The sequence below is a fragment of the Bombina bombina genome, chromosome 3, assembly GCF_027579735.1.
Source record: "Bombina bombina isolate aBomBom1 chromosome 3, aBomBom1.pri, whole genome shotgun sequence".
In the NCBI taxonomy this organism is placed as follows: domain Eukaryota; kingdom Metazoa; phylum Chordata; class Amphibia; order Anura; family Bombinatoridae; genus Bombina; species Bombina bombina.
The window spans coordinates 445,910,133-446,182,278 of record NC_069501.1 but is presented as its reverse complement, the minus strand read 5'-3'; the positions used below and the strand labels follow the sequence as shown (position 1 = coordinate 446,182,278).

General features: G+C 38.0%; 1 protein-coding gene across 1 annotated transcript; it reads left to right on the top strand.

The window, feature by feature from the left end:
- The first annotated feature begins 31,297 nt into the window (after positions 1–31,297).
- On the top strand, positions 31,298–211,727 carry LOC128652383 (tyrosine-protein phosphatase non-receptor type 22-like). The gene is made up of 23 exons (XM_053705321.1): positions 31,298–31,510; positions 43,719–43,827; positions 45,240–45,316; positions 51,758–51,853; positions 59,528–59,566; positions 75,068–75,139; positions 75,222–75,281; positions 78,450–78,592; positions 87,289–87,355; positions 90,757–90,834; positions 107,660–107,752; positions 126,037–126,101; positions 127,846–128,618; positions 129,000–129,015; positions 129,105–129,280; positions 140,207–140,290; positions 153,701–153,828; positions 162,603–162,630; positions 163,365–163,448; positions 175,141–175,250; positions 198,145–198,175; positions 202,958–203,026; positions 210,023–211,727. The coding sequence occupies exons 1-23, from the start codon at positions 31,298–31,300 to the stop codon at positions 210,085–210,087; spliced, it is 2,676 nt and encodes an 891-aa protein (XP_053561296.1). The 3' UTR covers positions 210,088–211,727.
- Positions 211,728–272,146: the final 60,419 nt, after the last annotated feature.

The following is a 272,146-nucleotide window of genomic DNA, read 5'->3' as shown; positions in this document are numbered from 1 at the left end:
CTATAATTGAGAATAAAGATTAAAGAAGTACAAATTAACCACGAAATATACTCAGACTTTTTTTTTTTAAACACCTTGGTTAGTTTCTTTTTTTATTTCCATTTCCTGCATGGTAGGAAAATATATGTTTGAATATATGTCTGAATTTAAGTAACTTACATGTGTAAACTTTCCATTTTATAATAAAAAATATTTATTAGTCAATATGAACGTTGTTATTATTATTTTGTTACTCAATAATTAATAACAGTAAAATATAAAAGCTTAAAGTTTTTTTTTTTTTATTTGTCCTTTCTGAGAGTGAATTTTACATTTTATTTATTTATTTTATAATTAACGTATTTTATGAATAAACTAACATTTTGTATGTTTAAATTTTTTTAATATTATCTATGTCCCATTTAGATGAGCCTGCGTGGAATATAACAAACAAACAGTTTGTATTTTTTTTTTAATTAAACAAAAATAGCACAATAAAAAAATAAAAAAATAACTCAAAAGCATAAGGACGAGCCTTGAGGGGAAAAGGTAAAAAGTTAGACAAAATTATTAAGAATAGGCAGCCTAGTATAATAATGTGCCACTTGTAATCTACTAAGACCTATACTCAGGGTTAGCTCAAGACATTGTGCTTACATGGTCCTGTCTGGCTAAAAGAATGAATTGACACCTTACAACTATCCCTCCACTAAAACATATACCCAACTATAGCTATGTTTCATATAATCATATACAACCAATGTAACAAGCTACCCCAACCTTATGTCTCTGCACCCTAAACCTATAGACTGTGAGCTCTCCGGAGCAGGGCCCTCTTCCTCCTGTGCTAGATTTGGTTAGTCTTGTTATGTTTTGTATTGGATCACAAATCTTTGTCATTGTATACCCCCATCATTGTACCCAGCGCTACGGAATTTGGCGGCGCTATACAAATAAATGATAATAATAATAATCATAAAGACAATATTGATCCATATAAATGTATACAAGGGAATTGGGCTCATTGACAATATTCAAGCCAGATAACACAACGGAGCTCTTCTGGGCTACTTTGGAAATCTGTGGTGGTTGGGGGACATTAAAGGGCATTATACACCAAAATTATTATAGGCTATTTAAATAAAGCATTAGGTGTAGATACAATTTGCAATTGACATGCATTATCTATTTTGCATTATCTATTTTGCAGCTAACTATCCGAACAATGGGAAAAAAACATTAAGTACTATACTCTTATCACTGAGCTATTCTTTCCCCCTCACTCCCTAACTGCATACAGCCAGGAAGTTACTAACTGACATGTCTGGCTTACTGAAGCTGCAGTTATTTTAAGGTCTGCTGAGAAACGGTTTTATTTGTAAAATAAGCAGAACAGTAAAAGATACACATAACTGCCTAAAACTCTCCAGCTATGTAAATCTCCCACCTCATCCAGTAACACTGTGCAGCTCCTGCACCCCTGTCCTCACCGGACTAAACTTCTCACAGACTTCTCTGAGAAACGATCTCCTAGTCAGGATCATATTTAAAGGGCCACTGTAAGTAAATATTTTCTATGCCTGTTACTAACTAACTACCCCAAATATGCTTTTTATCAATAGCATTTCATTAACATATCTCTACCGTATATCAGAAATCTTGTCTGCAAATTTAATTGTTTTCCAAACCCACTCCGTGGGTATCCTTTGCTCTGTACCAATCCGCTTACAATACCTAGGTTTCAAAATGGTGCTTTAAACACAAAGTTATTGGTTTAAGTATTTTGAACATGCAGTGCTGAAAATAGTGGGCAGGATAATGTGACATCATCAGCGAATAAAATATATAACTTTTAGAATGTTATGAAACTTCATTTTGGAGAAAATATAGGTCAGTAGGTTTTAATTAATGTTTATTAACTTTAATATGTTAGTTGTTTAGCTTAAAAATTATAACAGAATGTAATTCTTTAAAGGGACAGTCTACACCAGAATTTTTATTGTTTTAAAAGATAGATAATCCCTTTATTACCCATTTCCCAGTTTTGCATAACCAACACAGTTATTATAATATACTTTTATCCTCTGTGATTATCTTGTATCTAAGCCTCTGCAAACTGCCCCTTTTTTCAGTTCTTTTGACAGACTTGCAGTCTAGCCAATCAGTGCCTGCTCCCAGATTACTTCACGTGCACGAGCACAGTGTTATCAATATGAAATATGTGAACTAACACCCTCTAGTGGTGAAAAACTGTTAAAATGCAATCTGAAAGAGGTGGGCTTCAAGGTCTAAGAAATTAGCATATGAACCTCCTAGGTTAAGCTTTCAGCTAAGAATACCAAGAGAACAAAGCAAAATTGGTGATAAAAGTAAATTGGAAAATTGTTTAAAATGACATGCTCTATCTGAATCATGAAAGTTTATATTGGCCTAGACTGTCCCTTTAAGTGAGAAGTTTAGTTCCCTGTGTGTAAAAGCTAATTTGCTACATTGTAACCACCTGGTGCAGCAGAGGAGGCATAGCTGTCTGATTTAAGGCAAATTAGCTTCAAATTAGAGGGGGTGAGGAGCTGCACAGTGTTACTGGAGGAGGTGGGAGACAGACAAAGCTGGAGAGTTTTAAGCAATTAGTGCCCGGTATCTAAAAGTAATCTTAAAAACAGGGGCACTTTACTTCATTAAACTTTACTATGACGCTTTTTTAAAAAAAAACCTTTGCGTTATGGAAACCATACCACCGATCATCCTCCCACATCTCATACTGTAATTAGCATATTGATGATGAATCCGGCTTCCTTCAATCACTGCGTGCCCCACGAGCTGGACGCCAAAGGGGGTATGCAACGATTGGAGGAAACCGGATTCATCATCGAATTAAAGTGCCCCTATTTTTAAGATTATTTTTAGATACCGGGCACTAATTCCTTAAACTTTACAATCACTATAAGATCATTAAAAACAGTGATTACCTGACCCACTAGAAACCAGGTATTCTCTGGCTGTGGATGATTATTATTATTTATTTTTAGAGCACCCACAGATTCCGCAGCTCTAGATGAGAGCTATTATAGAGCTTCTCTCTCATCCTCTGATTTAAATATAGGGGTATGTGACATCTCATATGAGGCTCCACCTACTTCCCAACTTAGCCTCAACTGAAAACCTCCCTGTCCCGGGTAGTATCCAGAAAATGTTAGGCGGTATGTCATTGATAACTAGTCAGGCTTCATCTTTAATATTTTGAACAATTCTAAAGACCTTGGGGTAGATTTATCAAGCAGCAGATGCTGCAATCTACCCCCAAAGTTTCAGGTCCGCTGCTCCTTAACTCATCGGATGAGATCGGGATGATTGACACACCCTGCTAGCGGCCGATTGGCCACGAATGTGCAGGGGGCGGCATTGCACAAGCATTTTTACCAGAAATGCTTGTGCAGTGATAAATGCCAACAGCGTAAATCTACCCCCATATCTCTAGAAAGATATTTAGCAAGCCCTCATTCTCTTGTATTAATTAGTTTAGTTTTTTTTTATGTATCTGATATATATTTTTATTGCCATGAATCAGTCTCATTGTAAACCCTACTCCTGTCAACTGTGCTAAGGAATTTAGTAATCCTTTACAAATTATGATAATAATTAAAAAACTAGAAACTTCATATGAGGGCTGATAAAGTATAAACTTAAAACATACAGAGTTAGAAGGAAATACTTCATGGCCATAGTATGTATAGCTAAGAGGAAAGAAGAATTTATAGCTACAGGATAAAAAATGAAATGTTGAACACTTACTGTGAACCATAATTACACTTCCTCCCTCTTTTTCAAGTTTTCCCTATGGTATGACAGGTGATATTGTAGAAATCTTCAGGATTTAATTAATCTAAGATAGAAAGCACTTTTCAATAAAAGAGCAAAACCAGAACAAGCAATAATGATCTGTAGATGTAGGTTGAGTTCAGGAATAAATTTGCAGATTTTTTTATTTACAGAAAGGGCGGTCGATTTGTGGAATAGACTTCCAAAAGAGGTGGTAAGGACAAATACTGTAAGGGGATTATGCAATGCTTAGGGTATGCATAAGGCTATCCTGAGAATTGATTAGCCCATACTTCAGTAGACCGGGCATTTAGAAGTCATCACCTATGTTGCCTTTCATTGATATTATTTGTATTATGCTTGTTTGGCTTATTTGTGTTATGAACCCAACATGTGAACTTCTTAATAATGATGCACACAATTTGTGAGCCCCCAGCATGAAAAAAAATTGACTGAAGAGTGACTGTAAGAGTATTTGGGAACCACTTAAAGGGACAGTCTACACCAAAATGTATATTGTTTTAAAAGATAGATAATCCCTTTATTACCCATTCCTTAGTTTTGCATAACCAACACAGTTATATTAATACACGTGTTACCTCTGTAATTACCTTGTATGAGCACAGTGTTATCTATATGACACACATGAACTAACACCCTTTAGTGGTGACAAACTGTCAAAATGCATTTAGATAAAAAGTGGCCTTCAAGGTCTAAGAAATTAGCATATTAACCTTCTAGGTTTAGCTTTCAACTAAGAATACCAAGAGAACAAAGCAAACTTGGTGATAAAAGTAAATTGGAAAGTTGTTTAAAATTGCATGCCCTATTTGGAATCATGAAAGTTTATTTTGGACTAGACTGTCCCTTTAATAAGACAGTATATACCTTGTTTAATGATGCATAGTAACACAACTTTACAATATATTTTTATCATTTATTTTGCCTCCATATGTCATTTTGCTCTGAAAATTTTAGATTTTCTAATTCTGAGAGCTAAAAAAAGCTCCCTGCAGATGTATAAATGCTAACCCTGCTACATACCCTTTCCTAATTGACTTTAAAAGATAAAAACTGCAAAACAACTCACTTTATACTAACAATATGGCCATGACTAGACTTGTCAGCTGCCGACTCAAGCCCAGATTGGTTCCCCCAAATAAGGCAAATGGTGGGTGGAATTTGGCTATTGAAAAACAATTGTAGCCATCAAGATGTTCATTTATTTTTTAAATGTTTAGACTTGTCTAATATTGTACATTATTCGATAGCAAAACAGAAAAAAGGTGTTAACTGTCCCTGCTAAATTTGTTCCCTATAAAAGTAACTATTGTTCTGGCAAAGACATTGTTACAATGATTTTATTTATGCTATCTAGTTAAGCAGGAGTTAATACTAATTGTTATAGCTGCTCATCTAGTCATATGTGGTAAGCTACTAATTCATATCCTGAGGAAAATATCTATTTTTGATGCTATAGGGTTGAATGATAAACAAATCTAGTGGTACTATTTATGGAAAGATAAACACCCTTTCATGGTTCATAGACACGCACCTCTTTCAGTTAAAGGGACAGTAAACAATGTAAAGAAAAAAACAACTTACCCCAAGTCAGCACTTTGTTCCACTTGATTCCTCTGCTCTTTTTTCTCCTACTTATTCATCAGTCCATACAGCCTATTACAAGCCATATTGTAGAAGTCATAGTACACACTTCCTGCCTTCCCAATGCCGCATGGACTGTGACTGACGGACCGGAAGGAATTACAAGTGGTTGGTTAAAGGGATATTAAACACTAAATACATGCTAGATAAAATGATGCATTCAAAGAAAAGATTAGTCCATGACTAACATGTAGATGTATTTTTTAAAGTTTCATTAGTTGTTTAAAAAGTGACAAAATAAGTGTAAAGTTTTAGTGTCTATAAAACACTGGGAGCTGCCATGTTGTAACCTGTGTTACCTTCTCTGCTGTGGCCAATTAGGGACCATTATAAATAGGTCACTAGAGTGTGCAGCCAATGGTTGTGCTGGATTTAACAGTTTTCTGCACTACCATTTGTAACAGGAACTAAAAAGCTCAGAATTTCAGAATGGAATTGCAGGCAAAGAGGACAAAATAAATAATGAAAGTATATTGCAGAGTTGTTTTATTATATACAATTTATCATTTTATATTACCATCTCAAAGTGTTTAATGTCCCTTTAATGCCCCCTCAAGCTCATGGTTTCACATTGCACTTAGCGCAATTAGCCAGAGGTCAAACATCTGGTTAATAAAAAAATTAAATAATAAAGGTTAGCATTTTTATTTAAAAAAAAAAAAGCAGTTATAAAGGATTAAAGTGAGGGGAACCTAAAGTGCCTTTACATTGATGTCAATGGGGGACTGTGTTTTCACTTTAAATATATATGTACAGGTAGCCCTCAGTTTATGCCGGGGTTAGGTTCCAGAAGGAATGGTTGTAAATCGAAACCGTTGTAAATTGAAACCCAGTTTATAATGTAAGTCAATGGGAAATGAGGGAGATAGGTTCCAGGCCCCTCTCAAAATTGTCATAAGTAACACCTAATACATTATTTTTAAAGCTTTAAAACGAAGACTTTAAATGCTAAACAGCATTATAAACCTAATAAAATAATCACACAACACAGAATGTATAATTAAACTAAGTTAAATGAACAAAAACATTTGCTAAACAGCATTATAAACCTAATAAAATAATCACACAACACAGACTTCACTTGCATTTTTCTGCAAACAGTTCTTTCTATACATTCCAATCTGGACTGATTTATAGACAGGAAGATCTTGTTCCTTTGAAATCTACTCGATAGCTCAGGTCTAGTTAAACTGAATAATTTCAGTTTGCTTGGCTTTGCTGCAACACAAGCGGACAGCTCCACCTACTGGCTATTTTAATAAATGCATTGCTTCTCAATGCTTTTCAATAGCAGTCACATGACTGGAAAAAAAGGTTGTTATTCTGAAACGGTGGTAAATTGAACCGTTGTAAAACGAGGGTCACCTGTAATATGCCTATTTACATATGTATGTACATGTTTATATGTGTTAATACACATGTTAACACAAATCTATATGTATATATATATATATACATATATATTTCTTTGTTGCTGCCCAAAGCTGTGCGAATTGCCCCTGTACTGCGCCTAGGTGGTTTGCCCATATCTTGCAGCATGAGAACGAGGCTCCCATTGGAGCCTATGGGAAGTGTGCTCTCATGAGCACAAGGCTTCCAGACAATGAGAACTTGCACTGGTATTACTGAGTGGAGAACAAATATTGCGTTTGCGAAAGTGCAATATTGCGCTCCACTCGTAATCTAGACCCTTTTAAAAAAATACAATGAAGTTATTTATATATTCTAGAACTATATTATACATAGTATATATTCACAATTTTGACGCAAGATATAACACATGCAAGTATATTACAAAGATTTTTTACTATGCACTTTCAAACATTTTAAGTAAATTAGATTTTAAAAAGTAAACCCTAAACATTTTTGGAAGGAAAATCAAGGACTGCTACTTAACCCCTTCAGTGCTGAACCATTACCATTTCACATTGGTGCAAGAACTGTTTTTCAATTGCTTAGAATTCATTGCCTTTAAAACACACATTTTTGCCTAAATACAATAAAAAAGTATGGGAAACATACACTTGAAATGGTGGGGGGGGGGGGGTTGGTTATTATTTCTATGAAGTACATGATAAATAGCAACACAGAGTAATTATTTCCTAAATATTTCAAGTTCATCTTCCTAAAATCAGTCAAATTTAAAAGGACACTAAACCCAATTTTTTTTTCTTTCGTGGATTCAGATAGAGCATGACATTTTAAGCAACTTTCTAATTACTCCTATTGTCAAATTTCTTCATTCTCTTGGTATCTTTATTTGAAATGCAAGAATGTAAGTTAGGATGCCGGCCCATTTTTGGTGAACAACCTGGGTTGTTCTTGCTGATTGGTGGATACATTCATCCACCAATAAAAGTGCTGTCCAGAGTCATGAACTAATAAAAAAGCTTTGATGCCTTCTTTTTCAAATAAAGATAGCAAAAGAACGAAGAAAAGTTGATAACAGGAGTAAATTAAAAAGTTGCTTAAAAATTGCATGCTCTATCTGAATCACAAAAGAAAAAAATTGGGTTCAGTGTCCCTTTAAGATTTTGGGCTAGATTACAAGTGGAGTGCTAAATTAACTTTCATCATGTGTACTGGATTTAATTGGAGCCAGTTGACTTGATGTGTGAGACATCACTTCATTGCATACCACCCTCTTAAAGGGAGCTAAAAGATAATTTTTTTTAAATTCCTAAGCAACGCAACAAATCATTACTAGGGGTACAGATACAATGATGGATACCCAGTTTGTGGATAATGGATATCAAAACTAATTATTTGAATGGCTGAAGATATTTTTTTTAGCTACAGATTTCATGCTGTGACCAAAGACAACTTTTTTATTTTGCATTAGAGATTATATAGCCTCTGGTTTACAGATATAAACAATTGTCGGGGTAGAAATTCATAGTATTCACTAAAGTGCATATTCAACATCAGCCTAAAGATCTCGGGCCACAATGCGCCTCTATAGTACTTCTTATCTGACTCATTCCTCTTTATTCTGTGTGGACTCTATTTATAATTTTGGGTTTGTTTGTACAGGTAGGTTAGTAGCATTTATCTGGTTAAAAATGACTGACATTTATGTAGAATTACACAAATCTGCCCAAAATTAAAGGGACATACAAGTGTAAAAACAAAATACTTTAATGCGTTAATGTCTTTTGCACTTTATTACATTCTTTTACTATTGCATGCATAAAGATATGTGTTTAACCCCTGCAAAATGTTTAAATGCATAGTAAAGTACAATTCAGAGCATCTATCCACTACTGGGAGCTTCATAGTTGCAATCAATAAAACGAAAAAATCCAGGTATAATTTGTAACAAAACAATCATGCAACAGGTTATGAGAGTATTTATACAATGTAGTAATATCATACACATTATATATATATATAATATATATATATATATACAGACAAACAAGTAGAATGTCACAAGAGCAGTACACAGAGTGGACTGAGTCTTAGGAAAAGCAACACTACAAAGAATGCGCTAGTAAGAGAAGAAACATCAGCAGCTGTTGAGGAGACCTACAGGTGAAATGAAAGTTAAAACTTCTATTAACATCTATAAGCAAAAACATAAAAACAAAGGAGAAAACAGCGCTAATATTCTATACTAAATCAGGGTGAAATAGTTCATTCAATCCAATGTAAATATAATAGTTTGTAGTAAATCCCAAAAGGAAAAGATGTGAAGGTATTCCCCCTTACCAGAAATTACCTCAATATAATGAGGTAAGTTGCCGCATCTGTGAGGGAAAGACATCCAGCGTGCTTTTCTTTATTTGGGGACTGTATACAGTGGCTTTTATCCACCTCCTGGAGTGTGTGATAACTAATGCCGCCCCCTGCAGATTTGCGGCCAATCGGGCGCTAGCAGGGGGTGTCAATCAACCCAATCGTATCGATAGGTTTGATTTCTGTCAAGCTGCCTCAGAACAGGGTGGGACAAGTTATGGAGCAGCGGTCTTTAGACTGAAGGCTCGCCAGAAACACGGGGCATCAAGCTCCATACGGAGCTTGATAAATATACCCCCATTAAGTGATATTTACATAAGCTGTTGCTTGGCACGGTTGTGTTGAACAAAAACTTTTCAATAAAGTTTGGAAATATACAAAGCTACTTTAAAATTTATAAGGAAAAGGGCAGGAGTACGCATTGTAAGCAACAGCAAAACGCTCCTATAGAAACAAGCTGCTGCAGCCAACTGTTTACTGTCTGACTCATCTGTTTTTTTCCAATATTTTATTAATAATTGTATTCTAAAAATCAGTCACAACTGATACCAGTTTCAACTATGTATGTGGGAACAAGATGTTGGTGCATTTGGGCTGAATTTGGGGGAGAGGTGAGTGGCTACCTGGTAAACCTGTACATTTACATGTCCACTTTTGTGTAACCCATTAAACCAGGCACACAGTTTGATCCTGTACAGGTGTCAACCCTACCTGTGACAATACTTGGGACATTTAAACACCAGGACAAGGAACAACAAACCAGACAGCTGGCAATTATAGCCTGAACCGCAACTAGTGAGGCAATGACAACATAGTACATAGTAGACAAGGTTGAAAAAAGACCGAAGTCCATCGAGTTCAACCTGATACAAATCTAAAATACTTACAAAAAAGCTCCAGTAAAACTTAAATAATCCCACTAAAAAGTGACCCATTTAATACTAGCAATCATATCAATGAATTTTGTTTCTTGACAGAAATGTATCCAAACAAATTTTAAAATTTTTTTTGCTCTTACAGTGAATTATGTTTCAGTTACAAGAGATTAAATCTCCTTTCCTCCAACCTTATAATTGTGACCTCTTGTCACAAACATTTTTTTGGAATAAACCAGCTTCTGCCATCTCTGTATATGGGCCTTGAATATATTTATATAAAGTAATCATGTCACTTTCTCAAGCACCTTTTTTCTAATGAAGCAGACCCAGTTTGGCAAGCCTCCCTTTATAGCTTAAATTCTCCATTCCCCCTTATTAGCTTTGTGGCCCTTCTCTGAACTTTTTCTAGTTCTGCAATATCTATTTTTGCAATCGGGTCCCCCAGAACTTCACTCCATACTCAAGGTGAGGTCTTACCAGGGATTTATATAGTGACAGAATTATGCTTTCCTCCCTTGAATCAATGCCTCTTTTAATACATGCTATTATCTTATTAGCCTTTGTAGCCGCTGCCCTGCATTGTGCACCCATCTTTAGCTTCTTATATATTACTACTCCCAAATCCCTTTCCTCCTCTGTTTGGCTAAGTCTTTGTCCCATTTAAATAATAAGTTGCCTGCTTATTTTTACTTCCAAAATGTAGAACCTTGCTTTTTCCGTATTAAATCTCATTTTCCATTTACCTGCCCATATTCAAATTTTTGCAGATCCCTTTGTAACAAAGTTTAATCCCTGCTCTTACCTAATGACCTTACTTAATTTAGTATCATCTGCAAAAATAGAGATGTCGCTATTTAATCCATGCTCCAAGTCATTTATAATAATATTAAAATGAACAGGGCCCAGTACTGATCCCTGGGGGACTCACTGATTACCTTTGTACAATCTAAGTATGATCCATTCACTACTACTCATTGATCCCTATCTTTTATCCAGTTATTTATCCATGAGCTAAAATTTTCAGCTATTCCCAGTCCCTTAATTTTGTGCATTAATCTCTCATGTGGCACTGTATCAAATGCCTTATCAAAATCTAAGTATATCATGTCAACTGATTCCCCTTTATCTATATTTTTATTTACTTCCTCATAAGAATCTAATTAGATTAGTTTGACATGATCTATTTCTCATAAACCATGCTGATTTGAACTCATAATCTTGTTTACCACAAATGTGCCTCATCAATATAATCCCTTATAATTCCTTCAAATATCTTCTCCACTATTGATGTCAGACTAACTGGTCTATACTTCCTGGATCATCCCTGCTTCCCTATTTTAAGAGTGGCACCACATCAGCTTTACGCAATCCTGGGGTACCAGGCCTGAGGATACTGAGTCTTGAAAAATTAAAAATAGATGTTTGTCTATAACAGTGCTAAATCCCCTTAACACCTCGGGTGTATTGCATCTGGGCCTGGAGTTGTATTTACCTAAATATTACCCAGTTTGTTCCTGATATCCTCTATACATAACCCTGTTAATGGTATGGGCTGGCATGTTCGTTTGTTCCAAAGTATCGTCTACTGGATCCTCTCTTGTGTATACTGAAGAAGAAAATAACTGGTTTAGTACCACACCCTTCTCCCTGCCACTGCTAATCATGCTACCCTCCATGCATTTTAATGTACCTATATTGTCCTTCTTAGATTTTTTGCTATTCATGTACTTAAAGAACCTTTTAGGGTTAGACTTAGAATCCTTTGCAATTACTTTTCATTTTCAATTTTGGCTAATTTGATTGCTTTTTTGCATGCTTTGTTATAGTCCTTATAAATATGGTATGTTGAGTCTGTACTATTTTCTTTGAATAATTTAAATGCCCTATGTTTTTTCATAATTTCTCTTAACACATTTTAATTAGCCACATTGGCTTGGATTTTTTTATTTTTAAACCATATTGTATTTGTTGATATGTATATTTATTCAACAAAGTTTTAAATGTTATCCATTCATCCTCTGTATTTTTATTAGAGAATACTTTGGGGTCAATATATTATTGTGGGAATGGACATGATACAATGTAGCGTATCATGTCCGCTGCACATCGATAAATGCCGACAGCATGAATGTAAGTTTAGAAGCCGGCCCATTTTTGTTGAACAACCTGGGTTGTTCTTTCTGATTGGTGGATAAATTCACCCACCAATAAACAAGTGCTGTCCAGTGTACTTAACCAAAAATTGGCTGGCTCCTTAGCTTAGATGCCTTCTTTTTCAAAAAAAGATAGCAAGAGAACAAAGAAAAATTGATAATAGGAGTAAATTAGAAAGTTTCTTAACATTGCATGCTCTATCTGAATCACAGAAGAAAAAATGTGGGTTCAGTATCCCTTTAAAGAATTTCAAACAGTATTTATGCCAGCCTTTAAATGGAGCTGTAACTTACGTGACAAATTGGTCAAAGCAGATATTGGTACTTTGAAGGGTAACATACAGACCTATATGAGTAAAAAAACTTTGGTTGTTATCCTTGCCAAGCATGCTCGAGTTGTAATAGCATGATTAAAGGTAAATACTTCTTTCACCCAAGAACGGGAAAGAAATTTAATATTAGAGTTTTTTTCACCTGTACCACTAATTATGCTATTTATATGATCAAATGCCCATGTGGGCGGAGCTATATCAGAGAGACCACAAGGATGGCCTGTGATAGGATCACTGAGCATAGGTCTGACATCTGCACCAAGAAAATTAAAAACCCTGTAGCTGAACATTTTGTCACTGCTGGACACAATATCTGTCAACCCAGGTTCCAGATTATCGATCACATTGGCCCCCTTAGTAAGGTTAGGGGTGGTGATAGGGAGTTATAGTTTAAACAAAAAGAAATGTTTTGGATAGATAAATTAGAACCCTAAACCCTATAGGATTTAATAGGGATTTTGATTTATCAATATTTCTATGAAGTTAAACGTTAAACACATAGATCAATTCTGATCTTTGGATGTTATAATATTAAATTGTTCTGTGTTGATCTGTATTTGTTTCAAAGAGTATATATTTGATATTAGGAATTATATTCTACATTGTATATTTATTAAACAAGAATATTTGTATTGGTGTAAAGACTCATTATATCATTGGACAGGTGTGTTGTAAAGGGGCATGGTTGTTCATACCTGCCCCTATTAAAGAGTGATGTATTCTCATTATGTGTACTGACATGACTAAGGACTAAGGTCCAAAACGTTATCTCCTTTTTGTGCACCTTGGTGTCTGAATACATTTCTGAATTATCCATGACCTTTGGAAGTGGTGAGTGCTGCTGTCTTTCTGGACTGTGTATCTTACTTATGGGACTTAGCGTGGAGTCTCTGACAGATTTGCACCCGCTTGTCTGCTGTGCTGCTCCTTTTTCTGAATTCTGATCACAGAAAGTTCTGCCAGAGGAGAAACTCTCCTGCAACATAAAACATTCCCTCTGTCCTCACTTCATATTTAAACCTAAGTGGAATTTTATTTAGACAACTTCCCTATGCTCCCTCCTTTAATTTAACATGCGCTTCCCTAGACGGCCACTTTAAAAAGCAAGTAGCAAATTACTGGGTTGATCATATTGTGCTGATGATGATTATTTATGATTGTTGCTTGGCATTGTCAATTTGTTTTTGCAGTAATTAAAATCCCAAAATGTTTATTCATATGCATAGTTAAATATGCACAATTTATGAAAAACAAAATGGCCGTTTTGTGGGTTTAGCGATTACATCCGAGGTTGAAGGGACTGTATGTTGACCAATCCATTATGTAATTGAGTAGTGATGCTGTTATGTTCCAGAATATGGATGCGTTTACGTCTCCATGAGTGTTTAGCGGGCATTGAGTGTTTATGGATTTCGCAAATTTTTATTAGTGTAAAAGTGTTTAATATTATTTTTTTAACTTTAATGGAAGATTGCGATGGAACAATTACTTTAATTTATTGGAGGACTGAAATTTTGCAACTATTGATGCTCTATCTTTATGTGCGAAAATGACATGTTTTAACAAATAATAACGTATTTTTTGCACTAGGTTGATTGAGCAGGTAGCGTTTGTATCTGTTTGGTGACGTCACTTCCAAACATCATTCAATATTGCAGTGGTATTTTATGTTACAATTCAAAAACTTTTTTGAAAAATGTTCTCTGGGAGTTAATCAAGACCTTTCAGCTGTGGATGTCGATAAGTAAAAAATGGCCCTTCTAAATGTGCCGTTAAGGACTGATAATTTAGATTGTGATCAAGAAAACAGGTCACATGCTCCTTTTTCAATTAGCCAGCAATGTAAAATGTGCAACCAATAAAGAATGAAAGTTATGAAAATGGCTGACTGTGCATTTATTCAATTTTCTATAATTGTCAAATGATACATCATGATGAGTATGATTAATTCTTAACGGCACAGTCTACTTAAAAAAATAATAATGTTAAATTATACAATATAGAACTTTTGATTCTTCCTCAGGAATTCTTTTTCTGTCATTTCTTCTTTTTTATAAAAAATATTGCTCCCTACTACAGTGTTATTATTTAATTATTAATACTTTTCGGCTAGATTACGAGTTGTGCGTTAAGGTAAAAAAGCAGAGTTAACAGGTCCTAACGCTGCTTTTTTTAAGCCCGCTGCTATTACGAGTCTTGCAGGTATAGGTGTCCCGCACACTTTTTTGGCCTTACCGCAAATCAACTTACGTAAATTTCATAAAGCCTTTTTTCTATGGGACTTCCATAGCGCTGGTATTATTAACCCCTAATCTGCCGCTCCTGACATCGCCGCCACTATAATAAACATAATAACCCCTAAACCGCCGCACTCCCGCCTCGCAAACACTAGTTAAATATTATTAACCCCTAATCTGCTGCCCCCAACATCGCCGCCACCTACATTATACTTATTAACCCCTAATCTTCCGCTCTGCACATCGCCGCCACCTACATTATATTTATTAACCCCTAATCTGCTGCCCCCAACATCGACGCTACCTACCTACATTTATTAACCCCTAATCTGCTGCCCCCAACATCAACGCTACCTACCTACATTTATTAACCCCTAATCTGCCGTCCCCAACGTCACTGCCACTATTCTAAATGTATTAACCCTTTAAACCTAAGTCTAACCCTAACACCCCCCTAACTTAAATATAATTTAAATAACTCTAAATACAAATTACTATCATTACCTAAATTATTCATATTTAAAACTAAATACTTACCTATAAAATAAACCCTAAGCTAGCTACAATATAACTAATAGTTACATTGTATCTATCTTAGGGTTTATTTTTATTTTACAGGCAAGTTTGTATTTATTTTAACTAGGTAGAATAGTTACTAAATAGTTATTAACTATTTAATAACTACCTAGCTAAAATAAATACAAATTTACCTGTAAAATAAAACCTAACCTAAGTTACAATAACACCTAACACTACTCTACAATTAAATAAATTACCTACATTAAATACAATTAAATAAATTAAATAAAATTAGCTAAATTACAAAAAAACAAGCACTAAATTACAGAAAATAAAAAACAAATTACAAGATCTATCAAAATAAAAAAAGCCCCCCCAAAATAAAAAAAAACCCTAGCCTAAACTAAACTATCAATAGCCCTTAAAAGGGCCTTTTGCGGGGCATTGCCCCAAAGAAATCAGCTTTTTTACCTGAAAAAAAAATACAACCCCCCCAACAGTAAAACCCACCACCCCACACAACCAACCCCCCAAATAAAACCCTAACTAAAAAAACCTAAGCTCCCCATTGCCCTTAAAAGGGCATTTAGCTCCTATTGCAGCCCAAAGCCCTAACCTAAAAAATAAACCCACCCAATACAACCCTTAAAAAATCCTAACACTAACTCCCGAAGATTCCCTTACCGGGAGAAGTCTTCATCCAAGCGGCAAGATGTCCTCAACGAAGCCGGCAGAAGTGGTCCTCCAGACGGGCAGAAGTGGTCCTCCAGATGGGCAGAAGTCTTCATCCAGATGGCATCTTCTATCTTCATCCTTCCGACGCGGAGCGGGTCCATCTTCAAGACATCCGGCGTGGAGCATCTTCTTCAATCGACGGCTTCTTCGGAATGAATGTACCTTTAAGTGACGTCATCCAAGATGGTGTCCCTTAGATTCTGATTGGCTGATAGAATTCTATCAGCCAGTCGGAATTAAGGTCGAAAAAATCCTATTGGCTGATGCAATCAGCCAATAGGATTGAGCTGGCATTCTAATCAGCCAATAGAATGCAAGCTCAATCCTATTGGCTGATTGGATCAGCCCAATAGGATTGAAGTTCAATCCTATTGGCTGATTGCATCAGCCAATCAAATTTTTCTACCTTAATTCCGATTGGCTAATAGAATTCTATCAGCCAATTGGAATCTAAGGGACGCCATCTTGGATGACATCACTTAAAGGTACATTCATTCTGAAGAAGCCGTCGATTGAAGAGGATGCTCCGCATGTCTTGAAGATGGAGCCACTCCGCGTCGGAAGGATGAAGATAGAAGATGCCGTCTGGATGAAGACTTCTGCCCGTCTGGAGGACCACTTCTGCGGGCTTCGTTGAGGACATCTTGCCGCTTGGATGAAGACTTCTCCCGGTAAGTGAATCTTCGGGGGTTAGTGTTAGGATTTTTTAAGGGTGTATTGGGTGGGTTTATTTTTTAGGTTAGGGCTTTGGGCTGCAATAGAGCTAAATTTTGATAGGGCTATTAGATTAGGTGTTATTAGTTTAAAGATCTTGTCATTTGTTTTTTTATTTTCTGTAATTTAGTGTTAGTTTTTTTGGAATTTAGCTAATTTTATTTAATTTATTTAATTGTATTTAATGTAGGGAATTTATTTAATTGTAGTGTAGTGTTAGGTGTTTTTGTAACTTAGGTTAGGTTTTATTTTACAGGTAAATTTGTATTTATTTTAGCTAGGTAGTTATTAAATAGTAACTATTCTACCTAGTTAAAATAAATACAAATTTGCCTGTAAAATAAAAATAAATCCTAAGCTAGCTACAATGTAACTATTAGTTATATTGTAGCTAGCTTAGGGTTTATTTTATAGGTAAGTATTTAGTTTTAAATAGGAATAATTTAGTTAATGATAGGAATTTGTATTTAGATTTATTTAAATTATATTTAAGTTAGGGGGTGTTAGGGTTAGGGTTAGACTTAGATTTAGGGGTTAATAAATATAATATAGTGGCGGCGATGTTGGGGCGGCAGATTAGGGGTTAATAAATGTAGGTAGGTTGCGGCGACATTGGGGGAGGGAGATTAGGGGTTAATAAATATAATGTAGGTGTCGGCGATGTTGGGGGCAGAAGATTAGGGGTTCATAAGTATAATGTAGGTGGTGGCGATGTCCGGAGAGGTAGATTAGGGGTTAATAAGTATAATGTAGGTGTCGGGGTGGCAGATTAGGGGTTGATAAGTGTAAGATTAGGGGTGTTTAGACTCGGGGGTTCATGTTAGGGTGTTAGGTGTAAACATAACTTTAGTTTCCCCATAGGAATCAATGGGGCTGCGTTACTGAGTTTTACGCTGCTTTTTGGCAGGTGTTAGACTTTTTCCCAGCCGGCTCTCCCCATTGATGTCTATGGGGAAATCGTGCACGAGCACGTACAACCAGCTCACCGGTGACTTAAGCAGCACTGGTATTGGAGTGTGGTATGGAGCTCAATTTTGCTCTACGCTCACTTCTTGCCTTTTAATGCCGGGTTTGTAAAAACCTGTAATACCAGCGCTGCAGGTAAGTGATCGGTGAGAAAAAAACTGCACGTTAGCACCGCACAGCTCATAACACAAAACTCGTAATCTCGCCGTTTGTTTGCAAATCTTGTTACAACAATATACATTAAAACAGTTGCATTTGATTTCTAACACTTTACCACAGAAGACCAGTTCCTTTCCTGCCACAGTTTCTCCTGTATACACCTCTAATTTAATATCTCACGGTATGCTGCTGCAAAGCTTAGCTACTCTTAAACTCATATAGTCATATTTATATTTATTGGATATCATATAAAGAAAAACAGAGATTTTCAGCCATCTACTGGTACACATTAAAACATTTTTATATGTATGACCATCCAATAACTATAATAAATGCTTCACAAACTGTAAAAATTACAGGGACATTTTAATTATAATTATACCAGAACTGTAAAGTCCAGACTGCCTTTTGTTTATTATAATTGATGTTTTAACTACAATTATTAAATAAATAAATAAATAAATATATATATATATATATATATATATATATATATATATATACATATTTTATCTGTTTGTAAATATATTTTGTAAAACTCCACTGCAGCGCATTCTGAAATTAAAACCAATATTCAATTCTGAAATAACTCCTCCTGTCCTCTTTTGATGATTTTATTTTGGTAAACGGACATTAAACAGTTTCAGATGGCAATATAAAATTAGAAATCATATATAAAAAAAAAACCTCTGCAATATCTTTCATTATTTTTATCTGTCCCCTCTTCCTGTAATTCAGTACTGAAATTGTGAGCTTTTCAGTTCCTCTTAGAAATGGAGGTGCAGAACACTGTTATATTCCACACAGCCATTGGCTGCTACACGCTAGTCACCTACTTATAACTGTCCCTACAGCAAGAGAAGGTATCCTAAGTTACAACATGGCAGCTCCCATTGTTTAATAGACACTAAGGGACTAGCATTTATCATGTCCGGCTGACATCGCTGAATGCAGACAGCATACTCTGTCGGCATTTAACATTTCTGGTGAACTGCTTGTGCAATGCCGCCCCCTGCCGATTCGTGGCGAATCAGCTGCTAGCAGGTGGTGTCAATCAGCCTGATCGTATAGGATCAGGTGGATTTCAGACCGCAGCCTCAGAGGCAGAGGACCAGTATAGGACCGCTGCTTCATAATGGCTGTTTCTGGCGAGCCTGAAGGCTCGCGCGGAAAACAGGGGCCGTCAAGCTCCATTCGGAGCTTGATAATTCGGCCCCTAAAACTTTACACTTATTTTGTCAGTATTTAAACAGTTAATGAACTTAAAATTATACATCTATATGTTATTCTCAGAATATTCTTTTCTTTGAATGTATCATTCTATCTAGCATTTATTTAGGGCTAAAGTGGCTGATTATTGCTACCGGATTGTATCAGCTCCAGTTTCCACTCTGGACCAGGAGTGCTCCGTGGGTCCATAGCTGTACCTGTACTATTTGTTTACCCGTTTAAATACATAGAAGGGCAGGGTAGCTAGTCTTAAAAGGACATGCTCATAATTCAGATAGAGCATGTCATTTTAAACAACTTTCCAATTTACTTATGTAATCTAATTTGCTTCTTTCTCTTGGTATCCTTTGTTGTAAAACATGCCTAAGTAGGCTCAGGAACAATAATGTACTACAAGGAACTAGCTGCTGATTGGTGGCTGCAAATGTATGCCTCTTGTCATTGCAGGGGAATTGCTACTCCTTCAACAAAGTATGCCAAGAGATTGAAGAAAATTTTGATAATATAAGTACATTGAAAATGTGTTTAAAATGATATGCTCTATCTAAATCATGAAAAAATTATTTTGGGTTTCATGTCCCTTTAATGAAACATATTGGGCCAGATTACAGCTGAAGCAGTATTTAGCACTCATGATTGAGTGTTAATACCACTGAAAGTAAACTTGTAATGCTTGTAAAAAACACTTGGAAAAAAGTTAGCATGCAAGCAAAACCTGACGTTCGCTTACTGTGGGACTTCTTCTCCCCATAGACTTAAATGGAGGGTGCAAACTTATAAAAATAACACTTATTGCTCGTGAGCTAACCAAGGCACCTTGTTAGACCTACAGCGTTAACCTGAAATGAGTAATAAATATTTTCAATTCCTATGTTCTTCAAATATGATTAAAATGTTCTTTTTATTTATGTATATACCAGAATGGTAACAATTTGAATAACTGATCGAATTTGAGCAATTTGTAGAGTTTTTGTTTTTTTACAGGTAGTAGCTCAACTGTTACTATTAAACCGAAATTCAGGATATAGTAAACAGCAATATTAGCTAATGGCCAGATTACGAGTTTTGCGTTACGAGTGGCTCAGTAATAACTTGCAAGTTATTTCACACCGCTCACCCTTTAATAGCGCCTCTATTACAGGTTTTCCAAAAAAACTGGCGTTTGCGGGCAATATGGCAGCATTAAGCTCCATACCACACACAAATACCAGCGCTGCTTTGAGCTGGTTTGACGTGCTCGTGCGACGATTTCCCCATAGACATCAATGGGGAGAACCGTCTAAAAAAAAGCCTAACACCTGCAATAACGGAGCGTAAAGCTCCGTAACGAAGCCCCATTGATTCCTATGGAGAAAGAAAATTTATGTTTAAACCTAACACCCTAACATAAACCCCAAGTCTAAACACCCCTAATCTGCTGCCCCCGACATCGCCGACACCTACAATACACTTATTAACCCCTAATCTGCCGCCCCCGACATCTCCGACACCTACCTACACTTATAAAACCCCTAATCTGTTGCCCCCAATGTCGCTGCCACCCACCTACACTTATTAACCCCTAATCTGCCGCCCTCAATGTCGCCGCCACCTACCTACACTTTTTACCCCTAATCCTGCCACCCCCAACGTTGCCGCCACCGCCGCCGCCACTATATTAAAGTTATTAACCCCTAAACCCGCTGGCATCCCACATCACTTACACTAAATAAATATATTAACCCCTAAACCTAACCCCTAAGTCTAACCCTAACACCCCTAACTTTAATATAATTAAAATAAATCTAAATAAAAATTAATGTTATTACCTAAATAATTTCTATTTAAGACTAAATACTTACATGTAAAATAAACCCTGATCTAGCTACAATATAACTAATAGTTACATTGTATCTCTCTTAGGTTTTATTTTTATTTTACAGGTAAGTTTTGTATTTATTTTAACTAGGTAGACTAGTTAGTAAATAGTTATTAACTATTTACTAGCTACCTAGTTAAAATAAATACAAAGTTACCTGTAAAATAAAACCTAACCTGTCTTACACTAAAACCTAACATTACACTAAAATTAAATAAATTAAATTGCAAAAAAACATTTATCTAAATTACAAAAAATAATAAATAGTAAATTACACAAAATAAAAAAGAAATTATCAAATATTACACCTAATCTAATAGCCCTATCAAAATAAAAAAGCCCCCACAAAATAAAAAAACTAAACCCCGAAGATCCACTTACAGTTTTTGAAGACCGGACATCCATTCTCATCCAACCAGGAGAAGTCTTCATCCAAGTGGCAAGAAGTCCTCAACGAATGCCTGGAGAAGTCTTCATCCAAGCGGCAAGAAGTCGTCATCCAGGCGGCATCTTCTATCCTCATCCTTCCGACGTGGAGCGACTCCATCTTCAAGACATACGGCATGGAGCATCCTCTTCTTTCGATGGCTATTGAAGAATGAAGTTTCCTTTAAATTATGTCATCCAAGATGGCGTCCCTTTGAATTACGAATTCTATCAGCCAATCAGAATTAAAGGGTAAAAAAATCCTATTGAGCTCACATTCTATGGCTGATTGGAATGAAGACTTACTATTTACTAACTAGTCTACCTAGTTAAAATAAATACAAACTTACCTGTGAAATAAAAATAAAACCTAAGCTAGATACAATATAACTATTAGTTATATTGTAGCTAGCTTAGGTTTTATTTTACAGGTAAGTATTTATTTAGTTTTAAATAGGAATAATTTAGGTATTAATTGTAATTTTTATTTGGAATGATTTTAATTATGTTAAAGTTAGTGGGTGTTAGGGTTAGGGTTACGTTAGGATTAGGGTTAGACTTAGGGTTAGGTTTAGGGGTTAACTTTATTATAGTGGCGGCGACATTGGGGGGCAGCAGATTAAGGGTTAATAAGTGTAGTTAGCTGGCGGCAATTTTGGGTAGCAGCAGATTAGGGGTTAATAACAGTAATGTAGGTTGCGGCAATGTTAGGGACAGCAGATTAGGGGTTAATAATATTTAACTAGTGTTTGCCGATGCGGGAGTGCTGCGGTTTAGGGGTTATATGTTTATTATAGTGGGGTGGCGATGTCTGGAGCGGCAGATTAGGGGTTAATAATTTTATTTTAGTGTTTGCGATGCGGGAGGGCCTCGGTTTAGGGGGTACTAGGTAGTTTATGGGTGTTAGTGTACTTTGTAACACTTTAGTTATGAGTTTTATGCTACAGCTTTGTAACATAAAACTCATAACTACTGACTTTCAGGTGGCGGTACAGATCTTGTAGTCAGGGCCGCCACTAGAAATTTTGGGGCCCCTGACTTAACCATTGATCAGGGGCCCCCCCCCCCCTTGACATGTGCAATTTTTGACCAAGTGACTAAAACGTGATATGCACTTTTATTCTTAAGTGTCTATTTAAACTTGGAAATGTTGTAAAGGTAGTAACATACAAACACACAGACACACTCATATACTGAACACACACACACACTCACACATAAGGATTCACATATAGACACTCTAGCAGGCACACAAAGAAACACACAAACACACTCAGACACAGACACCCAAACAGACACTCAGCACTTGATTACATTGACCTGACAAGTAATGAGGTAAACTACAGTTTTGTAAAAAAAAAGGAGATTTAGAAAACAAAATATGGAGTTCTGATTATCTTTTTGTAAAGGAAAATGCCAACTAAATGATGACAACAGCATGCAGTGGCTGAAAGGAAGGGCCCTGAACTGCCTAAACAATAATTCAAAGGTTAAATGGTGGATTGGTGACTTCCGTAAAGGTCTCCTTAGTCTCAAATTCTGTGGAAAGATGTGAATAATTAGTAGTAAGGTCAAAATGTCCTAAAAAGGAACAGACAATGGACACACCCACCCACACAAACTCAAACTTGCACATACACCCAAGGAAACACTGACAGAGACAGCCTCAGAAAACACACAAAGACATATACACACACACAGAGAGAGACACCCACAGAAAACACACAAAGACATATACACAGAGAGAGACAACCACATAAAACACAGAAAGACATACATACACACACCCTCACTGAGACATCCACAGAAAACACACATCCTCACAGAGACATCCACAGAAAACACAGACATACACACCCACCCTCACAGAGGCATCCAGAGAAAATACACAAAGGCAAATATACACACACCTTCGCAGAGACACCCATAGAAAAAGCTCAAAGACATATGCACACACCCTCACAGACATCCACAGAAAACGCACAAAGACATACACACCCACCCTCACAGAGAGACCCACAGAAAAAAAATACATACACACTCATAGAGACACAAACCAACGCACAAAGACATAAACACAGACACCCACAGAAACACTCACAGGAGGAAACATTTATGCACAGTGCATCCCCTAAATCAACAGTGTGTGACATGCATGATAAAAAAAATCGCATAAATTAAGATATCGCTTTTTAAAGAATCATATTTGTAAATGTGTAAACAGAAATAATTCTGTGAATTCAAAATTGTACATTAATGATCTGGGTAGACAGCCAGATGAAGAAAAGTACTTTTAAAAGGTTGACATATGTTTGTTTGTTTTTTCCCCATTTTCCCCAACCAAGAGCACCACTTCAAATATAGTGTACAAATGTTCCCATATGTCAGCTGTACTTATGGATTTTGAAAATGCTGTACTCTATATGGTCTTGGTGGAACCATAAGCTGTGGTACTCATACCATTAGATCTGGTTATATGCAGGATTTAGGCTTGTTGGTATGTATTTCAAAATGAAGTCAGCTGTAGTGTAAACTCAACAGTTTTAAGTTAAACTGTCTCATTTCAAACACTGAGCAATCTTAGTCTGAGTGTATAACATTTTATGCAGATGTAAAAATCTTAGATAAAATGCCTCCTTGCATCTGGAAAGTCCTTGCATAAAGGGGCAGTAAACTGGAATGTAATATATATATATATATATATTATATATATATATATATACATATCTGCCAAAAGGGCACCTACCATTTGTGTATTGAGGAGGAAACATTTTTGCATGGTTTTAAATATAGAAATTTCTACAGCATTGTCAAATAATCATAAATACACTGCTGCTAAAAAAAATGTTTTTATGGACCCCTGGCCCCACCATACAACTACTACCACACTGAAATTACAATCCGAAATTGCACAAAGAAATAAAAAAAACATTTGCTAAGTAAGTCCTACCTCCTCTGCAAATGAAGTGATCTGACTCAGACACACACTGTACAAACAAAGTGCCAAGTCTGTCTCACACTGTGCATAGTGGTTTAGAGCACACTCAGAAATCCTCTCAAATGCTAATACTTTACTCCTTGTAATAACATTTCCCATGCTCAATTAGCACTCTGCTGTAGTACCCACTGGTGGCTGCCAAAATGTAAAAGAAAAAAATATTTTTTATTTTTTTATTTTTTTTTAGTTCTTGCCTCACTGGGCCCCCCTGGCCCATTGTCACCCCTGTCACCCCCTGATGGCGGCCCTGCTTGTGGTTATAGGCTGTACCGCACACTTTTTGGCCGGACAGGCAAACTCGTAATACCGGCGCTGTGGAAGTCCCATTGAAAAAGAACTTTTTGAAAGGTGCAGTAGTTACGTTGTGTGACGGCCAAAAAAGGTGCGGTACAGCTGTACGTACAAGCTTTTTTCACTCGTAACGCAAAACTCGTAATCTAGCCATAAATTATTTAAAGAAACAAAGAGGAGAACAGATTTTTTTTTTTAGAGTAAAACAGTGAACATGTAAATAAATCACCATATTTTTGTACATAAAAAACTGTTAATGACATATGTAAAAATGTGTCACTGTACTAACAGTAGTGTTTTTTTACACATCTTATTCCTTAATATTACCAATTCTAGACTGACTTACAAGATTTTTTCAATTTTAAAATTTCCTATATTATCTTTATTGTTAAGAGACTTTTCATATAATGGCTAGATTTGGTTTTAGCGTAGTAAATGTGATAATCTTATTTTTAGGCATTTACTACTGAATTTCCTATTTATTCTGATGATGAACTACATATTTGTGTTATGTTAAAGGGACACTGTACCCAATTTTTTTCTTTTGTGATTCAGATAGAGCATGACATTTTAAGCAACTTTCTTATTTACTCCTATTATCAAATGTTCTTTATTCTCTTGGTATCTTTATTTGAAATGCAAGAATGTAAGTTTAGATGCCGGACCATTTTTGGTGAACAACCTAGGTTGTCCTTGCTGATTGGTGGATAAATTCATCCACCAATCAAAAACTGCTGTCCAAAGTCCTGAACCAAGAAAAAAGCTTAGATGCCTTCTTTTTCATATAAAGATAGCAAGAGAAAGAAGAAACATTGATAATAGGAGTAAATTAGAAAGTTGCTTAAAATTGCATGCTCTATCTGAATCACGAAAGAAAAATTTTGGGTTCAGTGTCCCTTTAAATATGCATATTTCATATATGTTTGTTAGGTAGTTACATTTTATAGAGTTTGAGATCATAAATGTACCTAGTTGCAATTAGGTCCTGCCCAAGACATTGTGCTCACCTTTCTGCACAATACAGTCTAATTCAACCAGAGTCTTTATTCTCAGAGATTAATTAAAGGTCACCAGATTACACAAGAAAAAAAAAATTTCTTCCATGATTCAGATGAAATTTTAAGCAACTTTCTAATTTACTCCTATTATAATTTTTTCTTCGATCTCTTGCTATCTTTATTTTCAAAAGTTTATATAACTTTACAGAATCTTTTGGAGGAACAGGAGCTCAAGATTTCTGCTAGATTTGACCGTCTCCAATTTCTTGTGGAAAATGTGATTGCGGAGAGAGTCGCTCTGACAGCCTCGCTGGAGGAGGAAGCAGAAACCGTGGAGCTGCTGCAGCCCAATCTAGTGTCAGTTGAGCGCAGCGGAGGATCCTGCCAGCCCGTTACTGTTTATGTCTCTGGCTACTTTACCTAAATCTGCCCTCCTTGTATGGAGGGAAGTGGACATCCTTCTGGATTGGGGCGGCGGGATAGGCCCGCATGAGTGAACCACACTATTGGAATACCAGAGCTTGTCTGATGGGCTGAGCAGCCAGCTTGATGTGCTGGCCAAGAATAGGACCCGGGCGATTCTACATGGCTCGAGACTACGGATACAAAAACACTGGATGGTCTCACGGATCCTGTCCCATCTCCATCCACAGCCGGAGACTGTGGTGATATTGCCTGTCACACCATGGGGAGCGAATACCTATGGACATATTAGGACCGGTGTGGGATACACTATGGTGAAAACCTCACTGCTAAATTAACTCTGGCTTATGGAGATTTTTGAATCTGAGACTCACCTAGAGTTTAAAGTGCATCTCTGTATGGGGGCAGCAGGCAAAAAAAATGTGGTGGACTTCCCCATACCACATCACTTTATATCACTGCATAAAGGGGGTTGCTGTAAACGGAATATTGTGTTCAATAATAGTCAGACTTGAAAAAGGTCTGTTACTTCAGTTGATCTTACATTTATTAATGTGCTTTATAGAGGTTCATTAGCAACAGAAACTTACCCATCCTTATTTTATAGTTTATGGGTTACAGTGTGTTATAAGAATTGCTTATGTTTATTTGTTTAGCATAGATGTGGTGTTGTTTATATTCTTACGCCTAAATTACGAGTTGTGCATTAGGGTAAAAAAGCAGCGTTAAGAGGTCCTAACGCTGCTTTTTTACGCCTGCTGCTATTACGAGTCTTGAATATTTCGTAATGTCTTTTTTCTATAGAACTTCCATAACGCTGATATTACGAGTCTGTCCTGTGAGGCCAAAAAGTGAGCAGTACACCTTACCCCGTCAAGATCCGTAACGCATTTAAAAGTCAGTAGTTATGAGTTTTATGGTACAACGCCGTAACATAAAACTCATAACTAAAATGCTAAAAAGTACACTAACACCCATAAACTACCTATTAACCCCTAAACCGAGGCCCTCCCACATCGCAAACACTATAATAAAAAATGTAACCCCTAATCTGCCGCTCCGGACACCGCCGCCACCTACATTATATGTATTAACCCCTAATCTGCTGCCCCCAACATCGCCGACACCTGCATGCAATTTATTAACCCCTAATCTGCCGCCCCAATGTCGCCGCAACCTACCTACATTTATTAACCCCTAATCTGCCGCCCCAACATCGCCGCCACTATATTAAAGTTATTAACTCCTAAACCTAAGTCTAACCCTAGTCTAACCCTAACCCAACACCCCCTAACAAATATAATTACAATAAATCTAAATAAAATTACTATCATTAACTAAATTATTAATATTTAAAACTAAATACTTACCTGTAAAATAAACCCTAAACTAGCTACAAGATAACTAATAGTTACATTGTAGCTATCTTAGGGTTTATTTTTATTTTACAGGCAAGTTTGTATTTATTTTAACTAGGTAGTATAGTTATTAAATAGTTATTAACTATTTAATAACTACCTAGCTAAAATAAATATAAATTCACCTGTAAAATAAAACCTAACCTAAGTTACAATAACACCTAACACTACACTATAATTAAATATATTAACTAAATTAAATACAATTACCAAAATTAAATTAAATTAGCTAAAGTACAAAAAATAACAAACATTAAATTACAGAAAATAATAAACAAATTACAGATATTTAAACTAATTACACCTAATCTAATAGCCCTATTAAAATAAAAAAGCCCCCAAAAATAAAAAAAACCTAGCCTAAACTAAACTACCAATAGCCCTTAAAAGGGCCTTTTTGCGGGGCATTGCCCCAAAGTAATCAGCTCTTACAAACAACCCCTCCAACAGTAAAACCCACCACCCACACAACCAACCCCCCAAATAAAATACTATCTAAAAAAAACCTAAGCTCCCCATTGCCCTGAAAAGGGCATTTGGATGGGCATTGCCCTTAAATCGGCAGTTAGCTCTATTGCAGCCCAAAGTCCCTAACCTAAAAATAAAACCCACCCAATACACCCTTAAAAAACCCTAACACTAACCCCCTGAAGATCGACTTACTGGGAGAAGTCTTCATCCAAGCTGGGCCGAAGTGGTCCTCCAGACAGGCAGAAGTCTTCATCCATACTGCATCTTCTATCTTCATCCATCCGATCCGGAGCGGGTCCATCTTCAAGACATCTGACGCAGAGCATCCTCTTCATCCGACGACTAAAGCTGAATGAAGTCTTCTGCCTAGTTAAAATAAATACAAACTTGCGTGTAAAATAGAAATAAACTCTAAGCTAGCTACAATGTAACTATTAGTTATATTGTAGCTAGCTTAGGGTTTATTTTATAGGTAAGTATTTAGTTTTAAATAGGAATAATTTAGTTAATGATAGTAATTTTATTTAGATTTATTGTAATTATATTTAAGTTAGGGGGTGTTAGGGTTAGACTTAGGTTTAGGGGTTAATAACTTTAATATAGTGGCAGCGATGTTGGGGGTGGCAGATTAGGGGTTAATAAATAGTATGTAGGTGTTGACGATGTTGGGGCAGCAGATTAGGGGTTAATACATATAATGTAGGTGGTGGCGGTGTCCGGTGCGGCAGATTAGGGGTTAATAAGTATAATGTAGGTGTCGGCGATGTCGGGGGCGGCAGATTAGGGGTTAATAAGTGTAATATTAGGGGTGTTTAGACTCGGGGGTTCGTTAGGGTGTTAGGTGTAGACATAACTTTTATTTCCCCATTGGAATCTATGGGGCTGCGTTAGTGAGTTTTATGCTGCTTTTTTTCAGCCGGCTCTCCCCGTTGATTCCTATGGGGAAGTCGTGCACAAGCACGTACGACCAGCTCACCGCTGACTTAAGCAGCGCTGGTATTGGAGTGCGGTAATGAGCAAAATTTTGCTCAACGCTCACTTCTTGTCTTTTAACGACGGGTTTCTGAAAACTCGTAATACCAGCGCTGTAGGTAAGTGAGCAGTGAGAGAAAACTGCTCGTTAGCACCGCACAGCTCCTAACGCAAAACTCGTAACTTAGGTTTTTCATTTATAAATATCCCTTTTCACACTTAGGGTATTACTATAATAACCTCCCATTGCCCCTTTAACAAATAGCTTCAGCTTAGGTGGTTTAAGTGAGACTGCTAACTCATATTTGGGCCCGCCCAGCCCTATATATTTATCTAGAGACTAGGGATCCCATAGAGTGATATATGGCTTGCTCCTAGTTGTATTCGTAAAATGAGTTGTGTTAATATAGTGTATATCTTAATAATCCTGTGGAGTACTATGTCATCTTAAAGACACTTGATGCATACTGGGCCATATTGATGGTCAAAGAATGACCTTCACTATGTATTATCTAATCCTTATTTGTTAACAAGCTACAAGCACATTACTTAATTGCTCCTTTGAGCCTGAGAAGTGTTTTACCAACCGCTAAAATCTTTATAATGGCCAGGATTTAACTGCTCCTTATAAGCCTGAGAAGTGCGTTACCTACCACTAAAATTCATATAAAGGCCTGTATTTAATTGCTCCTTTAGGCCTGAGAAGTGCGTTACCTACTGCTAAAATTTCTATAAAAGCTTAAATTTAAAGGGCCATAATACCCAAATGTTTAAACACTTTAAAGTGCTGCAGCATAGCTGTAAAAAGCTGACTAGAAAATATCACCTGAACATCTCTATGTAAAAAAGAAAGATATTTTACCTCAAAAGTTCCTCAGTAGCCACATCCCATTGTAAAGGATTTATAAGCAGCATATTAGTATGTCTGTCCTGGGACAGCTGAAAGGATGAGCCTCATGCACTCTCATATTATTTCCCTATTCAGATTAGGGAAGTTTACAATGAAATCTCATGAGAGTTAAGTCAAATCTCATGAGATCACAGTAAAAGAGTTCATGACCTCAGCACTGCTGATGCTGATTGGCTGCTGTTCATTTCTTCGTTTTTTATTTTTTTTTACCTGCAGCTGGGAGCAGGTGAGTATAACTTTTTACACAGAACTTACTCTGGTGAGCTGAGGAGATTGTGATGTAAAAAATCTTTCTTTTTTACATAGAGATGCTCAGGTGATATTTTCCTGTCAGCTCTTTACAGTTATACTGCAACAGTTTCAAGTGATTTAGCATATGAGTATTATGTCCCTTTAATTGCTCTTTTACTAGCCTGAGATGTATGTTACTCACCGCTAAAATTTGTATAATCGCTTGTATTTAATTGTTCTTTACTAGCCTGAAAAGTGTGTTACCTACTCTAACATATGTATAATAGCTTGTATTTATTTGCTCCTCACAAGCCTGAGAAGTGTGTTACCTACCGCTAACATATGTATAATAGCTTGTATTTATTTGCGCCTTACAAGCCTGAGAAGTATGTTACCTACGCTAACATATGTATAATAGCTTGTATTTAGTTGCTCCTCACAAGCCTGAGAAGTGTGTTACCTACCGCAAACATATGTATAATAGCTTGTATTTATTTGCTCCTCACAAGCCTGAGAAGTGTGTTACCTACCGCTAACATATGTATAATAGCTTGTATTTATTTGCTCCTTACAAGCCTGAGAAGTGTGTTACCTACGCTAACATATCTATAATAGCTTGTATTTATTTGCTCCTCACAAGCCTGAGAAGTGTGTTACCTACGCTAACATATGTATAATAGCTTTTATTTATTTGCTCCTCACAAGCCTGAGAAGTGTGTTACCTACGCTAACATATGTATAATAGCTTGTATTTATTTGCTCCTCACAAGCCTGAGAAGTGTGTTACCTACGCTAACATATGCAGAGAAAATAGGTGTGATGAAACAACACACCTGAAGTAGCGCTAATCTCTATTAAAAGATTGAAAATGAAATAAATCACAAATGGTTAATTAATTACAGAAAACAACTCAATGAATAATGACATAAGTTAATAGACCATTTCAATTCATAAAAACATATAAACATAAAAAGTATTCAAGTCCATATATGTGGCTGATATATAAACACAAAAGAGTCCAGCTGTTCCTCTAAGACAGGTGAATCCACAGACCTTGATTGAAAGCAAACGATCTAAAAAAAATAGAGGAGAGGAGCGCAGACTCAAATGCAGGGTGTAACAAAATTTAATGACATTAAAAAAAACAAGTGGCAACTCACAAAATATAAAATATAAAATGGCATGTAGTGTATCAGTAACACTTAGCAACTTATCCCCTCTTCGAGTGTGTCCAGAAAGGAGTTCCAGGAAAAAACAGGACAGACGTGTATCCTCATTCACTCCAAGGAAGAAGCAAGCAGACAGCCGGCATACGTTCCCAAAGAATGCCAGAAACCAGGCTGGCAACAGGTGCAAAGTCTGTTTAGAAAGTAACAAGGGTAACGATATGGTACCTTATCCGGCAAACATAAATGATCCTAGGCTCCCAAATCCAAAAGTTCTGTGCTGCAGGCTAAGAACTGAGGACGGCCTCACTGGATCAAACAACTGACGTATAGGGGGCGGGGCTCTACGCGTTTCGTCCCAGTGACGTAGGGACTTTCTCAAGAGTGAGAAGTGTGTTACCTACGCTAACATATGTATAATAGCTTGTATTTATTTGCTCCTCACAAGCCTGAGAAGTGTGTTACCTACGCTAACATGTATAATAGCTTGTATTTATTTGCTCATTGCAAGCCTGAGAAGTGTGTTACCTACCGCTAACATATGTATAATAGCTTGTATTTATTTGCTCCTCACAAGCCTGAGAAGTGTGTTACCTACCGCTAACATATGTATAATAGCTTGTATTTATTTGCTCCTCACAAGCCTGAGAAGTGTGTTACCTACACTAACATGTGTATAATAGCTTGTATTTATTTGCTCCTCACAAGCCTGAGAAGTGTGTTACCTACGCTAACATATGTATAATAGCTTGTATTTATTTGCTCCTCACAAGCCTGAGAAGTGTGTTACCTACGCTAACATATGTATAATAGCTTGTATTTATTTGCTACTTACAAGCCTGAGAAGTGTGTTACCTACGCTATCATATGTATAATAGCTTGTATTTATTTGCTCCTTTCAAGCCTGAGAAGTGTGTTACCTACGCTAACATATGTATAAGAGCTTGTATTTATTTGCTCCTTTACAAGCCTGAGAAGTGTGTTACCTACCGCTAACATATGTATAATAGCTTGTATTTATTTGCTCCTCACAAGCCTGAGAAGTGTGTTACCTACCGCTAACATATGTATAATAGCTTGTATTTATTTGCTCCTCACAAGCCTGAGAAGTGTGTTACGTACGCTAACATATGTATAATAGCTTGTATTTATTTGCTCCTTACAAGCCTGAGAAGTGTGTTACCTACGCTAACATATGTATAATAGCTTGTATTTATTTGCTCCTTACAAGTCTGAGAAGTGTGTTACCTACCGCTAACATATGTATAATAGCTTGTATTTATTTGCTCCTCACAAGCCTGAGAAGTGTGTTACCTACCGCTAACATATGTATAATAGCTTGTATTTATTTGCTCCTCACAAGCCTGAGAAGTGTGTTACGTACGCTAACATATGTATAATAGCTTGTATTTATTTGCTCCACACAAGCGTGAGAAGTGTGTTACCTACGCTAACATATGTATAATAGCTTGTATTTATTTGCTACTTACAAGCCTGAGAAGTGTGTTACCTACGCTAACATATGTATAATAGCTTGTATTTATTTGCTCCTTACAAGTCTGAGAAGTGTGTTACCTACCGCTAACATATGTATAATAGCTTGTATTTATTTGCTCCTTACAAGCCTGAGAAGTGTGTTACCTACGCTAACATATGTATAATAGCTTGTATTTATTTGCTCCTCACAAGCCTGAGAAGTGTCTTACCTACCGCTAACATATGTATAATAGCTTGTATTTATTTGCTCCTCACAAGCCTGAGAAGTGTGTTACGTACGCTAACATATGTATAATAGCTTGTATTTATTTGCTCCTCACAAGCCTGAGAAGTGTGTTACCTACGCTAACATATGTATAATAGCTTGTATTTATTTGCTCCTTACAAGCCTGAGAAGTGTGTTACCTACGCTAACATATGTATAATAGCTTGTATTTATTTGCTACTTACAAGCCTGAGAAGTGTCTTACCTACCGCTAACATATGTATAATAGCTTGTATTTATTTGCTCCTCACAAGCCTGAGAAGCGTGTTACGTACGCTAACATATGTATAATAGCTTGTATTTATTTGCTCCACACAAGCGTGAGAAGTGTGTTACCTACGCTAACATATGTATAAAAGCTTGTATTTATTTGCTCCTCACAAGCCTGAGAAGTGTGTTACGTACGCTAACATATGTATAATAGCTTGTATTTATTTGCTACTTACAAGCCTGAGAAGTGTGTTACCTACCGCTAACATATGTATAATAGCTTGTATTTATTTGCTTTTTTTTCTCTTATTATCTATAGTTTTATACACTTTTATACTTGTTACATATATATAGTGAATCTACAGGTCCAAAAGTGGCTGCGTCACCTAAAAGCCCTGAGTTTAGAGAGCTAGAATACTTGGGGTCCAAAAGTGGCCTCTGTTGTTAGTGAGGGCAAAAAATAGCGGTACTCTAGGGTTTGCTCTTTAAATATTTGAAGATTGGTTTATTTTGTACTGTGACAAATTAATGTGTCTGTAAAAAACTAATGTTGTCCATGTACATTGATGTAGTCATATCTCTGAACGTGTCGTATTATCTTCTTGACATGTGAACTCTGTATGCCAACTGAGCAAACTGAATGATTTATAATTTCTTGAACCCCCATAAAAAAAAATATTTATAAAAAAAAAAAAAAATTAATAAAAATTGATAATAGGAGTAAATTAGAAAGTTGCATAAAATTGCAGGCTCTATCTGAATCACGAAAGAAAAAAATTTGGGTTCAGTGTCCCTTTAACTTAAAGCACATATGTCAAAAAGTTGACAACCTCGTTGGTATGTAAATGCACACTACTTCAGTCACAGTGTGCGAGAATACCTGCGCTCCAAGATGGCAGCCCCAGAGCAAAGAGGTGGAGCTTCTCCATCAGATAACTTTTCAGGGGTTAAAATAGGAACAGCTAAGGAGAGCTGCAGCAACCATTCTAGAATAGTTGTGCCCAGCAGTTTAATGTCCCTTTAATGCTCACAAAATCTTAATCATTAAATACAGTAGTTTTGCACAATTATAAAAAGACAATGCAAAACCACAGTCTGAATTTCAAATTAGTAGTACATTTTTTTATTTTTATTTTTAAATGTTGAACTTTGTTCTATTTTACCATAGAATTAGTCAGATAAGAATATGGAAATATGGAAAATCTAATAGAAAGAAAGACTATGCAATTCATTAAGAATGCTAAGGCTTGTGGGAAAAAGGATAAAGCACAGCCAGTAATTATACTGACAAAAGCTCCTTTAGATATTATAGTGAAATGAGAAAAACTAAAGGAGTGATAGAAATAGTCACACATGCAAATAAGAATCCTGGACCGGCTCGATGAAAATGCAAAGAATTTATTCCAATTCAGAAACGATGAAGCATCACAATATTACGCATCAGCAGCATGTAAAATTCAGGTGAAAACTGTATATGTACTACGGGGTTTCAGTTGCACGGATTGGCAGCACCGTGTACACTTTTATAAATCTGAATCACATTTTGATATACAGGTATACCCCGCTCATACAGCGGTTTAGGGACCGGAGCCCCGCTGTAAAGTGAAAACCGCCTTAAAGTGAAACAAGGCAGTTTTAGCTTTCTTTTCACTTGCAAGTGCGTTTAAAGACTTGAAAACATGTTTGAACTAACAAATATTAGGAGTGCAATAGTGCTAGATTTAGTTTAACACTAGCACAGCACAGTATTCAATAAGTATTCAATAAATACTGTACCTGTAAAATAGTGACAATGACTGTAGTACAATTTGTCAGACTACAGCACAGATTGCACTGTAATGCTGTAAACAGACTGAACTGCGCATAACAAAATGGTGCGACTCCCTTTTCTCGCAATCTCACAATGATTACAGCACTGTTTCAAAATCTTTGGAGGTTGAACTTCAGCTCTTCAAAGCGCTGTAAAGTGAGGTATACCTGTATATATATATATATATTATGTATCTGACCTTAACCTGACACAATTTTATTCACTCAATTTACGATCACAACATAGTAATAGTTGTTATAATTACCCAATTTAATGGTACTCATTCCAACCTTGGAAGGATGATGGGTTGAGTCAGCCCTGCTGGGATATGAACCTGTGACCTTGGATCTTTTAAACAGGCTTTTTGTAGTCAGGGCATTTACCAACTAAGCTACCTCACCAGCATGTAATCTTTTCTGAATGAAAGTGCCCCTGTTTTTAAAAGTTTTTTGTTTGTTTTTTAAAACGGGCACTTTATCATGAAAATTGACATTCACTTTAACTTCACTTTGTAAAACCAGAATAAAACACGATGCACACAAACACCCGTGATAAACCCCTTTTCGCTTGCGCATAACTATTAGCACTCCACTTGTAATCTAGCCCTAAATTATTACTTCTGTTCTGTCTTTACTACAGATTGTGGAGATAGGAGAACTAAATTAAAGAGTTTACTATAATTGGAAATGTGGTTAACACTTCTGTTTTTTTTTTTTACAGAATAGGTCATTTTATTGGCATTACCATTTTGGACAATATTCACACAAGGGTTTTAAGGCAGTGGCGTATTTAGGTTTTGTGCTGCCCTAGGCACATTTAAAATTCTGCTGCCCCCCAACCCCCCCACTCCCCTAGGTTTTAGATTGTTTTTTGGCCATAATATTTTTAGGTCAGGGTATTTGACTTTCAATAAACCTGCATAAACCTAGGTTGTTGATTTTTTTTTTTTTTTTTTTTTTTTTTTTTTTTTTTAATATATAAATTTTTATTGAGAAAAATAAAACATACATACAGATAAAATTGTATGAGGTACATGCAAGGCCTCAAGTACTGATCATATCCATCATATTTAACAAACAAGGCTTAAAGTGTTAATATCATCTTTAGCATATTAAAGTGTACCTAAACTGAAAAACAAAAATCTTTCCTTGTTTTATACCCTTAACTATTATGTGAGTCACTCTTGGACTTTTTATTTTGCAGATTAACAATATTCAGGGGATAGCTTATCAAAACACAAAAACAAACAGGTGTGTCCCAGAACAGGATTGTAATAGATTGTTGTTATCTTTGACGTTATAGGACACCTCAACCAGAACTAGTCTCACATGAAAGCTTTATTGCGGTGCACTTCATTAAGAAGATCTAGCGGTCTATCTAGCCACAACAAAGTGAATTGAATTTAGGAGGAAATTAGATCTTTTCAAATACATTTCAGTGCCCTTAGGGGAAAATCTATTATTATACTACTTGCTTAACATTATGCTAATTCAGCGTTCCTGGGCAGTGGCGCTAAATCAATAAGAGTACATCAACAGATTTTATAAAAATTAGGTGTACATATATCCTTTTCATAAGCATTAGAAGGCATCTAAATTACAGTTTTTGTTTTGTCTCCCCTACGGCTTCGGCCGCTAGCCCCAGAGGAGAGGCTCAGGTTAGCTTATTACCTCATACTCAGATTACACCTATAAAAGCAAAAACATTATCTATTGTACCTTTCCATCTTTCTTTCCCCCTTTAATAAATATATTCAGATATCCTCATCATATAATAACTTACTCCCCTTGTCATTTAAACCTGAAGAGGGATAAACGTAGCTAATTATGAAAGTGTGAACCAATTAAAGGTCTAGCTAATTACTAATAAACTGCAGTTTGCTAAAAAACAAAACAATATAGAACACAGACAATAATCAAAGAGATTAAATATGCTGTCATATCACTTTTAAATATCAGACATTATAAGGTGACATAAAACAGGACTCTGTAACATTAAACTAATGCCTGTAACAGCCAGTCTATAGCTATCAGACTCGTGTATAGAGTCAGATTTATTCAGCCACCGGGTGTTAATAAAATTTGAAACCTGCTAGGATCGTAATCCGGTGGTTTAGGATCTGAAACAAAGTCTGCAGGACCACCAAAAGAAGGAGGCTTTAATGTCCCCAAGTCCACGGCCCCCCAAGGCCCCCACCCAAGGCCCTGAGGCAGCCGCTCTGGCCCTGGCCTTTGAATTTGTTGTGCAGGCGGTCCTGCTGTCCCGTTAGGATCCCAGGGCTGCAGAGGCTTGAGAAAAGATTGCTGTGTGTTGCATAGACAAATAGCGCTGGCAGCCAGGCTTTTCAACTTAGTTCCATGTGGGTACATAGCAGACATGTGGCAAGGAGCGGTGGAACACTGTGTCGGTAAGTCCATCTTTGATGAGTGATATGTCGCATGTAGATATGGCCGATTGCTATTCTCCGCTAGCAGATAGGTATCATTCTGTGCGATCCGAACAGAGTTGACTGTTGTACGGCTGGGCGGCTGGTGCAGATCCCCACACAATAGCTGATTACATGACACGTCCCCTTTAGGCCCTAAAGGAAGGCCTTTACTTGAAATCTTGGGTTCTGAAGCTATTGGAGCACTCAACGGTGTAAGCAGTATTTTGCCCATTAGAAGTTGTAGTTGCAGCTCCGAAGGTGCCTTATCAATTAATGGTTGAAATATAGCCTCCAGCCGGAGGAGGATCGGATCTTGCATGATGCAGAGATTTTCAGCCCACGTGTCGATAGTTAAAGTCGCCATTATCCTCTGTCTGCGTTCTCTATTATATTCTATTGCTTGTTACAACAATAAAATTTGTGGGTGATTAACTGTGCCACCGTTATTTTTAGGAGTGTTGAGTTCTGGTTAGATACCCTGGCGAGCCAGGGGGGGACGCTGCCTGTACGGTCACCGCTGTTACAGGCCTCAATTGTCCTTTTCCTGCCCTAGGGTCATTAATACAGCTGTAGTGAGTAAAGTTGTGCCTTGGGACACAAAATCAATTGTTGTAGCTTTGGGAGCTGTGGCTATGGAGAAATAACCAGCGGATTATAATCTCCTCTCCTGGAGCTCTGGAAAGATGCCAGGTTGTTGTTTTTTTATATATATACAGTTGTATGCAAAAGTTTAGGCACCCTTGACAATTTCCATGATTTTCATTTATAAATAATTGGGTGTTTGGATCAGCTATTTAATTTTGATCTATCAAATAACTGAAGGACGCAATAATATTTCAGTAGTGAAATGAGGTTTATTGGATTAACAGGAAATGTGCAATATGCATCAAAACGAAATTAGACAGGTGCATAAATTTGGGCAACCCAGCAGAAATATTGCATCAATATTTAGTAGAGCCTCCTTTAGAAAAAATAACAGCCTCTAGGCGTTTCCTATAGCCTGTAATGAGTGTCTGGATTCTGGATGTAGGTATTTTAGACTATTCCTCATTGCAAAACATATCCAGTTCAGTTAGGTTTGATGGTTGCCGAGCATGGACAGCCCGCTTTAAATCACCCCACAGATTTTCAATGATATTCAGGTCTGGGGACCGGGATGGCCATTCCAGAACATTGTACTTGTTCCTCTGCATAAATGCCAGAGTATATTTTAAGCAGTGTTTTGGGTCGTTGTCTTGTTGAAATATCCAGCCCTGGCGCAACTTCAACTTTGTGACTGATTCCTCAACATTATTCTCAAGTATCTGCTGATATTGAGTGGAATCCATGCGACCCTCAACTTTAACAAGATTCCCAGTACCAGCACTGGCCACACAGCCCCACAACATGATGGAATATCCACCAAATTTTACTGTGTGTAGCAAGTTTTTGTCTTGGAACGCTATGTTCTTTTGCCGCCATGCATAACGCCCCTTGTTATGACCAAATAACTCAATCTTTGTTTCATCAGTCCACAGCACCTTCTTCCAAAATGAAACTGGCTTGTCCAAATGTGTGTTTGCATACGTCAAGCGACTCTGTTTGTGCCGTGTGTGCAGAAAAGGCTTCTTCAGCATGACTCTCCCATACAGCTTCTCGTTGTGCAAAGTGCGCTGAATTGTTGAACGATGCACAGTGACACCATCTGCAGCAAGATTATGTTGTTGGTCTTTGGAGGTGGTCTGTGGGCTGTTTTTGACTTTTCTCACCATCCTTTGCCTCTCCGATATTTTACTTGGCTTCCAATTCTGGCCTTAACAATAACTGTGCCTGTGGTCATCCATTTCCTCACTATGTTCCTCACAGTGGACACTGACAGCTTAAATCTCTGGAATAGCTTTTTTGCAGCCTTCCCCTAAACCATAATGTTGAACAATGTTTGTTTTCAGGTAATTTGCAAGTTGTTTTGAGGCCCCCATGTTGCCACTCTTCAGAGGAGAGTCAAAGAGAACAACAACTTGCAATTGGCCCCCTTAAATACCTTTTTCTCATGATTGGATGCACCTGTCTATGAAGTTCAATGCTTAATGGGTTCACCAAACCAATTGTGTGTTCCAATTAATCAGTGCTAGGTAGTTACAGGTATTCAAATTAACAAAATGACAAGGGTGCCCAAATTTATGCACCTGTCTAATTTTGTTTGGATGCATATTGCACATTTTCTGTTAATCCATTAAACCTCATTTCACTTCTGAAATATTACTGTGTCCTTCAGTTATTTGATAGTTCAAAATGAAATTGCTGATTCAAACACCCAATTATTTATAAATGAAAATTATGGAAATTGTCAGGGGTGCCTAAACTTTTGCATACAACTGTATATATATATATATATATATATATATATATATATATATATATATATATATATATATATATAATATATATATATATATATATATGCAGATAAAAAGTAAATTGGAAAGTTGTTTAAAATTGTATGTTCTATCTGAATCATGAAAGAACATTTTTGGGTTTTGGGTCCCTTTAAATTGGGCAGAACGTTGGTGTAGAACACATGGCAGTGGTATTATTCAGGAGTTTTACGTAAGAAGCACATGCAATATTGAAAGTGAGCTTTAAGACATGCCTTTTTTCAGATACAAATGTTTGTAAAAGAGTTGATGTAACAAAAGGGTTTAGGTCAAATGAGTAGTGGTATCAAAACAAAATCAGGACTATTGTATAAATAAACGGTGTCTGAAAAACCCTAATCTAAAAAAAAAACAGCCAAACAATGAAAATAAAAAAGCCTAAACCTAATCCCCAAATACAGTAGGTACTCACTGTTCCTGAAGTCCAGTGGAGAAGGTCTTCTTCCAGGCGGCTTCATCATCTTCTATCTTCATCCAGAGTGAAGGCGGTGCAGAGCTGTCTTAGCGATGCCTGGATCCTCAGCGGCGGTCCTCAATGGCGGTGGTCCTCAACGGCGGTGGTCCTCTGCGGCGGTCCTCAGTGGCGCGGAGGCTCCTCTTTATGCGATCGTTCGTCGCACACTGAAGATTGAATGCAAGGTACCCCATATTATTTATTGGTTGATTTGAACAGCCAATAGGATTTCAGTAGCTCTAATCCTTTTGGCTGATTTCAAAATTTCAGCCAATAGGAATGCAAGGTACCCTAAATTGATTGGGGTACCTTGCATTCAATCTTTAGTGTACGATGGACATCGGATGAAGAGGAGCCTCCATGCCGCCGCCACCGCTGCCACCGAGGACCGTCACCATTGAAGACCACCGTTGAGGAGCCACACGTAGGGGAAGACAGCTCCACACCTCCGCTCCGCACCGCCGGTGAGGACTGCCGCTGAGGATCCACAGCTCCACACCTCCGCTCCTCGCCACTTTCGCTCCCGATGAAGATAGAAGATGATTGGGCAGCCTGGAAGAAGACTGCCTCCACTGGACTTCAGGAACGGTGAGTACCTATTTGGGGCTTAGTGCTAGGATTTTTTTTTTTGGGGGGGGGGGTTATTTTTAAGATATTTAATGGGCTGGAAATGAGTTGATTGCCCTTTTAAGGGCAGTAAAAGTGCTGAATGCCCTTTTAAGGGTAATGCCCATACAAATGCCCCTTTAGGGACAATGGGTAGTTTAAATTTTTATAGTGTTAGTTTTTTTAATTTTAGGGGGTTTGGTGGGTGCTGGGTTTTTACTGTTAGGGGGTAATTGGTAATTTGTTTAGGTAAAAGAGCTGTTTAACTTAGGGCAATGCCCTTTTAAGGGCTATTGGTAGTTTAGTATTAGATTAGGGGGTGTTTTTATTTTGGGGGGATTTTTTATTTTTATAAGGGTATTAGTTTAGGTATATTTAGCTTTGTTTATTTTTTTTCTGTAATTTTACATTTTTTGTAATTTTAGCTTTGGGGGTTGTAGTTTTTTTTTTTAAATAGACTACCCTCTGGGCAGGCTTATCGCCTAGTAATATATAATTACAATTTAACATTAAAGTAATTATAAACAGAATAATAATAACATATTTTTGATGTGCTGGACACATGCTCCACCCAAAACTTAGCTGATTGGGGCCCATGTACAGGAAACACAGAGAATTACCAACAACTCACGTCATTGCGAGTGGTCGCGTTTTTTGCAATTTGTTTACAAATCACAAAATCCATGCAAGCAAAGCCGCGTGCAACAGCGAGTATATATATATATATATATATATATATATATATATATATATATATATATAATGTGTATAATGTTAATATAAAATATATAACTATACCTATATGAATATATAGGAATATCTATTTAAAAATACAAATAATATTTCCCCTATATAAAGAACATTAGAATGTTAAATATGTAAAGTAAATACACAGTAAAACACCTTACTAAATACTAAATATTATTATTTAGACACACACAAACACATACAGTATATTTCTATATTATAGCCCTTTGCAGTCAACTATATGGCCATATACCATATAAATATTTTTCTGAATCATTTTTATCAGACAGTGTGTATATGAGTGTAACAGTTTATTTTAATGTATTTATTTGATGTTTGGTCTAACTTTTATTTTAGCCCTAACCATTTACACAAGGGGGCATATTTAAAAATGTGCAAGCGGACATGATACGAAGTAGCGTATCATGTCCGCCGCACATCAATAAATGCCGACAGCATACGCTATCAGCATTTATCATTGCACCAGCAGTTCTTGTAAACTGCTGGTGCAATGCCACCCCCTGCAGATTCGCGGCCAATCGGCCGCTAGCAGGAGGTGTCAATCAACCCAATCGTATTCGATTGGGTTGATTTCTGTCCGCGGCCTCAGAGCAGGCGGACAAGTTATGGAGCAGCGGAAACAAGGGGCCTCAAGCTCCATACAAATTTTGATAAATATGCCCCAAGGTCTTCAGTCATGCTAACCTGATACGCGTTAAATTCGAATGCGCTCAAGCGATGCGTATACTTTCAACATTTAATATGCATGCAAATGAATGCACCCACGATATTGATAATACCCTGTTGAAATATAATAAAGCTCTTTAAGTGCTGCTGGTGTTGGATACATAATTGAAGGTTTGGCAGCATCCCTGTTACAGAGTGCAATTTCCTTGATTGATATCTCATCAAAAGATATCGAGAGAACAAAAAAAATGTAATAACAGAAGCAAATTAGAGTTATGCAAAATGCATGCTCTATCTGGATCATGAAATAAAATACTGGGTTTCATGTCACTTTAATTTTTAATTAATTTTATTTTTAAGCCTCTACATTGACATTGTTGGCGTGTTTGATTAAGGGGACACATATATCAAAATAAATATAGATGTAAATTAGAATACTTTTTTTCTACTTGTATGTTCTGTCTGAATCAATAAAATATAATTTTTAATTCCATGTCCTTTTAAATATCTTGTTAAATTTCAAGTAGGAAGGGAGGAAAAATGTGACCACAGCAGTTTCATGTCATATGTAATCATGGAGCAAGTGACTTTATGCATAAGGATTAGTCACATACATTTAGATTTGATGATTAGAAAAATAAACCTCCTCATGTTTTTTTTTTTTTGTTGTTTTTAAACAGAAGGCTAGCTATTATTTAAATCTCATGTCACATCATGTTCAAAATTAGGTTAATTAGTATTGTTTTGCCAGCATTCTCCAAAGGTTCTTAATACAAGTATTTAACATATATTATCATACTTCTCAACATTTCTCCTGACAGGCAAGTGAGCAGGAACTTGTGGGCAGTGACCAACCTGTTTTCTGTTGGCAGAGCTGGGTGTGTCATGTGTAGGGCTGGGTGGAGTCAAGGCATGTTGCTGGAAATCCCTTATTGGCTCTGGGAACCACGACACTTGCCCTGATTGGAGAAGATGCAAGATGGACAGCAGGCAGAGCTCCCAACCTTGATGTTGACAAATTAGTATGTGTTATGGGCTCTGACTGTTTAACTTCCTGTATAATTATTGTCATTATTTGCTTATTATTTGCTCTCATAAAAAGATATTATTTTATTATGTCTGGCTCAGACAGTGTGCTATTTGAACATGAATTTGAAAAATGGAAATATATATATATAATTTTTGAAATGTAAAGAATCTGACAAAAAATCCCTTTAATTTGTTTAAGTATGTTAAATAACTTATGCTAAAGTACATAAAAGCAAAAACACGATTAATCATTAATGTAATTCATTTGTTCTTTTTTGCTCACAGAGTCTCAAAAGGCAGTCAGCAAAGTATAAGAGCGATTACAACTATTCCACCAAAGCAGCAGAACGGCCAGAGAACATCAAAAAGAACCGTTATAAAGATATATTGCCATGTGAGTCTAAGATTAATTTATTGTGGAATAAACACAATGCAAAATGGATTACTACTATGATTTCATAACACCTTGAGACTTTTATTGGGCAACAGAAACAAATTCAGTGGAAAGCCTTTTTCAGGTTTCCATTTTGTTAAGTTTTAATTAATTTTTTTTTAATTGCATGAACTAGAAACTGAAAAACTGTCAAATGCACTAAGATTAGAGGCGGCCTTCAACTGCTTAGAAATAAGTTTATGAGCATACCTAGGTTTAGCTTTCAACAAGGAATACCAAGAGAACAAAGCGAATTTGATGATAAACGTAAATTGGAAAGTTGTTTAAAATTACATGCCCTATCGGAATCATGAAAGTTTAATTTTGCCTTGACTGTCCCTTTAATACTGAACAACTGTAGTAACTACTATTGTCCAGTAAATATCTTTGGTCAATATTAATAAATATAATTTATTATTTCAAAGATTCAACAGTATTAAAGTATATGTATGTGTATATGTGTAAATGCATATGTATTTATGTGTTTATATTTGTATATATATATATATTATATATATATATATATATATATATATATATATATATATATTTATTACCGCTGCAGAATCTGTTGGCACTCTACAAATAACCGATAATATAGATAGATAGATAGATAGATAGATAGATAGATAGATAGATAGATGGATAGAAGATAGATAGATATCAATATACACACATATATACACACACACTTTTGAAACCTTTCCTGTTAAATACTTATAAAAAGAAAAATAATTTTTAATCAAATTAAATATTTTTTATTTATTTCTATATGTATCTGTAAATATAAATATATATATATAAAGAACATTTCATCTTTGTGAAAAACATTGGCATGTAAAATATTCATAACTATCTTCGGGTTTAGCGCAGTTGGTCTAATGTGGTGTCAGGTTAATGCAAAAGCAATAAGTGTTTTGTTGTTTTTTTATAACAGCGTGTTAATTAAAGTGTATGGGGAGAAGAAGTTAAGGCGGTAGTGATATCCACCATCCTGAAGTTAGCGTGCATCGGGTTTCGCTCAAACTTTTTACTTTCAATTTGTAATACGTACGATAAACCGCCTGCGTTAAAAGCTTACTTCTAATGAAGTTTGTGTGTTAATGAAAAACAAACTATTAGCATGACACTTATAAACTTGCCCACAATATTTTAAAATCATAGGAAGATGTTTTTCACACATTTAGCAATAAACAAATGTTTACTATACTATAACCGCTTTAAAATTAATGTTATTTAATTTGTAATTGTTATGACAATAAAATAATGGCTTGTTTACCATGATGGTATAATGACATTGTTATTAAAGGTAACCAGAGAGGTACAGAATTTCATAATTAAATGTTTACATCAACTCTCTTTTTCTTCAACAGTTGACCACTGCCGTGTGGAATTATCATTGATCACATCAGATGAAGATACAGATTTTATAAATGCCAGTTTCATAAAGGTAAATATGTTGCTTTGGGATTTATTTGGGATTAGCATATAAAGAACAGCCAAGTATAGAAGTTATGTTGAATAATTTCTGAGATCACTATAAACCGATCTGGAAAAAAATTGCAAACGTTAAAGTGAATGTCAATTTTGATGCTAAAGTGCCCGGTTTTTAAAAATTCAATTATAAACAGGGGCACTTTAATTCATCAAAGTTTACATTTCACTCTTGTTGAGAAAAAAAACTTACCTTTTAATCTTCACAGCAGCTCCAGCTTCCTCCACCCCGTCGCAAAGCCTCTTCCTGGGTCTAAAATGAGGAATCCGGCTTCCTCCAATCACTGTGTTGAATCAGACACTGATTCCCCCGGGGGGGAAGCCGTGATTGGAGGATGACCTATCCATCATTTCTGACATCAGAAATGGCTTGCAACAACCGGAGGAAGCTGGAGCTGCTGTGAAGTTGAAAAGGTACGTTTTTTTCTCAACAGGAGTGAAATGTAAATTTTGATGAATTAAAGTGCCCCTGTTTTTAATCAAATTTTTAAAAACCGGGCACTTTAGCATCAAAATTGACATTCACTTTAATAGGATATGATAAATAACATTTTCTTTGTTCCATATACAAGCAGGCATTCGAAGAAATACAGTTTTTGTAAAAATGTATGTGCATTTGTTTAAAGGCTGGTCTGTGCAAACATGCATTTAAAAGGGACAAAGGATCCATAAAGTAAAAGTTTATCTTTAATGGTACAGGTATCAATTTGTTTTAAAGATAAACTGGTATTCAGGCAGAAGCACCCTGGAAAGCTGGGACAGTTTAGTAACGAATCTAATAACTGCAGCTAATATGTTTGTGCATAGGTACATGTTAGGAATTACAGAATAGTCATCCTAGGCTACAGATACTAAAGTGCAAGACAATCAGGTAGTAGTTATATATAATATTAATGTTGACTACAGACAAAGAATAAGTTGCTGTGTGTTTAAATTATAAATAGTCATCAATAGAATCAGAGCAAATTGACCATGGGCATGTTAGATAACAAGAAAGTATTATTGTAGGCCGAATGCATAGAGTAGTCCAAGATCAATATTAGGGATATAGATATTTTCAGATATGTGCAGGAATATATATTGCAAAAACTGAAAGTAATGTTATGAATGGTTAGATTAAGTGCTTACTTAATATATGAGGAGCAGAATATACAAGGCAGCAAAAAACCAAGACTGACAGAATACATAGTGCGTCATTAAATCCCACTTGTAAAACTTTGCCTAACGCTATTTTTTGACAACTTCAAAACCTGACCCATAATGATAGGCAGACAGAATCATTTGAATGAATCTTATCCAATAATAAAGACTTGCAAAAAAGAATTACAATATTATAAGATCATTGGGAAAATAAGAGCCATAGTTAAATAAAATGAGACAACTTTGCAAGACAGTTCAGTTTTACAATTTCAAGCAATATTTTACTAAATAGAAATCATTTTTTTGGTAATTTATAGCAAAAGGCTTCCGTCTTTTTGGGTGTATGGTCATTGAACTGATGTCTCTATAGACATATAGGCCTCTAGTTATGAAAGTCTGGCGGACCTGATTCCCCAGTGCGGATCAGGTCCGCCAGACTTCGCTGAATACGGCGAGCGTATTCATCATTGCACCAGCAGCTCACAAGAGCTGCTGGTGCAACGCCGCCCCCTGCAGACTCGCGGCCAATAGGCCGCCAGCAGGGGGGTGTCAATCAACCCGATCGTACTCGATCGGGTTGTATTGTTGCGATATCTGTCCGCCTGCTCAGAGCAGGCGGACAGGTTATGGAGCAGCGGTCTTTGTGACCGCTGCTTCATAACTGCTGTTTCTGGCGAGTCTCATGACTCGCCAGAAACACGGGGCATCAAGCTCCATACGGAGCTTGATACATATGCCCCATTGACTGTAAACAAAATATCCAAACTCAGCATCACTTTAAGGAACGGAATAGGGTTGTGAATGACAAATAAGTCATTAGATGTCATTGTCACAACTTTTGTGTAAATTACATGTGACTGTGACTATTTACATATCAATCATCAGATGTTATGAAGATAATATGTGGGGTTGTTAAACTATTATCATAAATTCCTAAAAAATTTATCCCATTTGATGTTTCTAATGCATAAACCTTTTGGAGACTAACAGAAAACTGGATCATTAGCAATCAGAGGGGCCATTATTAAGAAAAACTAAATTTATGCTTACCTGATGAATTTCTTTCTTTCCAGATATGGAGAGTCCACAACGTCATTCCATTACTAGTGGGAAAATCACTCCTGGCCAGCAGGAGGAGGTAAAGAGCATCACAGCAAAGCTGTTAAGTGTCACTCCTCTACCCATAATCCCCAGTCATTCAACCGAAGGGAAATGGAAAAAAGAATAACAAAAAAGTGTGGAGGTGCCTGAGGTTTAGTAAAAAATAACTGTCCTAATAAAGGGTGGGGTTGTGGACTCTCCATATCTGGAAAGAAAGAAATGTATCAGGTAAGCAAAAATTTTGTTTTTTTTCCTAAGATATGGAGAGTCTACAACGTCATTCAATTACTAGTGGGAACCAATACCCAAGCTAGAGGACACAGAATGAACAGGGAGGGAGAACAAGATAGGCAGACCTAAACAGAAGGTACCACCGCTTGAAGAACCTTTCTCCCAAAAGAGGCCTCAGCCGAGGCAAAAGTATCAAATTTGTAAAAAATAGAAAAAGTATGCAAAGAGAACCAAGTTGCAGCCTTGCAAAGCCGTTCCACAGAAGCTTCATCTTTGAAAGTCCAAGAAGAGGAGACAACTCTAGTGGAATGAGCTGTAATTCTCTCAGGTGGCTGCTGTCCAGCAATCTCATAAGCAAAATGAATCATACTTTTCAACCAGAGGGAAAGAGAAGTAGAAGTAGCTTTCTGACCCTTACGCTTTCCTGAGAAACAAACAAACTGGGCAGAAGAAGGATTGGGACAGAGAGAAGGAACAACAATTTACTGATTAATATTTTTATCCGAAACCACTTTAGTAAGAAATCCCAATTTAGTACGAAGAACCTCCTTATCCACATGAAAGATAAGGTAAGGCGAATCACACTGCAAAGCCGAGAGTTCCGAAACTCTTCGAGCAGAAGAGATAGCAATAAGAAACAAAACCTTCCAAGATAGAAACTTAATATCTATGGAATGCAATGACTCAAACGGAGCCTGCTGCAAAACTTTAAGAACATGATTAAGGCTCCAAGGAGGAGCAACAGGTTTAAACACAGGCCAGGCGCTTGTGTAACAAAATAGATAATGCAGAAATCTGACCTTTCAGAGAACTGACTGACAACCCTTTTTCCTGAAGAAAAGACAAAATTCGAGGAATCCTGACCTACTCCAAGAGTAGCCCTTAGATTCACACCATTATAGGTATTTACGCCATACCTTATGATAAAATTTTCAAGTAACAGGCTTGCGAGCCTGGATCATGGTCTCAATGACCGACTCAGAAAATCCACGCTTAGACAGACCTAAGCGTTCAATCTCCAAGCAGTCAGCTTCAGAGAAACGAGATTTGGATGGAGGAATGGACCCTGAGTTAGAAGGTCCTTCCTCAGAGGCAACCTCCAAGGCAGCCAAGAAGACATCTTCACTAGGTCTGCATACCAGATCCTGTAAGACCATGCAGGAACTATGAGAATTACTGATGCTCTCTCATGTTTAATATGAGCAATAACTTGTAGAAGGAGCGCAAACGGAGGAAACAGGTATGCTAGACTGAAATCCTAAGGAACCGCCAGAGCATCTATCAGAGTGCCTGAGGATCTCCTGACCTTGAACCGTACCTTGGAAGCTTGGCGTTCTGCTGTGACACCATCAGATCCAACTCCGGCACCCCCCATTTCTGGCTTAACCTGGAGAACACCTACGGATGGAGAGCCCACTCCCCGGGATGAAATGTCTGTCTGCTCAGGAAATCCGCTTACCAGTTGTCCACTCCAGGAATGTGGATGGCAGATAGATAACAATTGTGAACTTCCGCACACTGAATAATCCGTGCCACCTCCTTCATGGCTAAGGTATTCTGAGTTCCTCTCTGGTGGTTGATGTAAGCCACTGAAGTGATGTTGTCCGACTGAAACCTGATAAACCGGGCTAAGGACAATTGAGACCAAGCCACCAGAGCAATGTAAATCAATTTCAACTCCAAGATGTTTATGGGGAGAGCAGACTCCTCCCGAGTCCATAGTCCCTGCGCCTTTAACGAGTCCTAGACTGCTCCCCAGCCTAGAAGGCTGGCATCCGTGGTCACAATCACCCAGAAAGTTCTCCATAAGCATGTGCACTGAGACAGATGGTCCTGAGAAAGCAACCACGGGAGAGAGTCTCTTGTCGACTGGTCTAGATCTATCCTCTGAGACAGATCCGAATGGTTTCCGTTCCATTGTCTGAGCATGCATAATTGCAGAGCTCTCAAATGGAATCGAGCAAAGGGAATAATGTCCATGGAAGCGACCATCAGACCAATTACCTCCATACATTGAGCCACTGATGGCCAAACAGTAAACTGAAGAGAGAGGCAAGAGGAGAGAATTTTGGATTTTCTGACCTCCGTCAGAAAAATTTTCATAGATAGGGAATCTATTATGGTCCATAAGAAAACCACCCTTGTAGCTGGAACAAGGGATCTCTTTTCCAGATTCACTTTCCAACCGTGGAAACAGAGAAAAGACAACACAATCTCTGTATGAGAGTTTGCTTGTTGAAAAGATGGCACCTGAACCAATATGTCATCCAGGTATGGCGCCACTGCAATTCCCCGAGACCTGATCACTGCCAAGAGAACCCCGAAAACCTTTGAGACAATTCTGGGAGCTGTGGCAAGGCCAAACGGAAGAGCCACAAACTGAAAGTGCTTGTTTAGAAAGGCGAATCTCAGGAATTTGTGATGATCCCTGTGGATGGGAACATGAAGATATGCGTCCTTCAGGTCTATGGTCATCATGAACTGACCCTCTTGGACTAAAGGAAGAATGGAACAAATGGTTTCCATTTTGAAGGACGGTACCCTGAAAAACTTGTAGATGCACTTTAGGTCTAAAATGGGTTGAAAAGTTCCCTCTTTTTTGGGAACCATGAACTGATTTGAATAGAATCCTAGACCCTGTTCCCTTACTGGAACTGGAACAAGCACTCCCAGGGAGGAAAGGTCCTGAACGCAGTTCAAGAATGCCTCTCTTTTTACCTGGAATAGCTCCCTGGGAGGGAAAGTTTTGAATTCTATTTTGTAACCATGAGATACTATGTCCACAGCCCAAGGATCTGGGACATCTCATCTCCACACTTGACAAAACAGGGAAAGTCTGCCCCCACTTGATCCGAACCCGGACCGGGGGCAGACCCTTCATGAATCAAGTAACACTGTGGACATGAGTTATTTGCTTTTACAAAGTCTAGAAGTAGAGACTGCTTTGGAATCATCACCCTAAAATGCTAAATTACTTTTCGGGTTGCCTGAAAAAAATTGAAAATAAAAGCTGTTTAAATTTCAACTAATATACTAATATCAGTTGTGCACTTCCTATTAATGCTCATTGGCTGATAGGCACTTCCTACTAATTCTCAGTGAGCATCAGTATGAAGCACTTGAGTCAATGAACATAAACTAATATCTGCCAATAAGCATTCATTAAATTGACTTTGAGGCATTAAACATCAGTAGAGAATATACAGCTGATACAGCTGTATTAGTTTCAATTTAAATTTATAAAGCTTCTACCTTTATATTTTTTCCAAAAAAAATCTCATTAAATTGTTTTCATCTTCAGAAGTCCAGATACATTTTTAAGATCTCATATCTTACTATAAACTTTGTGAATGAGTAAGGGCTTGATGAACTAAAACTCTCCTCTCTTACAAGATTATCTAAGAAGTCTTGTCAATACCATGAGGTCCCTCAAAGAATTTAAGAAAGACACATTTATCCTTGAGAGTTGTTATGCAGGGTTTTGTATGTGATTTAGAGACTCCTACATTACAATGCAATGCTCAAAACAGTTACCAAAGATTTTACCAGATTTTAATCATCAGCACCCAACTGTGAATACTAACAAATGAAGCTGATAACACCTTTCTAAACTCTGTAGACAATGTATTTTCTGGAAATGTTATGTGTTAGAAGAACACACATTATGGTTTATTTACATATAAAATGGAAAACAATACATATGCCTACATTAATCTTAAGTACAAGAATGAATGTGGCATTAAAGTCATTGTTGCATCAAGATGATTATTTTTAAATATATTGTATTTGTATTTTTAAAAGCATATACAATAGATAGATATATTATAGATAGATAGATAGATAGATAGATAGATAGATAGATAGATAGATAGATGATAGATAGATATTCTCTTTTTTAATGCATATCTCAATGCTTTTATTCCAGGGAGTTTATTGCCCCAGGGCTTACATCGCCACTCAAGGACCATTGCCAAACACAGTAACTGACTTCTGGAGAATGATTTGGGAGTACAATACTGGGGTAAGAATATTTTATTATTTCTTCTTTTTAGAAAAAGCAGCATAATCCTAGCAATTAACGTAACATTACCTTTTTCAAACACCCTTGTGCCCAATAACCACACCATCAGCATGTGCACTCAATCAAGCATATGTTTGTTAGTGGAGGAGTACTAGGGGGTGTTATTCATTAATTAATTATTGTATCACCCCCAAACTACAAAGTTACCACTTGCTCTGAAACTGCAAGTTTGTTCCTTTTTCTCATATCCAGCAATTTATTAAAAACATAATATGTATATTGTAAGAAGGGTATTTAAATAATAATAAAAAAAACAATACTAGACCATAGAAAATAAGGTCCACCACCAGTTTGACACTGCACCCTTGGCATTAAGTTTAGGGCCATGTTTACTAGCAACCCCAGTTATTATGATCTAGGCCAGGGGTCAGCAACCTTCGGCTCCCAGATGTTTTGTAACTACATTTCCCATGATGCTCAGATAGCCTAAAGAGTGTCTCAGCATCGTGGGAAATGTAGTTCCAAAACATCTGGGAGCCGAAGGTTACTGACCCCTTATCTAGGCAAACAAATTGGGTACACATACGTGTTTTGGTCTTTATTCTATATAAAATAAGACATTCCAAATTGTATTGCAATATTTTCAAGAAAAATGTGTGTGTGTCTGTGTGCATGTGTTTTTGTGTAAAATGTCTCCCCTGCCATCCTCTGTATGCACCTACATCCTCTTTATCTAGTGTCAGAATGATAAGTAACTAGAAGCCCCTTGTCTTTACATTATATTATTAATAATGTTTTTTGCAGTTGGAGTCAGGGGATCTTATGGAGCCCCGATCACAACCTTTACACCCTTATTTGAAAGAAAAGAATATTGAGGGTTGCATGTTCCTCTAAGATGCAGAAAATCGCTATAAAAATCTGAATAATTTACAGTACTAGACACCGAGAAGTTTTAAGTAAGAGGGATAGTAGATTAGGGCCCAATATCTTAAAGGTGATAACCATTTAGTGACCGGTGAGTTGTTTTTGTTTGTTTTTTTGGAGCACTTGCCTGACCTTATGGTTTACTCCCAGAAACCCGTCTTTTTTTAAAGGACTATTATAGTCAAAAAATTACAAACTGTAATCTGTTGCACATCTTAACTGTGCGACTAGCGCTGCTGATTGGAACAGCAGTGGGTTTGGCTCGGGACCTGCAGTGCACCACGGCCCTGAGTGGAACATCTACTGTGCGTTTAACCACTTTTGTAATGGTTAAATACACAGTAGACCAGGGTTGATAGTCAAACAATTACTTGCTTTAGCAGAAAAGAGCATGCAATTTTTCGACAATAATAAGTCTTTAAGGAAGGGGAATTGCTGCTTTTGAATGAGGGTTACATTCTACACTAAATATTCAGGTGATCAGAGATATCATTTGCATTGCTAGGCACTGATTAGTGCATTGATATGAGGGAAGGGGTGTTACAGAGGCTCAGAGAGCTGCATGAGAGCCCATTTTAGAAAGAGCGTAGCCATCTATTTCCAGGGAGGTATTTCATACCCTGTAATTGGTAAATGACATATTTATTGTATGGGTGATGCAGCCAAAAAAAGTCTAAATACCTTAAAGGGACAGTTCACCACAACATGTTCTCCCCTTTAAATTATTCCTAATAATCTATTTTACCTGCTAGAGTGTGTTAAATTGTTGACAATTAGCTCCTTTACTCCTATTTAAGCATTTGAAATAGCTGATTTAGCCTGTGTTATATACTGAAAGTTTCTATACTGGAGTATATTCTATTGAATAGTCTAAGTAAACACAGCCAGCAGAAGAAGTTACACACTCAGTGGGCTGCAGGATAGTTAAGTAATAAAATGATAATTTTCCATTGTTCTCTCTATGTATTGAGCTTTGGTGTTCCAGACAAATATAAGATTAGGAAGCAAGTCTGTGTACACAAAGTTATAACATAATGAGATCTGATATTGCCTTTAAGTTCAACCCATTGTAATAGGCTGTGGTTTCAAAGCACAAAACCAGCTACTTCATAATCACAAATAAACCTGAAAATGCAATTTCTCAAATATTTTATACTCTGCAGGTGGTATAACAAGTCATTTAAAATACATTAATGGAAAAACAATGTTACAGTGTAGTGCCCCTTTAAAGACAGAATACACCACACAAACAAAACACCCCTCAAATGGAAGAAGGGATTCCACTCTAGTGTCTACTGAAGTTATTGTAGAAAATTGACAGTCACCTGTCTAAGTGGCCCCTTTTTTTAAATAAGGCCCCTTTTTTAATTGAAAGGTCATATATTGAATTGAAAAGTAGGTTATCACTTTGGCAGAAGCATACTGTATATCTATACAATGTGTAGCTCTTCTTTCGCCATTACAAAACAGATGGACATGAAACCCTGAAATGAATGGATCCAAGTCTCACCAGTTGCCAAGTGGTAAATACATCATAGTATGTCTCCTTCTTTAATGTATTTTACAAATATAAATATATATAAATATAGTTCACATATGAAGATGACCTCTCACCAGCTTGTGAAGACTGCCAGGGTGCTATGTCAAATGAAATAGAATTCCAGAAATAAGCACTCACTGGACTTTGGACAATTGTAGCTTCAATCAGTGAGTTTTATTTATGACGTTTCAGGACAGCACCATGTCCCTTCCACACACCAGGAAGGGACACGGTCCTGTCCCAAAACTTCACTAATAAAATTCACTGATTGAATGTATAGATGTATATTACCCTAACCATAGAAATATGTTATAAAACCCCTGATTTTCAAGTGCATTATGGTTTTTAATACACACTTCATTGTCTTCTCTTCAAAGTTATAATATTATTTTGTGTAAATTCCCTAGTGGAAAGTCCCAAAAAATCTAGCCAGAAGAAACTAGTCACACTACATGTATTTCTGGATGTTACAAATAAATAGATACATTACATAATTATAATTGGCACAACATAACTCCACCCCCTATATTCCAGTCTGAATGCAACACTCCCACACACACACAATTCATACAGGTACATACATGGAAATAGAATTATATACTTTCCGTTGCTGCTATAAACTGTGTAAACTGGAGGTAACATGAAACATCCCCATAGACATTAAGGAGATACATGTTGTTACCAATAGTTGACATAGTTTACAACTGCCACAGTTGCTCATATATAGACCTAAAGTCATACATAAGTAAGAGCATGCCAGTAATTCATATACAGTTTTCCACATGCAATCTCTTTCAGATACACACACGCACATACAAACACAAAATCAGTCACACACAGTTGCCTAAGCATTCACAGACAGTCACAAACACACACACACAGTTCAACTACACAATAGTTTCTCTCAGACACACATTGTTACAAACAGGAATACAAAATCATACATAGACACACACTCTGATAAAAAACAATCGGCTAGATTTAGAGTTTTGTCGGTAAAGACCCGCGTAGCTAACGCTGCTTTTTTTCCCAATGCACCCTTCCAACAACGCTGGTATTTAGAGTTGTCTGAGGGGCTGCGTTAGGCTCAAAAAAGGGTGCGTTGAGCCTAATGTAGCTCCACTTCAACCTTCAATACCAGCGTTGCTTACGGTAGCGGTAAGCTGGAAAAACGTGCTCGTGCACGATATCCCCATAGGAAACAATGGGGCATTTTGGGCTGATAAAAAAACCTAACACCTGCAAAAAAGCAGCTTTCAGCTCCTAACGCAGCCCCATTGTTTCCTATGGGGAAACACTCTCTAAGTCTGCACCTAACACCCTAACATGTACCCCGAGTCTAAACACCCCTAACCTTACACTTATTAACCCTTAATCTGCCGCCCCTGCTATCGCTGACACCTGCATTATATTATTAACCCCTAATCTGCCGCTCCGGACACCGCCGCAACCTGCATTATCCCTATGAACCCCTAATCTGCTGACCCTAATACCGCCGACCCCTATATTAAATTTATTAACCCCTAATCTGCCCCCCAATTTCGCCGCTACCTTACCTACACTTATTAACCCCTAATCTGCCGACCGGACATTGCCGCCACTATAATAAATGTATTAACCCCTAACCCACCGCCTACACATCGCTGCCACTATAATAAAAAATATTAACCCCTAATCTGCCGAACGGACAACGCCGCCACCTACATTATACCTATGAACCCCTAATCTGCTGCCCCTAACATCGCCGACCCCTATATTATATTTATTAACCCCTAATCTGCCCCCCCCAATGTCGCAGCTACCTTACCTACACTTATTAACCCCTAATCTGCCGACCGGACCTCGTCGTCACTATAATAAATGTATTAACCCCTAACCCGCCGCACTCCCGCCTCGCAAACACTAGAATAAATAGTATTAACCCCTAATCTGCCTCCCTAACATCGCCGCCACCTACCTACAATTATTAACCCCTAATCTCACGCCCGCAACGTCGCCGCTACTATAATAAATTTATTAACCCCTAAACCTAAGTCTAACCCTAACCCTAACACCCCCTAACATAAATATAATTTAAATGAAACGAAATAATATTCCTAAAAATAACTAAATTATTCCTATTTAAAAATAAATACTTACCTATAAAATAAACCCTAATATAGCTACAATATAACTAATAATTACATTGTAGCTATTTTAGGATTTATATTTATTTTACAGGGAACTTTGTATTTATTTTAACTAGGTACAATAGTTATTAAACTAGTTATTAAAATAAGTACAAAATTACCTGTAAAATAAATTCTAACCTAAGTTACAAATACACCTAACACTACACTATCAATAAATAAAATTAAATAAATTACCTACAATTACCTAAAATAAAATACAATAAAATAAACTATTCTATAATACAAAAAAAACAAAAACACTAAATTACAAAAAATAAAAAAGAATTACAAGAAGTTTAAACTAATTACACCTAATCTAAGCCCCCTAATAAAATAAAAAGCCCCCCAAAATAAAACATTCCCTACCCTATTCTAAACTACCAAAGTAATCAGCTCTTTTACCAGCCCTTAAAAGAGCTTTTTGCTGGGCATTGCCCCAAAGTAATCAGCTCTTTTACCTGAAAATAAAAATACAATACCCCCCAACATTACAACCCACCACCCACATACCCCTACTCAGCCAGCCGAGCCAAATTCTTCATCCAAGGTGCGCAGAGGAGGTCCTTGATCCAGTAGTCTTCATCCAAGCGGCAAAGAAGAGGTCCTCCATCCTGTAGAAGTGTTCATCCAGGCGGCGTCTTCAATCTTCATCCATCCGGAGCGGAGCGGAGCCATCCTCTTCAACCGACGACTTCCCGACGAATGAAGGTTTCTTTTAAGGGACGTCATCCAAGATGGCGTCCCTTCAATTCCGGATTGAACTCGCATTCTATTGGCTGTTCCGATCAGCCAATAGAATGCGAGTTCAATACGATTGGCTGATTGGATCAGCCAATAGGATTGAACTTCAATCAGATTGGCTAATTGCATCAGCCAATCAGATTTTTTCTACCTTAATTCCGATTGGCTGATAGAATTTTATCAGCCAATCGGAATTGAAGGGACGCCATCTTGGATGACGTCCCTTAAAGGAACCTTCATTCGTCGGGAAGTCGTCGGTTGAAGAGGATGGCTCCGCGTCGGCTCCGTTAAAGATGGCTCCGCTCCGGATGGATGAAGATTGAAGACGCCGACTGGATGAACACTTCTACCGGATTGAGGACCTCTTCTTTGCCGCTTGGATGAAGACTTCTACCGGATCAAGGACCTCCTCTGCGCACCTTGGATGAAGAATTCAGCTCGGCTGGGTGAAGATGACTCAAGGTAGGGAGATCTTCAGGGGGTTAGCGATAGTTTTTTTTTAAGGGGGGTTTGGGTGGGTTAGAGTAGGGGTATGTGGGTGGTGGGTTGTAATGTTGGGGGGGATTGTATTTTTATTTTCAGGTAAAAGAGCTGATTACTTTGGGGCAATGCCCTGCAAAAAGCCCTTTTAAGGGCTGGTAAAAGAGCTGATTACTTTGGTAGTTTAGAATAGGGTAGGGAATTTTTTATTTTGGGGGGCTTTTTTATTTTATTAGGGGGCTTAGATTAGGTGTAATTAGTTTAAACTTCTTGTAATTCTTTTTTATTTTTTGTAATTTAGTGTTTGTTTTTTTTGTATTATAGAATAGTTTATTTAATTGTATTTTATTTTAGGTAATTGTAGGTAAATTATTTAATTAATTTATTGATAGTGTAGTGTTAGGTGCATTTGTAACTTAGGTTAGGATTTATTTTACAGGTAATTTTGTACAAATTTTAACTAGGTAGCTATTAAATAGTTATTAACTATTTAATAACTATTGTACCTAGTTAAAATAAATACAAAGTTCCCTGTAAAATAAATATAAATCCTAAAATAGCTACAATGTAATTATTAGTTATATTGTAGCTATATTAGGGTTTATTTTATAGGTATTTATTTTTAAATAGGAATAATTTAGTTATTTTTAGGAATATTATTTCGTTTCATTTAAATTATATTTATGTTAGGGGGGTGTTAGGGTTAGACTTAGGTTTAGGGGTTAATAAATTTGTTATAGTAGCGGCGACGTTGCGGGCGGGAGATTAGGGGTTAATAATTGTAGGTAGGTGGCGGCGATGTTAGGGAGGGCAGATTAGGGGTTAATACTATTTATTCTAGTGTTTGCGAGGCGGGAGTGCGGCGGGTTAGGGGTTACATATATTAATTATTGTGGCTGCGATGTCCGGTCAGCAGATTAGGGGTTAATAAGTGTAGGTAAGGTAGCGGCGATGTTGGGGGGGCAGATTAGGGGTTAATAAATTTAATATAGGGGTCGGCAGTGTTAGGGTCAGCAGATTAGGGGTTCATAGGTATAATGTAGGTGGCGGCGGTGTCCGTTCGGCAGATTAGGGGTTAATATTTTTTATTATAGTGGAAGCGATGTGGGGGGGCCTCGGTTTAGGGGTACATAGGTAGTTTATGGGTGTTAGTGTACTTTGTAGCACTTTATATTCAAGCGTTAGCCCATAAAGCTCTTAACTTCTGACTTTTTTTGGTGGTAGGAGTCTTGTCGGTAGAGGGTCTACCGCTCACTTCTCCCAAGACTCCAAATACCAGTGTTAGGCAGATCCCATTGAAAAGATAGGATACGCAATTGGCGTAAGGGGATCTGCGGTAGCCTGGAATCGAGGTAGGGAAGTGAGCATTAGACCCTTTCCTGCCTGACTCTAAATACCAGCGGGCGGCCAAAAGCAGCGTTAGGACCCCTTAACACTGCTTTTGACGGCTAACGCCAAACTCTAAATCTAGGTGAATTAGATTCCATCTTGCAGGGTCTGTTCTGGCCTCTAGATGGTGTACAGTGAAATGTAAAGGACCATGAAACTCACATTTTTTTTCTTTCATGATTCAGAAAGAGAATACAATTTAAGAGGCAGACACTGATAGTACAAAAAAAGTTAAATGTAAAGTTAAAAACTATGTATAATACATATAACACTTCTACATGTGTGGGCAGCAGTAGTGAGCCTCTTTACATTGCATAATGGGTATCAAATTTGTCCCTAATATAGTTTTACAGCAAATAATAACAGCTATGCTATTAGTTGTTAAACACATTATATTTTTCTGAGTATTATTGTCTGCTGTTTTCCCAGGTTATAGTCATGGCTTGTATGGAGTTTGAAATGGGAAAGGTAAGCAATATTAATAATGAAATCATTGTATAGAAAGCTCATTTTTAAAATATACAAAATGTATCAATGTTAGATTTATTTTGTAGCACAGTCAGCATAGGACACTAACCTGTACATTATTTTTTTTTAATAAGACTTGGTTTTAATAAGACTTAAAAGTTTGATTAAGAGCAATTTTCCAAGGAATCAATTGTGTACACTTCCAATCAATAAATGTTCTTGCAAAAAATAATATTTAAAGTAATTGTGAAGTTGAATGATTTAATGACCAATATTTAAAAATACTCTTAAAAACATGGGCACTTTAAGTCATAAATGTTTACAATTACGCTTCTTTTTTAATATACTTACCTTTTTGTTACGGTAAACTTACTGCTGATCCTCCGCCCGCATCGACTTCAGTATTGAGCAGATCGATGACGAATCCAGCTTCCTCCAATCGTTGTGTGCCCTCTTTAGACATTCAATTGATATTCAAATGATATTTAGGTCTATAAAATGTTTCTCTAAAAGGAAATTTTCCAAAGAAAGCAGTGAGACAATTAAACATAGTTCAGAAATTCTTGTTGTAGTAAGTTCATAAACTAAACCTTTTAATTGACAAAACTGACCCACTGTTTCCTAACTGTCATGAAAAAAATTAACATTCATATGTGAATTTCAGCCTCAAAGTCACTTTACATTTTAGGATTTTTATTTAAATGTGTCCTATTTTTTCAAATGAGGGGCCTCATTTTGTCCCTCACAATGCCAGTGAGCACATTTTAAAAGTTTTTATTTATCAAGACAAAAATGAATGCTCTTCCATAAACTAACATCAAATGAATAACTCATTTACAGGATATTTTCATGAAATTTACATATAATTATTATTATTATTATTCTTTATTTATAAAGCGCCAACAGATTCCGCAGTGCTGTCCATAGGTAACAAAGATAAAAAGGACAGTACAATATGAGACATCAGACAAAATTTAACAAACAAATACAGGGGGAATTTGGAGCCCTGTTCCCGTGGAAACATACAATCTAAATGGGTAGGAGGGTGAGAAACAGGAGGTGGGGACTGCAAAGGTGGGAATGATGTTAGTGTGAAGTTAGATGAGGGCAACTATTAGGCAAGTGGAATTCATTAGTTACTGATTTGGTTATAGGCTTCCCTGAACAAGAAGGTCTTTAGGGAGCGTTTAAAGGAGGAGAGGTTGGGGGAAAGTCTGACAGCTCGAGGAAGTGCGTTCCAGAGGGTTGGTGCCGCACAAGAGAAGTCCTGTAGTCTAGCATGAGAGGAGGTGATGGTAGAAGAGGCAAGGAGTAGATCGTTGTATATATAAAGACAGTAATAACTGTATAACTTGTACATCACATTTTGCAATACTAAGGGAAGATGAACCCTTTTGATTAAACTAGTTTCCAAGAGATGATACCAAGCAACTCAACCCCAAAGCCTGTACACAAAGATCAAAGGCTACCATCCAATGTAGATATGACAGGTGAGACCTGCTCTCCTTCCTGAAGACAGTAAACCAAATGTCATAAAGCTTCACAGGACAGGAAACTGGGTCATAAATCTGCAAAAGCACACAGATGAGGCCTGACCTGGGAATTGCAAAAGGAGATGTACCAGTAATAAAGTTACTACATAGACAGACAAATACTCATCTGGGATGTTTACCAAAAGTACAGGAACAGGCAATCGGCAAACTGAAGCAACACACCCTCATCGGGGAAAATGCAAACAAGGTAGCGGCTACCTTGTCTGATAGCACAACTCTTTGATTTTATCATTTCTCTTTCAACAATTGTTTTAACCCGGGTTAAGCTACTAAAGACTCAGCCATTTGCTATACCTCAAGTATCATTGCTAAAGCTCTTTTCCTGTGCAGGAGCGAATGGATATTGGCAATTGCTGACAGTTTGCTGACAGTTTGGATACATTGTTACATATTGATACACTGTTTAAGCCTGAGTTCAGGGAACATCAACCATACCGCCCTGTGAGTGTCACCCGTGACGTCAGACGCCACCGGTCATGCAGGGTGAACTCACATGTGGAAAAGTTTATTTGAGAGAGTAACGTAACGGACCTCTGTGTGAGTATTCAACTACATATGCTCCTGGCTCTACAAGAAAACAAAAGGAATACAGGTACCTTTTCTCCATACAGAGACTGTATTGAAAGAAATCCCCTTCTAAAAGGAGTTAAGTTGCTCTATAGATTTCCGTTTTCTTGGTTTCCTTCCTCCCAGAACAGAATATTGCTGAAATTGGTATCAATCCAGTGCAAATATAAAAAATATTGGTGGTATACATACAAATAACATAAGGGTATTCTATGACAGCGGATCTGAGCATACAGCAATACTAAGACTCTGCTTAACCAGTATTCGATTATACGATATTTACTTTCTTTCTGGCACTTTGTTTCCCTGCCATGGGGCACTAATGTTACAGGCATAACTGTTGTTTGTACAATTGATACTTCTAACATATATATTGATACACTATTAATGTAGAAAATCCTTTTAACCATTTACTAATGATTAAGGGAGACGTTCCTCTTTTTATAGATTATTAGAGTTACTTAAGAACTTTTAATAAATTGTATTTTTTGATTTACACCTAACGAGTAATTTGATATCTTCAGCTACATCTAGCGCCCTCACTTCTTTTACCTGTGTAATAATATGTAAGTGGTCAGATAGCACTGCCAAGCTAAATCCCTCATGTAATAGACTTCTATAGGAAAGGCTGAAAAACTCTGATTTTGCTCTCTTTATCCCCCCTCTTTTGCTCTCTCTCTCCCCCCTTTCTTTTGCTCTCTCTCCCCTCTCTTTTGCTGTCTCTCTCCCCCTCTTTTGCTCTCTCTATCCCCCCTCTTTTGCTGTCTTTCCCCCTCTCTATTGCTGTTTCTCTCCCTCTCTTTTGCTGTCTCTCTCCCCCTCTATTTTGCTCTCTCTCCCTCTCTTTTGCTCAATCTCTACCCCTCTCTTTTGCTCTTTCTAACCCCCCTCTTTTACTCTCTCTCTCTCTTTCTCATCCCTTTCTTTTGCTCTCTCCCCCCTCTCTTTTGCTGTCTCTCTTCCTTTCTTTGCTATCTCTATCCCCCTCTTTTGCTCTCTCTCTCCACCTCTATTTTGCTCTCTCTCCTCCCCTCTCTTTTGTTCTCTCTCTCTCCCCCCTCTCTTTTGCTCTCTCTCTCTCCCCCCTCTCTTTTCCTCCCTCTCTTTTGCGCTTTCTCTCCCCCTCTCTTTTGCGCTCTCCCCCTCTCTTTTGCTCGCTCTGTCCCCCCCTCTTTTGCTTTCTTCCCCTCTCTTTTGCTGTCTCTATCCCCCCTCTTTTGCTCTCTCTCCCCCCTTTCTTTTGCTGTCTCTCTTCCTTTCTTTGCTATCTCTATCCCCCTCTTTTGCTCTCTCTCTCCACCTCTATTTTGCTCTCTCTCCTCCCCTCTCTTTTGTTCTCTCTCTCTCCCCCCTCTCTTTTGCTCTCTCTCTCTCCCCCCTCTCTTTTCCTCCCTCTCTTTTGCGCTTTCTCTCCCCCTCTCTTTTGCGCTCTCCCCTCTCTTTTGCTCGCTCTGTCCCCCCCTCTTTTGCTTTCTTCCCCTCTCTTTTGCTGTCTCTTTCCCCTCTCTTTTGTTCTCTATTTCCCCCTCTCTTCCCAATCTCTTTTGTGCTCTCTCTCCCCTCTCTTTTGCGCTCTCCCCCTCTCTTTTGGTCTCTCTCTCCCTTCTCTTTTGCTCTCTCTCTCTCTGCCCTCTCTTTTGCTCTACCCCCTCTTTTCCCCCCTCTCTTTTGCGCTTTCCCCCCTCTCTTTTGCTGTCTCTCTCCCTCTCTTTTGCGCTCTCTACTGTATTTCCCCTCTTTTGCTCTCTCTCTCCCCCTCTCTTTTGCGCTCTCTCTCCCCTCTCTTTTGCACTCTCCCCCCTCTCTTTTGCTCTCTCCCCCTTCTCTTCCCCCCCCTCTCTTTTGCGCTCTCCCCCCTCTCTTTTGTTGTCTCTCTCCCTCTCTTTTGCTCTCTCTATCCCTCCTCTTTTGCTCTCTCTCTATCCCCCCTCTTTTGAGCTCTCTCTCTCAAATCCGCACAGCCCTGCCCACATCACACCCGGCCCCGCCCATGTCAGGCCCGGCCCGCCCCGTCCTTAATCATGGGGTTAAATGCAAAATATCTTCCTATTGAGTGCTGGGACTAGGATCTCACCATCTTGGCCGCAGACAGCGCAACCCCAACCGACCCCTGTTACATTAAAGAATGAGTAGCTTGTACTTTTAAGAATTGCTGGAGTTATCCAATAAAATATTGTTTGAGGCAAGGGGGGCGTGTCTGTACAGCACTGCTTGACACCACTTTATGGTTGCAAGACTATTAGGAACAGAGAATTAACAATCCGTCATTATGGCGGACAAAGAAGAAGAGGGCAGCTCAGCATATCTTGTGGTTTTGCCCGCAAAACTTGAATACCTTATGAATCAACTAATTGAAGGGGCACCATACGACTACCTTCTGAACTGCCTAGCTATGGAGAGTCAGATTGATAAACATCAGTAGGTACATTCAGAGATAAAGCAACATTGTAGCCCTGATGCCGCAATAATCCTTTTTACACCAAAGGACACCTGGAAACCGAAGCAACCCTCCTTGGCTTCAGACACATACAGAGCAGATCACAAAGGAACTGTGACAAATGGGATTCCACTGATACAAAATGGGACACCACTCCGAGGTAAGCCTGACTTGCTGTTCACGGAATCACAAGATATTGGCACATTAACAGACATGACGAGGTCCCCACGGAAGAAGAGGCTTCTGAATACTTAATGTTTGCACATACCTCCCAGCGCAAGATGGGTCAGCCTTGCTGAAACAGCAAAGACCCGCACTCACCAGCACCATGGCTTCCTACTCAACTTTTATACTAAACAACTTGTGTAACTGTGAATAAAACCAACAAAAACAAGGTATTACACATATAAATGAAATCTATAGCTTGTTACTTTAGTCTCTGCAACAGCCTGTTAAAGGGTAAATATGAATAGGAAATATGAATAGGAAATATCCAGTTTTTGCATAACCAGATATAGTTACTGCAATTTAACTTGAGCTGTCACATAACTATCTACTTGAAGTCCAAAGCACACTAAGTTCTCGGGTACATGGTGAGAAGTCTGTGTGACTTAAAATGTTCAAATAATTATGGAGTTGTGAGGAGTTCACTGCTCACCTCTTTAGTCTGTAGGTATGTTAGGGTCTAACCCACCCCAGTCTTTAGTGTACCTATGTGCGACTTGAGGCATATAGGACTGCAGCAGAGACTTGAGCATGCTTGTCTGTATGTCTGGATGCGCCTCCTCATAGCTAGCAATCTTAAACTAGAAACTTTTAGTATGCTCTCTTCATAATGATACAGGATTTTAGTTACGTTATATACAGTACCACGGGAGGCATTCGACCTTCTCTCCTTATCGGTTTAGTGATCTGTGAGGTCTGGGTGTCTGTCAATGGGATGTTGTGCTGGACTTCTTGATTCTTCTGGGTAGGTCGATTCGGAGACAACATGCAATCTAGATATAATATGATAGCGTGTTGAGTTGGTGTGGTGAGATTTGCCGCAACCATTTTTTCTAAATACTCACTGCCAACCTGTACTAGCTCTCTCTCCAAGAGGTGTCCATTTGATAGAGGTGTTTCAGTCAGCCTCGTTGCTGAAAGTTTACTATCCATGACAGGCTCCAGGCTAGGCGCTACTGCGCTCTTTATGACCATATTGTTCTGTTGAATTGTGTCAGCACCATTTCCCTAGGCTATAGCTACTTCTCTCTTGAGCCGTGTAAAGTGTTGATCCAAGATTTTGGCGATCTGTTCAAGTAGTATGGTATCCTCTGGTTCCTTCCGGAATGTTTGGTATTTAAATCCCCACTGAAAGTAGCTAGGATAAAAACTCTCCAGGTTCCTTCTAACGACAGAGGCCCAGGGCGCTCTGCCGGGGGGTTGGGTGGGAGGCCAGAACCTCAAAAAGTCTCTGGTTAATTGCAGCTGGCCTTGATCAGATTAAAAGTTAGTACTGGTTGATGGGCTTCTTTAGCTGCATCTCTTGTGGTATGTTTGGTTAGGTGATGATGATTTTAGAGGGTGATTTTTAGTAGATTAGTTAGGAAGTTTGTAGCAGCTAGCAATTAAGTGACCTGTCATGGCCTGCCGCCCGGAAGTTCCCCCTCAAACACTGATAATTTTAATATTCAAAGAGGCATTAGACAGGGATGCCCGTTATCTCCCTTGCTTTTAATATTTCGTTGTAACCACTGGCCATCTTACTTCAGCAACATTTAAATGACATTCAAATAGGTGGACAGAATTGTTTGTTATCTTTATATGCAGATGATTTATTATTATTTCGGAGTAATTTAGAGACAAACTTACCAAAATTTTTGCATGATGTCCACATGTTCGGACACAGGTAAAAAGTTGAAGCGCTTAGAGGATATAAGAACCCTGCTCAACTAGTGATTTCCCTCCAAGAAAACGTGGTGTGCAAAAGTTAGTGAAAATAGTTAAGCGCTAAAAGCACGGGTTAAATTATATATAAATAAGTGTAATATCTATTAAAGGCAGATGTTAACTTAACATCAGAGATATAATATAAAAGTGATTGAAATGTGTAGCAAGTATGGTAAATAGTCTGTTGCCAGAAGTACAAAATGTATCAAAATAAACCAATATGTCAAAATGAAACAGCTCTAATAAGATTAGAATAACAATTTAATAAAATACAAATTTATCCTCTAAAACATATAAAACATGATAGAAGGGACGTCTCCCTTATAACAATTAATGACTACTAATTAGCTTTGTAGCAATAATAAAAGTTAGCTTAAAATAAAGCGCTTTTTAGGAGAAAAAATTAGCCTTGGCCTCAGGCTAAAGTATTTGCCTTGATGATATTAGAAAGTGAATGCGGTTCTCGCAATTGTTGGGAGAACAAATATAGAGCGACTTAGTGATATCAAGGAGATCAAACACAGCGTGCTATTTAGCCGGTCAGTTCACTTGTTTGAATGTGGTGAGACGTTACCGAGTATAGATGGATGGCGGCTTTTACGTGACTGCTCTGACATCACGTGTAGAATTTTTCACGTCTTGAGCATGCAAACGAACTTTATGTAGATAAAAGCTTATTTTTTCTCCTAAAAAGCGCAAGTACTTTATTTTAAGCTAACTTGTTCGGAGCCATTTCTGGCAATACAATTAATCTATCTAAGTCCAAACTATTATGGCTAGTGAACCTGCATACTGTCATGTTAAACACCCATTCAAAGAATCCTCTCAAATTAATTATTTAGGTGTAATCGTTAGTAAAAATCTGCATTAATGGTACAAATTAAACTTTCCCAAATTTTTTCAAAGAATTCAAAAAGAAATTGGGTGATTAGATAAGTCTCCCTATAGCTCTTACAGGCCAGATAATGTTAATAAAGACTATTTTATTCCTGAAATTACTGTACTTGATACAAAATTTCCCAGTGTTTCTCCATAAATCAGATATTAATCTGTTTAATAAACTCTGTACAAGTTGGAAACAAACTAGACCATGTATAGCTTTAATGAGGTTAATGAAGCCTAGAGTAGTGGCAGGAATGGCTTTCCCTGATATAAAACACTTCAAACTTGCAGCCATTTCTTCCAATCCAGGGCAATCCAGATTTCCTGCCTGGTACCTCTAATAAAGTATTTGGAACTTGGAAGAGCAAGGGACTAAGATGGGTAATACAACTTGTGAGAGCTGATATGTCGATAGAATCATTTGATATCATTCGCACAAGGTTCGGATTAACCAACAAAGATTTTTTTGCATATTTGCAAATCAAACATTATATTGCTGATTTGAAAATTAGATTTATTATGAGTGGGACACTGGGACTACTTTCTACTAGAATTAGGTTATTTCAGGAAGGGATATACTCCATTGCTCCTTTTATGCTATACTAAATTCCTTTGCAAGATCAAATTAAAATGGCTAAAATATTTTCCTGATATTAGACTGCAGGACATCCAAGATAGTATTAAAATTATTATTCAATCATAGATCTCGACACCTTGGAGAAAATCACATATAAAATTGATACATGATATATATAACTCCTGAGAAATTGTCCAAATGGTACAAAAAACGTGTTTACTTTAAAAGATGTTGTGCGGTGCCCCACATGCAGATATATTTCACTGTTTTTGGTCCTGTCCAAATATTTCCCAATGTTGGGCTAAAATAAACTAGTGGATCAATTCAAGACTCCTATTGGAGTTTGAAATATCAGCCTATAATGTATTTTTCTTAAATAAATATATGGGTGTACCTAAAAACTATAAATTAATTAATACACTAGTGATTTTAGCACGTAATCTCATATTGAGAAAGTGGAAAGCTCGACAGGCTCCAAAATTTACAGAGTTTAAGGAAGCCGTAATGTTGCAATTACCATTGGAGCAAAGTAATTTGCAAAACCCCAATAATTTTCAACTAAGATCTTTTTTTGAGAAATGGCTTGTCATATTTGAATCTTTCCTGGAATTTTCCCAAGGGCAATTGGTGAAACAATTTCTTAACTCAGACTACGTTCAACAAAATATCTATGCAGGACATTTCCCGACCTTAATGGTTGGGGTAATTATGTTGTATCCTTCCCTCCTCCCTCCCCCCATTAAGGTCTAAAAACTTATATAGCATGCATAAACTTTAGGTAATTTTGAAGACACATTAAAATGCCTATCTATATGAAAATAATTGTTTGATTAGTGTTAAATGGGAATAATTGATAAACATACAAGGTGATCTTGGTACAATGTATACATATATATAAATATAAATGAGTTTACATAGAAAGAATAAATCCTGGAAAGAAAATACAAAAGACCAGGATGAAAGACAGGGAATTCAGCACTCTTTTTCAAAATTAAACTAAAGCTCAAAAACCTTATTCAAAATGTGTCAACCTCCAAGGCTTGTGTAGCTGTAAAGGAGAGAACTCTCTGGCACTTACTGTAAATTACATATATATATACAAAGATAGAAAAACGCAAAAAGACCCAATTGGTAGATATGATCTCTTTATATGAATATCAAATAGCATAAAAAATACAACATATTATGTTACAAACCTGACCGGTCAGGGGATAGTGTCTATACCAAAACAGAAATTATAAACATGATATGTGGTTATTTTCACAGGCCTGTGGAGCCATGTGTGTAAACTGCAGGATAAGAATGGGGGACAATAACTTGACTACTACACCCTACTGCTTGCGGCACCTTAGTATGTAAGGCTATATGCCGGGCAGATTACTATATGGGATCTAAGTAGTTACAGTTAGTGTACCCCAACACCTATGCAGAAGTATTAATGTTCTTAAAGACTGATAGCACATATACATGTAACTATAAGATATATTTGTGGGGGACTGAAATACAAGCTACTACACCCAGCTGCTTACGGCACCTTATAGGGTTAAGGCAAAATGCCGGGCAGGTATATGAATGGGATCTAAGTAGGTTGTGGTGCCGTGCCCCAAAATATGTACAAATATCTTATTGTCATGCAAACAAACAATTTAGCACAGTAGTATACAGCCAGCCTCGCTGTATACTACTGTGCTAAATTGTTTGTTTGCATGACAATAAGATATTTGTACATATTTTGGGGCACGGCACCACAACCTACTTAGATCCCATTCATATACCTGCCCGGCATTTTGCCTTAACCCTATAAGGTGCCGTAAGCAGCTGGGTGTAGTAGCTTGTATTTCAGTCCCCCACAAATATATCTTATAGTTACATGTATATGTGCTATCAGTCTTTAAGAACATTAATACTTCTGCATAGGTGTTGGGGTACACTAACTGTAACTACTTAGATCCCATATAGTAATCTGCCCGGCATATAGCCTTACATACTAAGGTGCCGCAAGCAGTAGGGTGTAGTAGTCAAGTTATTGTCCCCCATTCTTATCCTGCAGTTTACACACATGGCTCCACAGGCCTGTGAAAATAACCACATATCATGTTTATAATTTCTGTTTTGGTATAGACACTATCCCCTGACCGGTCAGGTTTGTAACATAATATGTTGTATTTTTTATGCTATTTGATATTCATATAAAGAGATCATATCTACCAATTGGGTCTTTTTGCGTTTTTCTATCTTTGTATATATATATGTAATTTACAGTAAGTGCCAGAGAGTTCTCTCCTTTACAGCTACACAAGCCTTGGAGGTTGACACATTTTGAATAAGGTTTTTGAGCTTTAGTTTAATTTTGAAAAAGAGTGCTGAATTCCCTGTCTTTCATCCTGGTCTTTTGTATTTTCTTTCCAGGATTTATTCTTTCTATGTAAACTCATTTATTCTACATAAGGGTCTGCACCATATATTTGATATATTCAAAGACCATACCAGTATTAGCCTAGAAGCCAACCGGTTGGTCACCTTCTGTCTTAGTATAAGCTCATAGCGATTGCTTCCCCTCCGTCACTAAATTTGATATATATAAATATATTGTCTTTTTTTAATTAATTTATTTTTTTATTTGTTTTGTGGACTCTGAAATTTTATCATAGAATACATTATATTTACAGCCATTAGGACGGTACGTGGCAGGGATGCCCCCTTTCCCCTCTGCTGTTTGCCTGTTTTATAGAAACGTTGCTACAAAAATTAGGCAGAACCCGTTGATCAGAGGAGTAGAAATTGGAACTCAAACTTATGTTATGTCTCTATTCGCAGATGACATTCAAACTTCAATACCTCCTCTATTGCAGGAATTTAACACTTTTAAACTACTTTCAAACTTTACAATAAATATATCCAAAACTAAAGTTTTAATTAACCTGGATAAACCTACCCTAGAGAGAGTTAAAAAACTAACACCATTCACATAGTGTCCCTATTCACTACACTATCTAGGTATAGAGTTAACCACCTCACTGGAAAAGACTTTCAAAAACAAACTTTCTTCCCATCCAAAAAATAATTATAAGATACCTATCATCATGGCTTTCTAAAAGGCTGTCATGGTTTGGTAAAATAAATGTGCTAAAAATTAATAACTTCCCAAGACTCCTGTATATACTACAAGCCCTACCAATCCCACTTCCTAAAAACTATATTCAAACCCTTTGTTTGGCATAGACGTCCTGCTAGAGTAAATTAAAAAAAATATGCAAACCCTTAAACTTCAAGGAGGCCTAGAATACCCAATATAACTAAATACCACCAAGCCATATTCTTACAAAGGATTATTGATTGGTGCATACATTTCGAGCATAAAAGATGGGTTCAACTTGAACACTCAATGTCAAACATACCACACTTAGGAACTCAAACTTATGTTATGTCTCTATTCGCAGATGACATTCAAACTTCAATACCTCCTCTATTGTAGGAATTTAACACTTTTAAACTACTTTCAAACTTTACAATAAATATATCCAAAACTAAAGTTTTAATTAACCTGGATAAACCTACCCTAGAGAGAGTTAAAAAACTAACACCATTCACATAGTGTCCCTATTCACTACACTATCTAGGTATAGAGTTAACCACCTCACTGGAAAAGACTTTCAAAAAAAAACTTTCTTCCCATCCAAAAAATAATTATAAGATACCTATCATCATGGCTTTCTAAAAGGCTGTCATGGTTTGGTAAAATAAATGTGCTAAAAATTAATAACTTCCCAAGACTCCTGTATATACTACAAGCCCTACCAATCCCACTTCCTAAAAACTATATTCAAACCCTTTGTTTGGCATAGACGTCCTGCTAGAGTAAATTAAAAAAAAATATGCAAACCCCTAAACTTCAAGGAGGCCTAGAATACCCAATATAACTAAATACCACCAAGCCATATTCTTACAAAGGATTATTGATTGGTGCATACATTTCGAGCATAAAAGATGGGTTCAACTTGAACACTCAATGTCAAACATACCACACTTAGGAAAACTCTGCTGAAATTTAGAACAACTATTGCCCACACCATCCACCAGCTTTCCACTGATAGCGGAAACATACAAAATATGGGAAGCTATTGTAGACACACACCCCAATATATCCTCGAAACCTTCTCCTTTAACCTCACTTATCGACAATGGACAATTCACGATAGGGACACACACTTTAAGAGATGCTCCAAATACCTTTTACAGAGACATTCCAATACACTTTATAACATCAAATGAAAAAATACTATCACACTCAGATCTTATTGATAAAGGATACACTTACTTTTTCAATTGGTTTCTATACACCCGCGTCCATCATAAGCACTCCAGAAATATGGTTAGACCATTAACTAACTTTGAACACCTTTGTGTTAGACCCCCTCCAATATCACATACCCTTTCAACAATATATAAAATATTAACATATAATCCACCAGGGCCCATACCGGCCTTCCTTGAAAAATGGGAAGAAGATCTAGGAATAATAATACTGCCGCAAACAAGTGTATCTATTTTCAAAAATATCACGAAAACTTCAATTTCTCTCTCAAATACAAGAAATTAACCTAAAAATGTTACATAGATGGTACCTCTTGTACCATAACAGATCCACCCATTGTTGGAGATGTGGTCATGCACATGATAATATGGCCCATATGTGGTGGCGGTGTAACACAATTCAGAATTTCTGGAGAACTATTATAGAAGAAATAGAAAACATTTTAGATATCCAAATTCTCCTATACCCTTTAATCTGGCTATTAAATAAACCTCCTAAAAACATAATTAAACACTACCTCAAACTATTCTACATAATGACTAACAGTGCCAGATACCTTCTAGCTAGAAACTGGAAAAGTAAAGAAGCCCCATCTCTAATAATGATACATAAAGTTTCAGAATTCCTAGAAATAGAAGAATATTACTATATTAAAAATGCTAAAATGGATATACATGCAAAAATGTTTAATCTATGGGAACAATACCTCAAGAAATAAAAACTCACATACAAACAGTCAAAATTGATCCGTTTAATGATTGTTAACTACCACACATTAAATCAAACCAAATTGTATACATAAATACACATGACAAATGCAGGAATAGCTGGTTGTACGATACAAAATTAGGTGAGTCGTCAGTAGGGATGGGCGAATGTGTAAATTTTCGAATTTCGAATGTAGAACAAATGTTATTACTGAAATTCGAATTATAAATTCGAATGTTGATAAGAATGAATATTCTTAAAAATTCTATAATCGAATGTTATTTACAGTTTTCGAATGTCACTTTCGAATTTGAATGTTTATAATTATATCGAATGTCCCCATTTGAAATTTCGAATTTAACATTCTATTTAACAAATACTATTCAGAAGTTCAATAGTTCATGTGGTAGGGTGGGAATCCAGTAAATTGATACATAATAGATATAAATATACCATTTTGAATGTTTCTATATACAATATTGCATAATTCGAATATTACATTTAAAGAAAGCATTAGAAAAACTATTACAAACATATAAATTCGAATTTTTCTAATTCGAATATTGCATAATTAGAATATTACATTTAAAGAAAAAGCATTAGAAATACTATTACAATCTAAATTCGAATTTTTCGAAAAGAATATTTTCGAATGTAATCATAAAATTCGAAACCGAACATTCGAAAATTGAATGTTAGAATGTTATGTATACATTCGAAATTCGATTTGAACGAACGAATGTGTTAAAATTTGTGCCGTATTTCGAATGTTGCGAAACATTCGCCCATCCCTAGTCGTCAGTCACACTCCATACTTAATAAGCCAAATATACTAATCAGTCTTATGCAATAACTTCATTCTTTCCTTTTCTCTTCACCATCACAAAGACCCTTGGAAATGGAAATGTAATCTTGCAAGAAGGTTTTCTTTCTTTTCCCTTTCTGGAAGATTTAAATGTAAAATATTACCGATTAAAAATTGTTGTTTATGGAAGCTGCGTCTTCCACTCTGTAATTAGAAATAACTTGAATAAAATCGGTTTAAAAATATACATATATATCTACAGCCATTGGGAAATTGGAAGAGAAATAGGAAATGTTTATTTTAGGTCAAGGAATGGTATGATAACTTCCAATCATATTGTTAAGAATCAAATGATTGTCAAACTAAAGATAATTTGGAAGATATAACGGTGTACTTGCTCCAAGCATATATAATTTATTGTGTATGATATGTTTTGGATTTTGCTGATGTATATTGGAACATGTGTTAACAAAATAAAAAACGTTGTTTTAAAAAAAAAAAAAAGCAAAATAGAAGCGTTAGTCTTTTAACCGTGATTTAAATATGACAAGGTGTTGGACTGGGAAGGAATCAAAAGTGTATATGTATGTGTGTGGATATGACTTATGTTTTTAAATCACTGTTTAAATTGTTCTTAATCATAAACATATACTGTATTTTACATTTAAAGGGGCAGTAAACCTAGAAAATAATGTTATATAATTCTGCACATAGTGCAGAATTATATAACATTATATTAGTGCCAGCTTTATGTAACATAATATTGCCGCTGGAATTTTTATTAAAAAAAAAGAGGGTTTTTCAGACCCGCCCTATGTGCTCTACTGAGCGGGTCTGGTTTTCCCTCTGAGCGCATCTGGGCAGCTGTCTAGTCACTGACTGGCATGATCGCGCCATTGTACTCAATGTAGCTCGCTCCTGCTCTGGCTGACAGCAGGAGCGAGCTACATTGACTAGACAGCTGCCCAGATGCGCTCAGAGGGAAATCCAGACCCGCTCAGTAGAGCACAGAGGGCGGGTCTGAAAACCCCTCTTTTTTAATAAAAATTCCAGCGGCAATATTATGTTACATAAAGCTAGCACTAATATAATGTTATATAATTCTGCACTATGTGCAGAATTATATAACATTATTTTCTAGGTTTACTGCCCCTTTAATATGTATATATGTATATACACAAGAACTTCTTTTATATATTATAAAAGTGTTTTATAATGCTTTTACTTTAGCCCTAACATAATACTTCAGATCTCCAAGCACGCTCATTTTTAAGAGCTATTATGTCACACACAACAAATAACTCACCACTTGTAATATGAGTTATAATAGTGCACCCTGTGCTATCTATTGAAAGTATAGGATACGCTAAAAAAGAGTCAGCCACACTATCCATTGAAAGTATATTTTATCATTGATTTGTAATACAAGACTGTGCACTATAGATAGAGCACCCTGTGTATCAGTAGCGCTCCACTTGTAATCTAGGCCTCTGTGTCTTAAAAGTGAGACTGTGGATGCCAGATAAAAGTATAGTAAAAGACCACATAGTGGTGTCTAGGCTTTACCTCAGACATTTTTTAAAAATAAATGGTTAGTAGACTTATATGAATTATTATGCCTAACAAGAATATAATGTTAGAGCAATGAATAATGCAATCCATTGTCTGAATGTCAAACTAATATATTCTAAAATGTCTGACGTGTTATTCTTAAATTTTCCACAGAAAAAGTGTGAGCGGTACTGGGCCGAGTTGGGACCCGAAGCGCTACAGTTCGGTCCATTTATCATCACATGTGTAAGTGGCTTATGCTTCAGATTTGATCTCATTGACTTATTTTCTTCACACACTGAAGTATTCTTATAATATCTCTCTCTAGAAATATGAGGAGAAAAAAACTGATTATGTTATCAGGACCCTGCATGCAACATATGGCAATGTAAGTGAATAATAATTCAACGGTTGTATAGTTAGAAATGTGTGTTGATATTGAGTAAGTTCAGTTGCTGATGACACAGTTTATTTCACACTGTAACAATCTATGTAAAACAATAACCTATCTAACATATTTATGGCTAGAATACAAGTGGTGCGCATACGATTTTGTGAGGGTTTTCGCGATAATTTGTGCTCCGTGTAAAATTGTGCTCATATTACAACAAATAACTGTTTTCGGAAAATAAAAATTGTCACAAAACACATCAAAAATACATTACGAAGTACAGTTATACTCATAATAAAAATATCTAATAAAAATTATTTTAATATTTTTTTATAAGGGCTCAAAGATATGAGATCTCGGTGTAAGAAAAAAAAAAGAAGAAAAAAAAAGCTGCAAAGGACTTTAACATTGAGATACATACATACATACACATATCTAAATACTTATATATATACATATATATATATATATATATGTATATGTATAAGTATGTATTAATGTATTTATATGTGTATATACAGTATGCATTTACAGACATATATACACATATAAAAACATTAATATACTGTATATGTATACATATATAGACATATATAAAATGCATTGGAGCCTTTTCCTGTGAAGCAGCTGAAAACATGTTAAAGCATATTTATGCAATATTTATATTTAATAAACTTTTTAATTATCTATTTACTGTAAATATTTCACATTCCAATGTTCTGTACATAGCAGAATATGTTTTAAGTATTTATAAATTTATAAATAGATACTCCTATATATATCTGTATATATCTATACCTATATATAATATTATATATATATATATATATATATATATATATATATATATATATATACTGTGTATATATGTATATATATATATATATATATATATATATATATATATATATATATATAGGTATAGGTATAAATATATATTTGCTTAAAAAAAGATCAGATATATCTATAAATATTTATTTATGAATAAATAGAACATATTCTGTTACATAAATAGCATTGGGAAATGAAATATTCATAATTTCATGTTGGGTTAGCGATATTGCGAATATATTTTGGTGTTTGTGTGAGAGATTGGGGAGGTTTTTTTTCCCAATTTTTTCTACATTGACTTCTATGGGGGAATGTGTAAACGCGATCACAATTTTCGAGTTTCGACTTTTTGCGCTAGTCGGGTTACCGCTGGTGAAAAAAAATGTTTACTTTCAACTTGTAATATCAGCGCAAGTTGAATTTAAATCCTAGCGGAGTTTTCACTATATGGAAAATGCAAAATACTGCTCCACTTGTAATCTAGCCCTTAGTTTTTAGATAGGGAGGTTTATTCCAATCCATCAGAAGAGTAAACTTCTCACTGTGTTAGTAAATCCCCTAATACTTTTCATTGACTTAATACTATAGCAATATTGCAAATCACCAGAATGCAGATTCTGAGCAAATTTCCTCTATGATGCAGGTGATTACAGTAAAATTTTAATCCCCTGTAAAAAGTGCAAGCAGGGGAGTGCCCTTTAAGGCAGATCATATCTCCACCCCTTTTGACCTAGATGGATAAGAAACCCCTCATTTAATTAGGGAGAAGTTCCTCTTATAACCTAGGATGCTTGTTATCGCCATTAAAAATGTTGAAACATGCTCCACTGTAAATAAGGGATTTTCTTCTGTCTTCCACTTTAATTTAAATGGAGGTGAATGAGAAGCCTTATTTAAAAGAGATAATTCTCCTCTTTTAAATTGGAGTTTACATGCCACTCTCATTTGCATGTGATCACCATGGTAATGAAGATCACCTAGTATGGCTTTAGGGAGGTGTTTGGTAAAGGGGGGGGGGGGGTTTCTTATAGATTCCTATCACCCATTATAAGCAACAGAGAGATTATGAAACCCTATTTTGGAAAGATTGGAGCCCCTTTTACCTATTTTGGTTCTCATACTTGTGTTATTAGTAATTGATTGACATAAAAATAACAATAACCTACCTAATTTATTTACTAAATGGGGGATAGAGGCTACAAAGACCCTTATTAATAACATGCAACACACACTATACCTCACAATAGTAAACACCTGTTAGAACCATAAGCAAGGAACACAATCATCAAGGGGTTAGCCCCTCTGTCAATCCCACAATTCACAAAAGAGACCTCTTATTGAAAAAGGCAATCCTTCTATTTCAAATGAGTGATCCTATGTCTTTCAAAATGAAAGGTAGTTTTAATTTTTTTTAGCATTGCTCCTAGTTTGGGGTTCTAGTAACTCTTAACAGGCCCTTACCAACCCCTTTACTATAATATGACATAAGGCTCTCGATTGAAAGTGGAGTCCCCTTCATTAAAAAATGGGTTTCATGTCCTTATGTTATTGTTATTATAATTGATTTGTAAAGCTCTGTCAAATTCAGTAGCACTGGATACATAGTAAAAGTACAGAATGACAACTGATCATAATTGGTCTGTTATGTTTTGATCTTTAACCTCAGTAAAAATAAATAGTGATGCATAAATCAAACCAAACAATACAAATGAATGCAAGAGAATCTATAGGTTAAAAGGCTAAGGAGACAAAAAGTGTGAGGTAGCTTGTCATGTGGATTTTAGTTTCAGTGGAGAGACAAGGCAGTTCAAGATTTATTTTGTCAAGATGAAGCCTAAATCTAAATATCTGGGCTTCCAACAAACACTTACAGCCTTGCAACGTAGGAGATAGTCAGATAGAGCAGCGTAGAGAGAGATTCAAAGAATAGGAGCAACACAAGAGAAATCAACATTAGATAAAATTAGTGAGTTAATTCATATTTTGAAGTTTTGAGAGATATCTGGTATAGGGTGTCTCTGATAGGGGGGGTGAGAGTTAAATAAAAGCCTAGTTTTTGAGAGTATGAGCTGAAGTTAGAGCAAAGATATCCATGAGGAAATTGTAGAAAGACAGATGTGACGTAACTGAGTGAAGAGGAATCTGGACCCTAATGTTTTGCTGTAGGTCACAAGTTAGAGAGAGAAAATTATACTTATTGGTTGCTTTTTTTCTGTATCATGGGTAACTAAAATAAAAGTGACTAATAACTCATTATTTGATTTTTTTTCATTTAAAATGTGTGGAAAAATATTATCACAGTATTACATTTGTTTCTGCTTATTGCGCATACAGGAAACACGAATAGTCCACCAACTTCATTATAAGAATTGGCCTGACCATGATGTACCTTCTTCAGTAGACCATATTTTAGATCTCATAAAAGACATGCATTTTTTCCAACAAGATGACAACATTCCGATTTGCATCCACTGCAGGTGAGCAGAAGACAGCCTTGCAGATCTTTAGCTACATTAAAAAAGTTCCTGGGTAAAAAGCTATTTCAATTCAAAGCTAAAAAGTAAATAGATAATCAATTAGAAAAAGAGAGATACTACAACAACCGCAATTAGATTGCTATAATGTATAGACAGGGATTGCAGCACATATTTTTTATTTGAATTTAAATTTGCTTCGTAAATTCTAAAGCTCCGCTAAAATAGCGGTGTGTGTAGATATGTACTTACTCCCCACATTCACAAGTGCCACCCAGCGCCGAAGTTGAATAGAAGGTTACCACTAAATTAAGGAACACATGAATCGATGAGTCAAGAAGCGTGATTGGATCAATGCACATGCACAGATTGGCTGTGCTGTTTTATTTTAGTACACACAGATAAAACCAGGAAAGCAAGCAAGATTTAACTAATTTAGATTGACAACACCTCCACTAGAGGGTGGTTACGATTAAACGTAAAATCCGCCACCATAGTGATCATTGAGGATCTATGTCAAAACAACACATGTATACAGATGAACAAAAAAGAATTCACACGAACAATATTGTAAGATGAAACATGTAATGCTTACGTCATGTGCACTATACCTAAATTTGGCCAAATTGTGCAAAGAAACATCCTCAAAATAATTTCTAGTAGATGACAGTATAGTCTGTAGGGGGCTAGAAGAAACAACACCTGTAACAGCGGGCACCACCAACTGTATGAGAGGTATCAGGTGTCATGTTATCACATTTCAGGATCTATGTTTCTTGAACCCAGTTTATACAGACTAACCGTTTGAAACTTAATAGTCTTTAAGCAATATACAATATACATGTATTAGTTAAACAGTATTTATTCAGACCAGTGGAAGTTATGGGGATAGTATATAGCAACTCCAGTATTCAGCGGGCACCACCAAAAGTAAAGGTATCCGGTGTCATGAATAGTATCAATTCTGGATCTATGTTAAAACTACCCCGAAATAACTATTTTCCGTCTGTTACAGTTGTATAGAAAATGCGAAAGACTTACAGAGCATTACAACTCATTATAACTGATATACACCAGTATCTGAATATCAAGAGCAAACATGTACACAAATTGTGATAAGAATAATGTGAATGAAACACCCTTTTCAGGGCTTAGGCATGTCCCATAAAAAGGAACTGTGTATACAGATGGTACATTCTTACACCTTCGGATATCCAGGTAATTTGAGCTGAAAAGTCAGATGATTCCATCAGCTATCCTATAAAGCAATTTATAAATTGCAAGACAGAAAATGTAATTTATTTACTTTCTTGTTGCTGCCCGACTTTCTATGTGGGAAAAACAAGACGCATGCTGAAAGATAGGGTCTCTGAGCACAGAGACGACATAAAAGCAGCAGAAGATGGGGAAATCAGAAGTGGAGTGGCTCTCCACTTTATGAAATATCATAAATGCAATCCCCAGGACCTAAGAGTAACAGGCATTGAACACTGTTCCCTTCTTGGTAGAGGAGGAGACATTGATATTATACTACTTAGAAGGGAAACAGAATGGATCTATAAGCTACAGACCCTTATGCCCAAAGGGCTAAATGAAAAATTTGAATTTGCTGCTTTCCTTAAATAAAAAGGACAAAATTGATCTTCAAATCCCTATAAACCTAGTATGTAACATATACAGATTAGGGTTCCTTTTCAATCTGCCTCTTCACCTTAGAATGACTAACAAAATCTGTTATTAAAGCAAGTGAAAGATTTCTTCAATTTAATCATTCGTAATATATTTTTTGTGGTATAATTCAATATATTATCACCTTCCCTATAAGAATCAACTAATATATCAAGTTTTTACTTCCATACCATATAGAAACCTTTTAAACACATGAATCGACGGATCAATAGTATGCGTGTAAAGCCTTTATTCATGTAGCTTAATAACATGGACAAATAAGGTTTTACTTTAGCATACACTGCAATAATTCCCAAAAGAACTATGGAAAAGTGGGCCTTTTCTTGCTCTTTTTATTTTTATATTTATTCCTTCTTTTCCTTTACGTACATATTCGTATATAATTCTTAATTTTTTAATGTTGGTTCTTTAGAGTTGTTCTATATAACCTAATACTTTTCACTGTGTATATATATTCACCGAATCCTCTTTGATCTATATAAATGGGCTGCGGCTCAGTAAATGCTTTTCATTGGCTACTACTGTCTTCAGACATCCTCCAATAAGCCTTTTGAAGGAGGTATATATTGCGGCTGCAAAGGAATCCAGCATCCGCTTTTGCCCTGAGGAAACCCCTGTGCTCTTTGGATGTCACGTGGGGGGTGAAACGTACGTCGGCAGTGACGTAAGAAGTGGAGACGGACATGCACGAAGGACAGATCGCTGTGGCGTCCACGCTGTGCTAGAATGTAGCACGTTTGTTTTGAATTGAAATCTATCTACACACGGAAACTTTTTGGAATTCTCCTTCAGAAAGCAAAGATACGGTTGTATAACTAACTGAGCATTTTCCATCTGACTTTTCAGCTCAAATTACCTGGATATCCGAAGGTGTAAGAATGTACCATCTGTATACACAGTTCCTTTTTATGGGACATGCCTAAGCCCTGAAAAGGGTGTTTCATTCACATTATTCTTATCACAATTTGTGTACATGTTTGCTCTTGATATTCAGATACTGGTGTATATCAGTTATAATGAGTTGTAATGCTCTGTAAGTCTTTCGCATTTTCTATACAACTGTAACAGACGGAAAATAGTTATTTCGGGGTAGTTTTAACATAGATCCAGAATTGATACTATTCATGACACCGGATACCTTTACTTTTGGTGGTGCCCGCTGAATACTGGAGTTGCTATATACTATCCCCATAACTTCCACTGGTCTGAATAAATACTGTTTAACTAATACATGTATATTGTATATTGCTTAAAGACTATTAAGTTTCAAACGGTTAGTCTGTATAAACTGGGTTCAAGAAACATAGATCCTGAAATGTGATAACATGACACCTGATACCTCTCATACAGTTGGTGGTGCCCGCTGTTACAGGTGTTGTTTCTTCTAGCCCCCTACAGACTATACTGTCATCTACTAGAAATTATTTTGAGGATGTTTCTTTGCACAATTTGGCCAAATTTAGGTATAGTGCACATGACGTAAGCATTACATGTTTCATCTTACAATATTGTTCGTGTGAATTCTTTTTTGTTCATCTGTATACATGTGTTGTTTTGACATAGATCCTCAATGATCACTATGGTGGCGGATTTTACGTTTAATCGTAACCACCCTCTAGTGGAGGTGTTGTCAATCTAAATTAGTTAAATCTTGCTTGCTTTCCTGGTTTTATCTGTGTGTACTAAAATAAAACAGCACAGCCAATCTGTGCATGTGCATTGATCCAATCACGCTTCTTGACTCATCGATTCATGTGTTCCTTAATTTAGTGGTAACCTTCTATTCAACTTCGGCGCTGGGTGGCACTTGTGAATGTGGGGAGTAAGTACATATCTACACACACCGCTATTTTAGCGGAGCTTTAGAATTTACGAAGCAAATTTAAATTAAAATAATAAAAAATATGTGCTGCAATCCCTGTCTATACATTATAGCAATCTAATTGCGGTTGTTGCAGTATCTCTCTTTTTCTAATTGATTATCTAAATATTTAAAGGGTCTGCACATTGGCTATTTTTACCTTCATATAAGGTTTTATCTACACCAGGGCGTTGCCACACAGTCCTAGGTAAAGAATTATTAATTTGGCTCTACTAGCCTCCCTTTTCCCTACCCTTTCTCTAAAAAGTAAATAGGTTATTATATTTTCCCTGAGAGAGACTTTTATGTTAAACCATGTCATTTAATATATTATTGGATCCATAAATAATATCAGTAACTAATATTTGGACCTTCTGTCTGAATGTTCTATGTACTGTACAACTCCGACAGAAAAAAAGGTATTATTTTTTTTTCAGCAAAAGAACATTCATTATTCAAAATAAAAAAAGCACTGCAATATATTTTGAAGCATTTTCTTTTAATTGGAACAATGAACATTATAATGTCCCTTTAACTTGTGTGATTATAGGTAAGATGGTATTATTATCAGGGGTCAAATAAAGATAGACACAAGGGGAATATGTATTCACATTGGTTAAAGGGACACTCAGGTTAAATTAAATTTTCATGATTCAGATACAGTATGTAATTTTAAACAACTTTCCAATTTACTTCCATTAAAAAAAATGTGCACAGTCTGTTATATTTACAATTTTTTAGTCACCAGATCCTACTGAGCATGTGCAAGAATTCACAGACTATACGTATATGCATTTGTGATTGGCTGATTGCTATCACATGGTACAAGGGGAGTGGAAATATACATCACTTTGAAATTTGTTATCAAAAAATCTGCTACTCATTTGAAGTTGAAACTAAGTGCTATTGCATTGTCTTGTTATCTTTCATTTGTTGATTATGCAAATCTAATGTGTTGACTGGTCCTTTAAGCATGTGGAAGATTTTAAGGTGCAAAGTGTTACACTACTATGAATGAGTTTTAAGAAAGTAAAAAGAATAATACAGGAAAAATGTGTTGGTGGATATGGGAGGGTCATAGTGGAAGAGGAATAAAGAAGGTCAATTAAAATTAACTTTTCTGATTCAGACAGAGCAAGCAGTTTTAAGACACTTTCCAATTTACTTCCATTATCAAATTTCTTATATACACACTTTCTGGGGAACAATACCCCACTGAGCATGAACACAAGCTCACAGGGTATATGTATACTAGTCTGTGATTGGCTGATGTCTGTCAAAGGATACAGGGGTCGGACAATGGGAGAAAGAAAAATAAATGTAAAATTCAGAGTAGGGGGCCCATTTATCAAGCTCCGTAAGGAGCTTGTGGCCCTGTGTTTCTGGCGAGTCTTCAGACTCGCCAGAAACAGCAGTTATGAAGCAGCGGTCACAAAGACTGCTACTCCATAACCCTGTCCACCTGCTCTGAGCAGGCGGACAGGAATCCCTGGAATTCAACCCTTATCGAGTACGATCGGGTTGATTGACACCCCCTGCTGGCGGCCCATTGGCCATGAATCTGCAGGGGGCGGCGTTGCACCAGCAGCTCTTGGGAGCTGCTGGTGCATTGCTGAATGCATAGAGCGTATTGCTCTCCGCATTTAGCGAGGTCTTGCGTACCTGATCCGCACTGTCAGATCAGGTCCGCAAGATCTTTAGTAAATAGGCCTCTAGGTGTTAATTCATTGTCTTTCTATTATGATCTTGTTAATATTTACCCACCTAGATTGTAAGTTCCCACAGGAATAGGGCAATCAAACCCCCTGTATTTGTTTGTTAAATTTTGTCTTATATTGTAATGTCTCACCGTTGTACTTTTATCACTGTACTCATGGACAGCGCTGCGAAATCTGTTGGTGCTTTATAAATAAAGAATAATAATAATAAAATTATACAATTCTACTAAATTGAGTGGTCCATTAAGGAATGCAGCAGAAGAAGTTAGGTAATTATTTAGAACAATATTAATTTAACCTTTAAAGGTTAGGCTGGGATTTTGTATTCTGCTATCTATGGAAGCTAGTATAGGGTCTGGCAGTGTGTTGACCCTCATGTAGATTCAATGCTTTGGCTGGATCAGGTTTGCAGAGGCATTCAAATGATAGTAATAAATCTAGAGCAGTAAAAGCCAATTACTAATCGCCTAGATTACGAATTGTGTCGGTAAGGCTGTGCATTGCTAATGAGCATTTTTCCCTCACCGCTCACTTACAGTAACGCTGGTATTACGGGTTTTTAGAAACCCGGCGTTAGCCGCAAAAAAGTGAGCGTAGAGCAAAATTTAGCTCCACATCTAACCTCAATACCAGCGCTGCTTAAGTCAGCGGTGAGCTGGTGTAACGTGCTCGTGCACGATTTCCCCATAGGAATCAATGGAGGAGAGCCGGCTGAAAAAAAACAGCGTAAAGCTCCTAACGCAGCCCCATTGATTCCTATGGGGAAATACTTTTTATGTCTACACCTAACACCCTAATATGAACCCCGAGTCTAAACACCCCTAATATTACACTTATTAACCTCAAATCTGCCACCCCCGACATTGCCGACACCTGCATTATATTATTAACCCCTTATCTGCCACTCCGGACACCGCCGCCACCTACATTATATGTATTAACCCCTAATCTGCTGCCCCCAACATCGCCAAACCCTACATTATATTTATTAACCCCTAATCTGCCACCCCCAATGTCGCCGCCACTATATTAAATTTATTAACCCCTAAATCTAAGTCTAACACTAACACCTCCCCTAACTTAAATATAATTTAAATAAATCTAGATATAATAACTGTCATTAACTAAATTATTCCTATTTAAAACTAAATACTTACCTATAAAATAAACCCTAAGCTAGATACAATATAACTAATAGTTACATTGTAGCTAGCTTAGGGTTTATTTTTATTTTACAGGCAAGTTTGTATTTATTTTAACTAGGTGCAATAGTTATTAAATAGTTATTAACTATTTAATAGCTACCTAGTTAAAATAAATTCATATTTAGCTGTAAAATAAATCCTAACCTAAGTTACAATTACACCTAACACTACACTATAATTACATAAATTACCTAAACTAACTACAATTAAATACAATTGAAAAAAATTATCTAAAGTACGAAAAAAAACCCACTAAATTACAGAAAATAATAAATTAATTACAAGTTTTTTAAAGTAATTACACCTAATCTAATCCCCCTAATAAAATAAAAAAGCCCCCCAAAATAATAAAAAGCCCTACCCTATACTAAATTACAATTTTTTTTATAGCGGTGGCATGTAAAAATGGAGTAGTTAAACAGTGTATGTTAGAACAATATGACTCACGAGAACCATCTAGTCCGCTAGAAGAATTCTTTTTTAAGAAATGGAAAAAGTTAATCCTATCGTTACCTCTGAATATACAAATTCAATTGATAGCCGCGTTCAGGAATACAGAATACGTAATGATTAACATCATAGCAGGATTATTCCCGCAGAATTGGGGTGGATGGTAGAGGAGTCAGAGAGAGAGAGAGGAAAGAAATGGAGAGGGGGGGCCCTTCCTTTTTTTTTTTTCCCTCTTTTCCCCCCCTCTCCCCCCCATTATTATCATGATATCCTATAATTAATATATTTGGAATCTTTTACTTTTTTCTTCTTTCTGTATATATTAAATATAAGAAGAAGGTTATGTTTAAGATATTAGATGATAAGATTACTGGTGTTTGTTGTTAGGGAAATTATGTGAACCCTAGCTATAAGAGTTAACTCTGTATTCGTTAGTTTGTAACTATAGATGGTACTATAAGAAGTTTATTTGTAAACATGAATAATGAAGAATGTACTTTTATTTTTGTAACTCTGAGAATTAGTATTAATAAAGCTTTTGAAAAATCAAAAAACAAACAAAAAAAAAAACAAATAGCGGGGCATTGTCACAAAGTAATCAGCTCTATTACCTGTAAAAAAAAAGTACAAATACCCTACCCTAGTATAGGGTAGGGCTTTTTAATATTTTGGGGGGCTTTTTTATTTTATTAGGGGGATTAGATTAGGTGTAATTAGTTTAAAAAACTTGTAATTATTTTATTATTTTCTGTAATTTAGTGGGGGGGTTTCGTACTTTAGATAATTTTTTTTAATTGTAGTTAGTTTAGGTAATTTATTTAATTGTAGTGTAGTGTTAGGTGTAATTGTAACTTAGGTTAGGATTTATTTTACAGGTAAATTTGAATTTATTTTAACTAGGTAGCTATTAAATAGTTAATAACTGTTTAATAACTATTGTACCTAGTTAAAATAAATACAAACTTGCCTGTAAAATAAAAATAAACCCTAAATAGCTACAATGTAACTATTAGTTATATTGTAGCTAGCTTAGGGTTTATTTTATAGGTAAGTATTTAGTTTTAAATAGGAATAATTTAGTTAATGATAGTTATTTTATTTAGATTTATTTAAATTATATTTAAGTTAGGGGTGTTAGGGTTAGGGTTAGACTTAGATTTAGGGGTTAATAAATTTAATATAGTGGCGGCAGATTAGGGGTTAATAAATGTAGGTAGGTGTCGGTGATGTTAGGAATGGCAGATTAGGGGTTAATAAAATTTAAGTAATGTTTGCGATGCGGTAGGGCGGCGGTTTCAGTCTTGACAGGAGAGGCTGTACCGCTCACTTTTTGGAAGACTCGTAATACCGGCGTTAGGCAAATCCCATTAAAAATATAGGATACGCAATTGACGTAAGTGGATTTGCGGTATTTTCGAGTCTGACCAAAAAAGTGAGTGGTACACCTGTACCTGCAAGACTCGTAATACCAGCGTTAGGAAAAAAGCAGTGTTGGCATAATCTCGCCGAATGTGTTGAAGTAGTCAATGCAGGAAGCAAGAGTGAGCTGGTGTATTGGTGGTGTCTGATGTTAGAAAGGAACAGACTTTAGAGATGTTGTGCAGATGGCTGTGACATAAATGGACATGAGTAGTATGGGTAAGTTTCCCTTACAATCAAATCACTGAGTTTAAATAGACCAGTTTGCACTAGAGGTGGAAATTGTATACATTGCACTAATCTTGAAGACTGTATATGATTGCTTTTAACTTTTTAATAATGATGTTACTATTTTAGTGCTGGTTGTGGAAGAACAGGAGTTATCTGTGTCATCGATTATATTTGGAGGCTTTTGAAAGATGGGGTAAGGCTCAAGAAAAAAATAACAGTTCTTTATTCCAAGACAGGTAAAAGTATTTCTCTCCTCAAATTTCAGTTACAAAAAAGTCCCCTCTGGCCTCACCAGCCTCTTCAGCTGAACTAGTGTATCTGTTTTTCTATTAAGCTTATACAGTAAGGGCCAGATTACAAGTGGTGTGCAAACACTGCTCAAAGTAATTTTTTAAAAAGATTACTTCTAGCAAAAACGATAAATAGCATGCCCAATATATCTACCTATATATATATATATATATATATATATGACTATATACAGGTTTATATATATATATATATATATATATATATATATATATATATATACAGCTATATATATATATTTAAAAATACTGAGAACATTTTCTTCTATGTAAAGAACAGTGGAATGTAAAATATTTACAATAAATACACAGTAAAACATGTTATAAAATATTAAAATTGAATAAAAAGTATTTTTCATTTTTATGGTATTTGAGTGGAAAGGGCTCCAAAGTGCATATATGTGTTTTTATATGTATGTATGTGTGTGTATATATATATATATGCACATATATAAATATATACACACATACACATACACAAACATATATATATATATATATATATATCCATTATAGCCCTTTCCATTCAAATACCTTGTCATATATCATATACCTTTTAACCCTTCTATAACATTTCTATTAATATTTACATTCCTAATTTATATCAGACAGTGTATATGTGAGAGTAGCACTTTATTTTTAATGTATTTACGTGGTGTTTGTTGGATATTTTTATTCAACTCTTACTCTTTATACTAAATCTCCACTCGTGCAAACCCGACGAGTGTCAATTTTGTTTGCCCTCAAGCGAACGCGTTTACTTTCAGCTTGTAATATGCGCACAAGTTAGAGCAGTGGTAATATTGCTTATCGCGACTCGCACTAACAATAGCACACCACTTGTAATCTGGCCCATTATAAGATATTAAAATTGCTTAAAAATTCTTTTTCAAATTTTAAGGTATTTGAGTGGGAATATTTATATGTGTATATATGTATGTATAGGAAAGAAGTGAAGTGGGACAGTTCGTATAAAATCCAAAACTTTATTGTTCCAATTTAAAAATGAAGGAAAAGAGACAAACAGCATATGTTCAGGGAGAGCGTAACACCACCTGGCTTACGCGTTTCGGCTTATGCCGTAATCATAGCTAATGGTATTAGGATCTCTCTGCTTCCTTTTAAAACACTCATTAAGAAACCTTATTGGTTACTTCTAATAACAAAACGCCCTACCCTGTTGAATCAATGAGTACCCATGTTAACCATGCAGCTACTAAACAATACATAAAAAGCAAGAATCAATAACATCAAAAAAAGAAGAAAATTATATGACGAAATGTCACATATTTAGAGAAAAGACAAAAGTCATCATGATAATCATAACATGCTGATCAAAGTGTAGAAAAACTTTTCCATATAATATTATGATCGAGGATAACAAAGACACATGTGTATATATGCATATTAAGCATTTACTGTGATGTGTATCATTCATATAGTGTACACATCAAAACAGTAACCGAGACGGTCCTTGTATCACAGACGTGGGTAGGCTTGCTTTGAATATTTAAATACTTTTAGACCCACAGATTGACATTGAGGTCTTCAACTGACATTCCCTTTTCACTGATTCTATATGTATGTATACACATATATACATACTGTTTATAAACACATTAATACAATATATATTTATACACCCATACACATATTTAATATATTAATATTTATAAGAATATTTTTTATCAGAAAGTGTATATATGAGTGTAACACTTTATTTTAATGTATTTATGTTGTGTTTGGTGCACATTTTTTACCCCTTTCACCACACTCGAGTCCTATAGCATGCCACTTGTGATCTGGCCCAATATATCTATACCTATATATCTATATGAATATATACAGGTATAGATATATATATTTTTACAACCAACTTTATACCCAGACTTGACTTCTGTTTGCATGTTAGTTAAGCATACATCTGTTCTTTAAATATAGTAAGAAAATAATTTCCATGTCTACGATTGAATACTCGGTGTCAATTTCTTTATTCTGACCCTATTGAAAGAATAAGGGCCAGAGTATGAGTGGTGCTCTAACAGTTACACGCAAGCGAAAATGGGTTTATAGTAAATGTTGGTGAGTGTCGGGTTTATCGCTCGTATTACAAGTTGAAAGTAAACGCTATTGCTTGGACGCAATTAAAGTTAACCCGCGTCAGGGCTCTGGTAAACTGTTTTGCAAAGCAAAAAAGTGTCAAAAAACAAATAAAAAATCCATTACAAAGTACAGTTATACTTATGAATCTAGCCCAAAGACTAATCTAGAAAGAAATTGAAACTGATCAAGCCATTGCCATTTCTTTAGAGCCCCCCCCACCACCACCACCACATAGCAAGACAACCTTTACATTAAAAATATTCTAATGCTTAACTCCTAGATGTTGTTAAGGCGATCCATGCCAGCCAAACAGCGCTGGACTTTAACGCAGTTAGGACCGCATGGAACATCCTACATTATATGGCGTCCTGCAGCCTCCCCTATTTGTGCAATAAAACATCTGACTGGGGGTGTGGCTAGCAGCATAGGCTGTCCCCTATGATCCAATCCAGGTATTGAAATCATGCGATCGCATTGACGATTGCATGATTTAATTTTTCCAGCAAGTGTTTACATCCGTTCAAATCAGCACAAATGGGTTAAAGGGACATGAAACCAATTTTTTTTCTTTCATGATTTAGAAAGAGTATGCTTTTTTAAACAGCTTACTAATTTACTTCCTTTATCTAATTTGCTTCAATCTCTTGATATAATTTGCTGAAAAGCATATCCAGATAGTCTCAATAGCTGCTGATTGGTGGCTGCACATAGATCATAGATGCCTCCATGTGCATTGCTATTTCTTCAACAAAGGATATCTAAAGAATGTATCAAATTAGATAATAGAAGTAAATTGGAATGTTGTTTAAAATTGTATTCTCTACCTGAATTATGAAAGAAAAATGTTGGGTTTAGTGTCCCTTTAAAGTAGCACCTAGCAGGCGTTTGTTTTCTAGATAACGAATCCCCTGCCCCAACCCAAACAAGTAAATATCCTATATATTTGCAATGTTGGTTGTATCCCTGTGTTTTCTCATTCAAAATTATTGCAGATTATCTCAGCATTTTCACAATATAACTACATTAGTGTATTTGTTTGTGTGGGTTTCTTATAATTTTTTGTTGAGATAAAAATCAAAAATATTTTAAATAATGTTTATTTCCTTACAGTGATAAAAGTCATGATACAAAATACACATTTATATATCACTAACCAATAACAAACTATCATGATCTGTTTCAGATTATACCTATGAACTTCAGTATTTATTATATTATCCAAGAAATGAGAACTCAAAGGGCTTCACTTGTCCAAACAAAGGTACAGTATGTACAATAATATTTATTTGTTGCTTTGCTTTTTATTTATTTTTATTTTTGTTTAATTTTGATTTATTTTTTGTAATGAAATTTGTAATCAATAGTAACAAAATACATGCAATATACATAAGTAACTTAAATAAATGTAAAAAAAAAAAAAAAGAGTCAGTAAAGGAATCACAGACATGTTTGCACCTGAAAAATAAGCTCTCAGGTGTATATGCAAAATCATGTTGAACCTGAAGGCAAGGTAATTTTGCATAAGCAAAACAGTAGCAAAGTAAGGGAAGAGAGAAATAAACAGAAAATGTGAAAAAGGATTGTTTAGAGAGTAGGAGAGACCCACAAATGCTTTGTACAAATGTCACACTATTTGAAATAACGACACCAGTCGTTGGCTAATTTGGAAGTCTATGGTAGTTATCTCTGTTTCCTGTATGACTCTTGACCTTGCCCAAGGCCCACCCTCCTGTTGCATGCCCACCAACAAATTACTGGAGGGCCCCCTTGATGTGCCCCTTAAATGTAATTCCTAGAGACATCATTGGGACACACAAAGGGGTATGCAGATTTGTTCTTACTATACAGAGGCAGCGGTTCCAAGATGACCATCACAGTGTTGATGTGTAAAAAAAATTGACACAGTATTTGTACATAAAGACTGCCCAGTTGCAGATCCTCTGGCACAGGATAACCATGAGGGAAGGATGATTCATAGTCACAGAGGGGCAGTTCCCTTTTCTATGTTGCAGCTGGCACAACTTATACAGATAGGTAGAAATTGGGCTGCTGAAATGTAGAGCTCACCACAGCTTTTGCCCTGGGGCCCAGTGAAGTCTACTTAAACCTCTGGTCACCACTGTAGTAATCTGCAGGGAACCCAGTCCTGCACAATATTTATGGGCTTCTTTTAACTCTCCTGGGTCGCCACATTAGCGGTCTGCCAGTAAATATAGCCCTGGCCTGCACAGTACTTATGGTTAGAGCCCCACCCTCAAAACCCTCTACCCACAAAAACCCTCACCTCCCTGTCATGGAAAGCCTCTGAGATACAAGGGGAGGTACGCTTTAGCAGTCTGTCAAAGGATCCATTTCTGCACAGTATCTTTTTTTTTTTCTTTTTTTTTACCTCTAAACAACAGCTACATGTACATCACGTATCCTAAGGGGTTTTCAGCCTCTAATAGCAAGGCCCTTACCAACTGTCAGCGAGACCACATTATTTCTGCATGTCTCACTGTATCGGCTGTCGTTAAGGAATTAAATAAATTAAGGTCCCTACAGTAGTAAATTGTATTAATATATCAAATCTTCTGTTACTTATTAAATAACAATACAACAGAGAATACAGGGTTAATACTGTATGAGTTGAGTTAATATAGAATGTGTAATCAAAGTGTACTAAAAATAATTTAAAGGGACAGCAGACACCTTGTAATTACAAGACATTTCTGATTTGCTGCTACAGAATAACATATCAGCTAAGTCCTAATGTTCTTAAAACAAATTAATATATTTTGACTGCAATTATTTTTCAATAGCCAAACTCCACCCACCATTTGCCTTATTTAGAGGAGCCAATCAGAGCTTTAGTCCACAGACAACAAGGATAACCAGGGTCATAGGCTCCTATTTATGATGGTGCGAGCGGACTTGATCCGATATTGCGGATCATGCCCGCTGCACATCTATAAATGCTGACAGCATACGCTGTCAGCATTTATCATTACACCAGCAGTTCTGGTGAACTGCTGGTGCAATGCCGCCCCCTGCAGATTCGCGTCCAATAGGCCGCTAGCAGGGGGTGTCAATTAATTAGATCAGGTTGATTTATGTCCGCCACCTCAGAGCAGGTGGACAGGTTATGGAGTAGCGGTCTTTAGACCGCTGCTTCATAATTTCTGTTTCCGGCGAGCCCAAACACGGGGCATCAAGCTTGATAAATATGCCCCATCGTGTTAGTATACAGTGAATTATTTTGCGGTTGTTTTCTGATAAAGCCAGTTAGAGACAGAGATACATAACGTAGAAAGATAACATATAAAAAGAGTGTTGGTTTATGTTATCTATTTTTTATTTCCAAATCAACTTATTTTAGAAAAAGTAGAAATTCTGTATATAGATGCTGAATACATTTTATGAAATATGGTTTTGTAAGGTTTTTTTATTTTTTTATTATTTGATTGTATTGTCTATAATGAGTCAGGGTTGTCATTTTGCCTTTGTTTATTCTAAAAGATGGCATTTCACCGTGTATTTATTTTTTTTAATAATTGTTATTGAAGTTTTAACAGAAGAATGAGACAATAAATATAGGCACATTAAAATGCTCATAAAATGAAGGGTAAAAAATGGTGCTTGCAAATAGACATGTGCATGGCGAAAAAATTTGGTTTGGTTCGGTTCGGATCGATTCGGATTTTTTAGAATTTCGGTTCGGAGCGATTCGAATTCGGAATAATTTGAATCAATTCGGTTCGGATTTGTTTCGGATTCAAATAAATTGGGTTCGGATTTGTTTCGGATTCATTCAGATTCTAATAAATTCTGCTGGATTCGGTTCGATTCGGTTCGGTTCGGAAATTCGGAATTTCGGTAAGTGTTAGGTGGGATTAGACTAGTATTATGTACTAAATTCGGCTGGATTCGGTTCGATTCGGTTCGATTCGGTTCGGAATTTCGGTAAGTGTTAGGTGGGATTAGACTTATACTGTACAATAGTAGTGTAATCCATGGCCATCCGAATTTACTGAATAAATCCGAAGTAATTCGGATTTATTCGGTAAATTCGGCAGTATTTTAATTCGGAAATTCGGTTCAATCCGAATCGCCAAATTTGCAGAATTTTCCGAATTTCTGAATCGATCCGAAACGAATCGCACATATCTACTTGCAAATAATCATAGAATAGCATACAGTAAGTATCAAATGGGATAACAGGATCAAGGCATTGTAACATATCTTTCTAGGAAGAATAGAAAAACAAGCAAATAAAAAGGGGAAAATATAAGGAGGGGAGAGTAAAGAAAGAAGAGTGAGGGGGCAGGGAAAAGCAAGAGGGAACATACAGAATAGAAAAAAAAGAGAACAGTAATGAGTCAACCATTAATATAACTTCAAAAGCAGTACCTTGTCTATTGTCATAAAGAAAAAAGAACCAAATGAATGAAAATCTGGGAAATTGAAATTAAAGGGACATTAAAAACCTAAAGATATTAATATAAATTATTTAATTACAGGTAGTAAAACAACTTTGCAATATACTTTTATTAGTTATTTTGTGCTTTTCTTGTAATAATGATTCTGAATATTGTGGGCTTTACAATTCATGTTAAACATGGAAGTGCAGACTCAGCTATATCCTGCACAGTCATTGGTTGTACACTTTAGTAAGCCATTTATAACCATTTCTAATTGGCCTCAGCAGAAACGGTAACCTATTTTACAATATGGCGGCGCCCACTGCTTTATGGACATTAAATTTACCCTTGTTTTTTCAATATTTAAACAACTAATATAATTTTTAAAAATACCTGTACACATTATTCTCAGGCTAGTCTTTCCTTTAAATACATAATTCAAGCACTAATTTATTTAGAGCCAGATTACAAGTGGAGTGCGCTAACTCTGCTAGAAGTAGAAGGGCACTTCGGGTAACGCTCGTATTACAAGTTGAAAGTAAACTGTTTTTCTCTTGTTAAGTGTATCCAGTCCACGGATCATCCATTACTTATGGGATATATTCTCCTTCCCAACAGGAAGCTGCAAGAGTCCACCCACAGCAAAGCTGCTATATAGCTCCTCCCCTAACTGCCATTACCAGTCATTCTCTTGCAAGTCTCAACATAGATAGGAGGTCGTGAGAGTCTGTGGTTTTTTATACTTAGTTTATTTCTTCAATCAAAAGTTTGTTATTTTTAAATGGCACTGGAGTGTGCTGTTTATCTCAGGCAGTATTTGGAAGAAGAATCTGCCTGCGTTTTTTCTATGATCTTAGCAGACGTAACTAAGATCGAGTTGCTGTTCTCACACATTTTGAGGAGTAAGGTACTTCAGAGGGGGAATGGCGTGCAGGTTTTCCTGCAAATAAGTTAAGTGCAGTAAAATATTTTTCTAAGGAATGGAATTGACTAAGAAAATACTGCTGATACCGAAGTAATGTAAGTACAGCCTTTAAATGCAGTGAAAGCGACTGGTACCAGGCTGATTGATAGAGATATATGCTAAGGTATGTGCAGTAATATATTTTTCTAAGGAATGGAATTGACTAAGAAAATACTGCTGATACCGAAGTAATGTAAGTAAAGCCTTAAATGCAGTGATAGCGACTGGATCAGGCTTATTAATAGACATACATACTCTTATAAGAATGTGTTTTAAAACGTTTGCTGGCATGTTTAATCGTTTTTTAACATATGTTTGGTGATAAAACTTATTGGGGCCTAATTTTTCCACATGGCTGGCTTAAATTTTGCATAGAAACAGTTATAGGGAAGGTAATCCACAGCTCAGCTGTGGCAGTTTTGTTGTGTCTGTTTAAAAAAATGTCGTTTTTTTTTTTTTTTATCTGTTTTTTGCATTAAGGGGTTAATCATCCATTTGCAAGTGGGTGCAATGCTCTGTTAACTTATTACATGTACTGTAAAAATTTCGTTTGATTTACTGCCTTTTTTCACTGTTTTTCAAATTTTGACAAAATTTGTTTCTCTTAAAGGCACAGTAACGTTTGTTATATTTGCTTGTTAACTTGATTTAAAGTGTTTTCCAAGCTTTCTAGTCTCTTTATTAGTTCTAACATGTCTAACATAGAGGAGGCTCTGTGTTTATTATGTTTAAAGCCATGGTGGAACCCCATTTTAGAATGTGTACCAGATGTACTGATTTCATGTTAAACAATAAAGATCATTTTTTGTATTTAAAAACATTATCACCAGAGGATTCTGTCGAGGGGGAAGTTATGCCGACTAACTCTCCCCACGTGTCAGACCCTTTGACTCCCGCTTTAGGGACTCACGCTCAAATGGCGCCAAGTACATCAAGGGCACCCATAGCGTTTATTTTACCAGAGGATTCTGTCGAGGGGGAAGTTATGCCGACTAACTCTCCCCACGTGTCAGACCCTTTGACTCCCGCTCCAGGGACTCACGCTCAAATGGCGCCAAGAATATCAATGGCGCCCATAGCGTTTATTTTACAAGACATGGCAAAGGTTGTGTATAATACACTGGCAGCAGTATTAGTCAGACTACCTGAAATTAAAGGAAAGCAAAACAGCTCTGGGGGTAGATACAGAGCATACAGACGCTTTAAGAACCATGTCTGATACTACCTCACAATATGCTTAGTCTGTGGGTGATATTTGTGACTCAGGGAAGATGATTTAACCTGATTCTGATATTTCTACATTTAAAATTTATGCTTGAGAACCTCCACTTGTTGCTCAGGGAGGCTTTAGCTGCTCTGAATGAATGTGTACAATCGCAGTGCCAGAGAAATTGTGTAGACTGGATAAATAATATGCAGTGCCGGTGTGTACTTATGTTTTTCCAATACCTAAAGAGGTTTACTAAAATTTTTCATAAGGAATGGGATAGACCAGGTGTGCCGTTCTCTTCCCCTCCTATTTTTTAGAAGAATGTTTTCTAATAGTTGCCACCACACGGGACTTATGGCAGACAGTTCCTAAGGTGGAGAGAAGAGTTTCTACTCTAGCTAAGCGTACCACTACCTCTGGCGAGGACTGTTGTGCTTTTTTAGATCCAATGGATAAAAAATGTTTATTCAACAAGGTTTTATCCTGCAGCCCCTTGCACGCATTGCTCCTGTCACTGCTGCTGCGGCGTTCTGGTTTGAGTCTCTTGATGAGGCTTTACAGGCTCCATTGGATGAATATATTTGACAAGCTTAGAGCACTTAAGCTAGCCAATTCCTTTGTTTTCTGATGCCTTTGTTCCTTTGACTAGACTAACGGCTAAGAATTCTGTTTTTTACTATACTGGCGCAGAGCGCTATGGCTTATATCATGGTCAGCTGTCGTGACTTTAATAAATAAGCTACTTAACTTCCCTTCAAGGGGCAGACCCTATTCAGGCCTAGTTTGAAGGAGATTATTACTTATATCACTGGAGGAAAAGATCATGCCCTTCCTCAGGACAGGTCCAAATCAAGGGACAAAAAAGGCCTAATTTTCGTGCCTTTCGAAAATTCAAGGCAGGTGTGGCATCAACTTCCTCTAAGGCAAAATAAGAGGGAACTTTTGCTCAGTCCAAGGCGGTCTGGAGACAACCGGACCTGGAACAAAGATAAGCAGGTCAAGGAGCCTGCTGCTGCCTCTAAAACAGCATGAGGAACGGACCCCTATCTGGTAACGGATCCTATAGGGGGCAGACTTCATTCTTCGCCCAGGCGTGGGCAAGAGATGCCCAGGATCCCTGGGCATTGGAAATTATACCCCAGAGATATCTTCTGGATTTCAAAGCTTTCCCCCCCAAAAAAGGGGAGTTTTTGCCTTTCACATTTATCTGCAAACCAGATAAAGAAAGAGACATTCTTGCATTGTGTACGTGACCCATTCAGTTCCAATAGAGGAACAGGGACACAGTTTTCCTCAAATCGGTTTGTGGTTCCCAAGGAAAGGAAACCTTCAGACCTATTTTGGATCTAAAAGATCTTAAACAAATTCTTTAGAATTTTATCATTTAAGATGGAAACTATTCGTACCATCTTAACTATGATCCAGGAGAGTCAATAGAGGACTACAATGGATTTGAAGGATGCTTATCCTCACATTACGATGCATAAAGATCACCATCGGTTTTTCAGGTTTGCCTTTCTAGACAGGCATTACCAGTTTGTAGCTCTTTCCTTTGGGTTAACTACAGCCCCTAGAATCTTTATGGAGGTTCTGGGGTCACTTTGGTGGTCCTTAGGCCGCGGGGCATAGAAGTGGCCCCTTATTTAGATGACATCCTGATACAGGCGTCAAACATCCAAGTTGCCAAGTCTCATACGGACGTAGTACTGGCATTTCTGAGATCGCATGGGTGGAAAGTGAACAAGGAAAGAGTTCTCTATCCCCAATATCAAGGGTTTCCCTCCTAGGGATTCTGATAGATTTTGTAGAAATTAAAATTTACCTGACGGAGTCCAGGTTGTCAAAGTTTCTAAATTTCTGCCGTGTTCTTCATTCCATCCGCGCCCTTTGGTGGCTCAGTACATGAATGTAATCGGCTTAATGGTAGCGGCAAGGGACATAGTACCGTTTGCACGCCTACATTTCAGACCACTGCAACTATGCATGCTCAGCCAGAGGAACGGGGATTACACAGATTTGTTCTCCTGTTAAATCCGGACCAAGAAACCAGAGATTCTCTTCTCTGGTGACTATCTCGGGTCCATCTGTCCAAGGGTATGACCTTCCGCAGGTCAGATGGGACAATTGTTACAACAGATGCCAGCCTTTTAGGTTGGGATACAGTCTGGAACTCCCTGAAGGCTCAGGGATAGTGGACTCAGGAGGAGACCCTCCTTCTAATGAATATTCTGGAACTGGGAGCGATATTCCATGCTTTTCAGACTTGGCCTCAGTTAGCAACTCTGAGGTACATCATATTTCAGTCGGACAATATCACGACTGTGGCTTACATCAACCATCAAGGGGGAACAGAAGTTCCCTAGCAATGTTAGAAGTCTTAAAATAATTCACTGGACAGAGACTCACTCTTGTCTAAAAGCTATCCCTATCCCAGGTGTTGAGAACTGGGAGGCAGATTTTCTAAGTCGTCAGACTTTTCATCCGGGGGAGTGGGAATTCCCTCCGGAGGGGTTTGCACAAGATCAAGCAGGAGAGTGCTTTGGTGCTTTTGACAGCGCCTGCGTGGCCACGCAGGACCTGGTATGCAGATCTGGTGGACATGTCATCCTTTCCACCACGGTCTCTGCTTCTGAGACAGGACCCTCTACCTCAGGGTCTTTTCAACCATCTACATATAACTAATCTGAGATGGACTGCCTGGAGACAGAACGCTTGATGTTATCAAAGCATGGCTTCTCCGAGTCAGTAATTGATACCTTTAATACAGGCATAAAAGCCTGTCTCTAGGAAAATTTAACATAAGATATGGTGTAAATATCTTATTGTTATGAATCCAAGGGTTACTCATGGAGTAAAGTCTGGATTCCCAGGATATTATCTTTTCTCCAAGATGATTTTGAGAAAAGGGTTGTCAGCTAGTTCTTTAAAAGGACAGATTTCTACTCTGTCTATTCTTTTGCACAAGCGTCTGGCAGGTATTCTAGACGTTCAGGCATTTGGTCAGGCTTTGGTTAGAACCAAGCCTGTGGTTAAAAATGTTGCTCCACCATGGAGCTTAAAGCTGGTTCTTAAGGTTCTTCAAGGAGTTCCATTTGAACCTTTTCATTCCATAGATATCAAACTTCTATCTTGGAAAGTTCCTTTTTGGTAGCTATTTCCTCGGCTCATAGAGTCTCCGAGTTATCTGCGTTGCAATGTGATTCTCCTTATCTGGTTCTCCGTACGGATAAGGTAGTCCTGTGTACCAACCTGGGTTTTTACCTAAGGTGGTATCTAACAAGAATATCACTCAAGAGATTGTTGTTCCATTCTTGTATCCTAATCCTTCTTCAAAGAAGGAACGTCTATTACACAATTTGGACGTGGTTCGTGTTTTAAAGTTTTACTTACAAGCTACTACAGATTTTCATCAAACATTCACCTTGTTTGTTGTCTATTCTGGACAGAGGAGAGGTCAAAGGACTTCAGCAACCTCTCTGTCTTTTTGGTTAAAAAGCATAATTCATTTAGCTTATGAGACTGCTGGACAGCAGCCTCCTGAAGGGATTACAGCTCATTCTACTAGAGCTGTGGTTTTCACTTGGGCCTTTTTTAAATGTGGCTTCTGTTGAACAGATTACAAGACGGAGTCTTGGTCTGCGTTTCATACTTTTTCAAATTTAACAAATTTGATACCTTGCTTCTTCGGAGGCTATTTTTGGGAGAAAGGGTTTTTTACAGGCAGTGGTAACTTCCGTTTAAGTACCTGCCTTGTCCCTCCCATCATCCGTGTACTTTAGCTTTGGTATTGGTATCCCATAAGTAATGGATGATCCGTGGACTGGATACACTTAACAAGAGAAAACATAATTTATGCTTACCTGATAAATTTATTTCTCTTGTAGTGTATCCAGTCCACGGCCCGCCCTGTCACTTTAAGGCAGGTAATTTTTCCATTAAACTACAGTCACCACTGCACCCTATGGTTTTCCTTTCTCTGCATGTTTTCGGTCGAATGACTGGTAATGGCAGTTAGGGGAGGAGCTATATAGCAGCTTTTCTGTGGGTGGACTCTTGCAGCTTCCTGTTGGGAAGGAGAATATATCCCATAAGTAATGGATGATCCGTGGACTGGATACACTACAAGAGAAATAAATTTATCAGATAAGCATAAATTATGTTTTTCTCACTTGCTAACTCGATGCGTGTAAAAAGCTGAAGTTTCAATATCACGCACGCGATAACGTATTCCCCCATAGAAATCAATGGAGCAAGAAAAGTGGAACAAAACACCCTACTCGCGCGTAAACCCAATCATATATTCTCAATTGCGCTAACCCGACATCAAAATATGAATATTTCACATTCCAATGTTCTTTACATAGAAGAATATGTTCTATTTATTTATAAATACATATTTCTATATATATATATATATACAGTATATGATGGCATTTTGGTACAATATATATCTATACCAGGATATATATATATATATATATATATATATATATAGAATTATATATACATATATATAAATATATATAGAATTATATATACAGATATATATAATAGGAATATAAACACCAAGGAAGAATGGTATAAAGGATACCAGACTTCCCAAAGTATGCACTTGTAGCACTCTAGGCCTAAACTAAGGGATGGGATTCCCCGACAGGATATTAAAATATAACTTTTATTTATATTAATATTAAAAATATATAATAGGAATATCTATTTATAAATACATAGAATATATTCATATGTGTGCAGAACATTGGAATGTAAAATATTTACAGTAAGTACAAAGCTAAACACTTTATTAAATATGAATACTGCATAAATATGTTTCTATATGCTTTCATCTACTTAACTGCAAAGGGTTCCAATGCACTTCTATATATGTCTATATGTATGTACAAAATTGATAAAATAAGTAATTTGGAAAGTTCTTTAAAACTCCATGCTTTATCCAATGAATTGAAGTTTATTTATGACTTTACTGTCCCTTTACATTTATATGGTATATATGGTAGAAAATTGTTGAGTACAATGTCTCTTTAAGAGTTAGATATTGTAAATGGCAACGTATATATTTCTGAGACTTGTTGAACACACAGGAAAATAGTTGCACAATCTGATATTTTAATTTTATAGTATAATTTTATTGATACTTAGTGGGATCTGAAGATCAGAACTCAAATGGTGTGATGTCTCTGCAGTAAATATATTTATTTTGTATATTATTGTTTTATTTTCATCAACACACCTCATACCACTAACATGAATCCAAATGTGACCATACTGTTATTCGTGATAACCCTTTTCTCACTCAATTTTGTTTACATCACTACCGCCATAAGCACACACCTCAAACTGGAAAACAAATTATCATACACCATGGCCTGCTCTGTGGCTGTAACTTATCTGCTGAGTGCTGGTGAAGAGTTATAAAAAATAACCCTCCTACCCCAACCTCACAAAATTATAAAGTATCACATTCACTATATGGCCAAACAAAAACTATGTCCAAATTCCTATTCCTTATGTTACTTGCCCTTGCAAATGATGTAGAGACCAACCCTGGTCCCCCAACAAATTCCTCTCCTTTGTGCACTGTAATATCCGCAGCTTACTACCAAAAGTCAATGCACTGCAAGCTTGGTGTTTACAATACAAGCCCAAAATCATTGTGATCTCTGAATCGTGGCTAACCGCAAAAATACCTGATTCTGCCATTGCAATACATGGGTATTCATGCCATAGAAATGACAGAGCAAAGAGAGGAGGCGGCATGGTAATTTATGTTGACAATTCCACAAAGTACACCCCCTTACAAAAATCTAGCTCTCCTGCCACCTTTGATTTCCTTTCTGGCACAATTGAGATCCCATGCAGGAAATCAATCATTGTTGCAGGAATCTACCACCCACCTAGCTCCCCTGTGCATTCCATTTCTGACATAGCACATCTCCTTAGTGAAACTATAGCTCAAAAGCCAAAAAGTGAAATTTTGGTTTTTAGAGATTTTAATTTTGATTGGCTGAATCCAAAAAATAATAGTTGTTGCTCACTGTTTAAGTCTTTGCAGCTAACGTAATTAATCTCCTCCCCAACTCGCATAAACATCAAAAGCCATAATCACACCCTGCTCGATTGCATTATCTCCACTTCTCCCTACCGAATCCAGGAGGCAGGTGTTCTCCCTAACAATTTCAGTGACCACTGCTTAGTGTACTGCGTGCGCAAAATAAAGGCAACTAAATCCTCTCCCAAGGTTAAAATCACCAGGTCCTTCAAAAATGTAATCTTCAATCATTTCTAAATGACATCAAGAACCTCCCTTGGCACAGATTAAACCCAATCCAAGATCTAGACTTTGCAGTTGATTTCTTTCAGTCCGAACTCCTAGTTTTCCTAGTTTGGAATTTGCATGCCCCCACTGTGTAAGGTGAGAGTAAAAAGAGCACAGCTGACCTAATTCAAATGTACCAGTTTCGGAATTCATTGTGGTCAAAGTTCAAGCATACTGGCTCTTTGAACGATCACTGTGTATATAGACAATGGCGAAATATATGCACTAAACAAACAAAATTGGCCAAGGCCCAATATTTCTGTGAAAATCTGAACAATAACATATCAAACCCTAGAAAGTTTTGGAAACTCATAAATAACTTACAAACTCCACCAATCTACTCCAAACCCTCCACTGTCAATGTGGACAACCAAACCCTGCAACTCCCCTAAAAAGTAGCAAATGCCTTTAACAATTATTTTTTTTGGCGGATGCTTCACCACCCTGATTTACAATCTAATAAATGACATGCATCCTGAAACTACAAATGTGGATCAGGCCCCACTAAATCAGCAAAAACCCAATGTAGAGAAGTTCAATTTTAGACCTGTACCCATCAATGTCATTGAGAAACACCTTAATAATCTAAAAATGAAAAAACAGTCTGGACCTGATCAAATCCCAGCAATGCTGTTGAAGCTCAGTGCGCCAGCAATTGCTAAACCTGTAACAACCCTAATTAACAAATCATTGGTGTCTGGATACATACCCAAACTTTGGAAGACTGCATGAGTAGTGCCTATTCATAAAAGTGGGGAGATAACCTTGGTTTCTAACTATAGTCCAATATCATTGCTCCCAGTATTGTCAAAAATCTTAGAAAAATGTGTCCATATGCAATTATGTGAATATTACAAACAATCTAACTATCTGACCCCTGATCAATCAGCTTTTCACCCGAATCACTCCACTACAACTGCCCTCCTAAAAGTTTGCAACAAAATCCAAACTGGAATGGAACAAGGAGACCTAACTGGAGCTATTTTCCTTGATTTTGCTAAGGCCTTTGACACAGTAGACCATGACATACTACTGCTCAAACTAAAAAACTCAGGTATTGCTAATCATCCGCTAACTTGGATTAGATCATATGTATCGGATCGATCACAATATGTCTCCATTTCTGACAGTGACTCCCAACCTCTCCCAGTCACGTGTGGTCTTCCCCATGGTTCCATTCTCTGCCTCCTACTATTCACATTATTTATACATGATCTGCCTAATGTCTGCAAATCTTCAACTGTACACATGTACGTAGATGACACGGTAGTCTATGCAAACAATTCCGATCTGCCGCAGCTTGAAGCAGTGCTCCAAGACCAGTTCACAGAGGTAGAAAAGTGGATCTCAAAAAACAAACTCTTCCTAAACACTGACAAAACTGTCACAATGATCTTTGGAATGGGACCTAAATTACACAATCTACAAAATTCCCATCAAAATCACACTGACCGCAGTCCACTCTTTCAAATACTTGGGTATGTTGTTAGACCCCAATCTACCGTTTGGCCTCCACATAGAAAAACTTGCATCTAAACTTTATCCAAAACTAGGTGCCCTGTACAGAAACAAATCCTGCCTCAGCCCTACAGTAAAGGAAAAGATTGTACAGCAAATGCTGATGCCAATAATGGATTATGGGGACGTAGTAAATGCACCTGCACCGCAAACTCACTTTAATAAACTTAATACATTGTGTAACTCATTCTGCCGCTTTGTGCTACAATGTAACTACAGGACCCACCATTGTGACATGCTAAAAGAACTAAACTGGCTGACGCTGGAATCCAGACCCACCCTCCATCTTTCCTGCCTTGTGTTTAAGAGTTGTTCTGGGAAGCTCCCACCCTACCTGAGCAGAATGCTCTCCCTGGCTATTCCAACCTCCTATAACCTCCGATCCAGTACCAGCACATTATTTATCTTGCCTCAATACAAAAAGAAAGCAGCTCAATCCTTCTTTTCCTACAGAGCACCACAACCTCCCGCACACTTTCAAACCTTCCCCAAGCCTAATATCCTTTAAGAGATCCCTCTCTATGTATCTCAAAACAGAATGCACCTGTCATGGTTGATTATAGATTTCCTACCTGTTCTATGTTAAATTTCTGCATATATTATGTATTAATATTGTTTCTGTATATTATTGTACCCTATTGTAACAATGCAATGTTTTGTGGACCCAGGACATACTTGAAAAACGAGAGAAATCTCAATGTATCCTTCCTGGTAAAATATTTTATAAACAAATTAATATTGTAATATAAAATGTTTCATTAAATGTAGTTAAAAAAAACTACAATATTCTTTCATTTATTTCTTCCTCCTTTCATGTAAATGAATTCTGAAAATTGTGGGATTTCCAATTACTTTTAAAAGCGGAAGTGCAGACTCAAGACTTGACACTTCTATACAACTGGTAATTGTTTCTATTTGGCCTCAGTAGAAAAGGAAGCCAAGGTTACAAAATGGTAGGGCCTTTATGGGTACTAAAACGTGAAATTTATTTTTTCAGTATTTGAAAAATTTTGCAAGCCAGGTGGCATAATGAAGTAGCCGGGTGGGGGCAGTGTGATGTTTTTTAATATATCATTTTCTGTTATTCAAAGAGCAAATTTATTGAATCATTTAACATAAATGTATTTAATGATAATTTATGCAATAATATTAGCTAATTCTAATATTGGAATACCCACTAAAAATGTCCTCGGTAGAACATTCTGTGTGTGTGTATATATATATATATATATATATATATCTATATGCTTCTCTGGCTAACTTCGAATACTTGAATATACATTTTTTTCTGGCATTTATTAAGGGCCAGATTACAAGTGGAGTGCAAAATATTGCTTACGCGAAACCTCGATTTTGCATTGCATGGAAGCTTTGCGCTCAGGAGAGTGTGATTCCATAGACTGGTGATGTTGAGCTCTGCAGAATTTGAGACCCATTACTCCAATGGGAGCCTCCATCTCATGCTGTCAGATATGGCTGAGAACCTAGAGCAGCGAAGGGAGTAAGTTGTGCAGCGTTGGGCAGCAAATATTAAATATATATGTACATGAATATATACATATATATTTATGTGTTAATATGTGTATATACACATATTAACACACACATATATATGTATGTATATAAGCATACATATATATTTATAGAGAACACACAGTTCCCTATAGACCGTAATGTAAAGGCACTTTTCAGTGCCGTATTTTGTTTCTAACACCCCACACCCGCTCAATTTAAGCCCTAAAAACTGCTTTGTGCAGTTTTTTTTTAAAGAAATAAGAATGCTAATATTTTTTTATTTCAAAAACCCAAACTTTACTTAATTTAGGGGGACAATTTGGGCACATTTTGAAAATAAACCAGAGGTCTGATCTCTGGTTAATTTTCGGAGTGCTAATTTATCTTTAAATAAATATACGGGAGCTGGATAAATTAGCACTCCACTTGTAATCTAGCCCTTAGTATTTAATGTCCCATTAATGGGTAATTAAGAAAAATAGAAACAAATAGAAGCACCACCATGATTCAAACAAGCTCATATACCTTTTTCGAGGGTTTGCAAGAGATGTAGAAATATGTTGCTACCTTGCTCTGAACTTTAAAATATGGGGTTAATAATACTGGGCCGCTGTTACCTTGCCTACTCCTTGAATCACAGAAATGTTGTTGTTTTTTCCATTCCCAGCTGTAGTTATTATCCTGCCTGCCTACTCTTTTCTCCCTCTTTAAAGGGACATTGTACACTAGCTGTTTCTTTGCATAAATGTTTTTTAGATGATCCATTTATGTAGCACATCTGGTAGTGTTTCTATAAAAAAATGTATAGTTTTTCTTATTTTTTAATAACATTGTGCTGATTTTGAGACTTCTAACCAAGCCCCACAGTGCCAGATGTATACACGTGTTTACAGACTCCTGTAGGCTCCTGTTTATGTTATATGTCTTTTCATATGCAGGGAAAGGGGGTGTCCGCTCTTTTTGTTTACTCAGCCCATTTTAGTGGGTTTCTCAGACTACTTCATTAACAGTGCTAAACTGGGAGCTTCTAAGCAAGTTTTTAAAAGGTTTTATTCTAGATTTTTAGATCAGTATCTGTGCATATTCTTCTTTATAGTATTGTCTTTTACATGCAGTTATATAAAAATGGGTGTATACTTTCCCTTTAAGGGTTGAGGACAGCTCTATATATATTCAAGTATATAAAAACTATTCAGCTACTGGCAAAAGGGATCAGTGATCGTCCTAGGGTGCACCTGGGCACACCGAACCCTAATCACCTTTCTTTGAGTCAGCTTGACCCTTTGCCGGAAAAGGCTGAAATGCATCAATATGCAATGTATTGTTTCTGTATTCCTAATTATTAGTGCAATGTATAATAATAATAAAAAGCATTGCATATATAAGAAAAAAAACATATAGATTATGGCTAAATGTGCCTAAGTATGTCATGCATGTCAGTGTTTCTCAATCACAGTTCTCACGTACCCCCAAAAGGCCAGGTTTTCATTATAGCTGAACCAGTGCACAGGTTAAATAATCAGCTTATGGGTGAGAGCAGGTTAGTAACCATGGTTACTGATCAACTGAATACTTCACCTGTGCACGGGTTCATCTTTAATGGAAACCTGGCCTGTTGGGGGTAATTGAGGACCATGGTTGAGATGTAAAATAAGTGATGAGGTACAAATGAAAATGCAAAATACTGAGCTACAAATTGGTTTGCTACATGTTTGGTCAGCTGGCTTGTCTATCCAATTTCTGGATAGATTTAACCCTTTTGATCCCTTTTTGTCAAAATCTTATACAATTATGAATTTATGTTTTAACAATACTGAAAACAGCTGGAATTGGGAGGGTTTGACTTCCTTTGGCTCATTTTGCTTTTTAAGTATCAACATATTCAGCAACATTCTATCAGGGATTTCTTCATTAGCCTTCCTCATTTATTCTTTAATTAGGGAGAGAATAAATAAATAATCACAGAGTATTCAATCACATAGACATTGAAATGATTTTCTTACAATATTTAAAAAACAGATTTATGCTTATGCTTAGCTAACATGCAAACAGAAGTTAAGTCTGTGTGTAAAGTTGTTTGTAAACAAAAATTGTCTTCATATGGCATTTTACACTGTTCACTCCCATTTCTGGAATTTCTTGTAGGAACAATATGAGCTTGTTTATAATGCAGTGATCCATCTCTTCAAAAAGGAGCTGGGAAGATGTGCTCAATCAACAGCCAATAATGACACAGAGGTAAGTGTCTATATTTGGATGGATCTTGGTTATAATTCTAACAGCAGGAAATCTTAAACTCTACATTTTATGCCTTTGCTGAGATTGGCAACATCCCTAGATGACAACTAAAAGAGACAGGTACGGATAATCAGTCCGGTAGGGTGTAGTAAACCTGTGATGCCAATACGTGCCCCATTATTTTACATCCTTTTATCTTAAAAGAACATTAATTTGTTTAAATATGTATCAGAAAATAATCACTGTGTTGTAAAATATCAGCATATAAAATTAATATTTAATAAAGTCAATTTTATTTGTTTTAAAATGTGTATTGTTTTCCAGTCTTTAAAAGCCTCTTGAGCATTGCATTATCTCTTTTAGTGGAGCCAATTAGGGATAGATATAAATAAGCTCCTGCACATGCTAACCAATCACTGCCCAGATTTCGGTTATAGAGAAAGCATCCAAATTCAGTGTGTATAATTAAACATGTCTGGCTAGATTACAAGTGGCGTGCTAACTTTTTTTCCCACTCATGCGCTAACTGAACTCAAGTAAATAATTATTGAGGCAAAATTAGAGTGTGCATTACAAGTTGAAAGTAAAAACTCAAAAGGGCTAACATCAGGACTTTGGATATTGCGACAGTGCTTACTTGTCCCCATAGACTTCTATGGGCTGCTGAAAAATAAAAGTATAAGTTATTGCTCATGTCCTAATGCAACACTGCTCTAGATTACCTGCGCTAAACCTGAAGGTGCAATAGGAATACTTCAAATTTCAATGTTCTTCATATAAAATAAAATGTTTCTTTTGTTATTTTTAAATAGATATTTTTTTGGGGGGAAACCCCCATCTATACCTATATATCTAGTAGAAAAATAGGGGATTTGTGACATTAAAGCCAAGTGTAGAATTAGTAGACATGTGCGTTTCGATCCGTTCCAAATCCAAATTCGGAGGAATTTGTTAAATTAGGAGATTCAGAACGATTCGAATTTCCGAATTACGGTAGTACCGAATCTACCAAATAAATCCGAATTAGTTCGGATTTATTCGGTAGATTCGGATGGCCATGGATTACACTAGTATTGTACAGTATATTAGGTTATATCACTCTGCTATGGGTTACACCTAATATACAGTACATAATACTAGTCTAATACACAGCACATCCCACCTAACACATACCAAAATTCCGAATTTCCGAATCAAATCGAACCGAATCCAGCTGAATTTATTCGAATCCGAATGAATCCAAAACAAATTCATTAAAATTTTTCCGAATTCGAATCAATCCGAACCGAAATTCGAAAAAATCCGAATTGATCCAAACCGAAACAAATTTTTCGACCATGCACAAGTCTAAGAATTAGACACTAAGTAGTCAAATATATGGGAGTTTAAAAATAACACTTTATTTAACAAATATGCAAATGCAAAGCTAGAAATCGGCTGACTTTGTTCAATCAAAGTAGTACGCAGGCAGGAAGTCGCCTTTGAGTGCTTAGTATGTTTGCAATCTATCGCCTAGATTTAGAGTTCTGCGGCCAAAGGGGTGCGTTAGCTACGCATGCTTTTTTTCCCCCGCACCTTTTAAATACCGCTTGTATTTAGAGTTCACAGAATGGCTGGGTTTTCGGTGCGTTAGGCTCCAAAAAGGGAGCGTAGAGCATAATTTAACGCCACTGCAACTCTAGATACCAGCGGTGCTTACGGACGCGGCCAGCTTCAAAAACGTGCTCGTGCACGATTCCCCCATAGAAAACAATGGGGCCATTTGAGCTGAAAAAAACACCTGCAAAAAAGCCGCGTTCAGCTCCTAACGCAGCCCCATTGTTTTCTATGGGGAAACACTTCCTACGTCTGCACCTAACACTCTAACATGTACCCCGAGTCTAAACACCCCTAACCTTACACTTATTAACCCCTATTCTGCCGCCCCCGCTATTGCTGACCCCTGCATATTATTATTAACCCCTAATCTGCCGCTCCGTAAACCGCCGCTACCTACATTATCTCTGTGTACCCCTAATCTGCTGCCCCTAACACCGCCGACCCCTATATTATATTTATTAACCCCTAATCTGCCCCCCTCAACGTCGCCTCCACCTGCCTACACTTATTAACCCCTAATCTGCCGAGCGGACCGCACCGCTACTATAATAAAGTTATTAACCCCTAAACCGCCTCACTCCCGCCTCAATAACCCTATAAGAAATAGTATTAACCCCTAATCTGCCCTCCCTAACATCGCCGACACCTAACTTCAAGTATTAACCCCTAATCTGCCAATCGGAGCTCACCGCTACTCTAATAAATTTTTTAACCCCTAAAGCTAATTTTAACCCTAATGCTAACACCCCCCTAAGTTAAATATAATTTTATTCTAACGAAATAAATTAACTCTTATTAAATAAATTATTCCTATTTAAATCTAAATACTTACCTGTAAAATAAACCCTAATATAGCTACAATATAAATTATAATTATATTATAGCTATTTTAGGATTAATATTTATTTTACAGGCAACTTTGTATTTATTTTAACCAGGTACAATAGCTATTAAATAGTTAAGAACTATTTAATAGCTAAAATAGTTAAAATAATTACAAAATTACCTGTAAAATAAATCCTAACCTAAGTTACAATTAAACCTAACACTACACTATCAATAAATTAATTAAATACAATACCTACAATTATCTACAATTAAACCTAACACTACACTATCAATAAATTAATTAAAGACAATATCTACAAATAAATACAATGAAATAAACTAACTAAAGTACGAAAAATAAAAAAGAACTAAGTTACAAAAAATAAAAAAATATTTACAAACATTAGAAAAATATTACAACAATTTTAAACTAATTACACCTACTCTAAGCCCCCTAATAAAATAACAAAGACCCCCAAAATAAAAAAAATGCCCTACCCTATTCTAAATTAAAAAAGTTCAAAGCTCTTTTACCTTACCAGCCCTGAACAGGGCCCTTTGCGGGGCATGCCCCAAAGAATTCAGCTCTTTTGCCTGTAAAAAAAAACACATACAATACCCCCCCCCCCAATATTACAACCCACCACCCACATACCCCTAATCTAACCCAAACCCCCCTTAAATAAACCTAACACTAAGCCCCTGAAGATCTCCCTACCTTGTCTTCACCTCACCGGGTCCCGATCAGTCCAGAAGAGCCTCCGATGTCTTGATCCAAGCCCAAGCGGGGGGCTGAAGAGTGACGTCCATCCTCAGGCTGAAGTCTGGATCCAAGCGGCGGCTGAAGAAATCCATCATCGGGCTGAAGTCGGAAGTCCATCATCGGGATGAAGTCTTCTATCAAGCCGCATCTTCAATCTTCTTTCTTCTGGAGCGGAGCGGAGCCATCTTCTTTCCAACCGAAGACAAAAAGAGAGGCGCACAAACCGACGCGGATCCAACCTCTTCAACCGACGCCTACTCGCCGAATGACGGTTCCTTTAAATGACGTCATCCAAGATGGCGTCCCTCGAATTCCGATTGGCTGATAGGATTCTATCAGCCAATCGGAATTAAGGTAGGAATATTCTGATTGGCATCAGCCAATCAGAATCAAGTTCAATCCGATTGGCTGATCCAATCAGCCAATCAGATTGAGCTCGCATTCTATTGGCTGTTCCGATCAGCCAATAGAATGCGAGCTCAATCTGATTGGCTGATCGGATCAGCCAATCGGATTGAACTTGATTCTGATTGGCTGATTCCATCAGCCAATCACAATTTTCCTACCTTAATTCCGATTGGCTGATAGAATCCTATCAGCCAATTGGAATTCGAGGGACGCCATCTTGGATGACGTCCCTTAAAGGAACCGTCATTCATTGGGAAGTCGTCGGAAGAAGAAGATGGGTCCGCGGTGGAGGTCTTCAAGATGGAGCCGGTCGTCATCGGATGAAGATAGAAGATGCCGCTTGGATCAAGATGGTTGCCGGTCCGGATCGCCTTTTCTTCCCGGATAGGATGAAGACTTTGGAGCCTCTTCTGGACCTCTTCAGCCGCCGGATGATGGATGTCTAGCCCCCACTTGGGCTTGGATGAAGATTTCGGAGCCTGGAACGATCGGTGATATCTGGCATGGTGAAGACAAGGTAGGAAGATCTTCAGGGGCTTAGTGTTAGGTTTATTTAAGGGGGGTTTGGGTTAGATTAGGGGTATGTGGGTGGTGGGTTGTAATGTTGGGGGGGTATTGTATGGTTTTTTTTACAGGCAAAGGAGCTGAATTCTTTGGGGCATGCCCCTTAAAAGGTCCTTTTAAGGGCCGGTAAGGTAAAAGAGCTTTGAACTTTTGTAATTTAGAATAGGGTAGGGCATTTTTTATTTTGGGGGTCTTTGTTATTTTATTAGGGGGCTTAGAGTAGGTGTAATTAGTTTAAAATTGTTGTAATTTTTTTCTAATGTTTGTAAATATTTTTTTATTTTTTGTAACTTAGTTCTTTTTTATTTTTTGTACTTTAGTTAGTTTATTTAATTGTATTTATTTGTAGGAATTGTATTTAATTTATTTATTGATAGTGTAGTGTTAGGTTTAATTGTAGATAATTGTAGGTATTTTATTTAATTTATTTATTGATAGTGTAGTGTTAGGTTTAATTGTAACTTAGGTTAGGATTTATTTTACAGGTAATTTTGTAATTATTTTAACTATTTTAGCTATTAAATAGTTCTTAACTATTTAATAGCTATTGTACCTGGTTAAAATAAATACAAAGTTACCTGTAAAATAAATATAAATCCTAAAATAGCTATAATATAATTATAATTTATATTGTAGCTATATTAGGGTTTATTTTACAGGTAAGTATTTAGCTTTAAATAGGAATAATTTATTTAATAAGAGTTAATTTATTTCGTTAGATTTAAATTATATTTAATTTAGGGGGGTGTTTGTGTTAGGGTTAGACTTAGCTTTAGGGGTTAATCCATTTATTACAGTAGCGGCGAGATTCGGTCGGCAAATTAGGGGTTAATAATTGAAGTTAGGTGTCGGCGATGTTAGGGAGGGCAGATTAGGGGTTAATACTATTTCTTATAGGGTTATTGAGGCGGGAGTGAGGCTGATTAGGGGTTAATAACTTTATTATAGTAGCGGTGCAGTCCGCTCGGCAGATTAGGGGTTAATAAGTGTAGGCAGGTGGAGGCGACGTTGAGGGGGGCAGATTAGGGGTTAATAAATATAATATAGGGGTCGGCGGTGTTAGGGGCAGCAGATTAGGGGTACATAAGGATAACGTAGGTGGCGGCGCTTTGCGGTTGGCAGATTAGGGGTTAATTATTGTAGGTAGCTGGCGGCGACGTTGTGGGGGGCAGGTTAGGAGTTAATAAATATAATATAGGGGTCGGCGGTGTTAGGGGCAGCAGATAAGGGGTACATAAGTATAACGTAGGTGTCGGTCGGCAGATTAGGGGTTAAAAAAATTTAATCGAGTGGCGGCGATGTGGGGGGACCTCGGTTTAGGGGTGCATAGGTAGTTTATTGGTGTTAGTGTACTTTAGAGCACAGTAGTTAAGAGCTTTATAAACCGGTGTTAGCCCAGAAAGCTCTTAACTACTGACTTTTTTCTGCGGCTGGAGTTTTGTGGTCAGATTTCTAACGCTCACTTCGCTCACTTCAGCCATGACTCTAAATACCGGCGTTAGAAAGATCCCATTGAAAAGATAGGATACGCAAATGACGTAAGGGGATCTGCGGTATGGAAAAGTCGCGGCTGGAAAGTGAGCGTTAGACCCTTTCCTGACTGACTCCAAATACCGGCGGTAGCCCAAAACCAGCGTTAGGAGCCTCTAACGCTGGTTTTCACGGCTACCGCCCAACTCTAAATCTAGGCCTATGTGAATAATATTGAAATGTTTGTTGTATGAAACTGCGATATACAGATAATCGTTATTCTAGCTTTCCCTAGATATATTTGGTGAACCACACCACATGGCCCTTATGTTTTTAATTGGTAAGACACTCATTTTTTGGTGTAATTGATTCAAAGGAGCTTGGAAGTGCACATTCCCATCTCTGACTATCCATTTGAGTACCTTACTAACTGTTTTGTCCATTTGCATATTTGTTAAATAAAGTGTTATTTGTAAACTCCCATATATATATATATATATATATATATATATACCTATATATCTATAAGAAGAGAGAGAAACAGAGAGAAAGGGAGAGAGAGATTGAGAGAGAAAGAGGGAGAGAGAGAGAAATATTTATTTAAAGATAAAAATGTTTTTTTTTCTATGTGAAGAACATATGAATTTAAACTATTTATATTAAAAATACATTAGAACACATTAAATTTGAATAAAAATGATATTGCATGTTTAAATGTATTTGACTGGGAAGTGCTCAAAAGTATTTATATACTGGGGTTGCTGTGTTCCTTGGTCAGAGAGGAATTGCCTGGTATTTCTGGGCTGGACTGACCGTAATAGGCAGGATCGGACTGATATACTACTGGAAAGTTATTCTCTGTGAAAAGCATTACTGGGCTAAAAGAAGCTGCACCCAGGTGGTAAATCGCCATAGAACAGGCTAACAATGGTATTGAGCCGGTTGTTCGTTCTTGTGAGTGTGCTTCTCTCTGTGTGTATTTAGTCTCCCTATGGGAAAAAGGGGAAACCAGACGTGGACTCCTTGCTCAGTGTGCTTAGAGGAATATGGCTGCACCTCACTAACAAGGCCCAATGAAGGCTGAAATGATCATCTGGGGTTGCTGTGTTCCTTGTTCAGAGAGGAATTGCCTGGTATTTATGGGCTGGACTGACCGTAATAGGCAGGATCAGACTGATATACTACAGGAAAGTTCTTCTCTGTGAAAAGCATTACTGGGCTAAAAGAAGCTGCACCCAGGTGGTAAATCGCCATAGAACAGGCAAATAATATTATTGAGTCGGTTGTTCATTCCTGTGAGGGTGCTTCTCTCGGTTTGTGTATGCAAAAAACAATTAGGAACTGTGTCTAATCAAACGTACGTCCCAACAGTGCTGTGTTACGTGAAAGCGCTGCACAAGACGTGGTGCAATACTGCTGACAATCAAGTGGTATTCTCAGCTACTTGTGCGCTGTTAAGTGAAAGTCACTGTGTGTCACCCCCGGTTGTATATAGATAAGGCGTGTACAAAAATTTCCACGTACCCCTCGATTGACTCTTCGATCATGTAAAGCCAGGAACTGGTGTGCTGTATTACCATGCCAGGGAATCCCAGACAGGGAAAGAGACGGCTCAGAAATATTGTGTAGTGTTCCGTATATTCTCTGTGTTGTCCTCAAAGAAGCTGTACCGTATACTGGTCTTACCAAGGGCTCCCAGTACCCCTTAAGGATCAGCTGTGTGCGCCAGAGTAGACGCGATGTGTAGGAAGCTTCGAAAAGCAGCTCCGTGGCTGGGCTCCTCCTTCCAAGGTGACGTCGTAGAGGTACGTTAGTACTAGAATTGCCAGGGGGAACACTGAGAGTAGCACAACTGTCAGGAACTAGAGCTGGATGCTCAAAAGTGAGATTCCAGTCCTCAGGGCTAGCTCAGCCATAAGCATAAGGACAGACAAAGATGAGGACTTCCAGAATCGTGTACCAAAAGTGGTTTATACAAGCTTGGAAGTAAAGCACGTAACTGAGAACAGGACAGGTGCGGGCGATCTGACGCATTTCGTGCATGCTCTTGCGCATGCTCAGATGCATATCCAATATATATATATATATATATATATATATATCAATGAAAATTGTTGCATATGAAATTAGCACATAAAGGCAAGTATCCCTGCTTGCTTTCACCAGTAAAACTCCATATACACTGTTACCAATGCACAAGAGGATTCTGGGTAAGATATGCAAATGAGATATTCAACATCTCAGATATTTTGCTTCATACTGTGTTAACACTCAGCGATTCCCTAATAGGGAAATGCAGCAATTACAGAAATCATCACTAGACAGCCTGTTTTATTCTTGTTAGAACTCTTCAGTAGTAGATAGATATCTGATTGCTGCTTAGGTAGAGCTCATTTCAGGGTTAAATCAAAATTCATTAAAATTATGGTGGAGATAAAAGTCTGAGATTAAAATCCTCCATGTCTCAAAAGTAAATCAATGAAAATTGTTGAATAGGAAATAAGCACATCTAGGCAAGTATCCCCGCTTGCTTTCATCCAGTAAAACTCCATATTACATTGTTACCAATTGTCAGGTATTCCACCTTAAACTGACTTGTGTGAATAACTTCCAATACCACCTTTATTCATTAGACCAACCTACCTACTCTATATCACCTGTCTTCTAACCTTAGACAAGTGCTTAGTTATTGAGTGTTATAAGAGTAACGTAGTTGCTCTCTCTGCTTTATCCTAAAATATTTTGGATTACAAATTATTGTTCTAATCTCCTTTATCTACTGAGATATTTCAAGTATCCTAAACAATCTGAAACTTTCCAATCATTAAACTGCCTGCAGTACAGGATCTTTACAAACTGGGAGACTGATTCCCACTTCATGCTGACTCCCACAAGCTGCAGCAATCACCACCTCTAAAAGGAAACAGTTGTGCTACAATACCAAACCTCTGCACTTTTGTTTGTCACAGTCACTGTAACTAAGTCTGCCGCTGACTAATTACATTAAAGGCTCTAAGGAATAACAACATGTAATTGAGTTCCAGTTTCCATACAGCCGCTCTCTCTCTTACCTGATTGCATTGCTTCACTGTTGCCTGTCAGCTGCAGATCAGAAACTCTCCTCTCACTGAAAATAACTACAAGCAAAGTGACCTGAGGTTGTAGTAAGCATGAACATGTTCTAATTTGTATATATGTATATATGTGAAGTTTCTAATCACTGCAATTCGTTACTCACCTGGTATATGATAACAAGAGACACTGTTCAGTTAATCAGGACTGCCTGCTTAATTATATATATAGCTCTTCCTCATAGAGAGAGACATTCTTCTGATTTATTTCTGAGATCATAACCAGGTTCATACCTGAATATACCTCAACTGTATCTTACCAAAAATTCACTGTGAGCTAGTTGGTTGTCTTCCTGATAAGAAAAATCTCAGCTCCATTGAGACATTTTATAACAATTTCGCAGTTGCAGATCCAAACAACTGTCTTTCATCAGTTGAATCCTAACATAATAACTAAGCCAATAAAATGGATCCAGCGGAACTGCCGCAGATAGTGTATGGTTTATCTCAGAAAGTGGATCAAATGGGTCAAGCCCTCACCAACCTACAGGTTGAAAATGAAACCTTAATGAAGATCATAAAGGATGCTATAACATCGAAGGCAACCACCTATGAGAGCGTCCCTGAACCACACATCTCTCCTCCAGATGTTTTCTCAGGGGATAGACGGCTGTACAGACAATTTAGAAATGCCTGTCTCCTTAACTTTACGTTAAAACCAAAAACCTATCCCACTGATAGGGTGAAGGTATTGACAATGATCACCTATTTAAGGGGTGAACCAAGAATCTGGGCAGACTCTTTCTTTGAGACCAACAACCCCATTATCTCGTCTCTCCCTAGCTTTTTGGCTGCAATGGATGAATTATACTCTGACACCAACACACAATTAACAGCTGAAACTAAAATGAGGGCACTAAAACAAGCTGAAGTATACATCACTGAATTCAAACAGTTTTCAACAGACTCTCAATGGAACCATATAGCACTAAGGAATCAGTTCCGTTTAGGACTGTCCGACGCAATAAAGGATGAACTGGCCCAAGTAGAACTTACTGATTCCTTAGAAGGTTTAATGAGACTCTCAGTACAAATTGATAGACAGCTGAAAGAAAGAAAGAAAGAAAGAATGAACGCCATGGTTCAGATCAAACTTATAAAAGGCCATCTCCATCTACCTACCATCCCAGCGCGACTGCTGTCACACAGGAACCTATGGACATAGGTCTATTGAGGAGGAAAAACAAAGAGGAGGTCTAAAGCATTATGTTTATATTGTGCCAATCCAGCACATACTGTGAGAGAATGCCCCTTATTAAAGAAAAACAAGAAGAGTAAGTGGGTTTTGAGTAATACTGTTGATTCTCCTCAGGTTAAATCTAACTACTGTACCATCTCTCTCTTCTTGCAGTGGGACCGTAAGCGCTACCCAGCAGAAGCCATAGTTGACACGGGTGCACATGGGACTTATATTGATTTGGAGTTTGTTAGAATTAATAAAATACCACTTGAGCAAAAACAACAGCCTGTGTCTATGCGTGTTGTTGATGGTACATATATTTCTAGCGGCCCAATAACTCACCATACTGTACCCATATTAGTAAGTACTCACTCTAACCACCATGAATTTTTGCGCTTTGATGTCCTCCCTTCCCCCCATTTCGCTAATGTATTGGGCATCCAGTGGCTCAGAGTACATGAACCTGTAATAAATTGGAAAACTCTACAGGTTTCTTTAGATTCCTCTCACTGTCAAAAAGTCTGTTTAAACCCTCCTCATTCTATAAATATGTCTGAGGAATGTTTACAAATACCTCCCGAGTATGCAGATTTCTCTGAAGTGTTTAGTAAAAGGGAGGCTGAAACACTACCTCCTCACCGTAGTTATGATTGCCCCGTAGATTTGAAGCCAGGCTCAGCTATACCCTATGGCCATCTATATCCCTTAAGCCAACCTGAATTGGTACACCTCAAGTCTTATTTAGACGACAACTTGAAGAAGGGATTTATAAGACCTTCTGTCTCTCCTGCTGGTGTGGGAATGTTCTTTGTCAAGAACAAAGATCAGTCATTATGTCCCATCATAGACTACAGGGAACTAAATAAGATCACAGTAAAAAACAGATATCCTCTCCCTCTAATCCCCGAACTGATTGAATGGTTGCATGAGGCGACCATATTTACTAAACTCGATTTAAGGGGCGCGTACAATCTCATTCGCATACGAGAGGGAGATGAGTGGCTGACAGCATTTCGTACCAGATATGGGCTCTACGAGTATCTGGTAATGCCGTTCGGCCTATGTAATGCCCCTGCCACTTTTCAACATTACGTCAATGATGTGTTTAGGGACCTGTTGGATATTTGTATCGTAGTCTATTTAGACAACATTTTAATATATTCACAAACTTTAGAGGATCACATTAAGCATGTGAGATGGGTTTTATCCTGGTTACAAGTTCACAGTTTGTATGCCAAAGCAGAAAAATGTATTTTCCATACCACCAGGATCTCCTTTTTGGGGTACTCTACATCCCCAGAAGGAATTGAAATGCAACCGAACAAAGTGGAAGCTGTTGAAAAGTGGTCTACCCCAAAAAAACAAAAGGAACTTCAGAGGTTCTTAGGGTTTAGCAACTACTCCCGAAAGTTTATCAAGGGCTATTCCACAATAGCTAAACCTCTGACAGCTTTAACTGGATCATCAACCGTATTTTAATGGAACCCAAAGGCTGAAGAAGCATTTACATTCCTAAAAACCTCTTTTACTTCTGCTCCAATTTTATGTCATCCAAACCCTGAATTACAGTTTGTTTTAGAGGTTGATTCCTCGGAGTATGTACTTGGAGCAGTACTTTCAGAAAGACAAGATATCACACACCCTTTACATCCCATAGCTTTTTATTCAAAGTTGTTATCTCCTCCTGAAAGGAATTACCCTATAGGTGAAAAAGAATTGCTTTCCATCAAGAGATTGTTTGAGTACTGGAGACATCTCCTAGAGGGCACATTACTTCCCATCTTGGTGTATACCGATCACAAGAACTTGGAGTACTTACAGCGGAATAAGACACTTTCAGCATGTCAGGTACACTGGAGTCTTTTTTTTAGTAGATTTAATTTCCAGATAGTCTACAGACCTGCCTCAAAAAATGGCAAGGCAGATGCTCTTTCCAGAAGAGATCCCATACCTGTAAATAATGACAATCCAACAGAAATCATCTCTCATGAGAAATTCATTGGCTTAACTTACTGTGACAAGGCTAAGTACCACAAGGCTCTTCATTTTGAAACACATATTCCAGACGATCTACAGAAATCCTCAGATGGTTTATAGTACAAAAAGGATAAATTATACATCCCTATATCCCTACGCAAGGAGTTAATTAAGGACCACCACAATCCTCCTCTCTGCGGTCATCCAGGCATTACAAGAACAAATGAAATAATCTCTAGGAGTTACTGGTGGCCTAAGATGATACAAGACATAACGGAATATGTACATAACTGCATCGTCTGCACATCTTCTAAGTCTGAAAAGAAAGCTCCTTATGGCTTACTCATGCCCATTCAGATACCAGATAGACCATGGTCCCATTTGGGCATGGATTTTATCGTTGAACTACCAGTATCATCAGGTATGAATACCATTTTAGTCGTTATAGATCTGTTTACGAAACAAGCTCATTTCATAACAATTCAAAAACTTCCCAGTTCCTCTGAAACCGCTCAGCTCTTCATCGATAATGTTGTTAGATTACATGGCATACCATCTATACTAACCACGGACAGAGGGACTCAATTTACCTCCTGCTTCTGGAGAAACCTCTGCCAGAAACTCCAAATTAAACACAGATACACCACTGCATATCATCCGCAGACCAACGGACAGGCTGAACGCCTTAATCAGTGGCTTGAATCCTACCTACGATGTTATTGTGCATATCATCAAGATGAATGGAAAAAATACTTATCTTTAGCTGAATTTTCGTATAATGACTGTACCAATTCCTCTACTAAGTTATCCCCATTTTTTGCTAATTTTGCATACCATCCCAATATCTCCGTAAATTCAAAACAAGTCACATCGAATCCTTCCATTGAAGAATTGGCTGATAAAATAACTGAGAATTTCCAACTACTTCGCAGAAATATGGAGACCGCACAGGTAGTGCAGAAAAATTATTACGATCTCAGGTGAAGAACACCGCCGACATATACTACAGGGGATTGGGTATGGTTGTCGACAAAAAATCTACGACTTCAAGTTCCCAGTAAAAAAATTAGCCAGTCTATTCATAGGACCATTTCAGATCATTCGTGTAATCAACGAGAATGCAATCACCCTTCAGTTGCCCTCTACCTTAACCATCCATCCGACCTTCCACGTCTCCCTGTTGAAACCAGCTAAAATCACCAAGACTCAGGTGATGCCACCAACAACACCACTTTTGAACTCTGAGGAATATGAAGTGAAGGAGATCACTGACTCCAGGATTCATAATGGTGAACTACAATACTTGGTTCGTTGGAAGGGCTACTGCCCCAATGAGGACACTTGGGAACCGGAGTCTCATATAACTGCCCCTAAGCTTGTTGCTCAATTCCATAGACGCAATCCTCATAGACCTCGGCCACAAACCGTGGTGCGGTTTGCTTGAAGGGGGGATTCTGTCAGGTATTCCACCTTAAACTGACTTGTGTGAATAACTTCCAATACCACCTTTATTCATTAGACCAACCTACCTACTCTATATCACCTGTCTTCTAACCTTAGACAAGTGCTTAGTTATTGAGTGTTATAGGAGTAACATAGTTGCTCTCTCTGCTTTATCCTAAGCTATTTTGAATTACAAATTATTGTTCTAATCTCCTTTATCTACTGAGATATTTCAAGCATCCTAAACAATAGGAAACTTTCCAATCATTAAACTGCCTGCAGTACAGGATCTTTACACCAATGCACAAGAGGATTTTGGGTAAGATATGCAAATTAGATATCCAACATCTCAGATGTTTTTGCTTCATACTGTGTTAACATACTGTGATTCCCTAATAGGGAAAATGCAGCAATTACAGAAATCACCACTAGACAGCCTGTTTCATTCTTGTTAGAACTCTTCAGTAGTAGATAGATTTCTGATTGCTGCTTAGGTAAAGCTCATTTCAAGGTTAAATCAAAATTCATTAAAATTATGGTGGAGATAAAAGTCTGAGATTAAAATCCTCCATGTCTCAAAAGTAAATCAATGAAAATTGTTGCATAGTAAATTAGCACATTTAGGCAAGTATCCCTGCTTGCTTTCACCCAGTAAAACTCCATATACACTGTTACCAATGCACACGAGGATTCTGGGTAAGATATGCAAATTAGATATCCAACATCTCAGATATTTTTTACTTCATACTGTGTTAACACACAGCTAATCCCTAATAGGGAAAATGCAGCAATGACAGAAATCACCACTAGACAGCCTGTTTCATTCTTTTTAGAACTTGTAGCTCTCATCCTATTGGCTGTTTTGAACAGCCAATAGGATTTCAGAAGCTCTCATACTATTGGCTGATACTATTGGCTGATTTGAATTTGAACAATCAAGTCAACCAATAGGAATGAAAGGTATGCCATTTTAAATTTGTAATTTAGATTTTTTTAACTTGGTAGTTTTTTTATTTTATTAGAATAGTAATGTTAATTTATAGTTTAAACTTAGGTTTATTTTTATTTCACAGGTAAGTTTTTATTTATTTAAATATAGATATATTGTAATTTTAATTTAAAGTTAGGGGGGTTTTAGGTTTAGGGGTAAATAATTTAATTTAGTGTTTTGCGATGTGGGGGGCCGGCGGTTTAGGCGTTAATAAGTTTATTTAGTGGCGGCCATGTGGGAGGCCGGAGATTTAGGGGTTAATAACTTTATTATAAAGCCGGCGATGTCAGGGAGTGATGGTTTAAGGGTTAATATATTTAAATAGTGTTGGCAATGTGGGTGGGCGGCAGATTAGGGGTTAATAGGTTTATTTAATAGTCGCAATGTGGGTGGGCAGCAGATTAGGGGTTAATACGTTTTAATTAGGGTTTGCAATGTGGGAGGGCGGCGATTTAGGGGTTAATAGGTAGTTTATGGGTGTTAGTGTAACAGTTTAGTTATTAGTTTTGTGAAACATTTTTGTTTCGCAAAATCCATAACTACTGTTCTCAGATGGCGATATGGATTGTGTCGGTATAGGCTGTAACGCAAGCATTTTAGCCTGAATGCACAACCTGTAATACCGGCGCTCTGGAAATCCCACATAGCGGAATGGACGTTACTTTACAGGCTAAAATGATTGCGGTATAGCTATACCGACACAACTCATAATATGCGTTCCTGGCCATTCCAGAGTAATGGCCATTTTTTCAGCGTTAAAAGTAGTAACGCACCTTAATGCAAAACTCGTAATCTAGATTAATGTTTTTATTTAGTAAAATCAGAACCACCAGCAATCATAAATAATATTTTATACATAAGCTGGCTGGGCTGGCTGGGCTAAGATACAGTAAAAGCTGCTTTTTTGTTATTAATACAGTGTGTGTATATATATATATATATATATATATATATAATTTATATATATATATATATATATATATTGTACAAAAAACACACATCAGATATGTAGACATATTTATTTATGAATAAAAAGAACATATTCTTGTATGTGAAGAACATTGGAATGTGAAATATTCATATTTGCATGTTGAGTTAATGCACATGAGAATATGTGATCAGGTTTGTGCGGGACTGGGGTGTTTTTTTCCACTTTTTTTTTCTCCATTTACTTCTTTGGGGGAATACGTGAAAGCGCACGTTATATTGTAAGTTCTGCTTTTTGCGCTCATCAGATTTGCACAAGTGAAATCAATTTACTTTCAACTCATAATACGAGTGCAACCCGATGCATGCGAAAAGCTTACTTCTAGCGCAATTAACACATGAGTGTTAATAAGTGCTTCACTTGTAATCTGGCCCTATACTGGTGGTGTTTAAACTATTTAGCTGTTAGACTATAAATGATTCTACTGCTAGCGTTTCATCTATTTAGCTGTTAGACTATAACTGATTTTACTGCTAGCGTTTCATCTATTTAGCTGTTAGAGTATAACTGATTTTACTGCTAGCGTTTCATCTATTTTAACTGACTATAACTGATTTTACTGCTAGCGTTTCATCTATTTAGCTGTTAGACTATAACTGATTTTACTGCTAGCGTTTCATCTATTTAGCTGGTAGACTATAACTGAATTTACTGCTAGCGTTTCATCTATTTAGCTGGTAGACTATAAATGATTTTACTGCTAGCGTTTCATCTATTTAGCTGTTAGAGTATAAATGATTCTACTGCTAGCGTTTCATCTATTTAGCTGTTAAACTATAACTGATTTTACTGCTAGCGTTTCATCTATTTAGCTGGTAGACTATAACTGATTTTACTGCTAGCGTTTCATCTATTTAGCTGTTAAACTATAACTGATTTTACTGCTAGTGTTTCATCTATTTAGCTTGTAGACCATAACTGATTTTACTAGTAGCATTTCATCTATTTACCTGTTGGACTTTAACTGATTTTACTGGAAGCATCTCATCTATTTAGCTGTTGGACTATAACTGATTTATAAGTGGAACACTAATTAACGCTCCCGCTAAGCTTTTTGCGCTCGTCGGGTTGCGCTCGTATTATGAGTTTAAAGTAAACTGTTTTTGTTTTAGTGCTAGCCAGACAAGTGCAAGTTAGAATATTACATGCTCTTTCATGTATTCCTCCATAGAAGTCAATGGAGAGAAAAAAGTGGAAAAAAACACCCCACTCTCACGCAAACCTGATCGCATATTCTCACGTGTGCTAACCCAACATGGAAATATTTCACATTCCAATCTTCTTCACATACAAGAATGTTCTTTTAATTCATAAATAAATATTTCTACATATATATGATGGTATTTTGGTACAATATATTTATACCTATACCTATACATGATTATATATAGGCATAGATATATACTGTATATAGATATATATAGGAACATTACAATGTGAAAAATTTACACTAAATACATAGTTAAAACCTTTATTTAAAATGAATATTGCATAAATATGTTTTTTTTTCTTCATGTTTTCATCTACTTACTTACAAAGGGCTCCAAGGCACTTATATATGTCTATCTATGTATACATATGTGCTTATATGTGTGTATATGTCTGTAAATACATTTATACACCTATAAATACGTAAATACAAATGTATATATATATATATATATATATACATACATACATATCCATCTGTAGACATGTTTCTGTATGACTCAATGTTAAAGCCCTTTGTCTGACTTTTTTTTCTCTAACACCTGAGACCTCATATATCTTTGAGCCCTTATAATCTCATCTTTTTTGAGCAATATTTTTTTAAATAAATGTTTATTATAAAATGTATTATGAGTGTAACTATACTTTGTTATGTATTTTTTATGTGTTTTTTTTTACACTTTTTAGTTTCGCAAAACAGTTAACCAGAGTTCTGAAGTCGTGGTAATCATCCTAGCGTAAATCACGATTACGATCAGGCGATTGCATTTACTTTCAACTAGTACTATGAGCTATAAGCCTGACGAGTGCAAACACCTACGATAAACCCCTTATCAATTGTGTGCAAACGTTTGCGCTCCACTCGTATTTGGGCCCTTTACTGGTAGCGTTTCATCTATTTAGCTGTTGGACTATAACTGATTTTACTGGTTGCGTTTCATCTATTTAGCTGTTAGACTTTAGTCACCTGATAAGGATGCTGATTTGCTTTATCAGCACACAGGAAATAAGCAGATGGCACTAATGTTATCAGGCACTAAAGATAAGTTTGCAACACTGGTACCTGTTTCCTATTAAACATATGTTGTTCTTGTAAGATAGCTGGGTACATTAAGATATTTTTTACTTATAATAAGATTTGGATAAAATAATTCTGATCCTTTCTCAGTTGAACTCTAAAGAAGGTACAGCTAAAATCATTATTATAATACCTCCTTGAGAATAAATCTCCTGTACAACCCATTTTTTATTTACTATATTGAGTTTGAAAATGTTTTAAAATGCATCATCGCCTTGTTTGCTTCAATTGTTTTTCAATAGCCAATCTCCACTAATCACTTGCCCTACTTGGAGGAGCCAGTCCAGATTTATTATTGGAGTTGACACATCTAGCCACAATCATCATGGGATTGATCACAATTGTATCCAATTATCCTTCTGTAAAATTCCCCATTAAAGGGATACTAAACCCAATTTTTTTCTTTCATGGCTCAGATAGAGCATGCAATTTTAAGCAACTTTCTAATTTATTTTTACTCCTATTATCAATTTTTCTTCCTTCTCTTGCTAATTTTTTTTTTTTTTTAAAAAGCAGGAATGTAAGCATACGATCCGGCACATTTATGGTTCAGCACCTGTGTAGCGCTTGCTGATTGGTGGCTAAATTGTTGTGTATGTTGCTAATTAGTTTCTCAAATAACTATGATGAAGATGTTTACAATATATTTTAAAAGGTTGTTCCTGCTGTGCACCAGCAAACTTCAGAGACAGAGAGCAATTTCTTCAGTGTGCCACGTGGGTAAGTACATTTGATAATAACATTCCTTATTCACAGTTCATTTTCATTGTACACAATTGTGAGAATTAAAAATACATAAAAGCAATTTCTCATCAAACATCTCTAGTAAAACATATCTTTTTTGGTTGTTGGGTTTGTTGTTTTTTTAGAAGTTTATAGGGATAGTGTAACATACAACTCTCTCCCCTTTAATGTTCCCAATGATTCATGTTACCTAATGGAGTATATTAAATTGTTTACAAATAACTAGTTTACCTTTATTTTGTAATTTGAAGTAGCTGATTTTGACTTTTGAAATTGCCACTTATAAGGGAAAATTTCAATACTGCAGTAATGGGTACCGTAAATGATGTAAACAAGAGATTGAGGGCCCAATTCTCTAAACCTCTGTGGTCTGGTGAGATTCTATAAGATGACTTACCAGTATTATGTGACCCCTTAGGGTTTGTTTTAAAGACATTTTTTGCCTTGAGAACTATGTATCTCATTAAAGGGAGTTCACTTACTTTCTTTTTGTTAAAGAGAGACACTTACTTTACAAGATAATACTAAGTTAAATAAGCTGATGATTTCTTTCCATGACAGCAAGTTTTTTTAGAATTGGGCCCTTAGGAAGAAACTACACTCCCATTGCAGGTAAAAGAGATAGCTATTAAAATGTTCGCTTTCAATTGTTATCTCAGACATAGATAAGATAATGAAGCCATTATATTGATTTATATAGCGTCATGAAATAATGAGATCTTTCTCCCTACAAGCTCAGCCCATTTTAAGGGGCCCTAGATTCAACTATTTCATATACTGTATATAAATAAAATCAAAAGGCCCACTTTCCCATACATTTTATACTCTGCGCTGGAATCACATTAAGGGGAAACACATTTTACAGTACACTGTCCCTTTAATAACAAAATGTCCGCTATCTAAAAAAAAATCCTTTCAAGAGACAATTTATTACATTAACAAGAATATATTTTATAAAATATTACAGTTGTTTCTTATGAACTCTTATGTGCTTACTAGAAGAATCATTTTCTTGTGTGCTTGTGGACTTGTGTCCCTGACCACTCTGTGTACACCAATAGAGATGTGAACATTGACTGTCTCAGCTTGTGGGCATTTATTTCTCTGTTACGTTCTATAGCAAACATTACTGTAACATATTCCCATGCAAGAGTATTTCCATCATATTTAAAGGGACAGTCTACACTAAAACTGTTATTATTTAAAAAGATAGATAATGCCTTTACTACCCATTCCCCAGCTTTGCACAACCAACATTGTTATATTAATATACTTTATAACCTTTAAACCTCTAAATTTCTGCCTGTTTCTAAGCCACTATAGACCGCCTCTTAATCACATGCTTTCGTATTTGCTTTTCACAACAGGAGACTGCTAGTTCATGTGTGCCATATAGATAACAAGGTATTCACGCTTGAGAGTTAGCACAACACAGTACTAAATGCAAGTCAATAGATAATAAATACAAAGTCATGTGATCAGGGGGCTGTCAGAATATACTTAGATACAGAGGTAAAAAGTATATTAATATAACCGTGTTTGTTATGCAGAACTGGGGAATGGGTAATAAAGGGATTATCTATCTTTTAAAACAATACAAATTATATTGTAGATTGTCCCTTTGACTGCCCTTTAATGTGCAGTGTTTCTGTATTTTTAGGTGTGTTTGCCAATTAGTGTAATTAATATCATTATAAACAACTAACAATCATGCTGATAGTCTTGCAGATAAAGACAGTGTTCTACAGCAGCAATGTCTGAAATCAAACACAGAAGAGACTTTTCAAAGTATCATGAGCTATTCTGCTGCTACCTGCAATCCAGGGGTAACATCTTTCAATATGATCAAGCCTTCCTCATCTTCAGATTCCCATGATGCTTTTGGTAGCACAAACCTAAGTAGCGCCATTCCCCAACCACTTGATCCAATCAGAATATGGGATGACAGGCCTTGTCCGTTACCTAGGACATTACCACAGAAGTATCAGCTTATGGATACTAAAAGTGTAACCTCCAGTGACTGGCATCCAAGTCAGCAAGCTGCGGACAGGAAAGGTAACAGTGAGCACCCGCAGTTAATACGTACCAAATCTAGCCCATTTGAGCTGCTACAAAAGAGACATTCTCACATACCGGAGCGGGCTCTTGAGATGCAGTTTTTGGGTTCAAAAAAGTTTCTAAATGATGAATCTCAGGTTCATAAACAACTTTTTCCCTGGCAGAACACTGGCTCTTTGGGTAATATAAGTACTGTCCCCAGTTCCCAGTCTTATGTACGTATGACTGAAGATCCTTACTTTACTCCATCACCTGCTTCTGATTTGGAGTCACAAAAGATTGTTGATTTTTTAATGGACTACAAACCATTACTTGTTCCTAAGAATAGCCTAGAAATGTCATCAACTCTATCATCAATCCCATGCCATACAAACAAATCGTCTGGCCTTCTACTAGTATCTGGGTCAGAATTAACCAATAGCAACAGCCAGAATGGTAAGGAATGTAAGTTGCAAAATTTACTGTTACCACAATTATTTGAATAATTTTACAAGCAGATACTTTTTTTTTTTATACATAGTCTGACAAACATGTCTGGTTTGGAGGTGTTACCAGTAACTGTAATGAAATATAATAGATTTTGAAATTGACAAGATCAGATTAGAGTCATGTGTAATAATAAACCAAAATTATACTATGAAAAAATACATTTACATTTTTGGAAGTGTATTCAAACACTTACATACACAATAACATGATAAGCAGCGTATTACATTTGGGTATCAAACAGAGTATAAGTTTGAGATGCAGTTTTTGGGTTCAAAAAAGTTTCTAAATGATGAATCTCAGGTTCATAAACAACTTTTTCCCTGGCAGAACACTGGCTCTTTGGGTAATATAAGTACTGTCCCCAGTTCCCAGTCTTATGTACGTATGAGTGAAGATCTTTACTTTACTCCATCACCTGCTTCTGATTTGGAGTCACAAAAGATTGTTGATTTTTTTAATGGACTACAAACCATTACTTGTTCCTAAGAATAGCCTAGAAATGTCATCAACTCTATCATCAATCCCATGCCATACAAACAAATCGTCTGGCCTTCTACTAGTATCTGGGTCAGAATTAACCAATAGCAACAGCCAGAATGGTAAGGAATGTAAGTTGCAAAATTTACTGTTACCACAATTATTTGAATAATTTTATAAGCAGATACTTTTTTTTTTTCTATACATAGTCTGACAAACATGTCTGCTTTGGAGGTGTTACCAGTAACTGTAATGAAATATAATAGATTTTGAAATTGACAAGATCAGATTAGAGTCATGTGTAATAATAAACCAAAATTATACTATGAAAAAATACATTTACATTTTTGGAAGTGTATTCAAACACTTACATACACAATAACATGATAAGCAGCGTATTACATTTGGGTATCAAACAGAGTATAAGTTTGTGATGCATTGACAGAAAGTTCATATTGGTGAAGAACTTACTAAGGGCCCAACGTTCAAAGAATTGTTACAATCGCACTATGTTCTAATGAAAATTGCAGGTGAAATGTTCTGAATACTTGTGTAGTCTCATAAAGGAGTGTTTTAGTACACTTCAATGTGGGATGTGATGCTTCTCTGCCAGTGGCAAAATATTCAAAGCAGCATTGTCATGTGCAGCCAGGAATTCATTTAAATGATTCCTTTAGACAGCGTAGAATGACAAATTAAATTTACATGTTTTAAATAAAACTAAAAATCTTTTGCCACAATACAATAATGAGACGTGAGCTGGGGGATTGTGGGTATATTATGCATGTGTATATAATGTTTTATATATATATATATATATATATATATATATAATACTGTAAAATAGTATATTATGTATCTTAACTAACGGCTAGATTTAGAGTTCTGCGGCCAAAGGGGTGCGTTAGCTACGCATGCTTTTTTTCCCCCGCACCTTTTAAATACCGCTGGTATTTAGAGTTCACAGAATGGCTGCGTTAGGCTCCAAAAAAGGAGCGTATAGCATATTTACCGCCACTGCAACTCTAAATTCCAGCGGTGCTTACGGACGCGGCCATCTTAAAAAACGTGCTTGTGCACGATTCCCCCATAGAAAACAATGGGGCCATTTGAGCTGAAAAACACCTGCAAAAAAGCAGCGTTCAGCTCCTAACGCAGCCCCATTGTTTTCTATGGGGAAACACTTCCTAAGTCTGCACCTAACACCCTAACATGTACCCCGAGTCTAAACACCCCTAACCTTACACTTATTAACCCCTATTCTGCCGCCCCCGCTATCGCTGACACCTGCATATTTTTTTAACCCCTAATCTGCTGCTCCGTACACCGCCGCTACCTACATTATACCTATGTACCCCTAATCTGCTGCCCCTAACACCGCCGACCCCTATATTATATGTATTAACCCCTAATCTGCCACCCCTGCTATTGCTGACCCCTGCATATTATTATTAACCCCTAATCTGCCGCTCCGTACACTGCCGCTACCTACATTATACCTATGTACCCCTAATCTGCTGCCCCTAACACCGCCGACCCCTATATTATATTTATTAGCCCCTAATCTGCCCCCTACAACGTCGCCTCCACCTACCTACAATAATTAACCCCTAATCTGCCGACCGGATCTCGCCGCTACTCTAATAAATGGATTAACCCCTAAAGCTAAGTCTAACCCTAACACCCCCCTAAGTTAAATATAATTTAAATCTAACGAAATAAATTAACTCTTATTATATAAATTAATCCTATTTAAAGCTAAATACTTACCTGTAAAATAAATCCTAATATAGCTACAATATAAATTATAATTATATTGTAGCTATTTTAGGATTAATATTTATTTTACAGGCAACTTTGTAATTATTTTAACCAGGTACAATAGCTAAAATAGTTAAAATAATTACAAAATGACCTGTAAAATAAATCCTAACCTAAGTTACAATTAAACCTAACACTACACTATCAATAAATTAATTAAATTAAATACCTACAATTATCTACAATTAAACCTAACACTACACTATCAATAAATTAATTAAATACAATACCTACAAATAACTACAATTAAATAAACTAACTAAAGTACAAAAAACAAAAAAGAACTAAGTTACAAAAAATAAAAAAATATTTACAAACATTAGAAAAATATTACAACATTTTTAAACTAATTACACCTACTCTAAGCCCCCTAATAAAATAACAAAGACCCCCAAAATAAAAAAATGCCCTACCCTATTCTAAATTAAAAAAGTTCAAAGCTCTTTTACCTTACCAGCCCTGAAAAGGGCCATTTGCGGGGCATGCCCCAAATAATTCAGCTCTTTTGCCTGTAAAAAAAAACATACAATACCCCCCCCCAACATTACAACCCACCACCCACATACCCCTAATGTAACCCAAACCCCCCTTAAATAAACCTAACACTAAGCCCATGAAGATCTTCCTACCTTATCTTCACCATGCCAGGTTCACCGATCGCTCCAGGCTCCGAAATCTTCATCCAAGCCCAAGTGGGGGCTGGCGATCCATAATCCTTTAAGGGACGTCATCCAAGATGGCGTCCCTCAAATTCCGATTGGCTGATAGGAATCAGCCAATCAGAATCAAGTTCAATCCAATTGGCTGATCCAATCAGCCAATCAGATTGAGCTTGCATTCTATTGGCTGATCGGAACAGCCAATAGAATGCGAGCTCAATCTGATTGGCTGATTGGATCAGCCAATCGGATTGAACTTGATTCTGATTGGCTGATTCCATCAGCCAATCAGAATTTTCCTACCTTAATTCCGATTGGCTGATAGAATCCTATCAGCCAATCGGAATTCAAGGGACGCCACCTTGGATGACGCCCTTAAAGGAACCTTCATTCTTCAGTTGGACGTCGGAAGAAGAAGATTGATCCGCGCTGGAGGTCTTCAAGATGGAGCCGTTCCTCATCGGATGAAGATAGAAGATGCCGCTTGGATCAAGATGGTTGCCAGTCCGGATCTCCTCTTCTTCTCGGATAGGATGAAGACTTTGGAGCCTCTTCTGGACCTCTTCAGCCGCTGCTTGATAGAAGATTTCAGCCGGATTATGGATCGCCAGCCCCCGCTTGGGCTTGGATGAAGATTTCGGAGCCTGGAGCGATCGGTGAACCTGGCATGGTGAAGATAAGGTAGGAAGCTCTTCATGGGCTTAGTGTTAGGTTTATTTAAGGGGAGTTTGGGTTAGATTAGGGGTATGTGGGTGGTGGGTTGTAATGTTGGGGGGGTATTGTATGTTTTTTTTACAGGCAAAAGAGCTGAATTATTTGGGGCATTCCCCGCAAATGGCCCTTTTCAGGGCTGGTAAGGTAAAAGAGCTTTGAACTTTTTAAATTTAGAATAGGGTAGGGCATTTTTTTATTTTGGGGGTCTTTGTTATTTTATTAGGGGGCTTAGAGTAGGTGTAATTAGTTTAAAATTGTTGTAATATTTTTCTAATGTTTGTAAATATTTTTTTATTTTTTGTAACTTAGTTCTTTTTTATTTTTTGTACTTTAGTTAGTTTATTTAATTGTGGTTATTTGTAGGTATTGTATTTAATTAATTTATTGATAGTGTAGTGTTAGGTTTAATTGTAACTTAGGTTAGGATTTATTTTACAGGTAATTTTGTAATTATTTTAAATAGGTAGCTATTAAATAGTTCTTAACTATTTAATAGCTATTGTACCTGGTTAAAATAAATACAAAGTTGCCTGTAAAATAAATGTAAACCCTAAAATAGCTACAATATAATTATAATTTATATTGTAGCTATATTAGGGTTTATTTTACAGGTAAGTATTTAGCTTTAAATAGGAATAATTTATTTAATAAGAGTTAATTTATTTCGTTAGATTTAAATTATATTTAATTTAGGGGGGTGTTAGGGTTAGGATTAGACTTAGCTTTAGGGGTTAATAAATTTATTAGAGTAGCGGTGAGGTAGTGTTGAGTTTAATTGTAGATAATTGTAGGTATTTTATTTAATTAATTTATTGATAGTGTAGTGTTAGGTTTAATTGTAACTTAGGTTAGGATTTATTTTACAGGTAATTTTGTAATTATTTTAACTAGGTAACTATTAAATAGTTATTAACTATTTAATAGCTATTGTACCTGGTTAAAATAATTACAAAGTTGCCTGTAAAATAAATATTAATCCTAAAATAGCTACAATATGATTATAATTTATATTGTAGCTATATTAGGGTTTATTTTACAGGTGAGTATTTAGCTTTAAATAGGAATAATTTATTTAATAAGAGTTAATTTATTTCGTTAGATAAAAATTATATTTAACTTAGGGGGTGTTAGTGTTAGGGTTAGACTTAGCTTTAGGGGTTAAAAATTTATTAGAATAGCGGTGAGCTCTGGTCGGCAGATTAGGGGTTAATGTTTGAAGTTAGGTGTCGGCGATGTTAGGGAGGGCAGATTAGGGGTTAATACTATTTATTATAGGGTTATTGAGGCGGGAGTGAGGCGGATTAGGGGTTAATACATTTATTATAGTAGTGGTGCAGTTCGGTCGGCAGATTAGGGGTAAATAAGTGTAGGTAGGTGGCGGCGACGTTGGGGGCGGCAGATTAGGGGTTAATAAATATTATGTAGGTGTCGGCGGTATTAGGGGCAGCAGATTAGGGGTACATAGGGATAATGTAGGTGGCGGCGGTGTACGGAGCGGCAGATTAGGGGTTAAAAAAATTTTTAATAGAGTGGCGGCGGTGTGGGGGGGCCTCGGTTTAGGGGTACATAGGTAGTTTATCGGTGTTAGTGTACTTTAGAGCACAGTAGTTAAGAGCTTTATAAACCGGCGTTATCCCAGAAAGCTCTTAACTACTGACTTTTTTCTGCGGCTGGAGTTTTGTCGTTAGATTTCTAACGCTCACTTCAGCCAAGACTCTAAATACCGGCGTTAGAAAGATCCCATTGAAAAGATAGGATACGCAAATGGCGTAGGGGGATCTGCGGTATGGAAAAGTCGTCGCTGCAAAGTGAGCGTTAGACCCTTTCCTGACTGACTCCAAATACCAGCGGGCGGTAAAAACCAGCGTTAGGAGCCTCTAACGCTGGTTTTCACGGCTACCGCCCAACTCTAAATCTAGGCCTAAGTTCGTTATTATAATAAAGGTTTTTATTTATTTTTATTTTGGGCATTTTTTTTTTTTTTTTAGGAACAAGATTTAGCGTACATGATATTAATATGCCCCTGAAGACATTGGCTGCCAGTTTTTCAGTTTACAATAGTAGGTTTTTTAAAACATTGCACTATGCAAAGCATGTTTTAAAAGAAGGTGACTTTTTAACATTGTATTTATGTAACCGCTACAATCTCTCAAACTGTAAGTTTGAAATGTACTGAACAGGTTTAGTTCTAATATTATTGTCGCACTGTACCAAGAATGTTATTAAAAGAAAACGTTTCCCTCACATAACATTCTTTAATTTGAATTCTTGACCCTAAGGTTAATCGCCCAAGTACCATATGACAACGTAAATAGTGTGAAGCTGGCCTACTCTGTAGACCCTTATCTGTATATTATAGTTTCATGGAGTGTGCTCAACTGCATGAGAAATCAAGCCCATTATTAGCTTGGGAACATGTCTTACAGATTAACCTTCCTCTATTAGGTTGGCAAAAAACTATTTTGTTTACTAAAAATGCCATCCACTGCACTACTCTATAAGAAATGTACAAAAAGTTTTTATCTCAGTGGTATAGGTCGATACCAGCTCAACCTCTTTCTGTTGGAGAACCTGTTCTACCAACAGTGATTTTGTACATATGTGGTGGACTTTTCATCGTTTAACTAATGGGGTACTTGCTTTAATTTACTGGCCAAATTTCATATTAACATTCCAACTCACCTGAAAACTGTGCTCCTTCAGCGTGGCACTCCTTCCTTGCCTATACATCAGGGATATGTTTGTGTTTACTTATTTCTTTCAGTAAAGTTGGCAATAGCCAGAACATGACAAAGTCCTTTCCCACCTTCATGGACTAGAGTCGTTGAAATTATGGATTTGCATTCGCTTCCCAAACCTCAATATGATAACATTATTTGAAATGATATGGTCAGATTGGAATACTGAACATGCCAAAAACAAGCACTCTTAAGCTCTATTCATTTCTTTCTCTCCTTTTCCCCTTTGTAACAATATTGTCAATACCTCACACATATACTAAAAGAGCATTTGTTCATTATTCTAGTATCCGTACTTTTTTGTTGCAATCTTAATATGTAAAATGTGAAGCTCACAGCTTATAACTTTATTTTCTCCTCCCAGGGATATTTATATATGACTATATTGTTGTTCATTATCACATTGTCACAATTATTTCTGTAGATCTCATTATTATTCATGTCAATGTTTGTATTCTACAAATATACATTGCCTCAATAAAAAATATTTATTTCCTAAGATATGGTGAGTCCATGGCTTGAGTAATTACTGTTGGGAATATCACTCCTGGCCAGCAGGAGGAAGCAAAGAGCACCACAGTTAAACTGTTAAGTATAACTCCCTTACCCACAACCCCCAGTCATTCTCTTTGTCTTCGGTGCATGGAGGAGGTGAAGTTTAGGTGTCTAAAAAAAAAAAAAAGCTCCCTTCTCATGCTACAAGAGTAGTGTTTTTAGGGACCGTAATAGATTATCTATTGATGAAGATTTTTCTGACAGAGGTCAGGAAAAACAAAATTATTTCCTCTTGCCTCTAACTTCAGGCTACTGCTCATCCTTCAGTGGCTCAATGTATGGAGGTAATCGGTCTGATGGTGGCTTCCATGGATATCATTCCTTTTGCTCGATTCCATTTGAGAGCTCTCCAGTTGTGCATGCTCAGATAATGGAATGGCAACCATGCGGATCTATCTCAAAGAATAGAGTTAGATCAGTCATCAAGGGATTCTCTCCCGTGGTGGATTTCTCAGGAACATCTGTCTCAGGGCACATGTTTTCGGAGACTTTGCTGGGGGATTGTGACCACGGACACCAGCCTGCTGGGCTGGGGAGCAGTCTGGAACTCTTTAAAAGCTCAGGACCTTTGGACTCGGGAGGAGTCTGCTCTTCCCATCAACATCCTGGAGTTGAGGGCGATTTACAATGCTCTATTGGCTTGGTCTCAGTTTATCAGGTTCCAGTCAGACAACATAACCTCTGTGGCTTACATCAATCACCAGGGAGGAACTCAGAGTTCCTTAGCCATGAAGGAGGTTATTTTGGATTCTTCAGTGGGCAAAGACCCACAATTGCTGTCTATCTGCCATCCACATTCCAGGAGTAGACAACTGGGAAGCTAATTTTCTGAGCAGACAGTGTTTTCATCCTGGGGAGTGAAAACTCTATCCGGAGGTGTTTTCCAGATTAGTCCTTAAATGGGGGGTGCCGGAGTTATATCTAATGGAGTTCCATCAGAACGCCAAGCTTCCAAGGTACGGTTCAAGGTCAAGAGATCCCCAGGCCGTTCTGATAGATGCTCTGGCGGTTCCTTGGGTTTTCAGGTTCGCATACCTCTTTCTTTCGTTTACTCTCCTTCCACAAGTCATTGCTCATATCAAACAGGAGAGGGCATCTGTTATTCTAATAACCCCTGCGTGGCCTTGCAGGATCTGATTTGCAGACCTTGTGGATATGTCATCTCTCGCACCTTGGAGACTACCTCTGAGGAAGGACCTCCTGATTCAAGGTCCCTTCCTTCATCCAAATCTCGTTTCTCTGAAGCTGACTGCTTGGAGATTGAACGCCTCATTCTGTCTAAGCCTGGTTTTTCTGAGTCTATCATTGAGACCATGATTTAGGCTTGCAAGTCTGTTACTAGAAAGATTTACCATAAGATATGACGTAAATATCTTTATTGGTGTGAATCCAAGGGCTACTCTTGGAGTAGAATTAGAATTCCTAGAATTGTATCTTTTCTTCAGGAAGGCCTGGAGAAGGGATTGTCAGTCAGTACCCTGAAGGGTCAGATTTCTGCTTTATCAGTTTTACTACATAAACGTTTTGCGGATGTGCCAGATGTGCAATCTTTTTGTCAGGCCTTGATCAACATCAGACCTGTCTTTAAGTCTGTTGCTCCTCCTTGGAGCCTTAACCTTGTTATTAAAGTTTTACAGCTGGCTCTGTTTGAGCCATTGCATTCCATTGGCATTAAGTTATCTTTGAAGGTTTTGTTTCTTGTTGCTATCTCTTATGCTCGAAGAGTCTCAGAACTCTCAGTTCTGCATTGTGATTCCCCATATCTTATTTTTCATGCAGTTCTTCGTACTAAGCCAGGTTTCCTTCCTAAGGTTGCTTCTAATAGAACTATTAATCAGGAAATTGTTGTTCCCTCTCTGTGTCCTAATCCTTCTTCTTCCAAAGAACATTTGTTACACAATTTGGATGTTGTACGTGCTCTTAAATTATCCTTACACTGGATTTTTGCAGGTCCTCTGCCCTCTTTGTCTGTTTCTCTGGGAAACGTAAAGGTCAGAAAGCTACTGCTACTACTTTTTCTTTTTTGTTACAAAGTATAATTCCTTTGGCTTATGAAACTGCTGGACAGCAGTCTCCTGAGAAAATAACGGCTCATTCCACAAGAGCTGTTTCCTCTTCTTGGGCTTTCAAAAATGAAGCTTCTGCAGAACAAATTTGCAAGGCTGCAACTTGGTCTTCTCTACATACTTTTTCCAAATTTTCCAGATTTGATACTTTTGCCTCGGCTAAGGCTTCCTTTTGGAGAAAGGTTCTTCAAGCAGTGGTGCCTTCTGTTTAGGACTGCCTATCTAGTCCCTCCCTATTTATCCGTGTCCTCTGGCTTGGGTATTGGTTCCCAACAGTAATTACTCAAGCCGTGGACCATATCTTAGGAAAGAAAAACAAAATGTATGCTTACCTTATAAATTTATTTATTTCCGGATATGGTGAGTCCACGGCCCCACCCTTTATTTTAAGACAGTTGATCTTTTGACCTCTACACTTTGTGTTACTCATTTTTCTCCATTTCCCTTCAGTCAATGACTGGGAGTTGTGGGTAAGGGAGTGATACTTAGCAGTTCAACTGTGGTGCTCTTTGCCTCCTCCTGCTGGCCAGGAGTGATATTCCCAACAGTAATTTCTCAAGCCGTGGACTCACCATATCAGGAAAGAAAGAAATGTATCAGGTAAGCATAAATGTTGTTTTTTAAAAAGAGTAAACATGTTTGGTACAGTGCTACAGCGATATTAGAACTAAACCCGTTCAGTACAATGTGAACTATTGCAGCAATTTTAAAAAGCCATCTTCTTTTAAAAATTTGCAATGTTTAAATAATGCTCTAATGTGAACCGAAAAACTTGCAACCACTGTCTCCAGGGGGATTAATATCCTATACACTAAGGGGTCAATTTACTAAGCGCCAGGCAGACATGATTCTCTGTAGCCAATCATGTCCACCAGGCATCGCTAAATGCCGACAGCATACACTGTCCTCATTTAACATTGCACAAGCATTTCACAAGAAATGCTTGTGCAATGCCGCCCCCTGCACATTTGCGGCCAATCAGTTGCTAGCAGGGGGTGTCAATCATACCCATCGGATCGGGATGATTGCTGTCTGCCACCTAAAAGGACAAGTTAAAGAGCAGCGGTCTTACAACCACTGCTTCTTAACTTCAGTTTCCCGATCGCCGGAAAATACGTGCGGAGACAGCAGCATCCGCTGCTTATTAAATCTCCCCCAAAATTATTTAAATATCAAACCTAGTTAAAATACATAGGGCCAGATTATAAATGGAGCGCAATATATTGCTTTCACTGAAGCGATATTTGCGCTCCACTTTATAATACCAGTGCACACTAATGTGCGCTGGTATTACAAGTTAGATGCAATGCAATTGAACAAAAACATTGCGCTCATGAGGGCATGCTTCAATATGCTCCAATGGGAGCCTCGTTGTGATGCTGTCAGAGACAGCATCAGAACCTCGCGCAGTAAAGGGGGTAAGTAGCACAGCTATGGCAGCAGTTTGTAAATATATATGTATACAGGGGTCAAGTTGGGCAGGAACGCATGGGAACGTAGTTCCTGCACTATTTTTGCAAGAGAAACTAAGTTCCCTCTGGACAGAGAACAGAAATACTTCAGTAAACACTGCTGCTGCTGGTGGGAGGAGCTAGAGCACCATCTGGTTAGCCCTCTAGGGAGATCCTCTAGTAATGGGCAGTAACATTTCCTACAATACACTAAATGCAAGTCTGTCAGGTGCTTACTGTGTGGCTTGCTCTGGGGTTATTTAGCTCCCCTCAGCAGAAATAAGACTATTGCACCTTAAGTGGGCTCTGTGACAGAGGAGGATTTTCAGGCAACCCTTCATTGGATTTAATTTTCTTTTTTATTAACCAACATGTATAAATTATATACATATAAATACAGTCTGTGTAAGTGTGTATATATAAAATAATATTAATTGTGAGAGGGGTGGAAGTCTTGGTGAGTTCCCACACTTTTTTTGTAGCACTTAACTCCTGTATGTATATGATTATATACATATATATTTAAGTGTGTGTGTATACACATATAAACACATAAATATATATGTATATAGTCATATACATATATATTTACTGGGAACACACAGTTCCCATAGACCGCAATGTAAAGGCATTTTTAAGTGCCATTTTATTTTAACACCCCACATCCACCAACTTTTGACCGCAAAAACTGCCTAGTTCAGTTGTTTTTTTATTAAAAATATATATACATTATATACACATGTAAAATATACTCACAATGTTTTCTTTTTTTTTGTTCTTTATTAACAATGGTCATCGCAAACATAGTATGTATATTCTGGATTATTATATGCTCTCTGTTTGATTTGTAAAGACAGAATATATGTAACCATTGAGACATATAGCACCTACAGCAACAAGATATACACAATATTCTTTCTCTTTATTATTTAATACATAAGGTTTCTGATAAATGTTTTATTTTGATACTAAACACTTGTATATTAGCATAAATTGCACCTGATAAAATTCGGAACATAGACTCACATGTTATCTCTTGCTTCACATGGACAGCTATTGCCCCAGATAAAAATTCAGAAGCTCCGCCTCCATTGCCAGAAAGGACCCCTGAATCGTTTATTGTACCTTATGAAGCTGGTAAGTTTTACTGAAAGCGGAGTTCAGATGGGAGAACCAGCACTGTTTCATATTGCTTTATAATGAACTGACATATCTCACTCAAAATGTAAAACTCAGTTAATTAAACATCTGCCTGTGACATACGCCATAGGAAAAGAAGAAACATAAACCCCTACGTGAAGGAAATTATAGTTTTTGGAAAAAAAAAACATAAAAAAATTGCACTCTAATGCTAAAATATTGTATCTAGTGATCCACTATAACTCACAATAATCTGAATACTAAGATCTAACAGGCACTTAATAGGTGTCATAAGAGAGGTCCGGGGGTATAAGCAGCTCCCCAGCCTGCAAATTCTCCACTTCAAGCACTGGCTTTTATAAAGATAGCTCCTTCCCTAATGATGGAAGATGTGTCAGCCAAGAAATGCATTGTTACATTTAAATTGTTTTTATCAGTATTAAAAGGATATAAAACCCAATTTTTTTCTTTCATGCTTCAGATAAAGGGGCATATTTATCAAGGTCTGTCGGATCAGGTCCGACAGACCTCGCTGAATACGGCGAGCAATACGCTCGCTGTATTCAGCATAGCACCAGAAGCTCACAAGAGCTGCTGGTGCAACGCCGCCCCCTGAAGACTCTCGGCCAATCGGCCGCCAGCAGGGGGGTGTCAATCAAGATTTCCGGCGATGTCTGTCCGCTTGCTCTGAGTAGGTGGACAGGTTATGGAGCAGCGGTCTTTGTGACCGCTGCTTCATAACTGCTGTTTCTGGCGAGCCTGCAGGATCGCCAGAAACACGGGGCATCAAGCTCCTTTCGGAGCTTGATAAATATGCCCCAGAGTATGCAAATGTAATCAACTTTCTAGTTTACTCTTATTATAATTTTTTATTTGTTCTCTTGGCATCTTTATTTGAAAAAGCAGGAATGTAAGCTGTGCTCCATTTAGCCACTAATCAGCAAGCGCTACCCAGGTGCTGAACTAAAAATGGGTTGGCACCTAAGCTTACATTCCTTCTTTTCAAATAAAGATACCAAGAGAACGAAGAAAAATTAGAAAGTTGCTTAAAATTGCATGCTCTATCTGAATCATGAAAGAAAAAATATGGGTTTCGTGTCCATTTATTTGCTGTGTCTGTGTTTTATATTTGGTTGACTTGTATTGGCCACAAACATCCATCAGTACAGAAGCAGATATTTTCTTGTCATTTCTATCTTGGATTGATTTTTGATGGTACACAAATTGTAACACAGCTTTTGCGACCAAGCTTGTCACATTCTGCCTGGATTCAGCTGGGCAGACCAAGAAATATTAAAGTACATGGCTGGCCGAGAGAGTTCAGAGTGAGGTCTTATGTGGGGCTGATAAAGGGGCTGCAAAACCAGGAGCCTTAAGATCTGAAATTTGAAATGGGTATGGGGTTGATATTATGGGGCCTATCTATCAAGCTCCGGATAGAGCTTGAGGCCGTGTGTTTCTGGCGAGTCTTCAGACTCGCCAGAAACAGCAGTTATGAAGCAGCAGTCTAAAGACCGCAGCTCCATAACCCTGTCCGCCTGCTCTGAGCAGGAGGACAGAGATCGCCAGAATTCAACCCGATCGAGTACGATCGGGTTGATTGACACCTCCCTGCTGGATTGGCCGCGAGTCAGCAGGGGTGGCGTTGCACCAGCAGCTCTTGTGAGCTGCTGGTGCAATGCTGAATACGGAGAGCGTATTGCTCTCCGCATTCAGCGAGGTCTTGCGGACCTGATCCGCACTGTCGGATCAGGTCTGCAAGACCTTTGATAAATTGGGGCCTAAGGCTGCAGGACTAAGGGTCTAATTAGATGTGTGTGGCTGACAGAGGGGCTGCATGGTCAGGTTCCTGATTTAACTTTGCTTTGTTGTTGTTCTTCTTCCTATAATTTTTATTTTGATTATTAATAGAAATAATAACAATAAAAAAAAATAAAAAAAAAGAGACATTAAATTATAGTTATAAGACTGTTAGAATATAGTTAGGGCTAGAATACAAGAGGAGTCCAAAAATAATAGCACTAGTGAGTGCTAACACCTCTAAAGTTAAATAAATATCACCTTCATTCTTGTGCTCGTTTTACAAGCTGACAATAAAATGTTGAGTGCAAGGGAAAGACTCAGGCACAGTAACATCTGGAGGTCAGACAGAGTGGCCAAGCTAACTCCCTTGTATGTGTTGCTCAAAAGAAACACATTGCTTTCAATTTGTAATATGAGCAATGTTAACTGCGGTCCCATTATCCATTGAAAGTATAGAACACCCTATAGGAATGTCGGCCGTGCTAAACATTCTCTGGTAATTCTTCTTTACTATGGACTTGTCAATTTGTATTCTAATTCTAGTGCAATCCAGGGTGCGCTATCAATAGTACTGCACTTGTAATCTAGCCATAGAGACTACATAAAGCAGCAATGCACAAATAAAGCGAGGTTAAATAAATACATTTTAGCAGCATTTTCTTCTAGGCACTTTTTGAAGTTGGCTAAGCCATTTTAAAGAGGTGGAATTAGGTTCACAGAATTACTTTTTTATCATGAGCTAGAGTTTATCCCCAGTATCTCCAGCCTTCTTTACTCTTAAAGTAATAAGCAAAATCATTGTTTGCAATAGCAGTGAAGATACTAGATAATCTAGGTGTGGATATTAATGTAAAATGTGTTTTTTATTATATGGTTGCACAATAACCTACAAGTTTTAGGTAGATGTCTTCTAATGGACTGGAATGGCATAGAAAAAAAAAAAACACCATGACCATCATGTGGAAAACTCTTATTAAAAAGAGAAAAAGAGGCATCTTATCTTAACAAACAACTGTTTGAATGACAGAAATGTGCACATTTTATTTAACTGCTACAAGGTACATGAAATCCTTTTCCAGGTGACACGCATACACGTGTATATACATACAGTCGCATACCTAAGGTCGTTTGACCCCTAGAGAGAATAGTATTGGCAGGTTCCGTTCAATCATGGCCATCCCCAGTAATCTATGCCAATGCATATGCGTGCAATAGCAGTGCAACAACATTTGCATATGATAATGACCATTTTGGTTTCACCTTCAGATTTGAAATAGAATTTGTGCTTCTTTTTAGGGCAGCAGCTCCTATACTAGGTCACCACCGTTAGGATTCTGCCTATTTTATATATATATATATATATATATATATATATATATATATATATATATATATATATATATATAGTATATATATATATATATATATATTTATACTGTATAGATATACATATGTGTCTGTGTGTGTGTGTGTGAACTACATACCTATTAAATCCTCATTACAGCATGTGCTGGGCTGACACATAAACAGACTACAGAATGGATGTTAGTAGGGAGTTTATTGCAATTTCTTTATCAATCAACTAGCCAGTAAGGGACGTTCCCTGCATTTCAGGATGTGAAGGAGTGACAAGCACAGTGCAATATAGCACTGCATGACACAAGTGTTCTGCTGCATTTTTTTTTTTTTAAATAAATTTTTATTTGAGAAAATCACACGATACATAGAAATCCAGCATGTATAGCATTTTTCAATAAAACAAAGATAAGAAAAAAAACAAAACACAAGAAAAGAAAAAAAAACAAAAACAAAGAACAAAGTTAGTAACAAATGCTGGTGCAGTTTCAAAGGGTACATAGTACAGGGTATCAAAAATGCTATATGATTCTTCAATGTGGAATTTTCTCATTTTATATTTATAACGCAAACATGAACGTCAAAATAATTAAGTGGGAGCATGTATACTCTCATAGACTAGTGTAAGCGAAATAAGTAAGTGAAGAGTACAATAGGGAAAGCACAGAGAGAGGTCAAGAAGGTAAATAAAAGGAAAGGGGTAATAGCAGTCAAAGGACAGAGCATTAGGAGGAGGTGGCTAATGACCGGATGAGATTAAGCTCGATTAATTGGGGAATTTTTCCCACCAGGGTGCCCAGGTTGCAGAGTAAAAGTCTAATTTATCTAAAACTGAATGTGAGTAGGCTTCCATTTTTGAAATAAAGCTGATCGTGGCTAATATTTGTGAGGTAGTCGGAGGGGTGGGATGCTTCCAAGCTTTTGCTATTTCTAATTCGGTGGCCATGAGAACGTAGATAGATAAAGCTTTATGTGTGGGGGGTAGGGCTGGGAAATCCAAGTGGAGTAGGCCTGTCTGGGGACTAAGCTTGAAGTTAATACCTAGGGAGAGGAGAAGGTTAGTAACTTGTAGCCAAACAGGAGAAACTCTAGGACAAAACCACCAGATATGGGCCTGGGTTCCAAGTTGACCACAGCCCCTCCAGCAAGCAGGTGATTGGGAGTCATAAACTTTATGGAGGGTAACTGGGACTAAGTGCCAACGCACTGCAATTTTGTAGTGAAGTTCCCAAAGGGATGCGCAGTGTAATAATTTTTTTGTAGACTGGAGTTCTCTGTACCAAGAGTCAGCGTCGGCCATGAAGTTCAGCTCAGTCTCCCAAGCTATAAACTGTGAGACTTTTTGTTGAGAGAAGGGAGTCAGTAAAATCTCGTAGTGAAAAGATAAAGTTCCCTTGATTTTGTTAGGTTGTGACCATCGTAGCTCCCAGGCTGTAGCAGGTCTAATATTCTCTCTGGGGAACCCCCATGATCTAGTGATGGAGCAGAAATGGAAGGCCTCAAATTTCAACAGAGCCGGGATCTGTAATTTATTGCAAATTGCTGAGTGGGAAATATCTCCTGCACGTTCGTAGAGATCAGCTATGTGTCTCACTCCAAGAGGGGTCCAACTGGCCATATGAGTATCAGGTAGGCAGAAGAGAATACTAAAAATAGTTTGGCATGGGGAGGGGTGAGGGGCAATCAAATTTGAGTGTCTCGCCTGGTCCCAGAATCGGAGGGTATCAAGAATCACCGGGTGGGTGGTGAGGAGGCTTTTCCAGTAATGGGATGGTACCCAAGGAAGGTCTGTCAATCCCAGATCCGAGGGGAGAAGTGACTGTTCCACCTCTCTCCACGAGGCCGGGTTGTCAATGTGGCCCCATTCCATTACATGTACTAGGCGTGCTGCCTGATAATAGAGAATAATGTTCGGCATACTAAGTCCGCCCCTATCACTAGGTCTTTGGAGGGTTTGTCTTGAGGTTCGGGGCTTCTTACCCTTCCAGACGTAGCTGGTAATAAGGCTCTGAAGCTTGTTAAGGGTTGGCCGAGGTATGTTAATTGGAATAGAGCAAAAGAGATAAGTTATCTTTGGTATAAAAGACATTTTAATGGCTGCAATCCTGCCAGTCCATGAGATTTCACGAAATTCCCAGGAATCTAATAGCTTTTTCCAATCTGGGATTCGTTCTGTGAAGTTCTTAGTGATGATAGTGGAGACATTTGGAGCAAGGTGAGTACCTAACAGTTTGATGGAAAGAGGGGACCATTGGAAATGGTATCTATCTTGTAGAGTAAGGAGATCTTGGGGGGTGATGTTAACGTGTAGAGCCTCGGTTTTAGAAAGATTTAGTTTATAATAACTTAGGGCTTTGAACTTGGATATGATTTTAAACACGGCAGGGAGTGACTTATGTAGGTCTGTAAGTAGTAGTGTCACATCGTCCGCATATAATGAGATAGTATGTTGTCGGGTACCTATCGGAAAACCAGAAATGTCCGGGTCTGATCTGATAGCCTGAGCAAGTGGTTCGATAGAGAAAGCGAACAGGAGTGGAGAGAGGGGGCATCCCTGCCTCGTCCCATTTGTTATGTCAAAGCCTTTAGATTGAAATCCTATCCCCTTGACACTGGCAGTCGGATTAGAGTAAAGAGCTTGGATCGCTATAATGAATTGCTCTGGGATCCCGAAGGCTTGTAATGTTTCCCACAGGTACTCCCACCTCACCCTGTCGAAGGCTTTCTCAGCGTCAAGCGACAGGGCTAACGTGGGAATATCCCCTCTTGCACTTTCTAATAGTATGTCTAAAACGCGTTGTGTGGCGTCAGGGCCTTCCCTACGGGGTATAAAACCTACCTGGTCAGGGTGCACCAGGGAGGGGGTGATCTGGGCGAGGCGGCTTGCAAGAATCTTTGCATAAAGTTTAGTGTCAATATTGAGTAAGGATATCGGCCGATAGCTCCCACACTCCTGAGGGTCCTTGCCTGGCTTCAAGATAGTAGTGATTGAAGCTTCGAGATATTCTTTCCTAAAGCTGCCACTACGGGCAACTTCGTTAAATACTCTGCAGAGAATTGGAGAAATCTGAGGGGAGTATGATTTATAGAATTGGCTTGTGTAGCCGTCAGGTCCCGGGGACTTCGCGATTTGAAGATCCCGTATGGCTAAAGTGACTTCGTCAAGGGAGATAGGGGATATCAAGGCGGCAAATTCCTTACGGTCTAATTGGGGAAGATTTAGAGAGCCGAGATATCTACGAATACCTTCTGAGTCGAGATCTCTCGAGGGGTCTGAAGAGTTAAGGTTATATAATTGACAATAAAAGTGTTGGAAGGTCTCACCTATAGCAGACGGAGATGTAGCGCGTCCACTGCTGGTGTTTATAGTTATGATTTTAGCTTGTGCTGTTCGATTCCTGAGTTTCCTGGCAAGCAATGTGGAGGATTTATTGCTATTATGATAGTAGACTTGTTTAAGTCTCTCCAGCATGTTCTGAGTTTTATTAACTTCCAACATCTTTATCTGTTTTGTGATTTCTGAGATTTGTGCATTAATGATAGCAGAGTAAGAGTTAGATAGTTCAAGTTTTAAAGACCTGAGTTGGCAGTTAAGAGAGGCGAGCGAAGCTCCTTGTGCCTTCTGGATTTGAGAGACCTTGTCAATAAAAAAGCCTCTGAGGTATGCTTTAAGGGTAGCCCATAGTATTTCTTCTGATACGAGAGGAGTACGGTTTTCGCTTAAGAAAGTAGCGATAACCATTAGAGTCTCCGCCTTAATCTGTGGGGTAGTGACCAGAAAGTTTTTGAGACGCCAAGTGATGCCTACTGTGCGCGAGGGAGGGCTACCTAAAGTGAGTATCAAAGAGTCGTGGTCTGACCACGAGATTACCGAAATTGTTGTGCCTGAGACTGAATCTAATAGGCGTGCACTCAGAAAGAAGAGATCAATTCGGGTGTGAGATTTATGAGGGGCTGAATAAAAAGTATGTTCTCGGGTGTTTGGATGAACCGCTCTCCACACGTCGTAAAGATCATACTGTTTAATTAGGGCTTGGAATGAAGCAGACAGAGGATGTAATGACCTCTCGGATGTAGAGATCGGAGGGCCTGTTCTGTCTATCAGGGGGTTCCAAATGAGATTAAAATCTCCTCCCCAAACCAGTTCTCCCTGGGTCACAGCCGATACTGACTCCAACAGACGTCTAAGAAATCTAATTTGGCCTGAATTGGATGCGTAGATATTTACCAATGTAAATATTTTGGAGTTGAGTTTGCAAATTAAAATAATAAACCGAGCTTGTGAGTCTCTTTCAATATAAATGGGCTCGTATTGGGTCGAGGAACTAATCAGTGTGGCAACTCCTCTAGATTTGGAATGAAATGAAGCCGTGATTACAGTGGGGAATTTTCTATATGAGTATATGGTGCTTGTGTTAGCAAGCCAATGAGTCTCTTGGACAAAGGCTACATCAATTTTGTTGCGTAATAACATATGAAGTAAAAGACTGTGTTTGGTCGGAGAGTTAAGACCTTGGGCATCAAGGGTCAAGAACTTCAGTTCTGACATTGTGGGTATGTGTCAGTGTTCCCTAGAGACTGTCAAAACAGAAATAAGAAAATAGAAAATGGAAAGAAAAGGAGAGAGTGACTATGAGAGTATTAGGATAAAGGTATACTAGTCAAGGACCTGTGAAGCCCACTAAATGAGTTAGGGGAGGGGGATGCAGCGGGCAAAAGCCGCTTAGATTTGGGGGGTAATGGGGAGTTATAAGGAGGGGGTGGTGGGGGGTTAGAGTTGCTTAGAATGTGGACTATTAGTTAAAGGATATCGTGGTATGTATATATATATAGGTGCAGACCTAGGGAAAGAGAAGAAGGAAACAAAATAAAGAGAAGAGAAAGAGAAAAAAAAAAAAGAAAGGGAAGAAACCTCTGGAGGAGGAGGTATAGGGGAAAAAGGGGATAGGGAAATAGTAAAATAGTTAGTCAGGGTGGAAGAGCGAAGGGGAAGGAGTAAAGTTAGAAGTAGAATCTGTAAAGTAAGGGGTATTGTGTCTATCACAGTAAATCTGGGTTGTGGAGTCTCCCGGGGAACTATTATAAGTAGAATTGAGGTGAGGGGGGGTGAAGTTAGAAAGGAGTGTAAGACTGCGGGGAGGGGGGGTGCCCGGACGTGGGCCTCGTCTCACCTGTCAAGACAAAGTCAAGAGAGATAGTAAAGATGAGAAAAAAAAGGGCTCTGATATTGTCAAGGACAGGACAATAGAGTGATTCGACATACATTGAATAAAGGCAACAGTATAAACATAAATAACTTTTCAAACATTTCAAGTATACCTTGCAGAGTATAAAAATAACCTGTATATACAAAGACATTACAAATGGGATCGATCTACTCAGATCACAGTATTTCTGATCCGTGGATGCAAACACTTATGGAATAGTACCTAGGTTAAAGATAATTTACATGATTATTTCTGCTTCATGTGGACTGGTCCCATATGTATGACAACTCTAATATTTAGAACCAGTAGGAAAGAAAATATGTGTGTGGACTTGTGAGAATCAGCCTAAATGGCTTCGTGAGGAGCTTAAGAAGAGAAAAAACTGAGGTTAGGTGAGATGGATGTAATGGTTCTGAAGATGGAATATAAGTACACTCCTACACACAAAGAGGACCCCATGATTTGCCTATCAGTGTCTTCCATGTAAAATAATGACCAGAGCTAGCCAAACAGTTATGGGTTGTGGTAATGTCTATTAAACGTGTTTATAAAATTTACCTCTCCAGTTAAAAAGGGGGAGTACCCCAGTTAGGCTAGAGGTAGGGCATGTGAAATAAACAGATTGTCTGGTGTAGGATAGTAAAAGTGAAGAGGAAGCCAAAAGTATGTTCTAGGGGTTTGAGCTAACAGGGTCTTAGCAAGCATCTGGTCTGTGAAAAATCATATTTCAAAAGCTAAGTAACATTTCGAGGTGTGTGAACAGAATTTCAATTAGGATTATTGCAAACTAGAAAAAATCAACAAACTAAAGATAAACATTGTAAACAAGGATATGAGAGACACCTAAATTAAAAAAAACCTAGGCAGATAGTCTCTAGTGATGAAAAGAAGACTTTACATTACCCATCCATCTTTCTTCAGGTATCGGTAGTAGGAAGTCCTGAGGAGTAAGATGACACCTATGGGGTGTCACAGGTAGAGAAAAAAAAAAACCACCAAAAAAAAAAAAAACACAATAAACCATAACATTAATACACTTGTGGAAGAGAGAGTAGTTAAAAGGTTATGGCCCTTGTGTAGTTCAGCAGTAAAAAAGAAAAGCAGAGTAGTGACTGTAAGGTCAGACTTCCTGCAGCTGAAATCTTTTAGATGGTGGTGTTGGCAAAGGGGCTTCTCTTGAAGACTGAAAGTTGAGAGCTTGGTGTGGGGGTCGCCAGGAGGCGGCCGCGGCATTGAGTTTCTTTGGGTGTTCCTGAAGAATAGGAGGCAGATTGTCAGGCGGGAGAAGTTTCAGGGACTGTAGGATCTGGAATCCTTGTTCAAGCGTTGTGATGGTGTATGAGGAGTCATTGAATTGAAAGAACAAACGAACAGGGAAGCCCCATCTATATTTAATGTTATTATTACGGAGGCATTGGGTGACTTGGTGAAAGAGTCTTCTCCTAGATAGAGTGTGAGCTGAGAGGTCTGGGAAAATCTGAATATCTTGAAATGGCTCTTTCAGGTTCTTATTCTGGAACGAAGCCCTGAGCACTTTTTCTTTAAATGTGAAATGATGTAGCCGAACAATAACATCTCTCGCTGCCCCCATGGGGGCATTTCTTGGCGTGAGGGCTCTATGGGCTCTGTCGATGAGACTCTCCTGAGTGGAAACGGAGCCAAGAAGCTCTGTGAAAAGGGCCTGGAGGTGGTTAGGTAGATCTGTAGGGGTAATTTCTTCAGGGATACCTCTGATCCTGAGGTTATTCCGATGTGATCTATCCTCCTGGTCTGCTAATTTGGTTTCCAATCCAGATATATTCTGCCAGTGATTGGGTATAGCTTAATAGGTTAGAGTGATCGACATGCAGGTCTTCTTGCTTTTTCTCTAGGGATTCTGTTCTCTCCCCTAACAGAGAGATATCTCTTTTCAGTTCAGAAACAGAGGCATTAAGTTCTTGCTTCAGGGATGTGTAATGGGAGTCCATTTTGTTGGAAAGATCCTTGATAGATTCAAGGATAGACGTGGAGGGATGAGAAACTCTTTCTGCAGAATGGGAGAGAGACCGAGAAGGCCCTTTAGTTGAGGCAATTGAATCTCTTGAGTCGTCATCAGATAGATCTTGTTCGAATGAGTTCTTATTTGGGAAATGATCCGACAGTGTCCGTTTCGGTATGTCTCCGTGTTTCTGTTTCTTCCTCTGTGAGTGCGCCATCTTACTCATGATGGTTTATAGAGACCAGAAAATTTCTTGAGGATATCACAGGATCAACCGTGGTGTTGAGGTGCAGAGCGAGGAGAATTTGTCAGGCACCCCCCTGAGAATGGTGCCTAGCCCAACATGGGGTTGCGGCTAGGGAGGAAGAAATTTATGTCGTAACTAGGGGAATGTCTCTCACAGCTTCTGAGTTCTGCTCACTTTGCGGGCTCTCTTAGGTCTAACCAGTATTATTCTAGTTGATGTCAAATAGAGATAACGTCTCTCTCCCCCAGGGATTGCTCTCTTCCGAGCGAGTAGGGGAAAAGGAGTTATGGGGTATGACCCGTGGGCACAGTGGGCCGACGGGAAAGGGAGGTGAGAGAGGGTGAAAAGGTATTGCAGTGGTTAGTTGAACAGCAGAAACTCAGGATGTAAAGAGAGATATTGATGAGGTGTTGTACCAGGCAGGTTGGAGTAATTTTGTGTAATAAGAAAAAAACCTGGGAGAGTTGAAGTGTTGGTTGTCTGGAGAACTGTGTGTCCAGTTTATTAGAGTTGGCTGCGCTGAGTGTAGGTAGATGAGGTAAGTCTCTAAGACTGGTATCACAGCTCAGGTTACAGCTAATATGGTTCAGTATTCTTGATCTCAGAGGTATATTGGGATGTCAGCATCCATTATTAGTGACATCAGTGCAGGGTGTGGGGAGAAGGGGAGGTAGACAGTAAAAATGGGTACCCCTATTGCATGTAGGGTAGTTACTAATATGGAGGGATTGCTACATAGGTGCTCCGGTTGTTTGCTGTATAATAAAGAGCTGCCACAAAAAGGACTGAGTGTCAGTGGAGCTTCTAGGAAGTGGGGCCTACTAAAGCAGGCTCAAGTAAGAAGGATCTCCCCTTGTTTGCAGAGAATGGCATGTGAGTAAGGTAACTCAGATATTTGTGGTCTAGTCAATATAATATGGGTAGCTTAAGTTATGCCTGATATCTTATGGTGTGCTGTAGAGGCTGCTTACCCTGTAGGTCTGTGTGCCGTTTGTCACTAGAGCTGTCCCAGGCACTAGGTTCGTGATGGAAGTTCTGGTGAACAGACAGTTGAAAATCTGCCTCTGTGAAGGAGCTCTGAGGTGAAGTCCGGTTAAGAGGTGCAGGCCGTGGCTATGCCGACTACCGGTGGGTGAGTCAGAGTTGTCACATGTGCAGTATGGAGTAGAGCACTCTCCGGTAGGGCCAGGAAGCTGTGTTGTCCCCCAGTGTTACCTACCGGGTAATAGAGGTAGGCTGTGAGTGCAGCTGTGGTCGGGTTGTTGTGCGGCAATAAAGGAGACAGCTTAAGGGGTTTGCAGTCTAAGCGCTGAGAAGTTCAGCTCGCGGTGTCTGGCTGGTAGCGCTGAACCGGAAGTTCACATCAGTGTAGTTACGGGTTGTGGCGCAGCAGAGAATCCTATCAATAATTAGGAAAAGTAGTTCTTTAAATGCGGTAATCACTCCTAATAAAAAGAAAAAGACGATCCCAGAAGGGTTAGGGAGATAAAGAATCAAAAATAAGATGAGTAGATTGGGTTTAAATCAAAATAACAAAGATAGGTCTGCAGAGCTCTCTCAAGTCGTGACCACTCAGTAGCGTGGCAAACTCCGCCCCTTCTGCTGCATTTTTAAGTTTTATTACATTTAACTTTACACATTCTAGTTTGTATTTCAATGCAAATAAATTCTGTATACATCAGTGTATTTAAGATTGTGATTTTACAAATATTTTGCAAATTCTTATTATAATTTGACAGTTTTGTGTAACTTTAACAAATTAGACTTATACTTGTTATATGTCTATCTTTTACAAATTACATTGCACTTTGTATTTGTTCTATTTGAAATCAAAGAAGAAGGTAGGAAGCAGCGGTCTGATGAATGCTGCTTGATAAATACTGACTGCAGGTTCTCTTGTGAGAGCCTGCAGTCGAATCAGGCCCTTAAAGGGACACTGAACCCAATTTTTTTCTTTTGTGATTCAGATAGAGCATGCAATTTTAAGCAACTTTCTAATTTACTCCTATTATCCTATTATTCTTTATTTGAAATGCAAGAATGTAAGTTTAGATGCCGGCCCTTTTTTGGTGAACAACGTGGGTTGTCCTTGCTGATTGGTGGATAAATTAACCACCAATAAAAAAACTGCTGTCCAGAGTTCTGAACCCAAAAAAAAGATGCTTTCTTTTTCAAATAAAGATAGCAAGAGAACGAATAAAAATTGATAATAGGAGTAAATTAGAAAGTTTCTTAAAATGTTATGCTCTATCTGAATCATGAAAGAAAACATTTGGGTTCAGTGTCCCTTTAATGCTAAATCTAGCCCTGCCAAATGAATACTCTCTGTGCAATGTATCATAACTAAATGAAATATGAAATATGCATTCTTATACTTTTTAATATCATATTCTTCTTATGTCAAACTTGCCCCTATCACCTTGTTCAGCCTATTCCCCAATATTGAAAGACACATTTTATGTAATGTATATTACATCATAATTTAGTTTTCAAAATCTGATTCCTAAATGCACTTCTATATATGAAATAAAAAGCATGCAGTCTAAAGTGAATAAAACAGCTTTATTGCATATTACATTGCACTGCATTTATTTATGGGAAATGATCCTTTTGGAATTACATCACTTTTAATGTAAAATCTCCCTTTTTTTGCATTCCACAACAGAATCCCATCAGATTTCAAAATTCAAAGTAGATTACAATAGCTTGCTGGACAAATCATCTGTATTGTATCTAGTCCTTGTATGTTGGCTTTTATATTTCATTGTGCAGTTTAAGCAGATCTTGCCTTTATCTTTGTCTGTCTTTGTATTCAGCAGAATCACCACAGGATTCAGTAAAACTGCAGCCACCTTCTATGAATTTAAGAATTGGGACTTCATTGGAATGGAGTGGTGTGCCCCAATGTGCGAATGATGATTTTAAACACATGATGCGCAGTAAGGTAAGCATTAGCAACATATTTGTACCTAGGCATTACAAATAATATCAGCATGACTTTATTAATTAAAAACTTGCAAATTCTATAGATTTTAAAGGACTCTCTTATCTTAAATAAACAATCAACAACAATATAGGGCTAGATTACAACTGGCGTGCTAATGATAGCACTCGTGCAATAACTAGCTTTGCTCGACTGTGCTACCATTAGTGTGCCACTTTGCTATTTCAAGTCTATGGTAAAGTACGCTAAGCAGAGAAGGGTTAGCGCGGCCAATTTCACACAAGCACAACCATTACTTTCAATGGATACCCCAACTGCGCTAATTTGCTGGTATTACAAGTTGAAATTTAGAGGTCGCGCTCGAGTGAAAGCCAAAACTGCTCTAGAATATTTAGCGCACCTTGAGACCTGAAGTAAACTGTAATAGTTAAAAAAAAAGTTGTACAAAACAAATGCAAAACACATTAAAATGCATTACACACATATATACACTTTTTAATAAAAATATATCATTGGATATTTTCTCTTTTTTCTGATTATTCTCTGTAAACCCTAGAGATGGTTGTGTGTGAAAATCTCAGTAGATCAGCAGTTTTTTAAATACTCAGACCAGCCCATCTGGCACTAACAACTATGCCATTTTCAAGGTCACTTAAATCCCCTTTCTTCCCCATTTTGATGTTCGGTTTGAATTTCAGCAAGTCGTCTTCACCACGTCTAGATGCCTAAATGCATTGAGTTGCTGCCATGTGATTGGCTGATTAGCAATTTGTTTTGCCTAGCAATTAAACAGGTGTACCTAATAAAGTGGCCGGTGAGTGTATGTATATATATATATATATATATATATATATATATATATAAACTGAAGTGCAGACACTCTCTGGATTCTTCAATATTTCACACTTTTATTGTGCAAACGTAACGTTTTCAAGGAATAGTGCTCCCCTTCTTAAGACAAAAACGTCACATGTTTGCACAATAAAAGTGTGAAATATTGAAGAATCCAGAAAATACCTGCACTTTGTTTGTTTGTATTGTACCTGCTAGCAACCTGTTAGCTGAAACCTTTAAAGTGAGAGTGCAGTTCCTTGAGAAATATATATGTAGCTATAGATATATATTTTACTAAACAAACATCAGATATATATGTTATGGGTAAAGTGATAAATTAGGGTAATGCTAGGATTACTCAAGTGGCTGTGGCTAAAGCCATATATATATATATATATATATATATATATATATATATATATATATATATAAACTGTATATTGTGTATATATATATATATATTAACTAAACAATGTTGAACACTTAAGTTAAATAGTTACTATTTAGTTTGAAATCATAACCAAGTCCAGGGCATAATTATAAAAATCACTTATGTCCACATTACCATAAAATGGCATGAGATATATATATAATTCAATTAACATTGTCATCTATTTCTTCTTTATATATTAGGGCAAGCATTGTATACATAATCTAGTGAGTTTTAAGTCCACAATTCAAGCAACATCTCATAAATATCCAATTTGCCCATTAGACTGTATTTTAATTACAGTAGATATGTTAGTGACTTCCACTGGGGATAAGCTCCACATATTCATCCCATTTGACATTTTGATTCCTTCCCTATTTTTGACAACTCTAGACCAAGGTACGAAGTAGCATAAGCTGCTCCGGAGCCCTTGCGGGGTAGGTTCGCACATGGGAGTCTGATTCCCGCTTGCTCGCTCTGGGTGATTGACAGTCCCTTCTCTCACGTGAGTGAAGGGGAGGGCATTACACACTCATCTGAGTGTTTAATGATGCATACAGGCTGGTGGATGAACAGATCCACTTCTCAGACCGCTGCTTCATAACTTCTGTTTCCAGTAAGCCAAACATGGGGTATCAAGCTCCAGAGCAGGCGGACAGGTTATGGAGCAGCGGTCATAACTTCTGTTTCCAGTAAGCCAAACACGGGGCATCAAGCTCCAGAGCAGGCGGACAGGTTATGGAGCAGCGGTCATAACTTCTGTTTCCAGTAAGCCAAACACGGGGCATCAAGCTCCAGAGCAGGCGGACAGGTTATGGAGCAGCGGTCTTTAGACCGCTGCTTCATAACTTCTGTTTCCAGTAAGCCAAACACGGGGCATCAAGCTCCATACGGAGCTTGATAAATATGCCCCATTGACTCAATCTATGTCATGAACGTTTAAATTTGACTTCATTGCTGTCCCTTTAAATGGACATTAAACACTAAATAAATGCTAGATAGAATGATGCATTCAAAGAAAAGATAAGTCTGAGAGTAACATGTAGATTTATTTTTTAAAGTTGCATTAGCTGTTTAAATATTGACAAAATAACTGTAAAATTTTAGTGTTTATAAAACAATGGGAGCTGCCATGTTGTAACTTAGGTTACCTTCTTTGCTGTGGCCAATTAGAGGCAGTTATAAATAGGTTGATAGAGTGTGCGGCCAATGGCTGTGTGGAATCAAACCATGTTCTGCACTTCCATGTCTAACAGCTCACAATTTAAGAAAGGAAATACAGGAAAAAGAGGACAAAATACATAATAAAACTATATTGTAGAGTATTTTTTATACATATATGATTTATCCTTTTATATTACTATTGCAAGGTGTTCATTCAAAGGGACAGTCTAAGTCAAAATGAAACGTTCATGAATCAGATAGGGCATGCAATTTTAAACAACTTTCATATTTACTTTTATCATCAAATTTGCTTTGTTCTCTTGGTATTCTGTGTGGAAGCTAAACCTAGGTAGGCTTATATGCTAATTTCTAAGCCATTGAACAGCCTCTTATCTCAGTGCATTTTGACAGTTTTTCACAGTTAGACTGTTAGTTCATGTGTGTCATATAGCTAACATTGTGCTCACTCCCATTGAGTTATTTAAGAGTCAGCACTGATTAGCTAAAATGAAAGTCTGTCACAAGCACAGAGATAAGGGAGCAGTCTGCAAAGGCTTAGAAACAAGGTAATCACAGAGGTAAAAAGTGTATTGATATAACAAATTTGGTTATGCAAAACTGGAGAATGGGTAATAAATATCTTTTTAAACAATACAAATTCTGGAGTAGACTGTCCCTTTAATACAGCAGAATTTAATAATCAACAAATGTATAACAAAAAGACAATGCAATTACACTTTCTTTGAATTTCAAATGAGCAGTCATTTTATTCTGACAAATTTTAAAGCTTCCTTTAATTTCCTTGAGAAGCACAGTCCCCTACTCTCTGGCAATCAATTGGGTGAGAGCATGGCCTGTAAATCACCCTGAATGTATAGGTTCAGGATAATTTATCTGCGCCACCTCAGAGCTCCACCAGAAACAGTGTTCATAGTACTAATGCTTCTCAACTTGCTGCAAGCAGAGTAACATGGGCAATTCTGCACTGCAATGAGTCCAAAGCAACCTTTTGTCCTACTGATTGACTACCTGGTCACAATTATTTTCCCTAAAACTGTTGCAATTTCCATAACTGTCGCAATGCTGCACAACAAATATATGTCTAGGTAAATGTTGCTTTCTAATTATGTATGTAGGGACCATGGGGCCGATTTATTAAGATGCTGGCGGACATAATCCGCTGTAGCGTATCATGTCCGCCTGACATCTAGTGAAATGCTTGTGCAATGCCGGACCCTGCAGATTTGCGGCCAATCACCCGCTAGCAGGGGGTGTCAATCATCCCGATCGTATCTGATCAGAGGTGGTGGATAAATTAAGGAGCAGCGGTCTTAAGACTTATGTTTTCGGCGGAAACTACTGCATTCGAAACATGTTAAATCGGCCCCCACAACTGAATTTATCTGTATTAGATAACATAATCACACCCAAACTGACATATTTTTCTTTCACAAATTTGGGTCAATTATATTTTTATATAGAATTTCAGTCATCTACTACAATTCTAAATTATGCTTGTAATGTGTGTTAAAGACAGAATGCCAGATTATGAGTAGAGTGGTAATTAATGCTCACGCTCGCACACTAACTCAGCTACAAGTATGTTTTTTGCGTGCGTTGGATATCTCGCGTACTACAAGTTGAAAGTAAAAAGTTTTCACTCGCACACTAACCCAACTCGTGCAAAAAGCCGAACTTACAATTTCCCAATCACATTTACATTTTCCCCCATAGGCTTCAATGTAATGTGAAAAGTGGAAAAAAACTTTAACACCCTACTCCCGCGTAAACTTGATCATGTTTAACCAAGGCACTAACCCGACATGAAATAATAATATTTCACATTCTAATGTTCTTCACATAGCATAATATGTTCTATTTATTCATGAACAGATATTTCTATTTATATATACAAATTTTTTGTGGTAAAATATATATATCTATACCTATACACACACATACACACACACACACACACATAAATATATATACTCACCGCTGAACGCCTATTATTGAAGTTAGCCGAGAACGGTCTTGAGAAAGGTCCCTGCGAGGACTGAAACGTTGACTTAAACCTATGAACTAATAAAAGTCTTTATACCTACTAAGACCTGTGAGTGCCTCTTCTATACTTAATAAATTTATATATATATATATATATATATATATATATATATATATATATATATATATATATATAAATATCTATTTAAAAATACTTAGAACATATTCCCCTATGTGAAGAACATTGGAATATGAAATATTTACAGCAAATATATAGTTAAACACTTTTAAAATGTGAATATTGTTTAAAGGAACATGAAACACTTTGAGATTGTAATATAAAATGATAAGATAGATAGATATAAAGTCTGCAATATACATTAATTATTTATTTTGTCCCCTTTTCCTGAAATTCCATTCCGAAATTGTGAGCTTTTCAGTTCCTGTTAGAAATGCAGAATGCTGTTATTTTCCACACATTTCATTGGCTGCACACTCTAGTGACCTATTTATAACTGTCCCTAATTGGCCACAGCAGATAAGGTAATCTAAGTTATTATAACATGGCAGCTCCCATTGTTTTATAGACACTAAAACTTTACACTTATTTTGTCAATATTTAAAGGGACACTCAAGTTAAATTTAAACTGTCATGATGCAGATGGATTATGCAATGTTAAACAACTTTTAAATTTACTTCTATTAACAAAATGTGCACATTCTTTTTATATTTACACTTTTTTAGTCGCCAGCTCCTACTGAGCATGTGCAAGAATTCACAGAATATACGTATATGCATTTGTGATTGGCTGATGGCTGTCTCATGATACAGAAGGAGTGGAAATAGACATAACTTTGAAAATTGCCAGAAAAAAATCTACTACTCATTTGAAGTTCAGACAATGGGGTTGAATTATCAAGCTCCGAATGGATCTTGATGCCCCTGTTTCCGCGCGAGCCTTCAGGCTAGCCGTAAACAGCAATAATGAAGCAGCGGTCTTAATACCGCTGCTCCATAACTGGTCTGCCTGCTCTGAGGCTGCGGACATCAATCCGCCCGATTCTATACGATCGGGCTGATTGACACCCCCTGCTAGCGCGAATCTGCAGGGGGCGGCATTGCACAAACAGTTCATAAGAACTGCGTGTGCAATGATAAATGCCGACAGAGCATTCAACGATGTCTGTTGGACATGATCCGCTGAGCAGATCATGTCGGACAGACCGATGAGAAATCGGCCCCTAAGTTCTATTGCATTGTATTTTTATCATGCATTTGTTGATTATGCAAATCTATTGTTTTTACTGGTCCTTTAAACAACTAATGACATTTTAAAAACTACATGTTATTCTCAGATGAATCTTTTCTTTAAATGTATCATTCTTTCTATCTAGCAGCATAAATTTAGGGCCAGATTTCAAGTAGAGTGCTAAATATTGCTTTCAGGAAAGTGATATTTGTGCTCCACTGTGTAATGTAATACCAGCACACGCTAATGTGCACTGGTATTACAAGTTAACAGCAATGCAAACGCGACCTCGCGTTCGCATTGCTGGGAAGCATTGCACTCAGGAAAGCGTGCTTCCATAGGCTCCTATGGGATCCTTGTTCTGATGCTGTCAGAGACGACATCAGAACCTCACATAGCTAAGGGGGTAAGTAGTGCAGCAGTTAGTGAATATATATATATATGTATATGCTGATATACGTCTATATTTATGTGTTAATATGTGTATATACTCATATTAATACATAAATATATGTGTATATCAGCATATACATATATATTTACTGGGAACACACAGTTCCCATAGACCGCAATGTAAAGGCACTTTTCAGTGCCGTTTTTTTTTCTTACACCCAAATCCCACCAACTTTAACCCCAAAATACTACTTAGTGCAGTTATTTTATAAAAAAAAATAAATAAAGATGCTGCTATATTTATTTTATAATAAAATATACTAGACAGTATTTTGGGGGCATTTGGGACAGATTGATAAAATTTCCCAGAAATTGGATCTCTGGATAATTTTAAAAGTGCTAATTGCTACTGTGAGCTCGATGCAAGCTACTGCAACCGATGCAAGCAACCGCGACAAACCCCTTTTTGTTTGTGTGTAACAGCGCCACACTCATAATCTAGCCCTTAATTTGTTGATAATCCTAATGTATCAATGTCTCTAAAAGTGGCCTTCCTCTATAAGAGCTTTTTAAAGTTTTATATGTAATGAGGATTTGCATATATGTGAAAAGTTTAAGGATCAAGTAAGTATTTCATCTGTTTAGAGATATTTTTTTCTGTGCTTTCGTTTGGAATATTGTAATGTTCCAAATTTTTAGATGATGCTGCTATTCAGTTCTTATTACCTATCGGAATTGAAATACACATAAAACCTACATTTGCACACACAGTACAATATTTCCAATACAATTAGAACATACTGTATTTTAAAAGATATCAGTGATCTCTTTAATGAACATGTTTTGCTTGCTCAAGACTCATTACACATACTACTCTAGGTCAGAGCTTATTAAACTTTTTTCACCTTGGGCCCCTTTTCTCTTCCATGTAGGCTTCTCCCCCACGTGTGAAATGAGCACCACCCACATATTTAAAGATGTACAAAATTAGCCATGTGCCTCAGAAAAAAATGACTCACCCATACACAAATGCACACACACAAATAAATACACACACTCATGCATAAAAACACACTCATAAATACACACACTCATACATAAAAACACACTCATACATACACACACTCGTACATAAAAACACACTCATACATACACATACTCATACAACCCCAATTCCAAAAAAGTAGGGACAGTATGGAAAATTAAAAAAAAAAGAATCATTTGGAAATTAAATTCACCCTGTAGTATATTGAAAACACATTATTAACACATTATTTGATGTATTGGATTTTTTAATATATACATTTGTTTCAAATCTGATGACTGAAACACACTCCAAAAAAGTTGGGACAGTCGACTGTTTACCACTGTGTAACATCACCTTTTCTTTTAATAACACTTATTAAGTGCTTGGGCACTGAAGACACCAGTTGGTTAAGTTTAGCAAGCGGGGTGTTAGGGTTTTTCCCCACTTTTTTTTGCTCCATTGACTTCTTTGGGTGAATATGTTATCGTGCGCGAGATATTCCAAGTTAGGTTTTTTACACATATCGGGTTAGCGTGCAATCAAAATCAGTTTACTTTCAATAATACGAGCTCAACCCGACACGAGCAAAAAGCTTACTTCGAGCATGCGCGTTAAATAACGTTCAACTTGTAATCTGGCCCAATGTATTTTTAGTCAAAATTAAACTTTCATGATTCAGATAGGGCATGCCATTTTAAACAACTTTCCAATTTTCTTTTTATCATCAAATCTGCTTTGTTCTCTTGGTATTCTTTGTTTAAGGGTAAACCTTGGTAGGCTCATATGCTAATTTCTAAGCCCTATAAGGTCGCCTCTTATCTCACTGCATTTTGACAGTTTTTCACAGATAGATAGTGCTAGTTCATGTGTGTCATACAAATAACATTGTGCTCACTCCCTTGGAGTTACTTATGAGCCAGCACTGACTGGCTGAAATGCAAGTCTGTAAAAAAAACTGAAATAGGGGGCAGTCTGCAGAGGCTTAGATACAAGGTAATCACAGAGGTAAACAGTATATTAAAGTGACACTGAACCCAAATTTTTTTCTTTCGTGATTCAGATAGAACATGCAATTTTAAGCAACTTTCTAATTTACTCCTAATATCAATTTTTCTTCATTCTCGTGCTATCTTTATTTGAAAAAGAAGGCATCTAAGCTTTTTTTTTAGGTTCAGAACTCTGCACAGCACTTTTTTATTGGTGGATGAATTTATCCACCAATCAGCAACGACAACCCAGGTTGTTCACCAAAAATGGGCCGGCATCTAAACTTACATTCTTGCATTTCAAATAAAGATACCAAGAGAATGAAGAAAATTTGATAATAGGAGTAAATTAGAAAGATGCTTAAAATGTCATGCTCTATCTGAATCACAAAAGAAAAAAATTGGGTTCAGTGTCCCTTTAATATAACAGTGTGGTTATGCAAAACTAGGGAATGGTTAATAAAGGGATTGTCAATCTTTTTAAACAATAAAAAAACTGGAGCAGACTTTTCCTTTAATAGCCACATATGACCATATATCACTTCTTCCAAGGTTCAGTATTTAATAAAATAATTATATATATATGCACTGGATATCCAAATAATATGTTTTTCTTAGTATAAATATTGCTATTAGCTATGTTATTTCAGTTTCTAATTTTTTTTATGACTTTGCTTTTTAAACAGAGTGTTAAAGTAAGAAGCTCCAGGCTGGGTAAGTTATATACAATGTTTTTATAAAAAGCTTTCAATAACATTTTAAAGTAATTCATATAACTAAGATTGACACTAAACAAATGTATTTTTTTAACTTTGACATTTGTATTTGCTAAATATATGAGGATACTATTGAATGGCAAAATATCAAGGGGTTGTTGATAGCAGAATGAAAACCAATATGGCCACCCAATATAACAGAATTAAAAGGACATAAAAATACAAAAAAGAAAATGCTGTAATAAATTATTATTTCACTGTTGCACTGCAAAGTTGTTAAGCATATAGTTAAAAATCAGTTCCAGAATGCAGCAATGTGCTACTGGTTTGTAGCTCCCAGCAATGCAGTGTTGCTTATTAGTCTCACATGTATGCTTTTCAACAAAGGATACAAAAATATCAAAGTAAATTTGATAATAAAAGTAAATGAATGTATCTTAAAATAGCATCCTCTATCTGAACAATAAAGTTACATTTAGAATTGAATGTCCCTTTAACAAGTCAATAAATTGTTATATAATAATATAGTTGTAGAATCTAGATACCAATAGCAATGTTTACTTTACAACATGAGTTAATATATCTCCAAACTATATTTGCTATTTTTTGAAAATAGTTGGAGTGGTCATTGCTAAATTATTCCACAAATAATACAAATCTAGAACCTATTAAGATTTTAAAAAACATAAAAATAGTTGGTCTAATATTGTTCTCTTGTTTTCTATAATCTAGAAAAATCTCGGAATAGGTCCCCTTCTCCCCCACCTTTACCTGAAAGAACAGAGGATTCTTTTATCATTGCCGAGGAATGGACCAGTAAGTGTAAAATCCAGTTATATTTCACAAACTCTATGGGGAATTGAGGCACTTGCTCACTTGTGCAGTTTATATATAGAGACCTATTTCTCAATGGTTTGTCGGACCTGATCCGACAGTGCGGATCAGGTCCGACAGACCTCGCTGAATGCGGAGAGAAATACGCTCTCCACATTCAGCATTGCACCAGCAGCTCTTTTGAGCTGCTGGTGCAACGCCGCCCCCTGCAGATTCGCAGCCAATCAGCCGCCAGCAGGAGGGTGTAAATCAACCCGATCAGAGCAGGCGGACAGGGTTATGGAACAGCGGTCTTTAGACCGCTGCTTCATAACTGGTGTTTCTGGCGAGTCTGAAGGCTCGCCAGAAACACGGGCCCTCAAGCTCCATACAGAGCTTGATAAATGGGCCTCATAGAATAAAATATTTGGGAGATCTAAAAAACATGTAGTATTCAAGTGTCAAAATATTATATGGACCTCTACACAAAGTTTACATTTGGCCACTCACTAACATCAAATTTATTTATTAAAAATCAAACTGATTGTAAATTCACAACCACAATTTATGGAATATAATAGTGGATAGAAGAATAACTATATATAGAATAATGGCATATTTAAAAAAATAATTGTAATCATTAAAAACTTTTTATCTAGCTTTCTAATTTCCCAGGAGGTCAATATTTTCTATACTTTGATAGGCATGTGGTAAAGTCAATAAAAGAGGCACCACACACGCTATTGGCTAGATTACAAGTGGAGCACACAAATATTAGTGTAGTAGAGCACTAATTGCGCCTCTTCTGGTTTTCACTCACGCTCTTATTGAAAGGTGCACTAGGACAGCCAAAGAAGAAATACTTCAAATACCTTTGTTCTCCACTTAGAAGTAAACTAATATGTATATAGAGAGAGAGAGAGCTGTTTAGGAGAGATCAGGTAGGGTTCTGAGGATGGGAGGGTAAATTCTACACTAAAGGTAAACTTAATGGGACACTAAACCTAAATTTTTTCTTTCGTGATTCAGATAAAGCATGCAATTTTAAGCAACTTTCTAATTTACTCCTATTATCAATTTGTATTCGTTCTCTTGCTATCTTTATTTGAAAAAACATAATTTATGCTTACCTGATAAATTCCTTTCTCCTGTAGTGTAGTCAGTCCACGGGTCATCCATTACTTATGGGATATTAACTCCTCCCTAACAGGAAGTGCAAGAGGATCACCCAAGCAGAGCTGCTATATAGCTCCTCCCCTCTACGTCATACCCAGTCATTCGACCGAAAACCAAACGAGAAAGGAGAAACTATAGGGTGCAGTGGTGACTGGAGTATAATTTAAAATTTAGACCTGCCATAAAAAAACAGGGCGGGCCGTGGACTGACTACACTACAGGAGAAAGGAATTTATCAGGTAAGCATAAATTATGTTTTCTCCTGTTAAGTGTAGTCAGTCCACGGGTCATCCATTACTTATGGGATACCAATACCAAAGCTAAAAGTACACGGATGATGGGAGGGACAGGCAGGCTCTTTACACGGAAGGAACCACTGCCTGAAGAACCTTTCTCCCAAAAATAGCCTCCGAAGAAGCAAAAGTGTCAAATTTGTAAAATTTAGAAAAAGTGTGAAGTGAAGACCAAGTCGCAGCCTTGCAAATCTGTTCAACAGAGGCATCATTCTTAAAGGCCCAAGTGGAAGCCACAGCTCTGGTGGAATGAGCTGTAATTCTTTCAGGAGGCTGCTGTCCAGCAGTCTCATAGGCTAAACGTATTATGCTACGAAGCCAAAAAGAGAGAGAGGTGGCCGAAGCCTTTTGACCTCTCCTCTGTCCAGAATACACGACAAACAGGGAAGAAGTTTGTCGAAAATCTTTAGTTGCCTGTAAATAAAATTTCAGGGCACGGACAACGTCCAGATTGTGCAGAAGACGTTCCTTCTTTGAAGAAGGGTTGGGGCACAATGATGGAACAACAATCTCTTGATTGATATTCCTGTTGGTAACTACCTTAGGTAAAAACCCAGGTTTAGTACGCAGGACTACCTTGTCTGAATGGAAAATCAGATAAGGAAAATCACAATGTAAGGCAGATAACTCAGAGACTCTTCGAGCCGAGGAAATAGCCATTAAAAACAGAACTTTCCAAGATAGCAGTTTGATATCAATGGAATGAAGGGGTTCAAACGGAACACCCTGTAAAACGTTAAGAACTAAGTTTAAACTCCATGGCGGAGCAACCGTTTTAAACACAGGCTTAATCCTGGCCAAAGCCTGACAAAAAGCCTGGATGTCTGGAACTTCTGACAGACGTCTGTGTAGAAGGATGGACAAGGCTGAGATTTGTCCCTTTAACGAACTAGCGGATAAACCCTTTTCTAAACCTTCTTGTAGAAAAGATAATATCCTAGGAATCCTAACCTTACTCCATGAGTAACTTTTGGATTCGCACCAATGCAAGTATTTGCGCCATATTTTATGGTAAATTTTCCTTGTAACAGGCTTCCTAGCCTGTATCAAGGTGTCAATCACTGACTCCGAAAATCCACGCTTTGCTAGAATCAAGCGTTCAATCTCCATGCAGTCAGCCTCAGAGAAATTAGATTTGGATGTTTGAATGGACCCTGTACCAGAAGGTCCTGTCTCAGAGGTAGAGACCATGGTGGACAGGACGACATGTCCACTAGGTCTGCATACCAGGTCCTGCGTGGCCACGCAGGCGCTATTAGAATCACCGATGCTCTCTCCTGTTTGATCCTGGCAATCAATCGAGGAAGCATCGGGAAGGGTGGAAACACATAAGCCATGTTGAAAGCCCAAGGTGCTGTCAGAGCATCTATCAGAATCGCTCCCGGGTCTCTGGACCTGGATCCGTAATAAGGAAGTTTGGCGTTCTGGCGAGACGCCATGAGATCGAGATCTGGTCTGCCCCAACGCCGAAGAAGTTGGGCAAAGACTTCCGGATGAAGTTCCCACTCCCCCGGATGAAAAGTCTGGCGACTTAGATAATCCGCTTCCCAGTTCTCCACGCCTGGGATGTGGATCGCTGATAGGTGGCAAGAGTGTGACTCTGCCCAGTGCATTATCTTTGATACTTCCATCATTGCTAGGGAACTCCTTGTCCCTACCTGATGGTTGATGTAAGCCACAGTCGTGATGTTGTCCGACTGAAACCTGATGAACCTCAGAGTTGCTAACTGAGGCCAAGCCAGAAGGGCATTGAAAACTGCTCTTAATTCCAGAATATTTATGGGAAGGAGACTCTCCTCCTGAGTCCAAGATCCCTGAGTCTTCAGGGAATTCCAGACAGCGCCCCAACCTATCAGGCTGGCGTCTGTTGTTACAATTGTCCAATCTGGCCTGCTGAAAGGCATCCCCTTGGAAAGATGTGGCCGAGAGAGCCACCATAGAAGAGAGTTTCTGGTCTCTTGATCCAGATTCAGCACAGGGGACAAATCTGAGTAGTCCCCATTCCACTGACTTAGCATGCACAATTGCAGTGGTCTGAGATGCAGGCGTGCAAAGGGAACTATGTCCATTGCCGCTACCATTAAGCCGATTACCTCCATGCATTGAGCCACTGACGGGCGTGGAATGGAATGAAGGCCCCGGCAAGCATTTAGAAGCTTTGTTAACCTGACCTCTGTCAGATAAATCTTCATTTCTACAGAATCTATAAGAGTCCCTAAGAAGGGAACTCTTGTGAGTGGCAATAGAGAACTCTTTTCCTCGTTCACTTTCCACCCATGTGACCTTAGAAATGCCAGTACTAACTCTGTATGAGACTTGGCAGTTTGGAAACTTAACGCTTGTATCAGAATGTCGTCTAGGTACGGAGCTACCGATATTCCTCGCGGTCTTAGCACCGCCAGAAGGGACCCCAGAACCTTTGTGAAGATTCTTGGAGCAGTAGCTAACCCGAAGGGAAGAGCTACAAACTGGTAGTGCCTGTCTAGAAAGGCAAACCTTAGGTACCGGTAATGGTCTTTGTGAATCGGTATGTGAAGGTAGGCATCCTTTAAATCCACTGTGGTCATGTACTGACCCTTTTGGATCATGGGTAAGATTGTCCGAATAGTTTCCATTTTGAACGATGGAACTCTTAGGAATTTGTTTAGGATCTTTAAATCCAAGATTGGTCTGAAGGTTCCTTCTTTCTTGGGAACCACAAACAGATTTGAGTAAAACCCCTGTCCGTGTTCCGACCGCGGAACCGGAAGGATCACTCCCATTAGTAAAAGATCTTGTACACAGCGTAAAAACGCCTCTTTCTTTATCTGGTTTGTTGACAACCTTGAAAGATGAAATCTCCCTTTTGGAGGAAAAGCTTTGAAGTCCAGAAGATATCCCTGAGATATGATTTCTAACGCCCAGGGATCCTGGACATCTCTTGCCCAAGCCTGGGCGAAGAGAGAAAGTCTGCCCCCTACTAGATCCGTTTCCGGATTGGGGGCCCTCACTTCATGCTGTCTTAGGGGCAGCAGCAGGTTTTCTGGCCTGCTTGCCCTTGTTCCAGGTCTGGTTAGGTTTCCAGCCCTGTCTGAAGCGAGCAACAGTTCCTTCCTGTTTTGGAGCGGAGGAAGTTGATGCTGCTCCTGCCTTGAAGTTACGAAAGGCACGAAAATTAGACTGTCTAGCCCTTGGTTTGGCTCTGTCCTGAGGCAGGGCATGGCCCTTACCTCCAGTAATGTCAGCGATAATTTCTTTCAAACCGGGCCCGAATAATGTCTGCCCTTTGAAAGGTATGTTAAGCAATTTAGATTTAGAAGTCACATCGGCTGACCAGGATTTTAGCCACAGCGCTCTACGTGCCTGAATGGCGAATCCGGAATTCTTAGCCGTAAGCTTAGTTAGATGTACTACGGCATCAGAAATAAATTAATTAGCTAGCTTAAGGGCTTTAAGCTTGTTTGTAATCTCATCCAATGGAGCTGATTCAAGGGTCTCTTCCAGAGACTCAAACCAGAATGCCGCCACAGCCGTGACAGGCGCAATGCATGCGAGTGGTTGTAATATAAAACCTTGTTGAGTAAACATTTTCTTAAGGTAACCCTCTAACTTTTTATCCATTGGATCTGAAAAGGCACAGCTATCCTCTACCGGGATAGTGGTATGCTTAGCCAGAGTAGAAACTGCTCCCTCCACCTTAGGGACCGTCTGCCATAAGTCCCGTGTGGTGGCGTCTATTGGAAACATTTTTCTAAATATCGGAGGGGGGGAAAAGGGTACACCGGGCCTATCCCACTCCTTGGTAATAATTTCTGTAAGCCTCTTAGGTATAGGGAAAACGTCAGTACACGCCGGTACCGCATAGTATCTATCCAGCCTACATAATTTCTCTGGGATTGCAACCGTGTTACAATCATTCAGAGCCGCTAATACCTCCCCTAATAGTACACGGAGGTTCTCAAGCTTAAATTTAAAATTTGAAATGTCTGAATCCAGTCTATTTGGATCAGATCCGTCACCTACAGAATGAAGCTCTCCGTCTTCATGCTCTGCCACTTGTGACGCAGTATCAGACATGGCTCTAACATTATCAGCGTACTCTGTTCGCACCCCAGAGTGGTCGCGTTTACCTCTAAGTTCTGGCAATTTAGATAAAACTTCAGTCATAACATTAGCCATGTCTTGTAAAGTGATTTGTAATGGCCGCCCTGATGTACTTGGCACCACAATATCACGCACCTCCCGAGCGGGAGATGCAGGTACTGACACGTGAGGAGAGTTAGTCGGCATAACTTTCCCCTCGATGTCTGGTGAAATTTTCTTAACATGTACAGATTGGCTTTTATTTAAAGTAGCATCAATGCAATTAGTACACAAATTTCTATTGGGCTCCACATTGGTCTTAGAACATATTGCACAAAGGGATTCCTGTGTGTCAGACATGTTTAAACAAACTAGCAATTAGACTAGCAAGCTTGGAAAATACTTTTCAAACAATTTTCAAGTAATATAAAAAAACGTTACTGTGCCTTTAAGAAGCACACAAAAACTGTCACAGTGAAATAACAATGAACCGGATTAGTTATAGAAACCAATTTTTTACAGTAAATGCATTAATTTAGCAAAGGATTGCACCCACTAGCAAATGGATGATTAACCCTTTAATACCAAAAAACGGATAACAAATAAAATATAAACGTTTTTATCACAGTCAAAGCACAGTCTCACAGGTCTGCTGTGAGTGATTACCTCCCTCAAAACTAGTTTTGGAGACCCCTGAGCTCTGTAGAGACGTCCTGGATCATGCAGGGAGAATAAGGAAGACTTGTGACTGAATTTCTACTGCGTAGAAAAGCGCCAAAATAGGCCCCTCCCAAACATAATACAACAGTGGGAAAGCTCAATAAACTGACTTTATTTAAAACAAACGACAGCCAAGTGGAAATTAATGCCCATAACATTTTTCACCAAGTACCTCAAAGCTAAAAACGATTAACATGCCAGAAAAACGTTTTAAATATAAATACATGAAGTTATAAACAAGCCTGTTGCTAGTTGCTTTTACTGCAGAAGGCTATAAGTTATATGTATACAGTATTTTCTTAGTGAAGTGCCATTCCCCAGAAATACCTCAGTGCCAACATACATACATAACAGCCTGATACCAGTTGCTACTACTGCATTTAAGGCTGTACTTACATTTTAACGGTATTAGCAGTATTTTCTCAGTCAATTCCATTCCTTAGAAAATAATATACTGCAACATACCTCTTTGCAGGTGAACCCTGCCCGCTGTCCCCTGTTCTGAAGTTACCCCGCTCCTCAGAAGGCCGAGAACAGCAAATGGATCTTAGTTACGTCCGCTAAGATCATACACAAACTCAGGCAGATTCTTCTTCTAATGCTGTCTGAGAAAAAGCAACACACTCCGGTGCTGCTTAAAATAACAAACTTTTGATTGAAGAAATAAAAATAAATTTTAATAACCACTGTCCTCTCACACATCCTATCGATTAGTTAGGTGCAAGAGAATGACTGGGTATGACGTAGAGGGGAGGAGCTATATAGCAGCTCTGCTTGGGTGATCCTCTTGTACTTCCTGTTAGGGAGGAGTTAATATCCCATAAGTAATGGATGACCCGTGGACTGACTACACTTAACAGGAGAAAGAAGGCATCTTTTTTTGGGTTCAGAACTCTGGACAGCAGTTTTTTATTGGTGGATGAATTTATCCACCAATCAGCAAGGACAACCCAGGTTGTTCACCAAAAATGGGCCGGCATCTAAACTTACATTCTTAATTTTTAAAAAAAGATACCAAGAGAATGAAGAAAATGTGATAATAGGAGTATATTAGAAAGTTGCTTAAAATGTCATGCTCTATCTGAATCACGAATAAAAACATTTGGGTTTAGTGTCCCTTTAACCTAACAAGCTACCTGATTAACCCTTAACTGCCGGGAATTTCAGAAGTCAGGTGCACAGCTGCAATTAGGGACCTTCTAATTACCAAAAAGCAATGGCAAAGCCATGTATATCTGCTATTTCTGAACAAAGGGGATCCCAGATAAGCTTTTACATCCATTTGTGTTATTATTATATAAATAATTTTAGTGAGAAACCCAAGGTTTGTGAGAAAGTTAAAAAAAAAAAAAGAAATATGATCGCATTTTGCAGTGGAACGGTGGCATGAAATATACCAAAATGGGCTTAGATCAATACCTTGAATTGTCTATTAAATATATATTTAAATATATATATATATATATATATATATATATATATATATATATATATATATATATATATATATACACAGTATTGATAGGTAAATTAAAAAAAAAACAGGGATCTATTTCTGTTTAAATGATGAGTGATGGCAAAAGTACTAAAAATTCTCTAGTCTTTTTGGCAATTTTTTGTCTGAAATGCCTGGTCTTTAAGGGGTTAAGCGATATTAAATTGCTGAGTACAACTACAGCAGCATGGTTACTACTCACCATGCTAATAGTTTCCCTCCTGTACATGCAGATCTCTTTAAAAATGTTCTCTTATTTTAACCCATTACAGAATCCAGTTGATAAAGCTCTGCCGCTTTATACTGGGCGTGGCCATTTTGGTACATGCGTATTGTTGCATTCTGTGACAGAAGCAGTGCACTTTCATAGATCAGTAACATTGCTGGCTTTTTGGCAACTGTTAGCCTGTTTAGCGTTCTAGCTGGGGGAACCCTGCACAGTATATCCCCCCACATGTATGCTGAAGATTACTTGTTTTAAACATTTCTAATAAAGGTGGTTTTATACAGATCCGGTGCTCCTTTTCAACTTTTTCTACGTCTATACTCTATTTTTGGCAACTGTACCTTACACTTTGATTTAACTGCAGAATCAAAAGCAGGAGATTTGCATTTTTGTAGTTATTACACAGTTTAAAAGTTAAATGACAAATATAAAAAAAAGAATAAAGAAGGAATAATATATAGAAATGTATCCACTGCTAAAATGTAGAACTCCTGCTCTGTACTGTGCATGCAAGAAGACAACAATATCACTGATCTGTGAATGTGCACCACTTCTGTCACATGGTACAAAAATACTTAACCCCTTAATGACAACTGACGTACCAGGTACGTCCTGCAAAAACTTGCAGTTAGTGACAATGGACGTACCTGGTACGTCAGTTGTCTTAGAGAGTGCTGGAAGCGATCGCAATCGCTTCCAGCAGCTCTCAGGGTATTGCAGTGATGCCTCGATATTGAGGCATCCTGCAATACCCTTTAGAAAGCATCCGATGCAGAGAGAGCCACTCTGTGGCCCTCTCTGCACCGGTAGCGATGCGGCCGTTCGTTGGTGGGTGGGAGCTTACAGGGAGGAGGGTGGGCGGCCCATCGCTACCCGGCATCCGGTTCCTTTAAGTGCATTGTGCACGCCGGATGCCGGGAGCGTGCGGGGGGGCTGCGTGCACGCACGCGCGTGCATGTGTGTGCGCGCGCGTGCGCAGCAATCACTGGTACTGCCACCAATGAATTTTGGTAAGAGGGAGGGGGGCAGAATTTTTTAGATAAAGGATCAAAGGATCAGGATCTGGATCTGGTGGGGGGGAGGTGGGGGATGGGGGATGGGGGGGGGGGGGTGTTGGGGCAGCTACACTACAGAAAAAATAAAAATAAAACATGCAAAAACACTTTACTTTTTGGGGAAAACTGGGTACTGGCAGACAGCTGCCAGTACCCAAGATGGTGGCAATTAGGTAGGTGGGGAGGGTTAGAGAGGTGTTTGGGGGGGATCAGGGAGGTTGGGGGTTAAGGCAGGGGTCCATCACAGCTGAATAATTAAAAAAAAAAAAAAAAAAAAAAAAAAAAAAACACCTTTTATTTTAGTACTGGCAGACTTTCTGCCAGTACTTACGATGGCGGGGACATTGGTGGGGGGGGGGAGGGAAGAGAGCTGTCTGGGAGGGATCAGGGGGTGGGATGTGTCAGGTGGGAGGCTAATCTCTACACTAAAGCTAAAATTAACCCTGCAAGCTCTCTACAAGCTACCTAATTAACCCCTTCACTGCTGGGCTTAATACAAGTGTGGTGCGCAGCAGCATTTAGCGGCCTCCTAATTGCCAAAAAGCAACGCCAAAGCCATATATGTCTGCTATTTATGAACAAAGGAGATCCCAGAGAAGCATTTACAACCATTTGTGCCATAATTGCACAAGCTGTTTGTAAATAATTTAAGTGAGAAACCTAAAATTGTGAAAAATGTCACTTTTTTTTTTATTTGCTCGCATTTGGCGGTGAAATGGTGGCATGAAATATACCAAAATGGGCCTAGATCAATACTTTGGGTTGTCTACTACACTACACTAAAGCTAAAATTAACACTACAAGCTCCCTACAAGCTCCCTAATTAACCCCTTCACTGCTGGGCATAATACACGTGTGGTGCGCAGCTGCATTTAGCGGCCTTCTAATTACCAAAAAGCAACGCCAAAGCCATATATGTCTGCTATTTCTGAACAAAGGGGATCCCAGAGAAGCATTTACAACCATTTGTGCCATAATTGCACAAACTGTTTGTAAATAATTTCAGTGAGAAACCTAAAGTTTGTGACAACATTTGTGAAAAAGTGAATATTTTTTTTTTATTTGCTCGCATTTGGCAGTGAAATGGTGGCATGAAATATACCAAAATGGGCATAAATCAATACTTTGGGTTGTCTTCTAAAAAAAAATATATACATGTCAAGGGATATTCAGGGATTCCGGACAGATATCAGTGTTCCAATGTAACTAGCGCTAATTTTGAAAAAAAGTGGTTTGGAAATAGCAAAGTTCTACTTGTACTTATTGCCCTATAACTTGCAAAAAAAGCAAACAACATGTAACCATTGGGTATTTCTAAACTCAGGACAAAATTTAGAAACTATTTAGCATGGGTGTTTTTTGGTGGTTGTAGATGTGTAACAGATTTTGGAGGTCAAAGTTAGAAAAAGTGTGTTTTTTTCCATTTTTTCCTCATATTTTATATATTTTTTATATTAAATTATAAGATGTGATGAAAAAAATGGTATCTTTAGAAAGTCCATTTAATGGCGAGAAAAACGGTATATAATATGTGTGGGTACAGTAAATGAGTAAGAGGAAAATTACAGCTAAACACAAACACTGCAGAAATGTAAAAATAGCCATTGTCATTAAGGGTAAGAAAACTGAAAAATGGTCCGGTCATTAAGGGGTTAAACTCCAAGATGGCTGCACCCAAATGTCAAGATGCAGATCTTCACTAACAAGCCCTTTGAAGGTTAAAATAAGGAAAGACATTAACATGGGAGTAAAAAACTATGCTATTGTAGTTGTACCCAGCAGTTTAATGTCCCTTTAAGGCATTACTGACTAACTGGTAAAGTTAGTTTATGGAGAGAGAAAGGTTGACGATGAAAGGTCTACAGAATACAGTGTTCAGGTGTCAAGTTTACCCCTAAATGTTATCTTCCAAAGTGTGCAGCATTTATATAATTATATATTTTATCTAAAAGTATGCTGGAGATAACTGACATGGGAAAAATACTTTAAGGGCCTGAAATCTTGTGGGTTTTGCATCATTTAAAGGAACATGAAACCCATTTTTTTTATTTAGTGATTCAGATAGACCATACAATTTTAAACAACTTTCCAATTCACTGTGTTTATCTAAATTGCTTCATTTTCTTAGTATCCTTTGTTGAAGGAACAGCAGTGCACTACAGGGAGCTAGCTTTACACATCAGGTGAACCAGTGACAGCAGGCATATATGCGCAGCCACCAATCAGCAGCTAGCTACAAGCAGTGTATTGGTGCTCCTGAGCCTACCTAGGCATGCTTTTCAACAAAGGATACCAAGATAACAAAGTAAATTAGGTAACACATGAATTGGAAAATTATCTGAGAAAAATGTTGGGTTTTATATCCCTTTAAAATGTATTTTCCAGAATATTGCATGACACTACTAATACATTTGTAGATAATTCCAGGCCCATCAATACAATTAGCTTTATTAAGCCCAGGGACACGTGACTAGGAGCCCAGTGTGGTGTTGAAACATCCATAAAATGTTTTGGTTCCCATGTCTAACAAAAGTCTTCTAATTGATGAGACTGGACTTGCCTATTTTTCTATTCCATAAAAAGGTTTGGGAAACCTTATCTGTGCCAGAGTAATGAGATATTGGTGTAGCTACCTGCTTCTTGTATAAATGTATCCTTATGTTTGTAGACATGGAAAACCATAACCCTGCAAAAGACAGTCCTTCTCAATTGATGGATGCCGAGAGCATAGAATCAATGACATCCTCAGAGACTGAAAAACTCATGACAAGGAAAAAGGTAATACAATTTACTGGGATCTAGAATGTATTCTTTACTATTTCTGACACTCAGTAGATCACATCTGTACGGCCCTCCACAGAAGGCTTGAGCTACCAGTGATCTCACTGGAGCAAAGGACTTTAAAGAGATACTGAACCCACATTTGTTCTTTCATGATACAGATAGAGCATGCAATTTTAAGCAACTTTCTAGTTTACTCCTATTATCAATTTTTCTTAGTTCTCTAAGTATCTTTATTTGAAAGAGCTTACGAGCTGGAACCTTTTTGTTTCAGCACCCTGAATAGTGCTTATTGTTTGGTGGTTACATTTAGCCACCAATCAGCAAGCGCTACCAAGGTGCTGAACCAAATAGTAAATTAGAAAGATGCTTAAAATTGCATGCTCTATCTGAATCATAATAGAAAATAATTGGGTTCAGTATCCCTTTAATATCAGATTCTCTTATGCTGGTGCAATACTGCTCTGGCCAGTTGTTAAGCATAGCAGAGATTGAAGGGTGCAGCAAAGGAAATCACATATGGACAGCTGTTTCAGCCTTATTAGGCCTCATTGACCCATTATAGCTTCATGTTTTCTGCTTAGTGACACCTGATATAAGGTATCCAAATCAGTCTTTATTTAACCCCTTGCACCAAATGGTCATAGGTACCAAGTCACACATTGCGTAACTACATCCAGCACAGAGGCACATGTTGCGGTCCCTGCTGTCAGCTTAGACAGCGGGAGCTGCAACTAGGGGGCAGAAAGCATCTGCCTTTATATGGTAAGGGACACTGTGTCATTGCCTGTAGAGTCAATCCATCTGAAATTAATAAATGTGAACACAAAAATGCACTCAACAAAAAGTTTATATTTACACTATTTAATAACGATTTAGCAATGTCCTTGTCTGTTGACTGATTCTGGTGTCAGCCAATAAGTAGAAATATGCATTCAAATGTATGCTGATTTGGAGAGTCATGCAATACAGCCAATACATCATTGAACTAAACGGATGAAGAACGAACAATTGTGTAACCAAAACTATTAATTTGTGTGTTCATTCATGTACCAAAAAAGGTGTAGGAAGGGGGAAAGGAACTGCATTGTTTTGCTAATCACCTCCGTTGTGTGCAATTATGTACAGGGGGGCTGAATATTCATGTATCCTTGGTCCCCTATCCAATCCTGCCCTAGTATTACTAATGATTGATGATAGGGACCTCCAGTCAGGCACTAAATGTTGGATGTTAGTCATGAAGGCTTCTCCAATCAAGTGTTAACCTAGCATAGGGAGGTGGGAGATTAGGGGAATATAGACATTTTCAATAACTTTGACAACGTGCAGTTGTGTGACTTCTGTGACTCTGTGACTAGTCATTGACTCAAATTCTGTGTTTGTTCTGTTAGCATTGAAGGATTGGTTCTTTAAATTGTTCAAATTCTATAATGTAAGATTTTTGGTTAATATTAATTGTATATATTTGCTATTTCCATTGGAAATAACAGTAACTAACACAAAGTAAAAATATTGGGCTGAAACAAATGCATACATGAACGAAATTCTGCCAAACAACATTGGAAAAAAATCTGAAACAAATCTTTCTGTCTAAACAAATTGTGTGCCTGTGCATCTCTGCCAATAAGTATATAAGCTTCAATTTTGTTGTTTGTAAGTCCTAACTCAATTAAAAAAAACAATCAAAAGAACCTTCACCCGCTATTTTCTCTAACAAACAAATTGTGACCAACACCCATGAGCAAATATTTACAGAAATTAACAAAAAAAAAATTTATTATGAATGATTTGTCCAAAACTATTTTTTTCTTCTCTGCACATGTTTAATTATTATTTGAAAACTAAAGTTCTTTCTCTCTGGAATAAGTTTTGCTTACATCTAGGAAATATAGCAGACTGTGGTCTACTGGATAACACACTACTGTGTGTCCTTTTCTCTCTTGAAATTTCTCTCTTGAAATCTTGAATAAAAAATTGGAGGGTTTAAAACCATGGGGCACATCAAGTATACATTTCTAGTAAGCATAATTAACCCCTTAATGACCAGCGACGTACCCTGTACGTGAATGGGGATTGCTCTTTTGATAGCGTGCTCTCGCTGCTGATGCCTGCAGCCAAAAGGGAGGTCATAATAGCGCGGACCTGCCACTCGCAGCGAGACCCGCACTACTATGACCTTAAAAAACCTTAATGGATGGTCGTTAAGGGGTTAATTATATTTCTTGCTGAGAACTGTATTGTTTGAGATAAAACTTTATTAAACGTTCTATATGTTTTATTGTCTTAGTTTCATATTTATCCTAGAGTGTGCATAAGAACTAAAAAAGAGCAGCCACCTGTATAGTCTAATGACCGCTGCTTCTTACATTAGAAAAATAACATAATTTATGTAAGAATTTACCTGATAAATTCATTTCTTTCATGTAATTGGCAAGAGTCCATGAGCTAGTGACGTATGGGATATACATTCCTACCAGGAGGGGCAAAGTTTCCCAAACCTCAAAATGCCTATAAATACACCCCCACCACACCCACAATTCAGTTTAACGAACAGCCAAGAAGTGGGGTGATAAGAAAGGAGCGAAAGCATCAACAAGGAATTGGAATAATTGTGCTTTATACAAAAAAATCATAACCACCATAAAAAGGGTGGGTCTCATGGACTCTTGCCAATATGAAAGAAATTAATTTATCAGGTAAATTCTTACATAAATTATGTTTTCTTTCATGTAATTGGCAAGAGTCCATGAGCTAGTGACGTATGGGATAGCAAATACCCAAGATGTGGCACTCCACGCAAGAGTCACTAGAGAGGGAGGGATAAAAATAAAGACAGCCAATTCCGCTGAAAAATTAATCCGCAACCCAAATCAAAAGTTTTAATCTTATAATGAAAAAAAAATGAAATTATAAGCAGAAGAATCAAACTGAAACAGCTGCCTGAAGTACTTTTCTACCAAAAACTGCTTCTGAAGAAGAAAAAACATCAAAATGGTAGAATTTAGTAAAAGTATGCAAAGAAGACCAAGTTGCTGCTTTGCAAATCTGATCAACAGAAGCTTCATTCTTAAAAGCACAGGAAGTGGAAACTGACCTAGTAGAATGAGCCGTAATCCTCTGAGGCGGGGATTTACCTGACTCCAAATAAGTTTGATGAATCAAAAGCTTTAACCAAGATGCCAAAGAAATGGCAGAAGCCTTCTGACCTTTCATACAACCAGAAAAGATAACAAATAGACTAGAAGTCTTTCTGAAATCTTTAGTAGCTTCAACATAATATTTCAAAGCTCTTACCACATACAAAGAATGTAAAGATCTCTCCAGAGAATTCTTAGGATTAGGACACAAAGAAGGGACAACAATTTCTCTACTAATGTTGTTGGAATTCACAACCTTAGGTAAAAATGTAAATGAAGTCCGCAAGAACGCCTTATCCTGATGAAAAATCAGAAAAGGAGACTCACGAGAAAGAGCAGATAATTCAGAAACTCTTCTAGCAGAAGAGATGGCCAAAAGGAACAATACTTTCCAAGAAAGTAATTTAATGTCCAGAGAATGCATAGGCTCAAACGGAGGAGCCTGTAAAGCTTTCAAAACCAAATTAAGACTCCAAGGAGGAGAGATTGATTTAATGACAGGCTTGATATGAACCAAAGCCTGTACAAAACAATGAATATAAGGAAGATTAGCAATTTTTCTGTGAAACAGAACAGAAAGAGCAGAGATTTGTCCTTTCAAGGAACTTACAGACAAACCCTTATCTAAACCATCCTGAAGAAACTGTAAAATTCTAGGAATTCTGAAAGAATGTCAAGAGAATTTATGAGAACACCAAGAAATGTAAGTCTCCCAAACTCGGTAATAAATCTTTCTAGACACAGATTTACGAGCCTGCAACATAGTATTAATTACAGAGTCAGAGAAACCTCTATGACTAAGCACTAAGCGTTCAATCTCCATAGCTTCAAATTTAATTATTTGAGATCCTGATGGAAAAACAGGCCTTGAGATAGAAGGTCTGGCCTTAACAGAAGTGGCCAAGGTTGGCAACTGGACATCTGAACAAGATCCGCCTACCAAAACCTGTGTGGCCATGCTGGAGCCACCAGCAGCACAAACGAACGCTCCATTATGATTTTGGAAATCACTCTTGGAAGAAGAACTAGAGGCGGAAAGATATAAGCAGGTTGATAACTCCAAGGAAGTGTCAACGCATCCACTGCTTCCGCCTGAGGATCCCTGGACCTGGACAGATACCTGGGAAGTTTCCTGTTTAGATGAGAAGCCATCAGATCTATTTCTGGAAGCCCCCACATCTGAACAATCTGAAAAAACACATCTGGATGAAGAGACCACTCTCCGGGATGTAAAGTCTGGCGACTGAGAAAATCCGCTTCCCAGTTGTCTATACCTGGGATATGGATTGCAGAAATTAGACAGGAGCTGGATTCCGCCCAAGCAAGTATCCGAGATACTTCTTTCATAGCTTGAGGACTGTGAGTCCTATCTTGATGATTGACATACGCCACGGTTGTGACATTGTCTCTCTGAAAACAAATAAATGGTTCTCTCTTCAGAAGAGGCCAAAACTGAAGAGCTCTGAGAATCGCACGGAATTCCAAAATAGTGATTGGTAATCTCGCCTCTTGAGATTTCCAAACCCCCTGTGCTGTCAGAGATCCCCAGACAGCTCCCCAACCTGAAAAACTCGCATCTGTTGTGATCACAGTCCAGGTTGGACGTACAAAAGAGGCCCCTTGAACTAAACGATGGTGATCTAACCACCAAGTCAGAGATAGTCGAACATTGGGATTTAAGGATATTAATTGTGATATCCTTGTATAATCCCTGCACCATTGATTAAGCATACAAAGCTAAAGAGGTCTCGTGTGAAAACGAGCAAAAGGGATTGCGTCCGATGCTGCAGTCATGAGACCTAAAACCTCCATGCACATAGCTACTGAAGGGAACGATTGAAACTGAAGGTTCCGACAAGCTGCAACCAATTTCAGAGGTCTCTTGTCTGTTAGAGACAAAGTCATGGATACTAAATCTATTTGGAAACCTAAAAAGGTTACCCTTGTCTGAGGAGTCAAAGAACTTTTTGGTAAATTGATCCTCCAACCATGTTTTCGAAGAAACAACACTAGTTGATTCGTGTGAGATTCTGCAGAACGTAAAGACTGAGCAAGTACCAAGATATCGTCCAAATAAGGAAACACCGCAATACCCTGCTCTCTAATTACAGAGAGTAGGGCACCAAGAACCTTTGAAAAGATCCTTGGAGCTGTCGCTAGGCCAAAAGGAAGAGCAACAAATTGGTAATGCTTGTCTAGAAAAGAGAATCTCAGGAACTGATGGTGATCTGGAAGAATCGGAATATGAAGAAATGCATCCTGTAAGTCTATTGTGGACATATAATGCCCTTGCTGAACAAAAGGCAGAATAGTCCTTATAGTCACCATTTTGAATGTTGGTATTCTCACATAACGATTCAAAATTTTTAGGTCCAGAACTGGTCTGAAAGAATTCTCCTTCTTTGGGACAATGAACAGATTTGAATAAAACCCCAGACCCTGTTCCTGAACAGGAACTGGCAAAATTACCCCAGAAACCTCCAGGTCTGAAACACACTTCAGGAAAGCCTGAGCATTTTCTGGGTTCACTGGAATGCGTGAGAGAAATAAACTTCTCACAGGTGGTCTTACTTTGAAACCTATTCTGTACCCTTGAGAAACAATGTTCTAAATCCAATGATTTTGGATTGAATTGATCCAAACATCCTAGAAAAATGTTTAGTCTGCCCCCTACCAGCTGAGCTGGAATGAGGGCTGCACCTTCATGCGGACTTGGGGGCTGATTTAGATCTTTTAAATGGCTTGGATTTATTCCAGACTGAAGAAGGCTTCCAATTGGAAACCGTTCCCTTAGGGGAAGGATCAGGTTTCTGTTCCTTATTTTGTCGAAAGGAACGAAAACGGTTAGCAGCCTTAAATTTACCCTTAGATTTTTTATCCTGAGGCAAAAAAGCTCCCTTCCCCCCAGTGACAGTTGAAATAATTGAATCCAACTGAGAACCAAATAATTTATTACCTTGGAAAGAGAGAGATAGCAACGTTGATTTAGAAGTCATATCAGCATTCCAAGATTTAAGCCATAAAGCTCTTCTAGCTAATATAGCTAAAGACATATATCTGACATCAATTCTAATGATATCAAAAATGGCATCACAAATTAAATTATTAGCATGTTGAATTAGCTTAACAATGCTATACACATTATGATCTGATACTTGTTGCGCTAGGGTTTCCAACCAAAAAGTTGAAGCAGCTGCAACATCAGCCAAAGAAATAGTAGGCCTAAGAAGATGACCTGAACATAAATAAGCCTTCCTTAGATAAGATTCAAGTTTCCTATCTAAAGGATCTTTAAAAGAAGTACTATCTGCCGTAGGAATAGTAGTACGTTTAGCAAGAGTAGAGAAGGCCCCATCAACTTTGGGGATCTTTTCCCAAAACTCCAATCTATCAGACGGCAAAGGGTACAGTTTCTTAAACCTTGAAGAAGGAGTAAAAGAGGTACCCAGTCTATTCCATTCCCTAGAAATTACATCTGAAATAGCATCAGGAACTGGAAAAACCTCAGGAATAACTACATGAGGTTTAAAAACTGAATTTAAACGTTTACTAGTTTTAATATGACAAAAAAGGAAAGTGTGTATCTAGTTACACACAACCGGGCGCTAATAGAGAAAGAATATACAGATATGTATATGCACACAATGCAATAATATTCAAGGCAATAATTGTCAAACTAAACAGGCATTATGAATACACAGCAAATAACAGATACAAGCACGATGATAATATTAGGAAAGTACAAAGAAAGTCCATCAATAGGAAAAATCACAGTCTGTATATTGCTTACTTACAGCATGTAGATGCCATATATAAGGTGATACAAAAATGCTTATAAATCAGGTGTAGTCGCGCTGCTCCTCCAAACACAGGTGAACTCCACTGTCCCCAACAAAATGCACTGTAAATGATAGAAGGGGAGAAGCGCGGACTCAAGTGCAGTATAAAAATTTTTATTGGTTAAATAACATGCAACAAATAAACACTAAAAAGATGCTATAGCGGTCTGTACATATCAAAAGCCGACTGCTATATATTCACCGGATCCTTTTCGATTATGGCTCCAGATGTATGTACCCAGTCAGTTCCAGTCTCACTCGTGGGAATACACCTCCACTAAGGTTGCAGGCAATCCCGCTCTGCAGTCGCGGGATGGATGACGTCTCCTGTGGCGCTTGGCAAGCGATGAATAAAACCTTGAATCCTGGTGATGAAGATCCCAAAGTGAATCCCTGACAACGCTCGATTGCTGATCCAATGTCCTAAAAAAGTCCCTACCCACAAGCACACGCTCAATGATTATGACTGGCCTCTGGGCTGCTAAACTCTTCCCATAAACCCCTGCGAGCTGCAACCTCGCAGGGGTTTATGGGAAGAGTTTAGCAGCCCAATAACCAATAAAACTTTTTATACTGCACTTGAGTCTGCGCTTCTCCCCTTCTATCATTTACTAGTTTTAATATCAAGAGGACTAGTCTCCTCCATATCTAATGCAATCAACACCTCTTTCAATAAGGAACGAATATACTCCATTTTAAATAAGTATGAAGATTTGTCAGTGTCAATATCTGAGGCAGAATCTTCTGAACCAGATAGATCCTCATCAGAGATAGATAAATCAGAATGTTGTCGGTCATTTAAAAATTCATCAATTTTATGAGAAGTTTTAAAAGACCTTTTAGGTTTATTAGAAGGTGGTATGACAGACAAAGCCTTCTGAATAGAATTGGAAACAAATTCTCTCACATTAACAGGAATATCCTGAGCATTAGATGTTGAAGGAATAACAACAGGTAATGGATTACTACTAATGGAAATATTGTCTGCATGTAAAAGTTTGTCATGACAACTATCACAGAATACAGCCGGAGGTACAGTTACCACAAGTTTACAACAAATGCACTTAGCTTTGGTAGAACCGACATCAGGCAGCAAGATTCCAATAGTGGATTCTGAAACAGGATCAGATTGAGACATCTTGCAATATGTAAGAGAAAAAATAACATATAAAGCAAAATGATCAATTTCCTTATATGACAGTTTCAGGAATGGGAAAAAATGCAAACAAAATAAGCCTCTGGAAACCAGAAGCAAAAATAAATTTAGACTTAAATAATGTCAAAAGTATAATGCCCACAACTGACAAAATATTTTTGGCGCCAAAAACGTCTGCAACAAACACGAGCTTCATAGATGACGCAACTACGTGAAAATTCTCGGCGCCAACTAAGATGCCGGAAATGACGAAAATATGTAAACAAACGTAAATCTCGCGCCAAAAAAGTCTCGCGCCAAGAATGACGCAATAAATTATAGCATTTTGCGCACCCGCGAGCCTAACAGCCCGCAATTTAGAAGAAAGTCAATTTGAAAATTTCAGGTAAGAATTTTTTTTTTTATGTGCATTTCCCAAATGAAACTGACAGTCTGGAAAAAGGAAATATACTGATAAACCTGAATCATGGCAAATATAAGTACAAACATTATATTTAGAACTTTACATATAAAGTGCCAAACCATAGCTGAGAGTGTCTTAAATAAAGGAAAACATACTTACCAAAAGACACTCATCTACATAAAGTAGATAGCCAAACCAGTACTGAAACGAGAATCAGCAGAGGTAATGGGATATAAGAGTATATCGTCGATCTGAAAAGGGAGGTAGGAGATGAATCTCTAAACCGATAACAGAGAACCTATGAAATAGATCCCCGTTAGGATGACCATTGCATTCAATAGGTAATACCCCCTTCACATCCCCGCTTCAATAGGTAATACCCCCTTCACATCCCTCTGTCATTCACTGCACTCTGAGAGGAACCGGGCTTCAGCATGCTGAGAAGCGCATATCAACATAGAAATCTAGTACAAACTTCACCACCTCCATAGGAGGCAAAATTTGTAAAACTGAATTGTCGGTGTGGTGGGGGGTCTATTTATAGGCATTTTGAGGTTTGGGAAACTTTGCCCCTCCTGGTAGGAATGTATATCCCATACGTCACTAGCTCATGGACTCTTGCCAATTACATGAAAGAAATATACACACATGTAACATTTAAAACAAAATACATTTAAAATATTTTTTTTTTGGATAGATAAAAATAAAGAACAAAGAAAATGTCAAGATTTTTGATGTGCCCATAAAAATACACCAACCTTAAAATGAAACTAACAAGTTTAGAGTGTAAAAAACAGATTGCAAGAAGTGAGGGAATGCATAGTATAAGCAAAATAGACCATAGTGTGAAAATATGACTCTAAAATGTCAATGTAGAGCTGTATTACGAGTGGAGCTGTATTTTGCGCTCCTGCTCGAGCATTAACTCCACTAGAAGTAAGCTTTTTGCATTTTCTGGGTTCACTGGAATGCGTGAGAGAAATAAACTTCTCACAGGCGGTCTTACTTTGAAACCTATTCTGTACCCTTGAGAAACAATGTTCTAAATCCAATGATTTTGGATTGAATTGATCCAAACATCCTAGAAAAATGTTTAGTCTGCCCCCTACCAGCTGAGCTGGAATGAGGGCTGCACCTTCATGCGGACTTGGGGGCTGATTTAGATCTTTTAAATGGCTTGGATTTATTCCAGACTGAAGAAGGCTTCCAATTGGAAACCGTTCCCTTAGGGGAAGGATCAGGTTTCTGTTCCTTATTTTGTCGAAAGGAACGAAAACGGTTAGCAGCCTTAAATTTACCCTTAGATTTTTTATCCTGAGGCAAAAAAGCTCCCTTCCCCCCAGTGACAGTTGAAATAATTGAATCCAACTGAGAACCAAATAATTTATTACCTTGGAAAGAGAGAGATAGCAACGTTGATTTAGAAGTCATATCAGCATTCCAAGATTTAAGCCATAAAGCTCTTCTAGCTAATATAGCTAAAGACATATATCTGACATCAATTCAAATGATATCAAAAATGGCATCACAAATGAAATTATTAGCATGTTGAATTAGCTTAACAATGCTATACACATTATGATCTGATACTTGTTGCGCTAGGGTTTCCAACCAAAAAGTTGAAGCAGCTGCAACATCAGTCAAAGAAATAGCAGGCCTAAGAAGATGACCTGAACATAAATAAGCCTTCCTTAGATAAGATTCAAGTTTCCTATCTAAAGGATCTTTAAAAGAAGTACTATCTGCCGTAGGAATAGTAGTACGTTTAGCAAGAGTAGAGAAGGCCCCATCAACTTTGGGGATCTTTTCCCAAAACTCCAATCTATCAGACGGCAAAGGGTACAGTTTCATAAACCTTGAAGAAGGAGTAAAAGAGGTACCCAGTCTATTCCATTCCCTAGAAATTACATCTGAAATAGCATCAGGAACTGGAAAAACCTCAGGAATAACTACATGAGGTTTAAAAACTGAATTTAAACGTTTACTAGTTTTAATATGACAAAAAAGGAAAGTGTGTATCTAGTTACACACAACCGGGCGCTAATAGAGAAAGAATATACAGATATGTATATGCACACAATGCAATAATATTCCAGGCAATAATTGTCAAACTAAACAGGCATTATGAATACACAACAAATAACAGATACAAGCACGATGATAATATTAGGAAAGTACAAAGAAAGTCCATCAATAGGAAAAATCACAGTCTGTATATTGCTTACTTACAGCATGTAGATGCCATATATAAGGTGATACAAAAATGCTTATAAATCAGGTGTAGTCACGCTGCTCCTCCAAACACGGGTGAACTCCACTGTCCCCAACAAAATGCACTGTAAATGATAGAAGGAGAGAAGCGCGGACTCAAGTGCAGTATAAAAAATTTTATTGGTTAAATAACATGCAACAAATAAACACTCAAAAGATGTTATAGCGGTCTGTACATATCAAAAGCCGACTGCTATATATCCACCCGGATCCTTTTCGATTATGGCTCCAGATGTATGTACCCAGTCAGTTCCAGTCTCACTCGTGGGAATACACCTCCACTAAGGTTGCAGGCAATCCCACTCTGCAGTCGCGGGATGGATGACGTCTCCTGTGGCGCTTGGCAAGCGATGAATAAAACCTTGAATCCTGGTGATGAAGATCCCAAAGTGAATCCCTGACAACGCTCGATTGCTGATCCAATGTCCTAAAAAAGTCCCTACCCACAAGCACACACTCAATGATTATGACTGGCCTCTGGGCTGCTAAACTCTTCCCATAAACCCCTGCGAGCTGCAAGAGTTAGGGAGGGATGGAAGAATGAGTGCTTGAGGCATTCAGTGAAACCTGGTGGAGGGTTTGTCCTGGTTTGGGGCTGCATTTCTGCCAATGGTATTGGCAATATTGTCCGAATTGATGGTATCATGAATGCTGAAAAGTACAGACAGGTTTACATTTATCATGCCATTCCTTCTGGAAAGCGCCTAATTGGGAATGGTTTTATTTTTCAGAATGATAATGATCCCAAGCACACTGCTAATGCAGTGAAATCATATTTAGAGAGAAAAGCAGCTAATAAAACACTGCAGGCATGGACTGGCCTCCACAGAGTCTAGAGCTGAATATTATAGATGCAGTATGGGATCACCTGGACAGAGAAAGAAATAAAAGAGAATATAAATCTAAAGAAGAACTCTGGGAAGTGCTGAAAGAAGCCTGGTATAATATACCAGAAGATTACTTCTGAAAACTTCAGGACAGTCTCCCCAAAAGAGTTCAAGATGTGCTAAGTGCCAAGGGAGATTACACTAAATACCGACTTTTGCTGAAGAAGCCATTTTGTTCTGAAAATTGTGTTTTTTTATGTATACATATTTCCTGTATTTTCTGTTTGTATCTTAATAAAGAGACTGAAAAATAAATATGGATGGTCATTAAAACTTTGCTAAAACAACAAATCTAATGGTGGCCTAAGACTTCCGCACAGAGGTATGGATATACATAGGAAGATCTATTTTAAAAAAACGTATGCAAAGAACATTGGAGTATAACATATTTACAATGAATACATAGTTAAACATATTAAATATGAATATTACATAAATATGATTTTTCATGTTTTCCACTACTTGACTGCAAAGGGCTCCAATGCACTTAAATATATGTCTACACATATAAATACATATGTACACACACACATTATATATATATACACCATACATACCATATTTATTTATATAGTTAAATATTCATTTACTAGAAACGTTTGAAGTTTTACATTGTCTCTTTTTCTGAGATAATTTCCTTTATAATTAGAAAAATCTTATATTAGAACTGTTTGAAAAATAACAGTACCTCCTCTGATATAAATACTACATGTATCCCGTCATTTAATAATATATAACTCTGGTACAAGTCTGGTACAGATATCACAAATCTTAATGTGTAAATTGTAAGCTTGTCATTCTGAGATGGGTATTCTGTTCTGGTGCTAACCTAACATTTAAGCAGCTTACTGTCATTTCATTATTATACTGGCAACCTATAACCGTATGGCTGCACCAAGTAATTCTGTGGCACTGCTATAACTGCTGTGTACATATCTTGCTGATAATTAACCAGTTTGTGTAAGTTCAGGCATTGCAGTTACTTTTGTCCTGTTTTCTATATTTCATATAGGTTATTGCCAAACAGTCAGCCAGTATTTGCTTGGAACTTGAGTATATTATTGTCTAGGTACTAACACAAATTTCTATGGGTGACATACACTAGGATACAAAATTTTTATAAGGGAAGTCAACACTGATTGTATAGTGCTTTCCTTTTTTTTTTTTCCAGAAACTTCCATCGGCTTGGTATTTAAGCACTATTTATAACTATATCATATATTGGCTCTGTTAGATACGTCTATTGAGATATCTCTTTCTTTATTATAGCTTTCTTGTTTGTGTACCAAATGGCTGCACCTAAATAATCTGAGTGATTTTCCTCCCCCTATATTGTATTCACTTTATCACTGGGTCCACTTTGCTGAACTATTGCTTCAGCCAACAACGCATTCACATGTAAAGGCGTCTTAGACTAAGTTATTAATTTTTTTTTTTTCTCTCTTCACGAGGAATCCACGCTCATAGTTTTCACTCTCTCCACTAAGTTATTGTATTATTAGTGGGGTTTTTTGATCTCTCACCTTGCACTGCACTTTTTTTTTTCTTTTTTTTTGTGCACACCAGGGGAGGAAGTGATTATTATTTATGGACAGATATCTTTCGGTTCCCAAACTTAACTCACCAAACATGCCAGTTAAACAAAGAGATAAGAAGAACCGCATATCAGACACTGTACCCGAAATAGTTAAAGAGAAGGCTCCTCCTAATACTGATATACAACCATTAGTAAACCAGTTGTCAGAAATATTTCTCCCCCAATTTGAACTGTTACAGTCCCAGATGGCTAATCTCACCACTGAGATTAGACATTTCTCTAATAGACTTAACGAGGTTGAGAACAGAGTATCTGAAACAGAGGATATTTTAAGTGGTCAAGCCTCTCAACTATCAGAACAGACTAAACAAATCAAATTTTTACAAGGGCGGATAACAGATCTTGAAGATCGTTCCCATCGCAATAACTTAAAGGTAGTAGGACTCCCGGAGTCCAGCGAGTTTTCTGATCTGCTACACTTCTCTTCTATCTCTCTCCCCGTGATTTTGGGTTTGCAACAACATAACACTCCCGTATTGATAGAAAGAGCACATAGAATTGGCCCATATAAGAAAGTAATAAATGGAAAGACTTACCATAGAGCGATCATGATCAAATTTCAAAATTATCAGGACAAAATGACACTTTTGCGACTGTATAGGAAAGCTGGCTCAGTGCAAATAGGGGAGGCCAAAATCTTGATTTTTCAGGATTATTCCAGCAAACCTCCCAAAGCAGGAAGGTCATGGCGCCCTATTGCACTAAGCTAATCAACGCTGGACATAAGGCTAGGCTAATTTATCCAGCAAGAATAATAATAGAAGAAGAAGATACTTTGCATACTCTACTTAATGAGCAGGAAGCTAGGCAATTTTGCATTGGCTTAAATATTAAGCTATGAGGAGGAAGTTTATTTAAAGGGTCAACATACTGTTGGGTCTCATGCGATGTTGTCTATTGATAGTTAAATTATTTTATTTTTTGGGTTTTTTTTTTTTTTCTCTCTTTCCTCTCTCCCCCCCCTTTTCCTGCCATATTGCCTCACACATGATTTTATTATAGGAATTAGAAGATATGCTTAAGTGCGTCTCTTGGAATATTGGGGGAATAACTTCCCCCATTAAAAGGAAGCTGATTCTTAAGCAATTAAGCAGGTATAACCCTGATCTCGTCTTTTTACAGGAAACGCATATTAAAGCTGCAGAAGTCAATAAACTTAAATCAAAATGGGTTGGACATATAATTGCTTCCGCGTGTAACAAGAGGAAAAGAGGGGTGGCCATATTGTTCAACAAAAATTTGTCTTTTAAGTTACTGAAACATGTGTTTGACAAGGAGGACAGATGGCTGCTGGCTGAGATCGAGATAGGAGACACTAAATATATTTTTTGTAATATATATGGTCCAAACCAGGTGGACGTAGAGTTCTGGAACCAAATCTCTATGCACTTATCGCAATATATAGGACAAAATTTAATTTTGGTAGGAGATTTTAATTTGATTCCAACTCTCTTGGACAGATGTACTCCAAACACTTCTAAATTTTCTAGTACTAAGGCTAAGATATTCCGACAGGTTTGTAATAGTCTAAAAGTCCACGATATCTGGCGCATTAAGCACCCGGACTCGAGAACATTTTCTTGTGAATCCAAGTCATATAGAGCGCTCTCAGGATAGATTTCTTTTTGGTTTCCAGTCCTATGCTAGCGATGGAGGTTGATGTCCAAATCGCTGATATAGTTATATCTGATCACGCTATTATCTCTCTAGGTATATATACCAAAAATACAGTGGCCAACCCAGTGAATAATTTCTATTTTCCTAATCAATTGGTGCAAGACAAAAAATTCTCCTATTGGCTGAGTAAAAAATGGCGAGACTATCAAGAATTTAATATAGGCTACTTAGAGAAAACTGAGATATACTGGGAAGCGGCGAAAGCATATCTCAAAGGTGAAATCAAGGCGTACATGGTGAAAAGGAAAAAGCAACTTAACGCTCGAGAACTACAGTTGGCTAACCAACTTAGTAACGCCTATAAATCCTACATTAATAACAACTCTAAATTTGCATGGGATAGGTATCAGAAGGCGAAACAAGAGCGTGATCTCTTTTTTAAAGAAAAAACCTTACGGGAAGATATTCGAATAAATGCGAAGTATAGCGGACAATTTGGCAGATCAGCCAAGTTCTTGGCCAGTTTAAATAAAGCTAGGAAAAAAGCTAACACAATTGAAGCTATTAGAGAGGGACAGGTAAGATACACGGATCCATCAGAGATTAAAGAAGTCTTCCATAAATACTATCAGAACATCTATGCGCCAAGTGAGTTCAGTTTTGAAAATAAAAACTCTTTTTGGAGTAGGGTTACAACTCCTAAAATTTCCTCATCTTTTTCGGAAGCATTAAACAGCCCTATCACTGAAGAGGAAGTAGCCGCGGCAGTTGACTCCACTAAAACTAACAAGGCCCCCGGCCCTGATCAACTTTCGGCAGAGTTCTACAAGATCATGCGAAAGGATCTTACGCCTATCCTGACTAAACTATTTAACGATTACTTCTTGGTAGGGAAGCCTATGTCTGAGCATTTCTTGGCGTTGGCTGTTACATTAATCCTTAAAAAAGATAAAGACCCCCTGGATCTAGCTTCATATAGGCCTATATCGCTTTTGAACGTAGATTATAAACTACTTACTTCAATAATGGCCAAAAGACTTAAACTAGAAATTGGGCAAATAATACACGAGGATCAAACGGGCTTTATGCCAGGAAGATCCTCGATTAGAAATATTAGACGTGTTACCACTATCTTAGAACATCTCTGGCTCAATAGACAGCATGATAAACACAGTAAAAATCAGGATTATGCAATGTTAACAGCCGACGCCGAGAAAGCTTTTGACTCAGTAATATGGGATCACTTATATACCGCGCTTGGAAAATTTGGCTTTAGCGGAAATTTTCTCTCGTTGGTTAAATCTATCTACAATTCCCCTACTTCGTATATATTAGTCAATGGTATTCCAACCCCTAGATTTCGGATTTACAAGGGGACGAGACAGGGTTGTCCTCTATCGCCTCTTTTATTTAACATCGCCATAGAACCTTTGGCAATCCTATTAAGAGACACTATCCAAGGTATAGAAATTGGAGGTCAGCGGATCGTGTTATCATTATATGCGGATGATCTATTGCTCTTCTTACAAAACACTAAACTAACTATCCCTCTTGTATTGAAAATTGTAAAACAATTTAGTTCCTTCTCGGGATATAAACTGAACCTGAGCAAATCCGAAATTATGTGGATTCAGCAACAGGAAGATAGCTATCAAGAACATCCTTTCCAGGCCACAGATAATATAAAATATCTAGGAATTAATTTGCATAAAGATCCTGGGCTCTGGTACAAGGATAACTTGTCTACCTTTTTTTTGAAGGCTTATGAAAAGATGAATAGATGGACCTCGTTTCCTATCTCTGTCTCAGCCAGAATCATGTTAATTAAAACCGTCCTCTTTCCACAATTAATATATTTTCTCCAAAGTCTCCCTCTTTTTGTCTCTAATAAAGATGTAAGGCTATTCTATAAACACTGCTTGTCCTTTGTCTGGAGTAGGAAAAGACATTATTTATCTCGAATAAAACTCCATCAGCTATCAGAATTTGGAGGACTTGCCCTCCCTGATATAAAGTGGTATAATATTGCTATATTGGCACGTTTTGCTGTTGATTGGGTCACAGATACTAACTACTTTACAAACCAACAAATTGAAAACCATTTGGTCACTCCTCTTTCACTCAAAGCTATTATTCACTGCCCAGCGGCCCAGTTACCACCATATATTAAAAAAGTGTTGGCAATTCATAACGTGGTACTAGCTTGGCAAAAACTATGTATTGCCCTAGACATAGACTACCACGTATCTTCATATTTACCTATTAGAGGCAATAACTTGTTCCCACCAGGGCTTACGTCTGATGTCTTCAGAAAATGGGAAGAGAAAGGTCTGATTTTTGTTGCGCAATTACTCGACGATGACTGCAAAGTTAGAACGTTCGAAACTATCTCTCATCAATACAACTTACCAAATTATAATTTCTTTGCTTACTTACAGGTTAGGCATTTTATTAATGGATTTCCAGATATTAGTCAAGACTACGCTAAATTTGGTGAGCTTAAAGATTATATTATCCTACACAAAAATAGCATTCACACCATTTCACTGATATACAACATTTTAATGTCCAAACAAGGACAATTGGTGTTGGAGGCTTTAGTCGACTCCTGGCGCTTCCATTTTCAAGAGATAACTCTGGAAAAGATCAAAACTAGTATACGACGGGTAAGAGAGGCTAAAATACCTACTTCTTGGAAAGAATCCCATATTAAGATAATCAATAATTCATATATTACGCCGAAAATACTGGCTAAATGGTCGCCGCATAATACCGGCGCCGAGTGTGACAAATGTAAGAAATCAAATGCTGATCTTTTACACTGTATATGGCTCTGCCCTAAAATTCGACAATTTTGGGATAAAGTCTCATACTGGCTAACTAAGATCCTACAAAAGAATATTACTTTAGATATATATCAAATCTTCTTTTTAACCGATGAGACCATTATAAAATCCTATAAAATAGTAGATACAGCAATTTTACTGGGCCGCAACTTAATTCTTCGCTGCTGGAAGAAGAAGACTGCCCCTCCATTCACAGGCCTAGATTTAGAGTTCGGCGGTAGCCGTCAAAACCAGCGTTAGAGGCTCCTAACGCTGGTTTTGGCCGCCCGCTGGTATTTGGAGTCAGTGATTAAAGGGTCTAACGCTCACTTTACAGCCGCGACTTTTCCATACCGCAGATCCCCCTACGCCATTTGCGTAGCCTATATTTTCAATGGGATCTTTCTAACGCTGGTATTTAGAGTCGTTTCTGCAGTGAGCGTTAGAGCTCTAACGACAAGATTCCAGCCGCCTGAAAAAAGCAGGAGTTAAGAGCTTTCTGGCTAACGCCGGTTCATAAAGCTCTTAACTACTGTACCCTAAACTACACTAACACCCATAAACTACCTATGTACCCCTAAACCGAGGTCCCCCCACATCGCCGCCACTCGATTAAAATTTTTAACCCCTAATCTGCCGACCGCCACCTACGTTATACTTATGTACCCCTAATCTGCTGCCCCTAACCCCGCCGACCCCTATATTATATTTATTAACCCCTAACTTGCCCCACACAACGTCGCCGCAAGCTACTTAAAATAATTAACCCCTAATCTTCCGACCGCAAATCGCCGCCACCTACGTTATCCCTATGTACCCCTAATCTTCTGCCCCTAACATCGCCGACCCCTATGTTATATTTATTAACCCCTAATCTGCCCCCCACAACGTCGCCGACACCTACCTACACTTATTAACCCCTAATCTGCCGAGCGGACCTGAGCGCTACTATAATAAAGTTCTTAACCCCTAATCCGCCTCACTAACCCTATCATAAATTGTATTAACCCCTAATCTGCCCTCCCTAACATCGCCGACACCTACCTTCAATTATTAACCCCTAATCTGCCGACCGGAGCTCACCGCTATTCTAATAAATGTATTAACCCCTAAAGCTAAGTCTAACCCTAACACTAACACCCCCCTAAGTTAAATATAATTTTTATCTAACGAAATAAATTAACTCTTATTAAATAAATGATTCCTATTTAAAGCTAAATACTTACCTGTAAAATAAATCCTAATATAGCTACAATATAAATTACATTTATATTATAGCTATTTTAGGATTAATATTTATTTTACAGGTAACTTTGTATTTATTTTAACCAGGTACAATAGCTATTAAAGAGTTAAGAACTATTTAATAGTTACCTAGTTAAAATAATTACAAATTTACCTGTAAAATAAATCCTAACCTAAGATATAATTAAACCTAACACTACCCTATCAATAAAATAATTAAATAAACTACCTACAATTACCTACAATTAACCTAACACTACACTATCAATAAATTAATTAAACACAATTGCTACAAATAAATAAAATTAAATAAACTATCTAAAGTACAAAAAATAAAAAAGAACTAAGTTACAGAAAATAAAAAAATATTTACAAACATAAGAAAAATATTACAACAATTTTAAACTAATTACACCTACTCTAAGCCCCCTAATAAAATAACAAAGACCCCCAAAATAAAAAATTCCCTACCCTATTCTAAAATACAAAAATTACAAGCTCTTTTACCTTACCAGCCCTGAACAGGGCCCTTTGCGGGGCATGCCCCAAGAATTTCAGCTCTTTTGCCTGTAAAAAAAAACATACAATACCCCCCCCCCAACATTACAACCCACCACCCACATACCCCTAATCTAACCCAAACCCCCCTTAAATAAACCTAACACTAAGCCCCTGATGATCTTCCTACCTTGTCTTCACCATGCCAGGTTCACCGATCCGTCCTGGCTCCAACATCTTCATCCAACCCAAGCGGGGGTTGGCGATCCATAATCCGGTGCTCCAAAGTCTTCCTCCTATCCGGCAAGAAGAGGACATCCGGACCGGCAAACATCTTCTCCAAGCGGCATCTTCTATGTTCTTCCATCCGATGACGACCGGCTCCATCTTGAAGACCTCCAGCGCGGATCCATCCTCTTCTTCCGACGACTAGACGACGAATGACGGTTCCTTTAAGGGACGTCATCCAAGATGGCGTCCCTCGAATTCCGATTGGCTGATAGGATTCTATCAGCCAATCGGAATTAAGGTAGGAATTTTCTGATTGGCTGATGGAATCAGCCAATCAGAATCAAGTTCAATCCGATTGGCTGATCCAATCAGCCAATCAGATTGAGCTCGCATTCTATTGGCTGATCGGAACAGCCAATACAATGCGAGCTCAATCTGATTGGCTGATTGGATCAGCCAATCGGATTGAACTTGATTCTGATTGGCTGATTCCATCAGCCAATCAGAAAATTCCTACCTTAATTCCGATTGGCTGATAGAATCCTATCAGCCAATCGGAATTCGAGGGACGCCATCTTGGATGACGTCCCTTAAAGGAACCGTCATTCGTCGTCTAGTCGTCGGAAGAAGAGGATGGATCCGCGCTGGAGGTCTTCAAGATGGAGCCGGTCGTCATCGGATGGAAGAACATAGAAGATGCCGCTTGGAGAAGATGTTTGCCGGTCCGGATGTCCTCTTCTTGCCGGATAGGAGGAAGACTTTGGAGCACCGGATTATGGATCGCCAACCCCCGCTTGGGTTGGATGAAGATCTTGGAGCCAGGACGGATCGGTGAACCTGGCATGGTGAAGACAAGGTAGGAAGATCATCAGGGGCTTAGTGTTAGGTTTATTTAAGGGGGGTTTGGGTTAGATTAGGGGTATGTGGGTGGTGGGTTGTAATGTTGGGGGGGGGGGTATTGTATGTTTTTTTTTTACAGGCAAAAGAGCTGAAATTCTTGGGGCATGCCCCGCAAAGGGCCCTGTTCAGGGCTGGTAAGGTAAAAGAGCTTGTAATTTTTGTATTTTAGAATAGGGTAGGGAATTTTTTATTTTGGGGGTCTTTGTTATTTTATTAGGGGGCTTAGAGTAGGTGTAATTAGTTTAAAATTGTTGTAATATTTTTCTTATGTTTGTAAATATTTTTTTATTTTCTGTAACTTAGTTCTTTTTTATTTTTTGTACTTTAGATAGTTTATTTAATTGTATTTATTTGTAGCAATTGTGTTTAATTAATTTATTGATAGTGTAGTGTTAGGTTAATTGTAGGTAATTGTAGGTAGTTTATTTAATTATTTTATTGATAGGGTAGTGTTAGGTTTAATTATAACTTAGGTTAGGATTTATTTTACAGGTAAATTTGTAATTATTTTAACTAGGTAACTATTAAATAGTTCTTAACTATTTAATAGCTATTGTACCTGGTTAAAATAATTACAAAGTTGCCTGTAAAATAAATATTAATCCTAAAATAGCTATAATATAAATGTAATTTATATTGTAGCTATATTAGGATTTATTTTACAGGTAAGTATTTAGCTTTAAATAGGAATCATTTATTTAATAAGAGTTAATTTATTTCGTTAGATAAAAATTATATTTAACTTAGGGGGGTGTTAGTGTTAGGGTTAGACTTAGCTTTAGGGGTTAATACATTTATTAGAATAGCGGTGAGCTCCGGTCGGCAGATTAGGGGTTAATAATTGAAGGTAGGTGTCGGCGATGTTAGGGAGGGCAGATTAGGGGTTAATACTATTTATGATAGGGTTAGTGAGGCGGATTAGGGGTTAATAACTTTATTATAGTAGCGCTCAGGTCCGGTCGGCAGATTAGGGGTTAATAAGTGTAGGTAGGTGTCGGCGACGTTGTGGGGGGCAGATTAGGGGTTAATAAATATAACATAGGGGTCGGCGATGTTAGGGCAGCAGATTAGGGGTACATAGGGATAACGTAGGTGGCGGCGGTTTACGGAGCGGCAGATTAGGGGTTAAAAGTGTAATGCAGGGGTCAGCGATAGCGGGGGCGGCAGATTAGGGGTTAATAAGTGTAAGGTTAGGGGTGTTTAGACTCGGGGTACATGTTAGGGTGTTAGGTGCAGACGTAGGAAGTGTTTCCCCATAGGAAACAATGGGGCTGCGTTAGGAGCTGAACGCTGCTTTTTTGCAGGTGTTAGGTTTTTTTTCAGCTCAAACAGCCCCATTGTTTCCTATGGGAGAATCGTGCACGAGCACGTTTTTGAGGCCGGCCGCGTCCGTAAGCAACTCTGGTATCGAGAGTTGTATTTGCGGTAAAAATGCTCTACGCTCCTTTTTTGGAGCCTAACGCAGCATTTGTTTGAACTCTCGATACCAGAGTTAAATTTATGGTGCGGCCAGAAAAAAACCCGCGGAGCGTTAACAGCCCTTTTACCGCCAAACTCCAAATCTAGCCGACAGTGTTTAAACAGGCAATGATATCACAAATCTCTTTCGAACTAGTAAATACGAACGCATTGCTTGATAGTCAGATTCGAGCTTTCTTTGATAAATGGCTTACTTTAATTTTAGAACAACCTAGTAATATACAATACTCCCTAACAAAATGCTTCCATAATTCAGATTTTTTTGGAACTTTAGTTCTAAACAACATCTTTCCTTTTGCATGGTATCAATAATATAATTCGAAGCAAATGGGTATAAGCAGGATTTCCTTCCCTCCCTCCCCTTGTTTGGCTTTTGCTTTGTTCGTTTTTCTTTTTTTTTTTGCTGCCTTTTTTTTTTTTTTTTTTTTTCTCTCTCTCTTTCTTTTTCTCTCTTTTCTTTTTCTCTCCCCCTTTTTTTTTTTTTTTTTTTACTTTTAAGTTTAGTAGGAATTGCAGCACAAGAGTACATGAAGATTATAGGATAGGATTACACGACAAGTTTAATACACTGTATAAATAATGTTTATTTAATTTTAATTAATGGAAGGGTTTCTCTTTTTTTTCTTCTCCTGTATCATGACTGACTGGAAATTCTCTGTTGTATCCATGGAATTTTTTTGATATGGCTTATGCCCTGTAATGTACTCTGTGCTTGAAATAATAAAAAAGATATACAAAAAAAATAAAAAAAATAAAAATAAAAAAAAATAAATAATAATATATAACTCTGTTTTTTTCCCCCTCAGAGTCTAAAAATGTTACGGAATGTGAAAAAAAGTAAGTTATCAATATTAGTAATGTAAAGTTTATTAGTAATGTAAAGTGCTAAGTGCACAGTGACATCATACAGCAACACCTCAGAGAGAAAATAAGTCACTCTCCTATCTTGGCTTACATTGTTTATCTATACAAATTGCTTTATGAAACAATTCTTCTAAATACCCGTTTTAGGTGTGGATTAATGTTCTCTAATATTACATTTTTGTATGTAATGCAAAAAGAACAAAACAGCACGTGTTATGGCTTTTTCACATTTGGGATTGCACAGCTATTACAAGTTGCAAAATAACTTATTTTAAGCCGCCTAATCCAAACAGCCAAATCGTGTGCGCATTCACGTATTCCCCCATAGAAGTCAATATTGAAGACAAACAGAAAAAAAACACTAAAACCCTCTGTAGCGCAAAGCCCATGTTTTCTTCTCGAAAAGTGTACATGAAAATACGAATATTTCATATTGCGAGAATGTTTTCGTAAAGGAATATGTTCTATTTATTTCTGAATAAATATTTCTCTATATATGTGATGATTTTTGGACTGATATATTTACAGTATTTATAGCGAGATGTATATGAATATATTATCAAAGACTATAAGAAAAGAAATGGAACATCTTAATAAATGAACCATGGAAAAAAGATAGGGAATCAAGCACTCTTTTAGATAATTAACATTATATATATATATATATATATATATATATATATATATATATATATCTGGAGATTTATACGTGATAATATCTCTTTGAAAATCCCTCTCAGATATTGTTTAATGTGCATAAGATTATAATGAAAAATATTTTCATTATCTCCATAGTTAAACATATCCCTAAACATATAAATCCATGTTTATGTATGTGTACGTACAGTATCTCACAAAAGTGAGTACACCCCTCACATTTTTTAATATATTTTATACCTTTTCATGTGACAACACTGAAGAAATGACACTTTGCTACAATGTAAAGTAGTGAGTGTACAGCCTGTATAACAGTGTAAATTTGCTGTCCCCTCAAAATAATTCAACACACAGCCATTAATGTCTAAACCATTGGCAACAAAAGTGAGTGCACCCCTAAGTGGAAATGTCCAAATTGGGCCCAATTAGCCATTTTCCCTCCCTGGTGTCATGCGACTCGTTAGTGTTACAAGGTCTCAGGTGTGAATGGGGAGCAGGAGTGTTACATTTGGTGTTATCGCTCTCTCACACTCTCTCATACTGGTCACTGGAAGTTCAACATGGCACCTCATGGCAAAGAACTCTCTGAGGATCTGGAAAAAAAAATTGTAGCTCTACATAAAGATGGCATATGCTATAAGAAGATTGCCAAGACCCTGAAACTGAGCTGCAGCACGGTGGGCAAGACCATACAGCGGTTTCACAGGACAGGTTCTACTCAGAACAGGCCACGCCATGGTCGACCAAAGAAGTTGAGTGCACATGCTCAGTGTCATATCCAGAGGTTGTCTTTGGAAAATAGACGTATGTGTGCTGCCAGCATTGCTGCAGAGGTTGAAGGGGTGGGGGGTCAGCCTGTCCATGCTCAGAAAATACACGGCACACTGCATCAAATTGGTCCGCATGGCTGTCGCCCCAGAATGAAGCCTCTTCTAAAGATAATGCACAATAAAGCCCGCAAACAGTTTGCTGAAGACAAGCAGACTAAGGACATGGATCACTGGGACCATGTCCTGTGGACCAATGAGACCAAGATAAACTTATTTGGTTCAAATGGTGTCAAGCGTGCCTGGCGGCAACCAGGTGAGGAGTACAAAGACAAGTGTGTCTTGCCTACAGTCAAGCATGGTGGTGGGAGTGTTATGGTCTGGGCCTGCATGAGTGCTGCCGGCACTGGGGAGCTACAGTTCATTGAGGGAACCATAACAACATGTACTGTGACATACTGAAGCAGAGTATGATCCCCTCCTTTTGGAGACTGGGCCGCAGGGCAGTATTCCAACATGCTAACGACCCAAAACACACCTCCAAGATTTCCCACTGCCGTGCTAAAGAAGCTGAGGGTTAAAGGTGATGGACTGGCCAAGCATGTCTCCAGACCTAAACCCTATTGAGCATCTGTGGGGCATCCTCAAATGGAAGGAAGGAACATCCACCAACTCTGTGATGTCATCATGGAGGAGTGGAAGAGGACTCCAGTGGCAACCTGTGAAGCTCTGGTGAACTCCATGCCCAAGAGGGTTAAGGCAGTGCTGGAAAATAATGGTGGCCACACAAAATATTGGCACTTTGGGCCCAATTTGGACATTTCCACTTAGGGGTGTACTAACTTTTGTTGCCAACGGTTTAGACATTAATGGCTGTGTGTTGAGTTCTTTTGAGGGGACAGCAAATTTACACTGTTATACAGGCTGTACACTCACTACTTTACATTGTAGCAAAGTGTCATTTCTTTAGTGTTGTAACATGAAAAGGTATAAAATATTTACAAAAATGTGAGGGGTGTACTCACTTTTGTGAGATACTGTATGTCAATGTAAAATCCCTGTGTCACCTTTTTTTTCCAACACCCGAGATCTCCTATCTTTTGTGTGCATTATTTTTTAACATTTATTTTTAATAGACAGTGTTAATATGAGTGTAACTGTACTTTGTAATATATTTTTTAAGTGTTTTGTGAAACTTTTGTGTTGTGGAAAACTTAAAGGGACATTCCAGTCAAAATATAAATGCATATAGATTTATTGCATCTTTGAATAAAAACATATTTGCAACATACATGTATTGGCAAAAATGCTTCTATTAAGAGTTATAACTGTTTTGGTGTTAACATTTTTCTTTGCACGTGCATGTGAAGCATAGCTAGATATTTTCACTGCACCCACATGTTAAATAATGCAGCTGGTCAGATCATAAGTGGGGCTTGTATCATGTCACCAGTTAACAAATTGAGTAATTACCAGTTGGTACAAGCACCGTAGGCTCTCTGAACAAGTGTTGTGTTTAAAATGCTAGTGCCCGGTGCATACTTAAATACACTTTTGAAACAGCTATAGCTTTTATTAGAAGCATTTTGCTAATACATGTATATTACAAAATTGCTTCTTTTCAATACCGAAATGCACCCATGTGGTTTACAATTTTTGCTGGATATCCCATTAACTACAGCTCTTCAAGCGCGGAAAGGATTGTTGTGTAAATCACGATTTCTCAAGACTTGTAATACCTGCACAATGGAAATTGATTGCGAAAAGACCATATTGTGTGTGGAAAAACCATACCGCGCGACTTGTAATTTTGCCCTTAGTGTTATTATTATTATTATTATTATTATCGGTTATTTGTAGAGCGCCAACAGATTCCGCAGCGCTAGTGTTCTCCCCAGGACCTTTTAAGCAGGTGCACCACCTGGCTGATTTTACTGACCACTGGCTAAAATCTTAGCCAATATTAAGCTAAAATTAGCCAGTATTAAAAAAAAAATTACAAAAATCTATAGCAAAAATTATCATTAAATACATTTATGTTAAATTATGCAATTCATTTGTGCTTTGGATAGCAGAAATGTATATAATATTAGAAAATATTACACTGCAAAGGGAGGGCTTTCCAGGCGCCAACTGACGGAGGCTAGGTGTGTTAAAACAGGCAATTTATTATACAATTTATTACAATAAAAACAATAATGTCATGGATCCATGGTACAAAAATTATACAATATCACAATAATACAATTTGGAACTTTTTTCCTGTCCTGACCCCAAATCCACCGGAGTGGATAGTCCACACTGTTTATCGGATACACTTAGTGCTACGTTTACAAGGAACATTGCACAATTGTAATATATTGTTTTTAGACTTTTATTGTTTCATTGCGATTAATTGTATTATTGTCATGGATCCAAAAATTATACAATATCATAATAATACAATTAATCGCAATATAAACAGTGTGGACTATCCACTCCGGTGGATTTGGGGTCAGGACAGGAAAAAAGTTCCAAATTGTATTATTGTGATATTGTATAATTTTTGTACCATGGATCCATGACATTATTGTTTTTATTGTAATAAATTGTATAATAAATTGCCTGTTTTAACACACCTAGCCTCCGTCAGTTGGCGCCTGGAAAGCCCTCCCTTTGTAGTTCATTTTTGATTTTGGTGAGAGCTGGGTCTCACCTTTTCCAGGCCTATAGGTGCCCATTGGCGCTTTGAGTAGAATCACATATCCAAAATATTACACTGCCCCCACCCGGCTACTTCATAATGCCACCCGGCTAGTAAAATGTTCTGTTCTTATTGTTTTCTAGTCCAGAGTTCTGCATGATCACTTCCTTTAAAAGCAGGCAAAATGAATAATGAAAGTAAATTAAATTTACCATGCATAACTAAACATCATACTGGGAATTATATTGAGAAAATTAATGTGAAGTCCTATCCCAAACAGCTTGCAATCTAAAAGCATTGAAGCTTAATACTATTTTAAATACATTACCTTATTAATGGTCTTATGCCACATTTGATCATTTATATTATTATAACTCCATGAATGTATGAATCCACAACTAATTTAGTTAACAAACATATAGACTGTACAGTAATTATACTGTATAGTAAATTTCTATGTACCCTTATTATCAATTGCTTTTAAACCACCCCAAAATCATGTATATAGTATACCAGAGTAGTTCCATGGCTGTGGAACTCATCACAAGACCTACAGTATATAGATCATAGTAATGTTTGAACAGAATATAAAAAGGTAAAGCAAGATATCAGTTTATTATTTAAAGTATTTCCTTTTTTCTTGTTTAGATATATGCAGTCCAGCAAAACAGTCAGAATCATCACAATCAAGCAATGCACTTTCATTTCTGAATTTCAGTAAGTTTTTATTTTATGTCCATACCAAATGAAAAAGTATGTGAAAAAGTTTACATAGCATAAGTTATATACTGGATAGAAGCGTTCAGGCAGTGAGACTAAAAGTTTTCTATGGTTCTTGATTTTTTTCTGAAGGAAAACTAGCTCAAAAATCTAAAATATGTCTCCTCCAAAGGGTCCCAAAAGTTTGACTGATATTTATTATTGTAATCCTTGTCTTTTAGCTGAAATAATTTTTATTATTTCCCTTTAGTATAACGTCATCAAGTTCACAACAGCATCAGTAAACCTAAAATAGCAACTAGTATGCCACAGTCTAGTCTCATGTATCAACGCATCCTATTATTTATCTATTTGAGAACTGAATATTTCATATCTTTGATTTCAGGAATCCCTAAAATGCTGAGAACTGGGTCTCGTCATGTTATTGTCCATTATTACTACGCCTCTTTACACCCTGTTACATATATAACCTCATGACAATAAGAAATACATAGGGAAAAGAAAACACTGAGCAAATTTAAACAATAATAATAACACTAATTGTCCAAACCACATACTTGCCTGTCATGTACGTTGATATTTGCTTGCTGTAGGAAGTAATAGCAGTAAATTTACCTGATGAAAAAGCTTTTGTCAGGCTATGCTGGGAGCGGCCGGTCCCATCCCCACCTTAGTCCTACTCACATCCCCCCCAGGGTCATGATATCTAGGAAAGTTTAGATCCCCCACCAATCTTTCTAATGTTTCCCTCAAATTCCAGTAAAACCATATCTTATGAAAATTAGCATTTGTACCCTGTATCCATGAGGCATGCTCCGACATGGTGTATGTAGTTCTAATTTTTTCCATTATCTCGGTCCATGTAGGTACTCCCACCTTCCAGTACTTGGCCACACATATTCTGGTAGCTGTACACAGTATTCTAATAAGCGTGTTTATGGCTGAGTTATATAATGGAATGCATTAATTTAAGAGAGCATGTGCCATTGAAAGGATTATTTTTTTCAGATAATATTGTACTTAATAGAGAAGATAACCTTGACCAAATTAACAGGGGTCAGATACCACTTAATGCGTCTTAATACAGTTTTCTTTGAAGTCCGCTCTGATTAGACCTCTACTGGAATCTTGAACAATGGCAATCCAATCCTCTAACAGGAGTTCTTTGCCTAAATCTTTTTCCCATTTTTCAACCAGCGGAGTTCTGGAATTGTATCTATTCTTTTGTATAGCCAAATACAGTTGTGAGATCATTCTCTTATCTTATCCCTAGTCTTGGTACCAATAAATTGCTCTAGTATAGTTAACCGTCTTGAAAGGGGAAGTCGTAAATATCTATGTATTGCTGAAGATACTTGTAAATATAGAAACCATTGTAGTTTGTGGGGGATTAATCCCTCCTGAATCCGGGTATACGATATAATCTTCCCAGCCTCCAAAATGTCTGCCACCCTATCTAGCCCCTTATTCTCCCATTTCCCTAGTTGATTATGGAATGCTCTTGTAACCAGAGTCTTGACCGGTCTGGCTATCAAGTCCCCTGGTAACAAATGAAGGGATCTAGTCAAAGCTGTCCAAATCTGTAGTGTCTCCTTGGTAGTTGATAGTTCAGTTGTATGGCTAGTATGCCCCGGAGTCAAGTCCCAAAATATATCAGCTGGACTGGTATGTCCCCCTAGTTCTGCCTCTAAAACAGTCCAAATAATACCCCCCGAGTTTTTAGTCAATAATACTTCTTGAGCTAGCCTTGCTGCTTGATAATACTCCAACAGGTTCGGTACTCCCACTCCTCCCACCTGTTTGTGCTGTTGCAGTGTCTTTGAAGCTATTCTGGCTATTTTATTGGCCCTTAAAAAGCTTGTCAGATCCTGTTGTAGTCTGTGTAAGTCTGGTGCAGGCACCCTAATTGACAAGGCCCTGAAAATGTACAGTAACTTCGGGAGTATAGTCATCTTAATGGCTGAGAAATGTCTATACCACGAGAATTGTTTACTTTTCCATCTACTCAAGTCCAACCTAATTCTCTATATAATTCTTGTAGTCATGAGATAGTTTAACCCCCAAATACTGGATCGTCTTTTTTTGCCCAGGTAAAGGTAAAATTTGTTTCAATTAACTTTCGGGTGTGTCTGGGGAAAGCTATTGGTAATCCTTCGCATTTGTCCAGGTTAATCTTATATCCTGAAATATCTGAAAACTCTTGTAGAGTGTTATATAAATTTGGCAAAGATATAAGAGGTTTCGTTAAGGTAAGAAGGATATCATCCGCAAATAGCAAAAGTTTATATTCATTACGTTTCAATTTGACTCCATGTATATCTGGGGAATTCCTAATCTTAGCCGCCAAAGGCTCGATGCATAAGGCAAATAACAGTGGGGAGAGGGGACATCCCTGTCTAGTTCCACCCCGAATATCTATGGGTTTTGATTGGTATCCCGCTGCTGTTATAGTGGCTGAGGGTAGAGAGTAAATGTTTCTGTTAGCTTTCACAAAGGGACCACTTATGCCAAACCGCTCCAACACCCCAAATATTTAATTCCAGTCTACCCTATCAAACACCTTCTCGGCATCCAAAGCTAGAAGCAGAGAAGGTGTGTTCGTCCTCCCCAAATGGTCTGCCAAGTCTACAGTCTTTCGTATATTATCAGGTACCTCTCTGTCTTGGATAAATCCAACTTGATTGGGATGAATCAGGGAGGGGTGATGTATCTTTAACCTATTGGCAAGAATTTTAGTAAAGATCTTTATATCTTAGTTGATCAAGGAAATAGGGCGGTAACTTTGACACAGTTTTGGATTCTTTCCAAGTTTGGGGATGACCACAATTTTAGCTCTCAAGATGCCAGGGTGGATGTCGTGGCCCAGCATAATATCGTTGCAAAATTTAATCAGATGTGGCACTAGAGCTACCCTAAACAGTTGATAATATTCCCCAGGGAACCCATCGGGGCCTGCTGCCTTGCGTGGTTTAAGATTTTTAATTGCATTCATAACATCCCTTGCTGTTATTTCTGCGTTTAGATCCCCTAATGCTTCACTATTTTGTATGGGTAATTGGGCCATCTCCAAAAACTGTGTTTTAAGTTTACTAATGTGTTCTGCCGGATTAGTTTTTTTACCATTGTATAACATTTGATAATAGTGCGCAAAACTCCCCGCTATCTCCTGTGGGTTAGATGTGAGTGATCCGTCTTGAGTCTTCAGAGTGGAAATAGAGAAGGATCTTATTCTCTCTTGTAATTTGTGAGCTAAGAATCTATCCGGCTTATTAGAGTATATAAAATAGTGGGCTTTCAGTCTCTGGGAAGCCCTTATTGAGGATGCAGTCATGAGCTCGGACAGTTCTCGTCGTTTTAATTGAAGTAGCTTAAATGCTGTTGTAGAAGATGTCTGTTGGTGTTGTTTCGTCAAGTCATCTATATCTTTTTGTAACTCATCTGTTTTTGAGCTGATGTTTTGAATGTGTATAGCTTTAGCCTTTATAAGAAGGCCTCTGATAAAAGGTTTATGTGCTGCCCAAGAGTTTAGTGGATTAATAGTAGAGTCTACATTTATATCCCAATATTTAGTTAATGCTTTTAAGATAGATTCCTGCGTTAATGGGTTTTTAAGTATATTTGGATTGTATGTCTATGAACGGGTACCTTTGTGACCAAAAATCCCTGCCACTTTAATGCTGACTATGGAGTGGTCATACCACGCACAAGCATATATAAATGAAGATTGTAAATTAGGTATCAATACTTGGCTTAGAAAAATATAATCTAGCTTAGAGTACGTCTTGTGTGCAAAAGAGTAGTATGTGTAGTCATTAGTTTTGCCATATAGTGATTCCCAAGAGTCTATAATATAATGGGCTGATAAGGCTTCTCCAATTGATTTGACCATCATGTTGTGATGTCTTTGTTTATGGGTTAGCCTGGAGGAGCTATCTGCCCCAGCAATCTGTATAGGTAAATTAAAATCCCCCCCACGCAATATTCTCGATTGAGCAGTTGAGATATATGGCTAAAAAATATTCTGCTTTTCATTTGGGGCATATATATTACATAATGTAATCTCCATCCTCTGTATCCGTCCTCTAATAATTAGGTTCCTATCCTCTGTGTCCTCCAACACCTCGTCTGTGACAAAGTGTAGTGAGTGATGGATTAATACTGAGACCCCTCTCTTCTTACTGTCTGTTGTGGAGTTTTAATGTTGGGGGAACTGCTTAGTCCAGTACTTAGGGATTATCTTGTTAATAAAGTGAGTCTCCTGGAGGAATATTAGATTCACTTTTAGTCTGTTATATTGGGTCATTGCTGTTCTGCGTTTAGTGTCAGTGTTAAGACCCCTAACATTGTGTGATATACGGTGTATAGATTGGTTCATCATATGCCTACCTTGATGTTACCAGTGCCAATGACCACCTTGTTCCAACCCCCAGGGAACCCCCGGCCTGTATCAAAAACCCAAACCCCCCAGATCTGCCAACCTTGAGCTTCCTTCTGGGTTTTAAAACAAATACAAGCATAGTTGGACAATGAAACAAAATTATGAAAACATAACTTAACTAAGAACAATGTTTTAACCAAATGCAGGTAGATGACAGGTGTCATCCACCCAAGTTAACAAGAAAAAGTAAGGGTGTGCATTGTGCATCCTCGCCTTATAACCAGTAATTAATAACAATGTATAACATGAATGCCTGAAACTTATATTTGTAGCTCAGATATGTCGTATCTCCTTCCATATTGCAGTCTTTGTAAATACAATAGTTCGGGAGCTTACAAGTACTTCACACTAGGTTTCCTGCCCCCAAAGTTCTAGACCCCTTGCAAAAATTTAGAAAAGCTCTATGGCCAGGGCCAGTCATAGTAGGAGTTTAATCCTCTCTATCTGGCTCCAACACATTAGTAATCTAGAAATTTGGCTAGCGAAATCTAAGAGCAAAAAGCTTTCAATATCTTCCAGTATGGTGGGGTCCGTACAAGACACCAACCCCACACCGAATTTTACTAGTCAACTCAGAATTCAATACCAAGTGAACTCTCAAAGAAATGATTTTTGTATTTATCAAGTCTTGGTTCCTTTCTTAGTTACTCTGGACCATTTCTGACCCTGAGATTGACTTGATTTAGAGCACTTTTGCTGTACTTCGTTGTTCTGTAAAGTGGAGTGCATGTCAGAATTCTCCAGATGCAGGTGCTAGCAAACATCTGGTACTTCTGAAATGTCTGAGGATGAGGATCTACCTTCATGCTGGATATTGAGGCCAAACGGGAAAGTCCATCTATAATTGAGCTGGTGTTTCCTCAATAGTGCGGTGAATGGGCGCAGCATGCTTCTTCTCTGGAGTGTTCTCAAACAGAGGTCCTGATAGAACTAGATGATTGATCCTTGGAATTTGAACATCGTATTTTACTGGGCTGCTGAGAGTATGACTTCTTTTTCAGGAAACTGAAACATTTTAATAATCACATCCCTTGGTGGTGCTTCATCTTTAGGTTTTGCTCGTAGCGAGCGGAGGGCTTTTTCCATTTGGAATTTCTCCGGTGATAGCTTGGAATAGTTGATACAAGTATATTGGTAATTCAGAGGAAGAGATCAACTCCGGGATCCCTTTAATATATTTTTGATATCCTCCATCTTGTCTATATCAGATATCGTGTGTTGTTGGGAGGCAATTTGTTGATTGAGGGCAGTGATTTCCTCTGAAGTAGAGGCCTCGTTTTCTTCTATAGACGCCACTCGGATACCTAGTTCCAGGATGTCGGATTTGATTTCAGCCAGATTGTTGGTGATTGTAGTTTGAAAACTGTCAAACTTGTCCCATAATTTTTCACAATTGGCATTAATGTCCTGTTTAGACACAAGCATTTTGAGGTCAGCTTTGGTCACTGGGGTGGCATCCCCCGCCGCTGGGTGGGAGTCTGAGTCCGAATCTGCCTCCTCCTCTGTTATAGGTTCAGAGTGTCCTGATACTTTCTCTCCCTTAGATTTAAAAAAGAGACTAGAGGCCTGTGTCTTACTGACAGCTTGTGGTTTATTTTGTTTCCTGAACATATGTGGGTGAAAAATATGAGACCAACACTTAAGACAGCAGCAGGTTATCTAGACCAGTGCTTCTTAAACTAGAGGTTGGGGCCCCTGGGAGTCCCTTAAAAATGTTAGGGGTTCCTGCAAGATTTGATAATGTACTGTGAGTGTTTGTATGCATGTGTATGAGTGTGTGTGTGAGAGAGAGTATTTATGAGTGAGTGTTTGTGTATGAATGAATGAGTAACTTTTTTCTGTATTTTGCTTAAAGTGAGGTAGGTACATAGTTAGTTACCTCTTCAAATGTATGGGCGTTGCTCATCACTGGGGAGAAGCCTACATAGAAGGTCTATACAGTCTAACCATTAGTGATTAGCAATGGCCATGAAAGTTTAATGTACTTATTTATGCTAATAAATAATAATTTGTTTTGGACTGTATTATAATAATGTAGGTCTCAAAAACAAATTCTAAGGGGTCCTAGATGAAAAAAGTTTAAGACGTTGTGCTCTAGAGCAATGGTTTTCAAACCTGTCCTCGGGCCTTCCTAACAGGCCAGATTTTCAGGATTACCTTGGATGAGAGCAGGTAAAATAACCATGGTTACTAATCAGCTATTTCACCTGTGTTCCAGTACAGATATCCTCAAAATGTGGCCTGTTAGGGAGGCCTGAGAACAGGTTTGAAAACCAGTGGTCTAGAGTGACAATTCATGCAATTGCCTATATATTGCAAACTTGCATCTAATTTAATTTGAAATGCACACATTTTATGTCCCTTTTAAAAAAACAACATTTTAAAGCAACATTTTTTTCCTTTAAAAATGACATATGTAGAAAGTTCCATTTCTACATAGCACAATGTAATATTGATTGAAACATTGCTTTATGATGAAAATGCATGTGCCCAAACAAACAAAATAAAGTACAGATTTAGCTCATATACCTTACTTATTTTTAAATTTTTTCTAGATTTTGGGAAGCGGTTTGCAAAACCAAAAGGACCCAGAAATCCACCTGCATCATGGAACCTCTAATTTTGTGAAAATTCAAGAAGTGGCTTTTTCTATAGTAACTTATACAAAACTCTTAGCTGTTACTGTACAAGCAATATGTAACACATTGAAGATTTCTGAGGGTTTTTTTATTTTCCCCAACTGCTGCAAGGCATTATGGTTAAATGTACTGGACTTATTCTGCTGTTTTCTGCACTTGTACATTCAAACACAAAGAGGAGCGCTGGTTAACAAAATAGGAGGTGTCTCTATCAACCTATAAGTAACCTGCTAAACAGTATAAGTCCCTGTAAGCTATTCGGTGTAGCATTCAATTATTTAAACTAAAAATCATTGAATATATATATCAAATACACCATAAAATACAATTAAAAAGAAAGCCAATTTATTACATAAAATACAGCAAAATATTCCGGAAAAAATTATAAAGAGTTACTCAAGCACAAACATATTACAATTGTTACAATGTAGTTACACAGAGAATCTAGATACAGCTAGACAAAAACTTCTTTGTGCAATTTAGTTTAATCCAAAGGGGCATATTTATCAAGCTCCGAATGGAGCTTGATGCCCTGTGTTTCTGGCGAGTCTGCAGGCTCGCCAGAAACAGCAGTTATGAACCAGCGGTCACAAAGACTATGAGCAGGCGGACAGACATCGCCGGAAATCAACCCGATCGAGTATGACCGGGTTGATTGACCACCCCCTGCTGGCGGCCCATTGGCCGCGAGTCTGCAAGGGGCGGCGTATAGCTCGCTGTATTCAGCGAGGTCTGTCGGACCTGATCCGCACTGTTGGATCAGGTCCGACAGACCTTGATAAATAGAGGCCAAAGCCTCAAAAGAATCCAGCAGCAGTTGTATCTAGAGGCAAAAGGAGACAGTGGGTCCCATTACAGGCGGTAAGGAGTTTAAAGAAATGGTGTATTCTAGTACTTACACCGGTTGTTTGCACTCCTGCTTTTAAGGAATCCAAAAGTCTACAGGCAGCTTGAAAACCAAGGCGTCCACAACAAACATGTCTGTAGTGGTAAAATGTCCTTAGAGCTTGTTGTAATTTATATTTTGTTTAGAGAGCCTTTGTATAGAGCTCAGGTGATTCTTGGAAGTGTGTGGGATAGTTACTTTTTAACGGCTATGGATGTATAGCATTTAGCCTATACCAAACACACAGATCGTTGTATTTCCCCTTCCTACACCTGCTCCTCTGGATCAAAGTTTACATTGCTTAATGGAATTGAGCAACGCGTTTCTGAGGTCTTGCTCCTTTCTCAAGCTCGATTTCTGAGGGTTTTTTTTATATTCCCCAACTGCTGCAAGGCATTATGGTTAAATGTACTGGACTTATTTGTTTTGCCATTTTCTGCACTTGTCAATGCTTGAAATAAACAAAAGAAATTAACATAATGGTCATGAAATAGTTGGTTACTTGGACACCGTTTCACTGTTACAAGATATCATTTAAGCAAAAAAACAAGATATCAATTAAGCAAAAAAAAAATAGATAGAGTAATATAAATACAATTTTTTTTCTTATTGATGTCCTGCAAGGTATTGTGTTTAGCTAGTTAACAAAACAAATATTTATAAATCAATTTATATTTTATGCATATGTTATAACTCTTGTTTATATAGTATTAAATATTTATATCGGACATTAAACTTGTGTATTATTTCTTGTCCATACAAAGTCACAGGAACTCCTATAATCATACACTTTTTGAAATTACCACAGAGAGGAGTATTTATTTTCAGTCACAATGTAAATAATTTATTTTTACTTTGTTTGTATGACCATGACCAGCACACTTTAAAAATTTCACTAAATGTATTAAACGTTCGCAAGTACACGAGTTCTAAGTGATTCTATTGCTTTGATCTCACTGTTGTCTAAAGATATTGGAGCGTCATAATTATTCATTTAGTGGTGTTTCTAGGGTAGTGCAATCCACTGACATTCTTTTAAGGGAAAGTATACTATAAAATTGTGTTTCCCTTCATGTGTTTCCAATTACTTTTTTACCCGCTGCAGAGTATAAAATGTATGAGATTTGCTTTTTTAAGGTTAAATTTGTGTATATGAATTAGCTGATTTTGTGTTTTGAAGCCACAACCTAATAAAATGGGTTGAGCTTGTAGGTATAATCAGATCTCATTACTTTATCACATTGCGTAAATATACCTGCTTCTTTATCTTATATCTGTCCATAAACTAATCACCAATACTTGGAGAGAACAATGGAAAATTAACATTTTATTACCTTATCTCTTCTATAACCCACTGGGAGTGTAATTTCTTCTCCTGGCTGTGTTAATACAGCTTGGCCTTGTGGCCAAAAACTTTCAGGATGGGTGGGGATACCACAGGCTAAATAAACTATTTCAAATGCCAATATAAGGGTAATGGAAATACTTGTAAACTATTTAAGACACTCCAGCAGGTAAAGTGGATCATTGGGAAGAAATTAAAGGGGAGAACATTTTTGAGTAAACTGTCCCTTTTAGGAGGTATAGATGGATAGATTAACTCTTTTAGATTCTCTTTGGACTGAGGAGGAGGGTAAAAACTGCCCATCTGGCTACTGTCTTTTCAAACTAGTCCCACCATGAGCCTACAGACTGCAGAAAAACCACAGTGCTCCTGACTCCACCCAAAGAACACTCACAACTCCTCCCACAAGCCTGTACTCTTAAGCCCTAAAAATTGAAATGGGGGGGGGGAGAGAGGAGAGGGTTCCCTCCTCCATAAAATAAATAATAATAAAAAAACTAACTAACTGCATACTGGCAAACTGGTTGCCAGTACCTGAGATGGTGGAAGATGGATGGTGACCAGTGGGAGGGAGATGGTAGGTGTCAGGTAGGAGAGTTATTACTGCACTACAATACATTTTACTCTTAGGTGTGGTGCACAGTTGCAAATAGCAGCCTTTTAATTACCAAATGTCAATGGGAAAGCCATGCATATCTGCCATTTCTGAGCAAGGGGGATCCTAGAGAAACCTTTACAACCACTTGTCTTATAAATCCAGTAGTTGTGTGTAAATCATTTTAGTTTGAAATCCAAAGATTGTGAAAAAGTTAACTTTTTTACATGATGGCATTTGGTGTTCAAATTATGTTCCAATTTTAAATAGATGTAGGAGACATGTATTTAAATTGGCTTAAAGTCAATGGTATTTGGTGAGGATGTTGACCGTACACATCATAGACAGTCTTCTATGTAGAAAGTCTGTTATTTTTGAGCCTTCATGTTCATCAGCTGGGCTTCTTTAAACTACAGTATGTCTTTGGTTCATTTGGGGATATGACACTTCATTCTCCCTCTATGACTTGTAGTTAGGACCTAGGATGACACGCTCGCAGCTGATTGATATGGACCCATTTATCTATGAAACTTTCATTTTTGGGGATCCTTATTTTATAGGCTACTGGAGATATTTTGTCAGTAATGACAAAAGGACCTTTCCATGATGGAAGAAATTTCTTCTCCCTAACCTGATCTCTTCCAAAGTTAAAGATAAACTTTATCATTTATTTCATATTCCTTGTTGGACGTTTTGAGATCATAATAGGTTTTAGTGGCAGTTGCGGATCTTTCTAAATTCCTTTGAGCAAATGCAAAGGCATATTGCAGGTGCTTTCTTAGGTTTTCCACATATTGATGGGTATTGGCAGCGTTTATCAAATTTTGGTCTGATGTACGGTACAGCAGATGCTGAGGTAGAACCATTCTTCTACCAGTCATCAGTTCAAAAGGTGACATCTTGGTAGCACTACTTGGAGTTGCTCTTAATGCCATTAGGACTAGAGGTAGCTTTACATCCCAGTCTTTACCCGTTTCACTCAGAAACATTTTGAGGATTTTAACAATGGACTGGTTGTAACGATCTACACCACCACTTGAGGCAGCTCTATAAGCAATATGGAGCTTTCTTTTTACCCCTAGCATTTTCCACATTTTGGTCATCACTTCACTAGTGAAGTGGGTTCCCCCGATCTGACTCGATTCTTTGGGGCAAACCAAATCTGGAAAACACATGGTTGATGAGCAATGCTGCACATGTTTCAGCACTATTGTTAGGTGCACTGATGCACTCTACCCATTTAGTGAACAGGCATGTCACTGTTAAAGGGACACTGAACCCAAATTTTTTCTTTCGTGATTCAGATAGAGCATGCAATTATAAGCAACTTTCTAATTTACTCCTCTTATCAAATTTTCTTCGTTCACTTGCTATCTTTATTTGAAAAAGAAGGCATCTTAGCTTCTTTTTTGATTCAGGACTATGGACAGCACCTTTTTATTAGTAGATTAATTTATCCACCAATCATCAAGAATAACCCAGGTTATTCACCAAAAATGGGCCGGCATCTAAACTTACATTCTTGCATTTCAAATAAAGATACCAAGAGAATGAAGAAAATTTGATAATAGGAGTAAATTAGAAAGTTTCTTAAAATTGCATGTTCTGTCTGAATCACAAAAGAAAAAAATTGGGTTTAGTGTCCCTTTAACATGTATTTGTTACCTCTTGATGACCTTGTTAATGGACCAATAAAATCAATTTGTATATCTGACCATGGCATTACCATCCCCCTTTTCTGCAATGGCGCTCTATGCGTTGATGCAGTGGGTTGGAACTGTGGACAGATTAGACACCCTTGACAGTAGGTTTGAACATCTTTCAAGATGTGTGGCCAAAAAGCGTAATATTTGAGAATCCATTTTCCCAAGTTATACCAATGCCAGCGACTAGTCTGCACTCATTATCAATAGTGGCATGGTAAGAACAACCATCAACATACACCCAAGGTAATGTTTGACAATTGTCCTCATTGTACATTTTATATGGGGAAAGCAATTTTTCCTCCAGGAAATCATCTTCTGATAATTCTTCCCCAGGATCTCTAGCAGCAGTGTCGTGGAGCTCAGCAAGCCCCTGTGCGACTGGATTCTTTTTATTCTGCTTGTTGCGAATTTCTAAAGGCCAGCCTTGCAAGGAAAGAGTCCACGCTGTTATGCGGCTATTTGACAAATTCCCATCTCTTATTCTCTCACTTTGCAAATATAGCAAAGGCTGGTGGGCCGTTTCTACAATAATTTTATCGCCCTGTATATAGCTGCGGAAATTTTGTAGAGCCCATACAGTAGATAAGAGGGCTTTTTCGCAATCGCTAAATTTTATTTCTACTGGGGATATAGTTTTGCTCGCATAAGCTATGGCTTTGCTTAAATTATCATGCTTCTGGTATAAAACAGCACTCATGCTTACATCCGTGTAACCTATCTCTAAGAAGAAAGGTTTACCACCTTCAGGGTACGCTACGCAAGGTGCTTGAGTGAGTTTTCTTTTCAGCTCTTTTATGGCTGTCTCTTGAGACTCACTCCAGTGCCATTTCACATCCTTCTTTAGAAGCAGTAGTAGTAGTTTAGCTAATTCTGCATAATTATCAATGAATTTGCGAGAATAATTTGTCATACCCAGGAATGATCTCAATTCCTTTAAGTTAGTTGGGTTTTTAGAGTTTACTATAGCTTCCACCTTTTCTTCTGAGGATTTAGCCCTTCAGAAGTAACTTCATGTCCCAAGAAGTTTACACGAGTGCGGCACCATTGAGCTTTTTGTAGGGATAATTTGTCCTGCCCTTTTAAGTTGGCTGAGGACGTGTTTAAGCTCTGCGATGTGTTTTTCAAAGTCTGTGCTTTTGATTAAAACATCATCAACATAAGATAAGGCTCCCCTTTCCAGTGCATCAGGCATAGCCTTACGCATGAATACAGCAAATTCATGTCCAGAATTTATTTATCCAAAAGGGAGTCTCTGAAATGCATATTGGACCTTTTGAAATGAGAATGCCAGCTTATACTGGTCCTCCTCATGTACCTTTATGGTCCAATATCCCTGCGCACAATCAATGGCAGTGAATATTTTGGATCCATGCATCTGTGCAAGGCACTGGTCAATGTATGGTATCGGCCACCCGGACATGTACACTCGTTTGTTTAGCTGTCTTAAGTCAGCACACAAACGCCATTGTCGATTGGGCTTAAGAACACCTAGAATAGGATTATTATAAGAGCTGTGCACCTGTCGTATTATACCCCTTTCTTCCAAGTTCCTTATGATTTCTGCAAGAGAATCATATGAGGCTAAAGGAAGTCTGTATTGTTTAAGACAGGTGGTGCATAAGGATCTGTTTGTATTCTTGCAATGTGCAAGTCTGTAGTACCACAGTCATAAGAATCCCTAGCAAAAATATCCTTGTACTCCATCAGGAGTTCTCACAGCTGTTGGCGTTCATCATCGCTGGAACAGCCATTAGCTAAGGATATTTGCTCTTCGACTATTTGCTGAAATCCAGGAAAGATTTCATGCTGTCCTATTTCATAGGGTTCTTCCAACCTAGAGGTGAGATCCCCTTGATTATAATTTACATCGCCCCCATGACTCTGGGTATTGGGGTAATCTTGCTGTTTGATCAGCTGATCAAATACTAGAGAGGCTTCTTCAATTTTACAGATGCCTTCCTCTGAGCTGAAGGGATAAATAGACTGAATATTAAATAGACCCTCTGGCATAGATGCAAAGGATTGTTCTATTAATTGTTCTTCAGTTAAGTATCCTTCAGGTATTAGCCCAATTATATTATTCTGGAATCCAAAAGTCTAATAACTTGATTCCAGTGCATATCCTATAGTAGTTCCCTTGGATAATGTTATATTCTGTGGGGTCATGTTATGTACAATAACATGTATTGGAATAGTTCCAATATTCACCAAAGGAGTGTGGGCCATAGTAACACCCAGATTTTGTATTCTATGGGAGAGGCAAATTAGTGTTTCAGAAGTTTTTAATTTCTGATCTCTCTTTACCTGTAATGGTAAAAGAAATTTATCATCCCCGGTAGGAATTATAACATCGCTAGACACCTGCATATTCACAGCATATGGCAATTGCTGGTTTGATTTCAGGGCTGTATTTTCATCCTGAAATACTTCAGGGTCCCCCTTTAATCTGCTCCAGAGGCAAGAGTTAATCAAATCTATTTGTATGGCATATCTATGCAAGATATCATTGCCAATGTATATTTGATTATGGGGAGTATTTAAAACTAAAAACAGGTGCTTCACTGACTTATTACCTATAGAAACAGATAATAAGCACTTAGCTGTGATGTTATAGCTTTCAAACTTGTCATCCAGGCCGTTGACACAGTGGTTTTGGGGAGAAAGATATTTAATCACTTTAGGTTCAGCTATCTGCGCTAATAAGCCTTCACTTATATAGCTAGCTTCCTGTTTTAAACTCAACTTGGCATATTTTGTTGCACCAAGGTCATGCATTTGTATAGGGATAAATAGATCCTCTTTAACTCTCTCAATACCTGTGAGGTATTGAGCGTGGCATCCCCCTTAGGGATTTTATGATCCCCCTTGTGGAGAGATATGGTTAATACATCGCCGTCTAAAGAAATATTTGCACTCTTTCCAGGCAAAATTTTAAAAGTATTACCATCAGAGCCACTTAAAGGAGTCTGATCATCTATTTGTAAAATAGTGATTTCAGGTACAGAGTTATTCCTGAAATGAATCTCCACAGCATCTGGTTTCTCTTCCACCACGTGACAGTTATGTCGGGGGCGAGATATACCAGATTTCTCATAATTGATAGGCCTTTTAACTTGTGACCAAATTACATTATTTATGCAATCAATTATGGTGCTTAATCGCTTCAGGAGATCACTACCAATAATTAAACGATCAGTTGGCAGATCCACTATAATGACAGGGTGTCTTATGACCCTGTTCCCCAATTTAAATTTTAACCAGGCAGTACCGTAAACATTTAGGGAGTCACCCCCAACTCCTATTAGAGAACCATCAAATTCTTTTATTTTAGGTTTGTGGGGTGTTAGCTCATTTAGCTGTGTGTAGTACCTGTGGGATAAAATAGTTGCCTGAGATCCAGTATCAATTAATCCCATGATAGGGTTGGAGACTGAATCTTGCAGCTCAGCTAATACATAATATCTCCCTGCAGTTTCTACCATTTCACACATAAAATTTGCATTATTGTACATCTGTGGGCTTCGCCATGTGTTACCTGAATCATCCCTGTTTTCCCATGCAGAAGGAATTTCATACCTACTGGTTTCCTTTATGACAGGGTCGGCTGGATTCTTGCGTACTGCATCTGTGGAAATAAGGTTAAGAGAACACTGCAAAGGGAAAGATTGGTTAATGCTTTCAGGCCGAGGTTGCTCGTCATCACAGCTAAATCGTCCATTTCCGGTCTGTGGGGAGAGAACATGATTAGTATCATTGACATTTATCATTACACTTTGTATATCTCTCCCCTCCCTTTCAGGTGATACTGCAGTATTTATGACTGTGCCTGTGGTCCACTGCTGACCACTGGCTGTACCCCTAAAAAAATATTGTTTGGTTGCTGAGCCGTAGAAGGTTGACTCATATTAGCGAATTGTTCGCTCAACCGATTTAATTGGGTAAAAAGCATATCTACCTGATTGTACAAGTTACCTCTACCCCTGGGCCTATCTCTTGATGCCCCATAATAATGATTCCTGGACCGTTGGGTTCCCTAAGAATCAGGGCCGCTACTTCTATTCTGGCGTGGTTGCCCCTGGGGTTCAGATTGTTCGGTATTAGTACTTTGGTGAGTATTATATACTTGGGGTGTCTAGTTACCCTGAGAATATCTTCGCCATCTATTGTATCTACCCTTGCGCGGATACCAATTATTTGGTGAGTATTCTCTTTGTGAGTAATTATTCACCTGATTATGTCCCCCACTTTGGTTATAGTCTCTCTGCGCCTCAGCCCGTGTTGGGGGAGGGGCAGAGTTAAACCTCTGTGGAGATGGCCTGTTTTGACTGGCCACCTCCGCGTAGGTTTTCTTTTTAGACTCCAAATTGAGGGGGCAAGGTGATACTCTAGTTTCTGCCACAATTTGGGGTTTTGATTCCCTTTTCACTCCCTGTTCACTGGACTGCTGAATAGAGTATAATTTTGTACTCTCTTTGATCAGCCATTCCAATGAGCAGTCCTCATCAAAATCTCTAGCAAAGTTAATTTTGATGGGTGTAGGCAGTGCTTCAAAAAATAAATTTACAAATTCTGAGCAATCAAATCTGGGATTATCTTCAGCCATACTGTACGCATTCTTCAATTCAGAAAGGAACTCGATGGGACTTTGATTCGCACTACATTTTAAACCATATACCGCTATGTTCGCAGCAGTTTTAGTGCGATGTTGCCCGAATTCTTTTCTGCATTGTCGTTTTATTTTACTCCAGGAATGAATATTCATATCCTTTAGTGAAGTAAAGAATTTGTGATGTTTACTGTCAAATACCCAGGGCAGAAATTCAAGTTTTAATTTCTCACTTGTAACATTCATTATAGCTAATGCATTTTCAAAAGCCTCTAAGTGATCAATTACAGAGTTTGTTCCCTTATTGGAGAATATAGGTACTGCACCCTGTATGAAAGTAATTATTTTATGGGAGTCGTAGACCTTATTAGACTTACTTTGGGATTCTCTATTAGAGTTTCCCTCACCCTCACCAGCTGAGTTACAGAAGTTCCCTGGATTTACATTATTAGGTGACTGCCTATTTAGGAAATCTATTTCTGACCCAATAGGGGTCATTTGTCTACACTCTTCCATATATTTCTGTACCTCGTCCGTGACGCGTTCTCTACGGGAGTTAGCATTATCTGCATTATTCTCACTGTTAACATAGGGGTTTTCATTATGGTGATATGACCTTTTTAAATCAATTAGTTCTCTCTGGCTTTGCGCAAGCTGTTTATTTAACTCTTGTATCCGTGCTAGTAAGTGTATGTTATGCTTATCTAAGGTGGTTAGGTTATGGGCAAACTCATCCATTTTATTATTGGCTATTTTTAAATCCTCTTCGCATCTGCGTGAGGAACGAATACTACTTTCTAGCTCCTGTATTTGCAATTGTTTGTCTATGACACAAAGTGACATTTCGTCAATAATGCATATCACAAGGGGCCAAGATTTTAGTATTAGTTCGTCTCGCTTTTTGAGAGTCTTGCATTGATTAATCATTAATAATTCTTGGAAAAATTCATTGTTTTCATTCCACATATTATTAACGGCAATATTTTTAGCCTTAATTTCAAGCATATCCATAAAATCATCTAATTCATCCGCAATATTAAACTTCTCTTTAATGTGACTTATAATGTCTTTCTTAAGGACCTGGCCTCTAGTAATGGGTATTGTGATGGGACCATTTTCAACGCTATGTACAGAATTAAATGAGTCACTCCTAGTGATAGACATTATTATATTGGTTTAGTATTTAGTTACAATTTTTACCAATAAAAAGAGAAATGAAAAAAAATTATATTTAAAAAAAAATAATAATATTAATTTTGAAATATGAAAAATTTATATTTTTATGAATTTTGAAATATGAAAAATTAATATTTTTTATGAATTTTGAAATATGAAAAATTAATATTTTTATTAATTTTTCAAAAATTAATCTTTAGCAATATTTCAAAATGTCAATATCAATCTCGAAATATGAACATCAAAAACTATGTTATCTTTTAATTAGGATAAACATGTCTTCATTCAGCTAAAACTATTTGGCAAGGGGGGTTTGTTTTATATTAGAATAGAACTGTTGTCTTCAGAATTTATGAGATGCAGTATAGATGGCTTCAGAGCAGAAATAGGGGTCAGCGATCATCTGATAGGTATTTTAAATTCACGCCTCAGCGGGACATCCTTTGAAAACAGTCCTCTTTTTACAGATGTGGAATATATAGAATATACAGATGATTATCTTTGAGGTAATCTATTTTTTTTTCTCTGGAATGGTTGTTTAAATTAAATACACCAAATGTTCTAATGTCCTCACTTGTGTGTTTAGAATAACTTTGCATACTAAGTGGGGGGAGAGCTGAACATGAGTGAAATAATTTTTTTCTGAATGAAATGAATCATTTGCTACTGACTAGCCAAATATATGATTAAATATATTTATTAACCTTAAAATATATGATTAAATATATATTTTTATTAACCTTACATATACCTTGACACTGTGGCAGACTCTAGCTACCCCGACTGAGTAACTCTGCCAGAGGGTCCTTCCTTTGCCTGCAACAGGCTGCTATGTAGCCCAGGAAAGTGATTTTAGCTGGAGCCAACCCAAATAACTAGACACACTAGCATTCAGGTTAAACAGGAACTGATTTTATTGAAAACACACACTCCTTTTATACAGACAGCTCATCTTGATAAGACCCTGGATAATCCCACTATTTTCCCGCTATTCCCGCCCCTCCAGACTGACCGGCACCTCCATAGGAGCCACAGTCCCACATAATCTCAATACCTAGGGGTGATGGATTTGTGGTGATCACGGTGGAGTGGCGACACTTCCAGGGTGTCATTTTAAAGCTCTCTCTCGGTCCCCAGATTTCACAGTCCAAAAATCAGCATGATTTGTTACTAGGGACCGGAGTTACAGTCCGTTGAAGTTATGGGGTTAGGAGTGTCCAAAACCCCCGGTTCCCAAAGGAGCTCCCCTCCGGTCATTTCCCCACCTCTGGTCTTCCCTAGGGGCTACTAATCCCCAAAAGAGCGGAGCTCTGGGGCACATGGTTGCTGGAACGACCAGGGGTAAAGTTAGCGGGTGTCCTGCTGTCCTGTGGCCGACCGGGAGTTCCAGGAGCCTGGGAAGCCTGAGAGGTGTTAGGCGGGTGTCCGTTGTGAGGCGGCTGACTGGGAGTTCCAGGAGCCCGGCCAGCCTAGGAGGGTTTTCCTGGTCATACACCAGCTAAACAAGTTTGGAACACAAAACCAGGCAACCAAAAGCTTCCAGAGATTATGGTTGCTCTGAGGAGCCCAAAACCACTGAGAAACAACAGGGGTGAGGTTGTAGGGGGTGTCGGGTAGCATTAGCTGTCTGGTATCCATGACACCTATCTCTTGAGATGTTGTTAGATTAAATTGTTCAAAGATAATCTGAGTGTGTATCATTTTAATAAACATGGATAAGGAAGGTGCTTTTCTACACTTCCCATTCTTTAGGATTAAATTGCGGCCTATCATAATAAAGGTATTGATTAAATTAGATTCTTGTCTATTTGATTGTGTATGTAAGAAAATGATCTCCTTTGGATGTATTGTAATTTGAAGTTCCATGGTTTTGTTTAACCAAGAAAAAACTTTTTTCCAAAATTGGTTAATTTTTGGGCAAGCCCACAGACAATGCATGATATCCGCCTGACGAAAGTTACATCTAGTACATGTTATAATCTCATTTTTTTCCACTTGGCTAATCTCCGAGGAGTAATATAAGCATTATTTAACAGTTTAGTATGCGATTCCTTCCATGTATTAGATATTGGTGCTTTCCTAATCCATTGGATACTGTAGTTTAGATCTGTAACCTCAATTTCAGGAAAATGGTTTACCCAATTAGCCTGAAGTACATCAAGAAAATCTTTACCATATTTGGTTAAGCATATTTTGTAGAGGGAGGAAGACGAATGGCGGCCCTTTTGGTATAGTCTAATGTAGTCCCCCAATTCTCCTAGCCGACACGACCTTTGTATAATTTCTCTATTATCGGCTAGTGTCTGATTTGCATATATGCAAAAATATATTTATTTGAAATATTATATTCACGCGAAATAACTTCAAAAGGTTTAATCTGGGACTAGCAACACAGGCCTTGGTAAGAGCCACAGCAGGTCATGGGGGACTGAACGCAGGTGGAAGAATCGAATACAGATAGAATCAAGCTACCCGCTGAGTCACGCTCATAACAAGCTGTGCTTTGGCTGCCATATTAGTTATGGGTTAAGGTAGAGTACCGCTCAGGTGCCCCAGAGAACTGCTGGTCCAGTGCGGAAATTGCCAGGAAGCAGAATTTAATATTTTCAAATATTACTCCATCCAAAAAAAATGAAATAAAAGAAGATAAGACAAAAGGGGGTGGAGCCAACTGCTGAAGCGACTAGCAGCACATTGCAGGAGCTCCTGGCTTTAATATTGAAGATAGAGTTTCCTGGGACTAATCCTTAAATATTTGTGAACTCAAGCCCAGATCCCCAGCCGAGGGCACATACTACAGTCTCCAAACAGGCTGAGAAGACAATTTACATATTAAAGCCAGGACGCTGTTCGAACTAACTAGGAGGCAGCTGTAGCTGACATAGAAGACGCTACCTTTATTACAGTGTTCTGTCGGTGAAATCTCCCTCTCAAGACAATGTTGGTGGATGCACTTGAGGACAGACTTTGTAACTCACTAAGAGATCATATGCTAGGTCTATACTTGGTACTCATGAAGTGGCATGAGAAAATTGATGTGCGTCACTTCTCAAGATGGCGTTGGGTCACAGCTCAATACTCATACCCCGTTGGAGCCCTGCATTACATCTGATGACAAGTGGATTGATTTGAAAAACAGCAAAAAGGAGACTTACCCACCAAGCGCTCATAGGCTGCCCCGACAGATCCACTATCCAAATCTTACCTAGCTAGAGAGCGCAGTCTTTCCTGACAACATAGCCCAAAAGGGCGAAATAAAGTCGGCTTGAGATATTGAGACTGCAGCTAGGGGACTTCTTGCCCTCACTTACCCACCGGCAGCTACAACTTCAGTGTGTGAGAAAGACGGCCCCAATTGTGTGATTACGGTGACAGGGAAACTACAAAACGGCAATAGACAGCTGGGTTTATTCCCGATTCTACAGACGTCTCAGCCAGAGAAGAACAATACTATGCGTTATACGAATAACTGGTGTGGGGTAGTGTAACATATTTACGGAACTTACACTGTGGTGAGTGGAAATGGGGTGTGATGAGGCCCTTCTTGCGCTCCCATAACTTTTAAAAAAATGCCCACCGAGTCCTTGCATTACACCCTCTTATTGACCAGAACTTTTTTTGAGGACCTTGTTCTGAAGTTTTCAGCTCAAGTTTGATATGGGGACTTAATGTCTAAGATAACAATTACTCCAGCGTTTCCCTTACCTGTTTTATTAGCCTGTCTTATGAAGCTGATAGTAGGCTTTCCATTATGTTTCTATATTTATTGTTATTTTTATTTTTTCTCACTCCATTTACAGTAATTTTATTGTAGTAACTTTGACATTGCTAACCTCTCATATTGGTTCTGTTTTATACTTTATTAGGTTTGCGATGGGTCGTTGTTTATGCATGATCTTTGTTTATGTTTGGAATATGCATCAGCTATATGCCCTTACTTGCTGTAGATTAGTAGCAAATACTATAGCCTGAACGGCGGTTTTAATTTTTACAGACAATGACACAACCAGCTGTATGGTATACACCCTCCTGTTATAGGCTATATTATATGGAAGACACAAGTGAAGATATACTATTTTGTACAACTTCTTCTGCTGTAAGGTAGCTATGGGGCATGGGCTAATAGTTTACAAAAACTACATAATTGATTATTTAAGCCCCACTGCATAGACTAGCGATTCTACAGAGGAAAGGCAGACATACACTGGACTGTTCTCTGGGTAGGTTTCAACATTTTGGTGTACAGGTAGTTACTTTATTGAGAAAATAGATAATAATATTTTAAGTCATTAGAGCCTGCGTTCATTTGAATGTAATCTGTTTCCCTTTTTACCCTCTGCTGCTCATATCCTCCCTAGCCCACTAGATGGCAGTAAAGGCTCATAAGATTTCCCAGCCATGTCTAAGATACTGGTAAGAACGATATTTATTCCCTCCAACCCTCTGAACCAAGTACGGGATACTTGGTCATTGTTATGTGTAATTTAGTCTATACATATTCTAGGGGAATATCTGTTAATTATATATTGATGATCTTTGTTTTAAAAAATATATTTGCACAAAGCCTATAGAGTACGATCCAATGTTTTGTACTTTATTATCTTTGACACCCTTTAAGGTTGCCTTTGTGAGGGTTATATTTACTCCCACTGCAGAGAATCTCCTCTGAGTGAAACAGGTACCTGTTGCTGGACAATAGGGCCTTCAGTTTTCTTAATGGGTTCACGCAGTTAGGCTTTATGCAGGCCTGTACAAGGCACTTGCCGTAATGACAATGCCCAGATATATTTCTAGTATTACTTGACACACGCCTATTTCGCTATGGATCCCTGTACACACTATAATTGTATATACTTTATTAGGGTTAATAATATTTTAGAATTTCCTAATAATATACTGGGGATATTAATATAGAAGGGGTAGAATAGGAAGCACGGCTATCAACATGAGCTGATATACTTATAAAGGACATCATACAGTATGTGTTAATAGAATCATCACAACATAGGTTATATACTGGCTAGGTACACTGGACACATGGAGACCGATATTAGTTAATTGCCTGCGGCCGAGGCAGCTATATCTGTTTTATATATAATTATATAGTTGAAATGGGGTTTCATAGCTTCATATTATCAGAGGATTATTGAGATCCTTAGATTCTACTGTAGTTAAGCCTTCTCTGTAGGCTAGGAGCGCCCTATGATGTATCCCTATTATAGACTAAATACTGGTATGTGCTTTGTGTCTCTTTTTATTCAGTGTCCCCATAATATATAATGTACTCACCCTCAAGATATTGAAAAACCTTCAATAGACCTCCCCAAGCTATTGTTAAGTAGATATACTCTTATATATCGCAAATATCAATTGCCGTGGGCAATTGTAAGAATGTACTTGAGTAGCACTCACCAGCAATTAATCTATTTAGGTCCAATGCTACCATAGGTAAAGAAGCCCAAAGAGGGGCGAATAAAACTTAACTTTTATTATATTGATTAAAATCTTTACAACACATTAAAATTGACAAAGCCTTCGTGGCGAAACATGTCAGGGCAGTTGGAGAACTTTTCTCCTTTTTAACTTAACAAACAGTGTGATTTGGTGTATGAATGTCTAACTAGAAAATAATTTAAAATGGTATATGTGTGAGAAAGTGTGTGCAATCGAGATCCTCTAGCTATATACAAGCTGCTAATTGTTGGTATCAGCACCTTACTAATCGCTACCGTAAAAATAGACATAACACGAATTAATCTATTACGGTAAAAGGGCTTCACAGCTACCATAACCTAGAATATTAAGTGATCTATTTATTTATACTACAAGCTGGGGAGGCTAAACGGCAATACCAATTTTACCATCTAGGCTAAAATAACCGCTTAGCTACTCCATTAACGGTAACTACAGATAGCCTCCGGTTAAAAAAGCTATATACTCCCAAACCAGCATATAACACTGGGGAGAAAGATTAGATCAAATCTGGGGGTCAATATAGACAGTAATGACTGGCGAAGTATACTGTTAACTTTAATCTTATGAAAAGGAATCTATAGGTGTATCCTTGACGCTACGAAAGCCTGTGTATATATAACCAAGTAGGGGCAGTTATCTGACATCACAGTTGTAGAAATCAGCCACTCTGACATATAGGAGGTCAGTATCCAGTCAAGCAATAATTTCTGAATACTACCACTGTCATTCGACAGCTAAGTTCTGCCGCTCTCGTCACTAAGGCTCTCACCTAGATACTAAGCATTATTACACGAGTATAAGCACCGCACACTATAACATATATTAGCCTGCACAAAGTATTTCATCCAGTATTAAATAAACCAATATCGTACCGGACCTATATGTATATTTAGCTCTCTGTATGGAATCATACTAACATTTGTTGGCACCTATAAACAATTCGAATTAACCTAGAGAGCTATCCATACACAAGTACAGAATATTTGCAATATCAGATTAATACTGGAGTACGCCTAATCTGATCCTCCCTATAAGTAGGGGAATACTTTCGAACCCACGTATATAAGTGGGTATAACGATTTCTCTAAAAAGGCGTGCTATATCGCCCCCCAGATATCGCCTCACAATATAAGCATATCTACCTAACCCAGTACGATGCAGCTGACAGTCCCCCCAGTACAGTCAGTAAGGTGGTAATTCTATTTCATTTTCCAACATAGGAGTGGCAAATAGCTGGTGGGGACCGTTACAGTTTGGTTCCCAAAAATTAAAATTATTATTCACACTCCTCACACTGAGGACTGACACAACTATTGGTGGATCAGCTACACCTGAGATATAACTCAGGATCTCATATATAAAAGGGTGACACCCGAGGTACATTGTAGCACCCCACAATAGTGAGGATATTCTCCCCTGAATTTACCAGAATATATAAATGGTTAACTCCTTCCTTGGAGCAGCATTCCCTCACCTCACACTGTTTGTGAATTTTAATGTGTTGTAAATATTTTAATCAATATAATAAAAGTTAAGTTTTATTCGCCCCTCTTTGGGCTTCTTTACCTATGGTAGCATTGGACCTAAATAGATTAATTGCTGGTGAGTGCTACTCAAGTACATTCTTACAATTGCCCACGGCAATTGATATTTGCGAGTTAGTCTTTCCCTATGTACAGCACCCAGTCTCCCTAATTACTATTGGTATTTCTCATATTCTGAGAAGAAATCCGAAAACCAGTGGGACACAGCGTTAGTAGTGCCGTCGTCTTTTTCTTGTCAGTTTCTCATACTCTTATATATGTACGTAGACTCCTCTACTACATGAAAGTAGTTGGGGATTTCTGTACGCAATAGATAATAACCTCTCATTGAGATCCATATTGTATATACCCTCATATACCAATACATGGTTTGTGTCAAAGTATTGCCTACCTATTTTAATCTACTAGTTTACAATGCCTCTAGTAAAGCCTAGGGTGAGCTCAGAGGATCCCAAATGTATGTAACACTCTAGTTATAAGCTATATACTCTAAGTACTGGGCCCTCCCATATAGCTTTGCTCCCCATACCCCGTCCCCTCTCTCCTTCCTCCTGACTTGAGAGGTAATCTTCCTCTCAAAAGAATCTGTACTATTACTATTATTGAATAATACCTGAAATACTATCCCTTGTCCCCCCACCCTTTTTTCCTGAACGGGGAAGAATTCTTCCTCTCAAACAGCATCCCTAGTACTGAGCTATGTTATTAAACACTCCCAGGAACCCCTAGCCCACTTCCTTACACCTCTGAGCTTACCATGTAGGCGAAGGAAAATGAATCCTGTAGAATTCTATCTTAGTTTTCATGTATGTTTAAATACTATCCAATGCTATGAATAATACCACTTGAGATGTAATATGGACTTTTGTTTATTACTATCTAGAATTTGAGTTTAAAAAAAACAAACCTTTCTGTTCCCAGGATCTAAAAACCTGCGATTTTAACTCTGGGATGAAGTTTGGGTTACCACTAATTGTAAGGAAAGGAGAAATTTGATAATTTATTCCTAGCGTAGTGCATAGCATCTGCCAAGTAATAATAGTGTTCCATATTATAACTCTACTTTGAATATTTGCTGGAAGTTGGTTTTTCTTCCAGTGTAGCACTGCGTTGAGTGAAAAACGCGATATTAAGTTTTCTTCAAGTTTATAATATGTTAAATAGTTCTCTTTGGTAACCCAGTCCACTGCATATCTGGCTAAGGTAATGATGTTATAAGATTTAATATCCGGAAAGAAAAGCCCACCGAAGATCGTGAGTTGTGATAACTTATGGATAGATAATATACGTCTTTTCCCAGCCAATATAAAGGTAGCATATGCTCTGTAAAAAGATTTAATGTCTTTATTGGAGATAAAGAACAGGACATTTTGTATTATTTATAACAATTGGGGTAATAGGATAATTTTAATCAACATTACTTTTGCTGAGTAAGATATGGGGAATGATTGCCATCTGTGTAACCTAGTTTGTGCTTTTACAAAATGTTTTGTATAATTAGATTTATACCAATTGTTTGGGTTCTTGTGAAATAGAATTCCAAGGTATCTTATCGATTCTACTAGTACAATGGTTCTAGAGCAAGATTAAATAAAAGGGGGAGAGAGTGGGCACCCTTGTCTTGTCCCTTTGTTTAGGGTTAGATTTGGGATGAGGCAGCCATTTACCATAACAGATTAAACTGGGTGGTTATAGATTGCTTTAACAAAAGATGTGAAATGGCCTAAAAAAACAAAATTTTGGAGTGATGAGTATAAATGTTCCCATATTACAGAATCAAATGCTTTCTCTGCATCCACTGTTAAAATTGCAAAATCTGAATCAAACTTTTTCCTTTTTTTTTAATAAAAATCGTTCTAAAATAAGTCCAGCAGAAGGGCTACTTTCCTAGTATTTTTAGTGGGAGATCTACCAACCATAAATCCAGACTGATCCTCATGGATGATTGCATTCAGATATTTTTTTGTCTGTTTACCACAATAGAGGTAAGTATTTTATAGTCTACATTTAATAGCGAAATGGGTCTATATGAACCTAAATCTGTAGGGTTTTTATCTTTCTTTAAAATTAACATAATCAGAGAAGCAGTAAATATCTTTGACATTGGTTGATTCTTGGTATAATAATTATTATATAAATGAGTCAAAACCGCTATAATTTCTGCTTTTAGTATTTTTTTTTTATTTTTATTTTTTTATTTTTTTTTATTTTTAAACTTTTATTGAGATTCAAAGTGGCTTACAATAATAAAATGTTACAGAAAAATCAAAGACAAGCATTACAATTATTTCGTAAATTACATCCACATATGTCACAACAATAATAGGTATCCACTTGTATATTAAACCATCATACACACGCGTGGACTCTGGTCTAGGGCAACATTTGGTTCAGTGGGAATCTCAAACAATGAAACAAGTAAATATAATGCGTAACGCAAGAAACTTGGATTGACAATTTTATATGTATGTCGAAAACTTTGGAATGTACCAAGTTAACCAGCATGCCTCTGCTGGTCAAGAACTGTTAAGGGTAAGAGGGAGGAGGAGGGGGGGAATGGGCAAGGGAATCATAGCTGGACTAGAAGGAGGGGGGGAGGGGAAGAGTTGTAGAAGAGGAGGAAGAGGAAAGAAAAAAAAACAAAAAAAACAGGGAGGATGTAAGAGGCCCCCATGCGGGGAAAGAGCGCTTAAACTAAGAAAACGGAGAGAAAGCAATTATATATTGCGTGTATTATTTCTGGGTACCATCTACCCAGTCCGTTGGGTAATTTTATTTTTGCGCATATAATGTTATTGAATTTGAATCCAGTCCTCCCAGATCGCCCAGTAGTCCTCCATCCGTTCCAGGGCGTTATAAGCAAATTTTTCCATTTTGGACAAATATTGTACTACCTCACAGACGTCTGTAATAGTGGGTGGGTTAACTTGTTTCCATGCCCTGGCTATACAAAGATTTGTGGCCGCCAGTATATAGATTACTAATTGTTTACAGCACTTAGGTAGTTGTTTGTCGAATATATGAAAAAGAGCCTGGCCGGGAGTCAGCTGCACATTCACATTCATGGAATGCAGAAGAGTCTCAACATCTCGCCAGAGATTCTGAATCTTAGGGCAGGACCACCACACATGGGGGTCAGATCCCTCACCTCCACAAAGCCTCCAGCACCTCGAAGAGGTGGCAGGGAACATTTTAGATAATCTAGTAGGCACTCTATACCAACGAAGGATGAGTTTCATGTAACCTTCGAAGATTGTTGTGCAATGAATAGTTTTCTTCGTTAATGTGATAGCGATGCTCAATTCTGCATCTGAAATTTTTAAGGACAATTCTCTGCACCACTTTTTAATTTGTCCGGGGAGACTTACTGAATGATCCTGTAATATAGCCCGGTAGTGGAACGTAAGAGGCTTGTGTGTACCCATCTCACTCATCCATCTCTCCTCCCACTGAGAATGTGGTCTGAGCCCCTGGACTCCAAATCTCCAAGAGTGTAGCAAACTCAGTATTCTAGAGCATTCAAAATGGAACCACAATGGAGGTCCACTCAGGGAGTCAAGAACTTGAGGGGTCGTCAAAAGCCTGTTGTTGGAAAATAATTTTTCTACCATATCGAAATTGTGCTGGATCCAGAACTCAACATGAGTATTCGGGCGTCCCCAGAGCAAACCCCGTAACTGATGAATTGGCGAAGGGTGTGGGGCAATCTTTGAGTGGTGCCTGAGTGTGTGCCATATTCTTATGTTATGCTGGACAACGGGATTAATGATTATGTCGACTAACTGTTTATAGCTGGGGACCCACAGTAGACTAGGGAGATCCAAACCATCCGGCAAATGGAGCCCCTCCAGTCTGAACCATCCTGGTTTCTCGGCCGTAGGACCCCAGGCCGTGATTTGAGACAATCTTGTTGCCTCGTAGTAGAGAAATATGCTAGGAAAAGAGACTCCGCCCCTTGCAAACTCTCTTTGAATGATTTTATGGCCAATCTTTTGGGGCCCGTGCATCCATACATATCTAGTAAAGATCTGATGGATCTGTTGTAGAATGCAATGGGTATATTCAGAGGTATGCAACGAAAAAGATGCAGTGCTTTTGGGAGTAATGACATCTTCACAGTGGCCACACGCCCTAGCCAAGAGACCTCTTTGAAGTCCCATCTATTCGCCAAAGTCTTCAATTCAGAGATTAACGCATCAAAATTTTTCGATAATATTTTATCTAGATCTAGTAAATGCCCAAATGCTTGATAGTATCTAAGGACCAATGAAAATCATGGTTTCCTCTCAGATGTGAGAGCTGCTCTTCAGATAAGTTAATCCCATAGGCTTCCGTTTTGGTCATATTTATTTTATAGTAGCTCAGAGCACTGAAGCTATCTAATGCAGCAAAAACTGCCGAAACTGAAGACGTGGGATTCGCGAGAAGGAGAGTAACATCATCAGCATATAATAGGATCTTCTCCTGGGCAGGACCCATTGGAAGGCCTACGATACTCTGTGTAGACTGGATCAGTTCCGCTAGCGGTTCCATGACCAGGGCAAAAATGCCTAGTGCCATTAGAGATGGTAAATGTCGGGGAACAGAAGCCCGCACCCCTTACCCTGGCGCTTGGATTGGAATATAGAGCTTTAATCATATTGATGGTCTGAAGTGGGAAGCCAAATGCTCCCAAAACCCTCCACATATATTCCCACCTGACCCTGTCAAACGCCTTTTTGGCATCTAATGACAGGGCCAGGAGGGGGGCTCCCGATCGTTGCGCCTCTGCAAAAATAGTAACCAGACGCCTGGTATTGTCCGGGCCCTGGCGACCCTTCACAAATCCCACCTGGTCGGTCCCTATAAGGGATGGCAGTAAAGATGCCAGTCTATCAGCTATAAGCTTAGAATATAATTTTATATCTACATTTATCAATGAGATAGGGCGAAAGTTACAACAATAGGAGGAATCTTTCCCCGGTTTGGGGATAGCGACAATAGTCGCTTCCAGGAATTCTTTCAATACCACCTCACCCTTGCAGATTTCGGTATACATTTGGCACAATACGGGCTTCAGCAGTGTTTGTGTCTTTTTGTAAAATTGCCCCGGGAACCCATCAGGGCCCGGGGCTTTATCGTTTTTCAGGTGTTTGATCCCCAATCCTATTTCCAGCTCAGTAAAGGGCTCTACCAGCTTATCTTTGTCTTCATCCGATAGTGTGGGTAGATGTAATTTCTCGAGGAATAGGGATATTTCCGAGGGTGTTGCTTTTTTAGGCTTCTCGAAAGACTCAATATTGTAGAGCCTCTCATAGAAATTTGCAAAAGCTTTCCCGATATCATCCGGCGCATATAACCTCTGACCGTTATGGTTAATATAGGGTATTCTGGCATTGGCCGTCCTCTGCTTTAGCTTATTCGCCAACAGAGATCCTGCCTTGTTGCTCTTCGATTACATAACCATTTTGAACTTGGAGAGTGCACGTTTGACCCTCTCTAGTTCCAAGTTTTTAATTTGTGTCTTGAGGTCAAGGATGTCTGCAGATAGATTAGCAGTGGGGGCTAGTTTGTTTTGCTTTTCTTTTGTTTGCAGATCACAAGTGAGCTTTCCCAAAGGGGCACCCCACTTTTTTTAATACTTGCGGCTTTCACGATGCAGAATCCTCTGACAAAGGCCTTCAAGGCCGCCCATCTGATTTGATGTGAAGTATCATGGGGGCTATTCGTCTCTAGAAATTCCTCTATCTTTTCAAGTAATTCGGATATGAAAGATGCATCTTCCCACAAAAATTTAGGGAACCTCCATGAGGGTCTGCTAGAAGTGGCCCCGTCAATATTAACTGACATTATCACAGCGTCATGATCCGACCACGGGCAACTGCATATGGCGGAGTTAGTGACTTTATTCAAAGTCCAAGAGTCTACAAAAAAGAAGTCCAGTCTCGAATATGATCTGTGTGGGGGCGAAAAATAGGTAAAGTCCCTAGTATCTGGGTGGCAGGCTCTCCACACGTCGTAGAGGGAGGACTGGTAAATAAGGTTTTGAAATTTGGGAGCTGTGGATTGAGAGTATTGATCAATCGCTTTACCGCTCGAGGTCTTCTTATCCACCTGGGGGTCCCAGATCAGATTAAAGTCCCCGCCCAACACTAGTGTGCCCTGTCTCAGACCTTCTATGAAGTGCAGCATTTTACGCAGAAATTTAATCTGACCCTGATTGGGAGCGTATACATTCACGAGAGTAAATAGATGTGAGTTTAGTCTGCAGACTAACAATAGAAATCTCCCTTCCGGATCTGTTACAACATGTATCTGTTGGAAAGGCACTGCTTTACTAATGCAAATTGATACTCCCCTGCTCTTCTCTTGAAAGGTTGAATTGAGGACCACTGGGTAATGCTGAGATTTAAAGGTCGGGTGTTTGTTGGAAGCCCAGTGTGTTTCCTGAAGGAAGGACACATCACACTTGAGCCTAGTCAAGAAAGATTGTAGGAGACTTCTTTTCGAAGGGGAGTTAAGGCCCTTTGCATTTAGGGAGACAAATTTCAGGCCAGAGTCCATCTCAAATAAAACAACAAAAAAAAAAAAAGAAGGGAGGGGGTGGGGGAAGGTGATAGAAATAGGAAGAGGTAGGTGGGGAGGAGGATTTAGGTAAGAGAGAGACGTTAACGGTCCAATATAGTAGACCAGAGAGGCAACTCTAAAATAGCTATGTCACTGTTGCCCACCTCTCTGTCAGAGAGGCGTGGCCAGTTTTTCATGCGTTCAAATTTGTAGTTTCGAGTGAATCTATGTTCTCTTGCTTACTTCTGGTAAGCTTTGGTTTTACCCTTAGGGGGGGGGGCGGTGAAGAGGTACAGTTTAGTGTCTACAGGAGTTAATATCTAAAACGAGGGCAGGGCCAGGCCGGGGCCAAACCTAGTGTCAGGGGAGATTAAAGATATAATCGGGCTGATTACATGTCTTGCACAATTCAGGTTGTTTTTTAACGTGTTTAGAGCCTAATGTAATTCTAGTATGTTTCAACCTTAGCTAACCAAGTTATCTAGTATAGGCCTCCAGTGTGCAACTACATGTATGGTAGTCTATGGGGATGAAATCTGTGCCAGAGACCACACGTGTGCAACCCATCTCATGTGCTCTCGAAATGCATCCAAGTCAGAGAGTAGATGCTCAACTGAACTGAAACTAAACAACTCTTTCAACCTTGCCATTATGAGATACACTATTTAGCTATGAGGATGGATGTGGGATAGGGAAGACGTGTTTCCACAAGGATATGGCCTGATGTGGTGCAACATGGCATCCGACCACCTCTATCCCAACCATGCACAAAACAGCATATCTCGAATCGCAAGCAAGCTGCTAACAGAACAATAAACATACAGGTATGGACATTTAACATTATCAATGTGAAATGAACTAAGGTCTAGCAATTGACAGCCAGCTAACCATATATTAATATATCTCAAATCACAGGCCAGCTGCTGACAAAGCATTAAACATACAGGTATGAACATTTAACATTATCATTGTGAACTATGGAGATGGATATGGGGCAGGGCAGACAGGCGTCCACCAGGAGATAGCCTGGTGTGATGCAGCCAGACAACCGGCCATCCCTGTCCCAACCATGCACAGCTCAGTATACTTCAAATCAGAAGTAGACAGCTGACAAAACAATAAACACACAATTTTGAACATTTAACCTTGCTTTTATGAGATACACCAATTAGCTATGAGGATGGATGTGGGATAGGGCAGACATGTTGCCACAATTAGATGGCCTGATGCGGTGCAACAAGGCATCCAGCCACCTCTATCCCAACCATGCGCAGGTCAGTATATCTCGAGCAGCAGACAAGCTACTGACAAGACAATAAACATATAGGCATAAACATCTAACGCTATCATTGTGAAATGAACTAAGGTCTAGCAGTTGACAGCCAGCTAGCCATATATCAGTATATCTCAAATCTCAGGCAAGCTGCTGACAAAACAATAGACATGCAGGTATGAACATTTAACATTATCATTATGAATTTAGCCAAAATCTAGCAACTAGCAGTCAGCTAACCATATAATAATTGTTCTAAATACACTAGCCATTAACATTGTTATTATGAGGTGCTCCGGTTAGCTATGAGGGTGGATATGGGATAGGGCAGACGGGTTTCCACATGGAGGTGACCTGATATGATGCAAGAAGGCATCCGGCTGCCACTATCCCAATCCCCCGCCGTTGTATACATCGCAGTTCACATGGTAAACAACTGACAAAACCATTAATACACAGGTTAGATCATTAGACATTGTTATCGTTAGGGTAACCAGGGTCTAGCAATTTACAACTAGCAAACTGTATAATAAAAGTTCTAAATGAGCTGCTTAATAGTTCCCAAACGACAAGGTTAGTTTCTGGATGCATCGGCCAACCACCAACCTCAGACTAGTTGGGGGTGGTCAGAAAAAGTCTTCAGGGTGAAGGAACAGATAGAAGCAAAGGCTTCATCAAAGTCTATAAAAACTTTGTATAAGGTAACGTGTCAGTTCTCAATATTATACGAGGCATGAATATAATATACCTCAGGATAAGTAAGCAAATCTCCCCCACTGTGACACAACAATAGAGACATATATAAATGAAAGTTATACTCATCAGTCCTCATTATCAGAAGGGTTCTCTACCCCTGTCGGCAGCAGCTGATGGGAAGTTGAATTCCTTCTTTTAGAAGTAGCAGACCTCTGTGAGAGAGGTCTCCATTCAAAGGCTGTAGGTCTCAGAATTGAGGAAGATGAGGAGCTCTGCTCTGTATTTATAAGATTGGAAGGTCTGGCATCTTTGCTTTGGCTGTCTTGTGGTATCCAACCTTTAAGAAGTAGATGCCCAATGTCCGGGGTGTCAGCTGTGTAGAGACGGCCATCCTTTTGTATCAGCAACTTAGTGGGGTAACCCCACCTGTATTTTATTACAATCTGTCGGAGTGCTTTGGTAACCTCTCAGAAAGTACCTCTTTTTTGTACTGTGTATTGAGACAAATCTGGGAATACTTGAATGGATTCAAATCTCTTGGGTAATGCAGGGCGTTGAAACATAGCTCTAAGAACCTGCTCTTTATAGGTAAAGTAATGGAATCTGTCAATCACGTCTCTTGGTTTATCTGCTGAGACATTTCTTCCCCTAGGAAGGCGGTGGACCCTGTCAACCAGAGTTTCATTAGGAAAGTCCGGAGTATGTAGACCTTCGCAGAACTCATTGAGAAACTTGCCTAGCTCGGTCGGGGAGACATCCTCTGAGATGCCTCTAAATCTCAGGTTGTTCCTACGTGAGCATTCTTCCATATCCACCATTTTGGTTTCAATAGAATCTATCATGTCGACCAGAACCTGTGAATGATGAGATAGGTTCTCTTGTTCCACAGTCAAATCTTCTTGTTTTCTTTCTAGCACATCAATTCTTTCGCTAATGGCTCCAATATCTTTTCTGAGGTCTGCCGCAGAGCCCTTAATAGCTGTTGTAAGGGTCTCCTGTAAGGAGTTTATTCTCTGCGTGAGGGTGGTTACAATGTCAGCAGCCATAGATCCAGAGAGGTTGTTTACTTCTCCAGTAGATTCCGTCATGCCAGGACTATTAACTGTACTCTGTTGTAGAGTATGTGAGTCAGGTGTAATTTTCCCAGCGGCAGGTGTCGCTTTAAAGTGGTCCGCCACCGATTTCTTATACTCAGAAAGATTAGCTGTTTTCCTTCTAGAGCCCAGTGGCATGTTAAAAAAAAGTGGCCCTCAGGTAAAAAGTAATGGTATAGATTTGCCAAGTAGAGCAGAGGTCTCCCAGCAGAGTCAAGAAGCTATGTCTCCATTTATTAATATGTAGTCATTAAAGCCAGACCCCAGCCCTGTAAGGCCTGCACCTTAAAACATAATTGTACAGTATGCAGATAACCACTGAATATTACTTTTCTCCATAGTAGAGCCTATCTGAGCAGTGCCTATGTTTACACACTCTATCCTGCCTTCAAATGTGCTGTGTCGTCGTAGAGGTACTATTGCAGGAAAGGGGAGCAAGATGTTGGGCAAAAGTATGTGCTGCAAGTTTAAAATGTAACTGCTCTTCAGGGTGCTATTTCCAAACCTAGCACAGATTATTTTACCAGTTCAAATATATGTAGTGCTGTCCCTATTCCAGTGAGAAATGCCAAGAGCAGATTGGGCTTGTTTAATGAAGAATCTTTACCTAGTATAGTGAGTAACTACAAATTATCCCCCAGGGGGATCAGCAGGTTAAATCTGTGGGCCTAGGCCCTCTTCAGGTGTCACCTCTGTAATAAGCACTTTAGGTATTGGAGATTAAGTAGTCAATCACAGGCTGTGTATCCCCTCACTGTGGGGGTAATAAAATTAGCTGTTGCAGAGACTAAACTAAGAAAGCACAGTCCCAAGATCTATAGTGTGATGATTTTGTGTTCCTTATGCCTCACGCGATGTTCCTAGAACCACCCTGGCCTAGAGTGAGCTCCCAATTCAAGTGGGGTTGCAGGGGTTAAAAATGTCCGTTATGTAAGTCCCTTTATCTCCTTGTGGGATCCTAATAACCCTTGTGAGCTAGTGCTTTATGTTGGCAAAACAGGATTTAGATAGGTCAATCTTACCCCCTGTGTGACTGATATCTTTACCGGTACCTCTGTATGACGCAGCAGAGTAATCAAACTGCGGAGAAGATGGCGGTCTTTCGCGCCCAAGCTAGGGTGACCCTGAGTGAAGGCCTCCTCGTCCACCTCTCTCGGTTTCTTACCGGGTCGGTAGGTAAGCAGAGATCCTGAGTTGGGCCAGATTCTTAAGTTAAGGTCCACGTAGCACACAGACAGATGTGGCGGCAGCCCTCGTGGGCTGATAGGTAGACGCGAGTCCGGTGAGCGCTTCCTTCTGATGAGCAGCGGTTACACCTGTCACACTCCGGAGCGGATCCCCGACCCTCCGGAGTGCCAGGCGAGCCCCGCAAAAGTTCTGATAGATACCGGGCAAGTGTGGTAAAACTTGAGGCGCTGCTCCGCACTTTGAGAATAGTCCGGTTCCAGAGTACTACCTGGTATCAGTAGGGCAGTCCAATCTTCTGTCACTTTGCTAGGCTCCCCAATGTCAGGGCACACACCAGCTGAAAAATATCTGGATATATTTAGGTATAACTCCAATTTTTAGAGGATTTTATGAAAATTCAGGCAGAGCTCCTGTGAAACACTACCTCTCCGCTCGGCAGTTAACTCCGCCCCCCTTCTGCTTTTAGTATTTTATAAAATTCTGCTGGGATCTGGTCTGGGCCTGGTGCTTTATTTAATTTAGCTGCATCAATAGATTCTTCGATTTCTTTTGTTGCTATTGGACTGTTTAAAACTTCTAAGAGTTCTGATGTAATTTTAGGGGTTTTTCTCTTGTTCCAAAATTGAGTTTTATTCAGTGTCTACTTTTGCAGTATATATCTTCTTATAATATTAAAAAAAAGGAATTTTTAATACTCATCAAGTCTGTATTGGTTTTACTGTCTTCTATGATTTTTTTCAATAGTATTAGATTTTTTCCTCGCTTTATCTAGGCTAGCTAAATATTTGGACGACTTACCCACTTGACCTCTATATCGCATTTATTTTGGGTTCTTCCATCTTATTTTTTTGTGCTAGTAAAAGATCTCTCTCTTGTCTTGAGGCAATATATTTATTCCACAGTGTTCTATTTGGTTATACTATATAGTAGCTCCGATAGGCCTTTCTGACTTGGTTTGCAAGTTGTAGCTCCGGTGCTCTAACTTTCGTCTTCTGTTTTATTATGTAAGCTTTAATTTCTTCTCTGAGATAAGCTTTTGCTGTTTCTCAAAATATTTAAAATTTATCATAATAAGCACCATTATATTTTTTATATTCTCTTTATTTCTGGATTAGCCAATTTCGAAATTGTACATTGTTTATTAAAAAATATGGGGGAAAAAAGTTAGCTATTTGTTCAGACACAACTATTTTATTTGGAATTTCTAGCTAAATAATAGCATGGTCGGAGATAAGTATGTCATTAATTTCGGCTCTAGTCTCTTGAGAGAGAATAGAATCTGAAATTAGAAAGTAATCAATTCGGGAGAAAGATCTAAATGATTTGGACTCACAAGTATATTCCTTGACATCCGGGTGTTGGATTTGCCAGATATCATGCAAGTTTAGGTCTCTAGAGACTTGTTTAAAGATTTGGGGTTTTTGGGTTAAATATCCTAAATCCTTTTGGCCAATTCTATCCAGAGTCGGGGAAGAAATCATGCTAAAATTCCCCACTGCTATTATATTTTGTTCAATATATTTAGAGAGATGGTGAATAACTTTATACCAAAATTCTTGATCTATTTTGTTAGATCCATATATATTATATAGTATAAATTTGGTACCCTGAATTTCTATTTCTACTATTATCCATCTATCATCGGGGCAGTGGCGTATTTAGGTTTTGTGCTGCCCCAGGCAGTCAAAATTCTGCTGCCCCCTCCACCCCTCCCACCCCCCTGGTTTTAGGCCTTTTTGGCAATGATATTTTATTACACAGTCCAAAGAATTCAGCAGCACTCACCACTATGTAGAAAATTCCATCTTTATTGGGATATTTCGAAGTAAAAAAGACAACGTTTCGGACCTCTAGTCCTTAGTCATGTCAGTACATAAATGCAGGTAACACACCTTAATATAGGGATAGGGGTTAAGAACCACACCTACTTAATTAACAATTCACCTGTGCATACACACACATTTTTCTACAGTGTTACTTGTCCTAGAGGAGGATGCGCCATCTAGTGATAGATATATAGTAATACATATTTAAAAAAATAACTATTACATATTGTTGCAAAAATAACAACAATTACAGAGTATTAGATACAGAGACTAATCCTATTGAAATATTTACAAAAAAACAGATAAATCATATTCTTTATTCATACCAACAGGTGCCATGGTTTCCAATTTATTAATCCAGAATACTTCCTTCTGTTTCAAAAAAAGCTCCCTATTACCACCCCTTCTGGGTGAACTGATCTGGTCAATTATTTGAAACCTAAGTTGACATACCCTATGTCCTGCCTGAACAAAGTGTTCTGCTACTGGATTTTTTATTTTGCCATTTCTGATGTCAGATTTGTGTTCACATATCCTATCACGGACCATCCTAGTGGTCTCCCCGATGTAACTCCGCCCACATGGGCATTTAATCATATAAATGGCAAATGTGGTTCTACATGTGAATAAACCCCTGATGTTATATTTCTTGCCTGTACGTGGATGATAGAAAAATTTACCCTTCACCATACTATTGCAACTAGCGCAGCCTAAACATGGGTAACATCCCATATTTTTATCTGTAATATAGCTCTGCACTTCAGTTTTAGCAGTACCTATATCGGCCCTGATTAGCCTATCTCTAAGATTCTTACTTCTCTTATAGGCCGGCATGAATCCTGACTGAAACTCAGTTACATGAGGGTTACATTGGCTCAATATGTGCCAGTGTCTCCTAAGAATAGAATTAATGTTACTGCTTAATGAGTTAAACTTTGTAACAAAGACAACACGATTTTGTTTCATCTTAACTTTAGGTTTTGTTGTCTCAAGCAAGCTGTTACGTGACACTGTTGCCACTTCTTCAATTTCTTTGTTAACTAAATCACTAGGGTAACCCCTCACCGTAAATTTGTCACCCATTTGGTTCAATCTCTGTCTCACAAATTTGTCCTCTGACACAATTCTTCTCACTCTCAAGAGTTGACTGCGAGGTAAAGACCTTTTAAGGGATTCTGGGTGAAAGCTATCAAAGTGAAGCAGGCTGTTTTTGTCAGTAGGCTTAGTAAACAGATCTGTTTCAAAGCTATTGCCTAATTTATAGACTTTAGTGTCAAGAAATTCAATACTTTCCTCACTGTGCTTTAGTGTAAACTTAATATGTGTAGTTGCACTATTCAGCTGATTAACAAACTCCCATAAGGATCCAATGTCGCCCAACCACACTCCAAATATATCATCTCAGTTGCAATGTTTAAATCATTTAATTTAACCAGAAAATTACTGGTACCTTTAATATAAGAGTTAGATAATTCTACAAAAGGTCTTAAAATGTGATCGAGATAGAGATGTTAGAACACACGGAATTCATGCTGGAAATAATAGGTCGCCCTGGGGGGGCCTGTAAATTTTTGTGGACCTTAGGTAAGGTATATAGTACTGGTGTTTGTGCATGTTCACGAGATAGGAACATAATTTCCTTTTTACCAATGATGCCATTTTTAAAGGCAAATAAAACCTTTTGATTAATTTCCTTTTCGATATTAAAAATAGGATTATATGGTAAACATTGGTAAACCTCGTTATCAGATAATTGGGACTTAATTTCTTTCACATAGTAATCTTTATCAAGAAGAACTGTTGCTCCGCCCTTATCTGCAGATTTCAAAATAACATTTTTGTTCATTTGCAAAGATTTTAAAGCTTCTATAGACCTATTATCCAAATGGCCCTTATTCTGACCCTGAATGGCTGCATATTTATTAACCTTTGTCTTTTTTAGTACCTTATGTTGTAAAATTTTTACATCATCTAATACCAATTTTGAAAAGATGTCAATACTACAAGCTTAAAGATGGACGATCTAAATAAATTGATGGAGACAACTAATAAAGCTGTGGCTGAACTCCGCTCTGTGCTGGAAGCACGGAAACGTACCAAGTTCCTTCGCGATGAGGAAGATTATTCACTGGGGACAGTGTATCGTTGGAGATCGGAACGGACCGGAAATGACGTCAGAGGTACTTCCGGTTATCGGAGACGGAGATACAACAGACGCCGACATGGCGGAACACCGAATACGAGCCAGGATTTGGGGTCCTTAACGGGGGACTCGGAGACAGACGCAGGATCAGACGTGGAGGTCGGAGACACAGGCATGGCACCCCGAAGGAGCAATCGGAACAGACGGAGAGCAAGGGTGAATCACTAGTTTTAAATTTATCAAAGGTACAGATTACAGAGACTGAATCTTCATTATTACAACGTGGACTTTCTTTTTGCCCTTTTTCCAAATGTGATTTTTTTGAGATAGAGAAAGATTTGTTCAAATTTTTTAGGACATTAAAATTAAAATCTATGTTTTCCAATGATGGTTATGGTAATAGATCTGATAATGCTGGAGTAAATTCTAGTGAGTTACATCTTAAAAATCTTGGTCTTAAGGTTAAAAGTAAATACATGCCAGCTAATTATGATAGTAGTATTGACATCTTTTCAAAATTGGTATTAGATGATGTAAAAATTTACAACATAAGGTACTAAAAAAGACAAAGGTTAATAAATATGCAGCCATTCAGGGTCAGAATAAGGGCCATTTGGATAATAGGTCTATAGAAGCTTTAAAATCTTTGCAAATGAACAAAAATGTTATTTTGAAATCTGCAGATAAGGGCGGAGCAACAGTTCTTCTTGATAAAGATTACTATGTGAAAGAAATTAAGTCCCAATTATCTGATAACGAGGTTTACCAATGTTTACCATATAATCCTATTTTTAATATCGAAAAGGAAATTAATCAAAAGGTTTTATTTGCCTTTAAAAATGGCATCATTGGTAAAAAGGAAATTATGTTCCTATCTCGTGAACATGCACAAACACCAGTACTATATACCTTACCTAAGGTCCATAAAAATTTACAGGCCCCCCCAGGGCGACCTATTATTTCCAGCATGAATTCCGTGTGTTCTAACATCTCTATCTATCTCGATCACATTTTAAGACCTTTTGTAGAATTATCTAACTCTTATATTAAAGGTACCAGTAATTTTCTGGTTAAATTAAATGATTTAAACATTGCAACTGAGAAAAGTATCTTATATACTCTAGATGTATCAAGTCTATACACTTCTATAACACATGCATCTGGTATAGGAGCAGTAAAAAAAAGTGTTGCAACAATACAGCACGTTCAATAGTTGTCAAATTGATTTTGTTCTGGAACTTCTTGAAATTGTGCTTAGGTGTAATTATTTTCTGTTTCAAGATGAATTTTACATTCAGAGACAGGGTACGGCCATGGGATCCAATGTCGCCCCAACATACGCAAATATATTTATGAACATCTTTGAGGAGAGATTTGTCTTTGAGAACAATCTCTTCATTCTATGTGGCGCCACTTGGTGGCGCTACATAGATGATATATTTGGAGTGTGGTTGGGCGACATTGGATCCTTATGGGAGTTTGTTAATCAGCTGAATAGTGCAACTACACATATTAAGTTTACACTAAAGCACAGTGAGGAAAGTATTGAATTTCTTGACACTAAAGTCTATAAATTAGGCAATAGCTTTGAAACAGATCTGTTTACTAAGCCTACTGACAAAAACAGCCTGCTTCACTTTGATAGCTTTCACCCAGAATCCCTTAAAAGGTCTTTACCTCGCAGTCAACTCTTGAGAGTGAGAAGAATTGTGTCAGAGGACAAATTTGTGAGACAGAGATTGAACCAAATGGGTGACAAATTTACGGTGAGGGGTTACCCTAGTGATTTAGTTAACAAAGAAATTGAAGAAGTGGCAACAGTGTCACGTAACAGCTTGCTTGAGACAACAAAACCTAAAGTTAAGATGAAACAAAATCGTGTTGTCTTTGTTACAAAGTTTAACTCATTAAGCAGTAACATTAATTCTATTCTTAGGAGACACTGGCACATATTGAGCCAATGTAACCCTCATGTAACTGAGTTTCAGTCAGGATTCATGCCGGCCTATAAGAGAAGTAAGAATCTTAGAGATAGGCTAATCAGGGCCGATATAGGTACTGCTAAAACTGAAGTGCAGAGCTATATTACAGATAAAAATATGGGATGTTACCCATGTTTAGGCTGCGCTAGTTGCAATAGTATGGTGAAGGGTAAATTTTTCTATCATCCACGTACAGGCAAGAAATATAACATCAGGGGTTTATTCACATGTAGAACCACATTTGCCATTTATATGATTAAATGCCCATGTGGGCGGAGTTACATCGGGGAGACCACTAGGATGGTCCGTGATAGGATATGTGAACACAAATCTGACATCAGAAATGGCAAAATAAAAAATCCAGTAGCATAACACTTTGTTCAGGCAGGACATAGGGTATGTCAACTTAGGTTTCAAATAATTGACCAGATCAGTTCACCCAGAAGGGGTGGTAATAGGGAGCTTTTTTTGAAACAGAAGGAAGTATTCTGGATTAATAAATTGGAAACCATGGCACCTGTTGGTATGAATAAAGAATATGATTTATCTGTTTTTTTGTAAATATTTCAATAGGATTAGTCTCTGTATCTAATACTCTGTAATTGTTGTTATTTTTGCAACAATATGTAATAGTTATTTTTTTAAATATGTATTACTATATATCTATCACTAGATGGCGCATCCTCCTCTAGGACAAGTAACACTGTAGAAAAATGTGTGTGTATGCACAGGTGAATTGTTAATTAAGTAGGTGTGGTTCTTAACCCCTATCCCTATATTAAGGTGTGTTACCTGCATTTATGTACTGACATGACTAAGGACTAGAGGTCCGAAACGTTGTCTTTTTTACTTCGAAATATCCCAATAAAGATGGAATTTTCTACATAGTGGTGAGTGCTGCTGAATTCTTTGGACTGTGTTACTATTTTAAGGGTTTTGTGTGGTACCCTTACAGCTTGCACCACCTTGTTATCTCAGTGCTGTACCATTTGGACTGTGTGAATGATATTTTATTGTCAGACTGTAATACAACTTTTTTATGGCAAGTTAATGTTTTTTTTAAAAATTCCACTTTTTTAGCTATCACTCTTTTACATTGGAAAGTGCTTTATATGGAGAGATGAGTAAAAATAAGGAAAATGCACTGTGTGTTTTAAAAACTGTAACATTCAAGATCTCCTATTTCCCTGATATATAAAAACTAAAGTAACAAGGCCAAATTATACTCCCATATAGAAATAAAAAAAATAATAATATTGCAAGCATTTTATATATGTATATATATATATATATATATATATATATATATATATATATATATATATAAATATTATGAAATGATGCCCAACAGCTTTGTGCCTGGCTGGCACCCGGCACATAGCCTTGCCTGTGGGGCAGAGTAGGGGTGGTGTAGGAAGCAGGTACCTTGCTTTGACCTTTGCTGTGTGGGTAGTCAGCACTGGCTGTGGAACAGTCCGGGCCCCGGGGTGCAGCTTACTTCAATCTCCTCATAGAAATCCGACTCGTTATCGGAGTTGTCCTTTAGCAGCATAATGAGTGGGGTGGGTAAGAGCACAGGAGCGCAGCTGACCTGTTGTCTGGTGTGCTCCCTGATAACACCTCCCCATCCTTCTAGCGTGGTGCTTCTAGATATGTGCTCTGAACGACCCCGGGTAGGAACTGCAGTTGCAGGTCCTGCTTGAGGGAGAGAGCAGACTTCCACTTGAGGGCGGCATTTGAAAATAGTGTTAGTTGCACGGAGTTACAGTACACTGACTACACTGCAAACTCCAAACTACTGTGCTCCACTGTTGCCTCCCGGGTAGGAACTGCAGCTGCATAGGAACTGCAGCTGCATAGGAACTGCAGCAGCAGTTCCTACATTGAGGGAGGGAATTAGAGTTAGGAGGACTCGCAACATGTAGTGCTCAGAAGGGCTGGGTTACTGGATACTAACAAAGGGACACACACTTGATGTGAGTGCCGCTGTGTCTATCAATAAACCTGACCCATGGTTTGCCCCCTACTCTGCCGCTCCCCACAGAGCCTGCAGAAAGTGTCTCCCTCTCCAATATGCCGCCCTAGGCCCATGCCTTGTTGGCCTAGGCCATAATACTCCCCTGCATCGGGGTCTATTTTGGTGTTTAGTATTTTATAGGTAAGATTTTTGTTAAATAGGATTGCTACACCTCTTTTTCTATGGGTACATGAGGAGGCAACTACTGCCCCAACCCATTTAGATTTTAATTTAACTATTTCCTTATTTCTAAGGTGTGTTTCTTGGATAAACACTATTTCCAGGTTATGTTTCCCAAGTTGTTTTAATATCAGCTTTCTTTTAATTGGGGAGGTGACACCTCCTACATTCTAAGGCCTAGATTTGGAGTTTGGCGTTAGCCGTGAAAACCAGCGTTAGAGGCTCCTAACGCTGGTTTTAGGCTACCGCCGGTATTTGGAGTCAGTGATTAAAGGGTCTAACGCTCACTTTTCAGCCGCGACTTTTCCATACCGCAGATCCCCTTACGTCAATTGCGTATCCTATCTTTTCAATGGGATCTTTCTAACGCTGGTATTTAGAGTCGTTTCTGAAGTGAGCGTTAGAGCTCTAACGACAAAACTCCAGCCGCAGGAAAATAGCAGGAGTTAAGAGCTTTCTGGGCTAACGCCGGTTCATAAAGCTCTTAACTACTGTACCCTAAAGTACACTAACACCCATAAACTACCTATGTACCCCTAAACCGAGGTCCCCCCACATCGCCGCCACTCGATTAAAAATTTTTAACCCCTAATCTGCCGACCGCCACCTACGTTATACTTATGTACCCCTAATCTGCTGCCCCTAACCCCACCGAGCCCTGTATTACATTTATTAACCCCTAACCTGCCCCCCACAACGTCGCCGCCAGCTACTTACAATAATTAACCCCTAATCTGCCGACCGCAAAGCGCCGCCACCTACGTTATACTTATGTACCCCTAATCTGCTGCCCCTAACACCGCCGACCCCTATATTATATTTATTAACCCCTAATCTGCCCCCCTCAACGTCGCCGACACCTGCCTACACTTATTAACCCCTAATCTGCCGAGCGGACCTGAGCGCTACTATAATAAAGTTATTAACCCCTAATCCGCCTCACTAACCCTATCATAAATAGTATTAACCCCTAATCTGCCCTCCCTAACATCGCCGACACCTACCTTCAATTATTAACCCCTAATCTGCCGACCGGAGCTCATCGCTACTATAATAAATGGATTAACCCCTAAAGCTAAGTCTAACCCTAACACTAACACCACCCTAACTTAAATATAATTTAAATCTTACGAAATTAATTAACTCTTATTAAATAAATTATTCCTATTTAAAGCTAAATACTTACCTGTAAAATAAACCCTAATATAGCTACAATATAAATTATAATCATATTGTAGCTATTTTAGGATTAATATTTATTTTACAGGCAACTTGGTAATTATTTTAACCAGGTACAATAGCTATTAAATAGTTAAGAACTATTTAATAGTTACCTAGTTAAAATAATAACAAAATTACCTGTAAAATAAGTCCTAACCTAAGTTATAATTAAACCTAACACTACCCTATCAATAAATTAATTAAATAAACTACCTACAATTACCTACAATTAACCTAACACTACACTATCAATAAATAAATTAAATACAATTGCTACAAATAACTACAATTACATAAACTAACTAAAGTACAAAAAATAAAAAAGAACTAAGTTACAAAAAATAAAAAAATATTTACCAACATAAGAAAAATATTACAACAATTTTAAACTAATTACACCTACTCTAAGCCCCCTAATAAAATAACAAAGACCCCCAAAATAAAAAATTCCCTACCCTATTCTAAATTAATAAATGTAAAAGCTCTTTTACCTTACCAGCCCTGAACAGGGCCCTTTGCGGGGCATGCCCCAAGAAAATCAGCTCTTTTGCCTGTAAAAAAAAACATACAATACCCCCCTCCAACATTACAACCCACCACCCACATACCCCTAATCTAACCCAAACCCCCCTTAAATAAACCTAACACTAAGCCCCTGAAGATCTTCCTACCTTGTCTTCACCATCCAGGTATCACCGATCCGTCCTGGCATCCGGTGCTGAAGAGGTCCAGAAGAGGGTCCAAAGTCTTCCTCCTATCCGGCAAGAAGAGGACATCCGGACCGGCAAACATCTTCTCCAAGCGGCATCTTCGATCTTCTTCCATCCGGTGCGGAGCGGGTCCATCTTGAAGACCTCCATCGCGGATCCATCCTTCTTCTCCGACGACTAGACGACGAATGACGGTTCCTTTAAATGACGTCATCCAAGATGGCGTCCCTCGAATTCCGATTGGCTGATAGGATTCTATCAGCCAATCGGAATTAAGGTAGGAATATTCTGATTGGCTGATGGAATCAGCCAATCAGAATCAAGTTCAATCCTATTGGCTGATCCAATCAGCCAATCAGATTGAGCTCGCATTCTATTGGCTGTTCCGATCAGCCAATAGAATGCGAGCTCAATCTGATTGGCTGATTGGATCAGCCAATCGGATTGAACTTGATTCTGATTGGCTGATTCCATCAGCCAATCAGAATATTCCTACCTTAATTCCGATTGGCTGATAGAATCCTATCAGCCAATCGGAATTCGAGGGACGCCATCTTGGATGACGTCATTTAAAGGAACCGTCATTCGTCGTCTAATCGTCGGAGAAGAAGGATGGATCCGCGATGGAGGTCTTCAAGATGGACCCGCTCCGCACCGGATGGAAGAAGATCGAAGATGCCGCTTGGAGAAGATGTTTGCCGGTCCGGATGTCCTCTTCTTGCCGGATAGGAGGAAGACTTTGGACCCTCTTCTGGACCTCTTCAGCACCGGATGCCAGGACGGATCGGTGATACCTGGATGGTGAAGACAAGGTAGGAAGATCTTCAGGGGCTTAGTGTTAGGTTTATTTAAGGGGGGTTTGGGTTAGATTAGGGGTATGTGGGTGGTGGGTTGTAATGTTGGAGGGGGGTATTGTATGTTTTTTTTTTACAGGCAAAAGAGCTGATTTTCTTGGGGCATGCCCCGCAAAGGGCCCTGTACAGGGCTGGTAAGGTAAAAGAGCTTTTACATTTATTAATTTAGAATAGGGTAGGGAATTTTTTATTTTGGGGGTCTTTGTTATTTTATTAGGGGGCTTAGAGTAGGTGTAATTAGTTTAAAATTGTTGTAATATTTTTCTTATGTTGGTAAATATTTTTTTATTTTTTGTAACTTAGTTCTTTTTTATTTTTTGTACTTTAGTTAGTTTATGTAATTGTAGTTATTTGTAGCAATTGTATTTAATTTATTTATTGATAGTGTAGTGTTAGGTTGATTGTAGGTAATTGTAGGTAGTTTATTTAATTAATTTATTGATAGGGTAGTGTTAGGTTTAATTATAACTTAGGTTATGATTTATTTTACAGGTAAATTTGTTATTATTTTAACTAGGTAACTATTAAATAGTTCTTAACTATTTAATAGCTATTGTACCTGGTTAAAATAATTACAAAGTTGCCTGTAAAATAAATATTAATCCTAAAATAGCTATAATATAATTATAATTTATATTGTAGCTATATTAGGATTTATTTTACAGGTAAGTATTTAGCTTTAAATAGGAATAATTTATTTAATAAGAGTTAATTAATTTCGTTAGATTTAAATTATATTTAAGTTAGGGGGGTGTTAGTGTTAGGGTTAGACTTAGCTTTAGGGGTTAATACATTTATTAGAATAGCGATGAGCTCCGGTCGTCACATTAGGGGTTAATAATTGAAGGTAGGTGTCGGCGATGTTTGGGAGGGCAGATTAGGGGTTAATACTATTTATGATAGGGTTAGTGAGGCGGATTAGGGGTTAATAACTTTATTATAGTAGCGCTCAGGTCCGCTCGGCAGATTAGGGGTTAATAAGTGTAGGCAGGTGTCGGCGACGTTGAGGGGGGCAGATTAGGGGTTAATAAATATAATCTAGGGGTCGGCGGTGTTAGGGGCAGCAGATTAGGGGTACATAGGGATAACGTAGGTTGCGGCGGTTTACGGAGCGGCAGATTAGGGGTTAAAAAAAATATGCAGGGGTCAGCGATAGCGGGAGCGGCAGATTAGGGGTTAATAAGTGTAAGGATAGGGGTGTTTAGACTCGGGGTACATGTTTGAGTGTTAGGTGCAGACGTAGGAAGTGTTTCCCCATAGGAAACAATGGGGCTGCGTTAGGAGCTGAACGCTGCTTTTTTGCAGGTGTTAGGTTTTTTTTCAGCTCAAACAGCCCCATTGTTTCCTATGGGGATATCGTGCACGAGCACGTTTTTGAGGCTGGCCGCGTCCGTAAGCAACTCTGGTATCGAGAGTTGCATTTGCGGTAAAAATGCTCTACGCTCCTTTTTTGGAGCCTAACGCAGCATTTGTTTGAACTCTCGATACCAGAGTTAATTTAATGGTGCGGCCAGAAAAAAGCCTGCGGAGCGTTAACAGCCCATCTACCGCCAAACTCCAAATCTAGGCCAGTGAGAGGTATTTAATAAAAAATATTTGTGGATTCCCTATGGCCTCTAGGGAGAGAGGGGGGGAAATGGGATTGACCCTAAATAACCTATTGATACAAACCTAGGTGTTAACAATAGGTAGTGCCTTATGCCAAATAGTGCAAAATGTTATTAGGAAGAAGGACAGAGAAAGTGAAGCATATAGGGCACACTTTGTTGGGGGTCAAAACCAATGCTGTGAGTAGTGTGGTGTGTCGTGTATTGGTTTAAAACTTAACTTTTACTTCAAATATATTTTGTAAAAAAAGAGTGGAGTTATCCACCAGTGAGAATAAAATGACAAACAAAATAAAAGATGTGTCCGAGTGATACTCGGTACACAGGAGCTCCTCTCAGGTGTGATACAGTGATCAGTCTGTATCACAGAGTCCGGTGTATAGCTTGGACAATCATTATCAATGTCCTCACCTATATGATTAAACTTATATTTAGAGTACCATTATCATCAGTGGTATTAATAAATATATTACTTAATTCTTGTTAGTAGATTTTCTATACGATTAATAGAGTGTTATATCTGTTGGTTCATTTGTATGTGGATATATGCCACACAATACAATATAGATATATGTTCAGGATGTTGGAGGTAAAGAAGGATATATTTATCTTTATACTGTTCCACTTAGAGTTTCCCAATAGCCCAAATTTACCATTAATTATGTTGTAGGGTGTTCCCTCAAATTAAAGAAATAAGTGTAGGACTGAGGGAATATGTGACTATACTCTAGTAATGTTAGGTCTGCATTAGGTCTGAATTTATAAAGGAATGTAAGCAACGGTAATCCTGCCTGTTATATTCCACTATCATAAGACTATCCGTAGTCTAAATCATTCAAGCAATATTATGCCAACATTCGCTTTTTCAGACATACACTGATAATATTGTAATGGAATAGTTTCCAGATTAAGTGGTACCACGAGAGTTTTAACTATAATAATAGCCTAAGTCTGAGCATATCGCTCCAACAAAGTAGGGCTGAAAACAGCCTAAGTAAGTAATTTTCTAGGCTAAGATTATTTTAGTTTAAGTTTCTAAGTTTTTTAAGGTGTAGGATAAGGTGCCTAAAAGAGGCCAACAATTAAAGCTATAAACAACCGGACTTGTGAGAGAGGAGCAGTGCAAACGCCTGACGCGCGTTTCGCAACTGCTTTTTCAGAGGCATCCGGTCCGACCGCCACACACGGCTTATAAAGGATCATCAGCCAATCACATGGCCGATTCCATTTTTCCAAGTTCTGTCAACCTATCAGCAGTCGTCTTTCACTTTTCAGTGTAAGGACGACTAGAGGGCGTCATAATCAGCTGTGGCCTATTGGGTACGGAGGTGTGTCTGCTCAGTAGCCAATAGATTTCCTGTGTAGTGTTTACATTTTCGTGTCGTTCCTTTCTATCTTGTATTTTTGACGATCATATTCGGTTATTTTTGATCTTATATATTGTGCAAAGCTGTATCTAAATTAAATCACAAAGGATTCCATATATGATTCTGTGTTAATATTTGTGCTATGTTTCGCACTATAGCCAAATAAATGATCATTGTGTGCTTATTTCCGCAGATGGTATTGTGCGGTTTTGCTTATTCTAGTTACGGTTTGCATTTTAGTTCTGATCAGAATTTTCAGCTGGTTATTTAATATTTGCGAACAAGGTGTATCTGCTCACTTAGGCCAATGGATTCATTGTGTGCTGTTTCTACTACTATGTCGATCATTTATATCTTGTATATTCAGTATTTGACATGGTTATGTTTATCACACATATACTGCATAAGGCTTCTGTATTACGTAACCAGTAATTCCTCTGTATGAATGTTTGTACTTTGTTTCCCATTATCTGAGGTTTATTATGTTATCACAATCATTGTTTCGCATTTTTGAAAGGAATTTTCATGGGTTTAGGTCTAGTATTATTAAACCACTTGGTTTATTATTTGAAAATTATATAAACAGATAATTGGAAAAACATAGGGTGATTACTCATAGTGCTAATGCTATTGATATCCCTTAGATACTTCTGACTGAGGTGTGAATTATTTCGGATTAAGTTTTTTATTACACATATATAGTGGTGGACTTCCATTAAATTTTCTAAATACTTATATATGTTACATAGGACTGGAATACATGACTTTTTAAGTTCTTGTCTAATGAGAACACCTCTAGTTCATAGTATTTTAATTCTTGGTGGGACACCCAATGAATACTGGTTATCAGTAAATTATTCCATTGGTCAGTTATTATCTTATATGTTGAGAGAGTGAAAAAAATGTAATCAATAGAATTTGTCTCTTGTCAGTTCAGAAGGCACTATATTGTATCATTTTGTTTAGTCCGTTGGGTGCTATACTCTGTAACCAGAAAATCCATTTTGATTCTGCCTTTAAGAGGGTATTTTCCATATTACCTCCTCTAATACCCAGGTTGAGTTTTTGTAGGACCCAACATTTCAAATCTGGTTTACTATTATGGCAGTCTAGAAAGTGTTTTGCAACTGATGTCAGTTTTTTTCCTTTCTCCAGATCTTTTTTGGCGTTTTTTATATTTCCCAGGTGTTCACCTAGTCTTCTCCTGAGTTCCCTAGTGGACATTCCCACATATTTTTTGTTACAACTGCATTCCAAACAGTATATTATGTTGCACGTCTTGCAGTTGAATAGACCATTAATTCTTTTCACCCCTTCTGGGAAAATAGATATTTCTTTGATATTCTTCATATAGATACAGAATTTGCAGGTACCACATGGATATGTGCCATTTAGACCATCTTTTCTGACACTAGGTCTTCTTGAAAAGTGACTCTTCATGACTTTATCTCTGATTGTTGGAGCCCTTTTCCAGCTAATTGCAACTTTGTTTCCCACATTTTTGGCTAGGTCTCTATCAGTATGTAGTATATGAACATGTTTGTTCAGAATGCTAGTTATTTCTTTGTGTGCTATGTTGTATGTGCCCACAAAACGGATTCTAGTATCCTTAGTCTGTTTTTGTTTTGGGAAGAGCAGATCATTTCTGTTCATATGGTTTTTGTGCACTTTTGGTAACAGATAAAGTGTAGCTACTTTAGGATTGTTAACACTTAGAAATTTGTATTCTCTTGTATCTATCAGTTCATCCTTTTTTGCTGTTTCAATAAGAGTATTGTAATTGGTTAGGAATTCTTGAGTAGGGTTTCCCCAGAGTGGTTTGTAACAGTTTTTGTCTCCTAGTTGTTTTTTTGCTTCTATTAGGTATAGTTCAGTAGGCCAGATCACAATATTTCCTCCCTTGTCAGAGGATTTAATTACCACATCCTCCCACTTCTGGATTTCTTTTAAAGCTCGTGATTCCCTCTCACTTATATTACTTGATTTGCCCTCTCGAAGTTTCAGGATATCTCTGATCACTACTTTTTGGTAGGTGTCTATTTCAGAGAACTGACAGATTTGAGGCATATAAGTCGATTTTTTTTACCAGTTCCTTTCTCCAATCATTTTTGAGAATACGCAGAAATTGCTCAGAGATTGATAATTTTAAAAAAGAATCAAAGGAATTAAAAATCAGACTAAAAAGTAGAGGATATCCCAACAGCATTCTCAAAAAGGCATACCACAAAGCACTTCATATGAACAGAAATGATCTGCTCTTCCAAAAACAAAAACAGACTAAGGATACTAGAATCCGTTTTGTGGGCACATACAACATAGCACACAAAGAAATAACTAGCATTCTGAACAAACATGTTCATATACTACATACTGATAGAGACCTAGCCAAAAATGTGGGAAACAAAGTTGCAATTAGCTGGAAAAGGGCTCCAACAATCAGAGATAAAGTCATGAAGAGTCACTTTTCAAGAAGACCTAGTGTCAGAAAAGATGGTCTAAATGGCACATATCCATGTGGTACCTGCAAATTCTGTATCTATATGAAGAATATCAAAGAAATATCTATTTTCCCAGAAGGGGTGAAAAGAATTAATGGTCTATTCAACTGCAAGACGTGCAACATAATATACTGTTTGGAATGCAGTTGTAACAAAAAATATGTGGGAATGTCCACTAGGGAACTCAGGAGAAGACTAGGTGAACACCTGGGAAATATAAAAAACGCCAAAAAAGATCTGGAGAAAGGAAAAAAACTGACATCAGTTGCAAAACACTTTTTAGACTGCCATAATAGTAAACCAGATTTGAAATGTTGGGTCCTACAAAAACTCAACCTGGGTATTAGAGGAGGTAATATGGAAAATACCCTCTTAAAGGCAGAATCAAAATGGATTTTCTGGTTACAGAGTATAGCACCCAACGGACTAAACGAAATGATACAATATAGTGCCTTTCTGAACTGACAAGAGACAAATTCTATTGATTACATTTTTTTCACTCTCTCAACATATAAGATAATAACTGACCAATGGAATAATTTACTGATAACCAGTATTCATTGGGTGTCCCACCAAGAATTAAAATACTATGAACTAGAGGTGTTCTCATTAGACAAGAACTTAAAAAGTCATGTATTCCAGTCCTATGTAACATATATAAGTATTTAGAAAATTTAATGGAAGTCCACCACTATATATGTGTAATAAAAAACTTAATCCGAAATAATTCACACCTCAGTCAGAAGTATCTAAGGGATATCAATAGCATTAGCACTATGAGTAATCACCCTATGTTTTTCCAATTATCTGTTTATATAATTTTCAAATAATAAACCAAGTGGTTTAATAATACTAGACCTAAACCCATGAAAATTCCTTTCAAAAATGCGAAACAATGATTGTGATAACATAATAAACCTCAGATAATGGGAAACAAAGTACAAACATTCATACAGAGGAATTACTGGTTACGTAATACAGAAGCCTTATGCAGTATATGTGTGATAAACATAACCATGTCAAATACTGAATATACAAGATATAAATGATCGACATAGTAGTAGAAACAGCACACAATGAATCCATTGGCCTAAGTGAGCAGATACACCTTGTTCGCAAATATTAAATAACCAGCTGAAAATTCTGATCAGAACTAAAATGCAAACCGTAACTAGAATAAGCAAAACCGCACAATACCATCTGCGGAAATAAGCACACAATGATCATTTATTTGGCTATAGTGCGAAACATAGCACAAATATTAACACAGAATCATATATGGAATCCTTTGTGATTTAATTTAGATACAGCTTTGCACAATATATAAGATCAAAAATAACTGAATATGATCGTCAAAAATACAAGATAGAAAGGAACGACACGAAAATGTAAACACTACACAGGAAATCTATTGGCTACTGAGCAGACACACCTCCGTACCCAATAGGCCACAGCTGATTATGACGCCCTCTAGTCATCCTTACACTGAAAAGTGTAAGATGACTGCTGATAGGTTGACAGAACTTGGAAAAATGGAATCGGCCATGTGATTGGCTGATGATCCTTTATAAGCCGTGTGTGGCGGTCGGACCGGACGCCTCTGAAAAAGCAGTTGCGAAACGCGCGTCAGGCGTTTGCACTGCTCCTCTCTCACAAGTCTGGTTGTTTATAGCTTTAATTGTTGGCCTCTTTTAGGCACCTTATCCTACACCTTAAAAAACTTAAAAAACTTAGAAACTTAAACTAAAATAATCTTAGCCTAGAAAATTACTTACTTAGGCTGTTTTCAGCCCTACTTTGTTGGAGCGATATGCTCAGACTTAGGCTATTATTATAGTTAAAACTCTCGTGGTACCACTTAATCTGGAAACTATTCCATTACAATATTATCAGTGTATGTCTGAAAAAGCGAATGTTGGCATAATATTGCTTGAATGATTTAGACTACGGATAGTCTTATGATAGTGGAATATAACAGGCAGGATTACCGTTGCTTATATTCCTTTATAAATTCAGACCTAATGCAGACCTAACATTACTAGAGTATAGTCACATATTCCCTCAGTCCTACACTTATTTCTTTAATTTGAGGGAACACCCTACAACATAATTAATGGTAAATTTGGGCTATTGGGAAACTCTAAGTGGAACAGTATAAAGATAAATATATCCTTCTTTACCTCCAACATCCTGAACATATATCTATATTGTATTGTGTGGCATATATCCACATACAAATGAACCAACAGATATAACACTCTATTAATCGTATAGAAAATCTACTAACAAGAATGAAGTAATATATTTATTAATACCACTGATGATAATGGTACTCTAAATATAAGTTTAATCATATAGGTGAGGACATTGATAATTATTGTCCAAGCTATACACCGGACTCTGTGATACAGACTGATCACTGTATCACACCTGAGAGGAGCTCCTGTGTACCGAGTATCACTCGGACACATCTTTTATTTTGTTTGTCATTTTATTCTCACTGGTGGATAACTCCACTCTTTTTTTACAAAATATATTTGAAGTAAAAGTTAAGTTTTAAACCAATACACGACACACCACACTACTCACAGCATTGGTTTTGACCCCCAACAAAGTGTGCCCAATATGCTTCACTTTCTCTGTCCTTCTTCCTAATAACATTTAATAAAAAATGTCATAAAAAATAATTAAAATAGATATTTATAGTTGTCTTTATGTTTCCAGACAAAAGAGGAGGCGGGGGGGGGGGCAAGGGGAGGGGAGAAAGAGAAAAAAAACAAAAAAAAACTCATAACCAGACAGTCCGCTATCTTAATGTAGCCTAATTGCATTGTAGCCAGATAGAAACCCCTAAATGAGTAACACATATTTTTACCCCTGTCCTTATTAGGAAAGAGATATTTCTTTGTTGAAAGTATTCCTTAGCCTCGTCAATTTTAGCTAATGTAATAGTGGTGTCTTCATCATCAATGATAATTTTAGCAGGATATACAAGTCTAGCTTTTATACCCATATTGATCAGTTTTGTACAAAATGGTGCCATTGTTTTTCTTTTCAGTGACACCTCCACAGAAAAGTCCTTATGTTCACCTATCAGTAAATTAGTCTTTTTCCTGTATAATCTTATGTTCATTTTGTCTTGGTAATTTAAAAATCTAATCAAAATGGGTCTGGATGTTTTATATCTTGTTGATTGTATTTTTCGGCTTCCTAATCTAAGTGCCCTATCTACTGCTAGAGGGAGATTCTGTTGTGAAACCAAGGGCTTGGGGTAAAACTGTTGCAACAAAATGTAAGAGGTCTGAGAATTCTATATTTTCTGGGAGGCCAATAATTTTTAAATTATTGCATCTGGAACGATTTTCTAAGTCATCAATTTTGTCTTGTAAGATTTTAATATTTTTCTCTTGTGAGGTCAAAGACTGTTCTTGTGAGTTAAATCTGTCTTCTATGTCTGAGATTCTGTCTTTTACTTCATTTAATCTATTAGCAAATTGTCGTATTTCAGTAGTTAAAGAGGAAATTTGGATTTTAACTAAGTCAAACTGAGGAAGGAATAGATCAGATAATTGTGCAACTAATGGATGCAGATCTTTGTTATCCCTGGTTTTAGCAGGCATGGTGGGAGAGTGTATTCTGGTGTGCGTAATACATTTTTCCATGTGCATAGGGTGATGGAGGTGAAATTTTTCCCTTTGTTAGGGCAGTGAGATAAAGATAACACAGCAAGAAAACAAATCAAATAGTGAATAAAAAATAAACGGCTAGATTACGTTATGAGTGAAAAAGCTGCTTTTTCACTACCGCTGCTATTACGATTCTTGTCAAAAAAGCTGTACCGCACACTTTTTTGGCCGTAACGCAAATTAGCTAACGCAATTTGCGTAAAGTCTTTTTTTCAATTGGACTTCCATAGCGCCGATATTACAAGCTTTTTCAGTAGTTATGAGTTTTACGCTACAAAAGCTGTAGCATAAAACTCATAACTAAAGTGTTAAAAAGTACACTCCCATAAAACACCCAAAAACTACCTATTAACCCCTAAACCGAGGCCCTCCCGCATCGTAAACACTAAAATAAAATTATTAACCCCTAATCTGCCGCTCTCAACATCGCCGAAGATCCACTTACAGTTTTGAAGACCGGACATCCAATTGGAACAGCCAATAGAATGCGAGCTCAATCCTATTGGCTGATTGGATCAGCCAATAGGATTGAAGCTCAATCCTATTGGCTGATAGAATTCTATCAGCCAATCAGAATTCAAGGGACACCATCTTGGATGACGTTACATAAAGGAACCTTCATTCTGGAAGAAGACTTCAATTGAAGAGGATGCTCCGCGCCGGATGTCTTGAAGATGGACCCGCTCCGTGCCGGATAGATGAAGATAGAAGATGCCATCTGGATGAAGACTTCTGCCCGTCTGGAGGACCACTTCTGCCGGCTTGGATGAAGACTTCTCCCGGCTTCGTTGAGGACTTCTTGCCGCTTGGATGAAGACTTCTCCCAGCTTCGTTGAGGATGGATGTCCGGCCTTCAAAACTGTAAGTGGATCTTCGGGGGTTAGTATTAGGTTTTTTTTAAGGGTTTATTGGTGGGTTTTATTTTTAGATTTGGGTTTGGGCACTTGAAAAAGAGCTAAATGCCCTTTTAAGGGCAATGTCCATTCAAATGCCCTTTTCAGGGCAATGGGTAGCTTAGGTTTTTTTAGTTAGGATTTTATCTGGGGGGTTGGTTGTGTGGGTGGTGGGTTTTACTGTTGGGGGTTGTTTGTATTTTTTTTTTACAGGTAAAAGAGCTGATTTCTTTGGGGCAATGCCCCGCAAAAGACCCTTTTAAGGGCTATTGGTAGTTTAGTTTAGTTTTTTTTTTTTTTTTATTTAATTTTTTTTTTATTTTGATAGGGCTATTAAATTAGGTGTAATTAGTTTAAATATCTGATAATTTCTTTTTTTATTTTTTGTAATTTAGTGTTCGTTTGTTTTTGTAATTTAGGTAATTGTATTTTATAAATGTAATTTATTTAATTGTAGTGTAAGGTTAGATGTTAGTGTAACTCAGGTTAGGTTTTATTTTACAGGTAAATTTGTATTTATTTTAGCTAGGTAGTTAGTAAATAGTTCATAACTATTTACTAACTAGTCTACCTAGTTAAAATAAATACAAACTTGCCTGTAAAATAAAAATAAACCCTAAACTAGCTACAATGTAAATATTAGTTATATTGTAGCTAGCTTAGGGATTATTTTACAGGTAAGTATTTAGTTTTAAATAGGAATTATTTAGGTAATGATAGTAGGTTTTATTTAGATTTATTTTAATTATATTTAAGTTAGGGGGTGTTAGGGTTAGACTTAGGCGTAGGGGTTAATAAATTTAGTATAGTGGCGGCGACGTTGGGGGCGGCAGATTAGGGGTTAATAAATTTAGGTAGGTGGCGGCGGTTAGGGGCAGCAGATTAGGGGTTAATAATATTTAACTAGTGTTTGTGATGCAGGAGTGCGGCAGATTAGGGGTTAATAAGTGTAAGATTAGGGGTGTTTAGACTCGGGTTTATGTTAGGGTGTTAGGTGTAAACATAAATTTTGTTTCCCCATAGGAATCAATGGGGCTGCATTATGGAGCTTTACGCTGCTTTTTTGCAGGTGTTAGACTTTTTCTCAGCCGGCTCTCCCCATTGATGTCTATGGGGAAATCGTGCACGAGCACGTAAAACCAGCTCACCGCAGCTTTCAGCAGCGCTGGTATTGGAGTGCGGTATGGAGCTCAATTTTGCTCTATGCTCACTTCTTGCCTGATAACGGCGGGTTTTAATAAACCTGTAATACCAGCGCTGTATAGAAGTGAGCGGTGACAATAAAGGCTGTGACACACTGCAAGCAGAGCGACGCGCAGCGTGTAGATGCAGCTGTGTGCGCTCAGTGTGTCCTGCCTTTTCATCTCTGAGCACTCTGCTGCGTCAGGTCGCGTAGCTAAGCACTCAGAGATGAAATATTTGAACTTCAGAAGCAATACGCCGCATCGCTTGCAGTGTGTCACAGCCTTAACTTGCAAGTTAGCACCGCACCGCTCATAACGCAAAACTCGTAATCTAGGCGAAAGGCGCGTGTTCTAATGCGATTCTCTATTATTCATAGGGACCTATTAAAAAGTGATTGGTCCAAAAGTTAGCGTAGAATATATATATATATATATATATAAAAAAAAAATATAAAACTCCTTTCAACAGATCAACCCACTGGTGTCAGCTGTCTGGGTGCAGAAATACTGAACAATAGCCTCTCAAACAAATGCACTCTCAGGACTTTCAAATAGAATAACAAAGTTATCTTTTATTGGAACGTTTTCGGGTATATACTACCCTTCATCAGCTGATGAAGGGTAGTATATAACCGAAAACTTCCAATAAAAGATAACTTTGTTATTTTATTTGAAAGTCCTGAGAGTCCATTTGTTTGAGAGGATATATATATATATATATATATATATATATATATATATATATATGTATGTGTGACTTTTTTTTTTTGGAATTTATAGAAACGTTGTTGTTCTCCCCCTTGCCCTGCGTATATTTTTTTCCCTTCTTTTCCTTTCCTTCCTTTCTCTCTTTTCCTTCCCTTCCTTCCTTTTTCTTTCTTTCCTTTCCCTTCTCCTTTTTTCCCTGTTTTTTTCCCCCTTTTTATTTCCCTTTTTATTTTCCTTTTTTTTCCCCCCTTTTAAAGAGTTACATAAATAATATATAAGTTGGCTAATACCAATTCCCAGAAATGTATATATGTTGTCCTAACGATTTATACAGCTAGGAGCTTAGCTAGTGATTGAAATGTGAATTAATTCACATCTAAACCTCTAAGATTCACTTAATAATATGTAATATCCTATTGACAGAAATATAAAGCTAAGAGCTTATCAAATATGTTGTATGACTTCTCAATAACATAGAATACATAATACAAGTTACCAAAGGAAAAAAAGAGAAAATAAATTGCCAGGGAAACAATAGGACATAATATAGGCAAATATATTACATTTTCATCGAGATCTTAGAGTAGATGCTCTTTTTTTTTTTCCTTCTCCCCTTCTGGTGATGCTTGCGCCACCAACTTAAAATCCAGCAATATTTAAGGAAAGCAAATAAAAAGCACAGAGCACAAGACTTTGGCTTTAAAGTATGTTTAAGTCCAGCAATATATTTCCTTATTGCAAAGAAAAACTGTACATATAATAGCGTAGGAAATGTATCAATATATATGTATTAGAGTTCAAAAAGAGGTCTTGTAAAGTTCTATAGATGCCTTCTCTCTAGATATAATTTACAAGACTTAAACTTTAGGTTTAACCAGCCAGACTATCCCGGTCTTAAAAGTGTTTGGCGTATCTTCAGTAGTATGATTAACCTCTTAGGCTGATATTACCATACTGTCAGTAAATATATAAAATAAGAACAGAACCTTGTGCATTTCTGGATCCTGTGTGTCAGTAAATATATAAAATAAGAACAGAACCTTGTGCATTTCTGGATCTGGGTTATGCAGCGTTAACCCTTAGCAGACAGGGAGGGCTTCTACATGTAGCCATAATACTTGCGCTTTAGCTGGACCACTGTGGAGGCCACTATGGGAAACAGCGTGGGGGATCCCTCTCTGGTCAACGCTCACTCTACGGTCCAGAGATTGGGCTGAGAACCATGCACCCTGCTCCATCGGAACCGAACTTGCTCTTTCCAGACGCGGATGTCGCCACTTGCTTCTTTTAGCACCTTAGAGATGTTCCTTTGTTACCTTCTTTTAGGCTTGTTATCATCGCTCCATTTCTTTTAGGAGGGCCCTCTCCTCTGGTATCTTCGAGAGCGGTAAACCCCCTTTACCTTCTCTCGGCAAGGAAGGACAGGTAGTGTCTTCAGCTACCAAGCTATGGAGTATTGGTGGTGTCTGGTTGCGGCCTTGGCGAGGGGGCCCTCTACTTCCTGGGCTGACTTCATGGTTGGTCCTATGGACCGCTGTCCTAGGGCACAGGCATGAGTCTTCTATGCCAGCAATGGGCAGAGCACCCTGGGCGAGAACGCTATCAAGCTCTTCGTGCAGCACGCTGGAGACCATCGCTGCTTAGCTCTACCCACCGGAAGTCTATCCCACACTGTTGGTCTTAAATAAATAAAAAAAAAAAAAAAAAGTGACACAAAGCCTTGTTTTTATAGGGCAGATGCTTATATGATGTCTTAATTTGCATTATCACCTATGAGAGTGGATAGGGGCAGTGCATTCAGGGGACTTTGGAGGGGTCCTATCCCCAAGTTAGGATCTTAATTTTGGTGTCATTTGATTATGCTCAATGGGTTATACTTGAGTAGTGATCACTAAGTGACACAATGCCTAGTTTTTATAGGGCAAGTGCCTGCATGATGTTTTTTTTTTTTATTATCACATATGAGAGTGGATCGGGCAGTGCATTCAGGGAGCTCTTCAGGGATCCTAAGTTTGATGTCATTGGATTCTACTGTCTCCGGGGTACTCAAGGAGTAGTCATTTAGTGACATAAAGACTAGTATGCCTTATATGATGTATGTATCAACTATGAGAATGGATAGGGGCAGTGCATTTATTATTTATTTATTATGCTTAGTCTGGGATATACTTGGGTAGTAGTCACTAAGTGACACAAAGCCTAGTTTTTATAAGTCAGATGTTTATACAATGTATGTGTTTGCCAATATCACCTATGAGAGTGGATAGAGGCAGGGCATTCAGGGGGCTATTGAGGGGTCCTATCCCCAAGTTAGGGTCCTAAGTGTGAAGTCATTGGATTCTGCTCTCTCTGGGATTTACTTGGATAGTAGTCATTAAGTGACACAAAGCCTTGTTTTTATAGAGCAGATGTTTATATGATGTGTGCATTTGCAGTATCCCCTATGAGAGTGGACAGGGACAGTGCATTTAGGGGGCTCTTGAGGGTTCCTATCCCCAAAGTTAGGGTCCTAAGTTTTATGTCATTTGATTCTGCTTTCTCTGGGGTTTATTTGGATAGTGGTCATTAGGTGACATAAACCCTAGTTTTTATAAGGCAGATGTTAATATGATGTGTGCATTTGCATTATCACCTATGAGAGTGGATAGGGGCAGTGCATTTAGTTTTTTCTTCTGTTATGTGTGATCAGTCCACGGGTCATCATTACTTCTGGGATATAACTCCTCCCCAACAGGAAATGCAAGAGGATTCACCCAGCAGAGCTGCATATAGCTCCTCCCCTCTACGTCAGTCCCAGTCATTCTCTTGCACCCAACGACTAGATAGGATGTGTGAGAGGACTATGGTGATTATACTTAGTTTTTATGACTTCAATCAAAAGTTTGTTATTTTAAAATAGCACCGGAGCGTGTTATTACTTCTCTGGCAGAGTTTGAGGAAGAATCTGTCAGAGTTTTTTACTATGATTTTAACCGGAGTAGTTAAGATCATATTGCTGTTCTCGGCCATCTGAGGGAGGTAAAGGCTTCAGATCAGGGGACAGCGGGCAGAGGAATCTGCATTGAGGTATGTAGCAGTTTTTATTTTCTGAATGGAATTGATGAGAAAATCCTGCCATACCGTTAAAATGACATGTATGTATACACTTCAGTATTCTGGGGATGGTATTTCACCGGAACTACTCTGTTAAAGGTCACTAATCCTTTTTAATAACTATTTATCATGTTAAACGTTTTTGCTGGAATGTAGAATCGTTTACATTGCTGAGGTACTGTGTGAATAAATATTTGGGCATTATTTTCCACTTGGCAGTTTTTTTGCTTTATTTGTGACAGTTTCGTTTCTCTTCACTGCTGTGTGGGAGAGGGAGGGGCCGTTTTGGCGCTCTTTGCTACGCATCAAAAAATACCAGTCAGTTACTTTTATTTTTCCTGCATGATCCGGTTCATCTCTGATAGATCTCAGGGGTCTTCAAACTTCTTTGAAGGGAGGTAAATTCTCTCAGCAGAGCTGTGAGAATTCTTATAGTGACTGTGAATAAAAACGTTGCTTTGTATTTTTTATGTCAAATTTAATTATTGTTATTTTACTAATGGGAACAAACCTTTGCTAAAAGTTTTGTTGTTTTAAAGTTTGATGCTATAACTGTTTTTCAGTTCACTATTTCAACTGTCATTTAATCGTTAGTACCTCTTTGAGGCACAGTACTTTTTTTGCTAAAAAAGATTATAACCAAGTTGTAAGTTTTTTGCTAGTGTGTTAAACATGTCTGACTCAGAGGAAGATATCTGTGTCATTTGTTCCAATGCCAAGGTGGAGCCCAATAGAAATTTATGTACTAACTGTATTGATGCTACTTTAAATAAAAGTCAATCTGTACAATGTGAACAAATTTCACCAAACAGCGAGGGGAGAGTTATGCCGACTAACTCGCCTCACGCGGCAGTACCTGCATCTCCCGCCCGGGAGGTGCGTGATATTTTGGCGCCTAGTACATCTGGGCGGCCATTACAGATAACATTACAAGATATGGCTACTGTTATGACTGAAGTTTTGTCTAAATTACCAGAACTAAGAGGCAAGCGTGATCACTCTGGGGTGAGAACAGAGTGCGCTGACAATGCTAGGGCCATGTCTGATACTGCGTCACAGCTCGCAGAGCATGAGGACGGAGAGCTTCATTCTGTGGGTGACGGTTCTGATCCAAACAGATTGGACTCAGATATTTCAAATTTTAAATTTAAATTGGAGAACCTCCGTGTATTACTAGGGGAGGTCTTAGCAGCTCTCAACGATTGTAACACCGTTGCAATACCAGAGAAACTGTGTAGGTTGGATAAATACTTTACGGTACCGGCGAGTACTGACGTTTTTCCTATACCTAAGAGACTAACTGAAATTGTTACTAAGGAGTGGGATAGACCCGGTGTGCCGTTCTCACCCCCTCCAATATTTAGAAAGATGTTTCCAATAGACGCCACCACTCGGGACTTATGGCAAACGGTCCCCAAGGTGGAGGGAGCAGTTTCTACTTTAGCTAAGCGTACCACTATCCCGGTGGAGGATAGCTGTGCTTTCTCAGATCCAATGGATAAAAAATTAGAGGGTTACCTTAAGAAAATGTTTGTTCAACAAGGTTTTATATTACAACCCCTTGCATGTATCGCGCCGATTACGGCTGCGGCAGCATTTTGGATTGAGTCGCTTGAAGAGAACCTTAGTTCATCTACGCTAGTCGACATTACGGACAGGCTTAGAGTCCTTAAACTAGCTAATTCCTTCATTTCGGAGGCCGTAGTACATTTAACCAAACTTACGGCTAAGAACTCAGGATTCGCCATACAGGCACGTAGGGCGCTGTGGCTAAAATCCTGGTCAGCTGATGTTACTTCTAAGTCCAAATTACTTAATATACCTTTCAAGGGGCAGTCTTTATTTGGGCCCGGTTTGAAAGAGATTATCGCTGACATTACAGGAGGTAAGGGCCACGCCCTACCTCAAGACAAAGCCAAAGCTAAGGCTAGACAGTCTAATTTTCGTCCCTTTCGGAACTTTAAAACAGGAGCAGCATCAACCTCCACTGCACCAAAACAGGAAGGAGCTGTTGCTCGTTACAGGCAAGGCTGGAAGCCTAACCAGTCCTGGAACAAGAGCAAGCAGGCCAGGAAACCTGCTGCTGCCCCAAAGACAGCATGAACCGAGAGCCCCCGATCCGGGACCGGATCTAGTGGGGGGCAGACTCTCTCTCTTCGCCCAGGCCTGGGCAAGAGATGTTCAGGATCCCTGGGCTCTAGAGATCATATCGCAGGGATACCTTCTAGACTTCAAATTATCTCCCCCAAGAGGGAGATTTCATCTGTCAAGGTTGTCAACAAACCAGATAAAGAAAGAAGCGTTTCTACGCTGCGTACAGGATCTGTTATTAATGGGAGTGATCCATCCGGTTCCGCGGTCGGAACAAGGACAAGGGTTCTACTCAAACCTGTTTGTGGTTCCCAAAAAAGAGGGAACTTTCAGGCCAATCTTAGATTTAAAGACTCTAAACAAATTCCTAAGAGTTCCATCGTTCAAAATGGAAACTATTCGGACAATCTTACCCATGATCCAAGAGGGTCAGTACATGACCACAGTGGATTTAAAGGATGCTTACCTTCACATACCGATCCACAAAGATCATCACCGGTATCTAAGGTTTGCCTTCTTAGACAGGCACTACCAGTTTGTAGCTCTTCCATTCGGATTGGCTACGGCTCCAAGAATCTTCACAAAGGTTCTGGGTGCCCTTCTAGCGGTACTAAGACCGCGAGGGATTTCGGTAGCTCCGTACCTAGACGACATTCTAATTCAAGCTTCAAGCTTTCAAACTGCCAAGTCTCATACAGAGTTAGTTCTGGCATTTCTAAGGTCGCATGGATGGAAAGTGAACGAAAAGAAGAGTTCTCTCTTTCCTCTCACAAGAGTTCCATTCTTGGGGACTCTTATAGATTCTGTAGAAATGAAGATTTACCTGACAGAAGACAGGTTAACAAAGCTTCAAAATGCATGCCGCGTCCTTCATTCCATTCAACACCCGTCAGTAGCTCAATGCATGGAGGTGATCGGCTTAATGGTAGCGGCAATGGACATAGTACCTTTTGCACGCCTACACCTCAGACCGCTGCAATTATGCATGCTAAGTCAGTGGAATGGGGATTACTCAGATTTGTCCCCTACTCTGAATCTGAATCAAGAGACCAGAAATTCTCTTCTATGGTGGCTTTATCGGCCACACCTGTCCAGGGGGATGCCATTCAGCAGGCCAGACTGGACAATTGTAACAACAGACGCCAGCCTACTAGGTTGGGGCGCTGTCTGGAATTCTCTGAAGGCTCAGGGACTATGGAATCAGGAGGAGAGTCTCCTTCCAATAAACATTCTGGAATTGAGAGCAGTTCTCAATGCCCTTCTGGCTTGGCCCCAGTTAACAACTCGGGGGTTCATCAGGTTTCAGTCGGACAACATCACGACTGTAGCTTACATCAACCATCAGGGAGGGACAAGAAGCTCCCTAGCAATGATGGAAGTATCAAAGATAATTCGCTGGGCAGAGTCTCACTCTTGCCACCTGTCAGCAATCCACATCCCGGGAGTGGAGAACTGGGAGGCGGATTTCTTGAGTCGCCAGACTTTTCATCCGGGGGAGTGGGAACTTCATCCGGAGGTCTTTGCCCAAATACTTCGACGTTGGGGCAAACCAGAGATAGATCTCATGGCGTCTCGCCAGAACGCCAAACTTCCTCGCTACGGGTCCAGATCCAGGGATCCGGGAGCAGTTCTGATAGATGCTTTGACAGCACCTTGGAACTTCAGGATGGCTTATGTGTTTCCACCCTTCCCGCTGCTTCCTCGATTGATTGCCAAAATCAAACAGGAGAGAGCATCAGTAATTCTAATAGCACCTGCATGGCCACGCAGGACTTGGTATGCAGATCTAGTGGACATGTCATCCTGTCCGCCTTGGTCTCTACCTCTAAGACAGGACCTTCTGATACAGGGTCCATTCAAACATCAAAATCTAACTTCTCTGAAGCTGTCTGCTTGGAAATTGAACGCTTGATTTTATCAAAACGTGGTTTTTCTGAGTCGGTTATTGATACCCTAATTCAGGCTAGGAAGCCTGTTACCAGAAGGATTTACCATAAAATATGGCGGAAATACCTATACTGGTGCGAATCCAAAGGTTACTCCTGGAGTAAGGTTAGGATCGCTAGGATACTGTCTTTTCTACAAGAAGGTTTAGAAAAGGGTTTATCAGCTAGTTCATTAAAGGGACAGATTTCAGCTCTGTCCATCTTGTTACACAGACGTCTGTCAGAAAATCCAGACGTCCAGTCCTTTTGTCAGGCTTTAGCTAGGATCAAGCCTGTGTTTAAAGCTGTTGCTCCACCATGGAGTTTAAACTTAGTTCTTAACGTTTTACAGGGTGTTCCGTTTGAACCCCTTCATTCCATTGATATAAAAATGTTATCTTGGAAAGTTCTGTTTTTAATGGCTATTTCCTCGGCTCGAAGAGTCTCTGAGTTATCAGCCTTACATTGTGATTCCCCTTATCTGATTTTTCACTCAGACAAGGTAGTTCTGCGTACTAAACCTGGGTTCTTACCTAAGGTAGTCACTAACAGGAACATCAATCAAGAGATTGTTGTCCCATCCTTGTGTCCAAATCCTTCTTCAAAGAAGGAACGTCTTTTACACAATCTGGATGTAGTTCGTGCCCTCAAGTTCTACTTGCAGGCAACTAAAGATTTTCGCCAAACTTCTTCCTTGTTTGTCGTTTACTCTGGACAGAGGAGAGGTCAAAAAGCTTCTGCTACCTCTCTCTCTTTTTGGCTTCGTAGCATAATACGTTTAGCCTATGAGACTGCTGGACAGCAGCCTCCTGAAAGAATTACAGCTCACTCCACTAGAGCTGTGGCTTCCACTTGGGCCTTTAAGAATGAGGCCTCTGTTGAACAGATTTGCAAGGCTGCAACTTGGTCTTCACTTCATACTTTTTCCAAATTTTACAAATTTGACACTTTTGCTTCTTCGGAGGCTATTTTTGGGAGAAAGGTTCTTCAGGCAGTGGTTCCTTCTGTATAATGAGCCTGCCTTTCCCTCCCGTCATCCGTGTACTTTTGCTTTGGTATTGGTATCCCAGAAGTAATGATGACCCGTGGACTGATCACACATAACAGAAGAAAACATAATTTATGCTTACCTGATAAATTCCTTTCTTCTGTTGTGTGATCAGTCCACGGCCCGCCCTGTTTTTAAGGCAGGTAAATATCTTTTAAATTATACTCCAGTCACCACTTCACCCTTGGTTACTCCTTTCTCGTTGATTCTTGGTCGAATGACTGGGACTGACGTAGAGGGGAGGAGCTATATGCAGCTCTGCTGGGTGAATCCTCTTGCATTTCCTGTTGGGGAGGAGTTATATCCCAGAAGTAATGATGACCCGTGGACTGATCACACAACAGAAGAAAGGAATTTATCAGGTAAGCATAAATTATGTTTTTTGCAGGGTCCTATCCACATGTTAGGGTCCTAACTTTGATTTCATTGGATTCTGCTCTCTCTAGGGGTTACTTGGATAATAGTCACTAAGTGACACAACGCCTAGTTTTTATAGGGCAGATGTTTACATGATGTATGTATTTACATTATTACCTATGAGAGTGGAGAGGGGCAGTGGATTCAGGGGGCTCTTGAGTGGTCCTATGCCCATGTTAGGGTCTTATCTTTGGTGGCATTTGATTATGCTCAGTATGGGGTATACTTTTGTAGTAGTCACTAAGTGACACAAAGCCTAGTTTTTTTAGGGCAGATGTTTATATGATGTGTGCATTTGCATTATGACCTATGAGAGTGGGCATGGGCAGTGCATTCAGGGGGCTCTTGAGGGGTCCTGTCTCTAAGTTAGGTTCCTAATTTTGGTGTCATTTGATTATCCTTAGTTTGGGGTATACTTGGGTAGTGGTCAATAAGTGACACAAAGCCTAGTTTTTATAGGGCAGATGTTTATATGATGTATGTGTTTGCATTATTACCTATGAGAGTGGAGAGGGGCAGTGGATTCAGGGGGCTCTTAAGCAGTCCTATCCCCAAGTTAGGGTCTTAACTTTGGTGTCATTTGATTATGTTTAGTCTGTGGTATACTTGTGTAGTAGTCACTAAGTGACACAAAGGCTAGTTTTTGTAGGGCAGGTGCTTATATGATGTATGTATCACCTAAGAGAATAGATGGGGCAGTGCATTTAGGGGGCTCTTGCGGGGTCTTATCTCCAAGTTATGGTCCTATCTTTGATGTCATTAGATTTTGCTCTCTCTGGGGGTTACTTGGATAATAGTTAATACGTGACACATAGCCTAGTTTATATAGGTCAGATGTTTATACGATGTATGGGTTTGCCAATATCAACTATGAGAGTGGAAAGGGGTAGGGCATTCAGGAGGCTCTTGAAGGGTCCTATCCCCAAGTTAGCGTCCTAATTTTGGTGTCATTCGATTATCCTTAGTCTGGGGTATACTTGGGTAGTGGTCAATAAGTAACACAAAGCCTAGTCTTTATAGGGCAGATGTTTATATGATGTATGTATCACCTATGAGAGTGGATAGGGGCAGTGCATTTAGGGGGGCTCTTGCAGGGTCCTATCCCCATGTTAGGGTCCTAACTTTGATTTCATTGGATTCTGCTCTCTCTGGCGGTGACTTCGATAATAGTCACTAAGTGACACAAACCTTGTTTTTTATAGGTCAGATGTTTATACGATGTATGGGTTTGCCAATATCACCTATGAGAGTGGAAAGGGGTAGGGCATTCAGGAGGCTCTTGAGGGGTCCTATCCCCAAGTTAGGGTCCTAATTTTGGTGTCATTTGATTATCCTGGGGTATACTTGGGTAGTAGTCACTAAGTGACACAAAGCCTAGTTTTTATAGGGCAGATGTTTATATGATGTATGTATCACCTATGAGAGTGGATAGGGGCAGTGCATTTAGGGGGCTCTTGAAGGGTCCTATCCCCATGTTCCGGTCCTAGCTTTGATTTCATTGGATTTTGCTCTCTCTGGGGGTGACTTGGATAATAGTCACTAAGTGACACAAAGCCTAGTTTTTATAGGGCAGATGTTTATATGATGTATGTATTTGCATTATTACCTATGAGAGTGGAGAGGGGCAGTGGATTCAGGGGGCTCTTTAGCAGTCCTATCCCCAAGTTAGGGTCTTAACGTTGGTGTCATTTGATTATGTTTAGTCTGTGGTATACTTGTGTAGTAGTCACTAAGTGACACAAAGGCTAGTTTTTTGTAGGACAGGTGCTTATATGATGTATGTATCCCCTCAGAGAATAGATAGGGGCAGTGCATTTAGGAGGCTCTTGCGGGGTCCTATCCCCAAGTTAGGGTCCTATCTTTGATGTCATTAGATTTTGCTCTCTCTGGGGGTTACTTGGATTATAGTTACTAATTGACACATAGCCTAGTTTTTATAGGTCAGATGTTTATACGATGTATGGGTTTGCCAATATCACCTATATAGTCGCCGCCACTATAATAAACATATTAACCCCTAAACCGCTGAATCCCGCCTCACAAACATTAGTTAAATATTATTAACCGCCACCTACCTACATTTATTAACCCCTAATCTGCCGCCCCCAACGTCGCCACCACTATATTAAAGTTATTAACCCCTAAACCTAAGTCTAACCCTAAACCTAACAACCACTAACTTAAATATAATTTAAATAAATCTAAATACATATTCCTATCATTAACTAAATTATTCCTATTTAAAACTAAATACTTACCTGTAAAATAAACCCTAAGCTAGCTACATATAACTAATAGTTACATTGTAGCTATCTTAGGGTTTATTTTTATTTTAGAGGCAAGTTTGTATTTATTTTAACTAGGTAGAATTGTTATTAAATACTTATTAACTATTTAATAACTACCTAGTAAAATAAAGACAAATTTACCTGTAAAATAAAACCTAACCTATGTTACACT

Excerpts from the sequence above, each read along its gene's own strand:
- LOC128652383 (XM_053705321.1), top strand. The coding sequence starts at position 31,298 with ATGGCATGTAGTGTATCAGTAACACTTAGCAACTTATCCCCTCTTCGA. Across the intron at positions 51,854-59,527 it reads TTTGGGAGTACAATACTGGG|GTTATAGTCATGGCTTGTAT; the intron begins GTAAGAATATTT and ends CTGTTTTCCCAG. Across the intron at positions 75,282-78,449 it reads TGCATGCAACATATGGCAAT|GAAACACGAATAGTCCACCA; the intron begins GTAAGTGAATAA and ends TTGCGCATACAG.